The sequence below is a fragment of the Monodon monoceros genome, unplaced genomic scaffold (assembly GCF_005190385.1).
Source record: "Monodon monoceros isolate NGI ecotype Baffin Bay Population unplaced genomic scaffold, NGI_Narwhal_1 Super_Scaffold_6, whole genome shotgun sequence".
Taxonomy (NCBI): domain Eukaryota; kingdom Metazoa; phylum Chordata; class Mammalia; order Artiodactyla; family Monodontidae; genus Monodon; species Monodon monoceros.
Window position 1 is genome coordinate 62,676,299 of NW_021703783.1, and position 288,358 is coordinate 62,964,656.

At 35.9% G+C, this 288,358-nt stretch overlaps 3 protein-coding genes and 1 non-coding gene across 4 annotated transcripts; 3 read left to right on the forward strand and 1 right to left on the reverse strand.

Moving 5' to 3' along the window:
* Positions 1-4,988: 4,988 nt before the first annotated feature.
* LOC114886315 lies at positions 4,989-5,095 on the reverse strand. The gene has a single exon (XR_003791319.1). It is a non-coding gene; the product is annotated as a U6 spliceosomal RNA (small nuclear RNA).
* A 29,724-nt stretch (positions 5,096-34,819) lies between these two features.
* On the forward strand, positions 34,820-232,143 carry PTPRQ (protein tyrosine phosphatase receptor type Q). The gene is made up of 45 exons (XM_029205660.1): positions 34,820-34,984; positions 35,335-35,446; positions 36,116-36,342; positions 36,673-36,742; positions 41,334-41,533; positions 42,680-42,929; positions 44,748-44,876; positions 47,619-47,765; positions 53,663-53,835; positions 62,473-62,653; positions 64,028-64,189; positions 64,293-64,472; positions 65,077-65,184; positions 65,328-65,606; positions 73,490-73,672; positions 74,029-74,130; positions 78,034-78,154; positions 96,059-96,219; positions 96,911-97,056; positions 100,970-101,138; positions 102,615-102,905; positions 103,172-103,447; positions 103,819-103,970; positions 108,242-108,383; positions 111,005-111,274; positions 140,033-140,356; positions 158,218-158,339; positions 165,181-165,367; positions 168,574-168,818; positions 171,160-171,226; positions 174,191-174,349; positions 174,916-175,138; positions 177,179-177,252; positions 186,474-186,573; positions 189,062-189,190; positions 204,342-204,368; positions 205,022-205,103; positions 208,235-208,325; positions 213,462-213,538; positions 219,807-219,941; positions 220,177-220,302; positions 221,112-221,260; positions 224,593-224,728; positions 230,480-230,603; positions 230,854-232,143. Exons 1-45 carry the CDS (start codon positions 34,928-34,930, stop codon positions 230,889-230,891), a joined length of 6,903 nt encoding a protein of 2,300 aa, XP_029061493.1. The 5' UTR covers positions 34,820-34,927; the 3' UTR covers positions 230,892-232,143.
* A 27,313-nt stretch (positions 232,144-259,456) lies between these two features.
* On the forward strand, positions 259,457-261,317 carry MYF6 (myogenic factor 6). Its single transcript, XM_029206106.1, has 3 exons — positions 259,457-260,061; positions 260,351-260,441; positions 260,680-261,317. Exons 1-3 carry the CDS (start codon positions 259,543-259,545, stop codon positions 260,796-260,798), a joined length of 729 nt encoding a protein of 242 aa, XP_029061939.1. The 5' UTR covers positions 259,457-259,542; the 3' UTR covers positions 260,799-261,317.
* A 7,401-nt stretch (positions 261,318-268,718) lies between these two features.
* MYF5 (myogenic factor 5) lies at positions 268,719-271,483 on the forward strand. Its single transcript, XM_029206101.1, has 3 exons — positions 268,719-269,371; positions 270,216-270,291; positions 270,696-271,483. The coding sequence occupies exons 1-3, from the start codon at positions 268,871-268,873 to the stop codon at positions 270,884-270,886; spliced, it is 768 nt and encodes a 255-aa protein (XP_029061934.1). The 5' UTR covers positions 268,719-268,870; the 3' UTR covers positions 270,887-271,483.
* Positions 271,484-288,358: the final 16,875 nt, after the last annotated feature.

Sequence of the window (288,358 nt, forward strand, 5' to 3'; positions counted from 1 at the left end):
TAGAATTGTTGATTTCTTCCTCTATTCTCAACAGCCTTTTGTTCATGTCACTCTAACCATTTGGGACTCTATAGTTAGCGATCTGTGCATGTCTTTTCTGAGATGGGAAACTCTTTGAAAGCAGGAATCTGGCCTTATTTACTTTATTTGAGCACTCCTCCTAGTATATAGGTTTTCAAAAGTATTAATAAATAGATAAAAAGGAAAAAAATGGGAAAATCTCAGATTTTTATGTTTTTTTCAGACTGTTAATGAGAATCAATAAATGAAAGTTAATTAGGTCCTTTCAATATATATGTACATACAGTCTTTCAGAATGTACACCTTATTCCTCTGTCCAGTGGTGACCTAGTAAACACAAGTTTCATATATAGGCATTTAATTTTTTCACAAATTCTACAACATGCTAGACATAATATAGAGAAATATGAAAGTTTTAAGAAAATACTAATTATAAATATCTCTCTCTATCTTTCAGAGCCGAAACCAGTTCAAATTGTTATCCCTTATGAAAGTCACAGTACCTCTGTAATCTTATATGTTCAGATGCCTGATATTGGAGTGTTTGATGGCATACATATTGCAAGCAACAGAGGGCCAAATGTAACCAGGTTTTTGAAACAGGACAATAAAATAACTGTTGACGATTTAACCCCAGGCACAGAATATAATTTCTTTGTTTCTACCATCAGTGGGACTAAATTAAGTAATATGTATTATGTGCCAGCAGTAAAAACATGTAAGTATTTTAGGACTTGTCTAAGATGCTTCTTTTTTTCAGAATTTTTAAAATTTTAATTTATTTTTTAACATCTTTATTGGAGTATGATTGCTTTACGATGGTGTGTTAGTTTCTGCTTTATAACAAAATGAATCAGCTATACATATACATATATCCCCATATCTCTTCCCTCTTGCATCTCCCTCCCTCCCACCGTCCCTATCCCACCCCTCTAGGTGGTCACAAACCACCGAGCTGATCTCCCTGTGCTACGCTGCTGCTTCCCACTAGCTATCGGTTTTACATTTGGTAGTGTATATATATCCAGGCCACTCTCTCACTTTGTCCCAGCTTACCCTTCCCCCTTCCCATGTCCTCAGGTCCGTTCTCTAGTAGGTCTGCATCTTTATTCCTGTCCTGCCCCTAGGTTCTTCATGACAATATATATATATATATTTTTAGATTCTATATATATGTGTTAGCATATGGTATTTGTTTTTCTCTTTCTGACTCATTTCATTCTGTAGGACAGACTCTAGGTCCATCAACCTCACTACAAATAACTCAATTTCGTTTCTTTTTATGGCTAATATTCCATTGTAAATATGTGCCACATCGTCTTTATCCATTCATCTGTCGATGGACACTTAGGTTGCTTCCATATCCTGGCTATTGTAAATAGAGCTGCAATGAATATTGTGGTACATGACTGTTTTTGAATTATGGTTTTCTCAGGGTATATGCCCAGTAGTGAGATTGCTGGGTCGTATGGTAGTTCTATTTTTAGTTTTTTAAGGAGCCTCCATACTGTTCTCCATAGTGGCTGTATCAATTTACATTCCCACCAACAGTGCAGGAGGGTTCCCTTTTCTCTACATCATCTTCAGCATCTATTATTTGTAGACTTTTTGATGATGGCCATTCTGACGGGTGTGAGATGATATCTCGTATTTTTGATTTGCATTTCTCTAATGATTAATGATGTTGAGCATTCTTTCATGTGTTTGTTGGCAGTCTGTATATCTTCTTTGGAGAAATATCTATTTAGTCTTCTGTCCATTTTTGGATTGGGTTGTTTGTTTTTTTTGATATTGAGCTGCATGAACTGCTTGTAAATTTTGGAGATTAATCCTTTGTCAGTTGCTTCATTTGTAAATATTTTCTCCCATTCTGAGGGTTGTCTTTTCGTCTTGGTTATGGTTTCCTTTGCTGTGCAAAAGCTTTTAAGTTTCATGAGGTCCCATTTGTTTATTTTTGTTTTTATTTCCATTTCTCTAGGAGGTGGGTCAAAAAGGATCTTGCTGTAATGTATGTCATAGAGTGTTCTGCCTATGTTTTCCTCTAAGAGTTTGATAGTGTCTGGCCTTACATTTAGGTCCTTAATCCATTTTGAGTTTATTTTTGTGTATAGTGTTAGACAGAGTTTTAATTGCATTCTTTTACATGTAGCTGTCCAGTTTTCCCAGCACCACTTATTGAAGAGGCTGTCTTTTCTCCATTGTATATTCTTGCCTCCTTTATCAAAAAAAAGTTGACCATATGTGTGTGAGTTTATTTCTGGGCTTTCTATCCTGTTCCATTGATCTGTGTTTCTGTTTTTGTGCCAGTACCATACTGTCTTGATTACTGTAGCTTTGTAGTATAGTCTGAAGTCAGGGAGCCTGATTCCTCCAGCTCCGTTTTTCTTTCTCAAGATTGCTTTGGCTATTCGGGGTCTTTTGTGTTTCCATACAAATTGTGAAATGTTTTGTTCTAGTTCTGTGAAAACTGCCAGTGATAGTTTGATAGGGATTGTATTGAATCTGTAGATTGCTTTGGGTAATATAGTCATTTTCACAATGTTTATTCTTCCAATCCAAGAACATGGTATATCTCTCCATCTGTTTGTATCATCTTTAATTTCTTTCATCAGTGTGTTATAGTTTTCTGCAGATCTTTTGTCTCCTTAGGTAGGTTTATTCCTAGGTACTTTATTCTTTTTTTTTTGCCATGGTAAAAGGGAGTGTTTCCTTAATTTCTCTTTCTGATTTTTCATGGTTAGTGTTTAGGAATGCAAGAGATTTCTGTGCATTAATTTTGTATCCTGCTACTTTACCAAATTCATTGATTAGCTCTAGTAGTTTTCTGGTAGCATCTCTAGGATTCTCTATGTATAGTATCATGTCACCTGCAAACAGTGACAGTTTTACTTCTTTTCTAATTTGGATTTCTTTTATATCTTTTTCGTCTCTGATTGCTGTGGCTAAAACTTCCAAAACTATGTTGAATAAGAGTGGTGAGAGTGGGCAACCTTGTCTTGTTCCTGATCTTAGTGGATATGGTTTCAGTTTTTCACCATTGAGGACGATGTTGGATGTGGGTTTGTCATATATGGCCTTTATTATGTTGAGGTAAGTTCCCTCTATGCCTACTTTTTGGAGGGTTTTTGTCATAAATGGGTGTTGAATTTTTTCAAAAGCTTTTTCTGCATCTATTGAGATGATCATATGGTTTTTATTCTTCAGTTTGTTAATTTGGTGTATCACATTGATTGATTTGCATATATTGAAGAATCCTTGCATTACTGGGATAAACCCCACTTGATCATGGTGTATGATCATTTTAATGTGCTGTTGGATTCTGTTTGCTAGTATTTTGTTGAGGATTTTTGCATCTCTGTTCATCAGAGATATTGGCCTGTAGTTTTCTTTTTTCATGACACCTTTGTCTGGTTTTGGTATCAGGGTGATGGTGGCCTCATAGAATGAGTTTGGGAGTGTTCCTCCCTCTGCTATATTTTGGAAGAGTTTGAAAAGGATAGGTGTTAGCTCTTCTCTAAATGTTTGATAGAGTTCACCTGTGAATCCATCTGGTCCTGGGCTTTTGTTTGTTGGAAGATTTTTAATCAGTTTCAATTTCAGTGCTTGTGATTGGTCTCTTTAAGTTTTCCATTTCTTCCTGGTTCAGTCTCAGGAGGTTATGCTTTTCGAAGAATTTGTCCATTTCTTCCAGGTTGTCTATTTTATTGGCATAGAGTTGCTTGTAGTAATCTCTCATGATCCTTTGTATTTCTGCAGTGTCAGTTGTTACTTCTCCTTTTTCATTTCTAATTCTATTGATCTTAGTGTTCTCTCTTTTTTTCTTGATAATTTTGACTAATGGTTTATCAATTTTGTTTATCTTCTCAAATAACCAGCTTTTAGTTTTGTTGATCTTTGCTGTTATTTCCTTCATTTCTTTTTCATTTATTTCTGATCTGATCTTTATGATTTCTTTCCTTCTGCTAACTTTGGGGTTTTTTTGTTCTTCTTTCTCTGACTGCTTTAGGTTTAAGGTTATGTTTTTTATTTGAGATGTTTCTTGTTCCCAAGGTAGGATTGTATTGCTATAAACTTCCCTCTTCGAACTGCTTTGGCTGCATCTCATAGGTTTTGCATCATCGTGTTTTCATTGTCATTTGTTTCTAGGTACTTTTTGATTTCCTCTTTGATTTCTTCAGTGATCTCTTGGTTATTAAGTAGTGTATTGTTTAGCCTCCATGTGTTTATATTTTTTACAAATTTTTTTTTCCTGTAATTGGTATCTAGTCTCATAGCATTGTGGTGGGAAAAGATACTTGATATGATTTCAGTTTTTTTAAATTTACTAAGGCTTGATTTGTTATCCGATGTATGATCTATCCTGGAGAATGTTCCATAAGCACTTGAGAAGAAAGTGTATTCTGTTGTTTTTGGATGGAATGTTCTATAAATATCAGTTAAGTCCATCTTGTTTAATGTCTCATTTAAAGCTTGTGTTCCCTTATTTATTTTCATTTTAGATGATCTGTCCATTGGTGAAAGTGGGGTGTTAACATCCCCTACTATGATTGTGTTACTGTCGATTTCCCCTTTTATGGCTGTTAGTATTTGTCTTATGTATTAAAGTGCTCCTATGTTGGGTGCAGAAATATTTACAATTGTTACATCTTCTTGGATTGATCCCTTGATCATTATATAGTGTCCTTCTTTGTCTCTTGTAGTAGTCTTTGTTTTAAAGTCTATTTGTCTGATATGAGAATGGCTACTCTAGCTTTCTTTTGATTTCCATTTGCATGGAATATCTTTTTCCATCCCCTCACTTTCAGTCTGTGTGTGTCCCTAGGTCTGAAGTGGGTCCCTTATAGACAGCATATATATGGGTCTTGTGTTTGTATCCATTCAGCCAGTCTGTGTCTTTTGGTTGGAGCATTTAATCCATTTACATTTAAGGTAATTATCGACATGTATGTTCCTAGTACCATTTTCTTAAAGATATGGAACGCTTCACGAATTTGCATGTTATCCTTGTGCAGGGGCCATGGTAATCTTCTCTGTGTCGTTCCAATATTAGTATATGTGCTGCCGAAGAGAGCACCTAAGTTGCTTCTTGAGTTTGATTTTGTGTGTCAGGTCTGGAAGCACCATCAAATATCCATGAGGGCAAAGTTACAAACTCTTCCATTGAAATTCTCTGGAATCGAGCTGATGGGAATTTTCAGCATTATGAAATCACATGCATAAACTGTGCTGCTGCTTTCATGGTACGTTATAAGGAGTTCTCAGAGGAATAACTTTTATTCTGAAGCCAGTATTGCTGCATTCTTATATTAGGTAGTAGTGAAACTAAATAACCCCCAACATTTTTTTTGCTTGTGTTTGATGGTGGAGCATTTCTTAAATGAACACTTGGTAAGTTATTCTTTTGGATCAATAGGTCCAGAAAGTATTTCAAGAAGCAGCAACATTCTCTAACCTGGATCCTGCCACAGTGTACACCTTTTCAATTCGCACTGAAAAAGAAGGTTTTAAAGACAGTTCTCCCTACATAAAAGAAATACAGACAGGTACAGCCTATGTAAGCACTTTGGGTATTATTCAGTGTTCAAATATTTTTTTTAATTTCCAATTTTCTAAAATATTTTATTGTTAATATCAGAAGGATTCCATAAAAATGCTTTGGTTTTATGTATTATTTTCTTTTTAAAAAAATTCATTTATTTATTGATTGAGGTACCATTGACATATAAGTTTCAATGTTCAAATATTCATTTGGTTCTTATAGGGAAGATTTAATAAATAGTTCATTCTTCTCAAAATTTCTTAATGGGCAGGCAGTATTTCCTCTTATCTCTTTTTCTATTTCCCCTTGTATGAATTAGCACAGTCTCTTTTGTGTGTCTGTTTCCAGACAATAGAGTTGCTAACTGTCTGGGTTCTGGCCAGAGTCTCCATTTGTGATTTAATTTTTCCATTGTTCAGTTAAACAGACAGTGAAGTGCCATTTCCCCAGCATTAGCAACTTACTCCCAGTGGCAGATGGTGATTTATTCCATGGTAGTCGTATGAAATAAAGGATGATTGGGAAGGGTGTATGCAAAATGTGTACGTTTTCAAATGTAGGTGAAGTAAAATTGTCAACCATTCTACTAATATAACTATTTTAGATATTCTTGACATGGATGGTATGGGAACATTGATTTATGTATTTAGAAACTGGTCATGTCTGGTATTCTTTTACTGTAATAACATAGAATGGAATTGAGAGAGAATATCGTGGCAATTTTGTTCCTTTCTTATACATGGGAGAATTTTAAAGGGGCAACAAAATATATATTATACACTATTTTAACATTTTTTTCCAGAAAATAAGGGAAGCATTTCATATTTAGATTGCAGTTAACTTTCCCTGCTGATTAACCTTGTCACTGTTTGGTATTTAGTTAGAATGAGTCCTGAAAATCATTAACTATTTCTGAGGTTGGTGATTACACAAGACCAAGATATCACCTCTTCCTACATTATAGAAGCAGGGGAAATATTGAGTACAACACTGCTGGGGTACATATCGGCTCTGTTTCAAAGTTTACAATGATTCTTGTTTGTTTGTTTCCCCCCCCCCACTCTTTTAACTTCTCATATCTACCAGGAGGAATAAAAGGAATGTCTTGGTTACCCTCAGAGTTTGCAAAGAGTCAAACAAATCCTGAGAGTATTTCAGGGTGGTTATAAAATAGGTGCTTTGTACGGTAGAAAACGTTATTTTACGTGTATGTTTTAAATGATATAGCCCCAAGTGCGGTTGAATTTCTGAATCACAGTAGGAATTCAAATGCAGTAACCGTTAGCTGGCCTTCAGCTAGAAGTCTTCTGGATGGATACATTATTTCAATATCCAGTGAAAGCTTAATGAAAGAAGAAATCCTGCCTTCCACAAAAAGGTATGAAAATATTGAAAAGAAATTATATCAAGTTACATGGAACACAAGATGAACATTTTATATGTGTTGTTAGAAAGCTATGTTAGTGGTTTAGTATAAATAGAAATTAGAAAACTTTTCAAGAGAACTTTTTGGACTATAGTGTGATAGGAATAACTAAATCTGATATACAGTACCAAATTATTTATGCTAATAGATAGTAATTAATTAATTCATGGTTTCATCATGCTTGTATGTATGACATACACACTTTTTGACTTAAATTTCTCCACGTAAGAAGCTATGCTTTCTCAGTAACTGTGTGTAAGCGTAGCAAATTGTTTCCATAATAGACAATAAAAAACCAAAACTTATATATAAAATTCTTTCTGCAAATAGTGTGAGAAGATGGAGTTTTCCAAATGTTTCTGAGCTAAATATCTTAATGTTTGATTTTTCTTTAATGTGTAGGACATTCTCATTTAACAGCCTTTCTCCAGGGACTGACTTTTTAATTAGCATTATAGCTACCAAGGGACTAAAGAGAAGCCATCCTACTGTCCTCATGGTTAGCACTTGTAAGTTCATTTTCTATTTAATTAACTTTTCATGGGTTAAGGGAAAATAGTTGTGTTTAAAGCCAATATCTAGTTAACAATCAATATAGAAGTGATTTATGACATTATGGCTTGAAGAGAAGGAGTACTTCATTTACATGGAGAATGCCTGCATTATATTCCTTTCTCTATCATTTATTGTGACCTTGGGCAAGACTGTGTGACCTTGGGCAAAACTATGAGGTTCTTACTTAAAGCATGAGAATAATTATTCCTGCCTAGGTATAAAATCTTGTTACTAAAATCAAATGCAAAGCTCTTTGTGAAAAGAGCAAAGAACTCTGAAACCCTAAGGTATTGTCATCTTGAAATACTCAATATTTTTCTAATATTTTGACTATATCTGTTAACATGTGGGTTTTCTCTAGTTACTGAGAGCGGGGGCTACTCTTTGTTGCGGTGTGCGGGCTTCTCATTGCGGTGGCTTCTCTTGTTGTGGAGCACAGGGGCTTCAGTAGTTGTGGCCTGAGGGCTCTAGAGCGCAGGCTCAGTAGTTGTGGCGCACAGGCTTAGCTGCTCCGCGGCATATGGGATCTTCCCAGACCAAGGCTCGAACCCGTGTCCCCTGCATTGGCAGGCAGATTCTTAACCACTGCGCCACCAGAGAAGTCCATACATTCTGTATTTTAAGAGGTTGTTGCTTTGGCTGTGTTTTCCCAAACAAACCTGGCAACTTCCCCCCCACCACCCTTCCCACTTTACAATTTGACTTTTGTCTTCTATTGTATATTAATAATTTTTGGTCTTTTTTGTACATCTCTTTCTTTGCAAGCTACCTCAAATCCATTTGGAAGTAGATGGAATATTAATAAATGTAAAGAAAAAGCTAAAATATTATGGGACTCTGGGGAAATAGTAAGTTAATTCCAGTTGAAAGGGAATATACATCAAAGAAAAATAGAATAAAAAGGATTGTGAATCAGTGACACAGGTTTAAATCTACCACTGGATTGAATTCTAATAGACTTAAATCAATAAGTAAGTAAGTACAAAAAAAAATCTCACACGGAATTTGAATATTAGATGTGAGATTATTCCAATAAAATTTTTATGTGGCATTTCTTCCAGTTAAGGAAAGAAATGCTACATTTCATTTGAAATTTCTATAAATTAGAAATAGAGACATGCTACTGAATTGAAAAAATAAGTTTCTAGAACCTTCTCAGATAAAATGTTTAAAGGGAAAAGGAGTTTGGAAACTTAAGGAAGGGGGCTAGATATATCTCTTAACTTATGCAGTGCATAAAATTCTAAGTTAAAAATCTCACTTGTAATAACTTCATACTGAATTCTGCTATGACAAAAATAAATATGAAAATCCATACTTTATATAATTTTATTGTGGAAAAAGGCTTTCTAGAAAATTTGTTTTCCTGTTGCTTTGTGGAGATGAGGAGACTTGAGACACAAGGTAAACAGCCTGCGCAAGATCACATAGTGCTAAACTGACTAGAAAAGCCTGCGTATCATGTCTGTCTTCCATAGTGTGACACTCAAGTTTATCAGTCCAGTACAGATAACATGATGATAGAAATTTTTTTTTTTTCAAAGCTTTCATTTCCGTGTCTTATTTCCTTGCCCTAGACCCAGATCCACCATCAGATTTGCTGATTTTGGGGCAGGAAGAACACACAATATATTTGTCTTGGAAACTCCCACAAGGAGGCTTTGAAAGGTTTCAGGTAAAGTTGCTATCATGCAACCTTGATGTTTATTGAGGCCTTTATTTCGCTCCTTTTTGTCCTTCATTTTATATTCCTTAACAGTTTAAGAAATTATGGTACCACTCCTTTCCTGTAAGGTTTCCCTCCAAAGTAAATTTTCTGTTTGTTGCTTTAGAAGTACAAAGTTGTCATGGGAGGTTTTCAAATTTGCGTAAAAGCTGGTACTTGACTTTAAATGAGTTCGGGTCTTCAATGGAGATAGACACGTGCTTATGTAGTACAAAAACGTGAATAAAGAAATGCTGGTGCTGGAAGATAGTGCTTCTGTGACAGCACTGGCCACAACGAGGATTCCGGAAGTTAAAGACAGGTGATGTGCCACAGGCTCCCTTTCAACTCCATTCTACAGATTTAGTTGAGAGTGGAGACTTGCAGCCCAGAGGGTAGGAGAGAAAGATGTACAGAGAGGCCGCTTTTCAACTGTGTCTGTGAAGTAAATACGTACGTTTTTGTTGCTTTTGCTGTTAATAATGTGACCTGGCATCACGTGAGGACATATTATACACACCCTACGTCCTGCATTGTGTGGCTTGCAGAGAGAGTAAGCTTCTGGAGATAGCACTATTGCTTTGTATTCTACGTGGGCAAACGAGTTTTCTATACTTTCATAGTGGTAGGAGATGGTAATTTTAGTTGTAAATAACAGAAAACAACCTGAAATAGTTTAAAAAAATTTATTGTATTAATGAAAGAGTGTGTCATGGACACCAAGGCAAAGAATATAACAAGGTGTTGGGGAGAACTGGAATCAGATGTTTAAGGCTACTGAGGCCCCATGCATTATTTTCTTACTGTCTACTTGTTTCTGCTCATCAGCTGTAGTTTATTTTTATTTATTTATTTTTCCTGATGACCAGCTTTCTCTGTTAAGCGATCCATGTGGTGAGTGGAAAAATGCCATGTACAACTTCTAAGCACAAATGGTGCATTATGAACCACAGAGAAAGACAGATATGCTCCCTAAATTCCCAAGAAGGGACTGTGATTATTCCATATTGTAGACACCCAGTCCAGTTTCAGTCAACTGTGCTTGTAGCCACCATGTTGTGTAAAAGTGGTGGCCGTGGGTCTGTGGGTGATGGGGGTTATAGAGTCATTAGAATTTGAGCAGATACAACAAAAGGTGTTTCCTGTAAATGAAAAACAATATAAAGTTTAATAATTTATAGAATCAATACAGCCTAAAAGGAACCAGAGCAGTAAAATTACCAGACATTTGAAATGAACTAATTAGTACATCTGGGTTTTATATTTGAGTATGAACTTCTTAACAATGACAGTTCATAAGAGAAACAGGATATTAGTCACTATATGATAGATATAAAAAGAATCCACACTTAATTTAAGGTATCTGTTACTAAAGACAAAGAGGGATGTAGTGGGCAGAATAATGGCCTTCCAGAGATCCACAGCCTAATTCACAGAACCTGAAATACGTTATATTACATGGCAAAGGGGAAGCAGATGGAATTAAGTTTGATAATTAGCAGGTTTTAAAATAGGAAGATTACAGAGAGTCTAGATCCAGATGGTGGAGTAGGAAGATCCTGAGCTCACCTCCTCCCATAGACACACAAAAGCTACAACTACGTATAGAATAACTGTCTCGGAGAATGGCCTACAGACTAGCAGAACACATTTTCTACAACCAAGGATATAAAGAATAGGCCACAGTGAGACGGGTAGGAGGGGCAGAGGTGCAGTCTAGTCAGAACCCACACCCCCAGTGCGGTGACCCACAAGTGGGAGGGCTATCACAACCACAGAGGTCCACCCCGAGGAGTGAGAGGTCCGCGCCCCATGTTGGGCTCCCCAGCCTGAGGAATCTGCACTGAGTAGAAGAGCCCCATAAAGTGTGGCTTTGAAAACCAGCAGGGCTTATGTATGGGAGAGCCAGAGGGCCATGGGATATGGAGACTCTACTGTAGAAGGGCTCACACACAAACTCGCTGACTCTTGAGTCCCAGTGCAGAGGAAGCAGCTTGAAAAGCAGCTAAGTCATAAGACAAGAAGATTCATTGACTAGTGTTAGGGTGTGTGCTGGAGGGGCAGGGATCTGGTGGAGCTTTCTTTGGGAATGGAAGGGCTGGTGGGTGCAATTTATTTTTTAACTCTCCTTCCACCTACCTGGCAGGTACCATTTCTATCACTCTCAATCAGCCTAATCAACACCATGTGCCTGCCCCAGTATTCCCTGAATGCCAGTCCTGCCCAGCCACCCACCCTGGCTAGATTTTCCAAAGTAGCTCCTAACCCACCCCACCCAGCAGGTGGCCTTGGCTGCCCCAATGCCCCTCCAAAGCAGCTCCCACTCTGAGGGGGCCAGTTCTGCATACCAGTATACCTGCAACAGTCACAGCTGGGCCTCACAGCTGGTCATGCTGGGGCCAGTCCCACCCATCAGTGGGCCTGTAGCAAGCATGGCCCAACCACCAAAGGAGGGCACACACAGCTCACATGGGAGATACTCCTGGGGCACCTGGCTCTGGTGACCAAGGAGGACGGCATCACTGGGCATCACAGGACACCTTCTAAATAAAGCCACTCTTTCAAGACTGGGAGATTAGGTGATATAACTTATACATAGAAACAAACACAGAGAGTTAGGAAAAATTAGGAGACAATGAAAGGCCTTCCAAACAAAAGAACAAGACACAACCTCAGAAAAAGAATAAAATGAAATGGAGATGAACAATTTACCAAGGAAAGAGTTGAACGTAATAATCATGAAGATGCTTACTGAACTAAGGAGAAGAATGGATGAATACAGTGATAACTTGAACAAAAAAGTAGAAAATATAAGAAAGAACCAGGCAGAACTGAAGAATGCAATAACTGAAATTTAAAATACCCTAGAGGGGAATGTTCAACATCACTAATCATTAGAGAGATGCAAATCAAAACTACCATGAGGTATCACCTCATACCAGTCAGAATGGCCATCACAAAAAATCCACAAACAATGCTGGAGAGGGTGTGGAGAAAAGGGAACCCTCTTGCACTGTTGGTGGGAATGTAAATTGATAAGCCACTATGGAGAACAGTATGGAGGTTGCTGCAAAAACTAAAAATAGAACTACCGTACGACCCAGCAATCCCACTACTGAACATATACCCTGAGAAAACCATAATTCAAAAAGAGTCATGTACCACAATGTTCACTGCAGCTCTATTTACAATAGCCAGGACATGGAAGCAACCTAAGTGTCCACTGACAGTTGAATACATAAAGAAGATGTGGCACATATATACAATGGAATATTACTCAGCCATAAAAAGAAACGAAATTGAGTTATTTGTAGTGAGGTGGATGGACCTAGAGTCTGTCCTACAGAGTGAAGTGAGTCAGAAAGAGAAAAACAACTACCATATGCTAACACATATATATGGAATCTAAAAAAAAAAAAAAAAAGGTAATGAAGAACCTAGGAGCAAGTTGGGAATAAAGATGCAGACCTACTAGAGAATGGACTTGAGGACATGGGAAGGGGGAAGGGTAAGATGGGACAAAGTGAGAGAGTGGCATGGACTTACCTATACCACCAAATGTAAAATAGATAGCTAGTGGGAAGCAGCCACATAGCACAGGGAGATCAGCTCAGTGCTTTGTGACCACCTAGAGGGGTGGGATAGGGAGGGTGGAAGGGAGACGCAAGAGGAAGGAGATATGGGGATAGATGTATATGTACAGCTGATTCATTTTGTTATAAAGCAGAAACTAACACACCATTGTAAAGCAATTATACTCCAATAAAGATGTTAGAGGGCATCAACAGCACATTAGAGGATACAGAAGAATGGATCAGCACCTGGAAGACAGGGTAGTGGAAATCACCCGATCAGAACATAAAAAGAATTTTAAAAAATGAGGATAGTTTAAGGAACCTCTGGGATAACACCAAGCATACCAATATTTACATTTTAAGGGGTCCCAGTAGGAGAAAGAAAGTTCTAGTAGACCTATTTGAAGAAATAATGGCTGAAAAAAATTTTAACATGATAAAGGAAACAAACATCCAAGTCCAGGAAGCACAGACTGAAACAAGATGAACCCAAAGAGGTCCACACTAAGACACATTATAATTAAAATGTCAAAAGTTAAAGAGAGAAATTTAAAAGCAGCAAGAGGAAAACAAGTAGTTACATACAAGGGAACCCTCTTTTGAGCTGAATTTTTTTAGCAGAAACTTTACAGCCCAAAAGGGACTGGCATGACACATTCAGTGTGCTGAAAGGAAAAAACTTACAACCATGAATGCTTTACTCAGCAAGGTTATAAATCAGAATTTAAGGAGAGATAAAAACTATCCCAGACAAGCAAAAGCTAAAGAAATTCATCACTACTAAAGCAGCCTTACAAGAACTGTTAAATGGAGTTCTTTAAACATAAAAGAAAAGGCCATAACTAGACACAAGAATATTATGAAAAAAATTCCACTGGTAAAGGCAAACGTGTAGTAAAGGTAGTGTATCAACCACCTGTAAAAGCTACTATGAAAGTTTAATGACAAAAGAAGTAAAATATATCTAAATACTTAGTCAAGCAATAAACAAAATAAAAAGATGTAAAAAATTATGTTAAAAGCGTAAAGTGCTTGTTGGGGGAAGTAATAAAATGTGCTTTTAGGGTGCTCTAAACTTAAGTAACCATCAACTTAAAATAGACTTTTTTTTTTTTTTTTAAAGACCTTCTTATGTAGGTCGTCTGCCCATTTTTGGATTAGGTTGTTTGTTTTCTTGATATTGAGCTGCATGAGCTGCTTGTAAATTTTGGAGATTAATCCTTTGTCAGTTACTTCATTTGCAAATATTTTCTCCCATTCTGAGGGAGAAAGGTTTATGGTTTCCTTTGCTGTGCAAAAGCTTTTAAGTTTCATTAGGTCCCATTTGTTTATTTTTGTTTTTATTTCCATTTCTCTAGGAGGTGGGTCAAAAAGGATCTTGCTGTAATGTATGTCATAGAGTGTTCTGCCTATGTTTTCCTCCAGGAGTTTTATAGTGTCTGGCCTTACATTTAGGTCTTTAATCCATTTTGAGTTTATTTCTGTTTATGGTGTTAGAGTTCTAATTGCATTCTTTTACATGTAGCTGTCCAGTTTTCCCAGCACCATTTACTGAAGAGGCTGTCTTTTCTCCATTGTATGTTCTTGCCTCCTTTATCAAAGATAAGGTGACTATATGTGCGTGGGTTTATCTCTGGGCTCTCTATCCTGTTCTGTTGATCTGTATTTCTGTTTTTGTGCCAGTACCATACTGTCTTGATTACTGTTGCTTTGTAGTATAGTCTAAAGTCAGGGAGCCTGATTCCTCCAGCTCCGTTTTTCTTTCTCAAGATTGCTTTGGCTATTCGGGGTCTTTGTGTTTCCATACAAATTGTGAAATGTTTTGTTCTAGTTCTGTGAAAAATGCCATTGGTAGTTTGATAGGGATTGCGTTGTATCTGTCGATTGCTTTGAGTAGTAGAGTCATTTTCACAATGTTGATTCTTCCAATCCAAGAACATGGTATATCTCTCCATCTGTTTGTATCATCTTTAATTTCTTTCATCAGTGTGTTATGTTTTCTGCATACAGGTCTTTTGTCTCCCTAGGTAGGTTTATTCCTAGGTATTTTATTCTTTTTTTTGCCATGGTAAAAGGGAGTGTTTCCTTAATTTCTCTTTCAGATTTTTTGTCATTAGTGCATAGGAATGCAAGCCATTTCTGTGCATTAAATTTTGTATCCTGGTACTTTACATAATTCATTGATTAGCCCTAGTAGTTTTCTGGTAGCATCTTTAGGATTCTCTACGTATAGTGTCATGTGACACTTTTAAAAGTGTCAGTGACAGTTTTACTTTTTTTTTTTCTGATTTGGATTTCTTTTATTTCTTTTTCGTCTCTGATTGCTGTGGCTAAAAGTTCCAAAACTGTGTTGATTAATAGTGGTGAGAGGGAGCAACCTTGTCTCATTCCTGATCTTAGTGGAAATGGTTTCAGTTTTTCACCATTAAGAAGCATGTTGGCTGTGGGTTTGTCATGTATGGCCTTTATTCTGTTGAGGTAATTTCCCTCTATGCCTACTTTCTGGAGGGTTTTTGTCATAAATGGGTGTTGAATTTTGTCGAAAGCTTTTTCTGCATCTATTGAGATGATCATATGGTTTTTCTCCTTCAATTTGTTAGTATGGTTTTTCACATTGATTGATTTGCATATATTGAAGAATCCTTGCATATCTGGGATAAATCCCACTTGATCATGGTGTATGATCATTTTAATGTGCTGTTGGATTCTGTTTGCTAGTATTTTGCTGAGGATTTTTGCATCTCTGTTCATCAGTGGTGTTGACGTGTAGTTTTCTGTTTTTATGACAGCTTTGTCTGGTTTTGATATCAGGGTGATGGTGGCCTCATAGAAATAGCTTGGAAGTGTTCTTCTCTCTGCTATATTTTGGAAGAATTTGAGAAGGATGGGTGTTAGCTGTTCTCTAAATGTTTGATAGAATTCACCTGTGAAGCCATCTGTTCCTGGGCTTTTGTTTGTTGGAAGATTTTTAATCACAGTTTCAGTTTCAGTCCTTGTGATTGGTCTGTTGATACACTTTCTATTTCTTCCTGGTTCAGTCTCAGAAGGTTGTGCTTTTCTAAGAATTTGTCCATTTCTTTCAGGTTGTCCATTTTATTGGCGTAAAGTTGCTTGTAGTAATCTCTCATGATCCTTTGTATTTCTGCAGTGTCAGTTGTTACTTCTTTTTCATCTCTAATTCTCTTGATTTGAGTCTTCTCCCTTTTTTTCTTGATGAGTCTAGCTAATGGTTTATCAATTTTGTTTATCTTCTCAAAGTACCAGCTTTTAGTTTTATTGATCTCTGCTGTCATTTCCTTCATTTCTTTTTCATTTATTTCTGATCTGATCTTTATGATTTCTTTCCTTCTGCTAGCTTTGGTTTTTGTTTGTTCTTCTTTCTCTGATTGCATTAGGTGTAAGGTTAGGTTGTGTATTTGAGATGTTGCTTGTTTCTTAAGGTAGGATTGTATTGCTATAAACTTCCTTCTTAGAACTGCTTTTGCTGCATCCCATAGGTTTTGGTTTGTCATGTTTTCATTGTCATTTGTTTCTAGGTATTTTTTGATTTCCTCTTTGATTTCGTCAGTGATCTCTTGGTTATTTAGTGGTGTGTATTATTTAGCCTCCATGTGTTTGTATTTTTTACAGATTTTTTTTCCTGTAATTGATATCTAGTCTCATAGCATTGTGGTGGGAAAAGATACTTGATACAATTTCAGTTTTCTTAAATTTACCAAGGATTGATTTGTGACCCAAGGTATGATCTATCCTGGAGAATGTTCCATGAGCACTTGAGAAGGAAGTGTATTCTGTTGTTTTTGGTTGGAATGTCCTATATATATCAATTAAGACAATCTTGTTTAATGTGTCATTTAAAGCTTGTGTTTCCTTATTTATTTTAATTTTGGATATCTGTCCATTGGTAAAAGTGGGGTGTTAAAAAGTCCCCTACTATTGTGTGTTACTGTCGATTTCCCCTTCAGTGGCTGTTAGCATTTGCCTTATGTATTGAGGTGCTCCTATGTTGGGTGCATAAATATTTACAAATATTATATCTTCTTCTTGATTTGATCCCTTGATCATTTTGTAGTGTCTTTCTTTGTCTTTTGTAATAGTCTTTATTTTAAAGTTTATTTTGTCTGATATGAGAATTGCTACTCTAGCTTTCTTTTGATTTCCATTTGCATGGAATATCTTTTTCCATCCCCTCACTTTCAGTCTGTATGCGTCCCTAGGTCTGAAGTGGGTCTCTTGTAGAAGGCATATATACGGGTCTTGTTTTTGTATCCATTCAGCCTGTTAAAATAGACTGTTATATGCATAAGTTGTTATGTATGAACATTGTGCTAACCACAAACTGAAAATCTGTAACAGATACACATAAAATGAAAAGAAAGCAATACAAACATAACACTAAATAAATTCATCAAATCACAAGGGAAGAGAACAAGACAAGAAGAAAGAAACCAAAAATAATTTACAAAAACAACCATAAAACTATTTAGAAAATGGTAGTAAGTATATTTCTATCAATAATTAATTTAAATGTAAATGTGCTAAATGCTCCAATCAAAAGACAAAGGGTGGCTGAATGGTTAAAAAAAAAAAAACAAGATCCAAGTATATACTGCCCACAAGAGACTCACTTCAAGTATATACTGCCCACAAGAGACTCACTTCAGATCTAAAGACACACACAGACTGAAAGTAAGGAGATGGAAAAAGATATTCCATGCAAATAAAATGAAAAGAATTCTGGGGTAGCAATGCTTATATCAGACAGAATAGACTTTAAAACAAATACTGTAATGGAGCAATTAAGGACATTACGTATTGATCAAGGGATCAATCCAAGAAGACGATATAACATTTGTAAATACCTTTGCAGCCAGTATAGGAGCACCTAAATACATAAATATTAACAGACATAAAGGGAGATATTGATAGTCATACAATAATAGTAGGGGACTTTAACACCCCACTTAGGTCAATGAACAGATCATCCAGATGGAAAATCAGTAAGGGAACGTTGACCTTTAAGTACACATTAGACCAGGTGGACTTAATAGATAAGTCTTTATAGAACATTTTACTCCAGAAGAACAGAATACACATTCTTTTCACACAGGAACATTCGCCAGGATAGATCACATGTTAGGCCACAAGGCAAGTGTCAGTAAATTTAAGAAGATCCAGATCACATCAAGCATCTTTTCTGACCATAGTAGTACACAACTAGAAGCCAGTTACAAGATGAAAACTGGAAAAAACACAAACACCTGGAGGTCAAGTAACATGCTACTAAACAACCAGTGGGTCAATGAAAAAATCAAAGAGGAAAGTTAAAAATACCTGGAAACAAATGGTAATGGAAATACAACATTGCAAAATCTATGGGACTCAGTAAAAAGCAGTTTTAAGAGGAATGTTTATAGCAATACAGGCCTACATCAGGAAACAGGAAAAATCTCAAACAATCTAACTTTATACCTAAAGGAGCTAGAAAAAGAAGAACAAAACCCAGAATTAGTAGAAGGAAGGAAGTAATAAAGATCAGAGCAGAAATAAGTGAAATAGAGACCAAAAAAACAATAGAAAAGGTCAGTGATACTAAGAACTGGTTCACTGAAAAGATAAAGGAACTTGATAAACCTTTAGTTACATTCATCAAGAAAAAAAAGAGAGAGGGCCAAATAAATAAAATCAGAAGTCAAAGAAAGAGGAGAGTTACAATCAACCACACAGAAATAGAGGATCATGAGATTAATATGAACAACTGTATATATCAACAAATTGAATAACCTAGAAGAAATGGATAAATTCCCAGAAACACAGAATCTTCCAAGACCAAATCAGGAAGAAATAGAAAATATGAACAGACTGATTATGAGTAATGAAATTGAGTCAGTAATAAGAAAACTCCCAACAAACAAAAGTCCTGAACCAGACTGCTTCACGGTGAATTCTACCAAACACTTAAAGAAAAGTTAACACCTACTTTATTCAAACTATTCCAAAAAAACTGGAGACGAAGGAATACTTCCAAACTCATTCTAGGAGGCCAGCATTACCCAGATACCAAAATCAGATAAAGACACTACAAGAAAAGAAAATTACAGGCCATTGTCACTGATGAACAGAGATGCAAAAATCCTCAACAGGATATTAGCGAACTGAATTGAACAATACATTAAAAGGATCATACACCATAATCAAGTGGGTCTATATCCCAGTAATGCAAGGTGGTTCAACATCCACAAATCAATCAGTGTGATACATCACAATAAAAAAATGAAGGATAAAAATTGTATGATCATCTCAGTAGATGCAGAAAAACCATTTGACAAAATTCAACATCCATTTATGATAAAAACTCTACAAAGTGCGTATAGAGAGAACTGAACTTCACATAATAAAGGTCATATTTGACAATCCCACAGCTAACATTATACTCAACAGTGAAAAGCTGAAAGCATTTCCTCTAAGATCAGGAACAAGTCAAGGATGCCCACTCTCACCACTTTTATTCAACATAATATTGAAAGTCCTAGCCACAGAAATCAGACACATAAACAAAATTAAAGGCATCCAGACTGGAGAAGAAGTAAAACTGTCACTCCTTGCTGATGACGTGATATTATATATAGAAAACCCTAATGATTCCACCAAAAAACTATTAGAATTAATAAATGAATTCAGTAAAGTTGCAGGATACAAAATTAATATACATAAATCTGTGGTATTCTTATACGCTAATACCGATCTCTCAGAAAGAGAATTTAAGAAAATTTTATTTATAGTTGTATCAGAAAGATTAAAATACATACTGAGGAATAAATTTAACCAAGGAGGCAAAAGACTTGTGTGCTGAAAACTATAAGACACTGATGAAAGAAAATGAAAATGACACACATAAATGGAAGGGTATATCATTTTCATAGATAAGAATTTATATTGTTAAAATGTTCATACCACCCAAAGCAATCTATAGATTCAGTGCAATGCCTGTCAAAATACCAGTGGCATGAAAGAACCATAAGAGAGAAAGAAAGAACCACAAAAGACCATGAATAGCCAAAGCTGTATTAAGAAAGAATGAAAAAGTTGGAAGTTGTATGCTCTCTGATTTCAAACTATACTACAAAGCTATAGTAGTCAAAATTGTATGGTACTGGCACAAAAACTAACACAGATCAATGGAAAGAAATAAAGGATCCAACCCTCATTTATATGGTCAATTAATTTACAGCAGAGGAGCCAAGAATACACAATGGTGAACAGACAGTCTATTCAATAAATGGTGTTGGGAAAATTGGACAGCTACATGCTAAAGAGTGAAACTGTCCCACTTTTTTATACTATATTCAAAGAAAAACTCACAATGGATTAAAAACTTAAATGTAAGACCTGAAACTATAAGAATTCCAGAAAAGAAACATAGTGTGCCCTTTGACACTGGTCTTAGCAATATTTTTTTGGATCTGTCTCCTCATGCAGGGAAAACAAAAGCAAAAATAAACAAATGGGACAACATCAAACTAAAAAATGTTTGCACAGCAAAGGAAACCATCAACAAAATGGAAAGGCAGCCTATGGAATGGAAGAAGATATTTGAAATGATATATCTGCTAAGGGGTTAATATCCAAAATATGTTAATAACTCACACAACTCAATATCTAAAAAACAATCCATTTAGAACATGGACAGAGGACCTGTTTAGGCATTTTTCCAAGGAAGACATACAGATGGCCAAAAGGCACATGAAAAGATGCTTAGCATCACTAATCATCAGGGAAATGCAAATCAAAACCACAGTTAGATACCACCTCATACTTGTCAGAATGGCTATCAGAAAGAGAAATAACAGGTGTTGATGAGGATGTGGAGAAAAGGGAACCCTTGTGCACTGTTGGTGGGGATGTAAATTGGTGCAGCCACTATGGAAAATGGTATGGAAATTCCTCAAAAAATGAAAAATAGAACTGCCATATGATCTACCATTTCTCTCCTGGATATTTATCCAAAGAAAATGAAAACACTAATTTGATGCAACTTTGATATACATGCCTGTGTTCAGTTTCCTGTGATTTTATAAGGTGTGGTAGGCAGTATGGTGCAATTGAAGGATTAAGGCCCTGGAATTCCTTGCTTTGAATCCTAACTTCACCTCTGTCGTGAGACCTTGGGCAAATTTTGATCCTCTTTGGTCCTGTTTCCTCATCTGTCAATGAAGATTATTGTTATTCTGTAGAATTGTTTAGGGTATTCAGTTAGATCATGTGTTTGGCAAGTGTTCTGGCATGCAAATTCTGTGAGGACTGGGCTTTTTTTATCTGCTTTGGTCACCATTTTTTACATTATTGAGACCAGTATCTGACATATAGCAGAAGTCAGTAAATATTTTGATGACTGAATGATTATTAGTTTTCTTTTTTTTAGTTTTCACAGTTCATATTTCACAATCAAGGAAGCTTAGTGTTTAAAAATTTTTTTAAATTAATTTGTTTATTTTTTTATTGAAGTATGGTTGATTTACAGTGTTGCAGTAGTTTCAGGTGTTTAGTAAAGTGATTCAGTTATACATGCATATATGTATTCCTTTTCAGATTCTTCTTCCTTACAAGTTATTAAAAAATACTGAGTATAGTCCCCTGTGCTACATGATAGGTCCTTGTTGGTTATCTATTTTATATATAGTAGTGTGCATATGTTAATCCCAAACTCCTAATTTATTCCTCCCCACCCTTTCCCCTTTGGTAACCATAAATTTGTTTTCTATGTCTGTGGGCATATTTCTGTTTTGTATATGAGTTCATTTGTATCATTTTTTTTAGATTCTACCTATAAGCAATATCATATGATATTTGTCTTTCTCTGACTTCACTTAATATAATAGGTCCATCCATGTTGCTGCAAATGGCATTATTTCATTCTTTTTTATGGCTGAGTAATGTTCCATTGTGTACATGTATCATATCTTCTTTATTCATCTGTCGATGGACATTTAGGTTGAAGGAAGGTTAATTTTGATGTGAATCCCTCCTTACCCTCTCCCTTGCCACACAGCCATCAGAGTGCTCTTTCTTAAAAGTAAATAAAATGTCATTCTTGTGCTTGAAAGATTCCTTACCATGGCTCAAGGCTCTCCCTGTCCTTTGTGACTCCACCACAGCTCCTACCAATGTCTCCTATCTCAGGAAAGGATGCTGTCCTGAAATCACTTGCTCAGTTATCTTTGATTCTTCCCATTCCTTCATTCCTCAATCCATCACCTGGTTCTGTCATTTCTACCTCTGAAATGGATCATTAATGTGTCCAGTTCTCTTCATCTCCACTACACCACCCTTGTCCTAGTTACTCTTATTTCTTATGGAGACCAGCAGCCTAGGTGACAGACGGTAGCCTCTCACCTCCTAACTGGTTTCTCTGTTTCCATTCTTGATTTCCATATAATCTACTTTGCACACACAACAGCCAGAAAGAGGGAGAAAGAAACAGAGAGCGAGAGAGCACTGTTAAAAACATAGTATCTCTTATTGGTTTAACAACCTCCATTAGATTTCCATTGCCCTCAAATGAAGTCTAAACTCCTTGCCATGGTCTCCAAGAGCTCACCTGATTGGATCTTCATCTAATTATGCTGCCTGCTTGGTTACCATGTTGCTACCATATTGGGCTCTCTTTCTGTTCCTTTAGCATGGCAAGCACTTCCCCGTTGCAGGGTTTTTGTGCTTGACATTCATTTTGCATGGATATCTTGCCGCCAGTTTGGATCGACTTTTTCCAATCATTGGGTTCTCAGCTCAAGAATCATCTAGTCAACTAAAAGAAAAATGCACATTGTAAGAGCTGTGACTTTCAGTTTTACTCAGGGAATTTAATGAGGACTGTAGCCTAGGAAACAGCCTCTCAAGTAGGTCGAGGGAAGTGCTCTGCGGAGGTAGGGGAGAAGCCAATACATATATGGTTTGGGGCTAAGAAATACGTGTAGTGAAGCATACATCTCAGTAAAAGGTTACTGTTAGTCACAAGACACAGATAATGATTTTAGTGCTTTTCTGTGTATGGGAAAATGTAAGAATCTGGGTTCATTAAAATTCTTCCTGAGATATACATCTAACTTTCTGAGGAGCCTGTGTTTCCAAAGCACAGAGTGCCTCATTCTGTTTTACATCCCAGATTCCTTTCAGGGTGTATTGTACGTCAGCAACTGCAGTGGCTAATGACTTAATCCTTGTAGAATTAAATGGTGAGCAACATTCTGTTTTATATTCTCATCTCCTTCCTTGATTACCTAATCTAAATAAAATCACTCTTTCTATTCACTCTGTGATGTAGCTGAGTTATCTCATTCATTTGTTAATATTGAGTAGCTTGTTGTTTGGCGTCACCACTAGAATGTAAGTTCCCTATAATCAGGAGCCTTACCTGTCTTGTTTACCATAAAATACCTAGTACCAATAATAATGCTTTCCCTGTAATAGATGCTCAATAAATATTGGGTTGGCCAAAAAGTTCTTTCTGGTTTTTCCATAAGATATTATGGAACGAACTTTTTGTCCAGCCCAGTATTTGGTAAATAAATAAAACTTTGCATAACAGTGTTCCCATATATGATTGGGGTGATTATGGAGGGAGGATATCAATACTGAATATATATAGTTACCAGCCAAGGGTAGAACTTGAGGTGAACTTTTAGGAACGGGTAGTGTTCAGACTCACGGAAAAGAGGAGAGGATATTCTACACAAGCAAGTTCACAGTCAGGAGAGAGCGTTCTATTTGTCATTTGTAAATGTCATTCAATGATAGGGGCATCTTGAATAATAAGTGATTCATGAAAAATTCTAGTCTTTCTAGAATGATTTAATTCATTCCTGTTTTAGTGTAGGTATTCTCTAGAGAAAATTCTAGGCACTTATAATGTTAATTGTAAAAGATCCACATTTTTTACCCTTATCTGTTTGTCCTAATTCTTATATTTCAAGATAAGTGCCTAAAAAGATGATCTTTCCTTGGGGTTAACCGAGGCCATAAATTTATTGGTTGTCAGATAAAATATATACCCCTAGAATTATGTTTTTACTATTTTTATATGAACACATTTTTTTCAGAGACTGTAATTTATGTATTTCTTAAGTAAAACTTATTTTAAGAAATCACATTAATCTTTCAGATTCAGATTGTTTATTAACTATATTATATCACTAATGATTATTCTAGTCTTTCTCAACCAATTAAATTATTTGTTAAATTTTAATGAATTAAGCAACAGTATCCTGGTTGCTTAGCAAAGTGTACTTGCATAATTGGGATCATTTTCCTAATCATTTAAAATTAATCATCCCAGGTTTCAAACTATGCTTTAAAAGTAGAAGTAAAGCACAAATTATGTTTTCTTCAATTGATTTCTATTAGCTGTATGAAGTCCACATAGTTGGGGAAACAAATTTCTATTTGACAAATTTATTTTAAAAAATTTACATCATTTTATCATGAGGTCACTGCAGTCAATTTCTTTTTCTTTTAACCCTCATGAATGCCTTACTATGATTCTTTGTATGTCTGAATTTAGCACTTCATTAAGATTATATTCTTCCTCTGCTACACGGTACTTTTCCCTACCATTTCATACTAGAAGTTCTCAGCATTCTATTCACTATTCCTATCTTCCCATATGCCAGACAAGCAAGGTAATCGCCAGTGACACCTTATAAATCAATAAGCAGTGATATGCTTCTAGACCTCATGATTATCTTCCTTCAGTAACAAAACACTCTTCCCACAAGACAGTGATAAACATTTTTGCCTAGGAAATTTGTTTCTCTGACTCTTACCACATGACAAGTGTTTTTTAAAGCATAGTGTAATTTAAATTATGAAATTAATGTGATTACTTTCATTTAGATGTATCTTTTACAACATGAAATATGGAGTAAAGAAGAGTAAAAATTGTTGTAAGTAGCTTTTAATGACTTAAAAAATCCCCAAGGTATTGGAACTATCAGATTAGTTCACTGAAAATTTCTAAAGGCAATGCCAATTCTCAAAGCTTTAATGAATAATTGGCTATAATGAAAGATGGTTATAACGAAAGATGGAATGTGACACCATTCATTCATTCAACAGAAAATTAAAGTGCCTCCTCTGTTCCAGGTGTTTATTTTTGCTGTTTTCTCTCTTGCTAGTTTTTTGTTGTTGTTTTTTTTTTGTTTTTTTACTACTCCCTTGACTAACACTGGTTGGCTTCCAATGACATCTGTTTAGCAGCCCTCCAAATACTGGCTCTCTCCTGAGGCATATGTGTGAGTTCTCTGGAGGGGCCTGGGGTTATCCCACTACCCTTGAAATGACAGACCAGCTCTAGCTTAGTCTTTTCCAACTACTGTCAGCTCTTTCCACTGGCATTGTATCCCACTACTTTTTGCTGCTTGGGTGTGTTTGCACAAGGGCCAGCCTTCTTGGGTGGGGCACTGGTAAGATGGTTCAAGCCTGATCACTCTCTCTGGTCATGCTTGACCCATGGGAGACTGTGGCATCTTTGTCGGGGCAAAAGTGGGTATGCAGAATGCTCCTCAGCTCTTCCCAATTTCCTTTTTCTCTGATCAACCAGATACATGAGCCAAAGGTCTGCTTCCAGCTGGAATGTGTCATTCTCTCCAGCAGGCCCCTCCATTTATGATAGTGATGCACATGGGGCCTTCCTCATTTAGCTGGAGTGCAGTTTGTGGGCAGAAGCACCCTCTTTCCAATCGCTTAGTCAGCCAGGAGAAAGCCATGGTGTTCTCCACAAGGTCAGAGTCTAGGAACTTCAGTGATATCTGCTTTCACTTCCTCTAGTCTTCTGCTTATGTGGAGTTGGGGGAGTGGGCATGCCTGAAATTTTACAAAACGGTTTTTGTTTTCAAGTGACCAACAGGTAAAGTCCCATTCATATTTATTATGTTATGCATATGTACAAATAAATCATGTGTATATATACATAAATATGTGAAATTTGGAAATACTTGGAGACCATTGGTCTTTTAGTATGTAAACTATGTTAGTCCACTGTACTTATTACTATGTGAACTTCACTAAGTTATTCAGCCTCAACTAGCTCCACATTACTTCTTGGTGAAGATAGGACAGATCACAAATTCTGCCTTGCAGTATTAATCTATGTGATGTGACTGGTATCGAGTTTGTGACAAATAAATCATTTTTAAATCATGAAAAACATGAATTTCTCTCTCTCTTTCTCTAGATATCCTATTGTATGACATCTAGAAAGGAAAAACTATTTAAAGTAATTGTTTATAGCAACAAAGCCAAAGTAAAGAATTTGACTCCGGGTATGGAATATCTGTTCTACGTGAAGACAGTTAGAGGCAAAGATTACAGCATATCTGTAATGAAAAAAGTGGCTACAAGTAAGGAAATGTCATAAATAAAATTTTTGCTTTATAGTTTTATAAGAACTGAAAGTATTTTGGTCCAGCATAATTAAAGCTATTTTTAAACATAAAGCTTGATAATTAAGGAATAATGATGATCATAATATGATTAAGAGAACTCTCAAGATATATGTGAACTTAAAAAAGTCTTTGTCTAAATGTATTGGGAACTACATAGAGTTTCTTTTCTAATCTGAAGCAAACATGTATATATATGTATGTACATACATATCATGTATGTCACATATATGGAATATATGTATACATATACACACATTATATATACCATGTCATAATGATATAAATGCAATTCATTTTCTATTGAGGTGGGGGTTTGATAAGCAGAGAACTTCTATTTTTTCTTCCCTGATGGTTGTAAATTCATTGTAAATCAGTTTCATAATGTTTTGGAGTGGGGTGGAGTAATAGTATTTGTCACCAACAAGTCTTGTGAAAGTTTATGATGTTTACAGGATCCCCTCTCGGTGGAAACTAAATGATACTGCAAGAAACAATATTACTTCACCTGATGAATGGATTAAAAATGCAGGGATATAGGCATGCTGAAAACTTTGATGTAGCTGAAAGAACCACATTTGAAAATGCCCTTACTTCTGGCCCTCACACCCTCTCTTAACTTATTCTGTTTCATCTTCAGCCAACATCTAGCTATCTGCTAGGTGGTAGCTAATGAACCTATAACTGTATCATATAAGGATACGTCTGGTTACAAGCACTCAGGAGGCACAATTCTAAAGGAATGACTATTGGAAGTGACTCATGATTGATTAAGGAAAGATATTTGGGAACTAGGGAGGATGTTAATGTGTCACTTAAAATAAAACTCTTGTATATATAATAGCCTATTTCTCTATTTGCAGAGCTGAACATGTAAGACATTATATTGTACATGAATAAATTCAAGGATTATTATGTAGATGTTTAAATTATACTATTTATGTTTGCTTTATTTTTACATATATGTGTGCAGTTTTTATTTACATATATTTACCTTTTCAATAGAACCATCCAGGATATGTGGCTTAACGTTGAAAGCTGTGAATACTTCTTCTGCAAATTTAATGTGGAATCCAACAGAGACCAACTTCACTCATTACAAGATTTATATATCAAACGGAACATTTGCTAAAGAATATCTTATTTGGGAAATGATGACTGAGCACACAGTTACAGATCTGACTCCTGGTAGAATATATAACATCACAGTACATAGAATGAGCGGCAATGTTGAAGGATCTGGCACATTTATCAGAGTTGTTGCAGGTATACAAATTCTTTTTGATATTTAAAAAATTTACATTTGTATTGCATATTATACTGTTCAAGATAAAATTTCAATGCATTTTTTGAAATTTGAAATTTTACAGTCTATAGGATAGTTCAGAGGGTAAAAATACTCATTTTACTGGGATATTCTGAGGATTTTTGAGATATGTAAGATGTAAATTGGATAACATAGTATCTGGCACATAGTCAGTGCTCAATAAATGTAGCTAATACTATACATAGTTTCACATCAGATGAGAGGTCCAGCTAATGAAATTAGGTGGTTGATTTGGGGATCATCCGTTCTCCTAAAACCTTGTTCTTTGATATTCCACTATGTGCTATACACATGAAAAAGCATAGTCTTAGGGTGTGTGGAGAGTAATAAAGGATACAAGCATGGAAATACATATAGTATAAGTCAAATTAATAGGTGAAGCAGTGGAAGTGTTTAAGTCTTATTGTGGTTGCACAGAAAAGGGAATGATTACCTTCATAGAATGGATGGAAAAGGCTCTCTGGGGCTGCAAAAGGATAAGGAGTTTCTAATCAGATTAGAGGGCATGTGGGGTGTGTGGAAAGGAGGACTCACAGAGAGAGGGAACAGTCTGCAAAATTATGGAGGTGTAAATGATATGGTGTATTTGTGGAACTTTAAGCAATTCAACATTGCAAGATTTTATTGTTTTTATATGAGAAGAGAACAAAATCCTATTCTGAATAACTTAAAGCATCACTTTTATATCTGAATGAAGTTGTGAAACCTATTAATATTTAAAATTTTTCAAAAGAGAACAAGATTGCAGTAATAACTAATGAGATTACTCTTAAATGATCTTTAAGGCTATGGACCTGACAGATAACCCAAAGCAGACATATGATGATAACTCAGTCTATAGATATTTGTTATGTGGGTGTCACACTGTATTAGTTTCTTATTGGTGTTGTAACAAAGTGCCACAAGCTTTGTGGCTTAAAATAACACAAATTGATTGTGTCAGAGTTCTGTAGGCCATAAGTCTGATATGACATGGTTCCCATCAGGCTAAAATCAAGATATTGTGAGGGCTGTGTTCCTTTCTGTAGGCTCTTTGATCATTCAGGTCGTTGCAGAATTCTGTTCCTTGTGGCTGTAGGACTGAGGTCACAATTTCCTTGCTGGCTGTCAGCTGAGATCTGATCCCCTTCTAGAGAACGTCTCACTCCTTGGCTTGTGATCTTCTTCCTCTATCTTCAAAGACAACAAAGGGAGGTTGTCTTGCAGTCATGATTCAATTCTCTTTTTCCTTTTTTCCCCATTACTTCAGACTCCTCTTTCTCTTCTAAGGGCCTTGTAATTAGATTGGATCCACCTGGATAATCTAGGTTGCTCTCCCTGTTTTAAGGTTCATAATATTAATTCCATCTGCAAAGTCCCTTTTGCCATGTAATGTAACATTTTCACAGGTTCCAAGGTTTAGTATGTGGGCATCTTGGGAGCCCATTATTCTATGTGTCTTACATACTATTGTTCTTCTAAATGTATATATTGTTCTCCTAATGTATCACATATATATGATAATGCAAAGCAAGCAGAGTTCAGAAATCATACACCAACTTTACTCCTGGATTTGACGCTTGCTAGCTGAGTACTATTGGGCAAGTTACCTAGTAAAAGAGTTGATGATCTCTGAGATTCCTTATGGCCCTTAAACACTCTATTACACTTAATTTTTATATTATATATCAATATATAAGGCACATCTTTATTTCTTAAAAAGCATGTGCGTTAAATGATGAATGTCTTTTTCTTCAGGATTTTGCAGTAGGTAAAGTACACAATCAAACACATTAAAACTGGACTCACTGTAGAAGTTTTAGTCTATGGCAAGGTTTCTTAACCTCAGTACTATTGACATTTTGGGCTGGGTGATTCCGTCTTGTGGGGATCCGTACTTTTTAGGATGTTTAGCGTCATCCCTGACCTCTACCTACTAGATACCAGTAGGATCCTCTTAATTGTGACAATCAAATTTTTTTCTAGAAATCCCCAGAAGTCCAGAAATTGCCATAAGTTGGCAAAAATCACAACAGATGTATGGTAAGCACTGATCTGTATGGTTAGATAGAAAAATCAAATAGTCCACTGAGCAAAGGTTGAAAAACGATACGATAAATAAAATGTTTTGCTTACGCACAAGTCAAGGAGACAGTGTGGTTAGTGTGAGTGACAGGATTCGCTCACTTAGATTTTGATCAGAGGAAAAAGTGAGCAAGGTAATGCCAATATCAGGAAAGTTTCATGGAAGATATCGAATAACAATGGTCATTTTAATTAAAGAGAGCACTTTATGAAATAGCAGGAACTTGATGTTCTGGTTGGATTGTGTGGTTTAGGTGATGGTTTTGAGAGATTAGATGTAGGTAATGGAGAGCTGTGATTTGGGAGGTGAGCTGATAAGAGGAAATGGGAAAGGGTGGTAATCTAGGTTTTCTGATGTACCTCTGGAGCAGAAAGAGGTTTTACTGCCCTACTTTTTATAAAGGAGAGAGTGGTGATCATGGAGCGATGCTGGGCAGAGCACTGAGTGGATATGAGGAGGGAGCTAAAGCTAAGAAATGAAATGGCAGTAATGCATGGTTTTACTAAGAGATGACCAGGGTTTATAGGGAAAGATAGCAGAATGAACAATAGCTTTAATTATAGCTTGCATTTACTAAGATTTTGCTATGTTCAAACCACTCTTCTAAGCACTTTACATGTGTTAACTTATTTTATTCCCACAACAGTGTGTGGGATAGGAGGATTATTATCTTCAGGTTGATGAGGCCAGAGAGAAATAGAGAGGTTAAGAGTTTTGCCTAAATTCTTAATTTATGTGGCAAAGCTAGGATTTGAACCTAGTTATCCAGTTATAGGACCTGTGACCAGTGCCTTACTAAAAATTGATTTTTTTAGACACTTGTAGCACCTAATATGATGCTGACTTATTAGAGGATGTTTATTTTACTATACCTAGTCCATTTCCAAAGAGGGAAGAAGCTACAGGAACTTGATAAATAAATGTTGCCTTGACATAAGGACATATTTGGATGGAGTCCCCTAAAGGTAAATTGGAGGTCACTTCAAGTAATAATCTTAGACTTTAAAGGAAGATTATAGATCATCCTATTAATGCTTGAATCCTTTCTAAAATGTTAATACATTTAGGATTTTTCAATGTGCTATTATTCATAAGCCACTTTGTGAAGGTTAGAGGGACGCAAAGTTATCAAGGTGATTAAACCTTGAGCTCTGAAGCTATTGCTCCTGGGTCCAAATCCTGGCTCTACTATTTACCTATTTGCTTTGAGACCTTGGTGAAGTTACTTAAATGCTTTGTTCCTCAGTTTTCTCATTGTTAAATGACAATAATCATAGTATCTCCTTATGATTTGTTACATAAAACAATGAGTGAAAAAGCTTAGTGCAGTGTGTAGTGTATCATAAACTTGATATGAGTTACTTCTTAATATTCTACATGTCTGATATCTCCTCAGTCAGAACATATATTATACCCAACCTGTGATACATCATGAAAAGGCTTAAATGTGATACTGAAAGCATATCATATACAGTGTTGGTACATATGAATTATAAATAAAAGTTAATAATAATGGTGATGGGACTTTTAAGTCTTCACATTTTATTTTAAAGTGTCTGTCCATTGTAGGCTTTGTTTCCTTGGTACTGTTCTGATAGGTTTGACTCTTTTGTGGGTATACTGAAGTATGTAACATTTTGATCTCATTTTGTATACACTCTTTTAAGAATCAGAATCTACTGAGGAACTCCCTAAGAAGCTTGCTTTTCCATTTTGAATCTCTTCTTACTCTCTGTCTCAAAGGTTAATCCACCATAGTTTGTATCAGAACTTTGTATGTGAGGTCCTTTTAACTCTTTTGAGCTCTTTTCCTGTATAGACATCATAGGATCATACTTCTGTTTTTTTCTCAGTTTCTTGAAATGCAGTTGAAGTAAATTCACTGAAATGCCAAGGAGAAAAGTTGAGAGATGCTTTAGAGCTGCACTGTCCAGTAGACAGTGATTAGCAACACGTGACTGTTGAGCCTTGAAATAGGACTAGTCCAAATTCAGATGTGCTCTAAGTGCCAAAGACACATGGCATTTCAAAGACTTAGTATGAAAAAAAAGTGATATTATTATCTCATTAATAATTTCATATTGATTATGTGTGAAATGATGTTTTTGATATGTTGTGTTAGATAAAATATATTATTAAAATTAATTTTACATGTTTCTTTTTACTTGTTTAATGTGGCTTACATTGTATTTTTATCAAACAGTGTTGCTTAAGTATGAATCACAAGACACATACTTAAGCCTATTTAGGGCTCTGAGCTACCCTGCAATAAAAGATGTTTAACTTAGAAAAGGAATTATTTAACAAAATGGTTTGATCATAAGACATGTATTCAATTCTAGGGATTTAGGGTACTAAGGATTAATTTTTGGAAAATTCCGGTCTAGAAAAACTGACTAGGCCTAGAATTCCTCTTGCTAGCCCTAATTAAATTGAACATTATGTGATTTTTTTCTTTTAGAACTCAAAATCCACCTCATGATCTGATTTTTGTTGGTTAATAACAATTAGATTGAGAGTGATATTTATGCTTCATATTTTCCTACCTTTTCAGAGATTAAATTCCATGGAGTGCAAATCATGTACTTATTATGGAATCTGTTTCAGTTAATTGAATCTTCCAGTTCATATTCAGGAAGCTACACTCTTTCACAATGACTTAAGCATTACTTCATCTCTACTACCTTTTCCTGAGGGCAAGCCTCCCTCCTCTCTGCTCAGACTACCACAAAATCCTACTAATTGGCCTCGTGCTGCCACTTTTGCTTCTGTCCAATTCATAGCCCATATTCTAGAGTAATCTTTTTAAAATTAAAAAAAAAGATTGTTTTTCTGCTTAAAATTTTTCAATGTTTTCCATTGCATTTAGGGGAAAAAAATCTAAAATGTTTATTGTGGCCTACATGATCATCAGACTGTTCTTCTTTCTTAAATGATCCCACAACGCAGGCTGGTTTTCTCAGTCATTTTAAATTCTGTCCATTTCCAGGGCTTCTATTCACTTTGCTTTGAAAGGTCTTTACCAAACTGTCCTGAAGCTTCCAGGCCTTCCCTTTTTATCAGATTGGCAAATTTCCAGACAAATATATTCTTCCTCCTCTTGGTGAGACACACTTCATCCTTGGCCAAGGGTTCTTCAGTGTGTAATCTTAAGCCACAGTCTAGGAAACTGCATCCTATCTCCCCACCATCTCAGTAAACAGCCCTTCACTTCTGTCTTCATTTTTCTTCCAAAGTCTCATCCCAGCTCTTTTTCTAGTTTCTTGCCTAAGACGTTGTAAATGTTAGTTACTTTTTAGGACTCTTGAAGAGATAGTATCAGCCCTTACATAAACCAGCAAGTGTGAGTAGTGGTCGGACTTCTGTCATGTTAGACTTTTGTCCATTTTAAAGTGGGCTGGCCAGGAGAATCAAGCTCTTTTCTCTCAAGCCTGAAAATACAGAAGACATAGGTCTGTGTGCAGAATCATCCAGGAAAAATGCCAGCAGCTATGTACAACAAAGAAATTCTACCCATCACACACTGGATATTTCTCTGATCTTTCACCTTAGGTTTGCAGCATTTCTAAAGAGGTATTATAAAACTGTAGTGCTCACTGAATGGACAACTTGGAGATGATGCCAAGAGAATGTTTGTTTCTTTGAGGATGTCATGTGAAAATTAATTGATCAATATTAGCTTTGGCCCCTAGGGAGACAGTTGTATTATAAGGATTAAAGGAACTTTTCAATGAACATTTTGGTACATGACTCTTTTTGAAAGGAGATAAGGAAAACCATTCTACAAGTGTATCCCCCCCCAAAAAGTACTAGGAAACTGACCTGTTATCTATTTTATGCAATGTGCCCTATCAGATTTGTTAGGAAATGTACACTTTATTTTTTTTAATATATCGATTTCCAAATCATCTCTGGTGGCGGGGTTGGGGGGGGGCGGTGGGGGGGGCGGGAGTGCTTAAAATGATAAATGGAGTTCAGTGACTAATTCCAGAGTACTTTATTTTGGAAATAGTGTTAGATTGGATCTGTATCAGGATGTTTTTCACATGCTTGGCTTCATAATCTCTGTCCCTCCCCGTATATTGTTTGGAATCTGCACTAAGGATAAGAAGAGTACAAATCTGACTCATTGGCAATCAATCCAAAGAACTTTACATAGAAAACTCCCTTCAAGTAGGTACAGGCAGCATGAACAAAACTTTGGAAACAGTGGAAGCAAAGGTAGAAAAAATATGGTTGAAATGGCTAAGACACTTACTACTTACTGTTTAAAAACTATCTTCTTTTCATTTCCAATATGAAATTTTGGCAGATTTTGATATTTTTGGGGTATTTATTTCAGTTTGATAAATATCCAGGTAATTGGATAGTAGTTTGTACTTACTTATCTTTAAAATGATTCAGTTTTTCAATTAGAGCATAAGCTTTAAAAAAAACTATCTGGTCAACCAAAAGATTTCAGTAGGTAAGGAATATCCCAGAAATAGATATATGAATTGATGTATCATTTTTGATAATTGAGCTTAAAAACTAGCTAATTTTAAAGATATACATGCCTAACACCTACATAGAGCTAGAGATAATTTAAAGGATCTGATGCTTTCTGACAATTTGGTTATTTTGAAACCTGGCGCTTAGACTATTGATTTTCCTTTTTTCTTTGAAGGTTTAGGAGAATAACTGTTTTAAACCTCTGTTTTTCAATATCAGAACCGGAAAAACCTGAGAAACTTAAAGCCTTCAATATTTCTGCACATTCCTTTTCTCTGCACTGGAGCCTACCCTCTGGCCATGTGGATGGGTTTCACGTGGATCTTGTTCCTGACAGTGGCTTTGTTACTATCAAAGATCTTGGAGGTGGAGAATATCAGGTATCGTTTTCATTATCATACTTGCCAAACTAACTTGTATTTATATTTGGTCCAAATAGGAAAGTTCTTTATGAAACTCATCCACCATGAAAACTTACTCCTTTGAGACTTCTTAAAAGCATAAGATGAAGACAAAAACACAGATGCCGAATTGATGAGTTTAAGTTTCAGCACTGGTGGACTGTTACCTTAGTAACGTCTGTGTCTCTTTTTTTAAGTCTACCCTGAACCTACAGCCAACGATCCAAGGGTTCATGAATAGTTTAACAATGAAAGGGCAGAGCTATTGAGTAATCCACGCTCATTAATTGTGTACTTGCCAGGAGGATCTGTCTTTAAATCATTAATGCAGGCAACATTTCTCTCTAGAGCCATCAATGTGATTCCACTGCCTGAAAAATGTAATAATGATGGATTTTCTTATGATTTTTCTTTTACTTTTTATTGGAACTTCAGAGACACAGGTATTTTGTACACACTCTTAAATACCAGGGCTAAGCAATGGACTGTATTTTTCTTAAGACTCTTAAATAGTTGTTTCTTGTGACAATGAACTAGGATAGATAGAAATACTGATTTAGTCTTTGATAATGCAGTATGTTTTGTTAAGTTTTTGTTATCTGTTATTTGGTAAATAGTTATGTGATATAACAAATTTATATTTTACAGTGATAGGAAATATATTGTGATATCTTAAATAGCTCAGAGTTATGTAGTGAAGTGTTACTTTGTTTTATTGATTGTGATAGATTTATGGTTTTAACTTTCTTGCTTTTCAGAATTTTAACACAATCACTTGCTTTTGGTGTTCCAGGTTGATGTTTCTAATGCTGTTCCTGGTACGCGGTATGATGTAACCATCTCTTCCATTTCTGCTACAACATACAGCTTACCTGTTAGTAGAACAGTGACAACAAATGTGACAAGTAAGTATATGTTTTCCTTTTTTTTTTTACAAAGTATTTGGAACCATTATAAATCTGTTGGATGGAAATATTTACATTGGCAATATGTGCATTGTATGCATGAGAACAGTTTAGTAATTAAAGCAAAATGGAAACTTAAGAAAGTGATCTGTTTAGAACCTGAGTTCTACTAGTTATCTTCCATTACTTTCAAAGAGCAAAGATAATTTTTCTATACTTGTTTGTGAAATGGATCAGAAACACTGTTAATCGTAATATTTAAATAAGACAAAGCCGTGAAAATAAACTCACTATAGTTGCTCTGAAAGAGTTATTCAGTTTGTAATACTGGTTCTTGTTTTCTTAGTGTTTGTGTGTAAGCCTTGCATCAAGTAAGTTTTTTTAGAAAATGATTTGGCATTAAAAGTATATTTGGCATGTAGTATTTAGTAGCATTCCATTTTTTACATTCTTATAAAAGACTATTTTTGGTATTCCCCAAAGCATTTAATCTTTTTTTTTTCTTGTGGTAGCAAAGCTCTAGGGAGGGTAAACTTACACTTTTGAGACTATTAGTCTTTGGGAACTTCAGAAGTCTACAATTTGTAGATATTTTTCTTACATATGATTGTGAAAATACAATAATAGTTGTTTGACCTTATAACAACATGAATTTTTTCAAAAAAATAGAACCAGGGCCTCCAGTCTTCCTAGCAGGGGAAAGAGTCGGATCTGCTGGGATTCTTCTGTCTTGGAATACACCACCTAGTCCGAATGGAAGGATTATATCTTACGTTGTAAAATATAAGGAAGTTTGTCCATGGATGCAAGCAGCGTATACACAAGTTAGAGCAAAGCCAGACAGTCTGGAAGTTCTTCTTACTAATCTTAAACCTGGAACAACATATGAAATCAAGGTAATTATTTTGTAAATAGTATTAGAATATTCATTCATTTTAAAAGTGAAGGAGCTTTATCCCACCAGGTCAAGCCTTTGCAGCAAGTGACTGAAGAAGGATCATCTGAGTCTTGGCCTCATTGCCCATCTGGGCTTTTAAAACTTGAACAAATTTTATAATCTCTTTTCATTTTTATGTGTATTTATATAATTTACTTTTCTTATTGATATTGAACCTACTGACAGCTCTTTATCATTTATCTTCTGGACAAATCAAAGCTTTATTATTTCAGATTCTGTTTAATTACAGAGTGTAAAGCTTGAAGGTAATTCTTTTGGTCTGTTCTAGGTTGCTGCTGAAAACAGTGCTGGCATTGGAGTGTTTAGTGACCCATTTCTCTTCCAAACTGCAGAAAGTGGTAATTTTCCTAAATCATTTATTCTGAATTAGCTTCGTTATGAGTTTTTGTCATTGAAAATAAATAGGGATATAAACAAAATCCGGCACTAAAATGCATAAAATTTTCAACAACATGGCCCTTCAGTTACTTTTAGAGTCTTCTTGGATAGTAAATTTACTCATTAAAATGTATATTGTTCTTTCTGATTATAAAAACACTAAGTGTTATCTTAGAAAACTTTGAAAAAAACAGAAATTAAAAAAACCCTAAATGAAAGTTATCCATGGCCCTGTTATATAAAAAATGCTGTTACCCTTTTGGTCCATTTCTGGCTGATCTTTTTTTTTTCCAATGAATATATGTCTTTGTGACTATATATTAGTAAAAGTAGGCTTGTGCCATTTATGCAAGTTTATAGCCTGCCTTTTCCTCTTAACATCAAATCATAAGTATTATTATGACATTAGACTTTTGGAAATACAGATTATAATGGTTATCATATTATTCCATAACATGTAATCATTACCAAACCAATTTAAGCTACCTCCATTCTCCCGATGGCTGAGAGGAAAAATGTGATATCATCCGGATTCCTCTCTCTCATAGTATACTGTAATCTGTCAACAAACCCTGCCAACATTATATCAAAATATATCCTGAATCTCACCCCTATTGTTAATCACCCTATGTAATCCATTATCATTTCTCGCCTGAACAATCGAAAGTCTCCTCACTGGTTTTCCTGTTTCCAGCTTACCTACCTATAGTTTACTCTACCGACAAGAGCCACATAATCTTTTGAAACAGAAGCTAGACTATGTTACTTCTCTTCCTTGTAAGATGGCTCCTGTCTTATTCAGAGCAAGAACCTAAGTCCTTCCCATGAGCTACAGTGCTCTGTATGCCCTTTCCCCTCTCTGACTTCATCTCTTACCTTTCTCCTCTCCCTCTGTCTACTCCAGCCATACTGATCTTCCATCTTAGGGTCTTTTCTCTTGCTATTCCCTCTGCCTGGAATATTCTTTCACTAAGTATCTGTAGAACTCTCTCCCCAGTTGATCCAGATCTCACTTTACCTTTCCTGACTACACCTTCTAAAATAGCCCCTGTTCCCTTCTGTCCATCTTTATTTCCAACAGATTTATTTTTCTCCATTGGACAAGCCTGACATGTAACACATTTACTTGCTTACTTTTTATTGTATGTGTTAGCCTAGTAGAACATAAGCTTTGTGATAAAAATAAGTTGTTATGGAATGGAGGTAATTTTATTTATTTAGTAATTCAGCTGTTTATTTATAATAGCAAACAGAACCAATAAATAGAAAAATGGCACGAAGAATGGCATCTCCAATCAATAGCAAATATTCTCTGTGGAGCTTATATTCTAGTGGGCTAAGATAAGTAAATGAGTTACTAAGTAATATACTAGATCGGTGAGAAGTGCTATAAAAACAATTTCTGTAATTTTGTGCAACTATAAATGCTCTGCATAAAGATACAGATAAAGATAAAAATATCCAGTGGTTCACTGCCAAAGGGTTACATTGAAATGGGCCCTGTATATCTAGAGGGGATTATGCAATTATAATGTTAAAAGAAGCATGTGCCAAGCTTTATGGCCCAGTTTTTATTTGAGACCCCATCAAGAGAAGCATGTGAATACATGCTCTATGCCATAGAAAGAATTAAGAGAAAATTCTAGAGTTTATTTAAGATTAGAAATTAATGATTCATGAAGTCTTTTTCCTATTGATATTGAACCTACTGACATTCAGATTATTAGCACGACTAAAAATTGAGAAAATTATTATTTTAAATTAAATGTTCACTAGGATATAAAAGAAAAATTATGTTTTTAGCTTCAGGGAAAATAATTGGAATAATTTTTGAATGACTTAGCAAATAGTTGATTCTTTTTTTAAAACTGTCATCTTGATACAGCTTCTGATAAAGCCTGGTACATGCAGATTATGATTTCAACTTGACAGTATTTTGAACTTTATATATTTTATACTCTACTAGCTGACATAATTTCTGGAGTTATTTGCTCTCTTGGCAAATTATGATTGGGACAGACTAACACTCTAGGATGGCGTGAAAATAATACCGGAACAGAAGTTTCACTCTGTTTCTGACTTGCTGTGTTTTCTTGGGGAAATTACATAATCACATAATCAGTCTTGCCTTATCTTTTGTCTTTTTAAAAAAAAAATGTTAAGTGGTAAAAATGTAAACCTAAATTTAGTTAGATCAGTTATGTCCAAGTTTTCCCCCAAGGACTCCTTTTTATTATTTATGCTACACAGAACTAAATTTAAGGAAAATTTCTGTGGAATAATAAATTGCATTTATTATTATTAAACCAAATTTCTTTCTCCATGAATAAAAATACTCCTAAAGTATAAAGTTAACCCATTATACCATACTGAGCTGATATTACATCCACAAGCACAAAAATCTCAACTTTCTTACTTCTCACACAGCATTGTTTCAGACAAATGTAGAATTTTAGCTTTAAAATATTAGAAATATCTCTTGTACCTTCATTTCTAACTTGATGGGTCCTTAGAAATGTAGAAGATTCTTTTAGAAGTCTCTATATTTGATTTAGAAAGTTTTCTTTTCTGGCTCAAGAAAATATATGTTTTGTATAGTATACACTTTGAAAAGTTTTAATTAGTTTCACATAGTTATATATTTACACAAGTCACTTGTTTAGCTGTGCCCTCAAAGTGTGTGGAAGACTTATCTGAAAGGTGAAGTGATTTATGAACAGAATTTTTTGGTGCTTTAGTGTCAGATCTTTACTTGGACCAAGATGGATAAATTCACTATAAAAATCAAAAGATGATGGGATTTCGGTACCTAAAAATCCAGAAGTAGAAACTAGAATATTTAAAGTAGGGGAACACCTGTCAGCTACAGAAAAGAGCCAAGATTAGTCTTCAGACACCACGAAGTCACAAAAGGAAAACACACAGATTTTACTGAGGCAAAAATAATGTAATTTTAAGTGAATAAAAATAACCTCTTTTTCACTAAATGTTGTTTAACAGATTTAATTAATTTTTATCTAATATATTTTGTGTACTTTAAAAGATATTTTGAAATCATGTTTTGGAATGTAATAAAAGTTTGGTTACCTTGTAAATTCAGATTTCTCTACACTTGGGCAGTTCCACATGATTGTTGTTAAGGCCGATTTGGAAATGTGCCAGCTTGTATACAGTCTGTTATTGATATATATTTCAGGCATTCTTATAAAATTTGCGTACTTTAGACAAATGAGAAATTTAAAACAATGATTAAGATTAATGATAAAAGCTTTGATTCTTATAATTCCATAGCATCATGTATTTAATAAACTTTGCTTTATTATATTTTATCCACTCAAAAGAAATTTAAGTGCTAAATCTTTAGTATCAGAGAGTTTTCATATTGTCACTGTCCTTCTTAAGCTTTAATTCCATTGATCAGTTTCTCTTGAAGAAAAAAATTTCTATACATTATGACATCCATTATTAATGATTAATCATCTTCCCAAATTGTTGTATTTTACTTTTTTCTATTAAAATGCAGCTGTTGTTAAGTTTCTTAATTTCTGTTTAACTCATATCATTCACACATAGCTCTCTTGCCCATTCACATACAGCTCTCCTGCCCAGGACCTAACTTTCTTATGTATTTTATATGGCTTTCATTTACAAATCACATTTTGGTATTCTTCTCTACAATGTATACCTAAACTCTGGTTATTTGATTTCTCAATGCTAGGCACTTCTACTATCATTTATATTGTTTTACCCCAAACATCTTGTTTTGTTTTTATTTCTTTCAATAGTGACTTGTCATGGTTGTTCTATATTCTAAAGGACCTTGATTATTTACTCTACTTGGTCAATTTTGCATAATTAACCTTGAATTAATAAGTATCATTTTTCTTCACTCTGGCCTCATGTTTATCTCATTTCAACTAAGATAGTATATAGCTTATTATTATGCAGATTATTAATAATTAATAGCAAAGTATCATGAATTCTGATGAAAGTTGATTTTGAGGGTGTATGAAAGTCAAAGTATAATAACCACAATCAATTGGGTGGTATCCATTATATATTAGACACTAAATATTTACATACATTCTAGAAATGTGCTTTTTGGTGCACATGGTTATATAATTGTTTGAATTTGCCACTTCTTCATTATCTAAGGAATTTACATAATTCCAGAGTATTTCAGAAAGTAAGATATTCATTATTCAAATTTCTGTAACCACAAACAACTATTTACTGAATATTTTTTCAGACTTATTTGAAATAGTCTATTGATGGATGTATTGGCCAAATAATCCTGAAGTAAAGCTTATGTGCCTCTTAAACACAACTCTATGGGCCCAATTTCCAGTTCTTTATTTTAGGCAAAAGTCAATTCAAAAAGTATACTCAAGTATATATTTCAAAAAGTACTACCCAAGTAGATTTTATACAATGTGTTATACATTTAATTTCATATAACATGGGAAACGTAACATCCCAAAGTTATATAAATGCCATTCTAAGTTTTATAACAATGTTTTTCCTCTCCTTCAATCCCTCTCACTTCCCCAGCTCCAGGAAAAGTGGTGAATCTCACAGTCGAAGCCTTTAACTATTCAGCAGTAAGCCTGATTTGGTATTTACCTCGGCAACCAAATGGCAAAATTACCAGCTTCAAGATTAGCGTCAAACATGCCAGAAGTGGGATAGTAGTGAAAGATGTTTCAATCAGAGTAGAGGACATTTTGCCCGGGAAATTGCCAGAATGTATTGTAAGTATCATGGAACATTTTCTATGTCTCAAAAATTTTAGGTAAATTACATCTTGAAGTTTTGGTAAAATTTCCATTTTACCAAAATGATTCTTAGCTATTTGATTACTTATAGTATCATATGATATACAATTGGCTATAGTCAAGGCAGAATAAGAGAAAGGTTTGAGATTTCAGCAGTGAGATGTCAGATCACTTAGGGAGCTCTGGAAAGACTACATGATAGGCATGGCATTTGTGATAGGCCTTGGAGTAAGGATAGGTGGAGATTATGTGGAGGTAGAGGATACTTTATAAGCTCTGAAGTAGGAAATCATAGGATATCACTGGAAAAAAAGATAATACTTCTGTGTGACAGGAGAGGAGGGGAGGGGAATAGTCAAGGTTAAGTTTGTGAAAGTAGATTGTTTTTGTTGTATATATCTTTAGTGAAGAATTTGTTACTACTCTAGTCATAGATGGGGAATCCCTGGAAGTACTGTAATAATGCTTTTTTAAATTTAATTTTGGTTATCTTTGTGGTATTATTGATGAGAAAACAACCAAAATTACTTTTCTTTTAAATGCTTTAAGTTGTAGAAGTCACAAAATATTTTTTTAATATGGATATCTAATACACATAAACACATATACACATGTACCCATATACACACAAACACATGTTCTATTAGCTTTGTCTTGAATACTGTTGCAGAAAAAATGATCATAACGGTAAGAAAGTGACGTTATGTTTGAAATTTCACAATAGGGAAAACATTTCATCTCTTTGGCTCTTGCATTTTTAATATGAATTTTAAAACTTCTTAATAATGATTTTGCTATAGTTATATCTTTTCTCAAAGCCACATGAAATCCTACTTATAAGAAAGATTAAGGTGTAAAGAATGCAGTAAATACATTCTGTTCTAAAACTGGACAATGATATTGATGGTATAACTCTAGACGGTAAGTGGGTATAATTAAAATCTAGCAGATTTGTCTGTAGCTATAATGGGTAAGTGAATCTGTTAAACTCTTACCCAATCATACACATACACACACAAATTAGGAATAATATTTGTAGTATAAAGGAAAAACGAATACCCTTATCATCGCCATCAAGTGATACCACATTATTTTCCCATTGATGTTTATTTTATTCACTAGGAGAATAATGAATCCTTTTTATGGAGTACAACCAGCCCTTCTCCAACCCTCGGGAGGGTGACGCCTCCATCACGTACCACCTACCCATCGAGCATGTTGCCCGGGAGGAAGATTAGCTCTGTGTGGAAAGAGCCTATCAGTTTTGTAGTGACACATTTGAGACCTTACACAACGTATCTTTTTGAAGTTTCTGCTGTTACAACTGAAGCAGGTTACATTGATAGTACGATTGTCAGAACACCAGAATCAGGTATGGTTTCTTTCTTTCTTTTTATTTTTGGTAGGAAAAGAAGTTAAATTATTCATAGAATAACCTTTCATTTTTTTCATGAAGATATTTTTGTTAAAACCTTCCTTCCCTTTCAATAACTCTTTTTTGCCCTAATAACAGATAATAGGTATCCCTTCTGGAGCATCTTCACTTTCAGTACTCTTTTATGATACTAACATAAGCATCTAAAATGAGAAAGGAGATTTGAGAGAAGAGACTGCTGAACTAATAGCCTTGATCCTAAGATCAGCTTTTATCATTCTGTGACCCCAGCAATTTTTCGTAATCATCCTGTCCTTCATCTTCTATAGTCATGTGTAGATGACTTCTCTCACTGATATTGCTATTGCCAGATGTGGAGATAACACCTGGAGTAGCAGAAATACCATGCGATTAACATTCAGCGTCAGATAAAAACAGTAGTTAAAAAATACCTACCTGTATCCTCTTTGTATTTCAGTTTCCTTTTGTGAAAAATGGAGGCAGTAATAGTATCTTCCTTATGGAGACGGTGTTAGTACTAAATGAATATGATTAGATATTATTATTACTACTAAATTCTAAGAGTACGTATTTCTAGGTATGGTATTTATATATTTAATTATGATAATATGTCAACGTCCATGTATACACACATATATATAGACACACATATCTAAACATACTACATAATGCCATACTAAATATATAGTATCAGAAATTCAGTTGGATTGAGGATTTTTAAGGCTACTGGAAATTATTACTTGTAGGGTAATTTCACTAAAGCATAGTATTTTTTTCTGATTACATAGGTGTCGTTTAAGTACATGTAAATTTGAAGATTTTTCTTGAATTAAACATCTTTGAATCAGACCATTTCCTCTTCTGTACTCCTTACTTCTTTTCATACAAAAAAGAAAGAATGAATTTCATGAAGGTCACACAAAGTGAAATTTGGTAGACAAGAACTTTGTTTTAAAAAATATTTGGAATGTTTCATTTCAATTAAAAGAAAGTTTTTTTTTTAAATATAGAAACATCTATGAAAAAGACTATTTTAAAATATCATTATTATTTTTATATGTTACCAATGTTACATTCGAATATAGGTTATAAATTTCCTCTCAGAACCAAATACAGTTATTGATATAAAAAATAAAATCACTGCCAACAGATTCTGAAGGTTGAGTTATTTCTTTGCCCCTTCTACCTGTGTACACCAGAGGGAGAGCTTTTATCAAGCCAGATGCCCAGGCCTTGTTGAATGCAATATGTATAAATGCTTCTAGACAATGTAACTGTACAATGAACTATATAGGAATAAAACACCCTGTGCAATCATATACAGCATTAAATAAAAATAGTAATTGTTGCAAATAAGGAGTTTATCTAATGGTCCACCACTTATTCAAATTCTTCAATTATAGCCTATTTTTTCTTTTTGTAGTTTGAAAAAACAAACACTTTACTGTGTGACCTTTTTTTTTTTTTTTTTTTTTTTTTGTTGGGGGGCGGGGCCCCCACGGTCGTGGTCTCTCCTGCTGCAGAGCACAGGCTCTGGACGCGCAGGCTCAGCGGCCACGGCTCATGGGCCCAGCCGCTCCGCGGCATGTGGGATCTTCCCGGACCGGGGCACAAACCTGCGTCCCCTGCATCGGCAGGTGGACTCTCAACCACTGAGCCACCAGGGAAGCCCCTACTGTGTGACCTTTTATTTTTTCTCTGATTTTGTGTTTTATTTTGTGTATTTAATAAGGTGCTTTTAAATTTTATATATATATCTGTTATTTATTCATTATTTTTCTGTAATCATTTTAGTGCCTGAAGGACCACCACAAAACTGTGTAACAGGTAACATTACAGGGAAGTCCTTTTCAGTTTCATGGGACCCACCAACTACAGTTACAGGAAAATTTAGTTACAGAGTTGAATTATATGGACCATCAGGTAAGTCTTAATCAGTTTTGTGTTTACCTTTTGGAGTAAGAATTATATAAAATATGTTACTATGATCAAACTTTTAAAAAGTAACTGTTTTTAAAAGACCCTGTAGTTGAAGCAAACAGTAAAAAAGTAATAAGGAAGTGAGGCTCTTTGAACTTTTTGTTTAAAATCATAAATAAGTATAAGGAGAGTAAAACATTGTCTATGTTCCATATTTCATGACAAGGAGCTGAAAGAACAAAGGATAACCCCTCAAGAAGAGAAGTATTAGAGGAGATACGTGTCTTCACATATTTGAACAGGAGGACCTTGACTTACTCTGATTGCAAATATATGAAGAACAATGGGCTTCGGTTATATTAAATCAGATTTCTGCTTAGAAGAAAGAAACTATTTCTAATAATTGGCTCTCTAAAAGTAATACGGGCAAGTTCATAATGTAGCGAGTTCACCATCTTTCTGAGCAAGGAGGAGCTGGACATCCACTTGTCAAATATTTTAAGGAGTTCAAAAACTGTATTAGTAGAAGTTGATTAAACTCTACAATTCTTTCATAATCTGCATTCTATGGTTCTATGAAATAGGTTTATTTCAGATAGTAATGAAATAACATAAACTCACATATCATCATTTATTTGGAAGAGTGGAAAAATCGACAAATGTCCATTATTCATTTGGGAACTTCTAGGAATCTATCATGAAACACATGAGTAAACTTTATTTCTCATCCCTGAGTAACTTATGCTCCTAAAATTCTGAAATATTTGCAGGCCTAAAGATATGGTAGTCTGTTTTCCCCCTCCCTCCTCAGTACATAGACACACATGGATACCCAGACATAGCTTTTCTATCAGTACTATTTTACAAAATTTTGACAAAGTACTCATATCTGTGAGGCTGGTAAGTCAAGAGAATGTATTTAGTAACTATCAAATTTAGCAAACTGGAAGTCATTAGCGATCTTATCAAGAGCAGTTATGATGGAGTATGTGGGGTAAATGCCTGCTTGGAGTAGACTGAAGAGAGAATGGGAGAAGAGAATTGGAACAGTGGGTAATGGACAGCTCTTGAGTTTTGCTGCAAAGTGAAGCAGTGAATGGAAGTGGGTAGTGGGGGTGAGGGGTGAGCAGCATCGACAGGTTTTCTTTTCAGAGGGAACAAGCAAATCATGTTTGTTTGCTGATGGGAATAAATTTAAAAAAGGATATGTTGATGATATAAGGAAGGCAGGAATTATTGGAAAGATATCTTTGTGTAGGCAGAAAATGGGATCTTTTGCTCAAATGTAGGGATTAGTTTGAAGAAGAATCCAGACGGTTTATCCATTGTAACAGGTTATAAGGCAGAGTCTGTGGGTGCACATGCTGTACATAGGTAGTTGCGTTGGTGGGAGTATGTGGCGCATGTCTTCTGAATGATTAATTTTTCCAACTAATCAACTGGGAAGAAAAAGTGTAAATATTCACCTAGAAGAGTAGAGAGTGACTGTACTACTGAAGTTAGGTAAGGTGCTGAGTACCATTTAGGGCTCATTTGAAGTGTGGTAATGAATAAAGTGATATCAGTCAGAGTGGATTTGTATTTTTCTCCAGTTCCCTTCAACAAGAGAGGGCTTATGTAAGGCAGTGATTATTACTGACAATGGATAAAGAGTAGACATCAAGTGGTGAGGAACCAAACAAAATAAAGTAGGTGGTAAGATCAATGGATTGGAGGTCCCAAAGAATTGTTGGTTCTGGCTTCTAGAGTAGTGGTCAGGAGACAGGAAGTGTGGTCAGAGACAGCTGCATGAAATTGAGATAATTTAGGATTTGCAGTTATTGGTAATAGCCATGTCTATTATGACTGTGAGGGAGTGACTGAGATCAGGTGGAGGACTAGATTATTTAAGGAGAGCTTAAAGTAGTTTAAGGATGATTTCTAAGGATATTGAAATCACCACAAATTAAGATGGTAGCATTGAAGAAAATGCCATTGAAGCAGGAGCTAAACCATCCAGAATGAGAGTGAGTGACCCTGGGGTCCACAGATCACTACAACAATGAGAGTCAGTGGATGTCACCGATGGCATGAGAGCTGAAGCTGTGGGCTTTTCTAAGAAGGAGCTAGAATTGTCTAAGAGCAAAGAGGAGCAAGGAGAACACATACCACACCTGACCGCCTAGTCGCTTGAGGGCTGCGGGGAAAAAATCAGTCACCACCATTCAGGGTGGCTGTAGGGAACAGAAGCAGTGGTGTCAGGGGAGAGCTAGGTTTCAGTTAGAGCAAGAAGGGGAAAAAACGATTCAGAGATAAAGTTGAGGATTTAAGGAATTTTGATGATGGCCCAGTTAAGAAATTTTGCTCAGAAGCTAAGCTACAGAAATTTTCTATATATATCTTTTTATAGAAGATAGTGAGAATATTTAGCATTTTAATTGAATGAATTTAAGTATCAAACACTGTCACTGTTTTTATATTGGTAAAACCTAATGTGTTCATTTTAACTATGTCAAAAAATAACACTATGGTTCAATAGGGCTTTATATAAAATTAATTTTAAATACTGCAAGATTTTTTTTTCCATTTTAAATAAATTGACACCAGTGTGACACTAAGCTAAATGTTTAAGATATATTCACTTTTAAAATTGTAATAGTGAATGTTAGTGCATAGGTTAACACTTCAATTGCTCTATACTTAAATGTAAGAATGATTACATGCTTGAAGAGTAAATAATCCACAATTATCTTTTGCTTTTTGCAGGTCAGATTTTGGATAATAGCACAAAAGACCTTAAGTTTGTATTCACTAATCTAACACCATTTACAAAGTATGACGTGTATGTTGCGGCTGAAACCAGTGCAGGGATTGGACCCAAGTCAAATATTTCAGTATTCACTCCTCCAGGAGGTAAGAACACCTCCTCTAGTGTGTTAATGAGAATTTTATTGCATCGGTTAAACATTGTATTAGAAGCTATTTGGTTGATATTTACCTAATTCATGTTATTTCCTTATCAGATTACTACCTAGTGCATTCTGAACGTGTGTTCCTTAGAACACTAAACCCATAGCATGCTTCATAATAAGAGGGACCAAAGATCAACATTACATGCAGTATCAGCCTGCATAATTCACAATGAATAGTACTGGCAAAATCTCAAGAATACTTAGACAAATGAACACATTTAACATGGTTTAAACCACATTATTTAAATGTTGACTCTATCTTCCCACAAAATAACGTTCAGAGAAATCCATGTATCCCACAATGCCTATAACAAAGTATATTTATAATCAAAAGGATATTCTAAGGAAGTGAGGATTTCTGGAAGGTGCATAATATAAATTTACCAGAATATACTGAAATTATTTTTAAAAGTTTCTCCTGAAGAAATTTTTTATTTGTATATATTAAACGTCACAGTCTAAGGCGAACTGTAGTGTTTAAAAAAACGTTACCATGCCATTTCACAACCTGTTTTCTGGGCCCACACCAAACTTGCTCAATGCCTTCATTTCCATTTAGATATTGTAATTATTTAGGAGAATACAATAATTTTTTTACAGTCACACTAACACTTGAAAAAGTTTTCAGTTTTTGTGTGATAGCTAACATACAGTAACTTGTGAATTAAGTACACAGTCTGCACACATGCACGTGCATACACACACACACACACACACACACACACACACACACACACACACGAGGCTGGGCATACCTTCATCAAATAAATCATTCAAGTGTTTCACCATGAGAGGGCAGCAACTGTTAGGGAATTTTGTACTTCTCCCCCATTTCAAAGAACAACCCTTGATAATATTTTGCTATTGAAAGAGCGTAAAAATTATGTTACATCGATTTCAAATGAAAATTCTAATGTGTATATGGTTTCAATACACAGGTTAAAGAAGAGACGCACACTCATTAACAAAATGTTCTCATTTTTTCATATCAAAACTTTTTTCATTGTATTTCTATCAGAAGAGTCTTAGCATTGTATGTCTTCTCCATTAGACCTGAAATTTCTCCCACCTCCACCTAAACCTGCTCTTAAGCATTTTCAAGAAATCTAGACAGATTTATGGATGGCTGTCAAACACCACAGAGCAATCTGGCCTTCGTCATACTTAGAGCCCTTGAATTTGGTCTTTTCTCAACCAACCCAACTGACCAATTTCTATTCTCATGTTATGCAATTAAATAAATTCAGTCTTCTTTCAAGCCAAGCTGATTTTGGTGCTCCTAAACTGAATCCACAATTTAAGATTTTTGTTTTATTGTCATCATTCTTGGCCTACAGCATCTGACCAAAATAGGGAAATAGATAATACATTGCCACATACAGTGCCATTTTGTTTGTTTGGGATATCGTTTAAGCATTTATTTCCCTTTCTTTATATCTGTACTTTTTATTGACAAAATAATAAGTAGAATTTTAAGGACATTGTTCAACATATTTCACATGGGTTATTTTTCACACCAAGTTATTTTGAATATCTGACTCTACTTGCCCTGTGTAATGAGCAGTGTATCCTAAGTTTTATCCTACTGCCTCCTGAACTGCTCACCATGTAGACCACATCCAGGTGGCTTCCAGGAGAACCCACTGGCAACAGGTGGGTTTCTCTAAGGGCAGGTGTGGCACAGTTCTTACCTCCGCATGCCTGCTTCTCCATGGAGTTCTCAGGGAGTTTCAGTGGAATGCTGGGGCAAATGCAGTGAATGTAGACCCTGACGTCAAACACTAATTAATCCTGGTCCTACTAATTAAAACTTTGCCATAAAGGAACCTTTAGACTATATGAGAACAATCTAATAATTCATTAGAACTATATACTTTCAAGTAAAATTTATACCTTAGTTTTAGATTATTCTTTTTATTCATTAATACAACAGGGTTCTTTGTATTCTAATTAAAGTTACTGAATTTATTTTTTTCTCCATATTTAAAAGTAGTCTATAGTCTATTTAAAAAATTAATTAGGACCAGCTTTTAAATTAATATATTTTAAAATAACTAGGGTTCTAACAAATCTCCAGATATTCATAGAAAGATATTGAATTGATTTCTTATAGAAAATATATGCTATCACATTTTAATGGGGCTAATTTCTCTAATACTGAGAATCATATGGTCCATGGTCTACTTTGATTATCAAAGAAAATCAATATGATGTTGTTAAAGCAGTTATCCTATGTATTTCATAATGTTTCTACATATCCGTTAATATTTTACTGAGCAGATTTCTACACAGGCATGAAGAAGAGATGGTTTTGGAAAAAAATGATAATTTAATAATCTCTAATGTTATAAAACATCATAGTTGCCTATTCCAAAATGAGGTAATCTGCTGAATATAACATAGGCAACAGAATTTTCTTATTATTTGTATCGGGATTAAAGAAACTTAACTAAATTTTGTTGCTTCAATATCCCCTAAAACTTCTCTGCCACTAGTGTCAAATATCTTTTAAGGAGGTTAACATCATTCCTTAAAAGCAAACAAAGTATTGAAATCCATATTTACTCCCCCATAAATAGATATTGGAAGTGAAGACATTTGTCCTTAGTAGTTTCAATTTGCTACTTTCTGCCAATAGTAGCAACATCTTTGTAGGGAGATCACTGAGAAACTCTGAACTTTGTGTTTTTCAGGATTCTCCGTGACTTTTATTTTTCAGTAGATTTTTGCAAAATTCACTTCTAATGGAAGTTTAATTTGCTAGATAATGGCAGACTTATTTTAATGTATTTTCTCTACCCCAATGCCGGTCGCCTCCATTTCATTTTTTTCTAAGAATTTTTCATTTGCAAACTCCAAATCATTTGGAATATATTTTTACCAATCATATGTGTACTCTGTTTCCCATTTCTTAGTAAAATTTATAGGTGTATTGACTTGAGAATGATTCTTAGGTCATCCCCATGGACAACACCTTTATAATTGATGCTGAACCATGAATAATTGCTTTGTGTGTTTGATTTTCTTTAGTTAATTTGGTATCAATATTAAAGAAGTTTGATCTAATCCACACTTCTCTGGTTTCCCCATAAGAATTTGTGGTGTAACATATCAAGTATCTTTCTAAAGACAAGATACAATGCTGTCTACTCCATTTCCTTTATCCCCTAAGCTTTTTCTTCTTTCATGAAAAAAAGAGACAGCCTTAGAATCACTCTTACACAAGTTTGGGGTACATTTTTAGGGTAACATAGAACCACTTAAAGTTGGATTGTAACTTTAGGCATTAGTGTCATGGGGCAATACTTACTAAGTTATATTGAAAAGTATAAATCAAAAGATAGAGAAACAGCATCTGCTACTATTTTTAGGTTTGGCTAACAGAATAAGAGACAGTACATTTTAAATATACTGCTGTACTGGGTAATGTTTGGTATCTTACTACATTATTATGTTATATCACATGGGACTGACCATTTCAGTTATTTTATAGTAGGCAGGGTTTAGTTATCTGATTAATCTGATCAATGTACTTTTTAAACTGGCTTTTTCAGTTAAGATTCTACATGTGTTCAAATTAGATGGAAAAGTGCCAGGTCTCTTCTTTGATTTAGGTTATGCAATACTGAGAGTTTGTCTACATAGCGACCCCAAAATAAAATGTCAAAGCAAGGTGGAATTGGAGTTTTGCTGTTTAAATAGCTGTGTTGTTCTCACACTACATGGTTAATTAGAAAGGTCCTCTACTCTTGAAAAATGTATATTGGCATATATGATGATAGAAACATAAGCTTTAGGAACAGTGTATGTTAATGAAATAAAACGTGTAAGAGGTGACCTATGCAAAGGATTTTTTCTGTTTCATTCCTTCCTCTATCCTCAAGCACCTCAAGCACCTAGAACAGTGACTGTAGGATGAGTCCTCAGTCTGTTGAATGATGAATGAATCAATGAGTGATTGTAGGGCTCTAGCCTAGAACTCTTCCTCAGTCTTTCAAAGGTCAAACTATTTTTCCTTCAGATTTGAACACCTTTGGGGAAATCAGTCTAAAGAGTTATCCTTCTATATAGAGATATACCAAAATGTTTTTAGAAAAGGAGATGCAAATAATTGGCAAATTATAGGTGTACCCATGTTATGTTTATTTCAGTTTTGAGCACAGGTTTTACCCATACTGGACACTGGAATTTTTTTTTTTTTTTTCTGGTACGCGGGCCTCTCACTGTTGTGGCCTCTCCCGCTGCGGAGCACAGGCTCCGGACGCGCAGGCTCAGCGGCCATGGCTCACGGGCCCAGCCGCTCCGCGGCATGTGGGATCTTCGCGGACCGGGGCATGAACCCGTGTCCCCTGCATCGGCAGGCAGACTCTTAACCGCTGCGCCACCAGGGAAGCCCATGGACACTGGAAATTTGACTGCATTAATCAGATATGCTCTTAGTCCAGAATTCATCCATCTAGCCATTAACTAGTCAACAAACATTTAGAAATATTTACATTGTTATAATCTCCAGGGAGATTTTTTTTACTGATTACTTCATAGAGACAAAGAAAAAAAAAACAACTCTTAATCTACTGGATAAAATACTACATGGTTACAGGAGCTTACTACATGGTTAACTTAAGCATAATTAGGTTCATTAATTATAATAATATTTATGGGAGTTGTGACATTAATTTTCAATTCCTTTTTGTTATCTTAAAGGAGAACAGAGTCATTCTTCATTTGTATTATACCCCCAATATGTCTTTCTTCTAACTGGAATTTGGTAAACCTGTACTACTATGAAATATCTCAGCTTAGGGAAATAGGGAAATGAGGGAAATGAATTTAATGTGTGACCACGTCCTAATCATAAAGGACAATATTTTTACATCTCATTTTCTCTTTCTTGAACCATCATATTATAAAGTCTTTTGAATTTGTTCCTAACTTTGTATAGTGATAGGAAAGCTTTAATCACACCGATTTTATAGATAGGGAAACTAAAAGTGGAGGGGTGAATTGGTTATTTATAATCACACAATGAACTATAGACAGAAAGTGGACAAGTGCCCAGAGCAGGTTTACTCGTGGTTCATTACTCCTGTGGCCCTGGGAGGTTTCCTAGAGGTTGCTCTTGGTGACATACATAGATACATACATACACACATTCATTCATTCATTCATTTATTTAGTGATTTTATACTTTTATACATTACAAAATTATTATCACTTGATGACTTTCTAACTAGAATTTAAGTACTTCTTGCTTTATCTTAAACCAATTGCCAGTTTTTCTCTCTTTTTCTTTACTGTTGCAAAGAGTGAGGGCATCTGAAATTTGAGATTCACATAATTAATTTGTAAAATCAGCAGGAGAATATCAATCAACTCTTCAAACAATTTAATGAATTAAAATTTGCCTAATTGATTTTCAACAACTACATGTAATTTCATTCACGGTATTCTGGATATTATTTTTTGGTATGTTGTAATTTTTGTAAAGTCTTCAGGATTTCTACTGGGCATTCATCAGTCATAAACAACTTTCCCTGGGAAGTTGTTTTTATTAATTAATTTGTTTTGAACAAATGTGACATTTTGATTTGGGAAAATTATTCCATGTTATTCTGTTTCTTGTGTACATTTTTTGAGAACAACATGTAGAAATTTAAATATCTGTATATTTTAAACGATCAGATACAAATTTAATTATTAATAAATTAGTAAATTGTTTTAGTCTGTTTTCTAATAGAATTGCCTATATATCTTCAATCGTGAGCTAAGAATTAAGGGAATTTTTAAAAATTTGAGAATGTATTTTTAAATTTCCCTTTTCTTATTCTCTTTTTTTAGTTCCGGGTACAGTATTTGATTTGCAAGTTGCAGAAGTAGAAGCCACAGAAATAAGCATTACTTGGAAGAAACCACGACAACCAAATGGAATCATTAACCAATATCGGGTGAAAGTATTAGTTTCTGAGACAGGAGTAATATTGGAGAATACTTTGCTCACAGGAAAAGATGAGGTATTGCACTTTAATTTCTTATCTTGGGGAGCCCTTTCTACTTGGTTTTGGCCCTGATAACTTGGAAGATTTGCCAACATGCAAACATAAAATATTTGACGAGCTTCAAAGTACAAAATGAAGTAAATTTAGGCTATGTTGATAATCTAGCTCATCATATTTCATTTTAAGACATAATATTATTAGTTAAGTGCTATTATGTTTTTTCAGCAATGAAAAATGTTAATTGAGGAATTAAGCAGGACTAAAGGTACTTCCATAAGTGAATATTATTATGGTGATTAAGTTAATGAATTGTTTGGAAACTCCTGTTATGATTTAAGTACTCCTTCTAAGGCTGTGCTTGTAATTTGGAATAGTTGCCAAAGAAAGGCACAGTAATTTTAGTAGCCGTTGTTGACAAATGATTTGACCTACTTAGGAAGCCAGATTTCTCAAAGCTGCCTCATTTAAAAACAAACGAACAATATACATTTGATTAAAGAAATCAAATAAATAAAAGAGATGAAATCGTTTCATAGATATAAAGTAAGGGACAATGTTTGCTTCTGTTCACACCGGGAGTCTTTTTTCCCCCTTTGTTTCTGTTAGGAAGCAGTTGATTTTCCTTCACTGTCTTCATTCACCTCATCCAGCCAGCTGTTCACCTGTGGGTTCCCTCTAAAACTGCAGACTAGTTGTATGCAGATATTGGTGGCTCCTGGGGCTCACAAAAATTAAATATACTTGGGACCAGTGAGTGTAGCAATCTCTGTACCTTAGAGGTACTACCTGATGGTTATTCAGTAATTAGGTTCCACTCCTTTGGTCCAGAATCACTGTTTTTTCCTATCTCCACATAATATCTATTCTATTTCTAGTCCCAGCTCTCCTCCATTTCTGACACCTACCTGAAAGTTGACCTCACTATGTGCTTAATGCATTCTGGCCACCCAGGACTTATTACTCCAAGTCGTTTGACATCTCTGGCCCAGGGTTAAATTTTAATCCAATGTTGACTCCATTCCTCTGTGCAAAAATGTTGAGTTATGATTTCTCTGATACTTTAGTTGACAGTTCAGGCAAAGGGCAAAAGCTTAATCCTCTGCTCCTGCTGAGAAGGCCTTAAATTAGATACTTCACTGTTTTAGGACTGGGTGACAGGTCTCTCACTTGTAATGACATCTACTGAATGGCAAGCCACACCTCTTTTTCTCTTGAAAGTGAGAGATTCTGGAACGACTTCTTTGTTATTCTGCCTATATCTATATGATCTGCGGTCTGTGTGACGTAGAGAGAACATGAGCTTTGGTACTGTACAGATCTGGGCTTATATCCTAATTTGGTCACTTACTGGGCTGTACAGCAGAAAGGTTAAGTGCATGGACCTAGGAGGAAATATGCTTAGGTTTAAACCCTGGTTTTGCCCGTAGTGATGGTTTAATCTTGAGAAAGTAGGCTTGACCTCTCTGAACTTCAGTTTCCTCTTCTCTAAGATAGGGACTCTTAAGAGTCCCTATAACACAGGATTGTTAATGAAGGTTTAGTGGATTAATGTGTGTAAAGAGCTTAGAACTATACCTGGCATATGGTAAGTTTGGTGCTAAGTAATTGTGACCTGTTCTGATTATTAATCATGGCACTGGACCTTTCACCCTCATTGGGACTCAATATTAGTTTCCTTAGGTCTCAATAAAAGGAGACATTATACTTCTCTTTATTTCTGTGATTGTATCTTTCTTCATTAGATCAGGCGCTTTATTGATATTTCTGCTTCCCCATGTGATTGGTGTTTGGGTTCACCTTTCAAGAGGTTGATGTGCGGAGACATATGGCAGAGGCTCTAAATCCAAATGAACCAGGGTCCTAGACCGGGCTCTGCCCTTTTCTAGATCTATGACCTTGGTCGAGTCAACTTTTGGAGACTTGCTGCCCTTACTTTTAAAGCAGAGCTTATATACCCACCTTATATGATGAGGAATAAAGGAGATAACAGATAAAACCTCTGGCTTAGTGTATTCATTTATTATCCTCTTCCTTGACCTTGATGTAGGATAAGGACTCTTCTATTCAGTCTTCAACTTCTCAGAGTATAGCCTCCACACCCTGTCTCAAGAATTGTTTAAATCCTTGAAATCTTGTTAGAAGTCACCAGTGGCCTCCTGAGTGTCAGATAAGGTGGTAATACAGTTTTAGCCGTCCTCATCTTCCCTGTCTCCTCCAAAATCCATTCGTTTGCCTCCTACTCTCCAGCTTTTGATACAACCATTTTCTCCCTAATACTTGCTCCACTTTCATATACTGTGACTATGCGAAAATTTTGGCCTTGTGCAATGAAAAATGAATAAAATAAAAAAGCTAGCTCTTTTTCAATTTTCTAACTTCTTTATTATAAGGATATTGCAGAGAGTTCTGTTTTCAGCCATGTCATTACACTTTTTTTTTGATAACCGCACAGTTTCAATCACTGCTTCCTATTTTCATGACTCTTTGCCTTGTTTTCCATGATGATTTTTCTCTCTGACACTCTGCATCCCTAATTCAAATCATTTGTGGTGAAGTTCTGCCGGGGCTCATCACATTTGAACTCATAAAACAGAACAAAACAAAACAAGCATCCTTTGGGGGATAACAGGACTTGGTTCTTGATTGAAAGGAGGAGATGAAGTTGGAATGAAGAAGAGGTACTAGACAGAGGTTCTGGGACAGTGATGGGGGCATATAAAGTTTCCCACAGGACACAAGAAGAAAGTCTGTAAAGGCAATTAATAGTTTTAGTGGTCAAGAACAAGGCCTGGAGAGAGGCTGACTTGAAACCCAGATACTAAATAACAGGCTTAGAATTCCTAACCCCTTGGACTGGGCACACCACAGATCTCTGATCTGAAGGTCATTGTCTAAGCATTTGGAAGGCTTTCATGGCATTTTTACATGCCTGATGTCTCTCTTTTTGGTTAATGGCACCATCATCCTCTCTTCATGAGGGCGTGAAACCTTGGAATTACCTCTGACTTTGGTTATACTTAGCATTTAATAGCCACTCAGTGTTAAGGCCAGTTATTTCTGCCTCCACAGTGTGACCTTCATACCGCTATATTCCATTCCTGTGTCCCCACCCCAGCTCAGGATTGAATAGTCTCTTGCCTGGACTATTTTTGTTAGCTTACTACGTTAGTTTTCCACTGTTGTATAACAATTTGCCACAAGCTTAAAACAACTCACATTTATCATCTCACAGTTTCTGTGGGTCAGGAATCCAGACAGCTTAGATGGGTTCCCTACTTAGGGTCTCATACAGCTGCAGTTAAGTGGCTTACTGTCCTGTGTTCTTATCTGGAGCCTTGACTAGGGAAGAATCTACTTCTAGGCTCATGTAGAATTTTGGCATATTTCATTTCCTTTTGATTGTAGAACTGAGGGCCTTGGATTCTTGCTGGCCCTTTGAGTAGAGACTACCCTTAGCTCTAGCTCATAGGGATCCCCCACATTTTCTTGCTACAAAACTTTCCCAGCGTGGCCATTTACCTCATCAAGCCAGTGGGGAGAGTCTATAATATAACTGTGAGAGTGACATCACATCACCATTGGTTAGATGCAAACCACAGTTGCCACCCAAGAGGAAGGGATTATACAAAAGCATGAACAACAGGAGGTAGGGATAGTGGAGGGATCACGAGAGAGGCCATCCACTGTAGTCTCTCCACTGTTTTGTGTTTCACGCATCTATGAGAATAATCCTTCCAGATATAAGTATATTACTTAAACTAAAAAAGTAACTAAATAAAAAATGAGAATGGCCTGGGAATGGGAATATGCATCTATTTAAGTAATCTAGCTTTCCTGTCGTAGCAGAAAGTCAGTTGATGCTGTCTAAAGTAAGGGAGCCTTAACAGAACAGTATAAGCATGCTATCTAGTGATTTTAGAAGTAACGCCATAAGAACTGAAAACAGAAATGATTAAAGGTGTTGCTTCCAACAAATATACAAATATTGAATCATTATGTTGTACACTTGAAAGTAATATGATGTATGTCAGTTATATCTCAATTAAAATAAACAAACGATTTCAAAATCTCAAAAAAATGTTGCTTCTGGAGTGTAAGACTTGCAACTGGAAAAGTACAGACAAGGAAGTATTTCCATTGTGAATCCTTCGTCACCTCTTGCATTTTTAGCCATGTGCATATATCATGATGTTTACACTTTTAAAAAAGTATTAAAATATAATCATCCTATGCTAGGCTTGACCTGATCTCATCATCCTTATTGAAATTGTTTCCAGTGACCTCTCATGAGTTGTTTGTTTCTTAATAAACAGAGGTTATTTAAGCATGCTGAAATACATGTAAGATTTTACTCTCGATATTTAAAAACATATTTGAAGAAATACATTAGAAAAGTTAATCTCAGCGTTTGAGGACTGTTATTTCAACTTCCAAGCTTATATATGAATGTCATCTGTAACATGCCTAATAAATGATTGGGAATCCAGCCTCTGCTAAAATATTTGATCAACTCTGACAGTAGGGTATCAACTACTACAAAAGCAGCTCCTGTTTGAGCTTTAAACCATGGTTCCTTATGGTCTCATAGACATGCGTTTATTAGGTAACTATAAAGTTCTAGGCACTGTGATAGGTCCAGAATATACATAGATAAATAAGAAACTACCCTGTTCTTTAACTGTTTTGGACTGAAATATTCGTCCTCTAATGTTTACCAGTTTGTCCCATCTCTCCTCTATAGACCCACACAGTAGCTTATAATGACTTTGAGTTTGGGATTTGCAACCAGGAAAATGTGTTCCAACCCCACCTCTGCTATGACTAGCTTTGTGAACTTAAACAGATGACTGTAAAATGGAGATAATAATATCTTTCCCTTTAGGTTATAATGAAGTGATATCACATGGGAAAAAGTATTTAGCACTGTACTTGATACACAGTAGCTTTAAATGTTAGTCTCTGCAGTAGTAATAACAGTGCACAGTGATTTAACTTTTTATCATTTGAAGATAATGGTCATGGCTTCCCTAAGGCTTAACATCCTCAGGTTCTCATCAGTCATGGTTTCCAGGTCCTTCATATTATTGATAACTCTTCTGTGTATATTTTCCAATTTGTCAATGAGCCTCTTTCTCAGCTGAACACAATATGCTATATGTAGTTTGACTAGAGCCAAATTGAGCAGAATTATTTTCTCCTTTTGTGTAAACTTTCTACTTCTGTCAATGCAAAGAATAAAACTAATTTCTTTGGGAGACTCATTCTGCTGAGACAGAAGTTAGAAAACCCCTAAAGTCATCTCTCCATGGATTGCTCTCTGGCTGAGTTTCACACTAAAATCTCATCCTGTACTTGTTATTCTAATCGAACCCTGGGACATTTTATCCCCAAAGACACTGCTTTGCTATGTAGTGTTACAGATTTCTGAGATTTGTATAGATACATCCTTTCATCCAACCTATTTCTCAAGTATATCAGTGTTTGTCAGTGATGAGCATGAGAAGAAAGCCAGCTAAATGCTTGGACAGTTGCTTCAGATTGAGGCTGAGGACAGGACTTGAAGGTAGTTAAGGAATGCTTGAGACAAGTTTACTTCATTGAGTATTAGGAACATAAATAGAATCAAGTCTTAAGGATTTATCACCCAAATAATGTGCAGAATGATATAGTATCCATTAGAGGTTTCCAAACATATGCTAATTGTAAACTTCTTTTTACCACTGGTTGATAATAGCACAAATCATGTTATAGTTTATAATAAAATAGAGAAGCATTTCTTAAGAATAAGTCAAAATTTTCATTAATTCAATTGAGCAGACTTCTAGTGAGTGGAAGTTGATAGATGTACTAGAGTTTTTTTCTTTTCTTTTTTTAAATCACATTAGTTATAATGAAGACTGTTACATGTAGAATCAGGTTGGTTTATTCAGGTGGATTAGGAACTTAACTCTGAAGACTTCTAATTCTTTCACATAAATTCTGAAGATTCCTAAGTAGCATCTGAGAAGCTTTTCATGTTGATGAATTGTGACATTGCCTAACTCAGTTGTCCTCAAGCAGGGGCACTTTTGCTCTCCAGGAGACATTTGGCAATCTCTGAAGACAGCTTTCACTGTCACTACTGGGAAGATGCTTCTAGTGGGTAGGGACCAGGGATGCTGCTATACTTCCTACAATGCCCTGGACAGGTCCCTATAACAAAAAATTGTCTAACACAGAATGTTATTACTGCTGAGGTTGAGAATGCTGGACTAACTCAATGAGTCCAAGCTTTTGGGAGTTGTGATGGGCCTTTATTCCCTTCTATATCCCTCATTTCCACTCCTACTTCTCAACCCCTTCTCATTACCCTCTTAAGTTCTGGTTCTTTCCCATGATTTTTGCTCTTAAAATTCTTTCTTTTTCATCCTTTGAAAAACCTAATACTTAATACCTTTTTAGAGAGGCAAAGTGTGGGAAATATTCACAACATGGCACACTGGGTGATAATTAGTAACATTCTGGGTTTTTACAAAACCAATGTTCAAATCATTTGTAGTTAGGGAGGGTCTTTCCAATGAATTCGGGAAAATTCAGATAGAATTAACTCAGGTCAGCTCTTAGGCTGGAACAGCAGTTTGTCAACAGAGATGCTTAACTTAGTTAATTGATAGGATACGATGGTTTAACTCTCAAAAGCTTATCTGACATTGGTATAAAATATGAGAGATTTAATGCAAAATCATAGTTCAGGGGAAATTCTTTGTATTACCCCGTCGTACCCTTTATAAAGTGCTTTGTACCCTGGATTCTCAAAGGATGGCTGATTGATAGTGGAAACAGCTGTGTGGTTCAGGCATAAACTATTGACTGGACTACCAGAGCATCTCTGAATTATGTGTTTGTGATTCATGCCTTCTCTGATTTCCCAGTGGAGACAGAGCTGAAGTGTGCCTTGAAAGATGGAAGAGCTTTAGTTTGTTCCATATAGGGTTCCTTATCCAGAGTGCTTTATCACAATATTCTTAGAGTAAATCTTATTGGTATCTCCCTACTTTTTATCACAATACTTTTCTGGCTAAAGATGTAACAAGATTTAGATAATTTTATTTTATAAATATCATTTGGAGAACTAGAGATATCCTTGCATCTTTTCTCCATTTTTTTATTTTTCAGAAAAGTTAATATTTAAATGAGCTGTCTTTGTAGCTAGTTAAATAAGTAAACTGCCTTAAAATTTCTTGCCTTCCCGATATTTTTCCTGAGTATCTACTACTTTTTTAACGATACTAAGTGCTTTATGTTAATAAGGAATTAAAAGCCTGTTTTTGGCTCTTGGAGTAAACACAATCCCAAAACATGTAAGATAATTAAAACACAGGTGTACCAAAATTTTATAAATAAATAAAACCTATACTATGAATTAATTACAAATTCTGAGGGTATAAGAGCAGGGAATTGAGAAGGAATAGAATAATTTTCTTTTTTAAAAAAAGGGTTTGGAGTGAGTTTTGAAACTGAACTTGAAAAGGAATTGACAGAAAGAGAGTAGTTCTTGCAACAGTTTCTTTTTTTCCCAAAACTGTTTCATTTTGGAAAATTTTGAACTGGTATAAATGGAGAAAAAAAGAGTATTATAAAATATGTCCCCATTAACCCATCACCTGGATTCAGTAATGATCAGCATGCTGCCATTCTTGCCCCAGCTGTCTCTCGTTGTTGTTGCTGTTGATGCCGGCTATTTTGAAATAAATTCCAGACTTCATATCTTTTTGCTCTTACGTGCCTAAGTATGGATTCCTACAAGACATGGACATTTTAATTTATTCAATAATTCCATTACCACAATTGACACAATTACTGATACTGTCTTGGTACCATCTGAAACGTAGACCATATTCAGATTTTCTCATTCTCTTTCAATCCGTTATGTGGGAAAGAAAGGAGCGAGTCCTCTTGTTGTCCCAACATAAAACTCTACTGTGTATATCTGTAATCTGCTCCTGATACTTTGTTTTCATTATTTGCCACTTCGGTGAACTCGACACTTGTGAGGTGCGTTATGGCATCTAGGAACAATCACAGTTACCCAAAATATTCCTTAAATCCAGAGCCTTGGAGAGGTCTGCCTTGAACTCTGAAAATTATTGCTATGTAATTTTGTTCATGTCTGTAACTTCTCTCGATGATAGATTAAACTATTATTAGTGATATGTATCTACCAGGCATGCAGGCTGCTCACACCTCGTATACAAATGAGGACATATAGATGGCAAAGCAAAACACATATTAATAAGGCAGTAAGCCTAGAACACTTATTTTTTGGGGGTGAGCAGTTAAAATATTTTAGTCATGAAACCTTTGCATGAGGATGTCTAATTTTACCATAAAGAAGCTAACTTAAGTCAGAAACGAATTATCTCCTTTTCCCCACAATACAGTATTGGTCTCTTAAGATATGGAATTGATCACAATCGGTACAGTGATGCAGGATTTTAGTAGCTTCAGAGTGAAATCTTGGAATGTGAAAGAGACAGCAGTCATGGGAATAATATTATTTTTTAAAAAACCGTGATTCCAGAATTACTAGTTTTTGAAACTAGTCCTTGAATGAAGCCATTATTAACATAACTGTCATGAGCAGTCTTTGTAAATATCTGTTTTCAATTGCAGTATATAAAAGGCCCCATGGCTCCAGAAACTGTGAACATAGTAGAGTCAATGGCAGGATTATTTGAGGGTTCAGCAGAGATGTCTTCTGACCTGTACTCGATTGCTTCAGTTATGTATAGCAGTCATCCACATCATAACTTTCCTGTGAGGAGTAGAGCTGAAGACCAGCCTTCAGCAGTTGGTAGGTACATTTCTTTTGTTGTTGTTCTGTGAAATGTATTTAAACCACCAGTACTAGCTAGCACAGATATGAACCTTAGCTGGGAGTTCAACCCAATTATTAATGGTCCATGGGCTGGAGTCAGATTTTTTCTTCTTTAACTGTCGGATAACCTCATACAGCAAATGGAAATGCCACACAGGCAGGAGCTGGCCCCTCCTAACCCATCTGACCTTCCTTGGAGAGAAAGTAGCACCCTAGAGTCTCTAGCCAAGCTGCATAGACAATCAGTTATTACAGTTGCCAAAGCAGGTGTGATGGGAAGGGATTAACATATCTTCAAATCATTTACAGGCCTCACACTCTCTGCAGTTTTTGACTAATAGGCTTTCAAATGTCACTGAAGGTAAATAGGTCAGAAAGTTACAACTCTAGTGCATGGGGTGATAAACAGGTGTAGGTGACCCCAATGATGTGGTGATGTCATTAGTGTATACGCTTGCTCTTCAGGGTCAATGGATCTTACTGTCTCTAAAAAGAGAATGTCATATATAGCGAATTAAAAATACTTGGTTAGAAGACACAAATCTAAATTATCTCTCTGGTTTTTCTAAAATGCTAAGTGAGAAAAAATTTTTTTTCTTACTGCTTTTTCTCTGATTTGTTCCGTTCCAAATTAAAAGTGTTATATTATTTTATTGATGATGGCATTAGGCAGAAGTATCACATTGCATTTAATATATGTTTATTTCATTCATTGATCTGTTTTTCCTGAGCAAAGAAGACTTAATTTTTAGAAGACACTAAAAATTAGAGGCCCATGATTTCTGATGTAGATGTTTCCTCAGATACTTTGTTTGGCCTAAATGCTAATTAACATTGTAAGCGCAAGTTCTAAAAAACTAACATTTTCTGAAATCCTTGTCCAGACATATTTATGTGGCAGTTTTATAAGCATGCTTGCTTTAAATCACTAATGGATTTAGCAAATGTGTGGCGAATTTTGAGTCCAAATAAAACCTTATTTCTATGATTTTCAAATTGTAATGCAGCATTGACTTATAATGTTTAAATTTGATATTATTGCCTAATGGTCTTTTCAGAAAAACTCCTAGCCTGTCTTCTTTAGAAAGTTATGTTTTCTCAAAACACTAATCTCTTGTTCCAGGATAGTGTATAACAACTAGCAAAACTATATTATGATCACAAACTATTTATATATATTGTTGGGGTATATTTGGCATATTTATTATTAATTATATATCTACCTTTCATATAAAGGATTACATGGAGAGATTAATGAATAATGTGAAACTGGGTTTAAAATTTCACTGTGTGAGCAAGAATGATCTTGATCACAAAGCCAAACATTTTTTAAAAACTGATTTCAAACAGGAACTCCAAGGAATCAGTATCTCGCTGACATTGCTGCTGAACAGCTGTCTTACGTTATCAGGAGACTTGTACCTTTCACTGAGCACATGATTAGTGTATCTGCTTTCACCATCATGGGAGAAGGACCACCAACGGTTCTCAATGTTAGGACACGTGAGCAAGGTAAGAATGTGTTTCCTTTGAAATAATTACCTGCGGATATTGCTCTTGTACACTGTAATACTTTTCTTTTCATTCATATTAATTGTTCACTCTTCTTCTCAAGTGCCAAGCTCCATTCAAGTTATAAAGTATAAAAATATTAGTTCTTCATCTATTTTGTTATATTGGGATCCTCCAGAATATCCTAATGGAAAAATAACTCATTATACAATTTATGCAATGGAACTGGATACGAACAGAGCATTCCAGATGACTACTATAGATAACAGCTTTCTCATAACAGGTAGAACAAAGTTTTGTTTCGACATTCTTTTCCTGATGGAAAATACACATCTCTCTATGCCGTTAAACACAGCAGGGCACGTGTTGCATCATTCCAGATTTTGTTGTGCTATGCTCCCACGGATATCTTGAAAAATACTTGCAGAAATTACTTGATTAGATGTGTTTTTCTTTAACTATAGTTGTCTGCAAATAAAGTCATCAGATAACAGGTATCCTAAGAATATACTCTTAACCTAGGGGATTTTATGCCTGGTACATCAATATAACTCAGTATTGATGGCTTGATTGATTGTATGTGCCAATCAGCTGAAGTAATTGAGCTGACATGGTGTTTGTGCCAAATCAACTGTACTCCTTGCAGTGTGCCAAAAATGATTTCTTCAGCCTCAGATGATCGCCTTAATATTTTAGGAAAAAACTAAAACGTCATCAAGATGGAAAGGCTCTCATCCCAAGGAAGTTTGGGACATTGGGATTATAAGGAGGCTGATTTAGAGAACCAGTCTCCCAAAGAAGTTATTTTCACTAGTCCTGTGTTAAATGGCACTAATACAAGAATATTATTTTAAGGACTTTAAACAACTTGCCTGTTGTCCTTATAGGGTTAAAGAAATATACAAAATATAAAATGAGAGTGGCTGCCTCAACCAGTGTTGGAGAAAGTTCTTTGTCCGAAGCAAATGACATCTTTGTGAGAACTCCAGAAGATGGTAAGAGTATCGGGTGCAGTTTTAATAAAAAGAAGCAAATGGTGTTGCATGCTTATTGCCATCTACCTCATGCTGATTTTAGTGTCTGAAGTAATAAGCATGAAAAAATACATGTATTTAAAGTTTTGGTTTTTTCCCCCCAGAACCAGAATCATCACCTCAAGATGTTGAAGTTATTGATGTTACTGCTAGTGAAATAAGTTTGAAGTGGTCACCACCTGAGAAACCCAATGGGATTATTGTTGCTTATGAAGTGCTTTATAAAAATATAGATACCTTATTCATGAAGAACACCTCAACAACAAGCATAATTTTAAGAGACTTAAAACCTTACACCCTCTATAACATTTCTGTAAGGTCATACACCAGATTTGGTCATGGCAATCAGTTATCTTTACTCTCTGTAAGGACTTCTGAGACTGGTAAGTTTTTGTTTGTTTAATACATAGTAAGGAAGTAAACATGGCTGATAATTGCCATGTTGTTTATATTTTACATAACCTGAAGTCTGTCATTCTGTTTTGTATAATCCAGGAATTTATATGCTCTTTCTGGTAAAGTGTGGGAAAAGACTTGCTGTGCAAATTTTTTAAGTCTGATTTACATATAAGGGAACTCCAGAATAAAAATCAGTGATTTTTTTTTCAAATGAAATACCTTGAGAAATCAAAGGTCTTCTCAGTGTACCTATAAATTTGGTTGCTTTCAAATTAGGTAATAGCAGAGGCACGTTCATAAGAGTAGACTCCTATACTATATATAATCTATATACATTCTCTATACATCCACATACATCTACCTATAGATATAGATGTATCTATATTTATACATATATATGTATAGATGTACATATACGTAAAGCTGAATGTAAGTGTATATCTATAGATAGATGTATAGAGATATATATATAAATTCTATACATATATATGTACGTGTGTGTATAGACGCATACATATATCTACATACATTCTTTTTTAAAAAATAAATTTATTTATTTTTGGCTGCGTTGGGTCTTTGTTGCTGCGTGCAGGCTTTCTCTAGTTGTGGCTAGCGGGGGCTACTCTTTGTTGTGGTGCGTGGGCTTCTCATTGCAGTGGCTTCTCTTGTTGTGGAGCACAGGCTTTGGGCGCACGGCCTTTAGTAGTTGTAGCGCATGGGCTCAGTAGTTGCGGCTCATGGGCTCTAGAGCGCAGGCTCAATAGTTGTGGCGCACATGCTTAGTTTCTCCACGGCATGTGGGATCTTCCCGGACCAGGGCTCAAACGCGTGTCCCCTGCATTGGCAGGCAGATTTTTCTTTTCTTTTTTTTTTTTTTTTGAGGTACGCGGGCCTCTCACTGTTGGGGCCTCTCCCGTTGCGGAGCACAGGCTCCGGACGTGCAGGCCCAACGGCCATGGCTCACGGGCCCAGCTGCTCCGCGGCATGTGGGATCTTCCCGGATTGGGGCACGAACCCATGTCCCCTGCATCGGCAGGCGGACTCTCAACCACTGCGCCACCAGGGAAGCCCAGCAGGCAGATTCTTAACCACTGCCCCATGAGGGAAGTCCCTACATTCCTTTTTTTTGGTAATTAAACTTGTTTTTATTTAGAAATTGTAATATCAGTTATGTTAACACAGTACATAAGCTACCTCAAAGTTGGATAACATAAACTTTTTAAAAATAGAGAAAAATAAGTTTACTTTAAATATATTTTAAATAAAAATAATTTGATTATTTGGGGAATATATTCTTTGATGAAGCTGTTATAGTCTATATACATTCTTGAGGTATATGTATAGACAGAGGTGCAGAGTCTGAGCACAGAAAGGACATGCCTGGAGAAGGCTTACAGAGGAGGTAACATTTGACCTGAGTCTTAAGGAGTCGGTGGAATGGACATTATAGAGGTTGTTGGGTGGCCAGGGGATGTGTCCCATATAAAGGAAATAACGCAAGCAAAGAATTAATTGTGTTTCAGTGATGCAAGAGCAAATAGCACAAAGCAAGACATTTGCCTGATGATCTTAGTGCACTGTTTGTATTATGTTTATAGTCATATATTTTGCAGCATCACTTTTAGGCCAACTCCGTAAAGTTACTGTTTGATCCCTGCATTGTAAAAAATAAATATTTATTGCCTAGATACTGGCTGAACCATATGGAGTTGCTATTCCTATATGTCATAATTGGCCAAATATCAACAATTTCTTCTGATTCAGACAGATGCTATAGGTGAGGCCTTGTCCCTGACCTTGAGGAACTAGGAATCTAGTAAAGTGGCTTACCTTTGAGCAAAAGTATCGTCTTCAGACTGGTCACAGAAATTAATAAGATTGACCACAGAGGATGACAGTAGTTGTAATGGCAGGAATAAGAGTGTAATGAAAAGAACATTTTTTATTATTATAAGTTATCCATTATAGTGCAATTTAATTGATATATATATTGGCATGCTTCATTACTTTTATAAGTATTGTACTTAAAATAAGTATTTTTGAGAAAAATATCTTACTCTACCTGGTTTCATTTTACACCATGTCAAGGAATGAAGCATATTTTAAGTACCTGCAACATACCATTGTGGGCTCTTCTATTGGCTTTCACAAAAATTGCCTTTTTAATTCCAGAATAAAGCAATAAGGTATTATTATCTTCATTCCTAGTGAAAAACTGAGGTCTGAGAAGTTCATCCTTGCAACAAATATTCAACAAATAATTTACAGTATACCAACCCTTACTGGGCTATATTAGCACTGTAAAAGAAAATGAATTTCCACCCTCCTAAAGTTAATATAAATTACTGGGTGTTTCATAGGCAATGGAATCTACATTAATGACTTTTCCTAGATCATGTTTGCTAAGTTGGACCACCGAGTTCAGTTCTTTTTGAAAAAGAGGAAGCTATAATTTTAAGCAGTCTCAAGGTGTCATTTGAAGCAGGATGTGCTCAGGAGCGACTATCTGTTTGTTCCCAGGGCTCAATGTTCTTATTAAATACAATAAATACACCCTCTACTCCTACTATAAAAAACAAGATCCCACTTTTCAATATTGTTTCATGAGAAATTGAGAGCTGTGCTAACTCAGTAATGTGTTAATGCTGCTAATTACAAATAGGAGTACATTATTTGTTCAAATGTTTTATCTTGATTATTTTACTAATGCTTGGAAGTGCAATAGCTGATGTGTGTTTACATGTATACAATGATAGAAAGAATTCAGTGAAGAGAGAAAAACTAAAAATACAACAGAGAGGAAAGAATGTCAAGTCTAAGGTCTGACTAGGTAGACGGAGTGGAATCTAGTGCTGAAGTGGACTGGGTTTTAGAAAGGAGTAAGGAGAGAAGGCAGTTAAAGGAAGAGGGGTGGTAGGAACGTATGTAGTCCTCTTCTGAAGGTTTTTATTTTCTCAATGAAATTAGAAGCAAGTTTATCAGCTTCAGATAAGGAGGGAGAGGAGATATTGGATGTTTGTGGAGAGAGAATATGGTGAAAACATACATAACAGAGGAGACTAAATTAACTAAAAAATAGGCTGCCAAGCAGTGAAAAAGATTGATTTGAGATTATAAATTAAAGTAAGGCTAGTGAGCATGGAGTGGTATTTTATTCAGACATTTTTTAGCTGTTATATTGCAGATGTAGAACTAGCCCTGAGTTCAGTTTAACCTAAGTTGGAATCTTGCAGGAAAAGTAAGAAAAAGGAGTTTCTGGAGATTGCTAGGGAGTGATTTTAGTGATAGACTGTGGACTCTGACCTGAGTAAGTAGGGAGATGAGGACATAAGGGAGGTGATGGACAGTGAAGATTTGATGAGGGTCAAAGACTTGTTGGATTGGCAATATGAGGGTCAGTCAGCTGGAAAGATAGGTGGTTGCCAAAGAGAGGAATACTGACAGTTATAGGTAATGACAAGCCCTCAGGTGCTGCCATGAAAGCTAGTGGTTAAAGTGAGGTGGAGGAAAAGATTATTGAAATTATGGACCTCGACGAATACAGAGTCCACGGAATAGCACAGATCATTTCCATCAATGTTGACATCTCTGAGAGTGGTAGAGAGGAAGTCAGTCATACAGGTGATAAACTTTTTAAGACGTGTGGAGAAGTGGAAGAGTACCACTAGGTGATTGTCTTAAAGGAGGGGTAACACCTCAAGTTTTTCAGGAAGAAGAATAGATCTGGATATGGCAAAGAAAAACATAAAAACTTGACTTCCAGGCCCTCTGGTTATAGAATGATGAGAGAAAAACAAATAGCTATCTGTTACCCAGGAGTGCTGAGTTGTAGTGTTCTCAAGCAGTTCCAAGATTTCACTTAGAGCCAGAAGGCTAAGAGAGCATTCAGAGTAGTTGTTGAGGATTTTTCTCAATTTAATGGTTTGGCTTGGAAAGATAGTAGAGAAGATTTTGACTCTTTGGGAAGGGATAGTAGGATTATATTGCTATATATTGCTATATCAAGTTATGTATTGAATTACGGTTCTTCCCAAAATTTTAGAAATATCAACATTCTTATCTCAGTTTTTCCTCTTAAGTCTGCTTTAGATGCAATGCACTTCATAACAGGTAACAGTGGGGGTGAGGGGGTACTGTTTCTACATTTTTAAGGCTTTTGAATTTTCTCTACTAAATTTATTAGTAGCATTTTTTATATCCATTGTATTTAGACTACCAATAAAAAAGGTTCTATTCTTTCTTTTGAAAGGAAAGGACTTATATCAGGACTCTATAATGGCAATAATATGCACATATTTAGTTTATGTTGTTTAACCATCAAGTTAGTCATTATTGTTACTGTTCTGTGAAGGCAATTTTAAACCAATACCTTTCCAACTGTGGTCTGTCATCTCCAGCAAATATTTTTCTGCTTAAAGTGCATTGTTTACAGTTTCATCTGTTGAGGTTGCATTGATGGCTTTCTCTCTGTTTTTGATTGTCTGAATATGCTTTTATTTTGTTCTTGTTAATTTTTCTGGGCTTAGAATTCCATTCGTTTTTCAACTGAGGTCACTTTTCTGTCTAATCGTCATTCCTATGGAGATGATCTGTTTTCTTCCTGGTGCTGTTAAGATCTTCTCTTCTTTGGTATTATGTACTTTCACAATGATGTGCCGAAATATGAGTTTTAAAAATTTAATTTATTTTTGGCCGCATTGGATATTCGTTGCTTCGTGCGAGCTTTCTCTAGTAGTGGGGAGCTGGGGCTACTCTTTGTTGCAGTGTGTGGGCTTCTCATTGCGGTGGCTTCTCTTGCTGCGGAGCACAGGCTCTAGGCACGTGGGCTTCAATAGTTGTAGCACGCGGGCCCAGTAGTTGTGACTCACGAGCTCTAGAGCGCAGGCTTAGTAGTTGTGGTGCATGGGCTTAGTTGCTTCGCGGCACATGGGATCTTCCTGGACCAGGACTCGAACCCGTGTCCCCTGCATTGGCAGGCAGATTCTTAACCACTGCACCACCAGGGAAGCCCCTAAATATGATTTATTTTGTGTGTGGTACGCGGGCCTCTCACTGTTGTGGCCTCTCCCGTTGCAGAGCACAGGCTCCGCACGCGCAGGCTCAGTGGCCATGGCTCATGGGCCCAGCTGCTCTGCGGCATGTGGGATCCTCCTGGACCGGGGCACGAACCCGTGTCCCCTGCATCGGCAGGCGGACTCTCAACCACTGCGCCACCAGGGAAGCCCCAATATGATTTTTTAAAGAAAATTTTGCTTGAGATTTATTGGGATTCCTTGTTCTGAAGCTTGATATCTTTCAACAATTTTGATCAGTCCCAGCCATTATCCCTTCAAATATTTCTTCTTCTTCATTTTCTCTACTTTCTTAGACCCCCTTAGTATATCCTTTATGTCTCTTAACTGCCATTTTATATTCTCTACGTTTTCTTTCTCTGAGTTACTTTTTGATAATTTATTCAATACTGTAAATTTTTTTGGCTAAAATTTTCACTATATCTAATCTGCTTTTTTGTGCATCAAGAGAATTTTAATTTTATTTTTTTCTATTCTACAAGTCCTATTTGGTTCTCTTTCAAGTCTGCTTGGTTATTTACATTATTTATTATTATCTAAAGAATTCATTGCTAATACTTTTAAATGTTTGATTTCTTGAAATATATTAAACGTTTGTATTTTTATTCTTTGATAACTTCAGTATCTAAAGTCTTTTGAAGTCTGACTGCTGTGTGTGTGTGTGTGTGTGTGTGTGTGTGTGTGTGTTTTCCTTTTTCTTTGCTGGCTTTAAGTATTGGTGCCTGATTTGCCTGTGTGTTTTGTGAATTTTATCAGTGAATTCATATTCCTTGAAACCTCATCTGTGGGAAATTTATGTAGACTGAGTTGAGTTTCTTCCAAGAAAATGTGTGTTTGCTTCTGCTAGTTGCTTTTGAGTAATGGCAACTCAAATTCATTTTAATTTATATTCTGAAGTAGAGGTCTTTTCAGGCTATATGGGTAGCATGGATTTAGGCTACATATGCTCATAGGGATAGGCTTACAGTTCCAAAAATGTGTAATTTTTCTTGCTATTCCACCTCTTCATCCAGAGGAGTGGCAAGAGGAAAAAAGTTACTTTTCTGGCCTCTTTTGCACGGTGGGCTTACTTCTCACCCCATAGTCCTTGAGAGTGAATACACCACACTGCACAAGCCTAGGAGTTACCGCTCACATTGAGGTCTGTGGTACTCTGCAGAAGAATTCAAGGTGCCCCTAGAGTTGGCCGATATCATGGCCCTAGTTGAAATTGCATTCTTTTGGGGTTCTAATTCTTGATGCAGGGGTATCCTTTATCCTTCTTCTGGCCCAAGGTTTTATATTCTTTTTCTGGCACTCTACATAGCTGTTAATACAGAAACTCCAAGTCACCAGGATTGACCAGTACCCTCCAAGGCAGAGCAGGCTTTAGTACCAGCTTCCATCTCAGGATTCTTGTTTTTACTTCGTTTTTTGTTTGTTTGTTTGATTTTATTTTGTTTGTTTTTTTGCATTTGTTTTTGGACCACCAGAAATTTCTAACTCCCTTGTCAGCTCTGCAATTCCTTACGTGACAAGAAAAATGTTAATTTTATACAGAGTTTTACTTCTTTTAATTATAATAGTCATTCAATTTAGTGTTTATCTATTCCAGTATTTTGGCAGAATTGGAATCCCACATGTAGTATTGGTATTTGAATATATGTAGAAAACCATTTTGTGACCATTACATTCAATATAATAAGAACATTAATAGATACAGAAAACTAGTGTTTTATTTATTGATATCCTGTATCCTTAGTAGACTGTTTTGTTACCAGGTTATTATATGCAGCCTTATATCTAGGAGAGGATCCTTGTCTTGTCATAGATCTTGTTGTATATCAAAACTAATCTATTAATCATTTATGTATTATTATCATTATTAATGAAAGGCAGAATCAATTTTTAAGTGTTTTTCAGTCCTCCTTCTTGTACAGTTAGCCCTTTGTATCTGTGGGCCCTGTATCCACAGATTCAACCAACTGTGGATTGAAAATATTTGAAAAAAAATTGCAGCGAGTTCCAAAAGCAAAACTTAAATTTGCTGCATGCTGGCAGGCAGCTATTTACATAACATTTCCATTGTGTTTACAATTATTTACATAGCATTTATATTGTATTAGGTATTATAAGTAAACTAGAGATGATTTAAAGTATACAGGAGAATGTCCATGGGTTATATGCAAATACCATGCCATTTTATATAAGACTTGAGCATCCTTGAATTTTGGTATCCATGAAGGGCGTGGGGGTGAGGGTCCAATTCACTGCAGATACCAAGGGACCACTTTATCTGCATGTACTGCAATGTAAGACAGTTTAATATAGTCTCAGGTATTTTAATAAAAATATCATCCTGTAGGGCTTCCCTGGTGGCGCAGTGGTTGAGAGTCCGCCTGCCGATGCAGGGGACACGTGTTCGTGCCCCGGTCCGGGAAGATCCCACATGCCGCGGAGCGGCTGGGCCCATGAGCCATGGCCGCTGAGCCTGCGCATCCGGAGCCTGTGCTCCGCAAAGGGAGAGGCCACAGCAGTGAGAGGCCCGCGTACCAAAAAAAAAAAAAAAAAAAAAATCATCCTATAAACATTATTCTGTAGAGTTGTAGTATGAATTTTCTTTGAAATGAAATTTGTCTTAAACAGTTGTAAGTGCTATAATTTACCCATATTTTACTGCATTTAAGATGTTTCTTATAATCGCACTCTAATGAATGTTCATGTATACATATCCTTATCCACTGGAGCGAAAACTTCAGCAGAATGCACTATTAGGGTGGAATTGTTTTATGCATGTATCTTTTTGTTTTTTTCAGTGCCTGATAGTGCACCAGAAAATATTACTTACAAAAATATTTCCTCTGGAGAGATTGAGCTATCATTTCTTCCCCCAAATAGTCCCAATGGAATTATACAAAAATATACAATTTATCTCAAGAAAAGTAATGGAAATGAGGAAAGAACTATAAATACAACCTCTTTGACCCAGAACATTAAAGGTAAAAATTTATATAATATTGGATATTTACATTTATATTGACAGAGTGGCCACAAAATATTAGCTTGTTGTTATATTAGAAATGGTAAGTGTGATTAGCTTTATACAGGGTGTGACAATTCTGGCCTTCTGGTAAATAAACTAGAAGTTTATGGCAGGTCATGTGGAAGACTACTCTAAGTCAGTGTTTTCTACATTTTTTAATATTTTGTCTTCATAATAGGAGTTACTATTCCAAGAACTACATTTTCATTTAGTTTTTACTTTTGAAAGAGTGTTAAGAGACATTTCATAGCTTGCTTCTTGCATATAATTAAGGGACATTTTGTAAGTCTTATCTATTTTATTTCTATTTAGGACTGAAGAAGTATACGCAATATATAATTGAGGTGTCAGCTAGTACACTCAAAGGTGAAGGAGTTCGGAGTGCACCCATAAGTGTGCTGACTGAAGAAGATGGTAAATATAGCAGTGAATAGTGATATATTTTGAATCCATCACACTTCAAAAAACATGTATACAGAATGAAGATATAACAGAAGAATTCTCCAGCCTTGGGTAGCACTTGTGTGCTGCACCAGCTTTATACAGAGATTTCATTGTCATGGTTTAAAAGAAGCTTGCAAAGTCAGATTTATGTTCAGTAAAATCAGATATATAAAATGCATTTTTTTTAAATTCTGAAGTCATCCATGCTCTGTAAAAAAAAAAAAATCAGTAATATTTTTTCCATGGGAATTTTTAAGGCTAACATTTTGGTGCGAATAGTTTGAACATCAATCAGTATATGTTATGACTGTGTTTTTCAACTTTAACATTCGTAAGAATAGACATTTACGTAAGTTTTGTAGTAGATTCTGTTATGTCAACCTGCAGCATTTTTTATTGTTGTTAGGATTAGCTTGCTAATGACTTCAGACAATTTTCCAGATTTCTCTACATAATTTGCCAAGATGCTATTCCTGAATGTTAATAGCCTTCATATTGAATATCTAAACATACATTTTCCTAACCTGAATAAAATCAACTTTACTACTGAGACCACTTTACAATACTACTTCACCAAGTTATAGGCATATATCATGCTCAGAAAATTACTTTTGAGAGATATATTTGGAATTTGGATTTACATTTTGTGTTTTTTACATTGGGTATTTTGAGAATGTTATTTTTCTTCTGTAAAAGAAGGTCCCATTGCGAAGAGGGCTAGGTCTGGATGTAACATGTGTTTGTAGAATATCTTTTTTCACCCTCTCAGGTTTCCCCAGCTTCACAGTAAGCTGCACTCTGTGGTTCAGATTCTAGTCATTCACCAGGACAAAATGTATGTTACTTACTTCTAGAAGAAGAAAGGCTTTTTCTGCATTTTTCTTACTTTACTCCAAGTAATAAAGTCTTCAGAAGCCCTCTTCCCCCATTTCAGGTCCCTCTATGTTTTCCCCTCCACCAAAATACTTCACCAAAGCATCCTGTTAAGGTGATCTACCAGGGTCAGAAACTGGTAGATCTTAGCTTCTACCCCCATTTCTAGAAACTTAGAACTGGTTGCCCCAGTTTCTAAGTCTTCTCATGGGTTAGTCTTCCTTAGTTATTGTCTCTACTTTCCACTTTCTACGTCCCTTAGTTATTTCCTCTACTTCAGAAAAACTCACCTGTCCAAATTTTCATTTTTTTCATAGATTCTTCTTGCTCTCAAAGTGAAAATTAACCAAATAAAAAAGTTCTTCCAAAGAGACCATGGCTAAAGGCTAGGGAAGAAGGTTAGCTCTCCTTCTCTCTTAGGTAATGTCTAAGAAAGATGTATTAAATCATTTTAGCAATGCCCTAATAGACATAGTACCCTCTTTATTTCCAATCTAATGAAATAGTCCCTATAGTAAGAATCTGAGGTCTTATATGAAGGACCCTAGACCAGTAGTGAACATATATTTTGAACAGGCAGAGTTTATTACCACTCAAGTCAATAGTTGCAAATTATACTATGCATCCAAATTACCTGGGCTGTTAAAAATGCAGAGTCATGGTAAACTTCCATCTAAGTCCTTGGCCCAGTTATTGATACAATTGCTACAGAATAGGGTGAAGAACAAGACCTCTTTTAGAAAAATTATAGCAAATCTAGAATGGATAAAGGCTGAGAAGCTTTGCTTTATTGGGTAGTAGGAGCTCCTTGCTTTCATGGAGCTTGAAGTTCAGCAGAAGAGATCTAAATTTGACAAATGTGTAGACAAGTAATTTTTATTATTCTAATTACTGGTTTAAGTGTTCGCCAGGACCAAAACCAAGGAACTTTAGCTACTCTGAAGCATCCAGGAAAATGTAGCTGATTAAGTTATGTTTAAACTGTGACCTGAAGACAGACGAGTAGAGGGAGGGTGAGGGATAGGAAAGATCATGCCAAGCAGAGTGAGTAAGAGCCTTAGGAAGACCCTTATCTGTCCTCATATGCTCTGTCTTGATGACTTGGATAGATTGCAAAAGATATTGCATTTATTTAATCTAATTTTTCCAATTTCATTTTTTAAAACTGCAATTCTGAATACAAAGGTTATTTTAACAAATGCTAAAATGATTGAAACTTAGTCTGCTATAGATATTCAGTATTTTATTTAAAAAGGCATGTTAGGGCTTCCCTGGTGGCGCAGTGGTTGAGAGTCCACCTGCTGTTGCAGGGGACATGGGTTCGCGCCCCAGTCTGGGAAGATCCCACATGCCACGGAGTGGCTGGGCCCGTGAGCCATGGCCGCTGAGCCTGCACGTCCGGAGCCTGTGCTCCGCAATGGGAGAGGCCACAACAGTGAGAGGCCCGCGTACCACAAAAAAAAAAAAAAAAAAAAAAAAAAGGCGTGTTAATTACATTTATTTAGCAATAAAATGTTTTACATAAAAAAACCCCAAGAATATATTGAAGATTAAATATAAAACACCAAAAACTGATATTCCACATAAACATCTTAAAGCATATTATAGAAGAAAAATGCTCAGTTACAACATATAATATTCTATATCAGTACTAGTTTTGATTAAAATTCTTTTTTTCCAATAATAAACAAAAGTTAAGTTTTGCAATGATATTCAGAAAAAAAGTATTCTAGGTTTTTGTTTTGACAGATGAAAGAGAGTTCTTGGTTAGAGGTAATTCATATTTTGGGAAACAGACATCTCCAAATGATATATGGATTCTTGTGATAATATTTGTTAGCATTTTTATTATAGTGCCAGTGAGAATACCAACTGAAAATATAAATTAGCTGTCACTTATTCTATAGAACTCATAAAGCTTTTCTCTGTTCAATAAATTTTTTTTAAAAAACTGTTGTTACCAAAATAATGAAAACACACACACGTATGTGTACACTATAGTGGGGATTACTCAGAAAATCAGAAAGAAAATATAATTCAGGCAGCATTTTCTCCAAGTTATTGGAAAAAGTGATTTGCACAAATACTAATCTATAACACTGTTCAAAGATCTGAATTAAATTCTTGGAATTTCTATTAGCTATGAGTCCACTTTCCATGCATAACTAAAACAATGATCAAAATTGTAATTTATACCCTTTTACATGCAAAAAAGTTGTGTTAATATTCTAAGACATTACTATGCTGTTATACAGGAGCTGAGAAGTGCCATTCTAAATGTTTTATCTAAGTGGAAATGTAAACTTGCTAATTAGTTTACAGTAATTTTTTTAGTGTTTATTCAATTCAGAATGGCTAAAATATTTAAATCCTTACACTATTATAGCACAATTAGAAGTAGACCCTAAAATGTCTATATTCTTGTTTATGTGCTACATTGGCATTTCCTTTGTAACCCATTCAATTTTGAAGACTCAACAGATTTTGATATTATTTTGCAGTTTAATGACACTACTGAAATTGAGGAATGTAGTTTTCATTTGTGAGGTCCGTCATTTTAATTGCTCTCACAATGTTATACTTATCACTTTCCCACTTCTTGGATGCATGTTTTTTCCCCATCTCTTTTTATTGTTTGTGGAGCTCTTTTATTGTATATTTATTCACCCCAACCAATAGTTTTATGTTTATTAGAGGATGATAATTTACCAAGATGTACTTGAACAGTAGGTAAATCACAGTGACATAGCCCTTGTTCTTTTTTTCTCATGAAATATTTTTTTCCATTGAATCACAGAAACAGATGTTCTAACACCACCATGCAAAATCTTCTTTTATCATCTCATTTTGAAAGTAAACAGTCTCTCAAGCCCATGGAGAAAGGCACTGTACCTGATTCATTTACCAGAAAGTTCATAATAAAAATTTTGTGCATTTCTATTTTAACTTTTTCTTATATATGTTTAATAAAATGCATTATCATATTTTCTAACTTTTCAGCTCCTGATTCTCCCCCACAAGACTTCTCTCTAAAACAGTTGTCTGGTGTCACGGTAAAGTTGTCATGGCAACCACCCCTGGAGCCAAATGGAATTATCCTCTATTACACAGTTTATGTCTGGTAAGAATTTTTTTCTTTTTTGGAAATAGTTCTGAGAACAAGTATTAATCTGTAACATAATAGGAATGCAGTTTTTAAATTTCAGATTGTGAAGGTACATTAGGGATCTGATTATTAATAGGCTAGTTAATATGCCTTTATTAAGAAACAACTTTTTCCTGTATTACATAGAGGTCCATGCATAGTCAGATAATGATTTTTGTAACCAAAACAAAAAACTGTGTATTATGTGCAATTATACTGAAATTCTGCTCTTCAGAGTCATGGACTGGTCAGCTTATGTGACTACAAGTGAATACAGAGGCTTTCAGTTTTACTCCAATATTCTCTATGCCACCGTCTCTTTAAGTTTCCTTGAGCAGAATGATTAAACTAAAATTTAACTAAAAGATATTTCTCCAGAAATCTCTTATTTAAGGTCAATTTTCTATTGAGATCTAAGCAGTATATTTATTTTTTACTGATCACCTTTACCCTAATTGCCTACTTATGAGTCAATCATGAAAAAGATGTAATCCTATAGTGCTTCTCATCAATTAACAGCATGGCTATATTGCTTCATGAAAGCTCAACAGATAAAAATGCTTACTTTGATCTAATATAAATCCTCGTAAAAGGATTCACCATTCAATAACATATTTCCTAGTGTATTTTAAATATTTCAACTCAGGAAGTACAATTTACATAATGCTTTATAGAACATAGGCATTTCTTACTTTTGTATTCCTCACTTGGAAGGTCCATCATTGAGTAAGAGGCTATGGTGTTTTTAAAAAGTCTATTCTTCTCTTTCCTAAATTAAGATTTCCTGCCCCCCCAATGCCTGTTTATACCCTTTGCATACTGCTCCTTAGGACATGTCCTGTATTATTCATTGCCTGATTAGTAGTCATTTTGCTTACTCTTTGGCAAAATTGGGAGTGACATGAGGGATGTTAGTGGGAAGAGAAGCAGTGAGAAGAAGGTAACCATTCCCCTCTATTACCCTACTCATTCGTTTATCGATTCAGTTTTTCATTTCTTCATTCAATAATATTGATAGAGTATCTATTTACCTGTGAACAAGGCCCCTGCCCTCAAGGAGCTCATATTCTAAAGAGATAAGTGGATTATATACCCAGAAATTTAAAAATGAGGGGAAATTGGGGGAAAGAGGGCTACTGTTCATAGAGTGCTTTGGAAGTCCTCTTTGAAGAAGTGGCATTGAGTTGTGGTCTGAATGCCAAGAAGGAGCTTCTCGTCAAGAGAAGATCTGCAGGAAGAGGGAACATCAACCGCATAGGCTTGGTGGGGGACACACTTGTCGTTTTGAAGACCATAGAGGAGGTCAGTGTTGCCGGAGAGAGAGACAGAGGAGAGTTATCCTGGAGGGTAGGAGTCCAAAAAAGGTCAGGAGCTAAGCCACTGTAAGGATTTCGTTTTCATTTCAGTTGTAATGGGACTTACTAGAGAATTTCAAGCACCTTGGATACTTTATGGAGAATGAATTGCAGGAGGCAAAAGTGTTAACAGCGTTACTAGGTAGGAGATAAGGAGTCTGGGCCGTGGATGATGCTGGGATGAAGGAAAGAAGTGGGCAGCTTTTTATAACATTTAGGAAGAAGAGTTGATAGGATTTGGTGAATGGATTGGCTGTGAGAACGAAAAAAAAAAAGAAATCAGTGGAATCAATGATGACTTCTAGTTTTTTTTCTTTCTTTTTTTTAATGTTTATTTATTTTCTTATTAGTCATCCATTTTATACACATGAGTGTATACATGTCAATCCCAATCTCCCAATTCATCACACCCCCACCCCCACCCGTCAGCTGCTTGCCCCTCTTGCTGTCCATACGTTTGTTCTATACATCTGTGTCTCAATTTCCGCTCTGCAAACCGGATCATCTGTAACATTTTCTGGGTTCCACATATATGCGTTAATATACAATATTTGTTTCTCTATTTCTGACTTACCTCACTCTGTATGACAGTCTTTAGATGCATCCCCGTCCCTACAAATGACCCAATTTTGTTCCTTTTTATGGCTGAGGAATATTCCATTGTATGTATGTACCACACCTTCTTTATCCATTTGTCTGTCGATGGGCATTATGGTTGCTTCTATGACCTGGCTATTGTAAATAGTGCTGCAATGAACATTGTGGTACACGACTCTTTTTGAATTATGGTTTTCTCAGGGTATATGTTCAGTAGTGGGATTGCTGGGTCATATGGTAATTCTATTTTCAGTTTTTTAAGGAACCTCCATACTGTTCTCCATAGTGGCTGTATCAATTTACATTCCAACCAACAATGCAAGAGGGTTCCCTTTTCTCCACACCTTCTCCAGCATTTGTTGTTTGTAGATTTTCTGATAATGCCCATTCTAACTGGTGTGAGGTGATACCTCATTGTAGTTTTGATTTGCATTTCTCTAATAATTAGTGACGTTGAGCAGCTTTTCATGTGCTTCTTGGCCATCTGTATATCTTCTTTGGAGAAATGTCTATTTAGGTCTTTGCCCATTTTTGGATTGGGTTGTTTGTTTTTTGGTTATTGAGCTGCATGATCTGTTTATATATTTTGGAGATTAATCCTTTGTCCGATGATTCATTTGCAAATATTTTCTCCCATTCTGAGGGCTGTCTTTTCGTCTTGTTTATGGTTTCCTTTGCTGTGCAAAAGCTTTTAAGTTTCATTAGGTCCCATTTGTTTATTTTTGGTTTTATTTCCATTACTCTAGGAGGTGGATCAAAAAATATCTTGTTGTGATTTATGTCAAAGAGTTTTTCCTATGTTTTCCTCTAAGAGTTTTATAGTGACCAGTCTTACCTTTAGGTCTCGAATCCATTTTGAGTGTATTTTTGTGTATGGTGTTAGGGAGTGTTCTAATTTCATTCTTTTACATGTAGCTGTCCAGTTTTCCCAGCACCACTTATTGAAGAGACTGTCTTTTCTCCATTGTATATCCTTGTCTCCTTTGTCATAGGTTAGTTGACCATAGGTCGTGGGTTTATCTCTGGGCTTTCTATCCTGTTCCACTGATCTATATTTCTGTTTTTGTGCCAGTACCATATTATCTTGACTACTGTAGCTTTGTGGTATAGTCTGAAGTCAGGGAGTCTGATTCCTCCAGCTCCGTTTTTTTCCCTCAAGACTCCTTTGGCTATTCGGGGTCTTTTGTGTCTCCATACAAATTTTAACATGATTTGTTCTAGTTCTGTAAAAAATGCTGTTGGTAATTTGATAGGGATTGCATTGAATCTGTAGATTGCTTTGGGTCATATAGTCATTTTCACAATATTGGTTCTTCCAATCCAAGAACATGGTATATCTCTCCATCTGTTGGCATCATCGTTAATTTCTTTCATCAGTGTCTTATAGTTTTCTGCATACAGGTCTTTTGTCTCCCTAGGTAGGTTTATTCCTAGGTATTTTATTCTTTTTGTTGCAGTGGTAAATGGGAGTGTTTCCTGAATCTCTCTTTCAGATTTTTCATCATTAGCCTATAGGAATGAAAGAGATATCTGTGCATTAATTTTGTATCCTGCAACTTTACTGAATTCATTGATTAGCTCTAGGAGTTTTCTGGTGGCGTCTTTAGGATTCTGTTTGTATAGTATCATGTCATCTGCAAACAGTGACAGTTTTACTTTTCTCCAATTTGTATTATTTCTTTTTCTTCTCTGATTGCTGTGGCTAGGACTTCCAAAACTATGTTGAATAATAGTGGTGAGAGTGGACATCTTTGTCTTGTTCCTGATCTTAGAGGAAATGCTTTCAGTTTTTCACCACTGAGAATGATGTTTGCTGTGGGTTTCTCATATATGGCCTTTATTATGTTGAAGTAGGTTCCCTCTATGCCCACTTTCTGGAGAGCTTTTATCATAAATGGGTGTTGAATTTTGTCATCTATTGAGATGATCATATGGTTTTTATTCAATTTGTTAATATGGTGTGTCACATTGATTGATTTGCGTATATTGAAGAATCCTTGCATCTCTGGGATAAATCCCACTTGATCATGGTGTATGATCCTTTTAATGTGCTGTTGGATTCTGTTTGCTAGTATTTTGTTGAGGATTTTTGCATCTATATTCATCAGTGATAGTGGTCTGTAATTTTCTTTTTTTGTAGTATCTTTGTCTGGTTTTGGTATCAGGGTGATGGTGGCCTCGTAGAATGAGTTTGGGAGTGTTCCTTCCTCTGGAATTTTTTGGAAGAGTTTGAGAAGGATGGGTGTTAGCTCTTCTCTAAATGTTTGATAGTATTTACCTGTGAAGCCATCTGGTCCTGGGCTTTTGTTTGTTGGAAGATTTTTAATCACAGTTCAATTTCACTACTTGTGATTGGTTTGTTCATATTTTCTATTTCTTCCTGGTTTAGCCTTGGAAGGTTATACCTTTCTAAGAATTTGTCTATTTCTTCCACGTTGTCCATTTTATTGGCATAGAGTTGCTTGTAGTAGTCTCTTAGGGTGCTTTGTATTTCTGCGGTGTCAGTTGTAACTTCTCCTTTTTCATTTCTAATTTTATTGATTTGAGTCCTCTCCCTGTTTTTCTTGATGAGTCTGGCTAGTGGTTTATCAATTTTGTTTACCTTCTCAAAGAACCAGCTTTTAGTGATCTTTGCTATTGTTTTCTTTGTTTCTGTTCCATTTATTTCTGCTCTGATCTTTATGATTTCTTTCCTTCTGCTAACTTTGGGATTTGTTTGTTCTTCTTTCTCTAGTTCCTTTACGTGTAAGGTTAGATTGTTTGAGATTTTTCTTGTTTCTTGAGGTAGACTTTTATAGCTATAAACGTCCCTCTTAGAACTGCTTTTGCTGCATCCCATAGGTTTTGGATCGTCGTGTTTTCATTGTCATTTGTCTCTAGGTAATTTTTGATTTCCTCTTTGATTTCTTCAGTGATCTCTTGGTTATTTAGTAACATATTGTTTAGCCTCCATGTGTTTGTGTTTTTTACGTTTTTTTCCCTGTAATTCATTTCTAATCTCATAGCATTGTGGTCAGAAAAGATGCTTGATATGATTTCAATTTTCTTAAATTTACTGAGGCTTGATTTGTGACCCAAGATGTGATCTATCCTGGAGAGTGTTCCATGCGCACTTGAGAAATAAGTGTAATCTGCTGTTTTTGGATGGAATGTCCTATAAATATCAATTAAATCTATCTGGTCCATTGTGTCATTTAAAGCTTGTGTTTTCTTATTAATTTTCTGTCTGGATGGTCTGTCCATTGGTGTAAGTGAGGTGTTAAAGTCCCCCACTAGTATTGTGTTACTGTCGATTTCCTCTTTTATAGCTGTTAGCAGTTGCCTTATATATTGAGGTGCTCCTATGTTGGGTGCTTAAATATTTATAATTGTTATATCTTCTTCTTGGATTGGTCCCTTGATCATTTTGTAGTGTCCTTCCTTGTCTCTTGTAACATTCTTTATTTTAAAGTCTTTTATCTGATATGAGTATAGCTACTCCAGCTTTCTTTTGATTTCCATTTGCATGGAATATCTTTTTCCATCCCCTCACTTTCAGTCTGTATGTGTCCCTCGGTCTGAAGTGTGTCTCTTGTAGACAGCACATATATGGGTCTTTTATATCCATTCAGCCAGTCTGTGTCTTTTGGTTGGAGCATTTAATCCATTCACGTTTAAGGTAATTATCAATATGTATGTTCCTAATACCATTTTCTTAATTTTGGGGGGGTTTGTTTTTGAAGGTCCTTCTCTTGTGTTTCCCACTTAGAGAAGTACCTTTAGCATTTATTGTAGAGCTGGTTTGGTTGTGCTGAATTCTGTTAGCTTTTGCTTGTCTGTAAAGCTTTTGATTTCTCCATCGAATCTGAATGAGATCCTTGCCAGTTAGAGTAATCTTGGTTGTAGTTTATTCCATTTCATCACTTTAAGTATATCATGCCACACCCTTCTGGCTTGTAGAGTTTCTGCTGAGAAATCAGCTGTTAACCTTATGGGAGTTCCCTTGTATGTTATTTCTCATTTTTCCCTTGCTGCTTTCAATAATTTTTCTTTGTCTTTAATTTTTGCCAATTTAATTAGTATGTGTCTTGGTGTGTTTCTCCTTGGGGTTATCCTATATGGGACTCTCTGCACTTCCTGGATTTGGGTGGCTGTTTCCTTTCTCATGATAGGGAAGTTTTCAACTATATTCTCTTCAGATATTTTTTTGGGTCCTTTCTCTCTCTCTTCTTCTTCTGGGACCCCTATAATGTGAATGTTGTTGCATTTAATGTTGTCCCAGAGGTCTCTTAGGCTGTCTTCATTTCTTTTCATTCTTTTTCGTTTATTCTGTTCCGCAGCAGTGAATTCCACCGTTCTGTCTTCCAGGTCACTTATCCGTTCTTCTGCCTCAGTTATTCTGCTATTGATTCCTTCTAGTGTAGTTTTCATTTCAGTTATTATATTGTTCATCTCTGTTTGTTTGTTCTTTAATTCTTCTAGTTCTTTGTTAAACATTTCTTGCATCTTCTTGATCTTTGCCTCCATTGTTTTTCTGAGGTCCTGGATCATCTTCACTATCAGTATGCTGAATTATTTTTCTGGAAGGTTGCCTATCTCTACTTCATTTAGTTGTTTTTCTGGGGTTTTATCTTGTTCCTTCATCTGGTACATAGCCCTCTGCCTTTTCATCTTGTCTATCTTTCTGTGAATGTGGTTTTTGTTACACAGGCTGCAGGATTGTTGTTCTGCTTGCTTCTGCTATCTGCCCTCTGGTGGATGAGGCTATCCAAGAGGCTTGTGGAAGTTTCCTGATGGGAGGGACTGGTGATGGGTAGAGCTGACTGTTGCTCTGGTGGGCAGAGCTCAGTAAAACTTTAATCTGCTTGTCTGCTGATGGGTGGGGCTGGGTTCCCTCCCTGTTGGTTGTTTGACCTGAGGCGACCCAATACTGGAGCCTACCCGGGCTCTTTGATGGGGCTAATGGGGGACTCTGGGAGGGCTCACGCCAAGGAGTACTTCCCAGAACTTCTGCTGCCAGTGTCCTTGTCCCTTGTTGAGCCAGAGTTGACCCAGAGTTGACCCATGCCTCTGCAGGAGACCCTCCAACACTAGCAGGTAGGTCTGGTTCAATCTCCTTTGGGGTCACTGCTCCTTCCCCTGGGTCCCGATGCTCACACTACTTGGTGTGTGCCCTCCAAGAGTGGAGTCTCTGTTTCCCCCAATCCTGCCGAAGTCCTGCAATCAAATCCCGCTAGCCTTCAAAGTCTGATTCTCTAGGAATTCCTCCTCCCGTTGCCAGGTCCCCAGGTTGGGAAGCCTGACGTGTGGCTCAGAACCTTCACTCCAGTGGATGGACTTCTGTGGCATAAGTGTTCTCCAGTTTGTGAGTCACCCACCCAGCAGTTATGGGATTTGATTTTATTGTGATAGCGCCCCTCCTACCATCTCATTGAGGCTTCTTTGTCTTTGCATTCCGGTGTTCTCCAAAGAGGGAATGAGAGCATGTCCTTTTACTCTGCCATTTTGAACGAATCTCGACTTCTAGATTTTTGAATCAAAGGGTGATAATTCTGAGATTTTTGACACCATTTTGCTAAGTTAGAAATAAAATTGAAAGTGAAAAAAAATAATGAAAATGAGAATCAAGACTTTTCTGGCTGGGGTTCCAGCCCTACACTTGTGAGAACAATGTCATTACTCTGTATGCAGTTGTCGCACAGCGATCATGCTGTGTGGGTTCAACTCCCCAGTAGTGCTTTTTCTCTCCTTTGATATCCGTTTTTTGTCTCTCTTCCTAAGATGGATTATAGATACAGGGGAAGCTCACTGAAAGTAGGATGAGGGGATCTCAAGTCTGGGATATGGTAGCTCTTCTCACCTGGCTTTTGGGAATCATCCTGGGACCCATCTCCCATCATAGCTTCTAGTTTCAAGGTTTTTATTTTCTGTTTTAGCCTTGATCCAGCCTCAGGCTTATTCTAGTGCCCTGGCTCTCTCAGCATGTCTGTCTCAACCCTCAGGTAGCTAGATGCTCTTGGTCATTTTCTCTGAACCAGTCTGTAGTGTGCAGGACTGGGAAGGTGACTTCCACACTGTTCCCTAGCTCTGGATGGTCTGCTAGAAGAGCCCTTAGATCTTACGGGGACATAATTACTTACTAGACATAAGTAATGCCATATGAAAGACATATTTTCTAAGAGGTTTGCCATTTTCCTTTCCATCCTGAGAAGAAGGAGCTCTACACTGGTATTTCCTTCACAAACCTATTTGTTTTCACCACACTACCCTCAACTTAAGATCCCAGGACACTCCTGTCTGAAGGCTTTGTCCTGTTCTTTCTCTCACCTTTTCTTAGTGGAGCAAAACTTGTTCTTGTTCTTGACTGTTGAAAGCTTTCTTTTTGCATATACTTCTTTCTTTCTATACCATGACTTACTATAAAACTTTACGGTCTAAAATCACGCAGGATTGACTCTCGATGTGGAAAGAGAATGTAAAAAACACTTTTTCCTCAGTAGAACTTCGCTTTATCTTACACACACACATACACACACACACACACGCACACGCACACACACACACACACACACACTGGGAGGGAGAGGGCGAGCGAAGAGAGAGAGAGACAGAAAGAGATTGAGATCCTATCTGCTTCAAGATCTGGTTTGTTAATTGCTGTATCTGGAACAGAAAACTTCCTGGCTCATAATTGAAGCTAGATATTTGTTGAATGGATGAATGAATGAAGAATATATTTTAAGAGTTAAAAACTTAATATAGACTTACTAGCTTTTCATTTCTGGCATAAGCGTAGTGATGCTTTCCCAGACAATGAATACCTTCAGTTGAATAGAGTTAGGTCTTACAAAGAAAAAACAAAGAAGGAAAAACACCTTAACATTTTAAAGAATATTATCTATAATAGACTGAAATATATAAATGGTAATGGAGTATATACAGAGATATTTTTAAATTTCTAGCATCTTCTTCCCTAAGATACCTGTTGGAACCACTGTAGTTAAAGGGATAGTCATAATCCTAGGTTCTTTCGTATCACTGTCACTAATCGCTAATGCTTTTTTTGAATTCTTGCTGTATCAGTTTTACTGGAGAGAATAGGAGGCATGTATCACCATATAATGGACATGCATTCTGAGTCAGAGAGACATAGGTTTGAGTCATGGCACAGCCACTAAATTATCTGTGTTGTTCTCTTAAAATACTGTATAAGTGGTGGCTATCTTTATTGGCAGAGTTCCTGTTTCGGGGTCCATATTTCTCTCACAGTTCTCAATTCCCATTATTTTAGTTCTTTCAATAACTACTAACTTCTTTGAAAAACAACATCTTTGGATATTTGCTGTTTTCAGTATGTCTGCAAATTGCAGGTTACCTGTTATATTTGTTATACTGGTGACTCCTCCCTTTGTCGTGAGTATTTCTTTACAAAATAGCTCACGAGGGTTACTGTGCAATCATTTTATAACCACTGCTGTGTGAATCACATTTGATTTGTAGACGGCATGTTCAGAAATCTTCTTTAACCCATTGCATTTTATATAAGTTTATTTATTTATTTATTTATGGCTGTGTTGGGTTTTCATTGCTGCTTGCAAGCTTTCTCTAGTTGCTGTGAGTGGGGCTACTCTTTATTGCAGTGTGCAGGCTTCTCATTGCAGTGGCTTCTCTTGTTGCGGAGCACGGGCTCTAGGCGCACAGGCTTCAGTAGTTGCGGTGTGTGGGCTCAGTAGTTGTGGCTCGCGGACTCCAGAGCGCAGGCTCAGTAGTTGTGGTGCATGGGCTTAGTTGCTCTGCAGCATGTGGGATCTTCCCGGACCAGGGCTCAAACCCGTGTCCGCTGTATTGGCAGGCGGATGCTTAACCACTGTGCCACCAGGGAAGTCCTGACCCATTGCATTTTAAAATAATGTTTTCTTTTAAAGTTTGCTTTGTGAAATAACTTTTGTCATCTAAGTAGCACTTTTTCTTCAGTCATACTGGTAAATTATGTTTATATGGTTTCAAATGAGAAGCAATCCTTTCATTCCTAGGGCGGCCACCATTAAATAAATGAATTTCTACTAGAGCTCTCTAAGCTTATTCTTTTAATACACTTTGGATTGAGGTGTGGTATTCTAGTAGACTGATTATACAACTTATTTATTTATTTTATAGCTGAATTCAACTTGGATTTGTTTAGCAATTCATAATGTCAGTAAAATTTAACAGTAGTTTTCTTCCTTGTTTATAAAACTTTGAGTGGCCCATAAGGTGTAGCTAAAAGACTGTGGAATGCAAGTGATGCTGAAAACTCTAGCTTATATACAAACCTTGGCCTTTAAATGTTTCTTGGTCTTCTTAGTAGTTGTTATGAGAAGTAACTTTGAATCAGTCAGTCTGACAAATGTTTATTAAACTCTGTGGGGAGATAAAAAATATATAGAACCTTAAAATAATTTAGACTAATTAGAGATAAAATATGCCCATGTGAGATAACTTAAAAATACTTGCTGAGCAATATATTAGGAAGTCAAAACAGTTTTACTGCAGCATTTTATTAAATGTCACTGGTCAAATGATTCCCCCTGTAGCATAAAAGCTTACCTTTGGAAATGGCTTTCATTATGCTAAAAAGATACGCTTAGTCCTATTTCTTCCACTTTTCTAAACGATTTTCACTCTATTAAAACTACCTAATAGTTTGAACATATGATATAGATCAATAATCAGAATGGGGAGGGGGCTATTTCAAATTTCCTGAGTTCACCTCCCGTTTGGAATGAAGTTGGTAAAGGCAGATTTATAAGTCAGGAGAACATCTCAGTGGGAACAGTATATGAAGGCTTGGAGGCAGCATGAATGAACTATATCAAGAAGTTGATAAGTAGCATTGTAGACATGAAATAGTGGGGCAGGATTAGGATGGTGGGAGATACAAACACAGGTAGGTGGAGTGGTTGAGTGTAAGGGTGCTTTTGATCATTTAACCTGAGGTTTCTAGTGGGATATTAAGAACTCTGTCTCAGCTCTTTTTTTGCTAATCATTTTCATGAATGATTTGGATGAAGCTTGGGTACCGAGGCGACAAGCAGGCTATTGGTAGGCCACCCACGCTTTGCTGGACCAGCAAACTGTTAATAAATTCTGAAGAGAATTCTGTCAGTATAGTGAGTAGATATCTAGTGAAACTTCACCTTTCTTTGTTTCTTACAAAAATCAGAATTCTTTTGCCATATTCCCCATGAAAATAAATCAGCAGGAATTAAATAGAGGTGGTCTTTACGTGGAGCATTTGCTTTGCAGTTTACCTCAGTTCCCACCACACTCTGTTTTAAATTCAATCATTTTAGTCATTTACTTTGCCTTTGTGGATCTTGAGTTTTTATACCTTAAATTTCAGGGGTCTTCTCATCCCATTTGTGAAATGTACAAAGCTAGGAAAGATTGTGATTGGGGAACAAAACATCTTGGAGAGCTAAAGAAAAGGACTCAAGAGGGATAGTGGAATAGTTAACATTTTGGGACAAATGCTGTGTTTGGTTTCTTACCTGTCACTTGTTTTTCATGACAAGACCTTGAAGTGAAGAATATTATCACCATTTTATAGTTGTGGAAATTAAGTCTTGATGAGGTTAAGGTGTTGATTAAGGTTATAGAACTAGAAGATGACAGAACTAGGATCATAACCAGATCTGTATTACTCTCAAATCATGCTTTCCCCAAATCACTAGGAATAAGTGTTATAATTGCCCTCTGTTCTAAAAACTCAACAGTATGCTTATAGGATTGGGAAAGTCTTAGTTTGATAACAGCATTTGTGATTAAAGACTAATGGAGTTATAATAAATTAAGCTTAGTGCGTCAACTCATATGGCATATTTCTACCAAAAAAAAATCACTGGCTTGATATTGGTCTGCATAGTTTCATGGACTTTATCCCTTAATGAGAGCATGATCATACTGTTTTATGTGTAAACCAGTTGAATAACTGATCCTCACAGTTACAATGGTAAATGGACAAAGCAGGCTTGTTCAGCAAGGAGTGGTGATGATGGTGGAAATACTCAGGATCGAGGCATATGATAAACTATTAAATAATGGAAATAGGTGTTAGTCAAGATTCTTTTAGTTTCGAATGATTGCGCCCAACCTAAATTGGCTTAAGCAAAATAATGACATATTTAGCTGAAAAGTCCAGGGGTATACTAACTGGCTGTAGAAACTCAAATAATTTCATCAAGTGTGGTTAACAGCAAGAAGCTTGGTGTGGGCAACAGCAAGATGGCCCTGTGTCTTGAGTATAGTGACACAGGAGGAAAGTGGAAAGAGATGAAACTGGAGGGGTGGGCAGGCCAGATACATGGAGCCTTGAGGCTTGAATAAGGAGCTCTCTCTCTCTCCCGCTCGCGCTCTCTCTCTCTCTCTCTCTCTCTCTCTCTCTCTCTCTCTCTCCCCCTCCGTCCCCCTCCCTCCCTCCCTCCCTCCCTCCCTCCTTCCCTCCTTCCCTCCCTCCTTCCCTCCTTCCCTCCTTCCCTCCTTCCCTCCTTCCCTCCTTCCCTCCCTCCCTGTGTGTGTCTATCTAGAGAGAGGGAAGAATGAATCTCAGTATTGAATGGGATTTTTTAATTTTATTTTCATCACTCACCCAAAGATTACACCCAGGAGAAAACATTCAAAAGACTTTCCATTACTCTTGGAATAAAATCCAAATGCTTTATTTTGGCCCGAGGGATTGTGTCTGTCCTCGGGGGATGAAATCTTTCTCCTCCAGCTTAAGTACAGTCCCTCCTCCTGTCTTGTGGACCCTAATTCCTATGTTGGCTTCAAGAGGATGGTTTATAAGTGTATAAGTGAGCTTCAAATCATTCTCCATAGTAGCTTTCTCCTCTAATCTTATAAATGTGTCTTTTCTGCTAAATGCAAACAAGCAAAACAAAGTCAAACCAAATCAAATGAAATCAACCAGCCAAGCAAATGATGACAACAGGAATAAGAGTAACAATAAATGAATACCCTACTTCGACTCAGACTTTCTCTGAGATTCTAGTAAAGCTTTAGGATCATGGAATATGCAGCTATTTGTGCTAGTTTGGGGTTCTTTGCTATGTAATTATTAACCTACTGATTCAATCCATCTATGAAGAGTAAATATTCTAGAGTAATTGCAATCATAGAAGACCAGTGTCATTGGAGTGGGAAAATTTGTGAAGTTGCTGGGTCATGTGAGAGAGAAAATGATTTGATAGTCAAGTAACTGCATGTTGAAATTCTTTATTTTGGGGAGTGGTATTTAGTGAGTGAAAGGATTAGTGTAGCATATTTAGATAATAGCAGATTAAAGTTTTAAAAATAAATTCATAGGAATGTACAGGAATGGGTGTATCATCAGGCTAGATTGCCCACATGGAACAAAATACCAAATGATGAAGATTAGAATTGAGACCATGACCTTTCAAAGAGTCTCATACCTTGTCTAGGAAACCATGCATGTTCACAGTTAGGGAAATGGGGACTTTTGTTTAAGTCTTTCCATATGGTTTTGATATTCATGGTTCCTCTTAGGCAGTTGTTGCTTAGCATAGTCTTGATATGATAAGAAATGAGCAAAGGAATTGGTAAAGCAGAGCAAAGAAACTGCTCTTAAGCTCTAGAATTTCCTTTATGCCCTAGATGTCAAAATGTGGTCTGTCTTTTGAAAAGAAGTATAAATTAACTAGGAAATAACTTCATCTTAAAGACTCCATTAATTTCATCCCAATATGTTTTCTTGATGTTACCAATGAGTGTAGACAAACAGAAAAACTCCATCTTATATTTATTCAGAATAATTTCAAAGTCATTCAAATTCTTTTGATTTCTCAAATTCAAAAAGGCTTTAGGGCTTCCCTGGTGGCGCAGTGGTTGGGGGTCCGCCTGCCGATGCAGGGGACACGGGTTCTTGCCCCGGTCCGGGAAGATCCCACATGCCACGGAGCGGCTGGGCCCGTGAGCCATGGCCGCTGAGCCTGCGTGTCCGGGGCCTGTGCTCCGCAACGCAAGAGGCCACAACAGTGAGAGGCCCGCGTACCGCAAAAAAAAAAAAAAAAAAAAAAAAAGGCTTTAAAAATGTTCTAATGAGTTTATAAGTTAAATCAGTAAAATGATAGCACTGAAGACTCCCCAAGTTTTTTTTTTCCCTCAGTTTGAAAATCTGCACTGTGTGGGAGGTTTGGCTGATTTTCTAAGTTATCTACTTTATAGGTTAAGTATTGTGTGACATTTATGGTCCTTCCATTTCCACACAGTTTATGACTTTGGATATGTAAGAGTTAGACCTGCTCTGTCAGGTGGGCCTTCTCTCTTCCTCTTCCCTCCTCAACTCCCTCTTCTACTCTCAAACCTCACAAACTTGCTTTCTAGTGAACAGTTTCCTGCATCTCTGGGGGCTGTGCTTTATTCTCCTTTTCTACTCTTGGGTCACAATTAATTTCCTCACTCATTCTTTCTCTTTTTCTTTGCTTTTAGCCACTAGGGGAAAAATTACTACCCTTAAGGGGATCACACTGTTATTAATGAATTGTTTTATAATTAATTACTGCTTTGTCTCTCTGTTTTGAGGGTAAGGCCTGTCTCTTACTCACTTAATAGTTCCTGACATATAATAGGTGCTCAAAGAATTTTGCTGAATTTTGTTGAATATTGATTGTATACATATCATCACTAAATACAGAAGGAGTGGGGAAGGTATCTATCTTTCTCAATTTGGAGCACTATAAAAGAACAATGCCTCCTTAACTCCCTGACATATACTGTATTCCATTTAAAAGACTAAAATAAAGTATATAAAAGAAAATGTATGAATAAGTTATTCCAAAAATTGGACTGCAAATGACCAATAAGAAGATAATCTGTTTTACTCATCGTCAGAGATGTGCAAATTAAATAAATGTTTCTGGTCAATTAAATTTGCAGAAATTAAGAAAATTAATATCCAGACAGGTGGTGAAAGTTTGCACACTTGCTGTGACTCCAGATAATAATGATTTATTAATTATCATTAAAATAAAAATTTTATAAAACCATTTGACTCAGTCACACTATTGGGAATTTAACCTGCAGAAATAAAAGTATTGTTATGGAAAGATATTTGAGTAAGAATGATTACTGTATCACTGATAGTAATATGAAAAAAAAGAGTAACAACCTAAATGTTAATTTATAGAGGGAAGGCTGAAGAAATATGCTATATACAAATTAGGCAACTAAAAAGAAAATAATGGTATAGATTATTGTTATTAACATGAGAAAAATCAAGATATAGAACATATACTTTTATAAATGGAAATAAAACGCTGTAGTGGAACACATCATAATCCTATTATAATATTTTTAAATTAATAAGAACAAAACAGACATTTTAAAACTAAACCAGCTAAAACCAGGAGTAACAACTGATTCCAGCAGTGTCAAAGCTGGGTTTCTTATGCATGGGAGAAACTGTAGGATTGCCCATGAGATGGCTCTTCAGAGAGCAGAGAGCTCAGGCCTCAGCCCAGAGGTTTCTGTGTGTTTCTGCCAATCTGGCAGCAGTATAAGAGCAAGGAGGGTGGAGTCGGATCCTTGGGAACAGCATCACTTCTCTTTCCTTTTCCTACTTCTGGGTTCTCAGTTTTATGGCAGACCATCTCTTATGTACCCAAGATACATTCTGAACTTGTACCAGAAGTTGAAGCTTCAATTGAAGATTATCTGTGCTCAGATATTTTTCTACCATAGTTATTAAAATATCAGTCACAACTCTAAACTACAAACGCCAAACAGACAAGACATATCAGTATTTGAAAAATTTTTGTTAGCACTGTTTTGTCCCTGGAGATAAACTGGAGTAGATGTGGAAACTATACCTATGTATGCTGAGGTGGACTATTGAATTTGTTATTCAGATAATTTATAAAGACTATCTTCTTTTTACTGAAATATCCAGATATTTAAGACAAAATTTATGTTTGACCTGCATTTTCCAGGTAATTGCCTTGATTCTGTGTTACTTATGGAACATAATTGGGGTTTTTCTTATTGTAGGCAGATCCTTATCTGCACTATTTTGCTGTGAAGATCAGGGTAAGAAAGTAGTCATACAAGGCAGCAGATATTATTAAAAATATACTTGAAAAGAAAGTTTTGAAACAGATATAATGCAATTAGGTTGCTTTAGCTAATTTCATAGCTTTAGAGATCTGAATTGGACTAGCTATACTGTAGTGTTCTAATGACCTGTGACCCATGACAGGAGTATGCAGTTGGGTAAAGTTTCTATGACAAGGCATCTTTCTCAGACTAATAGCCTAATAGCCACAGCATTAAGAGTTTTAAAAAGTTCTCTCCTATAGTCTCAGCGAAGTCAAAGAGAGAACTCAGCTCTCCCTATGGCTTCTGAAAAAGGATGTCTGATGAAACTCTTTCAAATTACTGAATAGCCTGGCTAATCCTGCCTGTCTCTAATCTCATACTCTGAATCCATATTTCTCACCATGGTAAGCTTTCCAGCTATTTTTCAGATAACCATACTTATATTTGGAGTGAATTGATGCTTTTGTAATGGTAAAACCATGGCTGAAATGCATCTCTCTGTGGATATCCTTAATTCACTTAAAATCTGTTATTCCCCTTAATGATTCAAGGATTCAAATATTTCAGTGGTAAAGAAAGTGCATTTTATGTTCAGAGGGAATATCCATTTACCTCTCGGATGCCTTGTGCTTCGAAAGAAGAAAAAACTGAGATTACATGAGATTTGTATCTTTTCTGTGATATTACTCATATTTTCTTATCTAAATTCTTTAATAATTAATTTTTTTACATCTTTATTGGAGTATAATTGCTTTACAATGGTGTGTTAGTTTCTGCTTTATAACAAAGTGAATCAGTTATACATATACATATGTTCCCATATCTCTTCCCTCTTGAGTCTCCCTCCCTCTCACCCTCCCTATCCCACCCCTCCAGGCGGTCACAAAGCACCGAGCTGATCTCCCTGTGCTGTGCAGCTGCTTCCCACTAGCTATCTACCTTACGTTTGGTAGTGTATATATGTCCATGCCTCTCTCTCGCTTCATTGCTCTTAAAAATCAAAATTTCTTTTTAAAATGCATAGTTTTCAGTACCATTATATACATATTCATTCTTTAAATTCTAATCTATACCCAATTCTATGGAAACTGAATTAACATGACTGAAATTAATTGTAGTGCTGTATTACTTAGCAACAGTATGCTCTTTAGACATTTCCCCCCTCTCCTGGCATTTTGGTACTTACTTGGAGAGTTTAAGTCAATATTTACTTTCTTTTCTGAAGTGATATTTCAGATACATTTAAGATCTTAATTGAGTGAGAGATGTGAGCTCTACTTTTTGCTTTCCTGTTATGTTATACATATATTATTTTAAATCTTGTTTCTAATTACATAAATAAAGGATAACCCATACTCATTATTTTAGATATTACTATTCAGGTATTTATCATTTGAAATTGATTTGAATTGGTCTGAAGTAAATGTTACTTTTGTACAATATATGTAAAATGTGTTTGATAAATATATGGTATAAATTAGATTTTGCCAACACTTCAGTAGAACACATATTTGAACAACTAAAACATTCGTATGAAAAAGAATGCTGTAATTACTTTGAACACACAGAATTCCTAGAGAGCCATTAAAATCAGTCCAAGCAAACTCTTAATATGAACATCCTATTAACACTTGATTGAATTACTGGATATACTTGAAAACAAAAGAATTTACTCACTGAATTATTCTGAAATTCGTCCTTTTCAGCATTTCTGGAAAAGTAGCATCTTTATCCCATTAATCCGGATTAATATCTGTGCATAAATGTTGCTTATTTTTAATGTCCTTGTACTCAAAATGTATCTGTAACGTTTAATTTAAAGGTCAGTTGTGCAGATAATCCTTTATTTTCCTCTTAGGGACAGATCATCATTAAAGAACATTAATGTAACTGAAACATCATTAGAGTTTTCAGATTTGGACTATAATGTTGAATATAGTGCTTATGTAACAGCTAGCACCCGATTTGGTGAAGGGAAAACGAGAAGCAATATCATTAACTTTCGAACACCCGAAGGAGGTGAGTTCTTATGGATGTAGGCCAAGTAAAAGAATATCATACTCAGAAAAAAAACGTGTTAAATATAAATATGTCTCATTAAACCTAATATCTGTCACGGTTACATGCAAAATTGCTTTTCACTCACTCTCTACCTATGTGATGTTAATCTCTCTGTGCCTCAATTTCCCATCTGTATTATGGAAACGATATGTTACCTACCTCACAGGGTCCTTATGAGGATTAAATGAATTTATATTTGTAAATGCACTCAGCACAGAACTCAACATTTAGTAAGCATTTAGTGTTTTTAAATGAAACAAAGTAAAACGCATGATGTCGGCTCTCTGCCTTTGTCCTCTCTTATTCAATTTCAAAATTGCAAGTTAAATTAGAATTTCATATTATGCATTCTATATCGGAAACTTGTCATAATGTTGTTTTCAAATCTAGGGCAGTAGGCATGTTTTAGAACTGGGATAGTGTTTTATGAGTAAGAAATCCATCTGTCTCTGGTTAGATATTGTTATGGTAGAGTGTTACGGGGATGGCCCAATGAGCCTTGTGGATTTCATTTCTGATTTCTAATTAGATATTATTCTTAATTTTTAAACAATTATCATAACTAATCAAAGGCAGGTAACATTTAGAACATTTCACACATTTTTTAGAGACACAAGTACAGTTTTTTGTTCGATCATTTGTTTTCTAGCACCAAGTGATCCTCCCAAAGATGTTCATTATGCAAACCTCAGTTCTTCATCAGTACTTCTTTTTTGGACGCCTCCTTCAAAACCTAATGGGATTATACAATATTATTCTGTTTATTACAGGAATACTTCAGGTACTTTTGTGCAGGTAAGACCTGAGTTTTCTCCTGCTTCTTTACTTACATCCTTCAGCTCTGTTGATAAAGACTTGGCATGGTAGAAAAAGTTGCCTATTAGAATTTTGTGTAGACATTTTGTAGAACTGCCATTGACATAGAAAAATGTGGTGGAGAAATAAACACATTTTAAACTGTCTAAGGATGCACACATGTACTCAAACACACACATGTTTCTCTATCAGCTTCAAATGTGTTACCAACAATGAAGCTGCCACCTTTTAAAAATTCTGTATATAAATATGGCCCTGAGGGCCTCTTCTCCAAGAAGTGTTCACTAGAGAGTTAATGGTTTCATTTACCCTCAATTATTTCTCAGCTAAAAAAAAATTTCTTTTTGTTTGTATATAATATAGTTTTCATGTTTGGATGTGTTTGTGTGTTTTTCTTCAATTCTAAAAATATTTTCAGTTGTTAGCAGGAGGGCTTATCATCATCATCATCATCATTGCTTCGTATCAGATGTAATGAAACTATTAAAATGTGCTTATTTAACTTGAGGTATGCAAGGTTATAGGGTTGCACACTTTGCAGATGGACACTTTCTGAGATATGAACAATAACAGTTATAAAAATAGCTAAAGTGCATTTTGTTTAAAGAAATAGTTTTAATTTTTCAGCCAGATTCTTTTATTTCTCCAAACTGTTTCACAGAACTCTAGTAGATGAAAAGATTAAAACTGGACTGGTTGTGATTGAATCAGGAATGGGGAGAGTTGGAATATAACTTGGAAAACACTAATTTAGAAGAAATACTGCAATTTACAGAATATGTACCTTACTGATAGGGACTGTTGACTGCATGTTGATTATGACTCTGACCATTATTAAGTGTTTGCATCCTTTTAAGCAGAAGGAGGATAGAGATGAGTCTTATTAATTCTAAGTTGCCTAATTCCATTTGTGATTAACAACCCATGTGTAGCCGCTAGAGTTCTTGTGAGCAGAAATCTCTGGGACTAAAGTATGACTTGATTTAGTACAGTTTAGGCTAATGAATAAGGTCAGAGCAGAACTTTGCAAGCTATCTTAGGCCTTACTCAGCAGTGAGTAAAAGACAGTCCAGAGCTTGGTTCTATTTTTATATTCTGCTCAAGGCCCTCTCAGAGTGGGACTGCATAAGAAAAGAGGATCTGTTTGTTTGTTTAACTCTGTACATCAAGCAATTTTTGCTCTTCCTTTTTGTTCTGTATTTGGGGAAGAATGGGGATCAGTGTGCAATTTATTATTTTTTTTTACCACAATGTGTTCACAAATTTAATAATGTGTCATTATGTCATAGAGGCCATTCAAATTGCAGATTTTTTTCATGCATTTAACCAATATTCAGTATTCAAAATTCAGTAGTTCTGAATCTTAGCAAAGGTTTTGCCTCTGTACAGTTTACTTTATGGCTTGTCTCTGATTCAATTTTGGTTCTCTTTGTCCACATCTAGGTAATCGAGTGTAAATGTTTAACTATGATTTCAACATGATTTTATGAACCTTCTTATTCAAACCTGAGTATATAATATGATACCATTTGCAATTCATCTATCTTAGAAAATGTAATCTTTTATTAAATTGTCTTAAGAGTGCTTTTAGGTGTGACAGCTGCAAGAGGGCACACAGGCTAATGATGTTAAAACATTTCTTATATTTCTTGAAGTTCATCCGTGCTTTATTTTCTGAAGTTAACGTTAAATATAGCATAAAAATCTTCACTACCTAATTTTCTATTTTGGATTGGTAGAATAGAAGAAATCCTCAAAATGAAAATTATATAGCAGAGTAGATGTAGAGCTGTTTTCTTCCTTCTCTTTCTTCTTCCCATAGAACTTTGTGGCATATCTCATGCATGGCACATCATATTCTGCTTTCTATTCCTGGTATCTGCTACTTATCTTAGCTCCCTCATCCCATAGCAAATAACATGAAGAAAAGAGTTGTGTGTGACGCTTGTCTTTCCATCCCCTGAAGTCCTCTGGTACAGTATGATAATGCTCAATAAATGTTTTAATCATAGAACATAAAATTCTTATAACAGATCAACATTATTTTCAGTACTTAGTTATAATTTTGGAGCACTTGAGTTTGTTGTGAAGTGATCTTTCCTTCTTCTGACTTTGTGGAATTTAATCTCTTTGCTACTACTTGGCAATACATCCTGTCCCTCCTCCAATTGTGGTATATTGTGTTTTGTATAGTATATTAACTCTTCTACATTTTAACATTTACTCACTTATGTCTCCTCAGTTTGCCTGACATAGTGTCTTTTATTAAAAAGTGTTAAATGAGTACTGGCTGATTAATCAAATTTGAGAAGTTTTTACTAAATACCTTCTGACTGCATTCATATACACAAAGAATAAACCTTAATTAGATAGTTTGAGCCACAAGACATTTTTTCCAAAAATAAATAGATGAATGGAATAATCATCTGGATAATTGGTATAATTCTAAATTTGTTACATGTCTGTGCATGTTTACTGACACTCAGCATGAATAACTTCTGGGTGATTAAAAATAATTTGTTACTTAATATTGTCATCAAGGTAGGTCATAGGTAGTTGGAATAAATTTTATAGCAAAGAAAAGTCAAAAAGCTCTATTAATATTTTAAGAGAGAATTTATGTAAGCCAGTTATGCCATGTGTAAAGTAGATGTGTTGGAAGATATTAAGTTCACAGATCATATTTTGTGTGAGATTAAATATGTTTTAACTTGTCTGTTCCTAAATAAGTCACCACAAAAGTAAAATAGATCTTTTCTGACACTTACTCTCCCCCACTCCCTATACTGGGAAAGAACCACAAAAATTTGCTGAATTTAGTTTGTTGATACATTGCAGAACCACGATAACTATAAATTTTAGTCAAATTGATTATCCTGTGTTACTAATTTTAATGAACTTTTTACTAATTATCAGTTTTTTATCGTGTGCCAGAGATGGTATTGTTTTATATGCTTTATATTATCTAATCCTCAAAAGCCCTCTGTGAAGTGGAAATGATTATTCCCATTTTACAGTTGGAGAAGCTTTGTGATCCGATGATTTATCCAGAGCTGTTGCCAGAATTGAATGCAGGTCTTTGGACTCTAAGGGCTTTGTGCAGATTGGAATGATTCAGATTTCTCAGTATAAGTAGACATTATTATAAAATTATTCATACTTAATTCATATTTAATTACCTACGTGACTTTTTAAAAAGTCTGTTTTCCTTTATTTTAGAATTGATTTTGACTGTGTGTTTTGTGTTTAAAATTTGGTCAAGGAAGGGATGATTGTAATTCCTTAGTTATCAAAAAATGCCTTGGGACAAATATAACTAGGGTCATGCAAGAGAATTTTAAAATTTCTCTTACTCAGCACATATGAGAGTGTATCCAACTGCCTTCCCATTTCTCTACATGATTGTAGAAAAAAAGAGGGTCTATGAAAGATAATAACCATTTGAGTTCATAGAAAGAGGTGAACACTTTCATAATTCCTACACTGTTAACAGGAAGAAAACACTTAAAATTTTTATAATACTCCCAAACTTGTTTAAAAATATATAGTCAATGTTTTGAAAAATACTTGAATGTTTCATAAGGGAAACTGACACTGGTCAGCACATTGTAGCATTTCCAGTTCACCACTAGACCTTCCTCACTGCAGCTAAGCTTGGAGTTTCTGCTACTCTGTATGTTGATTTAATAAAACTGCTACCATCTATTCCTCTTTTAGTACAAACATATTTCCAGTTTAATTATTGCAATAAAAAAGTTCTTTGTTTATTTTCCTCAAAAATTAACATATTAAAATACTGAGGCAACCAATCCATGAATAATAATTACTTTGAAATGCTCATGTATACTAAAAATATACTCTGAACAATTAAAACAATATGTTTATTTTTCAGAATTTTACACTCCATGAAGTAACCAATGACTTTGACAATATGACCGTATCTGCAATAATAGATAAACTGGCAATATTCAGCTACTATACATTTTGGGTAACAGCAAGTACTTCAGTTGGAAATGGGAATAAAAGCAGTGACATAGTTCAAGTATACACAGATCAAGACAGTATGTAAATGAAAAGCATTCATTAATGTTTAATAGGATTAATTTAAAACTTTATAATTATTTCAGAATCTTTTTCTATTTGTATGTATTGGTAATAAAATATGTGTTTTATTTAGGCACATTTAACCAGTCATAGAAGTTTGAAAATGCATTTAATATAGCTATAAACCTATTACAATAGTAACAGCCTTTTCTATTCCTGAAAACTGCTACCATCCATTTATAAAAATTCTGTCACTTTCATTGCTTCGAAAGATGTCACAGCCATCGGTTATGGGCATGGAAAAAACCGTTGCGTATGTGGATGGATTTTCCAATACTTAATATCCATTTGCTCTAGAAATGACATTTTTTTCTCTCTAGCAACTTGTTTCCTTTTCAGTCTTTGAACCCACAAAGGATTTTATGCAGCATCTTTGTTCTTATTGTGTTTGTGACTCATATGTCCAAAATATCTTTTTTTTTAACTCTGGAAGTTTCTCATTTGTGGCTTCTGCAGAATCCTGTTTGTGTTGAGTATTCAGAAAACTATAATGACTGAAGCTCTTGCTGTTTTTTAGGTTTCAGTTTCAAGAATACGATGATACATGGATCATTGTCTGTTTCTTCTTGTGGTTGTTTCTATGGTCCATTTATTTTTTAAAGATTAGTCCTCTTACTGAGAAATGATACTGACCTAAATTTCTGCTGAGAGTAGAATTCTATGTTTATTATTTGAAGATTATAAATTTGACAGATACTTTAAGTAGGAAGAATGAATGTTCTCCCTGTTGTTGGAACAGTCTTTTAAATTGTTTACTCATTGATCAGCAGAGTAGATATGATATGTGGAAATACAAGTTTGGGGAGTCTTTAGCAAAAATGTTAAGTGCAATTTGTGGTCAGTATCATTTCAGGAATTCTTTAAATGCAGATCTCTCCCAAGATTTTCACCAACCTATAACGTTTTATCAGTTATTATTATAGCACCATGAATAATAAACACTTGCTGTGCACTGTTCCCAGTGAGAGGCCCTGGATGACTTCATATGTACAATAAGGATAATCTTTAGAAGAAAGAAACTAAAAATATTGTTTAGATAATATACATTATCAAAATATTTAAATATCTGAGTATACATGCACACATACATGTGTGCATACTCCTAATCTCATACACATAATTTCCATCACATACTCATAATCTCATATACAGACTCATAATCACCATCTTGTAGGAAGGAAAAGCCAAGAAAATATTGCATACAACAGTTCTCACACGTATTAAAGATGACAGGGTTTATTTTGAATGATTTTAATATAATTATTTAGAAGATATTTTGTAGTAGATGATGTTACCACATGTGGATTTAAATAACGTAAGAGCAGGTGATGTAGTAGTTGCCATTTCAACAGTTATCCTCCGGTTTGTGAATTTACTTATATTTTATTTAGGGTGACTGATGATTTTTATATTTTGCACATTACCTGTCATAGTACCTGAAGGAGTTGTTGGAAACCTGACTTACAAGTCCATTTCGTCAACTGCAATAAATGTAAGCTGGGGCCCTCCGTCTCAACCAAACGGTCTAGTCTTCTACTATGTTTCTCTGAGCTCACAGCAAACTCCTCGCCACGTGAGACCACCTCTAGTTACATATGAGAGAAGCATGTATTTTGATAATCTGGAAAAATATACTGATTATATATTAAAAATCACTCCATCAACAGAAAAGGGATTCTCTGATACCTATACTGCCCAACTACACATCAAAACTGAAGAAGATGGTAGGCTGGACCCTTTTATTGCCTATTAAGCAGATTGTTGATGTTTTCTTATTTATATTGCTTTCTGATAGAAAACATTCTTATCACTACATAGATTCTGTTTGTTCTTAAGTAATTAGCCTTTCAGTAAACACAGTAAGCTCTAAGTTTCTTAAAATTAAAATAATTACCTGTTGATAAAAATTAAGTCCCATTATTATTAAAGCCTCTTCTTCTTGATGCTAACTCACTTTTGTTTCACTTAATATTCTTTTTTTCTTTTATAGTCCCAGAAACTTCACCAATAATCAACACTTTTAAAAACCTTTCCTCTACCTCAGTTCTCTTATCATGGGATCCCCCAGTAAAACCAAATGGTGCAATAATAAGTTATGATTTAATTTTACAAGGACCAAGTGAGAATTATTCTTTTGTTACTTCTGATAACTATGTAATACTGGACGAGCTTTCACCATTTACATTATATAGTTTTTTTGCTGCTGCAAGAACTATAAAAGGACTGGGTCCTTCCAGTGTTCTTTTCTTTTACACAGATGAGTCAGGTAAGCCAGAATCCATATTTCTTCCAATGATTTCACTGTTGCAGCACTTGCTCTCTCTTTTTAAGGAACAGCATGGAAAATGAAAGGATATTTGATTGTCTATTTGTAACAGCCTGACAACTATTCATCTGCTTTGCTGAACATTTTTTTTTAAATTTGATCTTCAGAACAGGGTGTTCTGTTTAAAGCTACTTTGGAACTACTGAGTTCCAAGTACAAAAGCATGATTACTTATGCTCTTTATTTCTGAAATTAAAATGATCAGTTTATAAATCTTTCTTAACTAGTGTCTTCAAGAAGCTAGAGTCACGATGATATTTTTCTGCTAAAAAATGTTATGAATATAAGTTTTATAATGTGTTTTCCTGCAGTGCCTTTAGCACCTCCTCAAAATTTGACTTTAGTCAACTACACTTCAGACCTTGTATGGCTGAAATGGAGCCCGAGTCCTGTTCCAGGCGGTATTGTTAAAGTATATAGTTTAAAAATTCATGAGCATGAAACTGATACTATATTTTATAAGGTAGGTTGATGATAACACTATATATTTATTTCAAAAATTTAGAAAGTCAATTAAAGTATTGACATGCAGGGGGAAAATAGACTGCTTTAATTAACACAAGGACCATCTTTTTAAAAAATCTTTTTGGTTTCCTACAACTTAAGGATGCTTGCAGAAAACACAGCAAACGTTTGTCAAATATGGAAGTGGAGTACTTCATATAGCGTTTTATTTAGAATTTATAACTTCTAGATAGCTATAGGTTAGGAAGTAATTGCACCATTTTGTTAATGCTGGAAAGTATACAGTAAATTTTTTCAGACTATTTAAAACCTGTTATTGTCTTAAGGGTAATATATTTCTACATTCATCCCCCTTACCCACAGGGGATACATTCCAAGACCCCCAGTGGATGCCTGAAACCGTGAATAGTACTGAACCGATACGTACTGTGTTTTTTCTTATACATCAAGTTTAATTTCTAAAGTTTAATTTATAAATAATGCACAGTAAGAGATTAACAACCGTAACTAATAACAAAATAGAAAAATTATAACAAACCGTAATAAGAGTTACATGAATGTGGTCCCTCTCTCTCTCTCTCAAAACATCTTCTTGTACAAATTTAATGCCCTTTCTATCTTAACTAAGCACTTATCACATACTATGGCAATAACTTTTACAGTTTGAGGTACAACAGCCAAACTTGTACATTTTTTCCCCTTCTTCCCAATTTCATAGAATGTCACAGAAGCTTCATTTTCACCGAAGATCTTAGCAGCCTCAGCATATGATTACTTTTTCTTTCCTTATTGAGAACATTTTTCATCTTTTCACTTAAAAGAAACACTTTATGGCTTCTCTTTGGCATCTCTGAATTGCCAGCATCACTACTCTTGTACTTTGGGGCCATTACTAAGTAAAATAAGGGTGACTTGAACAAAAGCACTGCGCTATCTGACAGTCGATCTGATAACCAAAAAGGCTACTGACTAATGGGTGGGAAATGCTGGACAAAGGGTTGATTGATATCCTGGGCAAGATGGAGCAGGACAACTCGAGATTTCATCATGCAGCTCAGACCAGCTCACAATTTAAAACTTATGAATTGTTTATTTCTGGAATTTTCCATCTAATATCTTGGGACCATGGTTGACTGGGGGTAACTGAAACCGTGGAAAATGAAACTGTGAATTAAGGGGGGACTATTGTATTTGTTGTTAAAAGAAGTACCAAATGAATGTTTTTAACCTGTTCAGAAAAGTGTTTATACTGGACTTCTGTTAACCTTTCCAGATAGCATGTAATCCCACACTAATTGGTCTTTTAAAATATATCATTATTCTTTTTCTTTCAATGCTAATTAGTTTCAATGCTAAATGCCCTTTCACTCCTCCATTTTTAAGTTTCAGAATCAATGAAAAATACCCAAAGAACTGATGTAACAAAGGGTCTCAAATATACCTATATGATTTCTAGCATTTAATTGCCAAAATATGTTGTAATTAACTAGCATTTATTTGAGAAAGTGTTCTTATTTTTTTTCCAAAGGCAAATGAATTACTGGAATGCTCTTTAGTTGCAGCAAGGAGAGTGCAAAAACTTTGCATAAACATTGTCCCCAATATTATATGCATTATAATTTATTACTGATGGTAAATCATTTTTATAGCATGTGTAGCTTAAAAAGTGAATAGTAAAAATCAGAAGCAGTGTGTAAGTTTATGTCATAAGGAATAATGCTTTTCTTTTTGGAAGTCAAGATATTACTCTAAAATCTGATAGGCTGAGTAGAATTCAAATTGTATTTCTTCATAAATGTGGAATCTGTTTCCCAGCAGTGTGAAATTTCATTAATGGTGCTGAGTCTCTAGCCCTCTAGTATCTATTTCTAGTCTAATCTTAACATTTTCCATTTTTTTTAACGTGCTTTGTCTGTATGGATCACTGGTAAATAGGTATCAAATGGGGAGAAAGGAATCATTTTCTATATTTCTATATTTTAAAGATAATAATATTTATTATCCTAGGAATGTGATCATTCCTAGGATAAACATGTATGTATATTGAAGTGTGGATGTGTATGTGTGATCTTTTCCTCAGAACAGAGATCTCTACCATCAACACCGTTAGCACAGTCACGAATTAAGGAGTCTGGCATCAAGTTTTCTGGTTAGAAGCCTGACTTTGAGACTTATTGTTCTGCTTTAGGGCAGTTGCTTAAATTCTTATGACTCAGTTTCCTCAAGTGCAAACTGGGAGCTGTAAAGATACATCCACTAAAAAGTGAAGATTGTAAGGGAAAATCTATATAAAGCATTTAGAACAATCCCCAGCATATGATAAACGTGGTAGCTATTGTTTTTGTATATGGTTTAAAAAAAAAGAACAAATTCCATTCAGCATTGTAATAGCACTAAGCCTGAAATGACAGTACTCCTCTACCTGAATATGAGGGTAGGTTATATTCTAAGAGTTTTAGACATCTGTTTTCTCAATAGAAATGCTACCATTGAAATTTCACTAGTAGCAAAGATATAATCTTTATACCATAAAGTATTAAATATATCCTTTTTGGGGTGGAAGGAGTAGTTTTCTTTTAAAATCTACTACTTTTAGTTATTCCTTTTTACATCTATTGTGTCTTCCATGAATTTTCATAGCCTTATTTTCTTTCAAATTCCTTTAAATGTATCCTCATGCCATCCTTTTTCCTTTCTCAACATCTAGTTTTCTTTATCTGCTTTCCTCCCTCTGTGTGGCTTTCTCTTTGAGTGTGTTGTCCTGTTTTCCTTTCTATGTTTTCAGCTACCTCTATGTCCCAACTATTAGTTTCTTTTCTTTTCTTTTCTTTTCTTTCAGATTGTATGTGAGTTCCTGGAGGCATAATAATTCCAGAACCACTTCAAATGTTCCTGCCATCTCAGTCAATCCAGTTTAATCCATTTGGAGATAAATAAGACCCAGGTCTGCTGGTAACTCAGGTCACTCACACATACCGAAAAAAATTTTTTATTCAGTAAAAAAGTTCTGTTATGTTTGGAAGTATTCCTTACTCATGTCTCCATCTTACAACTTACTTTGTCAGTCTGTCCACTATCCAATAAGCTACTCACACTTTTTATTATAATCTCCTGAGTTCAGTCATTTCTCTGGGTACTTACTCACCCTTCCTAACCCAAGTCAAAATTTACCTGCTTGTGTTTAATTTCTTCTTCGAATGCAGTTGTTGGTAGATTTCTCTAATTAATATAACAATTCCTTGATGACAGGGACCATGTCCTATATATCTTTATAATCTCCTGGTTATCTAACAGTGTGCTTGGTAGATAGTAATTGTGGAAGAATGAAAGCGTAATACAGTGAGTTCATAAAGTATGTCAGTGACTTGCAAGAGATTAATTTAAAATATGATTCTAACTGTGAGTGCCCTGAGCATTAGTAGTCTTGCTAAATTTCTGCCACTGAAATGTTTAATATATAAGTGAAAGTAGTTTATATTTCGGATTAGATATAATGCAGTATTCTTAAAATTATACCACATAGGAGATTGTCTTCTTTTTCCATAGGGTAACTATCAATCTTAAGTGCTCTTTCTATTAGGACAATTCTCTTTGAATGAAGGCTTTATATTTGATGGTAAAATTTTCTATGAGAAATAATATCCTCTTTTGAACAACTGTGATAACTGTTCTTTTTTTTCATTTTCCTAAGAGATTGCATAAAATTAGAAATTTAGGAGTTGTCTGGGAAAACTCATAGTTTAAGCTTCATAGGAGCAGAGGTTCTGTTTCATTCACTGCTGTATTCCCAGTGCCTACCATACAATAGCTGATGAATAAATTAATTTACACAAAATGCTACTGAGAATTAAAAAATGAATTTAGATGAATTCAAGAAAAATCAAGTACCACTGACTGCTCTTAAGTTGGATTTCAGTTGAGGACTTCAATTTTAGCCAATTTTAAGGAAGTAATCAGTATGTAATTCCAAGTAAAAATCAGGGAGACAAAATGAAAACAAAACACTTCAGCTTTAAAAACAAATGGCAGTTATGAGATTCTTCAGTGCTGAGAGGGTATCCAGTTCATCCTTGCTTTATCAGCTGAGCACACCCTGGGGCACACAAAAAAAATGTTTAATTTTTAAATTTTTAATAAAAAATACCTGTGCTTACTAAATCATAGGTTAAACACAGAAGACATAATTTTGATGTATTAAATATTTCTTCCAGTTATAAGTAAGTTTTTTGATGATGCATTGTGACAAAGAATTTTATTTCTGCTTTTCAGAATATTTCAGGTTTGCAAACTGAAGCCAAACTTGTTGGACTGGAACCCATCAGCACCTATTCTATCAGCATATCTGCCTTTACTAAAGTTGGAAATGGCAATCAATTTAGTAACGTAGTAAAATTCACAACCCAAGAATCAGGTTAGATATGGATTTTGGATCCTAAAATGTTTGATTTTGTATTTTAACACTTTTCCCTTTCCTTTCTCAGTTTATTTGACTATCAATATTTAATTGTTCATTCAAAGGGAAGTTGAATTTCAGTGCTTTAAGGATAGGCTGGGTTGTCTTGTTTGCAATCAAATAGATACATATTTACACATGGTTTTTCACTTTGAACTGAGGAAGCTGAAATAAAAGACTACTTTAGGAACAAAGTAGGCTTCTAGATATATGTAAAAATTACCTACTTCTTAGTACCATCTGAGACAGCTGGGAAAAAAAGGAGAAATGAACCATTAATCACTTTTAACAGGTTGATTTATATTTTCATGAAAAAAAATCTGTAATTTTTTAAAGAAGATGTGTTGTGACATTTGAAGAGCACTAGTCAGTATGTAAGCTTTTACTTTCCCGTAGTCCATTTGTGACATGTGGAGGGGACCGTGAAGACTGAAATACCATCGCTCTAATTAAACAACTTACCTGTGCATCACCTACATGTCATAACTCAACTGTGTACTGAATAGTTTTAATTTATAACTGATTTAATGATTTAATACTTTTCCTTCTCTCAACTGGACCGTATTTTTTTTTTTTTTTTTGCGGTACGCGGACCTCTCACTGCTGTGGCTTCTCCCGTTGCGGAGCACAGGCTCCGAACGCGCAGGCTCAGTGGCCATGGCTCACGGGCCCAGCCGCTCTGCGGCATTGTGGGATCTTCCCGGACCGGGGCACGAACCCTTGTCCCCTGCATCGGCAGGCGGACTCTCAACCACTGCGCCACCAGGGAAGCCCTGGACCATATTTTTAAAGGCAACTCTTCCTCGCTCTTTTTTTTTTTGGTCAATGATTATTGAATAAGCGCAAGATCCTGCTCTAGTCATTTCTTCCCTATACCTCTGGGTGCATTTCTTTTTGTTTTAGTGAATCTCTAAATTGAAATTGGAGACCACTCACTGATAAATTAACCATTTTACATTAATTTATGAATACCTGATACTATTTTCATGGCATGCCTATAAGACAGGCTAAGTAAGTAGTATTTATAGTGGATAAGAGTTCATGCTCTGCAGTCAGTGCCTGGATTGGAATCCAAGCTCTGTGACTTGCTAGTTGTATAACCCTGGCAAAGGCACGTGCCTCCTCTGAGCCTCTGTATCTTTAACTGAAAAGAAACACACATTAGCAGTAGCCACCCAGAAGGTTGTTGGGAAAAATATTTGAAAAGACCCATTTGAAGCACTTATTAGAGTGTTGGACACACAGATACTAAAAAAAAACATTACGGTTGCCCCTGTGCCCATACTTCAGTTGAAGAAGCCATGGTTCAGGCAGATTAGATGAAAAGGGCTGAGAAAATTAGTGAAGAAACTGAACTAGAACATCAGTGTCTGACCTCTAGTGCAAACTGGACGTGACTGTAGGAAATGCATATCATAACTGAGTGATACTATAGAAAAAGGCTAAACCCGTAAAGAAAAAAACATTTTAACTGTTTACACACAGATAGATAAGAATCAAGGCTAATCTTGTAGACAGTATTATGTAAACCAATAAAAATTTTTTTTACCAGCAAAATAAAATAATTCCACAAAGTCCTATGCCCTGATTGGTTAAATAAAATTCTCAACTTCAAGTGTTATCAGCTGGCTAATTAATTGTTTTTAAGTTTGGAGAGTCAGTGAAATAGTTGTTCACAAAATCCAGGTTTATAATCTAAACTTAAGTAAATTAGCAACTGTCTCTTTTTCATTTATTGGTATTAGTATATGTTTTTGAAAATAAGAAAGCACATAATTAACCATATTTAACTGCCAGAGCCCTGGATCAGCCTAGGAATTGGCTTTTCTTTTCATTTTAAATGCCACACACACACACCCCCAAGTTATTCTCCTTTAGTTTTGATGCCTTTATCTTACAGAGGAAGAAGCGTTTGTAAAGATAGAAATTTACACCACAGGAGAGAACTGTAGGCAAGTCAAAGATTACTTGAATATTCTTTAAATAACTATGTTTTGCACAATGACAAGTTGTTTCTTTTCACTGCTTGCTGTTTGTAATCCACAAATTGACTCTATGCAAATTTTCTTTATAGCTTCCTCTTTTTAGTGTGACAAAAAGAGCTATGCTTACATTAGGGGACATTATATAATCAGACATTTCCCTGAGAAGTACCCATTTCAGTGAGGCACCTACATCTACGTTTTGCATTAAAAAGTTCCATCATAAAGTATGGCTAAGACTGCTCCTTCCCATTAAGAGGTAAAGAGGGCAGGCTTCAACCACTGCCTGAGCTTGAGGCTGGCTACATAGTTGCTACTGAGGATTTGAGGATGTGGTTGCTGCTTGGGCCTAGGAGAATATTCAGTGATGGATTCAGTATTGTAAGGATTAATATGGTAACATAGAAAATGGGCCAACTGCCATTTGATTCAGCCCATGTTAAGAATTTTTTGAGCGCACATTGAAAGGTTGATATGTTAAATTTTTATTCTGTCTCTAACTCCTAAACATGACTTTTTCTAGGAATCGCATAATGAAATCATTTATCTACTACATGTGTATAAATTTTAACTTTGGGCATTTGCTTATCTCTTAAGTTCCAGATGTTGTACAGAACATACAGTGTATGGCAACTAGCTGGCAGTCAGCTTTAGTGAAGTGGGATCCACCCAAAAAGGCAAATGGAATAATTACACATTATATGATAACAGTTGAAAGGAATGCTACAAAAATCTCTCCCCAAGATCACATGTATACTTTCATGAAACTTCTCGCCAATACCTCGTATGTCTTTAAAATAAGAGCTTCAACCTCAGCTGGTGAAGGTGATGAAAGTGCATGCAACATCAGCACGCTACCCGAAACAGGTAACTGATGTGAAACAGGTAACTGATGTGAAACAGGTAACTGATCTGAAGCATGTAATTTACTTGAAAGAACTAACCTGAAACACAAAACTGTTCCTGGACTGTGTCCTACGTTTGTCAATAACCTTTGTAATCTTTATAGCACATTTGTCTAAAACTTTAAAAGAAATATTTAAAAATATAACACATACTTTTTCATCCCACATGTTACCTGAGGGCCAGCTGTGTGGTCCATTGAACCACCTCCATAGCAATGGGAGGCTGAAAGGAGGAAAAAAGAGAAAATCTGCTTCATTGTGTTTTTACAAGTATCTATTTCTTATTATACAAACACTAAACTTACTGAACTATGTTTTATTGTAATTTAAAATAGGGAATGAATATGTAACATATACACACACACACACACACACACACACACACATATATATCTTTTTTTTAATTGATTTATGGCATTCTTGATGCTTCCCTGAATTCCAAAGTTGCAGTGTCAGACTCAGTTTCATCTACTTCCTTCTCTTTATACCAGCCTTCATCTTTTCTATTATTGGAATAAAAATATCTAGGTCACTAAGCTCTAGTCTTTAAAGAGGAAAACTCTTACTCTCTCTAACAGTGATCCACCCTAAGTCATAATCTCTCTCATCTTCTACCTTCTCTAATATTGTACCTCTTCATATAAATGAAAACCTGACTCCTTCCCAATAACACCACTTCCCTGGAGGTCCTCCCTACTGGGGACTGTAGGTATTGACATAATTGTTTACCTCTGGCACCTCTGGATCCTTATCTTTGAAATATCTTTTAACCCTTTCCTCCTTTTGAAATCAGCATCACCCAGTTTTACTCTACTTTTCTATCTTTGAGGCTATAAACCACAGAACTTCAAGACATGGTGTACCTTCTCTGATTTCAGTATCTTTTTCTTCTCATCCTTTCAAGGCAACATTTCTTGAGACTTTAGTGTCTCACCTATTCATCTGGAATGGACGCGTTGCAACAACAACTATCTCTTGCTCCTTACATCGCAAGGCGTGTCACTGTAACTCATCTTCCAGGCGATTCCCAACTCTGAAAGGACCCCACTGTTTGCTTTCACTAGATGCTGGCTGATGAATAGTGCCGGAGAAAATGTAAATGGTTCTATCTTGTTCAGCTATTCTTTAACTCTCCCAATTGCTCCACAATCTACTCTACATCCCTGTTTACACTTAATCAATTTTCCATAGGAAAATTCTGCTCTTACTCTGAACATGGTCTACCCCCACTATCATCCATCTTTGATGCTATTATTCATTTTACTAATAGCATCAAAGAGAATTGATTTGCCTTCCTTCAAAATTTACCGATATCTCTATTTATGCTCTCAAGGTAGCCTCCCTTGGGAACATCATTGTCTTCCTCTTTTCAGGAATCTAACTGCTCATTTTTGTTTCAAACTCGTGTTTCCTCTAGAACATAACTCCATCAATTTAATCTACTTTCTCTTGCATTTTATCTTCTGTCTCTGTCTCTTGCACACACACACACACACACACACACAAACACACACCAGCAGCCACACAAATTGTTAGAAAGTTTCAGCTGAGGACCTGGTTGGTATATTAACCCTAAACATATTCAAAATGGAATTTATGTAACATGAATTCTCCTTCTCTTCCTCACTTTTCTATACCTGTTCTTTATAATCAGTTGGGGATCAAGCCTCATATTCTTATGTGATTCTTCCTCCCATCTCTCCTACATATAATCAGAGCTTATCAGTTCAGTCTCTGCCATGGCTCTGCAATTTGCCCCTTCTTCAACTTGACTGCCCTCATTTTATATCAGACTTGTTGCTTCCTGTAGTAATACCCAAAGGGGCCTTATCACCCATACTCATTCAGCCTGCCTGTCAGTACCATCTTTCCACCCACTTATTTTGATTGAATTGGCTCTAACATACAATTTAGAGCATTTATGTGTTGGCTGTTGAATTTTATTACCTGAGGGGTAAGAAGTAGACATGGAGATTTAGGTATCTGAAGCATAGAGGTGATAATGAAAGGTACTATGTATAAGAAATGGCCCAGAATACTCCAAATGTTTTACCTATTCTCATCGTGTACAAAATATACCCCAGAATTCATCACCAGTTAGATTTGACTTCTGTTTAGCTTTTCATTCTTTTGTTCCTCCACTGCATCTCTTCATATAACTGATACCTGTAGCCAAACTTTATTCAGCACGTTAGATTTCATGTATTCATTTCAAAAGACATTTATTAAGCACATGCTATGGGCTAATAATTGATTAGATTCCCTTCTTTAAACTTGCTCAATACTTTTCACCATCAGATTTTCCTACTCCCTTTCTACGTCACACAAAATTGTATTAGTTCTTAAAAGCCCAGCTTAAGTGTGTGTGTGTATGTGTGTGAGTGTGTTTAAGTCTTCAATGACATGTTAAGCATTAAAACTACAGATTCCTAGACTTCACTGTAGACTTGGCTGAATCATAGCCTCAAGAGATGAAGCCCAAGAATCTGTAGTTTTAAGCATCTCTCTGATGATTCTCTGTAAATTTTCTGAATTACTGGACTAGATTACCCAGGAATTTTGATGGCAGGTGATGTGTAGCAGTGAGGACAGGCAAACAGTGTCAGAGAGGTCCAGAAATGGGTAGCAGGTGTTTCCTCAGTGGGTGGGCAGCAGATCATTGCTATACAGAGTCTGAGAGAAGGAAATATGTTCAAATGCAGGCAGGTGGTCTGCATCAGGGTGGTCTAGTACCAGGTGAAATGGTCTTGATCATTGGACGGGAGCTGAGTCCTAGAGAACTGGCGACGAAAGACAGGACAGTAATTCTGAGATAAATGAGAGGTTCAGAACTCAGAGAACAGGGCAGAGGACTCATTATTATTGATTCTACTGGTACTCAAGGTGACTGCTCAGTCACAGGAATGAAGCAGAAGTTTAATTAGTAGAACAGAGATGCATAATCAAAGTATATACACTTGATGTAGAGCCACCTGAACTTAAGGACAGGTCTTTGTTAAAAAAAAAAAAATCCTTTAAGGATTTGAATTAGATTTTAAGTCAGGATTAAAAGATCGCATGAATGGAGACTGAAGGAATTCTAAACCAATGAATTAGGAAGGTATTAGGCATATTGTACCATGTATTATGTGCTCCCTTACTACTGAAGACAAATGTTGCTCAAAGTTTGGACTGCTGACTCTCCCTGCATCAGAAGGTACATCCCCGAGGCCCTACTCTAGACCTGTGGAATCAGAGTTTGGAAAATAAAACTCACAAATCTTCCTTTAAACAAGGTATGTGAGGTGAGAGACAGTGCTGAAATTTGAGAACCATTCTATTTCACTGTATACTCTTTGCTTGTGGGGCTATGTCTTATTTGTCTTTATTTTACTCACAGTTCATAGCAAAGAGCCTTGGGTATTCTAGGCACTCAAATTTTTGTAAAAGAAAGAAATGAATTGTTTTCTCATGAAATTCATAATTTTTCATAAGGGTGTTACTCCACTGCAATGTATTATTTCCACACTTTCATCAGGCAAAATTATAGATATTTTCTCCCAGGCAAATGTAAGTTTTTTCAATTCAGGAGAGTCATTCATATGAAACATGAGTATTAACTGCTGCTTTAAAAATATTTAAATAATTTGTTTATCTTTAAAATTGATTTTCAGATCTAGCATGTAATTGTATTTATGATTACAATTTTTACTAGGTAAATAATTTGCTTTTATCTGGGTTCACATGAATTGTTTGTTGATAAGACATTAGTAAGAACTGGAGATTCATTGTTCAGAATGGAAGCAGTTTTATAGCTGTTGCAAACTTCTAATTTATGGTGGTCTAAGATTAGTCACAGTGTAAAGTCAGCTGTGAGTCACTGACTCTGTACTTACTTTTGACATGAAGTAAAATCAAATTTGGCTCACTCCCTTGCTGCCTAGTGTCTGACCTTAACATTCCTTCCAGGGATTATTGGGTATTTTTCTCAGTGTAAACTTGGTCATATTGGGCACAGTTAAACATGCATCATAGATGATTGAATTTATGAGGAGATTAGTGTTCAGTGTCTAAACTGGTTCCATTGTCGCAGTCAAACACGTCAGAATAAGGCAAATACAGATGAAGGCCCCCAAACCTAGTAATTTTAATAGCATTTTCTGTCCAAGTATATTATATGTACCAATAGAAATATTATAGCAAGTTCAAGTGCATACAGGACTTAACTTTTAAAATCTCAAATTAGTTCAAAATGCGTGCACTGCTCTATATTATTTTCAAATCTTAGTAAATATGGTGATTTAATATTGAGTTTGAAAATTTGTTCTTTTTTTCTGGAAGATAATTTTACAGTTTGGATTTATTCAACGCTCTTCCAAGTTCAGTAATTTAGAATCAAAAGGGGAAAATAAGCTATATCCCTTGGATGCCCAAAACTTAATTGAGGGAAAGTGAAATACTCAGTTGCGGTTTTTAGGGGTGTTCTTTTCAGCAGTGATTTCTTTATTAGCTTTTTGTTCAGTAGGAGGTATTAGGCACCTAGATGGACCCACTGGAAGTCCACTGAGCTTGCAGATATGTTAATGGATCAGCACCGTATGGGAGTGTGTTTAATATCCCTGTTTTTTTCCCCTTCTACTCTTGGTTCTTTCAAATAACTGTGTAGTGTTTAATAGCATATATGTAAACTCTCAGGCCTCTTCTACAAAGCCATGACCGCCGTTCCCCTAAGAAATATTTAAGAAATGTATTTGTTATGTACTTTATTTGGAGCCCTATTTTGTGGGCCTCTGTGAGCAGTGTAGAGATTACTGGGCGAACTGTGATTAGGACAAAATCTAACTTCCATTTACCAGCTTTTTAAAAAAAATAAGATATACCATTTATGAGAATTTAGACCATTCTTAAGTACCATTTAATAGAGTGGATGTGGATGGTAAAAGTTTTCTCAAGGTTGCAAATTAATGTGCTAATTCAAAAGAAGTTTACTTTTTCCTTTGTCTGCATCCCAGTGACATTGCTGTCCTCAGTCGAGATGAGAAGTCAAACATGCAGGAAAATTGTGTGGTCCTGTTTGTTCTTAAGCAAGTGAATTGGCACATTCTACTTACCAGTCAGTAATTGTAGAAAGCACAAAAGCCATTATAGTTGCCTGTCATGGATCAGAGAGAAATAGCTATTAGCGTTGCTACTTTAATTGAAGTTCAAATGCTTTACAAAATATATTTCATACAGACTTAATTATTAAATATAATACTTTCCTTTAGAGTGAACATCAGGTGAAAAGTATCCTTTATACTTGTGGTATGGTGGACATTTGACCAGCATATACTCATGTAATGCTTACTGAGTCCAGGCTTTGTGTTTGGGGTTCAAGACTCAAGTTTGAATCCCAAATGGCATTGGTGATCTCGGCTCTGCAGGTCCAAATAACTCCACCATTATTGTAAAGACATATCTAATAAATATAAAGCAATTAAACACAAACCTACATAAATATGTCAGTTGTGTGGATTGAAGATTGAATCAAATAGGAATTCAGGAGAAATACCTTTTATGGAAGGCCGTATTGAAGAAGTGGAATAGCAACTGGATGTTGCTTATTGATAGCTTTGGAATTGCTTTATAGAAGTTTAGACCCAGTAACCTAATTAGAAGATGATGATATGGTTTTGGAACTTGAATTTCATAGTCAGGTATACTAATGTTTACTTAGATTTACCTGGTATAGATCAATAAAATAGCTAAGTTTACTAAATATTCTTTTTGTTGTTCCTCAATATGCTATGAGAAAATGTCAGTTGTACATATCAAAGAACATTCTTCTTTTTATTTGAGCAATCTTAGATGGTGGAGGTTAGGTAGACCTGAAGATTATGGGTATGCTAAAGCACTTATGGTAAGCCACTCTGTGGCCCCATCGCTATTCATGAAAATGGTGAGATAGATAGAGGGGAGTAAATAGAAATTCCAAGACACAGCAAGGGAAAACACATAGTAGTACAAAGGAATGTAATAAGGGGTCAAGGCTGAGACGGAAGCCTGACTAGAGGGTGCTGTATTGAAAAGAGTATAGGACGTGAGATCGAATAACTCAGGTGGACCTTACTCTGCTTTGTATAGTTGTAGCAGAAATTTGAATACAATATTATGGAAAATTGGGTACTCTGCTAAATTTAGAGTAGGAAGCAACATAAATTGACTCTGAAAACAGTGATTTTTTTTTTGGCCCTTTTCCTAAAACCCTGCAGTAATCTCTTCAGATGGAGAAGGATTTGTTCATTACAAATTTACTGAATCTCTCAAATCATAAAGAATAAAATCCACAGTCATTTTAATGGTCCGTAAGGTCCTTTTTCAACCCAGCATTCTCTTCCCTAGTAATGTATGTGTCTCTTCCTTCATCTTTTGAAATTTAGCCTCAAATACCACCTCTTCAAAGAGGATCTAACGTATTTATGATTAAAACTCCTCCCAGCTAGAATTTTCTATGCCTCTTTCTTGCTTTACTTTTCTCTGTTATAGGTATCATTATCTGTGGATCTGTCCTCATTACATGCATGCTCCATGAGAATAGGGATTTTCCTTTGTGCACTTCACCCTTATTTTCAGTGCCCAGGAATGCATCTGGTGTACAGTGATACTCAATAAATATATTATTAAATGAATGAATCAGCCAATCAATATACAGGCCTAGAAGAGTGATAGAGACACAGTGAACACTCAGTATGCATACTTTGGGTGCCTGAAGTAGAAACTTTCAGCCACAAAATTATGTTTAGACAATTATGTGGTAAAATATCTAAGAAAGGCATGTCTTCTGTGGTAAATCTTTTTAATTAAACTTTTTATTTTGAGATAGTTATAGAGTCACGTGCATATATAAGAAATAATATAGGGAACTCCTGTGCTCACGTGCATATATAAGAAATAATATAGGGAACTCCTGTGCTCCCTTTATCTAGTTCCCTCCAATGGGAACATCTCTTAAGATTGCAGTGCAGTATCACAACCACCATATTTATATCAATGCAATCAATATAGAGAATATTTCAATGAGAATAATTTCTCATGTTGCCTTTTTATGGCCACACCCAACTCCTGCGCACTCTCCTTGTACTTCTGCTCATCTTAACCCTCTGATAGCCACTAATTTGCTCTCCATTTTCTGTAATATTCTCATGTTAAGAATGTTATATAAATTTTTTTGTACTGATTGATATGTTCATGTAATTTTCTTGTTAATATGGCTTGTCAATATGGTGGATTAAATGGATTGATTTTCTAATACTGAACAAACCTTTGGTCTCTGGAATCAACCCCACTTGATCATGGTGTACTTCTTTTTACTTATTACTGATTTCTATTTGCTAATAGTTTGTTAAAGATTATCGCATCTATATTCATGAGGGATATTGGTCTGTAGTTTTGCGGGTTGTTTTTTTTCACTGTCTTTGTCTAGTTTTGGTATCAGGTTGATGGTGGCCTTAGAGAATGAGTTTGGGAGTGTTCCTTCCTCTGCAATTTTCTGGAATAGTTTCAGAAGGATAGGTGTTAACTAAGAGAAGTCTCTAAAGTGTTAACTTTAGAGAAGTCTAAATGTTTGATAGAATTCACCTGTGAAGCCATCTGGTCCTGGACTTTTGTTTGTTGGGAGTTTTTTTAATCACAGTTTCAATTTCAGTACTTGTGATTGGTCTGTTCATATTTTCTATTTCTTCCTGATTCAGTCTTGGGAAATTGTACCTTTCTAAGAATTTGTCCATTTCTTCTAGGTTGTCCATTTTATTGGCATACAGTTGCTTGTAGTAATCTCTCATAATCCTTTTATTTCTATGTCCGTTGTAACTTGTCCTTTTTCATTTCTAATTTTATTGATTTGAGCCCTCTTTCTTTTTTCTTGATGAGTCTCACTGTCTTTGTCTAGTATCAGTATCAGAGAATACTAGCTTTATAATACAAATCTCTTCTAATTTCTGGAAGAGATTGTGTAGAATTTGTGTTAATTCTTCTTTAAACATTTGGTTGAGTTCTCCAGTGAAACTATCGAGGCATGGAGATCTCTTTTTGGGGAGTTTTAAAATTATGTTTAAGTGTTCTCAGGATGCAAAGTTGGAGCTGAAATGTATATCGAATCAGTTGCAGAAAGTGGTACTTGTAAATAATACATTTGTCAAAAAGGAAGTCTCAAGAGATAATGAAATATGGTAAACTAAAATGTGTTGAATTGATATGAGATGAAAATACGATATATCGAAATGTGTGAAACAGTTAAAGCAGTGAAGAGAGGGAAATTTATAGCATTAAATACATACATTGGAAAAGTCTCAGATCGATAATCTAAGGTTCTCCCCTCCACTAGAGGCTAGAAAAGGAAAAGGAAGATATAGTGAAGGAAGTGAATAATAAAAATAAGAACAGAAATCAGTGAAATTGAAAACAGAAAAACAGTAGGAAAAATCAGTTAAACAAAACTGGTTCTTCAAAAAGATGAAATTGACAAATGTCTAGCAAGCCCGACAAAGAAAAAAAGAAGTCACAAATTACCAATATTTAGAAATGAAATCACTGCAGACATCAAAAGGATAATAAGGGAATAATATCAAGAATTTTATACCTTAGATGAAATGAACTTACTCTTTTTTTTACTGGAGTATAGTTGCTTTACAATGTTGTATTAGTTTCTGCTGTACAATGAAGTGAATCAGCTTTATGTATACATATATCCCCTCCCTCTTGGATCTCCCTCCCACCCCCCTTCCATCCCACCCCTCTAGGTCATCACAGATCACCAAGCTGAGCTCTCTGTGCTATACAGCAGGTTCCCACTAGCTATCTATTTTACACATGGTAGTGTATATATGTCAGCCCTAATCTCCTGATTCGTCCCACCCTCCCCTTGCCCCCCTGTGTCCACATGTCCGTTCTCTTCGTCTGCGTCTCTATGCCTGCCCTGCAAATAGGTTCATCTGTACCATTTTTCTAGATTCCACATATATGCATTGATATATGAACTTACTCTTTAAAATCACAATGACCACAGCTCAGTTAATATGAAGTACATGATTTGACTAGTCCTATAACTATTAAGGATACTAAATTTGTGATGGTTTCCTTTGATAGCACTCTGGTAGAGAAAAGGAGGGCACCTCTCCATTACCGCCAGATGTATGTAGAAATCCAAATTCCCCACTTGGCCTCTGCTGACACCCAAGGGGAGGATGTTGGGTGAGCATGAGAAACAGGGCTGCCCACCAGGCTTCCACTAAGAAGGATAGGAGTGCCTCATATTCTTCCTACATATTCTCCACTGACACGGTGGAGGGGACTTACTACCTCCGGAAGGGGTGAAAGTTCTGGCTCCCTATTTTACCTCACTCTATGAAGGATGGTTGAGGTACCTCACTACCGCCTAGTAAAGGCAGACTAGCTTCTTCATTTGACCTTTGTCGTCACGGGAGGGAGTGGGACCACAGCTTTTTTCTGTAGTTTTTGGGTAGAGTTGTTATTGTCTAAAAGTTTTCTGTCTTGCTAGGCTGCACTGTTTTTTTTCTGTTAGAGGGAGGAGGCTTTTTCTGAGGCTTTTTTAGTCTGAGCTGGTTGGCATTTGGAGATTGCTGGCCTTGGGGCTATACAAGGCAAAAAGACAAGCCAGAGAGCTCACCACTGTGTTGTTCCCTGGGTCGTGAGTTCCCTAGTTGCTTTGCCTTCTCACCACCTTTCAGAGTCTTCTTATGTTTGTTTCATATTTAATGTCCAAGGTTTTAGTTGTACTCAGTGGAGGGAACTGGGAAAATACATCTACTCCATCTTCAAAGCCTGAAGTTCATTTGTGGGGATATGCTTAATATCACATGTGGTACCCTTTTAAATCCATATATTCAAGATTAAGTTATTTAATACATATGAAGTACTCTGCCAGAGACTACTGGTAAGACTATGATGAAATAAAATTATATTCTTGTGCTTTTAAAATTTAGAATTACATAATTTTAGATCTTTATTGGGTTTCAAAGATAACCCCATTCAGCCATTTCATTTTGCAAGCGTGGAAAATGAAGCACAGAGGTTTAGTGTCTGCCGAGAGTGTGCTTTAACTAATTATTAGTAGAACTCTTACTAATCCAGAACTCTTTCTACCGTTTTATGGTACTTCCCTTACATTAGAAATTCAACCGATCATTTGTGTTTACTGGAATTAAAATGTTTTTCTCATTATTTCACAATATCTAAGTAGAGTCATTATGGAGTGGGGAAATTCAGGTTCATCATACGAATTTCATTAATTTGTACAGGGATATATATGTTCTGAGTATATACATACTTTTGTCCAAATATGGTTTTAAAATTTAGGAAAACTAAATTTCTATTATCAAATACGTGCTTAACCTATAATACTAAAAATACTATGAGTTAATATAGTAAGATCTGTAAAATACTGAAGCCATTCTGGGAAATTTTATACTTTCTAGTCACATATCACATTTTTTATCCTGGATCAGTTCCAAAAGTGTAATCTTTGCTATTATGAATTTCTGTCTTAGGTATCAAATTCTAAATTATAAATTTAAAAGTCCTTTTAAATGCAATTCCTTTTGTAAAATAATGAACCTGAGTTACTCTGCATAATTCTCCTTGACCCCACTGATGCTCTAATACCTTTCATTAAGTGGAGTCCAGGCAACCACTCTTTTCTTCATCCCAGCTCCAGCTAAGGCCAGCTGTTCTTCAAGCAACATTTTTATTAACTTATTTAGGAACTGGGGCATATCTTATTACCCTATTTTCCATTCCTGTCTTATGCAGCTGTAGTTGATACTTTTCATAACAGCCTTTACATATCAACCTCCTCCTCCATTTCACCTCATTTTTTTCTTATTCTCTTTTACTTCCCTTTTTAAGTAAATTATGCACGTGTGTGTGCATGCAAAAGCCCCTCTTCTTTCTTTCTTTCTGGTAGCCATACGACTTGAAAGCTTCAGGAATGTGCTCCTTGTTTCTATGAGATTATAAGCTTCAGGGAAAAACATTTACTAATGGTGGAAAAACTCTGAAATGTAGAATAAATGAGTTTTAATGATAGCAAAATTTCATTAACAATATTACATTAATTTAGACAATTTAAAAATGCAATATGAATACAAAGAAAAGGCTTTAAACAAATAGTAGGTTGTGCAAATTATCATTAATCTCAAAATATTACAAGTTTCATGGTATATAAGAAAACAACTTTTGGAGGAAGCTATTTTATAAATATAAGACATGCATAAATAGCAGCCACTTTTAGAATTCAAATAAAGTAACATTTCTTAGTATATTAATGTTATGGTAATTTGAATATTCACCACCTCCTATTCACTGCATCCTTGAATCACCCATTGGTTCGGTGCCTGGATACCTTATTATGAAGAATTACTACTTTAAAGGCAATTTGCAGTGTTAGAAAGATAATAAATGTAATTCCATATGGATCACAATAATGAAATCTATACCAGTTAAAGGATATGTTAAAAAACAGTAGCCCAATTTTCTGACATTTATTACTAATTAAATTAGCCTACTTTAGATAGGATTTTTTAAAAGCGAAGGTTGTTAGTAATTTTAAAAATGTAACTACATTAATATTTTCTGTGTATGACAGTCTGACATTTTTAAAGTTTAGCCTGAAATTTAAAACTAAGTTTGTATTTAGGATGTTATTACAGAGAAATTATTAACTGTGTGAGACATACTCCCTAGAAGCTGGATAGAATGCTGTTCTTACAAGTACTATTAGAAAATTTGTCTGAAGATTGAACAGTTACCAAAAGAGAATTGAAAGTAGTTGTTGACGTACTTGGACTAATCTATAAGGCTTCTTTTCTAGTATGGATACATGAGAAATACAATAAAGCTCATGGTTTTTTCCATAATGTCTAGATTTATAAAATATTAGCTAGAAAGTATTAGTATCTAGGATTTTAATTTTCTATATAAATGTATAACATTTTGAATATTGTTGGTACGATTTAATGGGAAAGCCTTTTTCTTTTCATTTTTTTAACATTTTCTAATTATGGGAAATTATTTTATATACAGTGAGATGCACAGAACTTATTTATACAATTAAATGAGTTTCCACACATGTATACAGCCATGTAACCACCACTCAGCAACATATAGAATATTTCCATCTTCCACAGAAAGTTCCCTTGGACACCCACTCCCCAAGGCAACCACTATCCTGATTTCAATCAACATAGATTAGTTTCAGTTGTTCTTGAGCTATATTTACTCTTTTATATCTGGTCTATTTCTTTCAACATAATTGTGAAGCTCATGTTGTTGAGGGTTTCAGTAATTTGTTCTTTTTATTATTGAGTCATTTTCCACCATTTTAATATCCCTTTTTTTTTTTTTTTAAGATGTTGGGGGTAGGAGTTTATTAATTAATTAATTAATTTTTGCTGTGTTGGGTCTTCGTTTCTGTGCGAGGGCTTTCTCTAGTTGTGGCAAGCGGGGGCCACTCTTCATCGCAGTGCGCGGGCCTCTCACCATCGCGGCCTCTCTTGTTGCAGAGCACAGGCTCCAGACGCGCAGGCTCAGTAGTTGTGGCTCACGGGCCTAGTTGCTCCGCGGCATGTGGGATCCTCCCAGACCAGGGCACAAACCCATGTCCCCTGCGTGGGCAGGTGGACTCTCAACCACTGCACCACCAGGGAAGCCCTGTTTTCTTTTGATGGACATATGGATTGTTCCAAACTAAGTGTTATGAATAAAACTGTTAAAGATATTTTTGTATAAAACTTTTTTGTGGAATTGCTGGGTCATAGTCCAGATGGATGTTTAACTATTCAAGAAACTGATGATTTTCAAGTGGTTGTTCTATTTTAAATACTCGCCCAACAGCATATGTGAGAGTTCTAATTACTTCTCGGTATCAGCAGAATTTGGTGTTATCAGTCTTTTTTAATTTTAGACAGTCTAGCTGGTATAAAAGAACTTCTGTCTTATTGTAAGTTTAATTTTCATTTCAGTGATGACTAATGATGTTAAATCCTTTAACATGGTTATTGATAATTCATATAAAGACAGTCTTTGCTTTACCTGATAGTGTGGGACCATAAAAATGACTGTAAAGCTGTCTGTAAAATGTGTGCAAAGCAACCTTAATAATCAATAGGGAAAATGATGATTGTTCCATAACCTTCAAAGTTTTTTGTCACTACATTAAAAACTCTCTGTCAGTTATAAATATATAGGAAATGAAAAAACAACAAAAACAATATTTAGTACACTGTAATTTAAAACATTAGAAATAACTAAGAATGAAAGCTTTCACTTTATTAAAAACATCAAGAGTGGTTACTTGCTTTTTCTCACTGTTTAGCTTATGATATAGAGAGAGCATCTTTTCTATGACTTGGCAAAGTTTGGATTAGCTTTGAACATGCATATGGGCACGTGACATATGCACATGGGAGATAAGGAGGCCATATAACTACACACTGCTGCCTGTGCATGAACTAAATAACAGATGCACAGTGACCAATCAATGATAGGTTTCAAAAGAAATGATATTATTGGTCTCTGGTTATGATGTACATCTGTTTGTGTGTGTGAAACCAAATCATTTTTTATTTATTTGTTTTAAACTTTTTATTTTATATTGGCGTACAATTAACAATGTTGTGTTAGTTTCAGGTGTACGACAAAGTGATTCAGTTATACATATACATGTATCTATTCTTTTTAAAATTCTTTTCCCAATTAGGTTGTACAGAATATTGAGTAGAGTTTCCTGTGCTATACAGTAGGTCTTTGTTGGTAGCAATTTTGTGGACAGGAGAGCTAGCAGTGAAGTACTTTATACAAGAACTCATAGTTAATATATAAAGGTAACAAAGTTTAACCCCTGTTTTGGGCAGACAGGTGTTATTTAATTAAACCATAAAAACAGAAATTCAAGCATATTAGAACATGCAATGTGAGGATTGTTCTGTCATTTTTGACAGGTTTTCGTTCAAGTCTTTAGCCCATTTTGTATTAAGTTGCTTTTCTTTTTGGTGTTGAGTTATAGGAACTCTTTATATATTTTGAATACAAGTCCTTTATTAGATGTATATATAACAAATATTGTCTCTTTTTTTTTTTTAACATCTTTATTGGGGTACAATTGCTTTACAATGGTGTGTTAGTTTCTGCTCTATAACAAAGTGAATCAGTTATATATATACATATGTTCCCATATGCCCTCCCTCTTGCGTCTCCCTCCCTCCCACTCTCCCTATCCCACCCCTCCAGGCTGTCACAAAGCACCGAGCTAATATCCCTGTCAAATATTGTCTCTTATTAGTTAATGGCTTGATTTTCTATTTCCTTAATGGTACCTTTGGATGAGCAGATTATTTTAATTTTGATGAAATCCAAATTAGCAATTTTTAATTTCACGTTAGTACATTTTGTGTCCTAAGAAATATTGTCTACTTCAAGATCATGAAGATATTATCCTGTCTTTTATACTAGAAATTTTGCAGTTTTAGCTTTTATATTTATATCCATAATTCATCTCAAATTTTGTGTATGTGTATAGTATGAGATATGATTTAAAGCTCCTTTTCAATATATTCATTCAATTTTTCCAAAACTTTTTAAAAGACTTTCCTTTTCCCTACTGAATTACCTTGGTAGCTTTGTCAAAAATCAGTTGACCCTATGCACTTGTATCTCTTTCTGGAATATATTCTCTTCCATTGATTTGTATACCTTTATGAATACCACACTGTGTTGATTACTACAGTTGTATAACAAATCTTGAAATCAGGTAGTGTAGATTCTACAAATGTGTTCTTTTTCAAGGTTGTTTTAGCTATTTTAGTTCTTTGTATTTCCATATAAATTTTATTATTAGAATCACCTTGTTGATTTTTACCAAAAAAACCCTGTGGCATTTTCATTGGGATTGCATTTAATCTATTCATGCATTTAGGGAGAAATGCCATCTTAATATTGAGTTATCTGGTCCATGAACATGGTATATGTCTCTATTTTTAGACTCTAATTCCTTTCGGCAGTGCTTTGTAGTTTTCAGCAAATGAATTTTACATGTCTTTTGTTAAGATTATTCCTATTTAACGTTTTAATTTTAGTCACCAGTTGTTTGATGTAGAATCTAGAAATGCAGTTGATTTTGTTTATTGGTATTGTATCCTACAACTGCTAAATTTGCTTATTAGTCCGAGAAGGGTTTTGTTATATATTGCTTTAGAATTTTCTACATTTAAAAATGTCACTTCATCTACAATTAGGGTAATTTTTATCTCTTTCTTTCTAAAGCCTGTGACTTTTTTCCCTTACCATATTGCACTGGCTAGACTCTCTGGTACTATATTAAATAGAAGTAGTAAAAGCAGACATCCTTGCATTGTTCCCAATCAAAAGGGGAAGCATCCATCCTTCACTATTTTGTATGATGTGTGCTGTAGGATATCTGTAGATGCCCATGATTGAATGCTTTTTCTCTTTTATTCTGTTACTGTGGTAAATTATATGATTAGCTTTTTTAATATTAAGTGAAATTTACCTTCCTGGGATAGACCACACTTGATCAGATGCACTATACTTTTATATATGGCTTGACAAGTGTTTACAAATTTTATTAATTTTTCTGAAAAACTAATTTTTGAATTTGTTAATATTCTCTTTTATTTATCTATTTTCTATTTCACTGAGTCCTGATCTTTATTATTTTCTTCCTTCTAAATATTCTGCCTTTAATATGCTCTTTTTTCTGTATTTTTATCATAATTTTCTTTCTGTCTTTTTTCCCCAACTTTATTGAGGTATGATTCACGAATAAACATTGCATATATTTAAGGTATACAGTGCAGTGCTTTGATATATGTATACATTGTGAAATGATTCCCCCAATCAAGCTAATTAACCTGTCCATCACCTCACATATTTACCTTTTGTGTGTGTGTGGTGAGAACACTTAAGATCTACTCTCTTAACACATTTCAAGTATGTAATATTGATACATCATTATTAACTATAGTCACCATGCTGTACATTAGCTTTTTCATATAACTTATTCATATAACTGAAAGTTGTACCCTTTGACAAACATCCCACTATCTCCCCTCCACTCCCCCGGCCCCTGGCAATCACTGTTCTATTCTGTTTCCATGAGTTTGACTTTTTTAGAGTCCATACATAAGTGAGATCTTGCAGTATTTATCTTCTTGTAGCTAGTTTATTTTACTTTACATAATGATTTTAAGCCTTTCTTCTTTTCAAATATAATCATTTACAGCTATAAATCTCCTAATAATTATATATCACAAATTTTGACTTCTTACTTTTGATAAAAATATTCTCTAATTTCCTTTGAAATTTCTCCTTTGAGCCATGGTTATTTAAAAATATATTTAATTTATAATATTTGGGACTTATCTAGATATCCACATGTCATCAATTTTTCATTTATTGCCATTATTGTTAGAGAATATGTCTGTAACACTTAATTTTTAAAAATTAGTTGGGACAGTTTCTGTGGCTCAGCATATAATTTATCTTGTTGAATATTCTTCCATGCACACTTGAAATAATGTCTGTTCTTCAGTTGTTGTCCATAATGTTCTATGTATTAATTCAGTGTGATAATGTTTTGCAAATCTGTATTCTTACCACTTTTCAACAAAAATTATTCGATATATTATTGATAAGGAAATATTAAAATATCCAAATATATTGTGGATTTGTCTGTTTCTTCAAGTCTGTCAGTATTTGGTTCATGTACTTCAAAATTTTTTATTAAACACACACATATTATAATTGTTATAACTTCCTAACTGATCCATTAATCATTATAAACTCTCTCTTTTATCTTTAGATCACTCCTTGTCTTAAAGATTCTTTAGTCTAGTATTAATAGAGGCACATGCTGTTTAGTTTACTGTTTACTTTGTATGTTTTTTTCTATCTTTACTTTTGAATCATTTGTATCATTTAATTTGTGTGTCTGGTGGACAAATTATGTCTCTTGTGGGGAGCATATAATTGGGTCTTTTATTTTTATCTTACTTGACAATCTCTGTCTTCTAAATGGAGCATTTAATCTATTTATGTTTAAAGTCATTATTAAGTTAGTTTAGTTCTATTTGCTATTTGTTTTCTAGCTCTTTTTTAGTTCCTCTGTTCTTTCTTTATTGCCTTCCTTTGGGTTAATTGGATGGTTTTAGCTTTCTGTTTTAATTTCTTTATAGGATTTTTATCTATACTTCCTTGTCATTATTTTTAGTGGTCGATCAAGGGATTACAATATAATTCCTTAGTTTATTGTATTTAAATTAATATTCTACAACTTCACATGAAATATGTGAACTTTGCAAAAGTACAATTCCATATATTTTGTCATACATTTGACATCTATATATTTTAAATGATTTACATATATTTACATTGTAAATCCCACAATTTATGGTATTATTTTTACTTACAGAGCCAGTAGACATTTACATAAATTAAGAAAAGACCATGTATTTCCCATATAATTACCATTATTGGTGTTCTTCTATTCCAGTAGCTATGAGTTACAGCTAATTACAGCTAATATTTCCCTTTCAACTAAAGAACTCACTTTAGAATTTCTCCTAGTGCAGGTATGCTAGCATCAAATTCTCTCAGATTTTATTTATTTGGAAATAGATTTATTTTGTTTTCACTTTTGAGGGTCTTTTTCTGTGGATATAAGATTCTGGGTTGATAGTTCTCCCACCCAATATTTGTCTCTTTAAAGATGTAATTCCTTTGTCTTCTAGTACTCATTATTTCTGATGTCAACCACCATTTTTATCATTAGCTCTTGTGTATGAAATGTTATTTGGGGGACACTTTTCAAGTTTTTTTTTATCTTTACTTTTAAGCAGTTTTACAATAATATGGCTAGTGTGGTTTTTGTTGCATTTATTTTGCTGTGGGTTCATTTAGTTTTTTGTATTGGTAAATTAATATTTTTCTAAAATTTGAGAAATTTTGGGCCATTATTTTTTAAATTATTTTTCTGCCATCTTCTTTTCTTCTGGGACTCTAATTCCATACCACTTAAGTGACTGAGGCTTTATTAAATTTTTTCACGTTTCTTCCTTTATTCTGTAGATTGGAGTTCTATTGATGTGACATGATGTTCATTGACTGTATTCTGCCATCTTTAATCTGGTGTTAAACAAATCCAATATCATGTCAGGTATTATACTTTTCAATTCTAGAATTTCCCTTTAGTTCTGTTTCCTTACTTCAATTTCTCTGCTGAAATTCCCCATTTGCTTTGTTTTCCATTAAGTCAAATAAAATATTTATAATGGCTTCTTTAAATTAATTTTCTACTAATTCGTACACCTGCATTATCCTGTGATCTCTTTCTATTGAACACTTTTTCCTCCTGACTACAAGTCACATTTTCCTGTCAATAGTAATTTTCCTGCCTGCCTAGAAATTTTTTTTTTTTTTTAGATGTTGGGGGTGGAGTTTATTAATTATTTATTTTTGCTGTGTTGTGTCTTCGTTTCTGTGTGAGGGCTTTCTCTAGTTGTGGCAAGCAGAGGCCACTCTTCGTCGCGGTGCGCGGGCCTCTCACTATGGCGGCCTCTCTTGTTGCGGAGCACAGGCTCCAGACGCGCAGGCTCTGTAGTTGTGGCTCACGGGCCTAGTTGCTCCGCGGCATGTGGGATCCTCCCAGACCAGGGCTCAAACCCGTGTTCCCTGCATTAGCAGGCAGATTCTCAACCACTGTGCCACCAGGGAAGCCCTGCCTAGAAATTTTTAAACTTATATTGGATATTGTTTGTGACATTCTGCAGAAACTCTGGATTTTGGTATCTTCTTTTGAAGGGTGTTGGCTTTTTATTCAAATAGGCCATTAAATTACTGAATTATAGTTTTGTGAATGTTTGATTTTGGTTTCAACCTTATTTGTAGAGAGAATTCCTTAATACTGGGACATAGAGCAAAGTAAATGTATGGCCCTTTTGGGATTTTAAAATGAGGCCTGCTGTTTACCAATTCCTTACTTTGGTGGGATTCAAATTCTGAATTTTATCTCCTCTGCATTGGGAAGCAACTAAAATTTCTAGTAAGTTTTTCATCTGTTGCCTTCCACTTTGCTTCTTGGCATATCCTTCATAATTCCACAATTACGAGATTGGCCAAAGATTTTCAGGGAATTTAGAACTGTAATTTGGGTCTAACGCCTTTGTGGCTTCTTCCTTTTTGAACTGCTCTGGCAATCCTGCATCCCATTCCCTGACACCACAAGCCAGAAGCTGTCCCTCCCTCTGCCACAGAGTTTATAGCTGTTATCTGCAGAAGGATTAGTGTGACACAAGCTATTCTGGCATCATCAGAACATCCCTCAAACTTATTAGGTTTCGATAATGGAATATTTTTACATAAATTTTTGAGTACTGCAGCAAAATTTTTTTGCACGATTTTGACAGTTCTAATCACACCGTGCACTTTTATGTATAATAGCCTTACCAAACATTTTGTGAGTACATAGAGGAAGGGTTTACACTGCAATAATATACATGACTTTAAATTAAACAGTATTTTTGTTCTTAAAAATATTTTGGCAATCTGGAATTTTTCTACTGGGTACATTATTTCACAGTGCCTCCAGTCTCTATCCTTTGATCCTTTCTCCTCTATTGATTGTTTCTGCTTACATCTTTCCTTCTTTCCTTGTATTCTCTCTCCCTCCCTCCCTCCCTCTCCCTCTCTCTCTGTCTCTCTCTCTGTCTCTCTCTCTCTCTTATGGAATCCTTGAAAAATCCAAATTCTTCTGTCCTGTAGAGCTTTCCCCAAACTTACATCCAGGACTCCTTTTGTATACTTTACTCTATCAAGGTTTTCTGTACAGCCAGTTTTTAGAAAAGAATGGTTTTAAGCAGCATTTGATTGTAATCAGCATTGGTGACACTTGTTCATCAGTCAACATTGGTGATATTTTCTTTTTGAAATCCATGCATTCATCCATGAATCCATGTATCCATCCATTAGTTTGTTCATTTATTCATTCATTTGTTAAACAAATATTTCTTAAGTACCAATGTGTGCCAAACATTATTGGCTTATGTGAGTTTTTTATGATCTCTTTTTCCTATTTTATTGATAATTTACCCTGGATTGACTATTGACTTGACAGAGACTCAGTTTTTTTTTTTTATTGCCTGCTTTTCTGATACTATAAATACCACCCCCTTATATGTTCATTCACTCTCATGGTTTCAAAGCTTATATATACATATTTATCCCAAATTTTTTTCCCTACCTTTTACTCTAACCTAAGCTTCTCGCAAAACAGCTCTATTTATTCATGCTAACAAGATATGAAACTAGCATTTTATTTACTCATATCCATCCTCAAGCACATTATCACTAACCCGTATATCTTTCTCATTGTTTCATCAATGTCAATGGTTCAATTTAGTGTCCAGGTGTTATAGGAGTGGTCTTAATAGATGATTAATTCTGCTATATAATTATTCCCCTAAGAACTGCTTGTGATGAACTATTTCAAAACAAAGTTGTCATTTTTGATACGTATTCTCAGGAGATGACTTGCTATATAGAGCTGTCAAATTAATGACTCTATAAAACAAATCAACTCACTTTGTCTCCAAATAGAATATGTATCATCATTTTCCTTGTTGAGTTCTCCAAGAAAAAGTGACATTTTCCCCAGAAGTTTTACTGAGATATTTTTATAAATAAGTTATGTTTCAATAATTTTTGGATTAATAACTAATATTGTTATAGCTGTGGTCCATAGAATTTTGGGTCCCCAATTGTCCATCTATACATGCACTGTGACAGACACTTAAAAATTACTTTAGAAAACTTTAGTTCTGTTTATAGATACTTTCTCAAGCATGAAAGACATGCAGATGGGATATTTTAAAATGACTTAATTTGGCATACTAATAAGTGTGTCATTCCATATTCTCAGCTTTGTAGTATCACCTAAAATCATGTTTATGTAGCCTATTTTGGTAAGTTTTGCTTCAGCTACTCCAAAATCTATCTCTGAATTAAGCCAGACCGACAGAGAGAAGTATACCTGAACTGAATAATTAGAACTTATAAAGAAATAGTTTTACAAAAATGAGTTTGATAATTATTCCGCCCACCCATATTGAGAGACATTATAAGAAAGAGCCAAGTTAAACATACTTAGAATTTACTATGTAAGCATGTTGTTGAGGACGCTGTTTATTAAATTACATGGTATTGTTTATGTGCTTTTCTGGGGGAGAAATCTACCTTTGATCTCAATACCAGAGTTTATTTCATGTTTCTTGCTCATTTAATTTGTCTTTATTTATGGTCACAGAGACTTACAGTCTTAATTTTTTCCTTTGTATTATCTTCTGTAACGTCAGAGCCAAATCATAGCCTACTTCTAGGACGTGTACAATGTACATTTGATCTATTAACCTAATTGCTGGGTTGATTCCATTTCTTTACTCCTATTTTTTTCTCTGCCCAATAAATCATCACATTTTTGCCAATATTCTTTGGCCTTTTAGCTCTATTCCTAATTATTCTTTATCACTGTAGTCTACATCGTACTGCATATATACAGTATATACAGTATATATATATACTGTATCTAACCAGTTTCTATCACGTTTACTGTTTCCTAATGACTAGCCGTATGGAGGCTCAGGATTTTCTTTAAGTTTATACTTTACCGGTGAATCTGTCGGTGGTTCTCTGTGTTCTGCAGTAGTCATCTAAATTCATCTCTCAAACGTTCAGTGCCCTTCAGTAGCACCACACTTGATATTACACCGCCCACAACTTTTTTCTTACGACTTCCTTAGACTTTCTCTTCTCCAGTCTGGTATACTTTCCAGACCATGACAAACACCTTGTTGCCATTTATATATCTCTCCCTATATTAATGTACTTAAAACATTATTTCTTCCTCATCTGTACTAATCATCAGTTGTTCCTTTAAGTTGTAGCTCCCAGATCTCCTTCCATGGAGCCTTCCTCCTGGCATCACCTATTTGTGATAGTTTCTATTAGCTAAATTACTTTTATATATGTATGAAGCAGGGCTTATACCCTAAGACTTATAACTTGCCAATACCACTCAATCTGAATGTCTAGTAAATGATATTGATTAAATTCAGGTTAGTGCAAAATGTATATCTGGTTTGGGAAATATTCTTTGCACCCGACTTTTCAGGCATTTCTATGTTTATATTGATCCATATTATGTTAGTGTTAGTAAACTATACTTTTGTTTGTGTATGTTCAGATCATATATTTGTACCTTGTGTTTTGTAGTTTGTTTAAAATTAGTAGAGACAAAAATATTCTTAATAAACTATGAAAGATTGTGTTGATACTTTTGTAACTTTTATAAGTATTTATATATTTTTCAGACACCTGTTTTGCTTAAAAGAGAGTATATCTGTGCCTGAAGATACATGTATATAGTCATGACTAAAGATTTAAGGAAACTTGGTCTTCCATGTTAGTATACTTAACCAGGTCAGTGAGAAGTCAGTACAAACTACCATCCTATCATAAGAGGTTGGCAACTTCTTATAATTGATATTCAGAAGTTTAGAGAATAATTACATTTTATACACATTTTCATCTTCTAAGTGGAATATACTAAATAATCACTAAAAACTGACATGCCTTTAAAGTGTAACAAATTTTTACTTGTATAGATAGATCTACAGACTTTCAATTCAACCATGATGAAAGTATTTCGCCGGTAAGAATAATTTATGAATAAAAATGTAATTTATGGAATACCTTGGCAGAGAATGTTGATCGCTTCATCACAGTTCAGTCATGTTTAGAAAATCTAAACAAGCTGCATGATTATTCCAGGAAGCATGGAATGATGTGTTCAAATGAGTACCATCTGTGGATAGAAAAAGTTTGAGGTTTTTAGTCATTCTTAAAGAATGGAAATCTGATTCTCCATGCTAAAATGAGTGTAATCCTTTTTGTATCTGTAATTCAATAGGGCGGTTGCCTTGAAATAGTCTAGTTCAACACACGGTTCATCAAAAGAGAAGATGCTGGATATAAATGAGGCCTACATACTGCTGGTCATTTGTGTGTGCGTCTGAGGTAGCCTTGTTGAAAAAAATTGTCTACAAGTTATACATATTTGGCCTCAGATTAGATTTATTTCTTGTTCATCTTTATAAATACACTTGAGTGAAAAATGTGGACAAAATTTTGTATTGCATGAAACCAAAGGACTGTTTCATGAGCCATGATTTATTCATATAATCAACACTTACTGAGTGCCCATACGTGCCAGACTCTGGGTGTCCCGTGCAAGGCCCATCCCTGTGCTTGTCACATGGAAAGCAATTGCAATTATTGTTACCCTTCCTTTAGCCAGGTTAAAAATAACTCTTGTATGGATCTTGTTTCTTTGTCAAGTTAAAGTACTGTCCTATTTAGACCTCTTCTTCTCTGTAACACTTATTTGGAGAATAGTGGAGTCTGTGGACAAATATTAATCTGCTGAAAATTTTTTACTGTGCAACAAACTTTGCCATTAGTTTTCTTTCCTGAAATCTAAACACTGGAGGGTATTAAAAAAGTTGGTTAGAGAGCCATGGGCCTCTAGTCATCCCCCCTGATGAAATATGGGGAAAGGGTAGCCTCCTCTGCCTTCTCCAGTTCATTGAATAGCTAATGCACCCTTTTTTCCTTCCACCTTTAGTTGCTTAGTAAACCCTAGGTAAAGGAAATTGAAACATGAAAGGGGTAGTTAGTGATGGACTGGAAAGAAAGGGAAACGTCTGGACCACAGTCCCTTGCTCTCATGGGGAAGAACAGAGTCTATGGTTTTATTTATTTTATTTTTGGCTGCGTTGGGTCTTCATTGCTGCATGCGTGGGCTTTCTCTAGCGGCGAGTGGGGGCTACTCTTCGTTGTGGTGCGCGGGCTTCTCACTGTGGTGGCTTCTCATCACAGAGCACGGGCTCTAGGTGCGTGGGCTTCAGTCATTGTGGCATGTGGGCTCAGTAGTTGTGGCTCGCGGGCTCTAGAGCGCAGGCTTGGTAGTTGTGCGCACGGGCTTAGTTGCTCTGCGGCATGTGGGATCTTCCCGGACTAGGGATCGAACCTGTGTTCCCTGCGTTGGCAAGTGGATTCTTAACCACTGTGCCACCAGGGAAGCCCTTGTCTATGGTTTTAATGAAAATGAAAAGTCAATGTAAAACTTATCAAGTATTCCCACTGCACTTAGGATAAAACTAAAAATCTTGAATCCAGACTGCAAGGCTCAACATTATCTGATTCTGGCCTACATCTCCAACCTTCTGTCTTCCTCTTCATCTCCTTGTGGATGTAGCAGCCTTCTTTACGTGTTTCCAATGTGCCATATTCTCTTCCTCAGAGTCTTAACACCCTCATGCTTTTCCCCTGGGAAGTTACATCTTATCTGTCAGATCTCTGATTAAATTATAATTCATCAGGAAAACCTTTCCTGACCATCTATCTAAATCAAGTCTCCTGTTATACCCTCTTATTCATTTGTTCCTACTTTCAAAAATATTTATTAAATGCCTCTTGTGTTCCAAGAATTAATCTAGACCTTCAGAGACATAATCTAATTATGGTTGGCATTCATATATGTATATAATATATAAATAAACATATATTTTGGAGTAATTGCTCAATCTTTTTTATTAATATGAATGCAGAATAAAAACCTTTCTAGTTCTTCGGTATAAATGTTGGAGTAAAGTGGAGAGGAAAATAGGACTAGGACTATTCGAGGTGGATGTTCAGTGTAGAATTAGGATTTATAGGAAGGTAGATATCTGTTCAAAATAATGAAGGTTGTACAAACTAATAGAGCGATCTGGAAATCAATTTTAAAGTAAAGCCCCTCAAGATTTTGCTCTGTATATTTAAGAACAAGCTGGATAAGTAGAGATTGGTCATTTGGCAGAGTGAAGTTGTATTATATTAGTTTTCTATTGCTGTGTCATGAATTATCACAAACTTAGTGACTTAAAACAACACCCATTGGGCTTCCCTGGTGGCGCAGTGGTTGAGAGTCCGCCTGCCGATGCAGGGGACACGGGTTCGTGCCCCGGTCCGGGAAGATCCCACATGCCGCGGAGTGGCTGGGCCCATGAGCCATGGCCGCTGAGCCTGCGCGTCCGGAGCCTGTGCTCCGCAACAGGAGAGGCCACAACAGTGAGAGGCCCGTGTACCACAAAAAAAAAAAGCACCCATTTATTAGAGCACAGCTCTGTAGGTCAGAGTCTGGGTATGCTGTGCCTGGATTCTCTACTCAGAGTCTCACAAGGTCAAATCAAGTTATCCATGGGCTGTGTTCTCATGTGGAGTACAGGCCCTCGTCCAAGCTCACATGGTTGCAGCAGAATTCAGTTTCTTACAGTTCTAGGACTGAGACCCCCAATTCCTGGTTGGCTTTTAGCCAAGGGCTGTCCTCAGCTCCTAGATATGTCCTGGTGGCCCCTTCCTTCTTCAAAGCCAGCAGTGGAGAAATGTTTGTACATTGAATCTAATCTCTTGCTTAGAATACTTAACTTCCTCTTTTGTAACTACCCAAAGAAAACTCTCTGCTTTTAAAGGACTCATTATAAAATCAGGCCCACTGGATTATCTCTCCTTAAAGTAAACTGATTTGAATTCTTAATTACAGCTGCAAAAATTTTTTTTGCATCAGTACCTATCAGCGTTTGGTTGAAAAACTGGAAGGGGTGTAGGTACCAAAATTCTTGGGGGACATCTGCCTCCATAAAGGTCAGACGTAACAAGACAGGTTGACCAAGATCATCTCTAAGTTTCCTTCAGATTCTGATTCTGTGATCTTCTGATTCATTTGCCTGTTCTATGGATTCTACCACCAAAATAGATCTAAAAATTCACCTCTTTCCTATTGCTATCATTTTATTTCTTCTTTGCTGAACAAATCAAATGTTCTATGAATTTGTCCCTTTTCCTGTTTGCAGTTATCAGACTGGACTTGATAAAATGCACTGCTGAACATCTGATTCTGTCACCTTGACAGCTTTCCATTGCCTGAGAAGCTATCTATGATCTTGTGCCATAGTATGTCCTCAGACTATTTCTCTTTGTCATTGCCAGTGTCAATTATAAGCTGTAAACTTGACTTAGATCACACTACCCCCCTCTTCTTGAATCTCTACCTTTACAATTAGTGGAATCTCCTCTCACATGCAGCCTTTTCTCTTAACACTTTTCCTGAACCCCCAAATCAGTCATTTCTCTGCTTTGTGTTAGAATATTTTGAAAATGTGCCTTATCTCCAAGAGGTCTGAATTCAAACTTAGTGGCTGAAGGATTTCAATAAATTACGGAAACTCTACTTTTTAGTCAGTTGTAAAACTTCTTCCTCTATAAAGGTAATTGTTCCTTAAAATAACTTTTTCTCTCTTATGCATAACTAAAGATAGTGTGTTGTAAGTCATATTATAAGTGTTCTGTTTGTAGAGCTACCTTTTTAAAGGTTACTGTTCAATTAAATACAGTAAGATTTGATGATAAATATTAGTATTTGAAAACAGAGTAATTGAATCTGATCCCATGGCTTTAAGTAATTTACTACTTGTTTTCCATTGCATTAGACTTTCTCTCCCAGGTTTAGGCAAATTTACAAGCAATAGGTCTGTAGATAATTCAGTAAAAAATTAAGAGGAAATCCAAATTTTTAACTCAAGTCCAGATCTCCCTACAGAACTCCAGACTCATGCATCCATCTATTATTTGACATCTCCTTCTGGGTATCTGATAGGCATTTCAAAGTTAACATGCTCAAAATAAATTCTTAATCTTACTTGCCAAAGCTTACTTCTTTCAGTCATCCCCTTCTTGGTTAAGTGACTTCGTCTTTCTGTTTGCTCAACCCGAAGACCTTAAAGCTTTCTTCTACTCCTTTCTCTCTGTTATACCTGACATGTCACACAGCAGCAAATCCTGTCGGCTCTCCTGCAAATTATATTCAGAATCTGAATACTTGCTTTCATTTCTGCTGCTGCAGTCCTGCCTCACGCCATCCTGATCTCTTGTGTTGACACTGCAGTAGCCTACTAATTACTCTCCCTGTTTTCATCCTTCTCTCCCTTGTCTAGTCTCAACACAGTAGCTAGAGTGAAAACATACCTCAGAGCCTGTAACTCCTCTGCTCATGTGAAAGTCTTAAAGTTCTACAATGTCGTATATAATCAAGCCTTCGGTGTTTCTTCTCAGACCTCACCTCCTACTAGCCACGCTGGCCTCTTTTTTATTCTTCAGATATACCAGGCATGATTCCAACATAGGGCCTGTAATCACACATTTCCCCCTGCTGGGAATGTTCTTCCTCCAGTCACATGGTTAGTTTCCCCACCTTCATCAGGAACTTCATGTCTCCTAATCAGTCACGCTTTCTTTTTTTTTAGCCAAGGGCTGGCCTCATTTCATTATCCTTGAACTCTTTCTCCTTTTTCCCTTTCTTATTTTTTTCCATAACACTAATCATTGTCCAAAATACTGTATATAATACTTATTTATACTTGTGTTGTATATAAACCTCTGGAATGTAAATTACACCAGGGTAGGGACTTTTGTCTATTTTGTTCATTGTATTCCCAGCACCTACAGTAGTACTTGGCATAAATTAGATGCTCATTAGGTATTTATTGAAATCTGAATCAATATGATATGTTTAGGAATAAATGACCTTTTTACGAATGAATTTTCTAACTCATTAATTTTCTTATCTTTACTGCACATATTAACATATAGTTTTTATGAATTGTGTAATTTTCATACAAGTCATTGTTATCAGTCTCCCTATCTCAGCCTTCTGAGAAAAGGTCCTTGCACATATACAAGGACAGGCATGAAAAAAGTGCCCATGTCACTTAATTCATCGTTCTTTTATATTTCTAAGCATAACACACTTATATTATTATACTTGTCTAATAAGTGACTGTTTCTTGAAAACAAGACATAAGCCTATGTATCTTGATTTCCTAACACCAGCCTCAGAGCCTGACACATGGTATGAATATAGCAAACCAGTGGTTAATACGAAATCTAATAAATGACTCCAAGTAGGACCATGTGATTGCAGGTGATATACAGATACCTTATTCTGTGTATTAATGTCAGTGTGCTTGATGATGTTCTAGAAAGGGTTATACTAATTTTAAATATATGCAAGACAAAATAAAAATTGTATACATTATTAATTTAATCTTGTTTATTTAAGTTATTTTATAATCAACATCTACTATATGTAAGATGTATTTGTGTCTATCTAGTCATTTAAATATAAGAACGTCTTTCTTGGGAACTGAATATTAAAAACTCAGACCCTTCCTCAGAAAGTACATAGGATTATATGAGCATGCAATTTTTCTTTGTACCAGTGCTTATATAAGGAACCAAAGTAAGTTTTTATAAGTAACTTGTGAGTGAATTTGGGAGCAAAATTAGGAATAAAAACATCACAATTGTTTCGTCCCCTAACCCTTTGGACCATTGCTCTGTGAAGCATCACCTTAAGTTTCTGCTTATTAAATGTGGGGATATTAATCTAAGGGCAGTTGTAATAAGAGATCACCACTACGTGCATAGTAAAGAAATATTTGTAAATCCCATTTCTCCCTCCTGTTCACACAATGTTTGCTAATTCCAATTGTTTTCCATTTTTTTTCCCTTCAACTTTTAGTTCCCAGCACTCCCACAAATATTGCTTTTTCTGATGTTCAGTCAACTAGTGCAACATTGACATGGATGAGACCTGACACTATCTTTGGCTACTTCCAAAATTATAAGATTACCACTCAACTTCGGGCTCAAAAATGCAGAGAATGGGAATCTGAAGAATGTGTTGAATATCAAAAAATTCAATACCTCTACGAAGCTGACCTAACTGAAGAGACAGTATATGATTTAAAGAAATTTAGATGGTATAGATTCCAAGTGGCTGCCAGCACCAATGCCGGCTATGGCGATGCTTCAAATTGGATATCTACACAAACCCTGCCTGGTCGTAAGTATTGTTCTGTATGTGTATATATACTTCTGCATTCAAGAAAAAGCTCTTTAAATATTTTTCCATAGAAATCATTCAAAATATAGGTAAAGATTGCTCTTGTAACTTTAAAATATAGGTAAAGATTGCTCTTGTAACTTTAGTTTTATATTTTAAAATTAACTGGTCGCCCTAATTGCTTAAACATCATTAACCATAATAGCATTTATTTTTTCTTAATTGAATCCCTGAAATTCAATTTCAGTCATTATTAGGGCTTTTCTCAAACTCCCAGAGTGGTACCAAGGTCCTAGAGTCTTATACTGTAACAAAAAGCATTATGATCCTCTAAGTGGTCTGTCATTAGGCTATACTGATAGCCATCAAGTACCCTTCATCTATGCCTACATCTCCCCCTCATATCTGGAAGCTCTGCTGCTTTTATGCCAGGCTTTACCACGTTTTCAGTGACTTTAGGCTTACATACACACATAGAGTTTCAGTGATAAATAGATGCTGTTGTAGACCTTTATAAACAGTGAAATAAACTTTGATCTAGAGGCTTTATTTTTTAGGTTGCCAAATGTGTATCTTCTTACTATTCCCCGGAGTGCCTGCCATAATGTTTATAGAGTAAATGTTCAATGAATGTTTGTTACTGCAATTCAGCATTTGAGACAGAATCCAGACAACTCAGCCTTCAACACAGTCATCCAACCTCTCTTCTTTGTGGCTCTTGGACTCTTGATTTCTGTGAGATCTGCTCTTCTGGTTTTTCTCTCACCTCCCTGATAGCTCTTTCTCAGTCTCTTTTGCTTATTCTCTCTCTCTCTCTCTCTCTCATTTTTTAAATCTAAGTGTTGGAGTGTTCAGAGATAATATACTTGGCCCTTTTCTTTTTCTTTTTCATTGGCCCTTTTCTTTATCAACACACAACCCCTATGAGATCTTACCTTAAGTGACCTTATCCTGTCCTATGGCTTTAAAGTCTACTTATATAGTGATTATTCTCAAGTATCTATTTCCAGTTCTGATTGCTCCCTGGAACCCAATCAGTATATTTAACTGACATCGTTGGGAAGGTGTGTCTAATATCCTCTCAAAATTAACGTGGTCTAAACACTAAGTCTCATCGTCCGAATGCAGAAAATGAAAATTTAGGCACTGTTCTTTTCCTCTTCTACTCCGCCAATGATTTATTTCAACCATGCTATCTAAACACATCCCTCCATTTGCATTACCAGCATATTAGTCCTATCCTTCATTACTGCTACCACTGCGTTAACCTGACCTCCTTAGCTTTCACGCTGATCTTTTTAAATGTAAATCAGATGATGTCACTTCCTTGTTTAAAGCCTTTCAGTGAATTTCCATTGCTCTTGGAATAAGATTTAAATTTCTTAACATGATTAACAAAGCCCTATGTGACTTGGCTCTTACCTAACACTCTAACCTCATCCATAATCATTTTCCCACTTACCATTATCCTCCACTTATACTGGATATTTTTTGTGTTGTTTGAACACACGAAAGTACTAGAACTTGGCCCTGTTCGTTTGGATTGGAATGTTTTTCCACGTCTGTCTTTGCATGAGCAGCTTTTTATAATGTATACTTCTACTTGAATGATTCCTGCTAAGAATGAATTTCCTTGACCACCCAATCTAAAAGAGCCATACAGTTTTTTTCTAGAATATCATCTTATCTTAATGAAAATTTATAATTACCTGATCATTTTTTAGTTATATGTATTTGCTTATTTTTAGAAGGTGTCTTGACCATTGCTGTTTCTTTATTGGCTAGAATGGTGCCTGGCAACAGTAGGCACTCCATAAATATTTCCTGAACGCGTTAAACTTGATTAAATAAGCTAAAATGGGGGAGGCAGAATGAACTGTTTTCCAGTGCAGGGGATAGAGAGGATGATAGCGCCATAACAAAGAAAAGGAAAATATGGAAAAATCAAATCCAGGTTGCGTTTAGTCAGTAATTATGGTTATTTTGAGCCTGTTAACTTTGAGAAGAAATAACTATGATAATCTAATTGACTAGAAAACAGAAAGAAACAGATGCTTAGAGATTAGAACATAGGTAAAGTTCGGAATTTTAGTTGCTTCAGCCAGTAAGAATAACCAGAATTACAAGTGACCAGGGACAACTTGAAGTTACCTGAAGACATCAGTCAGGTACCATAATGAATGAAGCAGGCTGATGTAAGGCGACTGAGAGTGGTGGAAACCTTGGCAGATTAACAGAACGTGCCGTCTACAGGGGCAGCCACTGCTCACCTCTGTCTGATTACTGTCTTATAGAGAAGTCATGCTATTAGGACTTAGGATGTTTTCAAAGAAATAGGAAAGTTATATTTTTTAATGTGAAAATACTTAATTTCTTGCTGTAACAAGTTTTTAAAATTTAAAAACATTTAGTTTTTCAAACCAAACATGTCAGTAGCCCACATCTGGCCTGTGGGCAGCTAATTTGTTACCTTTGATTAAAATAGACCATATACCTGTGCATCTGCTGCCACTCAGGGTTCCCGTCCCACTCCTTAGGAGCGTCTCACTTGGACAGAAGCCTGCTACAGTGAGCCAGGAATTCGAATTTCTAAATGTATCATTTCCTCAAGTACTCTAGACAGGATGGTGGAAGATGTTCAATTAGCATAAAACAACATATAACCTGACCAATTCAGAAGCTGGTAAATGAAACTGGGAAGTTGTATTTTTTTTTTTTTTTTTTTTTTTTTGCTGTAGGCGGGCCTCTCACTGTTGTGGCCTCTGCCGTTGCGGAGCACAGGCTCCGGACGTGCAAGCTCAGCGGCCATGGCTCACGGGCCCAGCCGCTCTGCAGCATGTGGGATCCTCCCAGACCGGGGCACGAACCCGTGTCCCCTGCATCGGCAGGCGGACTGTCAACCACTGTGCCACCAGGGAAGCCCGGGAAGTTGGATTTTTAAAGAATCCCCCATTCTTATTCTGAAAATTTGAGAGTCTTTCTGCTTGAATGTCATTTCTTCCCCCCACCGAGTCCCTCCACTTCCAACCCCACTTTAAGGTCTATGACCCACTCACTAGAATTTGGTCATTTTTAATTCCCTACTACTCCACTTTGCCTGTTCTAGTTTAAAAGAATAATGGTAGAATATTTCAAATATTTCACAATCGGTGTGAGCTTTTTAAAAAATAAATAGCATTATTTTTCTAGTTTTATTAGGATGTGTTCCTTTGCCATCGGTGGTTAGTTGGTTGATTTGTTAGTTCTTGATGGAATGGAGAGGATACTCTTGGCTTCTTTTTCACCCCAGCTCCAGGATCTTTACTTGATGACTAATCGAAAGAGTGCCTTTGTATGGAGTACCAGTTTGACTTTTATCTGGTACTTTTCTTCTCTCTCGGTCTGGTATCTCACTGCCACAATTTGACTTCTCCATCAGAGAGTACTTGGGTGTGAAAAAAATTTATCAGTAGTTAAGTAGATTTTCTATGCTACTCCTATTCCCTTTTATTGTTCTTTATCCTTAAGGACTAATTTTCTACTCTGTTCTTTATCAATAAGATAGAAAAGGGGATACATGGAAAGTTGCCTTTCTACCACTGTGATTAAGAGAGAAAAGTGAAACGATTTATATATTTCAGAATTTGTTACAACAGACTTACTATTTTTCTTGGCATTCTCAAACATCAGCTTTTCAGCTGAGTATTCATATGGGGGTGGTAATAATAAATTAATTTTGAAAGTTATGAGAATGAGTTGTTCGCTCTTCATTTAGTCTCAGAAATGAAAGGGACATTTTTCTAATGATAAATGTATTTGAATTTCATAAGTGTATGGTAAAAAAGTTTTATTTATTAAGCCAAGGAGAGATACTCTGAGGTGGCATTTGATATGAAAGACAGAAAGACACTACATATATTATTGCAAGACAATATATATAGTGAACTACTAACATATTGTATAAGAATATGAGAAATAAGAACAGTCAAGCAACAAAAATCTTGAAGAGTAGTAATGTTTTTAAGATTGAAAGCAAGTAATGCTTAGATGTTGATTCTACATACCAAAGATGAAAAGCATGACAGACATTTTGCAAACATAAAAAGTAATCTGGATGAAGAAATTTAATACGATTTTTTATGTCATTGATTCCAAAAAAGTGTTATGTTGTTTTATAAGAAAATAAAACAATGAAAATGAATGATTCCTCTGAATTATGGAAAACACTAAACAATAGTATAACTTAGTATAAAATCACTATTTCAGATTTGTACATGTTACTCTAATAGCATCAAGTTGTGCCCAAGCACTTATTCCCAGAACTTCTTATCAAAACCTGGAGCTTCTTTGATAAGGAGCCTAGCAATTGATAGCTAGTTTGAGGTCAGATTATTCAACATTTGAATAGCTCAAAGAAGACGACCACCCAGTTGGAATAATAAATATTATAAGATGTTCTCAAATGACTTGTAGAATAAGAAAATATGTTGTATTAACTCTCTCTGAGCTCATAAAGAAGAGCACTCAAATTGAAGATGCAGGGAGCAAAGCTGGAATGCAAGCTGAGAATTACATTGGGTTACTTTCTGAATCCAGATCTGCCACTGTACACTGGAGTGAATAAAAGAAACAACATTCGGTCAGCTCAAGCTAGCATTTCTTTCTCCCACATACTCTGATCTAGATAATTGAAACCAAATTGTTTTTCTGCTTAAATCATCTGTATAAGAGCCATTACTCTGTACTTCATGCTAAGTGTGCAGAGATACACATAAGCACAGAAATTACAAATGGCAGAAATATTTAACTTGAAACATTAAAGTCTTATAGCTTATTTTACTCATCTCTTATTTTTCTGATTATCCTTACACTCAAAAGCAATTTGAGTTGTGTGTGGGGGAGGAATGCACAATGGAAGCTGTTAAATATCTCTGTGGTGCACAATAGGTACTTATAATGCGGAGGGAATGTACAACTTTAAAAGAGTGTGGGTGTGAAATTTAGTATGGAGTGAAATGGGACTCTCATAATGTGCATCTCCTATAGACCACCAGGACTGGAAGACAGCAAGAAAGGAAAATTCCTGGGGTAACACTTAGGTTGTGAAAACCACGGGATACCATACTCATGAGGAATTTTAACTACCCAAACATCTGTTAGGTTAAAAAAAATTCAGCAAAACATGCCTCATCGAAGAAGCTTCCAAGGAATGCAACTTTATGATTTAAAAAGAAGAAAAACCAAATAGAGGGCAAAGCACTCCTTAACATTTTTAAAAATGAGACATTGTTGATGAGTTACTATATATTCAATTATTTTTCTTCATATATTCTAAATGGTATAATGCACTTATAGTGTGGTGAAAGCTATCATAACAGAGGTAGGTATTCTCCTTTCTATAAAGAAGCAATTATATAATGATAAGAAGAGATGTTAGCCATAAATAAATAGGAAAATATAATTCATGACATGAAGAAGCCCATTTTGTGGCAGTGGGTTTTTAGAATAGGCTCTATCCTGGTGCCAGTAAAGGAATTGAATAGAATTTATTCTAGACATGATGGTTGTACTTCTGCAAAATTAATTATATGCTGTTGAAAGTCTTCTAAGTTAGTTGCCTAAGACTCCCAAATGTGTAATTCAAGACGACATCTCTCTCTCTTCTAGACCTGCAGATTGAAGTTACTGGTATGACCGCTTAGGTTTCCACAGACATCTCAAACCCCATATTACCACTGTTCCTGCCCCACTGCAAGCCTCCTCCTACCTGTGTGTTCCCTGTTTCAGTGTATTGTACCATTGTTCGTCTGATTGTTCAAGCCAGCAATCTAGGAATCATTCTTAATTCTTTTTAGCCTTTCCCACCCCCAAGTACATACCTAACTCCTACTGACTTTCCCTTCTAAATATTTCTTGAATTTGTTTATGTTTCTCTGTTAAGGCTCCCTAAATTCAGCCGTCTCCTAGATTATTACAAAAGATATCTAAATGGTCTTTCTGTTCCCATTTTCTCTACCCTCCACCTGAACCTAGTTTTTGAATACACCTATCTGTTATTCCTCTGCTTAAAATCTGATAGTTTTCTATTTTCCTATTGTGTAAAAATTATATTTTTAGTATGCTCTATATGGTTATTTATGATTTTTGTTCATATTCCCCACACGTACTTTGCTCTTTCTCCTTTGTGCTCCAGAGAAAGAGCAAAGTATGTGTGTTCTTTCTTACTGTCCTTTCTGTCCTCTTTTGGAGACCAACTGCCTCTTCTTTGCAAAGGAGACCAAATATCTCCTTTGCAAAGCCTTCTATAAATTCCTCTTTCCACTCCCACCTTCCAAAAATTGTTTCTAAATACTGAACGTATTACATCATAATTGTTTATCTCTCTCTCTTGTCGAACTCTGAGCTCCTTACAGGCAGAGATGACAGGTGATCATGTCTTATGTATGTTTCTAATCTTCATGCCTATTCAATATCTAAGACTAAATGAATATGGCATTTGGACTCAAGGAAGACATTTGACTTTAATTGGAAAGTATTTCAATGTCAAAATTCTCCATATTGCAAAAATGTTCGTACAAATTTTCTTCAGATTTTCTTTCTGACTATAGCTTGTCTTTCAAATATTTACATGGTTATTGTCAAAACTAAAATTCTCCTGGTCAGTTTCCATTCATGTTTGACATGTTCAGCTTCTTTTATTTCACAAAACCAGTTTATTTTATTTTACTTTATTTTATTTTATGTATTTATGTATTTATTTATTTATTGGTTGGTTGGTTGTAAAAGAAAGATTGCTTTATTCAGGAGGCCAGCAACCTGGGGAGAAGGCAGACTCATATCCAAGAACCACTCCCAAGATTCTGCTTGACCATGAAAGTTTTTAAAGGGAGAAGGGGAAGTTAATCGCAGTTAATCATTTGGGGAAGGGGTGTCAAGAGTCTTATCTTCCACTGTGTGCAGATTTTCTTCTGATTGGTTGGTGGTGAGGTAACAGGGTGTTGCTTCAGGAATTATACTCTGCCTGAAGTTACCACCTTCCACCTGGGTGGGGGCCTTAGTTTGATTTTAGATGCTATCACTTTCAAAGTAGTCTCCCAACCAGTTGTTAGTGCCCCAAAAGTTGTCGCAAAGAAACGGCACAGAAGATGTCCCCAACGGTGTTGACAATGAGCAGGAGTTGGTCTAGCTGGTCTCAGGACTTAATGAAGCTCAGGTTCTTGACGTCGCATTGCAGAAAGAATTCAGTGAGAGACAAAGTGATGGGGAAGAAGTGGATTTATTTAGAGAGAAACACACTCCACGGACGGAGTGTGGGCCATCTCAGAAGGTGAGAAAGACCCAGTCTATTTTATATTGTTGATTTTTTTTTCTTTTTCATTAATTAACATAAGTTTGAATTACTGCATGTAGAAAAGAAATATGCTCATAATAAATTGAGGAGGATTTCAGACAATGAAAGAAAATAATAAATGCCTATTTCGGAGTGGATTGAAGCTTTAATAGTATCGAAATGATTAACTGAGATAATAAACTGTGATTGATAGTCCATGAAGAAAACAAAGGAGACCAATGTATAAATTTGGGTTGCTAAGTATAATTACAAAGAGAGGATATTTACATGAAATCATAATTTAAAGAACATAATAGTAAGCATGTAAAATTGTCTATTAAAGCATTCAACTGTATACTTAAAAGAGCTTTTGCCAGGTTATTAAACAGCTTTCCATAATATAAATAAAAATATTTTGAAATCCTATTACATAAGCACGTATTTTTCAGCAAAATCACTAAAAATCAAAGGATAAGAATGATCACTATATTATTTTTTAAATCATCAATATTATAGAAAGCCTGGGTTTTTTTTTTTCTTTAATCTTATATGCTTTTATTGCCCGTATCAGGGTTTCTTTCAGTTTATTTGGATTTTTGTGAGATGAACCATTCAAGGTACATGAAAAGACATAAGTATGCCTCTAGAAAGCCTGGTTATTAAAAGAATAAAAGAAGAAACAATCTTTCTCCCAATAATAGCTAGCTGTATTTTATCTTTTAAAAATTCAATGAATTCTCCCACTTTCTCATCTCAAACTTCAAATTTCATGTTGAATTGAATTGATTTTGACTTTTCTGAGAATCTTCTTTCTCTTGGTTTAGAAAGAAGTGTGAAGTACATTTCATTCTTTGTGATTTCTGGTCATTAACCTCAGTTCAGGCCTGCCTTAGTATTAGGCCCTAGGCCAACAAATTTTCAGCTCTGTTTTCTTCTGCATTTATTAAGGAAGAAGGGAGAACTCTGATTTGACTATGGAAAACTCCCATTTCTGAAAAAACCATAGGATTGCTATGTCTGGTAGTTGAGGGCACCTTTTGGTTGGGCCCAGTACCTGAGCTGAGACTCCTTGGCTGGACAGTTAAGAATAATGACAGAAATAGCTAAGCTTATCAGGTGTTTATTATGTGCTGGTACTATTCTAAGAACTATACACACATTGATTTATTCATGAACCTCATTCATTTCTAGGTTAGAGCCTGTGCTCTTAGATCTTGACAAAGACTTGGGTAAAGCCTCATGGTGGTATGAAAGTACTAAGAGATGGAAGGGTGCTAAGTAGTATACAAAGAGAAGATAGGTGAAACCCTAATTTAAAGGAACTAACAGAATGCATGTAAAATTAAACTATTTAATAAAGCATTCAACTCTTTTTTAAAAAATTTTTTATTGAAGTATAGTTGGTTTACAACATTGTGTTAATTTCTGCTGTACAGCAAAATGATTCAGTTGTATATACATTCTTTATATTCTTTTCCATTATGATTTATCATAGGATATTGAATATAGTTCTTTGTGCTATACAGTAGGACCTTGTTGTTTATCCATTCCATATATAATAGCTATAACCCCAACCTCCCACTCAGTCCCTCCCCCAACCCCCTCCCCCTTGGCTTGTGGTTACAAGTCTATTCTCTATGTCCATGAGTCTCCTTCTGTTTCACAGATAGGTTCATTTGTGTCATGTTTTAGATTCCATATATAAGTGATATCATATGGTATCTTTATGATTTAGTTAACTTAGTATGATAATCTAAGTATGATAATCTCTACTTGCATCCATGTTGCTGCAAATGGCATTATTTCATTCTTTTTTATGGCTGAGTAGTATTCCATTGTATATATATACCACATCTTCTTTATCTGTTCATCTGTCAGTGGACATTTAGGTTGTTCCCATGTCTTGACTGTTGTGAACAGTGCTGCTGTGAACATAAAGGTGCAGGTATCTTTTTGAATTAGAGTTTTGTCTGGATATATGCCAGGAGTGGGAGTGCTGGATCATATGGTAATTCTGTTTTTTGTTTCCTGAGGAAACTCCATACTGTTTTCCACAGTTGCTGTAACAACTTACATTCCCACCAACAGTGTAGGAAGTTTCCCTTTTCTCCACACCCTCTCCAGCATTTATTTTTTGTAGATTTTTGATGATGGCCATTCTGACCGGTGTGAGGTGATACCTCATTGTAGTTTCTATTTGTATTTCTCTAATAATTAGTGATGTTGAGCATCTTTTCATGTGCCTATTGGCCATTTGTATTTCTTCTTTGGAGAAATGTCTATGTAGATCTTCTGCCCGTTTTTCAATTGGGTTGTTTTTTTGTTGTTGAGTTGTATAAGCTGTTTGTATGCTTTGGAAATTAAGCCCTTGTCAGTCGCATCATTTGCAAATATTTTCTCCCATTCTGTAGGTTATCTTTTTGTTTTGTTTACGGTTTCCTTTGCTGTGCAAAAGCTTGTAAGTTTGATTAGGTGAACTCTATATTTATTTTCAAAAAAAACAAAAACAAAAAACTTTTGCCAGGTTGTTAAGCAAGTTTTCCAGAATATAAATAAAAATAATTAGAAATCCCCATTTGCATGAACAAGTGGAATGTCTTTTTCAGCAAAGCACTAAAAACCAAACAGTTAAAGGAAACTTAAAGGATAATCAGTATGTGGCATTATTAGCTTTGAAAACTGAGACTAAGAAAGACCTGGAGATATTGTACAAGCTTCTGATACATGATCCAACCATCTCCATTCCCAAACAAATTAAGTGGGACTTGCCCTAACACACATAACCTCTAACTACACTTTTAGTTTCTCTTCTCTTTAATTATACCCTTGATAGTTATTTTACCCTGATTATACCTGCATACAATGCATGGGAGAATGAAGTAGCAATGTTTATCCCAGCCCTAACACTCTGTAATGGTGATGGCCTTATCTGAATTATTCCAGGTTGCTCCTACACATAGCTTCAAGGTACCATAGAAGTGATGATGTTTTCTTATGTTCTTACGGAACATGATGACCTGTTATTACTCTAGAAACTTTGGGAATGAGAGGGAGTGATGGTAGGGAGAAACCTCTTCATCGTTTATTCAGAATTAAAATACATGAAAGGCACAAGGAGACCAGTGTGTGGAGTGTCTGTTAGCTGGATGCAAGTTTCCATGTTTATCACCAGCTCCCAAGCCCTCCACCACTAACTACATTCCCAGTCTTCACAGAAACAGTAATCCCCCTTTCTAACCTTGTTACCAAGAGTTCTAATCATTGGTACCTGATCTGAAGAGCAGTGCCACTGCTTTTTCCAATAGTACGTTGATGTTACAGAGCAGTGGCTCTTAAACTTGTACCACGAGCATTAGAATCATCAGGAGGGCTTGTTAAAACACGGAGTGCTAGGCCCTACCCAGGTCTTCTGATTCAGTAAGTCAGGGGTGTGATCTCAGAATTTGCTTTTCTAACAACTCCCCAGGTAATATTGATGCTGCTGGTTTGAAGACCACATTTTTGAGAACCACTGTTGCAGAAAGTTGTTTTATGAACATAATGCTACTCTAGAAAAAGTTGTATTATCTGATCCTAAAAGCAGTGGAACTAATATGAGAATATTTCCATTCTTACCTGGCATGGCTAATATTGGAAGTGAGAGTTTTTTGGTATTTTGTATTTTTTTCCACCTAAGCTAACCTGAAATGACTCAGAAAGTTACTCATTCAGCATCAAAGAAAATGGTCATACAATGAAGCCTAATACTGTGGGCATCCATCAATCATTCTCAGCACTCATCAAACAGTCTAATAGGTCAGATTCTTACGATTGTAATAGTTGCCCATTGTGCTACTATCTTGCTGTTGGGAAATCTAACTGTAAAACAAAATTAAAATCTTGTAAAAGGGTAGGAAATATTTCATACACCAACAGTAGTATCTCATACTGGGCAGTGAAATCACTGGGCTCTAGGGAAACATTCAACACCAGTGAAGGATAGCCAATTAGTGCAGTATTGTAACCAGTCGGATGTGACCTGAGATGCTCTTGGCCTCCATCAATATGGTCAATCTAATCGCTGAACTTCTTCAGGGCCCTTGATGCCCTGAATTATTTAAGATGTAAGGAAGCCACCCAAACAACCCAGCCAATTAGATTTTGTTTAGTCCTGAGAGACATCTAAAACTTAAAGCAAATTCCTTCAGGTATGGTGAATCTAAGGCAACTCACAGTCCTAGAGGCTGTTAATACTTGTATAAGCTGAGAAAGAATGGGAGCCCTTCATTTAGTGATGACAGTAGATAGGAATCTGATGGTCCAGTGTACCACATCCTGAAACTAAAGTACCCTGAAGGGAAGGACCTTTAAATAAACTTGAAATGAACTTAAATTCAAATAGATGTGCAGACAATCTAAATCATACATGTGTACAGAGCTCAATATTTTTTGTCTTGTGAGTTGCTGTCAGGTCATTTATTTATTTATGCTTATTCTTTAGGAAGGTCACTACAGCATGCATTAAAAACCAGAGTATTTTCTACAACATTTTTCATCATTAAATAAAATTTACAGGGATCTGCAGAAGGCAAAGTTTCTAATAACTCTTTGAATGTGCTTATTCTGAAAGTGTAGTATTAGACACACCAAAATTTGATGGTTCTTAATCAAAGTGTCATAGACTTGGGGGCATTCAAACTTTTATATGTACTAGGCATAATGATGGTCTATCCAGACTCACCTTTCAGCTAACACACTTAGCATGGGGACACAGATGGATGGGAAAGATGACCCTGACCCACATAAGACCCACATTCCTGTGCAAGGATAGAAGCATGATAATCAGGAAATGATGGTTGTTAGTTACAGAAAATGCATTATTGTGAAAACCAGGGGAAAAGTGCTTATGAGAGGAAGTGATTGGATTATGGGGAATGAGAGAATAAGGATAGATCATTCCTACTGAGTAAATTGCTGTGATTTATAAGAGAAAGGGTATAGTGATATCTTGGCCTACTACTGACTAGATTCATTTCACAAACAATCCTAAATCAGAATGTGACAGTTTATGGAGAGACAAACAAAGTCTCCCAAAGATGCTTATATATTACTAAGCTTTTAAACTGGCATATTTTCAGTTCCCCATACCTTTACTGCTTTAAGCTTCCTTTATTTTGATTGTTGACATTCATAATTGTAATTTTGTATTCCCCCTTATGTAACTCTAATAATAGTTTACTACACACTGGAATAAAAGAAAAAAATAATACTGAATTATTTTATTATGCATTTTTGGAATTTTGATAAATTCCAAGAGAAAATTGCATAAAAGAAACTTGAAAATGTTATTTGCTTAAAAGTACATTATAATATTTGGACAATATTAAAATAATTAGATACTATTTTATAGTATACTTTGAGCATTTGGTGTTCTAAATATTTCTCTTAAAATATCCATGAATTAATCAAATGTTTATCTTTCATTGCTTTACACAGATGAAATATATATTCAGTTATATATTATGTGCATATAATATATTCATATCAGTTTAGTTAGGTATGTGTTTACTTTTTTTAATTTCAGATTTAGGAGTTCTTATTCCATCATATTATAATTCTTCAAGAATATAGATTAATATAATATGTTCTAAGAGAAATATTTCATAAAGGATTTAACACAGGGAACACTTGTGTAACAAAACAGGCAATTTTATCAAGTATACTGAAAATGCAAATGTTATTAAGAGAATCTGATTGTTTCTTAAAAAAGAAAGAAAAAAACACTTTAGGAAAGTTCAAGAATTAAAGCACAGCTCAGCGAGGGGCTAAATACCTTACCTTTTTATAATGATTGATTAGTGCATAGAACTTAAAATATTTAGTAGTTCAAGTGGTTAGTATGTACCATGAATGATCTTTGAATGTCGTTTTTCTGTCAGCTCTGCTTGGGGTAGCAGACACTCCCTGATGAGGGCTTTGATTGCTGGTATTAAAGGAATGATTGCAGGGTTGACATTTTACTATGAAAGACGAGAAGTTGAAGCAAGGCATCATACTGCTTTCTGAGCTGGTCTACAGACATGTTTGCAAGACTAGCCGAGGTTTTCCTTGGCAAATGGTTTTGGATCTGTCCTCATTTGAGACCCCAAAGATCCAGACTACAGAGCAGAGAAGACACAGACATAGAAGAATATTTCCAGAAAATATTTGTAAAAACAAGCTACCATCAACCTAGTCACAGAAAAATCTCATCGGCTTTCTTATCACAGAAAATTCTCAGTAAGCTGTCCATGTTATCTGGGCAACAATAATGCACCACCTTGCCTGCCTGCTAGAATGAGTTAGGTTTAAAAGTGGAATCCCGACAGCCATCGAGTTTATATATGTTATAGAGGTATAAGAATAACATTCTGGAGATAATCTGTCCTCTTTTGATATAATGAATTTTGGCCCATCTTCTTGGTATGAGTTAGATACCAAGCACCAAAATCTATAGAGGCTCCTTCTAGTTCATGATATTAGTTTATTAAACTATGGCGTTTATCTTTTTTGCCTGTGACAGCAGTTCTTAAAAGACCTTAGCCGTGGCATTAAAGGCCCTACACAATCTGGCCTCATTTCCTGTCTGACTCAACATTCTGACTTACTTGGCTTCAGCCTCACTGGAGTCCCTGTTATTCCTAGAATACACCAGGCACAGTCCTGTCTCAGGGTCTTTGCACTGGCCATTCTCCTCCCTGTGACACTCCTTCTTCAAACATTCCCATGCTCCCTCACCTCCTTCAAATCTTTGTTTAAATGTTACCTGTTTGGAGAGGCATAGCCTGACCACCATATTTTTTAAAATAGTAACTCCTATCTACATTCCCATCCCAATTACCCTGCTTCATTTTTTGTCATGGTACATATCACTTCCTAACATAGTATATCATTTATTTGTATGTTATATATTAATTTATATAACTTTTTAATAATATATATTATTTGTCTCCCTCCACTGAAATAGTGGTTCCATGATCTTTGTATCTTTGGTTTTCTTCTCTATTCCCAGCACCTCAAAAATGCCTGCCTTGAGTAGGTGTTCAATAAACAGTTGCTGAGTGAAGAAGAGTGGGTACATACTAGAAGCTCTATATGGATAGGTCCACAGCTACCTTGATCACTTCTATAAGTTTGGTGTCTTCCCAGTCCCTGGCACATAGAAGATGCTCAATAAATATTGATTGGATAAATGCATAAATTTCACCTAAAAGCCAACAGAACATTTTGGTAGAAATAAAGGAAAAGGTAGGCTAAAATATTTTCCTGTCTCATACCACTTGAAATGTGCAGCCTGTCAGAAAATTCTTCCTCTCTACAATGGTCCATACAGAGCTAGAAGGCGGGTTTTGCAAAAACATTAATAAAGGATAAATAATCAATAGCCACCTTAATAAAGCTTTACTTAGCTTCTAGCCCATCCCCTTTTACAGAGTCAAAGGCAGGAGACAGGCCATTGAAACCCACAAAACATCTTACATTTTTCAGAGCCATTTCTCCATGAGGAAAGTATATAATGATGATCAGTAATGGTGTACCTAATCCTGAAGCCTATCCACTCCTTATTTCTAAGGAATATCCAGCTTGGGAAGGAAAGAGAGTTGCCACTTTTGAATATGGAGTGCATTATTCTGTGAGGGCATCCAAAAACAATTATGCTGGTGGCAGGAGACCTCCTGTAGCTCTCATTTGTTATGTGTATAGTTATCTAAATGAATTATGCTACAATTTGAGGCAGTTTTCCTAAATCTAGGATCCTAAAGTTAGAATAAGACTGAAGATCTCAGGACATGCAGGGTGTGTTTAAGTGCTGAGATTCCATGATCTCTCTACATTTAGTCACCAGAGAAATCATGTGCCTAATTCTGTCATTATTTTTAACACATCTCAGCTTATCGTACCTCTGAATCCAGGAGCATCCCCTCCTCACTCTCTCCCCTGGAGGCCATATAGACTGGATCTCTGAGTCAATGTTCAGAGTATTGCACAAAGTTCAGAAAAGGTACAAGTAGGAAGCATATGTTTGTCACCCCAAAAGCATTTTCCCACAGAAACTTTCTTATACATATTTCCTAGAGTCATCTATAGTAACATTTGAGTGCTTCTTTAAATTGTTTCAATGCTACTATTAAAAAATACCTTTATGGGCTGAGCTGGGCTCCCAAATTCCAAAACATATAATATCATCTCTCTTGGAAACGTTCTGAATACCAATAACTCATTCATAGTTCAAAGATTGTCACTACTATTAGCATCTTAAACAGCTACCTGGTGTTGAAATAAAACTTTTGTCTTTCTTCAGAGCCTGTGACTCACTTGAACCAGATATACTTGCCATATTTATACTATCCCAATTTGTAAGGAATTATCTGAAAATTTTTTAAAACCCTTTTCCATCTTGGTCCTGTCTCCCTGGTTCTAGGCTCATCTTTCCAGTTGCCAGGCAGGCATCTGAATCCTTGTGAGTATCTCAGACTTAATGAGTACAGACCAAATTTATCATCTCCTGCCATAGTCTTATCCCTACCAAAACTAGTGTCTGTTCCTGAACGTGCTGTTGTTGTGAATTCTAGCAATACTCTCCCAGTATTAATACATGAGTTAGCTTTTACTACATTCCTCTATTTCACATCTCATCTGCCCTTCAGTTCTTTTTATTAGATTTTCTAAGGGCTCTGGGATTCATCTCCTCCTATCTCTACCTACTGTCACTCTTCTACTTTTGGGTCTCATCAGATCTCACCTGGCTTTTTGGAAATAGCCTATCTGGACTCATTGCTTCAGAGCACATATCTTTTTCATAGCTGCATCAGATTTCTTCCTAAATCATTAGAAAAATACTTCCCTTCTCAGAACTTTCAGTGACATCCCATTGTTTAAAGAATGAACTTCAAACACTTTTAAGATAATCGAGTGCTCCCTAACTTAGTTCCCAAATGACTGCTTGAGGCTTGTTCCCTACCCTATCCCTCCATTAATGCTGGTCTTTCTGTGATATCTCTATTCCTTAAATTTAGAGGTTCTGATTTTTTTTTTTTGTACCATGCATTCCTTGGACAGTCTGGTGAAGTGTGTGGACCCCTTCCTAGAGTTATATTTTTCAATTATAAAATAATAAGCATAAGCATAAGATTAATAAGTGTAAGAAAGCCGTTCTGCAGAAATAATATTCTGCCTGTGGATCCCATTGTTTATATCTTTGTGGCTTTGCTTAGGACCTTCTTAGCAAAGAAGTGCCCCCAAACCTGCCCCTCTGATTATTGAAATCCTTCTCATGTTTCAAAGTCTATTCAATCCCCAGCTCCTCTCTGCAACTTTACCTTGACTCCCCACCCAACTGTACTCACCACTGTCTTTGCCGTCTCATAGTAGATTATTTGTATTTCTAATTAGTTCTTATCTTTACTTTGCCCTTTGTTATAATATTTTGTATTAATTTACAAAAAGGGCCAAACACTAAACTAATGGGCTACTTTCACACATTGTGTGTTCGCAGTTCTTTTTAAAACACTGTGAAGTATGCATATGAAGAGAAAACTGAGGTCCAGAAATTTTATTGTCTGACCAAGATCATACAACTTGTTGCTGTTATAAATTTGAGGAAGTGAATATTTTCTCTTCTTCTTTACCCCTTCTCAGGATCTAAGGAATGATATTGTTCAGTAATGTTTGTTCATGTGGATTTAAAAATCAGAAATGCTGGGAAATACTCATCTCCCAATATTTAATATCCCTGGAATTGACGAGGGGCCGTGATAGGACAGGGATGTGTAAACAGCGTTTCTAGGTCAATGTCTATGTCAAAGTAACTGTGACTAAATCCTTCTTAACATACTGAAAACTCTTCTAATTCCTAGTAGTTTCACAAATTGAAATTTCAACACAGGTTTTCATCAGTCAGTTCCTTAAAATATTATTTCTTGTTTTGCACTCTTGAGGAAAGACAACAATAATAAAAGCAAGACAAATTAAAGAATTTGTTTGGAATCATAATGAACTCAGGAAATGTTTACATTTGTAATAATAAGATCAGTTGTATAACCTATTTCCTATGCTACCCCCTCAGTGAAAACAATAAACCAACCCAATTTATTGATACATTTGTAAGACAATACATTTTAAATATAATTCACTTGAACCAGGTCCACTTTTCTGTAGTCAAATATGTTTAGTTTCTGCAGGTTTTCCTAAAACAACATTGTTAAGCTAATTATTTTAAAATAAAATATTGATTTGTTCAAAAAGATTTATTTTAGCAATAGTAATGCTTTCTTTTCAAACTGTTATTTCAAGTTTAAAAATCATGTATTTATGACCATTAATTTCTCATATGGAAGTTCTTTATGCATAGTAATTATTTTGAAAGTAATTACATCGTTTGATTTGCCAATGCCTTTTAGCACGCTGTGAACTATAAATTTATGTATAATTAATTCAGCATGATTATCCTTTTTTACGGTCTTTTCTATTATCGTATTGTGGCAAATACTAGCTTCAATGTAGCAAGGTAATTGAATTTTTTCTATTTTCATAGCTCCAGATGGTCCTCCTGAAAATGTGTATGTAGTAGCAACATCACCTTTTAGCATCAACATCAGCTGGAGTGAACCTGTTGTCATTACTGGACCAACATTCTATTTGATAGATGTCAAATCGGTAAGGCGTGTCTTACCTTCTACAAAAGACAGTATAGAGCATGGTTAAGAATATAGGTTTTGGAAGCAGACTTTGAATTTTAATCTCAGCTCTGTTAGGCAGCTTACTTAACTTGTTTGTCTTTCAGTGTCCACATCTGTAAAATAAAGATTGATAATACTACCCAGTGTAGAGAGATTTTGTGAGGACTAAGTTAGAAAATGTACCTAAAGAACTTAAAACATTGCCTGACGCATAGTAAGTGTTCAATAAATGTAAATAAAGTATTGTCACAATGGTTATTATTGTATTTATCGTCAGGGTATAGATGATGTATATAAACGAGGTTAAGTTGATAATAATATATTGGTTTAAAATACAGTGAAAACGAACTCAAAACATAAAAGGAGAACGGACAAGGCATTAGGAGAAATATCTCCCAAATAAGATAGCATCAGAGCTTAATTTTGAAAATAATTGAAGCAGAACATGAAAAGGAAATGGTAATAGAAGTTAGAATAATAGAAAAGTTAGCTTCCTTCAGGAAAAAGCAAGTAGTTCTGGAATCCTTGGTCAAAACTTTCAAGAAGAAAAGGCTGAGAGATGAGGCCAGATCAGGAGGCAGGCTTATAACATGTTATGGAGTGTGGGTTTCATGGTAAGGGCAGTGGGGTGCCAATTGTGGAATTAAAGCAGTGTTGGGATACAGATTTCTGTTTTACAGGATCAGTATGGGTGCATTGTAGAGAATAGTTTTAGAGAAGTCCTGGGGGTGCAAAATTAAATAAGGAGACAGGAAACTATAAGAGTAAAACTGGGGCTTCCCTGGTGGCTCAGTGGTTGAGAGTCCGCCTGCCGATGCAGGGGACACGGGTTCGTGCCCCAGTCCGGGAAGATCCCACATGCCGCGGAGCGGCTGGGCCCGTGAGCCATGGCCGCTGAGCCTGTGCGTCCGGAGCCTGTGCTCCGCAACGGGAGAGGCCACAACAGTGAGAGGCCCGCGTAACACACACACACACACACACACACAAAAGAGTAAAACTGAACAAGAAAAGAAGGACAGAGGAAATGGAGTGAGGAAAACAGAATGAAAAATAATTTAAAACTACAGGATTTGGTGAAAAAAATCTGTGGATGGTGAGTGAAGAGAATAATCAAGGATGACTTTAAGATATATGATTTGGAAAATTGTGAGGAGGAACAAATTTGTAGAGGAAAGGCATGAATTCAGTACTAGATGCACCGACTTTAAGATGCCTGGGAATCCTCCAGACGAAGATAGCCCATTAGCAGTTTTATTTGTGGATCTGTAGCTCCGGAGAGGAAGTTTGTATTCCCAGATTTGGGAACTGTTGGTGTTTCGATGATAGATGAAATAATATGAGTAGATGAGATTAACTACACAACATGTAAAGCCTCTTCTGTAAGAACTAACCTGAGGATAGTATCCTGGGGAATACAAACATTTAAATAAGATGTCCCTGAAGACACCAAATTGGAGGAGCCTTCCGGACAGAAGGAGACCCAAGCATGAGAGTCAAGCCTTTCACCTAAGACAGGGTGCTGCACAATGTGAATAATGCAGAGTTGTTATCTAGGGTTAGAATTGGAAATATCTCCTTGCCAGCCTGCTTGAGCTTTACTGGACCTGATGAGCAGTCTCTTACGGTTGCATCTAACACGTTAAATTAGGTAATTCATGGTGAATTCTCCTCTCCTTGCTGTTTCTATCCATCTCTTGTTTAACTTTTATGATTTTTTTATGTCTTTATATTATTTCTTAAAGGAAATACTTCTTGCTCAAAAGACGTGTCATGATTAAAAGAAAGTTTCAGGGTTTATTGGTACATTTGTTCTCCCATTCAGTCTTCAGTTTATGTTCCTTTTTTAGAGCATATCTGTGAAGATTTTTAGTTAATAATTAGCCAAAAATAATCAACACGAATGACAAATGCTCTGGGAATAGCATTAAAAGCAAATTATAAAATGTTAATGCTGGGGCTTCCCTGGTGGCGCAGTGGTTGAGAGTCCACCTGCCGATGCAGGGGACACGGGTTCGTGCCCCGGTCCGGGAAGATCCCACATGCCGCGGAGCGGCTGGGCCCGTGAGCCATGGCTGCTGAGCCTGCGCGTCCGGAGCCTGTGCTCCGCAACGGGAGAGGCCACAACAGTGAGAGGCCCGCGTACTGCCAAAAAAAAAAAAAAAAAAAAGTTAAATGCTGTGCTCTATCTATCAAGTAAAAGACACTTTATTAAGGAAAATAGCTCTCTCTTGGAATTTGGTTGTGTTTAAAGGAGGGAAAAATAAAACAGTAAAAATAGTGATTTATAACCTCATTCTCTTAGCATTCTTACTGAGATTAAAAATGAGCAAGGGAAAGAGAGAAGGATGGAAAGATAACTAATATTGTAATTGCTTATTTCAGTTACATATTAGCTCTTCATATGCATTGTATTATCATATCTAATAACATTTTGATGTAAATGTTATCTTCATTTTGCATAAAGGGGAACTGAGGCACAGAGATGATAAATAACTTCTCAAATATTAAGATGTGGCTAAAACCAGTAGACAATGGTGTGATGGAAAATAGGAAAAAACATCAAAAAGCAAATAAAAATTGCCAAACTGAAATATATGCTCACCAAAACACCTTTGGATCAAAGATAGCAAAAATTCAAACAGATTCTAACACTTCAGAGTTTCCCTAGGATTCTTGGAACTAAGTTGTCATTTGTTCCTTCTTCCCTTCATTCTTTCAACACACTTTATGTTTTTAATTTTTATATTGGAGCATAGTTGATTAACAATGTTGTGTTAGTTTTAGGTGTACAGCAAAGTGATTCAGTTATATATATATACATGCATCTATTCTTTTTCAAATTCTTATCCCATTTAGGTTATTACAGAATATTGAGCAGAGTTCCCTGTGCTATGCAGTAGTTCCTTGTTGGTTATCTATTTTAAAAATAGCAGTGTGTACATGTCAATCCCAAACTCCCAACACGCTTTTAAATACATTCAAATGCCAGCATTGTGGTACGTGCTGGGTATGTAGAAGTGAACAAGTCTGACGTGGTCATTATCCTTATAGAGTTTATCTGCAGCTCATTTCATGAATATATAACTATCTACCTTCAAAAGTCATTGGCTCGCAGGCCAAAGAAGAACGTATGTCTCTGAATTTAGGACTTATGCTGCAGCCTGGCCTCTGCCAAATACTAACCGCAAGGGCATAAAACTCTTCCCTTAAAAGACTCAAATTAAGCAAAACTTGACAATCTTGAATAAAGATATATGGGCTCAGCTATCATCCTGGATGATTCTACTGGAAATTAATGCACTTTGTGGCCCTTTGTTTGTTGGCCCCTTTATTTTTTAACTTAGCAAATACTTAGTAGCTTCTTTCACCAAGACAAAGATGGAAAACAAAGTTCTGCTTCCAAGTAGCTCACACTCTAGAGAATGACACCAGAATATAAAGAGCTAGTTGTAGAGTATGAGGTATGCAGTCTTTTTTGGAATATAAACTAACAAAGTAATTAATTATGGGGGACATAATATATAGAGGAGACTGCACAGAGAAGATGAAATTTGTTCTGTTCTGGGATGTAAGAATTAAATGGGGGTGTACCAGGTGGGGAAGAGTGCAGGTGGGGCAGGCAAAGGAGAGGAAAATAGAACCAGAATCTAATTACTGACAGTGTATATGAAACAACCACACTTCAAAAAAAATGGCAGACATTTCATCATAATAATCGATGATCAAATATGAGCAAACAAATTTGGAACTGATTGAAGGGAGATGATGGGTCAAAAAGGTCTGGGGTTTCAGTCCTGGGTAAGTGGACGAATATTAGTTAATGATAGTAGGTTTAGTGAAGAAAGAAAATGAATTTTTCCACATGCAGTATTTGAGGGCACAGCATTCTTTTTGAACTTTACTGTATATTTTTTAAGATATAGTAGATCACATGCATGTTATTTCATGTTTTACTACTTGCTATTTGTTATCCATTTTTTAATGGAAGGCATTGGAATAATTTCGTTTTACTTTATAAGACCACGCCCCATGACTTGGTGTAGAGAGGTCTGGACTCTTCAAAGACCTGGGAGTAAATCCTGTCTCAGCTACCAAGTTGCTATGGAATCTTGAGGAATTCAGCTCAACTCAATAAAATCAGAGTTGAAATAGCTATAGTAGTCAGGCAAGGAACATCAAGGAACAGTCACAATGAAGCTTCAGTGATGAATTGGAGACCCCTGCCCCATTAGAGGAGCCACCTGTCACTCATCTCTAGATAATTGTTACCCAGCATGAATATAAGCCTAGTCATAGGGGAAATTTTAAAAGCCCGATTTGTATGAGATATTTAGATGTTGACAACTAATTAAATACTAAATACACACTTTCTACCAGTGGGTGCATGCACCCGATCAATTGGATTCCTACACTGATTGATTTGTTTTTCTGACAGTTTAGAAGTGGAACACCTCCCTCCACTGCTCTGGTTCGATCTGTTTGACTTTTTGCAGATCTGCTATTTTTCAGCCTTTTGCTGTGTTTCTCATAGCAACATCGTTTTTAGTTTAAAAAGTTCTTAGAAAAGAGCATTTGAAGAACATATTAAACAAAAAAACATCTTTCAAAGTTATGAGAGAGGGTCAGGTTGAAAATGAACTTGATAGTGAGGACAGTGTATCCAACTTGTTTTTAAGTCTTTCAAGTATTTGAGAGAAGCAGGCATAATAGAATTTCAAACTTGCTGTTGTTCATCTCAGGCAAAGCCCTTCTATTTAGTGCTAGAAACTTTAGCTGTGTTTAATCCCTACAGTGAATAGGCCAGACTCTCCATCCAAGACAGACTATGTTTTAATAAATTATACAACTATATTTAATATACCTAAGCATACTCATTTGTATACATTTAATAATTATGACATCATGTTAATTAATTGATTCCTTACTTAGTGCCTTGCATGGTGCTAGATCAGTTTTTCAAACTTCAATTATGACCAGCATTTTTTAAATGAATTGGAATAAAATTAAAAAGAGCAGAAAATAGCAAAGTGCATTTCAGAAGTTGTATTTCTGAAAAGCAATTTTCAGTTATAAAGAATACACACACACACATCCTGAATTATGTTGCAAAATGTTTCATTTTTGTTGATCATGGTAAAAAAAACAATTGCAAATTTCTGTGCCGGCTACTTCAGATCTGTTTTTTCTGAATCATCAAAATATTTTAAGTAGATATTATCACCCCAATCTTACATATACAGAAAGTAAGACAGAGAGCATAAATGACTTATCAAATGCTACAGGAGTTATTAAGTGACCAGGTTGGGATTTGAACCCCTGATGGCTGGGAACCAACCTATATTCTTTCTTCTGTAAAACACTGGAGTATAAAAATAAACAAATGGGACCTAATGAAACTTAAAGGCTATTGCACAGCAAAGGAAACCATAAACAAGACCAAAAGACAACCCTCAGAATGGGAGAAAATATTTGCAAATGAAGCAACTGACAAAGGATTAATCTCCAAAATTTACAAGCAGCTCATGCAGCTCAATATCAAAAAAACAAACAACCCAATCCAAAAATGGGCAGAAGACCTAAATAGACATTTCTCCAAAGAAGATATACAGATTGCCAACAAACACATGAAAGAATGCTCAACATCACTAATCATTAGAGAAATGCAAATCAGAACAACCATGAGGTATCACCTCACACCAGTCAGAATGGCCATCATCAAAAAATCTACAAACAATAAATGCTAGAGAGAGTGTGGAGAAAAGGGAACCCTCTTGCACCGTTGGTGAGACTGTAAATTGTTACAGCCACTATGGAGAACAGTATGGAGGTTCCTTAAAAGACTAAAAATAGAACTACCATATGACCCAGCAATCCCACTACCGGGCATATACCCTGAGAAAACCATAATTCAAAAAGAGTCATGTACCCCAATGTTCATTGCAGCACTATTTACAATAGCCAGGACATGGAAGCAACCTAAGTGTCCATCGACAGATGAATGGATAAATAAGATGTGGCACATATATACAATGGAATATTACTCAACCATAAAAAGAAACAAAATTGAGTTATTTGTAGTGAGGTGGATAGACCTAGAGTCTGTCATACAGAGTGAAGTAAGTCAGAAGGAGAAAAACAAATACTGTATGCTAACACATATATATGGAATCTAAAAAAAAAATAAAAGGTTCTGAGGAACATAGGGGCAGGACAGGAATAAAGATGCAGACCTACTAGAGAATGGACTTGAGGACACAGGGAGGGGGAAGGGTAAGCTGGGACGGAGTGAGAGAGTGGCATGGACATATATACACTACCAAATGTAAAATAGGTAGCTAGTCGGATGCAGCTGCATAGCACAGGGAGATCAGTTCAATGCTTTGTGACCACCTAGAGGCGTGGGATTGGGAGGGTGGGAGGGAGATGCAAGAGGGAGGAGATATGGTGATATATGTGTATATATAGCTGATTCACTTTGTTATAAAGCAGAAACTAACACACCATTGTAAAGCAATTATACTCCAATAAAGATGTTAAAAAAAATTGGAGTATAAATTTCATTGACTGCGGAGATGATTTCTGCTTGTTCTGATTAATTGTGATTGATTTTTTTCTTTTACTTTCAATTGTTGAAATAATTGTAATTAGTAAAGTGTTAAAGTAGCACTTCGGATTTCCCAGGTCTGTCTGACTGTAAATAAAAGAATTTTTAAATCTTGGCTAGAAAAATATACCACTCATAGCTTTCTATTTTTATGTTTTAGTGATTTGTATCTCAAGTGCTGCTTCCTTTAATTGTTAGCTATTTTTTCCTGTAGGTAGATAGTGATGAATTTAATATTTCCTTAATCAAGTCAAATGGAGAAAATAAAACCATAGAAATTAAAGATTTGAAAATATTCACAAGGTATTCCGTGGTGATCACTGCATTCACTGGAAATATTAGTGCTGCATATGTGGAAGGAAAGTCGAGTGCTGAAGTGATTGTTACTACTTTAGAATCAGGTAAGGTTTATTTTTCATGCTAAAAATTGACTGAGTTAGGTGTCTTTCTTACAGTTTCTCACACCTTACCCTACAAAGCATATGTGTTAAAAGAAATTTTTCAGGCATATAAGTTTAAACTTCAGTGACTCACTGTGACTGACAAAAGCTTTGTATTTACATTTTTGAAGCAAAGTGGAATTATGTAGAATAATCAATACTTGTAAATACAAAAATTAGTTCATAGTAAGGTAATCAATTGTACTTTTTTGCATTTATTTAAACACTATTTCAGAAGTTGAGTTACCTTGCCTAAGAGATGATTTTGTCCAACTGTCTATAGCCAGTAAAGCTTCACCTTAAATTCCATTCTAATTATTTCTCTCCCACGGTTTAAATGCACATTAAAGTAATAATACTCCATTATTAAATAATCTAGAATTCAAAAGTAGAACCCAGGTTATGTTTCACCATATCTGTTTTCTTCACTTAGTTAAGTGACATGTTTTATTACATAATCTATTTGATAAATGTCAGAATCTGTACAGATTTCCTCCAGTTCCTATGAACAGGGTCTGAATGAATAATAAGATTGTAACCAATAAGAATTTAATGTGGAAAGTCAACTTCCCAGAACTCGCTTGCCCCATCCTCCTTCAGACTCCTGATGTTCTTTGCCACCAGATATATCTTTGGAAAGAGCACATGAAGGGATGTGTTGCTATAGTTTATTTGTTGCTATCTGTAAGGTAAGTATAGGAGGTAAAATATTTTTTAGCTAGTCTTTTCATTATGCTACATACTCTGTTGTCTGTAAACTTACGGTTCTAAATTGAAAAGTACATCCTATCCTTAGCACCCTAAAATTCTGCTTGTTTCCATTTTGTGGCCATGTATATTCCAGGTACTTATTTTCTTATTATGCTTTTTGCACTTCTCCCCCATCCTACCTATCTGTGAGGAAAGTTGCTGCTAAACTTATTCACATTTACACCACAAAGCACTGATTGCAAATCCTAATGTGCTAACTCTTCCAAGGATATCATAGTTTAATAAATTTCTACTAAACCTCTAAGAGTAGAATTTTAGATGTCAAACGAAAGATACTAGGTGGATAAAAGGTTCTTTCTAGCATTCAGATAATTCTTTCATGTATTCAACTTTTTAAAGCTGATCCTAATTTTAGAGAAACAATTCTTATAAAAAGAAAAAATATATGTTTCTTATGTATCATAAAAATGTATAACAGCAAATGTTGTGAAAATGTGTGTTGAACCAATTTAACCTTTATTTCAGCTATGCATTTTTTCATCCTGTGATATTTGGCACAATGACATGTTTATTTGCTTTTCTCTCTCTTTTTTTTTCTCACTGTTATTTATTTACTTATTTTTTGCTTGCCATAGGGCACTATCTCTAGGGATGTTTGCAACAATATCTGAATATCTGAATCATTGACAGCCAAATATCAACAGCCTTTTCATGGAAATTCTTTACTTAGAATTTTAGAATTTAGAATGGAATATCCATTTCAATGTGATCAAAATAAGATATGTTCATTCAATGAGTCATTTATTTAAAGAACACTGATTATGTAGTACAACAAAAACTAGTCTTTCATAAAATTATTCATAAATAATTTTATCCTCATGTGTATCATTTTAAAATAATTTATTGATATTTAGCTAGTTATATGTTAGGATAACTTTTATTTATCAAAAATAAACTGGAATATCCAGAACATAAAGAAATCTTAAAATTCAACACTTAAAAAGAATCCAATTAGAAAATTGACAACGTGAACAGACATTTTACCAGAGAGGAAATATGACTGGCAAATAAACTCATGATGAGATAGGTTTTCAACACCATTAGCTATTGGGGAAATGCAAATTGAAACCACAGTGATATATCACTATACATCTACTAGAACAGATGAAATAATAATTTTTAAAATAGTGATAATACCAAATGTTAGAAAAGATGCAGAAATACTAGATCTCTCATACATTGCTAGTGGCAATGTAAAAGGGTATAGCTACAATGGAAAAATAGTTTGGTGATCTTTTATATACTACCAAATGTAAAATAGATAGCTAGTGGGAAGCAGCCACATAGCACAGGGAGATCAACTGGGAGCTTTGTGACCACCTAGAGGGGAGGGATAGGGAGGGTGGGAGGGAGACATAAGAGGGAGGATATATGGGGATATATGTATATGTATAGTTGATTTACTTTGTTATAAAGCAGAAACTAACACACCATTGTAAAGCAATTATACTCCAATAAAGATGTTAAAAAAAATTTTTTTTTTAAATGCACTTACCACATGATCCACCAAATACACTCTTGGGCAATTATCATAGAGAATTGAAAACTTAATGTCCATGCAAATATCTGTATATGAATGTTAATAGAAGACTTATTAGTAATGACAACAACAAAATAACTGGAAACAACCCAAATGTTTTTACAAATTAAACTCGTACATCTATAAAATGGAACACTACTCGGCAATAAAAATAGAATGAACTATTGATATACAACAACCCTGATGGACCTCAAGGTCACTGTGCTATTGTCTTTTGCAAATGACAAAACTATGGAAATGGAGATTGACTAGTGTTGTGAGGAGGCATGGAGTGTAAGTCTAAGGGGACATTTCTTTATGGTGATGGAGTAGTTCTGTATCTCATTTCTGGTGATGGTTACAGGAATCTACACATTGGGATTAAATTGCATAGAGCTACACGCAGATACAGGAAAGCATGAAAAATGGTGAAAACTGAATAACGTCTATAGTCAACATTATTGTACCAGTGTCTGTTTCCAGGTTTGATATTAAACAATAGTTACATAAGATATCACCACTGGGGAAAGCTGGGGGAAGGTTACAGGGGACTGTATGTATGATTTTTGCAACTTCCTGTGAGTCTACAGTATTTTTAAGTTCAGAGTATCATAGAAATGCATTCTGTATAAAAATACATATATTATAAAAGGCTAAATAAGCAAATAAATTGGATCACTGTTATGGTTTCTGTGATTTATAGATGTCAATGATTCTATAATGCATGAGCCATTTTGCTTGTTTTCAAAATTAAATGGCTTAAATGATCTGTGTAATACTCTTTATAAACAGAAACTTGAAGCAAATCAGTTTTATATGGACATCAAAATGAACACAAATTTTTTTAAAATTGTAATTGCTAAATATTTCATTTCAGTCCCTAAGGACCCACCGAACAACATGACATTTCAGAAGATACCAGATGAAGTTACAAAATTTCAGTTAACATTTCTTCCCCCTTCTCAACCTAATGGAAATATCCAAGTGTATCAAGCTTTGGTTTACCAAGAAGATGATCCCACTGCTGTCCAGATTCGCAACCTCAGTATTATCCAGAAAACGGACACATCTGTCATTGCAATGTTAGAAGGACTAAAAGGCGGACATACATACAACATCAGTGTAAGAATACATAGCTTTTAATTATTCACCTATCTTACAAAGGTGGTTTACAAACTCAGCATTCAAAAATACTGCAGCTTATGTACATAATACATTTTTCCTATCTTTTCGTGGGATCGCTTAAGACATGCCAACTGAAAATAAATTTGCAGAAACAAAATTGCTGCTTTCCTATTTTAATACAGCAAGTCCTGTGAAAATATGTAAACAACAAAAATGTTTGCACAATTATAGTGGAAATCCAGAAATAAAGCAGGAAGAAAATCCATGTTAAAAGTTAAAGAGCAGTGACCCCTGCTCGCCGAAACTAGAGAAAGCCTGCGAGCAGCAATGAAGACCCAACGCATCCAAAAATAAATAAATAAAATCGATAAATAAAAGTTAAAGAGCAGATATATATAATGAGATGATTCTGCCTAAAGAAAAACTGTTTCTGTGTGATTATAGGTGGAAAACGGAAAAACAAATTTCAAAGGCAAAAGTCAGAAATAACTGTGATTGAAATTTACATGTATTTCACACAACTATTACTAAAAGCTAATATTATTTTACATCTTAATTCTAAATTATCCATTTGGTAAAGTAAATATGTGTGTGAGCTCATATACATACACCCAAACTCATACACAATTTGTTTCATCCTTTCACTATTTTTGCATGTCTTGGAATTTTCAAACAATCATAAAGTTCAGAAAATCATCTTTTAAGCAACATAGAATTCACCCTATACATTCAAGTAGCTCCATAACTAATCTTCCTATCAACTCTTTATATCAGAAAACTCATTAATAATCTGTGTTCCCTCGCAAACTTTATATCTCATTATGTAATCTGACTTGCTAGGATTCTTGCTGCACGTACCATTAAATGAACCCCCGTTGTAGAAGATCTATTAGAGAGAAGGTGGTGGTTAAGGGAATGAACTGACCTAGGTTCAAATTCTGGCTCTGCTAGTTTCTTTCTGGGCAATTTCCTCAAATCTGTGCCTCCGTTTCCTTATCTGAAAAATTAGTAGTAAGAATAGTAATTTCTATGTAGGATATTAATAGTTATGGTAGGTAGCAAGTGTTGTAACAGTTTTGGCTCTTCCAAATAAAAAAAAAACAGGAAATAAAGTACAACCAATTCATAATTTAAAGAAAAACAAATCTGATTCTTTGCAAAGTGCAACATAGTGTCCTCAACACCTGAGAGTTTATTAGAAATGTGTAACTGTCACACCTGTCCCAACCTACTGAATCAAAACCTACAGATCTTCATTTAACAGGGTTTGCAAGTGACTTCTTCGCTCACTGCAGGTTGAGAAGCACTGCCCAACTTTATTATCTCACTTAAACGTTAGATTGTAAAGAAATAAAAATAATTAAGCACTTCATAACATCACTTTTATTTTGAATACTTCCTTTTTAAAATTACATGCACCAATAAATATTTCCTTTAGATATTTTTAAGCTACATTTTATGGGCTTGGTTTATTTAGTATACCTACCACATCACATATATTACTATTTTAATTCAATCAAAATACTTCTAAAACTATCCAGGGGGTGAAGGGTGGGTCACTAACGTATGAAACAAATTTATTAATTCCAAAAATGATATATTCTGAATTGCGTTTATTGAATACAATGTAATTGGCCAAGAACACAGTCTTTATTTTACATAGCAAGATAAAGTGAATAAAAGAAGAGCCTGTGTCTGCAGCTTCCTAAGCACAAAGTTAATTGAAAGGATTCACATTTGTGTAAATCACCCGCTGTAGATACAAACAGAAATGCTTTATGTGTATATGCTGCATTATGCAGGGTATAGCGTCAGATACTTTGGGGCAGGGGTGAAGCAGGGTATAAAGGCCAACTTTCAGAGGGATGATTTAATACAGGAAAACTGGGAGGCTGAGGAATAGGGTTTCATCTCAGAGAAGGAAAAAAAAGAGCGTCTTGAATATGGATTTAAAGAAAGCCGGAGTTAACCTAGCTACAGAGAGAAGGAACAGATGTTAGAGTAGATGAAGAGAGAGTGTAGACATAGTGACTTTTCTGCTCTTTCCTCCTAAAGGTTCAAACTGAAGCCACATCATTCTTGGTCTGTATGATAGGGCTGTTTAGGTCACTCAGCCTTTGTTCTCAGGGCTTAGTACCATAATATCAGTTGTAAGAACTATTTTATTGCTAACGTTCTTCCTCCATATATTAATTTGAGTGCAAGAAAATATAATTAACAGACTATATGAATTGTTTTCAAAAGTGCAATCATTTTAAAATGACATATAACCATAATCAGTTATACATACACATATGCAATAAGTTGAAAATAATAACAAGGTGTTTCTTTGTTTTAGGTTTATGCGATCAATAGTGCTGGTGCAGGGCCAAACGTTCAAATGAGAATAACCATGGATATTAAAGGTACATGAGCTGCCTTCCCATGAAATACTATTAATCAAAGAGTAATTATAATTTGTATTCTGTATTAGAGTTAAGGATGTAGTTAAGCTTTTAAACCATGCATATGCATATAATAAGCATATATTAAGTAATAAGTAATGTATGCTTATTCAGGTTATAGTTAAAATGTCTTAATCATAATGCAAATTACCATGTTAATTACAGAGAATGCCCACTGCTATTTATCTTATATTTCTTTTCTGCTAAATTTAAACTTTTCTGAGACAAGGTTTATAATTGTATTTTATGTTTTTAAAATTTTATTGAAAAGAAAGCTCCTTTAAATTACCCATGACTAGACTTTGACTAGTTCTAATTAGATTCCTTGACTGATCTTTATTTATTTTGAAAGTCAGATTCTTTTTAGTTAATCAAATAGTGCTTACTGAACTACCATATAATCAACTTTATGATTCTGACTATAAAAGTAGATCAATTCATTATTGACAGGGATGCTTTTTCATAGAAAATATACAAAAATTTGGAGACTGCCTCCCCCACCAAATTCCACAAAAGCCATAAAAGATTACTAAGAGGACCTCAGGGGCATTCAGTCATTCAAGGTGCCTTCTCAAGACTGAAAATACGCACACAGTTTTGCCACTTCTCTAAAATCCTGTGTAAAACCTGCAGAGAGATTAAAAAAAAAAAAAAAAGTGTATTGACCTTTAGTAGAATTCCACCTGCTGCTCCTCTCTCTGAAACAAAAAGTAGCTTTTCTCAGTCTTTGGTAAGCATAGCACAGCACAGTGGTTAAAAGTGCCAGCTTTTAGGCTGAGTCTAGAGTCAAGTTGCTGAGGTTGAATTCTGGATTGGCCACTTGATACCTGTTTGGCTTTGGACAAGTTTCTTAACACCTCTAAGCCTGTAATGGAGACAATACTAGTTCCTACCTCATAAGTTGCTGTGAGGATTAAAAGAGATAATCTTTGAAAAACCCATGGGACAGTGCCTGGAAACAAGCATTGTTAAGAATAAGAAATGATCACTGTAAGATGAAGCTGATAAATTTGACTTTTTTATCAGTGGGTAGCTTATATAACTATAATACTACTTGTGTTATTTCCTTTTAGTTGATAAATATGTACTTGGAATGTACAAACTCCTGAAGTCTAAAAAAATCAGCTACTTTAGAAAATGACTTCATAAAGAAGAGCTTACCTCATACCGTCCTAAGTTCTCTTTGTTATTTAGTGGCAGACATATTCATATATTCAGTATACAGGTAACAATAGATGCATTATATTTATTTAGTAAAACTTCCCATTTCAGATACTTGCTCATCCTCAGGTAGACATGACTAGTTCTGACTTTCCATGCCTTACATAGGGTGGATAGACTCATGACCAGTTATCTAGAGAAGATATATGAGTACTAAGGGGTAGTGGTTCGGTCCTAGAGAAATGAATGATTCTCCAGTAATATGCATGATTTTATTGACATGGAGTGACACTGGATTAATAGTTGTCTCATTAGATTTGCATTTGACAGATAATACCGAGTTGGATAGTACTGTCGCATGCCAGATTCCTCTAACAGGAAACCTTGTCTTGGGGACTCCCCAGTGGCCTCTCTCAAAGTTTCTCAGAACTCCCTGAAACCTGAGGCCCTTCCTGCTGAATCCTTTCTTCCTTCCTTCTCCGCATTCACACGTGTCAGTCCTGTGATCGTGCCACCTGCTATTGCTCCCTGCCCCTTGATTCTCATAGATATTTTCCCCAATAAACTTCTATACATCTAATGTCATCGTAACTTTTATGTCTCAGAGGAGTGAGCTAAGGGATCAAGTCAGAAAGATTTGGTTCCAGTCTTGACAGTTCCCTCTTACCGCTACGTAGCATAAGACCATTTTCCTCATGTATAAAATGGAAATGATATTGGCAATTTTATGGCATTGTCGGAGAGGCTTTTTTAAAAGATTTTATAAATATGAGAATTGAAGTTTAAGCAACTTACTGATGCTCAGCTAGTGTATGTAGCTATAAGATGAAATGAAACAAGAGGAGCTTCTACAAATGTTGATTTTGGAGATACTTGCATGCATTGACGGTAAAATGTGAATTCTCATGGCACTTTTAGAAGATTATTCTGGCAATATCTGTTAAAGTTAAAAGTACATGTTTCTTTTGTTCCAGAAATTCTGCCCTTGGGAATATATTCCATAGAAATAAAAGGATCAGTAAATAAGGCTAAATGTATAAGGCTGAGTAGTGAAGCAAATGTTCAAAACCTGAAGGAAAAGTGAATTCCCATCACTAGATGAATGACTGAATAAATATGATGCAGTTGCACCATGATGTACAACACAGTCATTAAGAAGAATGAGTTAGCCAGAACTTGGTGACTTGAAAAGATTTACACAAGTCTTATTTAAGTGAGAAAAACAATATGTGGGGTAATTATAATACTTAATATAGCACCATTAAAACATATCAGTGAGAAGAATCCATTATGTATGAGTTTATGTATTTTTATATGATTATGTGAACATAGAGAAAAATATGTAAGGATACCATCCAGATGTTTGGTATGGATAACTGCAGGGTTAGAGGGCAGGGCTCCTGGTATGACTAGAATAGAAACTGGTAAATCAGCTAAAGGAAGTAAAAGAAAAAAAAAAAACATGAAAATACTAGTATGATTTAATGCATTTGTGAAAATTATAGTTTGAATTTCTTTAATATATAAAGAGGAGTCAGATGTCTGAAAATCACACCTGGGTCCCATTATCTTAGGCAAGTCTCAAATATATAGGAGGTAATAATTGCGAAATATCTGCTGTATCCAAACAAAAATCTGTTTCACTTGTTATTTATATTTGTCATCACTTTATCTGTAAATTACTGCATGAAAGGAGAATTCAAAATGATTTTCTCTGCAGAAACAAAAAATGAATTGGTAGTGATATTTCTTCTTTGTTTATAGCTCCAGCGCGACCAAAAACCAAACCAACCCCTATTTATGATGCCACGGGAAAACTTCTTGTGACTTCAACAACAATTACAATCAGAATGCCAATATGTTACTATAATGATGACCATGGACCAATCAAAAATGTACAGGTGCTTGTAGCAGAAGCAGGAGGTATCATCACATGCCAGCTTATCTTGTCAAATTGCAGTGTGTGAACTGCTGAATGCCAAAGACATTTCAACTCAAAATTAGTCATATAAGGTTGACTCCTGATTATTACACATCTCTTGAGTTTAATAGATTGTCAATATTATTAATTTATTATCATTAATTTTACTGATCATTAATATATGCCTAAAATATTTTACCAAAATTTTAAAAGGCATGGTTAAAATACGTGATTTATTTATTCCATATGCTGGTAGGATTGTTTTGAGTTTGGCAGGATGGAGTCTTGATAGCTTCTTTGGAGGTGTGAAAGAGAGTTAGTTACCCTTGATTGAGGAATGTTTTTTCTCCGAGAAGTCATTCTCCACAATGCCTATGGATTCATGTGTGATGGGAATGGATAGGGTTCCCTAATTATCCAGGTAGATCAGCTGAATCATCCCTGGTGGTTCATAGAGTGACAGATGTTGCATCCAGATTTTCCTCATGCAATTATAGAAACACCCTTTATAAATGTGAAAATACATTTGGATATTACTTGTAATCATTATTCTTTTTTCTGAAAATAGCTCAGCATGATGGAAATGTAACAAAGTGGTATGATGCATATTTTAATAAGCCAAGGCCATATTTTACAAATGAAGGCTTTCCTAATCCCCCATGTACAGAGGAAAAGACAAAGTTTAGTGGCAATGAAGAAATTTACATCATAGGTGCTGATAACGCATGTATGATTCCTGGCAATGAAGACAAAATCTGCAATGGACCTCTGAAACCAAAAAAGCAATACTTGTAAGTATAGTTTATGCTTACTATGCATCATGTTAGCAAGCTAGCTGACAACTTTCATCATCCATCTACCCCTCCTGTCATCTTTCCAGTAAGTGCTGGGCATCCATAATGTATTGTGACCTAATGCATGATAAAGATCAACAAGGCATTGTCCTTATATCCCGTAAACATACAGTTGTAGGGAAAGTAGGCAAGCTTAAAAGTAATTATGGTTTGACGTGTTAAGTGACTAAGGGCAATATGAAAAATGCGCAAATTGGAGAACACAGGTAGAATTTAATTCTTTCTGTAAAGGGCAGTGTGACTAATGTGTACTATTTTGTGTTTTTCACTCATTTCTCTGCTTTGCATGCTAATGTCAGGTTTTTAGAAACATGATCCTCGTCTTTCAGTTAATTATGGCTTCAGTTTACCTCAGTCATAGCAATCATTTTCAGCTTTTCATACTATCAAACAACTGAATGAGGAACTGAAATCTTTACAATTCACTTTAATATTTGGTATTGTACAGATTATAATAATCTAATATAAAAACCAATGCTGATATGTTAGCTTTATTAAATACTTTGCTAAATTGGTTATTTTTCTCCTACTAAATTGACTGTTATTTTGTGTCATGACTATAATTTTTTAATTATTTATTTAATTTTCAAAATATAATTTTTACTACTAAATTTGAAAAATACAGCTAGTTTCATTTTTGCCTGCTAAAGCACTGTTAAGTTCTTCATAAACATCCTAGGACAAGTTAACATTAGAAAAGTTAGAGAAGTTAGGCATTTGAAAAAAGAATGCTCTATTATCTGTTATTAGGTACAATTACTTGGGTTACTAAGTTATGGCCTGAAATTAATCATCATACAATAACAGTTACAGAAATGATATACCACAAAGTTTAATATTTATCCAAGAATTGTTGATTTTACATTTTTTCCAAAACATTTCATATAGTCCATAAAATCATTAGAATTTGAGAAGAGTAGGGATTAAATTATGAAGTACAATTTATTAATATAGATTGGTCTTATATTTTAACATTCTTGTAGATTCATAGTTTTGTTTTTTTAAAGATATCCTTTTTTAAATAAATTTATTTATTTTTGGCTGCGTTGGGTCTTCGTTGCTGCCCGCGGGCTTTCTCTAGTTGTGGCGAGCGGGGGCTACTCTTCGTTGTGGTGCGCGGGCTTCTCACCATGGTGGCTTCTCTTGTTGCGGAGCATGGACTCTAGGAGCACAGACTTCAGTAGTTGTGGCATGCAGCCTCAGTAGTTGTGGCATGCAGCCTCAGGAGTTGTGGCTCGTGAGCTCTAGAGCACAGGCTCAGTAGTTGTGGTGTACGGGCTTAGTTCGTCCAAGGCCTGTGGGATCTTCCTGGACTGGGGCTTGAACCCATGTCCCCTACATTGGCAGGTGGATTCTTAACCACTGTGCCACCAGGGAAGTCCCATGGTTTTAAAATAAGGTAAATTTCGGTTGTCTCTGTGGTGACAGAATCAACCAGTGATTTTTAAGATTGACTTTCTTCTGCATCCACTTTGTATTTCATATGCCATGAAAGCACAAAGTGAAAATACAGCTGTGCACACTCGGAATTAAGAAGCATTGTTCTTCATTTGTTTATATTTGAACAGGATGAGTTTTATATGACTATTCTAAATGTGGCTTATTGGCATTTTCAAAGGTGGCTGAGGTATAACAGTTATTATGCTTTATAAAGTGTGCTTGTGCAGACATTCAGTGGTTTCATCCAAATAAATCTATGAAGGAGGTGATCTACTTCATTTGATTAACCTGCTGACTCTTCATGAGTCTGGTCAAATTTTTGGTCACTCTCTCATGAAGTTCAAGAGGTCCATGTACAAGATAATTTCACGTAAAGATATTATTTATTTGTCCTGATGGTGACTGATTTCCAAGTTTACGCTTTGTAAGTTAACTTTCTCTTTAACAAAAATGTCTTTTTCACAGCCATTTGTTAAATTATTCATAGAAAAAAAAAGTCATATGGTATGTAAATTGTTGTTGTTTTTTATTTCATAGGTTTAAATTTAGAGCCACAAATGTCATGGGACAATTTACTGACTCTGATTACTCTGATCCTGTTAAGACTTTAGGTAAGACATATTTTGTAGTTAATTTCATTTATAATCTCAACACGCTAATCACAGCTGTAACATTCATTAGTAAATGTATTAAGCCCTGACGAATGTTCTCAAGGATAAAATATTTCAAGGTTAACTATCCTAAGGACAAAACTAGTATTTATAATACTCTTTTAAGTGATAGACGTTCCATCTATTCAAATCTGGACATAGACTTCAATATGGTATTTGGTCTAGGCTGATGTGTGGAATATTACACTAAGCAAATATTTATTTGGCTGTTTAATATGTAATCTTATATGTAAAACATTTTTACTTCATAAAAAAAGAAAAAGGATTATGGAAACTTTCCTGAAATAATCCTAAAAGATAGAAGCCTGTCTTTTTAAATTTTATTTTCTTTCTGATCAACTCTGAGTTTTTCAATTATATCCACCCAGTCAGGCCTGAATAAAACATCAATACAATTTAGTCAGATGCAAGTATATTTCTTCTTCTTCCTTTTCTCCCCCTTCCTCTCCCCCTCCTGCTCTCCCTACTATGGCTACTACTTCTTCTCTTCCCCCTCCTCCCCTCGTCCTTCTTCACCACCAACCTATCTAACATTAAATATTCTGGGCCAGACATACTCTGAGGCTCTTTGTATGTATTCACTGATGGGCTCTTCACAGCTGTCCTTTAATTTAGGTCAGTGGTTCTCAACCAGTGATTTTACTCTCCAGGGGACATTAGGCAATGTCTGGAGCCATTTTTGGTTCGGTTGTCACAATTGTGCAGGCTGAGCTAGTGGCATCTAGTGAGCGGAGAGGCCAGGGATGCTGCTACCTATCCTACAGTGCATAGGACGGCCCCTCCAGCCAAGTGTTATCTAACCCACAGTCAATAGTGCTGAGGTTCAGAAACCCTGTTAGGTGTCAGTGTTGGTTCCACTTTACAGACGAGGAAACCGCGGCCCAGATTAAGTAATTACGTGGCTCTGCCGGCACAGATTTTACAACCGTTACAATACAAATGCAGGATTTGGACCTGGATTCAAATCTTGGCTCTACCACTTGAGAAAATAATTTCTATAAACCTCAGTTTCCTTGTTTGGAAAATGGTGATATTACCTGCCTTGAAAGATTTGTGTAAAATAATATAGGTAAAGATATTAATATTTTATAGTTATAAAGCGTTCAGTGCTTAATAGCTTCTTTTTGGATGAGTTATAATGGAAGATTTTAAAAATATATTTCCTTAGGAGAAATTGTTTCCCTAGGACTTCTCTGAGTAAATCACAGCTTTCTGTTTCCTCTGTGTCAGGCTCTGAGAGTGTGGAACTTTGTGTGTTGTTCTGATCCACAGTATATCCACAGTATATCACGAATGCAATAGATTTCAGTGATAATTATGGCTGGAAGAAGACGGAAAATGTTCCACCCTTTTCAATTAGAAATTCTCATCTGGTTGTGGAACATTAATTGTATAAACCAGTTTCTGCAGCCTCCACTTAGTTAAGGAAACTTTGGACCTTGAAGAAATGAAGGGGCACACGGTTTGCTACATTAATGCTTATAGGGGAATAACTTATAGATTTCATTGGCTGTGCTGTCTGCTTAAATTCCATAAAATCACTGGTTTAATTTTACGTAATCAATCATTTTTAAATCAGCTGACCAGACTTGTGGTTTTGAAGTTGTGTCAAGCGTTTCTGCATTTGATAGGTGAGTTTATCACACCCTGACACCACCACAGTAAATGTTTTGATGGCATCAACTTAACTTCCTTTAGGTTACAGCATTCAGAAACTACGTATTATCACAGCTAAATGGTGACCCGGTATATTTACCGATGGAAGATAAGAAACATAGTACAAGTGGATTAGCTCATATGTCTTAGAGAGATGATATTTTGAGGATGCGGTGCTAAAAAGAGATCACTTTGTTGTGTTGTTTGCTGTTCATCTCATAGCTTGCTGGTTTTATGTAGATTATGGATATGAGGACAACATATTCAGCCAGTTATCTGAAAGGTAAAGTTGAGACATCTAGGTTAATAGGAAGGAAAGAAGAGGGAAACCAAGCATCAGGAACCACGGTGTACAGGGACGTGATTCCCAGATTCTGCTAAATGGCTTCCCTTTGGCCAAGGATGGGCCTCATCCATCACTTTGGCCACAGGTAGTCTCAAGATGTCCCTCAGCGACGGTCTTCTCTTTCTTTCTTTGTCTCTCAGCCAAGGCAGTGGAATACAATAAGTAATTCTAGAAGATAGAAGAAATACACCGTCAGTTCTCTGATTCCCCTTTTGGAATCATCACCACCACCCAAGTCATCCAGGTGCTAATGTTTGTGTGCCCTGGTAACAGCAGGAGTATAAGGGGATGTAAGATGTATAATGAACGGCAGAGCACCAGATCCTGTCAAGGTCAGAATAGGAGGGACTAGGGAAGCACAGGCTGGGCACAGTCAGTGAAATGCCATTGGGTTGGTAAGGGGTTGTGACAAGGAAGAGTCCCACGTATCTACGATCAATTTTTCAGGGTTCATATGCTATTTGGAGACCAGTGACACCACGATAGCCTTTCAGGCTCCTCCTTAGGGTGGCCTTCTATGGGCTCTCTCCTGATAGATAAGCAGCTTTATAATAGGAGTTTGCTCTCTAATGCTTATTCCAATTGACCACATAAAATTCTGCTATCTAGATAGTTATTTGTAGCTAGGAAAACAGTGCCGGGCAGGAGTGGAGGAAATTAAAAGGAGTGCAACCCTCAGTTGTGGTGAAATGAAATGTTCAGATTTGGAATATGGCGTGTACCACAGGAGCAGAATTCCTTGATGTCCATCAAAGTAGCCCAGTCATTTTGCTGGTTAATGGATGTAACACCGTCAATTTCTGGCCTCATATTAATTTTCTACCTGGCTATTGGATATTGTGGTTCTGTGTATATCAGATTCACTCTTGAGTCAGGAACCAAAGAACACCCTCCAGAAAAGGTGCTGGTCTATAATTGGCGTTAATAAAAGGCCATGGAGTCATAGGGTTTTTGGGAAAAGAACATTGCCGAGGAGGATATAGTAGAAGGACCCAAAAAGGAAATAAAGGTGACTGCTTCTACAGTGGGCAGTGGTCAATGGCAAGAATGGTTTCATGGCTATAAGAATGGAGGCAAGCAAATAGTAAAAGTCATCGTAAGCATGCAAAGGATGATTGAGTCCTTTTTTTCTCTCAAACATGTCATGTATTGGGATATAGGATAGCATTTGCAACAGGCTAGTGGCTCCCAGCATTTCTAACAGGTCTTCCGAACACTCAGGTGTGCATCTCACACTTCAGTGAAAGAAGTCTAGGTCCCATCTAGGTCATCAAACCACCAATGGATGTACTGGTATTTTGCACACCACAGGCAATGAGCTTCAAGTTGAGTCGCCTATCAATACAATCTTCAGGATTTAAGTGCCTTTGCAAAGCTGTGTTTCTAAGTTAGTATAGGACATACACTTACAAGACAGACCATTTTGATAGTGGTTGTGCCTGTCAGAGATATTATTTGGATGTTAAAATTAGGGACAAAGAATCACTGATGAACTAAAAGGCTTAAGTTTTGGGAAAAAGGCTAACAGCAGTACAAGTAAGAAGGGGCCAGACAGGGCTTTGCTGAATAAGGATTGATAACCTGGAAGAGGTTTGCACGTTGGGAAATCTTTATAGCCTGTAGGAATAATGGGAAATGACACGTGCCATCATTTTGACCCTAAAGAAATACTTACAACTTACTTGATTTTGTTTTCACTCAGGATTGAGCATTAGGATTTTTATTAAGAAAATTCCCAAGAATCCTTCTTGAATTTTTTTTTTTAAGAAACCTCCTTAGGCACCTCAGTTTATGGAAACTGCTTGTAGGCAATGTTTTGATTGCAAGGTTTAATTATAGAGGATTCCTGTGATTTGAAAACCAGACACTGCTTTCTGCACCTCACAGGGCTTCATTAAAACTGAACAAGTTGAAACCTTAAACCTCATGGCAAAGGCGCTCTGTGATTGTTTTCTTTTGTCATAATACTTCTCATTTAATTACTGTGCTAACAATGAAAAGTTCCAATATGCTCACTTGGGAACAGAGATGGGGAGTCACTATATATGTTTTGCAGCAAAAGGATCACTTGCCCCCGGGACACCAGAGGAGCAGGGGAAGGCTTTATGATGTTAATGAGGCAGTGGCAATGTGATGGTGAACCTCGCAAACTCTGTAGTCAGACGAGCATATTTCAGGCAGTTTTGGCATATATGGAATTTATGTGACCTTGGGTTAGTTACTTAACAAATTAACTTCTGCAATCTTATTTCCAAAATGAGAATAATAATACCTACTTCATAAGCTAACTGGGAGATTAACTCAGATGAATGGACAGATTAATGACTATGAAATGTTATTAATAAAGATATGAAACATTATTTATGTGACAAGCCCTTTATGAGTTTTTTTGTATATAACCTCATGTATTTTTCACTACAACCCTATAACACGATTTCCTGTTTCTAGGTATCCCCAATTTCCTGGTAAGAAATCTGAAGCTGGGTCTTTAAGCATCTTGCCCAAGGTTACAGAGCTAGGAAGTGGCAGCACCAGCTTTTAGACCCAGGCAACCTGACTTCAGGCAGTGCTGTGCTTATAACCACTGTACCACTGCGTTGCCTGGAAATCACTAAGTGCCCAAGTAGCTTTTGATTTCATTACTATTTCTGATTTTTCTGTTCCCACAGACTTCCTATCTTTGCTGTACCATTTTCTCTTCTCAACATTTTAAATTATTTCTAGCTGTTCTCTTTGCACCTGCTCATCTTAGCTTGCTGAGGCTAACATTCATACATAAGTATACTGTTTTTACACATAAAGATGCAATAATTCCTTTTTGTTTGTTTTAACAATGACTAAGTATGACTTTGCAACCTGGCCACTGTTTATTATCTACTTCTAATATTTTGCCAATATGATGTATTAAAAAACATTTATTTAGGGTATTTTAATTTATATTTCTTGAATTATGAAATTGAGAACCTTTAGTAAGTTCTTTGTGCAGTATTTGAATATTCTGGATGGCTAATACTGGGCTAAAAGAGAAGAACTTTTCATACTTAAGTTCTGTTATAAGAAGTTGTTTTCTTTTAAGATTAATAATAATATTAAGAAGATGATCTTTCATGCAGTAAGTACCTATATCAAGAGCCGGGCATTGTCCTAGGAGCTTTATAACTCATTTAGTTCAAGCTTCTTAGAGATATAAAGCGCATTAAAAGTCAGATCCATAGAGGAGTTTAAATAATGATAATCAAAAGATAATACTATGAAAAATTAGGTAGTACTTTATAATTATGATTTGCTTAATTACTACAGTAGTACAGTCTGTTATGCAAATAAAACAATTTAATTTGACCTTTCAATGGATTTTAAGTCTAATCAGGAAATGTACACGTTACAAAAAGAATCATGTTTATATTTTTAAGTGAAAGAGTTTTGTTTTCTGTGAAAGGATTTAGAGAAATGACTTCATTCTGTACTGGTAATGCTCTGTGGGTACATGCATAGCAGTGAATCAAAATTTGTGCTGGACAGTCATAGTACATTTTGTCCTTTCCTAGTAGTACATTTGTAATACATGTGCCCAAAGGATTACCTATTGTTTATTAATACATCATATGTCATTTCTTCACTTCACTTGGCTAGTGCTTTGAAATGGTAATCTAATCTGAAAATTTTTTGTGGTCTATGAAATCATTTTTTCCCTACTAGGTTCCAAGGTCCAGTGACTCAATACTACCTGATAAAGATGATTCTATTCATCTTCATGTTTCCTTTCCCAAGCATATCCAGTTAGGAGTCAGCATGTGAAAATTCATGAAACCATTTATATTTTAATGTATGAAAAAGGTGTATCTAAAATACTTTATGAGCTACATGGTCCTTTAGAGTCTTCTAAATTTAGCTGGAGATTCTAGATGACCATGAAACTCTGATAACTGTTCAAGATTCAGTGTTCATTCAAATCCACCATGCAGAATAGCCACAGAAACTCTTTCATAGTGTTAACATTTCATAAGCACCAATCCAGGGAAGAAAAGATGAAACATTAACCCCTGCGTATTTTACAGATAGTTAACCTATTTTGTCACTTGACTCTAATACTTTCTACAGTAAAATTATACATTATATAACTTAAAATTGGTTATAATTATAATTACTAGTTGTATCAAAATAATAATTTATATATTCTTATTTGGTTTAATGCCTAATCTTCAACCTGAAAATTTTTAATTTCTAGTATACTTCAAAATCGATATTTTTATATATCAGTAAATTTAGAAAATATTTATTGAGCATTTGCTATGTGCCTGATACTGTTCTCAGGACTTGGAATACAGTTTTGAATACAACAAAGACTCCTGTCCTCAGGGATCTTACATTCTGGACAGGTAATAAACAATAAGATAATAAATAAATGAATTATAAGATGTTACCAAGGGCTATGGAGAAAAGAAAAAGTAGAACAGAGTGTAGAGGAGGTAGAAGGGGGAAGGCAGGAAGTGAAGGAGTTGCAGCTTTCAATCTTAAATATGGTAATGTCTTAGTCTGCTTGGGCTGCCATAACAAATACTATAGACTGAGTGGCTTAAACAACAGAAGTTTATTTTCTCACAGTTCTGGAGGCAAGAAATCAAAGATAAGGTTCCAGCCACTTCAGTATGTGGTAAGGGCTTTCTTCCTGGCTTGCAGAACGCCTCCTTCTCGCTATGTCCTTATATGGCCTTTCCTCAGCATGTGCACACGGAGGGAGAGAACTAGCTTTCTGGTGTCTCTTCTTAAAAGGACACTAATTCTATCAGATTAGAGCCAAACCCTTGTGACCTCATATAGCATTAATTACTTCCTTACTCAAATACTGTCACACTGTATTTGTGTTAGGGCTTCAACATATGAATTTTGGAGGGACACATGCGTTCAGTCCGTAAGAGGTGGCCAGTGTAGGCTTCACTGACTAGGCGATATTTGGGCAAATTCCTCATGGTAATGAAATGGCTACCCAGGCAGATCTATAAGAGAAATACATTTCTATGCACAGGAAGAAGCTGGCCAAAAGCCCTATATCAAGAGTTACCTGGTGTGTCCCAAGAACAATAGGGAGGCCAGTCTGGCTCCAGAGTTGTAAGCAAGGTGGAGATTGGAAGGGAAGTCAAACAGGTAACAGGGAACCAGAGGCCATTAACCTATGGCCATAGGCCATTGGAAGGACTTTGGATTTTGTCTGTGAGAGATAAGGAGGATTTTAAGTAGACAGGTAATGTTTTAAAATCATTACCCTTGCTACTATGTTGAGAATAGATGGAAAGAGGACAGGGTGGATATAGGAAGACTTGTTAGGTGTCCATACAACAATTCATGCAAAACAGGATGGTGGCCTCGATCACCTTGCAGCAGAGGTAGTGAGAAGTGAGTAGAGCGTACATGAAAGTTTTGAATAGTATAATGAACCCCCAAATACCTATTAATTAAATTTAATAATTTTTAATGGTTTGCCACATCTGTTTTAATTACACATTTTTCATTTTGTTTCTGAAGTATTTTAAAGTAAATCACAGAAAGCATTATATATTCCACTCCAAAACAGTTTAGCATATTTCTCTAATAAGTATGTTGTTATATTGTTGCAGTTCAACAAAATTAATGATAAATCCTTGATATTATGTAGAACTATATATATATAGTTTCAAATCATCCTCTGATTTTTTTCTTTGTAGTTTGTTTAAAACAGGATCAAGAGGTTCCATATTTTGAATTTGTCTGATTGCTTTTTATTGGTGTCATTAACTCCTTTTCCTACTTTCTTATAAATTAGAGATAAGATCTAAAGGTTTGAATATTCACAATGAACATTTTTGGCAGGGCTCCTTTACAGGTGTTGCTGCGTAGATCAAAATACCTCACATCGGGAGGTGTATAATACCTGGTTGTCACATTTTCAGTGATGTTAAAATTGATCAGTAAGTTTAGTGGGAATGACAGCAGGACCTTTCACTGGAAAGTTGTTTTTTCCCTTGTTATAACCAGCAGATAATCTGTGAGATGATAGTTTGACATTCCCCAAATATCCAAATGCCTTTCAACCTTCCTCCTAGTCATTTAGAGATACACTTATGATTGTTACCTGAGTCAATTATTTCATTAGGAATGCAAAATTAATTTCTAATTTTATTATTTCTTCCACATTTATTAAACAGAATTCTCCTCTAATAAGGAGCTTTATCTCCTTAACTGGGGCTATTTTTTAATTTATAAAAAACAGTTCATATGAGAAAGCCACGGGAAAAAATGCTTAATTTTCTCTCTTTAATTACAAATTTTTAGAGTGAAAAAAAGTTGTTTAGCTAAAACCAGGGGTTACAAATTAGTACCTTTTTGGTTTTAATTTTCATTTCTCTTTCATTGAATAATATTAGAACTCATGGATTTTTATATTGAATCTATTTCAATCAATTTCAGTTTTTATTCATTATAAAGTTTAAATTGTTCCATCTTTGGCCACCTCTTCAAGATGATCTTTTGTTCTTTCCATACCATTAGGCTTTGATCATTTCTTAGCTTTCTTGCCCCATTAGATATCCCAAATTCCTTTTGTTCCCTAATCACACTTTGGAATTACTATCTCTCCAAGTTTCCCTAGTTTCTATTAGTGAAAAACATAGAGCCAACAGGATTTCCTCAGAGATTTTGGATGTGTTCTATGAAAGAGAAAGTCAAGTATGACTCCAAGATTTTTGGCTTGAGCAACTAGAACAATGAAGTTGCCATTGACTAAGATGTAGAAAGATGCAGTTGAAAGGAGGGAAGAATAGGAGTTCAGCTTTGGAAATTTTGATTTTTAAAATTTAATTACACTTCTAAATAAAGATACATAGTGGGCAATTGGATATACAAGTCGGGAGTTCCTTAGATTACAGTTAAGTAGTCATCATCATATAGATGAAAATTAAAACCATGAGGCTGCACAGGTTCACCAAAGGTGTGAGTTTAAATAGAAAAAAAGAGGAGCACCAAGGATTGAGCTCCAAAGTTAGAAGATCTAGGAGAAGAAGAGAAACACATTTGTACACTTCATTAGCATTATTGAGAAATATGCCAAATTTTTTTCTGTATTTTGAGACCCAATGTAGTATTACATATAATAATAATTAATGATTTTATACGTCTTCCTCTTCAGGTGAAGGGCTTTCAGAAAGATCTGTAGAGATTATACTTTCAGTCACTTTGTGTATCCTTTCAATTATTCTTCTTGGAACAGCTATTTTTGCATTTGCAAGGTAAGACTTATTTGTACTTATTCCTAAGATGCTTTATGGACATCATTCAGTCATGGCCCAATCAGGAGACAGAAGCCACAATGGTTACTTTAATGGGAAACATTTAATAATATGTTAACTAGTAAAAATAGTTAACAACTGAAGGGGGTAAGAGAAAACACTAAAGGATCCAGAAGTAGCAAGTGCAACAAAGCTACTCTCTCTAGGCTAAGGAAGAGTGGACAATAGAGGAACAAAGAACTAGAAGAAATCTCACTCCCAAGTTTGACATGGAATGGCTACCACAGGCACACGCAGCCCTATCACCTACCTTTGTGCAAAGAAATATGACAGAGGAAGGGCTGGAGCTGACCTGTAGAAGCTACCCATCGTTACTGAAGAGTTGGCAGGCTGGAATCGGACAGTGGAAGCAGCCCACTCTTGCCTGATCGCGTGGGTGGGCTGGAGCTACCTGGAATCCTTCACTGATGGAGAGAGCATGAACTTAAGAGGCAGCTAGTGCTCACCCAGGTGGGCTGCTGGGCTTCCACAATGAATAAGAATATTGCAGCGCTAGAACACTCAAGGGAAGTATCTCCCTGTCCCTGTTGCCTTGCAGGATGACTGCAGTGTCCTCTATTGACAAAGTTTAACGTCTAGCCAGCTGGCAAAGGAGAAATGTTAGTGTCTAACTTCAGTATCACAAAGCAGGGCAAAGAAGTGTGGATGTAGAGCTGAGAGACAAAGTGGTAACCCAAAAGCAGACGCTGCCAGGCTTTCTCCATCTTTCTGAATATTTTATAACTCTGATATGTTTAATTGAAAAATATTTTAATCAGGTCTAAATTTCAGATTTTATACAGAAGAGGTCACTTTTCCAGTAAGAACACTTAAAAAATGTCCAACTTCCTTATACGGTGGGCCCCTTTCTCACGTTTACTTTATCAAAATGTCTGTACTGTGTTTTCCAAGTGTCTTTTCAAATTCTCGGAATCAGTCTCTTAAAATTCCCGTTGTTTACAGGACCTCAGGAGAAACCTTAGTTGTGATCCTAAAATTAGTTTCATAAGGTAGATTGCCGAGTTAGTTAAAGGGACCTTACATTTGTAAAAATAACCATTATACTAATTTCCTAAGTAGCTATCAATAGGCTCTATTTTATCCGAAGAATGGTGTCCCGTATTCTGTTTGCCAAGCATCCTCTGTTTCATCTTGAATCTTTTAAATGATCATTTTGATGGATAATTTGAAGGGCTCTTGAAAGATATTTTTCGTATACCAGAGAGTGTTCTCAGATTCAGCCAGAAGACGGTGAGAGGAGGTCGTTATTTTAGGCACTTTTAAAGTTATGTTGTGTAATATATGGTCCTTGTCCCTGAGGGATGTGCATCCACCATATTGATATCGTTTTCCTGCTCTAAAATCATTTCTTTATAGGATGAACTCCTTTTGTGGGCAGGAAATGGGCCCCTCTTATTCCCTACAACTTTCCTACATACGGCTCTTCAGCCAACAGAGTCTGTTCTCACCTGAACATTCCGTCAGTTTTCATACAACTCTGCTTTTGTTCAGTCAGCTGGAAATGTGCTTCCTCCTCCTCCTGATTCTGGAACACTCAAGTCAAATCCTACTTTTTATTTCCTCTAAATACTAATAGTTGTAATCACTTATATAACATTTTATAACTAATCAATTACTGTTTTAGGAGTTGTAATTTGACTTTTTTTCTCTTTTGTTATGCTTTTTCTACATTTAGATCCTACTTCTCAACTAAATTATGTCCTTGAGGATAAGGACCATATTTTATACTTCCTATATCATCCTCAACACATAAATCATGAATGTTAAATGTTTGAAGTGCAAAAGATACATAGAATAGCTAAATATTACTTTATAATATACCGTACTATGTCATATAAAAATAAACATGTAAAAGGGCTCAAAATGAAGCGACTTTGATTTGATTCGCAGATGCATGTGATTTTATTTTTGAACCTGAGCTTTCTGGTTATATATTATATTCTTAGATTACATAATCTGTATAGTTATATTATACTTAGATATTACATTTTATTTATAAAAGCCAATGAGACAATTCAAAACACGTTTTTATGTATTTTCACGTTATGTAAAATCAATGGAGCATTGTCTTTTAGCACTGGTGCTGATAGCAGTGAGCTGTGTCCGCATTGGCATATTTCCTTTTTATGACAAACATATGAGACAGCTTGAGGGAGGAGAAACAAGCTCACAGCCTCAGTCTCAGTTGCTCTGTATTTTAAATGTGCCAATGGCTCAGGCCTTGATGAACTAATTCTCATTAAAAGCAGCATGTTAAAAAATTATAGAATACATTCTGTGGAATTAAAACAGGAAAAAGAGTTGAGTAGCTGCAAATTTGCAGCATACTCAGGGAAGTGATCCCAACAAAGAAATTATCTAATGTCTTAAGAAAACTAAATATAATTTCATATGCTTTCTATGATATTCCCTTCTTGGACTTTATTAGAATTCGACAGAAGCAGAAAGAAGGTGGGACATATTCTCCTCGGGATGCAGAAATTATTGACACTAAATTCAACCTAGATCAGCTCATCACAGTGGCAGACCTGGAACTGAAGGACGAGAGATTAACGCGGTGAGCACTCCTCTGGGCGAACAGTGGTCCAGAGGGCCCGGAGCCATGACCCTATTCTGACCTATGCTTGTTGGAAGTGTTTGTGGGGCTCCTATTTACACAGGTCGCAGAGATCTTCTTTCAAAGGGTGACCTCCATCTTCTACACACTTCTCACTGGTGTTCGGAGAATCAATCTTCCTAATACTTTTGAGTTCAATAGGAACCTTGGACTATAATGTTCAACCAAGCTTTTTTTTCCTGAGACAAATATTTGTACACATTAAATCTTTAAAATTATATTTAATAATTCACTTCAGATGACAGTTTTTTTTTTTACATTGGATTTCCTGGAGGTGTCCACATTTTTTATCACAAATTTAAATTAAATTTGTAACTACTTGATATTGTTTATATCATTTTTATAAAAGCCTGTCTTATGCCTCATTTTAGTATAAAATGACATTAGAAGTCTAAATTGTGTATTAACACTTCATTTTTTTAAATTGCTTAGTATTTAAGAATTAAATACAAAGTTAAAATTACCTTTGAAAGGAAAAGTAAAAATATGTATAGTAAATATGTCATCAATATGTATTGGAAATAGAATGCTTAATTGTAAAGATAAATTATTCAAAATGTCAGCACATTTGAAAAACTCATATTAAGATAATTCACCAAATTTTTATATTTTTTATTTTTTTGCTTGTTCAGTGATTGATAGTTTTTTCTTTTTCCAAATTCTTAATAAAAACTATCAGCAGATTGTCTTAACAAGTTTCAATTCTTACGAGATCCAATATTTTGTGATGCTTACAAGCACATGACAGTTGTTACAAAGTACCTGCATAGCTGTGCTGAATTTTAGAAATTGTTACCAACTCTGAAAATATGGCATCAAAGGTCTTAAACTTAAAAAGGAATTAATCATTTATAGTTGTCATTTACCAAAGTTGGTCTTTACCTAATAGATTGACTTTACAAAAGTATTTCCAGTATGTCTAAAAATATCTACGTGCTATACGTAGATATACGTATAAGTATATATACGTGCTATAGAGGGAAGTGTCATCTGATAAGCAGGGTCCTTCCAAATGCGACAAAATGAAAGTTATTCAGTTTTATCAGTAAATTACAAAGAAATTTGGTTTGTTGGATATGAAAACTTCTTTATATTTATCTACATTTGTTTATGTTCCAATACAGGTTGTTCCTATCTAAAATGGATAGTGCTCCAAAGACTATGTGTAAGATGGTTATATCTTAAGCAGGACATAGTTTTCCACATGAAAGATCAACCGATTTTCAGGGTAACCTGTCAAAGTTAAATCATATCATTGCAACAATAGAGCATTACTAGTATTAGGCTCTGCGTCTCAGTTCTTTAAGGGTCATACTGCATAGTAAAAGGTACTTTCTTCTCCTTTACCCCTGTGGGCCCAACTCCCTTTCCACACTCCTTTCTGAGTTCAGGCCTGGGATCTCCATCTCTTTCTTCTACAAGTGAAAGTATACAAGGGATAGAACTTCAAATCTCTGAGTGCAATTAATTTTAGTTTCTGGAACAATTTAGATGAATCTGTTCCTACTCAAACGTGAATTTCTAAGTGCCCAAACAATTTTACAGCATTTTTAAATGATTCTTTATTAATCCCCCAAAAGTCTCTAGTAAGTAGATCTTTAAAAGTCTCTAGTAAGTAGATCTTTAGGAGTTATAATACAGTGAAAAAAAAGCCATACTTTTTTTTCTCCAATACTTGGAGAAAGTATTCTTTTTCGAGGAGGTTACCATTCTGTAGAGGCTATGTGAGGTCAGATCCCCTAAGCTCTATGTGTTTTCACAGCTTGCCCCCTACTCCACTGCTGAACACAGCCATTATCAAAAAGGGATAAGATATATATTTTTTAAACAATGACTGTCATGACAGCTAATGGAAAAGGTGGGCAAAGACTGTATAGATTGTTTATTATCAGGTACTTATAATTCAGGGACAGCCTTATTTAACCTTGACTCATTTATTTTCCTGTTCCATGTTTATTTATGTATATGTCACTTTATTTGTACATGGATGTACAATTGCCTTTAAAGTATATTTCAAACCATTTTATCTGTTTTTGCATATAGAAAACGGGTATTACCACTAGTCATAGCACACTTAGAAATTTGTTTTCATGCTTTTTGCTTTCTCATTTACTTGTTATGATTCTAGTACTCGTGACTGTAAAAACTTTCTCATTGGTAATTCCAATGGCACATACTAATATGATTTGCTTGATTTATTACAGAAATTTATTAAAATAACTATCAAGTGGTTTGGTAGTAATTCTTTTCATTATAGAGATCTATCTCCAGCTTTATTATTTACTGAAGGTTTTTCATGTTAATAAAGTCACTAATACATTAGACAATAAGACTAGAAAAAACAGTAATTAACAGATTCATAATTAGCCATGTGCACATATGCATGTGGTCATTCTTCACTGAAGCTCTAAAGCTCTTCACCTGTATTTCAGGTGCTGGAAAATCTAAATCTATTCAAAGCCATACATGTCTGATGAGGGTAGAGCCACAAAGACTAATGGTAGATTCTGAGACAGAAGAACCAAAGAGCTGGAGTTAGATTCCAAACTGTTGAGTAACTTATGCCATATGTCTTCGTTATTTACAAGAAGGAACTTAGATAATTTCCTTTAAATCTACCCAATTAACATATGCTCTTTATACGTGAGGCATAGGCTTATTCTTTTCCTTCCAACCTGCCTACTTTCTTGATGCTAATTGGACTTGCAGTTTTCCTCAGTGTTATACGTCTTCACATGTCCATAACATAAATGATAAAATATCTAATCAGTAGTTAAAATATTAACTTTAGGACCAAAAATGGTCATTACAATACTTGGTACTAAATCCCCTTCAGGATTTAGGGTTTTGTGGTTAAGAAATTATTTATTTTATATCTGCCTATATATTTATATACATTTTAAGATTTGTCCTATAATTTTTATATGTATAAGCTCTCATCATTTGATTATATCTTATTTCACAAAGGACCTGAAAAAGAATTCTCTCATTCTTCTTCTCTTGAAAGAGAACAAAATTCAAAGATTTAATACTCTATAAATCCATGAGAACATTCAGAGATATGCCAAGAAAATGTTTTTTAAGTTCTTATTTGGAATGATAATGACATCATTTCATTATGCACATTTTCTATATAAGTTTAATGAACGCAAGCTTTATTTCTTGGGAAGAATTCTTGATATTTGTGCTCATCTATTCCACATTTACCAGATTAGAAAATAACCCTTGGGTTTTGCTATTTGATAAACAAATGAACAAAACAACGTTTTGTGATGGCTCCTTCAAAACACAGCCATTAACACAATGAAGTGAGAAACATTTCTAGGAGGAAATATTAGCAAGATGAGCATACACACACTGGTAACGCAGACCTATCTCTTGAAAATTGCTGAGCCTGGATCACTGAAGAAATCAAGGAGGAAGTCAGAAAATACCTAGAGACAAATAAATGTAAACAAAAACACGACGATCCAAAACCTATTGAACGCAACGAAAGCGGTTCTAAGAGGGAAGTTTATAGCAATACAGGCTTACCTTGCAAAACAAGAAAAATCTCAAACCACCTAGCCTTATACCTAAAGCAAATAGAGGAAAGAAGAACAAACAAAACCCAAAATTAAGAGAAGGAAAAAAAAATCATAAAGATCAGAGCAGAAATAGAGACAAAGGAAACAACAGCAGAGAAGATCAATGAAACTAAAAGCTGGTTCTTTGAAACGATAAACAAAATTGATTAACTTTTCACCAGACTCATCAGGAAAAAAAGGAAGAGGGCCCAAATTAATAAAATTAGAAACAAAAAAGGAAAAGTTACAACAGACACCACAAAAATATGAAGGACCATAGGAAACTACTACAAGCAACTATATGCCAATAAAATGGACAACCTAGAAGAAATGGACAAACTCTTAGAAAGGTACAACCTTCCAAGACTGAACCTGGAAGAAATAGAAAATACAAACAGACCAATTACAAGAACTGAAATTGAATCTGTGATTTAAAAACTCCCAACAAACAAAAGTCCAGGATCAGATGGCTTCACAGACGAATTCTACAACACATTTAGAGAAGCATTAACACCTATCCTTCTGAAACTCATCCAAAAAATTGCAGAGGAAGGAATACTTCTGAACTCATTCTATGAGACCACCATCACCCTGATGCCAAAACCAGACAAAGATACCACACAAAAAAATTATAGACCAATATCACTGACAAACATAGATGCAAAAATCCTCAACAAAATACTAGCAAACTGAATCCAACAATACATACATTAGAAGGATCATATACTATGATCAAGTGGGATCTATCTCAGGGATGCAAGGATTTTTCAGTATCTGCTTATCAGTGTGATACACATTAACAAACTGAAGAATAAAAATTATATGACCATCTCAGTAGATGCAGAAAAAGATTTTGACAAAATTCAACACCGATTTATGATAAAAACTCTCCAGAAAGTGGGCATAGTGGGATGATACCTCAACATAATAAAGGTCATATATGGCAAACCCACAGCTAACATCATACTCAACAGTGAAAAGCTGACAGCATTTCCTTTAAGATCAGGAAGAAGACAAGGATGCCCACACTCTCACCACTATTATTCAACATAGTTTTGGAAGTCCTAGCCATGGCAGTCAGAGAAGAAAAAGACGTAAATGGAATCCAAATTGGAAAAGAAGAAGTGAAACTGTCACTGTTTGCAGATGACATGATACTATACATAGAAAATCCTAAAGATACTACCAGAAAACTACTAGAGATCATCAAAGAATTCAGCAAGGTTGAAGGATACAAAATTAATACACAGAAATCTGTCGCATTTCTACACACTAACAATGGAAGATCAGAAATAGAAATTAAGGAAACAATCCCATTTACCATTGCATCAAAAAGAATAAAATACCTAGAAATAAACCTACCTAAGGAGACAAAAGACCTGTACTCCGAAAACTATAAGACACTGATGAAAGAAACTGAAGATGACACAAACAGATGGAAAGATATACCATATTCTTAGATTGGAAGAATCAATATTGTCAAAATGACTATACTACCCAAGGCAATCTACAGATTCAATGCAATCCCTATCAAATCATGAATGGCATTTTTCACAAACTAGAGTAAACAAATTTACAATTCGTATGGAAACACAAAAGGCCCCGAATAGCCAAAGCAATCTTGAGAAAGAAAAATGGAGCTGGAGGAATCAGACTCCCTGACTTCATACTATACTACAAAGGTACAGTCATCAAAACAGTATGGTACTGGCACAAAAACAGAAATATAGATCAGTGGAACAGGATAGAAAGTCCAAAGATAAGCCCACTCATCTTTGGTCAACTAATCTATGATGAAGGAGGCAAGAATACACAATGAAGAAAAGATAGTCTCTTCAATAAGTGGTGCTGGGAAAACTGGACCGCTACATGTAACAGAATGAAATTAGAACACTCTCTAACAGCATACACACACACACAAAAAAAAAAAAACGCCTCAGAATGGACTGAAAGCCTAAATGTAAGGCTGGATGCTATAAAACTCTTAGAGCAGAGTTGCAAAACATAGGCAGAACACTCTCTGACACAAATCGCAGCAATATCTTTTCTGATCCACCTTCTACAGTAATGGAAATAGAAACAAAAATAAACAAATGGGACCTAATTAAACTTAAAAGCTTTTGCACATCAAAGGAAACCATAAACAAAACAAAAAGACAACCCACAGAATGGGAGAAAATACTTGCAAACAAAGTGACCCACAAGGGATTAATCTCCAAAATATACAAACAGCTCATGCAGCTCAATATCAAAAAACCAATCAAAAAAATGGGCAGATGGTCTAAATAGACATTTCTCCAAAGAAGGCATACAGATGGCCAAGAGGCACATGAAAAGATGCTCAGCATCAATAATTATTAGAGAAATGCAAATCAAAACTACAATGAGATATCACCTCACAGCAGTTAGAATGGGCATCATCAGAAAATCTACAAACAACAAATGCTGGAGAGGGTGTGGAGAAAAGGGAACCCTCTTGCACTGTTGGTGGGAATGTAAATTGGTGCAGCCACTATGGAGAACAGTATGGAGGGTTCCTTAAAAAAATAAAGCTAGAGTAACCATATGACCCAGCAATCCCACTCCTGGGCATATATCCAGAGAAAACTCTAATTTGAAAAGATAACATGCACCCCAGTGTTCATAGCAGCAGTATTTACAATAGTTGAGACATGGAAGCAACCTAAATTTCCATCAATAGATGAATGGATAAAGAAGATGTGCCATATATATATATACACACACACACACACACATATACATACAATGGAATATTACTCAGCCATAAAAAAGAACCACATAATGCCATCTGGTGCAATATGGATGGAGCTAGAGATTTTCACACTAAGTGAAGTAAGTCAAAGACAAATATCATATGATATCGCTTACATGTGGAATCTAAAAAAAAAGATTCAAATGAACTTATTTACAAAACAGAAATAGACTCACAGATATAGAAACAAACTTAGGGTTACCAAAGGGGAAAGGAAGGGGTGAAGGATAAATGAGGAGTTTGGGATTAACATATACACGCTATGATATATAAAATAGATAACCAACAAGGACCTACAGTATAGCACAGGGAAATATACTCAATATTTTGTAATAATCTCTAAGGGAAAGGAATCTGAAAATATATATATACATATACACACACATATAAAGTGGAATCACTGTGCTGTACGCCTGAAACTAACATAACATTGTAATTCAATCATACTTCAATTTAAAAAGATCCAATGAAGTTGAAAAGATCTAGTATTTTAATTGTATAGATTATCTATACTTCTACAAAATAAATCCTATATTAAATCTAGGATTAAACTCTTGGGAAAGTTTAAAAGAATAAAGATATAATTTAAAAGGCAAAAACATTGCCGAGCCTAGCCGGCCCTGTGGTTTGTTTTTAACTAATTTAACTGTAACACAGATTACCTTCCCAAGAGAGTTATAACACTTAAAATTAAATAACCCAACAAAATTTTCAGAAGATAAAGATACTACTGGCTAAAAATTTTTTATTTTTCACTGTCTCCTTTCTACACTTAAGTCAGAAGTTTTGTTTCTTTCAGTGACTAAATCAGAAAAAAAATAAAATAATATTGATCAATGTCACTACTATTCTTACTTGACAGATACTCCTTTTCTTCCAGTCCTCAATTTTTTCCCCCAAATTTTAGGCATCATTCCATACTAATTATCTTGCCTATTTTAGTTGAGTGAATGTAATGGTGCATTATGTTAAGACTCAAGGCCCAATCCAGTAATCATGAATGGAATTAAAATTCTCAACAAAATAAAGCAAACAATTGAATGGCTATTTTAAGAGTATCTTTCTTTCTTCAATAACTTTAGAAGTTTGCATGTCAAATTTTTATTAAATATATATGCCTTCAGGAAGCTTACCATTCAAAAGAATCCTATGAATGTGTTTTGTAAACTGTAAATCAGAATACATTTGGTATTATTATTGTTATTTATAATATCTGTAAAATTAAGAATGACCCCAGTCTACTTTCACATCCAGGGTTTGCTAACATAGTAATTGCTACTATTTATGAGCAATCACTATTTGTTAAATTTTGTATGTAATGATCTCACCCAACGCATTCAATCATTTGTGGTAGGTACTCTTACCCCACTTTACAGATGAAAAATAAAAGATGCCTAGAGAATTTAGGTAACTGTCCAAGGTCATGCACCTAGTAAATAGGACAGCCAAGATGATCCCAGGTTAGTGTGATTCTGAAGTATCAACATACACCTATAATTGTGTGTGTGTGTGTGTGTGTGTGTATGTGTATTTAACTCTGAAGCATACTAGATTAAATCAATATAAACCCACTTAAAAAGACAAGGGCCCATGACATCCTTCTTCAAGTAGCATTTTCTATACAGAGAATGATTCTAAGGGAAGAACTGCTTCTTTTGAATTACTTATTCTCTAGTGATATGGGGCAAAGGAATGATGGCATTTTAGTGTAGGTTCAATCTTGCAGAAACTGGAAAACAGTAGTACAATTCTTGTGACTTCAGTAAGAATACATAAAATTTGACTGATACATGAAATTCTTTGTAAAATTGTTAGCATGTTAATTGCCATCAGTTCTTTGACAGATTCTGGTCATTAATTTTACTTCTGTCTTAACTATTTTGCAAGCAATGGCAAAAATATGTGAATCCAAATAAGAAATGTCTGGACAAAATGTGAATTTGGGACAAGAAATGTCCTACAGTAGAACGAAATTTAAGGTATTTACTGCTCATGTTCTTATAGCAGCAAAGCAAAAATACTGCAGTGTGTTTTTATACTAAATAAATAATGAATCTTTACTTCCAGATACTCTTCATTTTTCTTTAGACGAAAGGAGATTTTTGTCATCCAGTAAGTTACTGTGGTGATGCAGAGCTCTGCTGTGATTATTTTAATCTTTTCAGGTGGTGTGCTCTATATTTTAAAATACAAGATATGAAGTGCTGTTGGTTAATGTGCTATTTTTTCCAAAGCCCAAAAAACTGTAAAACAAAATACTCTAAACTTTCTACTTACTAAGTGTCCTCTATGATATTGCATGCTATTGATATGGTAAAGTTAACCTTATCAAAATGCACATTGACTTGCAATGTGCATGTCATAAGAATTTGCTGTGTTATCACGTTGTGTTAACTTTGATAGTAAAGTAAGTTTTTACCTAGATTTCTTCACATGCTTCTTGTCCTATTACGATGACACAAGAGTTGAGTTCTCTGTCTGATGGGTGGAGTCTGGGTTCACACTTCACACAAGCTCATTTCAACTACTGCAGGTGCTAATCTGTAAGGACCTAAGGCAATGACATTCCCTGTTCTCTGACTCGTGCTGCTCAGTATATGCCCCAATTTCATAGAAATCTGACTTCTATCCTGACCAGTGGATGGCCAACTGTGCATGCTTTCAGGCATCGCCCTAATGCCCAGAAATGCCTTTTGTATCCTAGGATAAAAATTGCTGTATACATTCTGAAGGTAGCATAGCAAAATGTCAGCATTAGCAGGGACCCAACAATTGATTGAGTGCCCCAGAGATACTCAATTTCTTCATGTAAAGGATATGAATGGAGGCAGAGAGTGAAAATGCATTTGATTTCAAAATCCCAGATCTACTACAGCAGAGTTAGTCCCATGAGCCGCAAGGCTGGATGGGATGGGGCCAAGACTCCTGACATTCCCATTGACCGTGAATAGTACTCAGCGTGATTAAAACAGAGGAAGCCAGGCCCTTTTCTACTCTAATCACCTTTAGCATTTTGGAATCATAGCTAACCTCAGAGGAAAATGCTTCCATTTTTATCGAACCCTCTCTGTATCTCTTCTATCGCCATATTTTCTTCCCCTGGAATCAGTGAACAGTGTCCTGCTCAGTCAGAGCTTCTACTTTGATAGAACTAAACTTAATAGTTCAGGTTAATCAGAACCTTTAAACACCTCTATATAAATCACATTTGTCAAAACAGATGTAGTTTTCTTTCAAATCTAGTTTTTTGAGGTCACCTTCTAACCCCTGACAGAGGAATTTCTGTGCTTACCTGCCTGGCAAGACTTCTTTTTAAATGGTGTTATGTCATCTGTCTCCTCTTCATTAGGTCCCCTCACTAAGAACCTCTGCCCATCTCTTCACACAGCTGTTGGCAGTGTTTTCATCCTCTCTACTGCTTCTGCCCTATTGCCCCGGAGGTAGCTAGGTTTATGACCACAGTTTTAATTTAGAATACATGGTTTACAAAATAAGAATCTGTCAAGAATTTGGTTTCACATGTGCTAATGTGGAGAGGCTTCAGTAATAAGGAAAATTCAACTCTTGCCACCCTGGGAATCTTACCTCACCTCTTTGACGTCAGCAAGAATGTTGCTCTTCTATATGTATTTAAAAGACCATTTCACCTTGTTTGAATAAAAGAACTATCAGTTGGGCACCTACAAGTGCCGGGCACTGGAAATACTGTGATGAAAAAGGAAGGGGCACTGCCTCTAACGAGCTGCCCTTCAAAGAGCTAAGCTCCCTTAAAACCTATTTGTCCTTACAGATATAAAGAGACATGCTGAGGAACTACTTAGATAGCCTTTACTAATTGATTATTTTTCTAGATAATAAGAAAAATACTGCATTACTACTTACTCAGGTGGCATGTTTACCTTATAAGGTGAAGTTTTAGAGTCAGCTGTATAGTACTAGCCACTGGTTGGGATAATATTTTTAATTTGTATTGAGGACCAGAGAAAAGTCATTGGTGATTTGATAAAAGAAAGGAGGAGGGTCTGAAAGGATACTATTTGAAAGCCTATAACAAAAACAATAGAAAAAAACAAAAAATAAGATCCCTTTGAAAGCATTACAGTAAATGCTTTGGATAAGTAACAGAATATCATTGTAGAAATAAATGTAAACGTTGGAATAGTGAATTGAAATATATAAACTAAAAACCTCACACTCAATATTTTACAAAACTTGGAAAGATCAGTTAACATGTTTTACCAGAAAGATTCTTCAAACATTTTTAGTTGAATATGAAGTACATGTTAGTGTGACAAATACATATTTTTACATTAAGGCAATAAAATTTGAGGTTCTTTTCTTTTTAACCTAACTTAACCAGTTAAGTAGAAAACACTTTCTCAATTTGTCTTATTCCACTGGTAATGCTGATTTAAGCTGCTCATCTATAGGCTATCATCTATGGCTCTCTATTTGCACTATATTTTAATTCCCTATAGATTTCAACTAATTGACCTTGAGGTAAAGCTCAGTCTCTGTGACAATATGGTCTTCAATCACCACTGCCAACATAAATAAATGGTTCCTCTCTGGATCTATCAAGAGTAATCTGAGCGGAATTTAAGTTTTTGATAGACTTTGAAAAAAAAAATGAGCCCAGACATGAAATAATACCCTTTTCAACAAAAGGGCACAGGATTTAAGCTAAGATTCATGTAATAAAAAGTGTTTAGCCCTTTATATTGGAAAGTGGTCAGTTATCTTACTGAAATCTGAACAATTCCCAAACTGATTTATACACTAATGAACTGAATATGATTTGACAGTATCCTTCACTGTTGTATTGTAAGTGAATAAAATAAGAGGACTATACCAGTCTAACATGCTCTCCATGTAACAATTTTTTAAGTTTTTAAAAATATTAATAGAAAGTTTTTTGTGTCTTCATAGTGTCTCCATAGACCACTTTATTTGAAAATAGCACTCCTGAAATAACATTGTTGGTTTTCATACACATTAATTTCTATGAGTTTTTTTTTATGCTTATCTAACCAAATAATTTTTCTTAAAGGAATTTAATTTTTTCATCAGTAACAAGTCAATGCATTTTCTTCATATTATATGCCACCTTCTTTTCTAATTCCCTGCATAAATTGTCCACATTACTATTTTCTCCTGTTTACAAACAAAACTTTAAAACTTCAAAGAAAAATAAAATTTAGAATGCAGCCACTAGTTAAGAGAAAAATATACAATATGAGGCTAAGAATCAAGACAATGACATGGAGACTACAGACAAAAACAAGAAAAAAACTAACTTTTATTTGAAACAGGTCATTTATGCCAAAATGTCTTCTCTATTTAAGCTTTCCAGATAGGTATTTTGATTTCAGTTCACACATAATTGTGAGATAAGCATAGACTGGAAAATTACATAAAAACAGACTGTTAGAATCCTCGTTTCTCACATTATGTAAATACAAGTGTGAAGAACAGCTTATGTAAAGTGATTGGGTTTAGATAAACAGTGATACTGAAAAATAAATACATAAAGCCAAACAGATCTTATTTTTTAAAACCTGTTTTTTTAATTACTTGTCTAGACAAGAGTGACTCTATTGTTCATGTAATTTCCTAAGTATCTAGCACCTGTTAACTTCTAATGTGAGAGGATCTGATATGGCTTTGTTTAGACCTGTATACTGTTTATTGATGCATCTATTGATCATACTTAAACCTTTGAGTAGGATCTCCTGAGAATTCTCAATCGCTTAATACTTTTGTGGAAAATTCATTTAATTCAGATATCCTCTCATAATAATCAGAGCAGTTGTATTTAGCTTACTATGTATCTTAGTCTGAATTCATCCACAATTTTATATTTAACAATGATTTATTCACTGTCTACTACAAATAAGTTTATGAGGGACTTGTAGTAAGCCAAGTGTTAATCCTGCCCCTGCCTTCAAGCACACATGAATCTCAATACATGTGTCCTTAATACATGTACTTTTATTATAGCCGTAACAGAAGGTGGAAGATGATTTGTCCATAGAAATTTAGTTTCATAGAAGAAATGATTTTCTCTGTAACAGAACAGGGTAAGGTCCATGGGGGAGTTAACATTTGAATCAGCCATTAAGCAATCAGGAAAATCTGGTTGTGGGGAAACACCTGGAACGGTAGAAGAAACTGATAGTGAAAATATCTGGAGTACAAACAGGGTAATGTGAAGGGTAGTTATAAGGAATAATGTAAAAAATGCAGGCATGATTAGAAATGCTTTCACATGATAATATGAAAACAATTATTACAGCCTTTATATTATTAGGGATTTATTTAGAATTTGAATTGAGAACTAGAAAACCAAACGTGGCTTTGAAATATTTGTGATCACTGTTTATTCTGGGACTCTGATTAGGAAGAATACCATAGGAAATCTTGCTGCTTAATTTAGTGCAATCTAGTCTTCCCAGTTTTGAGTAAAATTTATTCTTTTGGAAACAAAGAAAAAATCATTATATCAGTATCAATTGTAGAACAGATCAGTAGGAGGAACTTGAGTTCAATAAAACTAGAAATAGCAATTTTAATACTAATGATAGTAACTAACATTTACGTACTGCTTCCAAAGCCAGGGGTGGGCGTTTCCTAGCATTTTACATACATGAGCTTGATTTACATATATTTGCCCTATTTTCTAAATTAGGAACTAAGAAAGATTAAGTAACTTGCTCAAAATAATATAGCTGGTAATTGTTGGATCAGGTATTTGAAACCATTTTTCAAAGGGCATTGTATTTTTTAAGAAAAGAATTCACAAATATCCACCCAAATCCAATAGCTAGCCAGTTATGGTTTAAAATCAGTATCTCTAGAGAGATCTTTCAAATGCAAAATAAAATAATAATAGTAAAATAAAAGCAACCTTCTGTGGAGTTCTTCACTGAAATGAAATTGACTAAAAGGTATTAATCATAATTTCTAAATGAGAGAATAGAACATTAATGAAAATAGAACAAGGATATGAATAATAATCTGGTGCTTTAGCTATTTGTTGCTCTACAAACTAGCTCTATTTCAGGTTCTAGATAGCACAGTAAAAATATTTTTGCCAGTACTACCTCAAATAATCCTGGATCCCCTGGGAAAAGAGAATCTCTCCACTATGGGATGGCCGTCATTAAAGCAGATGTAGTGTTTGAATTTCACCAATCACAAACTCAATAATGTTCCCTATTATAAAAGTGATCTCCACTTAACTCAAGCATTCCCATTTCTGCGTGGTAGCAGGGAAAATGATCTTGCTAATTCAAGTATCTCATTCATTTCTATCTTAAGCTCAATTCATTAATATTTGCCCAACCTGACCTTCGTTCCTTTCCTATTTCTGAGGAATATCATGGCATAGGAACACTGGGGCATCAGGCATCTTCAGGGTCTTGGGTAGTGTGTGTCTGGCTCATGGTTGTCTTTTTTTCTTGCTGATCTTTGCTGAGGCGTAATTATTTTCAACGGGGATTGCTTGCTGCCTTAGTCCCCACTGCATGTGTCAGAAGTCTTTCCAGGCCCTCCAATTCATACACTCTGTTTTCCTGTCCCCAAATTAAGGATTCTTCTGATTCAATATCCCATTCAGGCATCTCCATATCAATCTAGTTAGAGTCAGAATATCTCTGGTGCCTCCTTAGAATCACTCTAGGGTATTGTGAGAAGCCCACAAGCTCATCCACCAAGACTTTGCTCTAACCTATGATTCTACGCTATGCTATGTTGATGTACCTTCTGCCTGGGGACACCTATAGCATTAACCAAGAATTCTACCACTTTTCTTCATAATACTTGCTCCAGCACCTCCATATTTTTCACCAATTCCTGTGTTGTAATGAAATACACTCTTTTGACTCACATTTTCTTCATTGAACACACACACCTGTGACCATTTTCAAAGTATTTAAGCCACATTTTTCAATCTAATTTTTTTCATTTGTCCTTTACTTCAAAAACCACATCCTCTTGTAAATATCTGTCACTTAAGAAATACAGTGAAATCATCTCTAATAATATTTAAAATTAAAAACTTTGATGATAAAGGTACATGTTCTTCATTTTATTTCATCATACTTTGTGCCTTTTGTGTTTTTTTGCAGTGCTAATTTGTTGTGCATGACAAATGTTATTAAAGATGTACCCATCTCTGAATTTGTGTGTTGCATAGTCTATTTAGCTGTTAAAAATTATTTCAATTTTTTTCAGAGTATAAATAACTTGACCAATGAACTGCCACAAAAGATATGTCTATCCAAAGTAATTGAAATGATTGTCATTTTTTATGGTTATATATTCATGAAAACTCACTCATGAAACAAGACTTAGGCAATTTGATGTCATTTTTCAAAGATTCACCCTCCCTGATTTAGCACTTTTTATGAACAAAGAAAAAAATTTAATTCACATTAACTTTTTTAGACCAATAAATACTATGCAATATATTTAAAAGTGACCTGTTTTTGATGTAATGCCCCAAATGCCTAACAATATAAAATAGTACCTTCTTAGCTTGAGAAAGAAGCCAAATTATTATCTGGCCATATTTGGGTCCAAATAATATAATTTCAAAAATGATATAGAATTTAAAATAATGATCAAATATCAATTAAAGGCATAGCATATTATATATTGCTGATTTACCCTGTTTTTCTGATTTTAATCTAAAACTCAGAAAGAGCTGTACCCTCAACTCATAATCCATTTAACACAATCTCTGTTGCAGGTTACTTAGTTATAGAAAATCCATCAAGTAAGTTTGTTAAATATCTTTTCTTCTTTTTGAGTATCAACTCTGGATTCCCTAATTCGATGAATCTCAATGTGTGTTTCCTTTTTTGTATGTTTGTTAGAAAAACCTCCAAGCTGGATATAAATCATAAAAGCATGACTAATTGCATGGTAACTGGAGAAATGCTTTCTCTCTCTCTGGGGTGAAGCCTGCATGTCTGTATTTTAGCTTGGGAAGTAATACAGGGATATTTAAACTCCTTAGGGTTTAAAAACCATGTCGTTACGAGAATGAGGTCACTGCAATATTTTATATCTTCTAAAACCTTGTAACGTATAAAATGTTTTCTGTATGACAAAGAGGTTTTATGTGTTTTAGGATTCAATGATGACTTTATGCCCTTACATTTGCTTGAAAAACTTTCTTCATTAAAATGTTAAATCATTCATTTAAAGTCACTTAAAATTTGAAGGATTTTTATACCATGAAATACAAAGAAAGTGAACTTAAAGGGGGAAGCTAATTTTGTAAATATGACAGAGTGACTTTAAAGGGCTGTGTGCTTTTGAAATGTCCCTTGTCCTCTAACTTGTCAACTGTAAAGAGAGTGCCCAGGCTAAAGGAAAAGAACTCAACCTAACATGACTCCATTTTATACCTTTCTTTGCTTGGAGGCCGATAAGCAAGAAATCCTTTCTGCAACATGTTGAAGAGCTTTGCACAAACAACAACCTAAAGTTTCAAGAAGAATTTTCGGTATGTTACTAGCAGTTGTCACAACATTGCCAGACCTCCAGTCGTTTCATGTGTCACATTTCATGTCCAGTTTAAGCTTGCAAGGCCATGAAGGACTCTGGCCTTGATAATCAATACCCAATTACCAGGTTGATTGTTTGGATAGTAACGTTACACTGGGCAGCCTCCGGTGCAACCTGAACAGAATTATTCACCTACTGTGTCAGGAAAAGGTGCTCCGGATCAGAGACCTCCCCAGCAAGGGCAGCCTGGCCCTGTTTCTTCTTTGCTCTCTCACCCAGATGTACATGCAACTCTAGAATGCTGTATGCATCAGGTTTTGTGTGTGTACGAGGTTTGGGTGGTACCGTAAATGTGGCTTTATATTTAAATAACTATTTTAGATTTAGAAACTAAATAATTCCATTTCATATTTGCCTGCTTAGTTTATGTTAGTGGTATAGATGAACCTGAGAACAGAACTTGATGTTTCCAGAAATTATTTAAAAAATGTTATTTTTAGAACTTTTAAAAATAAAAAACAGATAAAAAGAAGCCTATAAAACACAGGTATTACTTAAGTGATCATGGAATAAATGCAGTATCACGTTATGGAGAATATATGAAGTTAAGAACTTGTTACTTTTACACTTTTTGAACGTTAAGATTAATTTTATTGCTTTTAGCATCTTATATATCCATAAAGTTGAAATTACATTAAAACATAAGGCATGTGTTAGTCTACAAGCTATTTTAAAACTTGTGAGGCTCTTTCCTAACTTATTTTGTATTGTAAAAATAAAACAGATTTCTAAATGTTACCAAAAACTTTATTTCTAGTTTTTCATGAACTTTTTAGTGTGTGAACAAAAACAACTGGCTTGAATAATTCAGGATTGTAATATTTCAGTCTCTCAGGAAATAATCACAAAAAATGTGAGAAGATTAATGGTATTTCCTACAGCTTTTGGTTATGCTTCTTAAGTAATATTGGTCTGGATTTAACAAAATCAGTGGTACCATAAAACTCTTCTTAGCATTTATGCAGCAAGAACTGTCAATTTTTCAGGAACAAGAGGGTAGTTTCATTAGAATAGGAGTGAATATAGTTAACAGTATACATGACTGAGTAGATGAAAAGCTTTATTAGCAATAACATTTTCTCATATATTATAATGAGAAAGCTTCTAGTTTAACTTTTTTGGAGATCATGGTTTTAAGTACTTGGGTGTTTTTATATAAATGTATAGGTTGTGTGTATATATTAGGTAAAAGTATATTCACATGTAAGGAACACGGTTTTTTTAATTGCTTTTAGTTATAGTGCTGTATTTTTTAACTGTTTTAATAAACAAATGCATATTTGATGCATATGTTTGATAAAACTTGTAACTCAGGTCATATTCGCTTATACCTTAAATATTAATAAGCTCCACTACGTGACAGGTATTGATATATATGAATTCAACACTTAAACAGCTAAGTGACCTTGGGTAAATCACTTAAACTCTCTGTTGTTCAATGTCCTCATTTGTAAAATGCTGTATCTATCTTGTTGAATTGTGAATACTAAACTGATTGAATGTGTGTAATACTAAGAATAGTGGCTGGCACAACTATTTGCCATCATAGTGATGATTTCATAAAGAAGTTCAAATGATGAAGAAGAACTGCAGACATGTACTTAAAAAAACCCAAATGACACCGTATCATGATGGAGGTATGCAGAAAGAAGTGAGGCTCAACTCTGTTTGGATAGCTGTCAGAAAAGACTTTACAAAAAGGTGACCTGCCAGATGAACTTTAGGATGGAGCAGAAGTCCAATAAGTAGATAAAGGGGGAAAGGTATTCTAGAGGGAGAGAATGAATGCAAAAACATAAGGATGCAAAGCAGTTCCACTCATCTGTGATCCCACTAAAAAGTGGGAACTGTAGGAGAAAGAGCTAAATAGGAAAGGTTGGTTGAGGCCCTGTGTGCTCTGATAAGAATAAGACCACTGAGTGTAACATTACTATCCAAACAGTCAACCTAGTAATTGGGTGTTAATTATCAAGGCCATAATCATTGAAATCTATAAATGGAAACTTCTGTAACTACAGAAAAATAGGTACCACTTTTCAGGTGATTCCAATTCATCTTCTTTTCCCCCTCTATTTCTTTGTCTCTTATAAATATGCTGACATATACTCCCAAAACCTAACACAAGGAAGCTGTTCTAGGATTCCTCACTTGGTTAAAAATTTTTTTTCTAAGCCTCTAGTGGGCCAAAACGCCAGAATTCAGATGCTTAACACTGTCCCTCTTCTCTAACACATACACACTCATGTAAAATACTGTCCAGAATTCTCTTTGAGGAAAAATAAGGGAGAAGGGAAAATTATCCAATTAAAAGAAATCATTTATAATAAAGTGGGAAAAAATTGCAAAACCCCACGTTTTTAACACTTTTTAAGGAATTTGGTAAATTGAGGCATTTCTAGTATGGAAAACTATACATTTCATAAATGTAAATCATCAGCTCAACAAAATAGTGAACACATTTTCTTGCACCAGCTTTCTTTATGATGAACGGATAATATCGTGATTTTTCACCAAAATGTCAATAACAGATCTTGACCCTTCCTCTGATAATTCTTTATCACACCTTTGCATTCCGCTATCGATTTAACAATGCCCACTAAGAACAGGAATTGACCTTTGGCATTTTCTCACAAACTGACCAATGTTGTACCAATTAATAGGCGTGAAATCACACTGCCTGACGAGAAAAAACAAAAAATAAATCACTGACTCCCTTACCCTACTAAGTAGACATTAAAATATTAAATAATACACAGTGTGTATTTGACAAAACCATTAGTAAATTATGAAAGGAGTTACTAACATGGTTGCTGCACCTCAGAGCTTCCCAAAGGGCAAAGAAATTATGCCAGAGAAAGCAGTAGCTCAACTAATCAATTCTATTCAGGAATTTTCAGTGAAAGTTCATGTAAGTTCATTACTATTAATTTGACCTTGCTTCTGCAGTTATGAGAAGTGTTTTCATTTTAAAAGTAAAAGGATTTAGAATAAAGAATAGTCTTTTACTAAGTGGAACTTCTTGTTTACCTCTGAAATAAATCTAAACTTTGCAATGACTTCAATCCACAGGAATTACCAAAATTTCTTCAGGATCTTTCTTCCACTGATGCTGATCTGCCTTGGAACAGAGCAAAAAACCGCTTTCCGAACATAAAACCATGTATGTGTACATACTATTTCTGGTTTTAGATAATGAAACATTTTCAAATGAGAGCAAAATGCATTTTAGCATTTTTTCTTAAACATATATTACATATTAATTGGATTATAATAATGCATTTTATTAGCAGCTGTTAAATTGTATCTCTTTTGCTTTGTTAATATTTATTAAAGTTAATGTACATGGTTTTCAGCTTATTCACACAAGGTTTACTCATGCAGGTGTAAGAAACTGTAGACCTAGTAGTTTCTTAGCTTTGTAATTTAACCCAAGTAACGAACCTCTCTAATATCTTCCTACAGACCTAGTTCTCAAATGAAAAGAGAAAGTTCACACATAACTTTGTGCATTAGTTTTCTTAAAAGCATGGCAGTGCTTTGTTAAGGAATATAAAAAATGCATTGCAAAATATTCATTGAAGATCAGAGTAAAGGTATGCTTACCAGGATTGGTTTTACAAAGGAGGCGGGCTTGTGCCTTACCACAGTGAACATGGCTTCATTTTTCAGTCAATAAGAAAAGAAACCATCTTACATGGTACACTGTTATTATTCCTTATATATCATTAAAAAGAATGTGTCTACTGATGTGAAATAAAAAACCATATTATTGCTTTAAGACTTAGCAGTGATGTGAAAAAAAATATAACATTCCTCTGCTAATAATAGCTATATGTTTGATATCATATTTTTTTCAACAGATGTTCCTACTAACTATATTCTGATTCAATACATTTTTATATATGAAATTAAAAAGTGGTATTTGTTAAGCTCTGAAATAGTACTGTTTCAAAATCTAGAGTTTTAAAATATTCCTTATTTTAGAGTTAGTGTATATATATTTTTCTATGTTCTATGCCTTTTCAAAACTGTATTGGGGAAACTTCCATATATATATAAATCGAACTCTTCTGTCTAGAAAGACACAGACTTAAAGAAGGGTGTAATCACAGAATGTAAAATCATAAGGATATGGATAGGAAGAAATGGACCATATTCTGTTATTCTAGAAGTAGAGGCATGAAGTAAACAAATTTAGGGAAACATGATATAGCAGGTAGTAATCTAACGGAATCTGTTAATTCCCAAGAATTAGAAAAGGATGAAAATACAAATAGCTTTAATCACCTAAAATCCTTCCCGGAACAAAACAAATCAAAGGTAAATGACTTTAAGAGTAAGTTGACAAATAAGACATTACTGTAGGAAATAAGGAATGTTAGTATTACATCTCTCAATTCCTGTGGCATGACCTTTCTTAGTAAGTCCTTTTGTTTTCCCTTTCAGAGAGTTAACTTGAGTTGGATGCATCATAAATTTAAGAGATACGGAAATTCTCATGTTTTTATATTCATCTCTACCTAAATTTCCTTCAGACGCTCTGCTTCATGATTACTTAGTGATATTCTGTGAAAACAAGTACTACAGTGTGATTGAAGGACACTTACTGTGGAATATTTAATATTTATTTACAATTGTGTATTTGGCTGAAGTAATGTGTATCACTATATATAAGTACATCAAATATATCTAACTTATTTCCAAAGACTAAAGAGTATCTGACTTAAAAATATATATAAAAATTTGATATGTTAGACATTTTTTAAAATGTGTCATTTCAGTCTTTTATTATTAAGATCTCAGTGCATTATTTTCTGGGTTCACATAATGGCCACAGGAAAAGTCACATAATGCTAGCTTGCTAGCTCTTACAGCATAAGAAGTGAATACGAGTGGTCAATATAACTAAACAGACATCCTTAAAACAACAAGGAGAACTGAGGGGTAAGATTATCCAGATATCTAAAGCTAAGACAAAAAATAACTAGTGATGGAATTATGTTGTAAACCAAGGACGTTTTGGAATATTAAAAGCTTTGCATGCATGTTTTTCGCCTTTTCTAGAGTCAAATGGATAATGTCCAATTGTATTCTGCTTTCTTCTTGATTTCAGTACAGAAAACTTATGGTAATTTTTCTAATAATGTACTACATCCACATCCAATATCCTTTAATGGATTTTTAGGGGAAGGCTTGTTCTTAAGTGTCCTCTTAAAGAGTTGGAGGTCCTATAAGAAATAATTTTGTTAGGAAGAATGTTATATTTTTCAAGAATATTATTAGAATAATTTATTAATTCAACTAATACATACTGCTTGCTGTATAGTAAAATGACTAAAAACATGTGGGCTCTAATCAAACTTCCTGAGCTGCAGTTCTGTTTACCTACTAACTACTTTAGTGACTGGACATATCATTTAGTGGTGTTGACCTCCTAACTTTCAGGAGTAGATGAAATAACCATGTAAATCACTTTGCCCAATACCAGAACACAGGAAGCTCTCCTAAATATTAGTTCTTATGATTGTTAGTGATCAATAGACTGCTCATTTTTAAAAGCCTCTAACTTTCTGGGTGAAAAAAATTTAGTAACAGGCCCTTAGAGTCTACGGTCTGGAGATGATAAACCTACTTCCCTAACCTCGGTTGGAAGACAAGCTATAAACTCACTTCTGCCTATATGGACAAACAGACCCTCGCCCCTGCCCACATATACGTGGAACAAGAAAATGAAATGTTTAAACGAAATACATTCTCCCATTGTGCTTGCAGAGAAGCCATAAAGCTGAAGTGTTTTATTTCTCCCGTAGAGAGTGAATTCATTTAATAGAGTCTGAAGTTTAGCTTGAGCCAGCTAAGTGAGATTCATTGTTTCCCCTGAGTAATGTAGGAAGTAGGCTTTCAAATATCACAGTGCATTTTAGAAGATATTAGCTTACAGGGCTTTAAGATACTAGAATTAGCAGCAAATGTGTGCAGAAGAGATTTCCAAGTCTCTCTTTGACAGGACACTATGACCTTCAGAAGTGTTCCAACACCATGAAGAAAAATTTAGCTTGCTGTTGACTCAGTTATAAGCAGGCATATCGAGTGAATAGAAACCTGATGGCTTCCCTTCCTTAGTTACATGACTGGCCACAACGTCATTAAAATAGGCAGATCATACCAAATTCAAAATCTTTGGGATATAAATCATTCACATAAATTTTCCTGAACAATCCCCCTTCTTTAGATTCAAACACATTGGTCAGGTCATTATGATTACTAATGGTACAGCAAAGTCATTTAACATACAGCGTGCTTAATTTTAAGAACATAAGAACGTGTTTTCTGTTCTATACAGCTTTATGAGTTCTATAAGCTTTCGTATAAGTTTTCCTCAGAGGATTCTACAAAACAAATATTATAACTATATATTATAGCTGAGGTAACAAAGGAACAGAGAAGTTAAGCAATTCACCCAATGCCATAAATGGTAGATAGATCATCTGTAATTCAAACACAAACCCACATTTACCTATTTTTCCTTCAGTACTGAGTGCCTTCCCATTAAGATTAAAAACAAAACAAAACAAACAAAAAACCTTCAAAATAATTAAGTAGTAATAGATACTTTATATCATTCTCTTGTCTAGTTAAAATTAGCACTGGACATTTCAATTATAATACCAACTCGGTAAAAATTCTCAGGAAAAAATAATTTTTGATACTTTTCTTTGAAGAAAAGTAATGCGTAAAGGTTCTCTAATTTTGCCATATCTTAAAAGTCTAAAAAATAATAATTAAAAGTTTGGTATTAAAGAAAGAATAGGCAGATAAATTAAGGGAAGAGTATAAATGGTCCAGAAATAGACCTAAACACATAGAGAAAACTAGTGTGTGATAAAAGTGGTGTTTTGAACAAGGGAGTAAGGATGGACTATTTGTTGTTCCAAATGCTAACAAACAAACAAACAATAAAGGTAGATTTTACCTCATTCTGTTTCAAAAGAAAAAAAAGCCCAATGGATCAAAAATCAAAATATTTAAAACAAAAGAAGAAAACCCTATTAACGTTCCAGAAGGAACTATGAATGAATTTGTGAAAATAAGAATATTGGTGTGACAAAGACCTTTGTATATATCACACAAGAAGCCATAGTGAAGCCATAATGAAAAATAATGAGAAATTTGATTACAAAATATATAAATTTTATCTATGGGAAGGTAGCTAGCAGATAAACTGATTAATAGAGGCAAAGACAAATGACAAACTAAAAGAAAAATTCAATACATGTAAAACATTCTTAGTAAATTTTTAAAAATAGAAAAATAGTATCATATGAAAATGTAATTAATAGAAAATGTATTTAAAATGGCCAAGGCATAAGCAAAGAAGCTCAATTTCACTCATATTTAAGAAAATCAATATAAATATTACGAGACATCAATTTCTATCAAAAGGTCATAAATTAAAATGTTTAATAATATGACAGTGAAAGTAAGAGGAAACAGTTCAAACTGTTCAAGCACTTTTGTTCAGAGTGATATAACTTGAGAACAATTTGTCAGTATCTTTCAAATTTTGAGATGCACAATATGATTTGGGAATTTTACTGCTGGTAATGTATTCTACAAATAGAGTCCTACATATGTGCAAAAAGTCCAGTTATATTTATTCAGCTTTTTTTTTTTTTTTTTTGCGGTACGCGGGCCTCTCACAGCTGTGGCCTCTCCCGTTGCGGAGCACAGGCTCCGGACGCGCAGGCCCAGCAGCCATGGCCCACGGGCCCAGCCGCTCCGCGGCATGTGGGATCCTCCCGGACCGGGGCACGAACCCGCGTCCCCTGCATCGGCAGGCGGACTCTCAACCACTGCGCCACCAGGGAAGCCCCTATTCAGCTTTTTATAATAACAAAATGAGATGAGTTTAAATCACCCTAAAGAGCTAAATAAGTATGTTATATTCAAACACTGAAATACTATATGGCTTTTTAAAGTAATGAGCTAGATATTGTTGTTTATGCTAATATGGAAAGATACAGGTAAATAAGAAATTTTTGCAGAATAGTGTGTATATTGCCCACTTATGGTCAATTTTATATGAATATATATAGAAAATCCTGGAAATAAATACAAGAACATATTAATAGTCATTGTCTCTGGGTAGTGGAAATATGGAATAAGAGGGAATTTCTATTTAAAATTTTAGAGCCGTCTATAATTTTTGATGTTATATCATGAACTTCTTTCTATTACTGCTATAGTAAGAAAGTAGCAAAGTGAATTAGCATTAATTTCTTATATTTTCTTCTAGATAACAATAACAGAGTGAAACTGATAGCTGATGCCAGTATTCCAGGATCGGATTATATTAATGCCAGCTATGTTTCTGTAAGTTGCTATTTTTATATATATTTTTATAAAATATAAATACTGCAGTATTACTCTTCAAACTATTTAAAACAAGAAATTCACTACAACCTCTATGAATTTAATGTACCAGTTCCTTACAACAACATTATGTACCCTCATTTTATACATGGGGAAACGGAGGCTCCAAACAGAGATTGCAATTTACCCAATGATCATTTCACTAATAAGTGGCAGATGTACAACTTCTAGCTACACATCCCCTGGTCTTTCCACTATTTCCTACTTTGTCAGAATATTCTCTGTACACAATGAGGTTGGCCAACCTCTCTTTCAAAGAAAAATTAGTCATATGTACAGTCATGTCCATATAATATAAAAACCTATTATGCTCTTCCTCCCTTCTAGATTTTCAGTCCTTCTAGGGGACTATGATGCCTTGTTCTTTTCATCCTCAGCTACTTACAGAACGTGCCCTCCATTGTAGCTACTCAACAAGCATATCTTAAGTGAACCAACATGGGGTGAACTGTGACATGCCTAGTATACTATGTTGCACATCATAGATAATAAATGCTTGCTGCATTGGATTGAAAGTTGAATAAACCAAAGTGTTTTAAGGATCTCTCCCTCTCCTTCTCCATGGCTCTTTTGTTCTCTCAATGCTCACCACTATCATAGGTACACAGAAACCTTAGATGCACCCAAGATCTCCACTTGGGTTGACACAATCACGAAATCCGAGAGTAGGAACTGCTTTTGTGGTTATTTAATCCAACCATTCACCCAGGAAATCTTTCTGAAAAATTACTTGTAATTAGATATTAGCCTTTCTTGGCATTGATTCACCTATTTCCTCCTTAAGGCAGATGATTCTATCACTGAACTACTCAAATACACAGTTGTTTTATAAAAACAAGATATGTTCCCTTACATTTTCACCACTGACTTCAATTCTAATACATACCAAGGTTAACTATGCTTCTTATCATGAATCTACAGATACCTGAAGGTTCCCTCTACTGCCCACACTCCCACTGGTGTTTTATTTTTTCCTTATTCAGTCTTCTAACCCAGGCCTGCCATTTCATTTGGTCCCACTGGGGCTCTGCTTATGTGATGCTCCATCCTTTCCCCAACATCAAACATAACCTGTCCTATGTCCCATTCTCCCCAAGACTCTGTTAAGGGGGAAAAGAAGATTTCATCCTAAATTTTATATTGGTTGATAATTACTCCAAAATTACAATTATATACTGAATCCTATTGTGAAAGAAGTGAACAATGGGAGCATTTAAGATTTCTTAATAGGAGAAGTGACAGGGGGGTTGCAGAGGTTAATAAGGCATCCTTTGAATTTCATCCTATTTTTGTGCTAGAACTTTAAATCTATTTTGAAGAAAACCCAAAGTTACTATTGTGATGACATATTTTATTCATTTATCAAATCATTGATTTCCCTGAAAATGTAATTCTTTTCTAAAGATTTTGGTGAAATCTTGTGCTTACCAATTTTAATTGTATCCTAAACAATATAGCATGTAGAAGTTTTACTTTGATTTGTAGAATGAGGCATATATACATTTAGATATTTAAAGTTAATCAATGATCATATATTTTGTGATACCATAGAACAGAGCAAGAACAAATTGTTGTATCAGTGATCTATTAATTCGTATCATTTTTATTCACCAATAAGTAGATACAAATGAATAGCTTATATCCTATAATGTTTATCCAGTTACGGGATGACAGTATAGGTTATGAATATGATTGGGAAGGCAACCAGACAGTTTTAGGAGGTATAACTGAACCACACATAAACAAAGGAATATTCATGAACCCCCAGGGTTCCCTCTAAATATTATAAGTCGTCAGGAGACAACCATAAGAAGATCAAAATACAGGATGAGCAATAAACTAAATCTGAGTACATTAATATATATATATATATATTCTGCTGTGGTCAAGTGATGTTGTAATATAATAAATTTTACAACAAAGTCACCATGACCCATATGTAATGATATGCGTAATCATTACTGAGCTACATGGTAAGCCGGCCCAGATGGAAAGCTCTTTATATTAAGGCAGGTTTCAGTATTGGAGTGGGCAGTATGCTGTATTGCTTTTACTTCTGGGGATATCTCCTTCGCCTGGGATGTCAGGAACAGATGGAAATAGACAAAGTCATAATACCATAGTGGCCTCTCACTTCTCTATCCCCAAATTCAGGCAGTCTTCACCTCAGAAATAGTGAAGATTTCTCAGAATGAATGTTTGACACCCCAGTTTCCCCCAACTCCCCACTTTTGTTCCATGGCACCTCCATCTGAAAGTTCATGAACACTTGTTCCAGGAGCAAAAGAGAAAGGCCTTCTACAAATGGACTCTGAATTCCTATTTCTTTGGAAGCTGGAGGAAAAGGGAGAAGAACTATAGAGCAAGGTAGAGAAAAAGCAAAATAACTAGTGTTTAGATGGAAAAGAAAAAGTGAAGTCTGGAGAATGGAAAAAGGAAGACCAGTAGGTGGTCTGAAGGATGTACTTTAAGACTAGGAAACTCCAGGCCTGGGTCTGTAATTAGATTACTATATGTTTATCTCTCTGCCCTTGGCTCTTCTTGGAATTGTGCTCCTGAAGCTAGGACTCAAAGAGAGCCTGGAAAATGCTGATTAAGGATGGACTGTGGGAGAGAGGTAGGGAGGAAAATAGATACTGCATCCTTGTAAACAACCACTAATTGTACACGTGACTTTAGGAATGTTTTCAAGAAAGCTAACAATAAGAACATTATGTAATGGGACAAGACCCCAACTCCGCCACCCCAGATTATCTCTCCTGTCAACCTGAGATGCCCGAAATTACTTCAATTTGCTTTTACCACAGCTGGAGATTGAAGATTAAAGGCTATGATGCAAAGGAGCTGTAATCGTATCACAAACATCAGATTTCGTCTACTCTGGTAGAAGATTATAGTACCAAAGGACACTGAATCCCTGAAAAAGGGAAATGCAAATAACTAGGAGAAACATTTAATAAATTGATCAATTACAGTTAATTGTCCTCACCCTTAAAACGCTTCCAGGACACCATTCTCTCGATTTTCCATCTACAGCTTTGACACTTTCATCTCAGTCTCGTTGGTTCTCTCGTATCTCCTTGGCCACCAAACACTGAAATTATCTACAGCCCAATCCTTGAATTTACTTTTTCTTTCCAAACTCATTTCTTTGACGATCTCAACCATTCTTGTGATTTTAAGTAAGATCTATTTGGTAACTGCTTTGAAATTATGTCTCTAGTTTGGACTTCTTTCTGAATTCCAAGCTCATATACCCAATTGCCTTCATGACATTCCCACTTGAATATCCAAAAGGAATTTCAAGTTTAATATTTCCATTATGAATTCTTGATTTTCCTTTTAACCTGTTTATCCTGGGTGTGGAGAAAAGGGAACCCACCTACATTGTTGGTGGGAATGTAAATTGGTGCAGCCACTGTGGAAAACAGTATGGAGCTTCCTTAAAAAACTAAAAATAGAATTACCATATGACCCAGCAATCCCACTCCTGAGCATGTATCTGGAGAAAACTCTAATTCAAAAAGGTACTTGCACCCCAATGTTCACAGCAGCACTATTTACAGTAACCAAGACATGGAAGCAACCTACATGTCCATCGACAGGTGAACGGATAAAGATATGATGTATATATACATAGGAATATTACTCGACCATTAAAAAAGAATGAAATAATGCTATTTGCAGCAACATAGATGGACCCAGAGATTGTCATACTAAGTGAAGTAAGTCAGAAAGAGAAAGAAAAAGACAGAAATACCATATGATATCACTTATACGTGGAATCTAAAATATGATACAAATGATCTTATATACAAAACAGAAACAGACTCACAGACATAGAAAGCAAATTTATGGTTACCCAAGGGGAAACGGGGTAGGGGACAGATAAATTATGTGTTCAAGATTAGCAGATATAAAGTACTATCTATAAAGTAAACAACAACGAGGTCTTACTGTATAGCACAGGGAATGATATTCAATATCCTGCAATAAACCATAATGGAAAAGAATATGAAAAAGAATATATATTATATATGTATAACTGAATCACTTTGCTTTACACCAGAAACTAACACAACGTTGCAAATCAACTATACTTAAGTTAAAAAAAATTTTTTTTAAGTCTGCTCTTCCTGAAGTTTTCCCCATCTTCATTTGGAATCATTATTGACTTCTCTATTTTTCTTATACCCAGTATCCAATCCATAAGCAAATTCTCTTGGCTCTGTCTTCAGAATTTATCCAGATTTTATCACTTCTCACAATCCCCATTGCTATCGCCCAAACTAACCCTTGGTTGGATTGTTGCAATAACCTTCTAACTACTCTCCCTCCTTTCTCCTTTAAACCATATCAGCTTGTCTTACAGAAACCAGGATGAAACTCTTAAACCATATACTCTGTATGTTCAAAATCTTTCAAAGGCTTTCCATATCATTCAGAGTAAAATCCAAGATCTTATAATTACCTACTCTAGGACCTAAAGCACCATTGTCCTCCCTGCCTTGTTCTTTCCGACATCACCTTCTATTACTGTCCCCCTCATTCCAGCCACTTGCTGTTCTTAGAACATTCCAGACACATCTCTCCTTCAATGCTGTTATACTTGACTTTCTACCTGGAACACTTTTCCTTCAGATCTTGAGGGGATTACCCCCTTTCTGCTTCAGTTCTTTCCTCAGATTTCACCCATGAGTCTTTTCTGAACACCCTATTTTCTGAAAACTCTCTTTCACAACACGTCACTTTTAAAAACGCTATGTAAATTGTTTACTTAATAGACTTATTAATAGGCTTGATGTCTATTTCCCCTAACTAGAATATAAGATAAACGAGAGTAGGAATCTTAGTCAGTGATGAATCCTCACCTCCTAGAATAGTGCCTGACACACAGTAGACCTTCATAAATATTATTTGAATGGAGGAATGTGCATATTTTAAAAGTCTGCAGAGAAAGTGACTAAAATATTAATGGTGCTTCATTATGGATAGTGAGATTACAGATTAATTCCACATTCTATTATGTATTTTTCTGAATTTTCCAAACATTCTACACTGACTATATATTACTTTTTTAACCTAAAAAAAAAAACCTTTACAATGTAAAATAATTATATATTTCAACTGAGACTGGAAACATAGAAATGCTTTAGCATATAGTTTATTTAAGAGACTCAAGGTTTTATACCAGAAACTGTCACTGGGTGATTTTGGGAAAATCACCTCAAGTAGCTCATTATTCTTTAAAGTAAAATACACTAGTTGGATTAGATTTTAGGGCCCCTTGAACTTTAAAATGTATATTTATTCAGTGTAATACTATATTCTCTGGCTACTGAGACAATTCCAATTTAAAAATAAAATTCACCTTTAATCCTCATTCCTCAAAATATTTTGATGTTTGGAATACATGTAATTTCATTACTATATTTTATTTATACAGTACCTTTCTTTAAGAAAAATCCACAGATATTACTCAAGTGGCATACTTACATTCCAGGTGAATGGACTGAGTTTCAGAATAACTTGATAAAATCTACAAGAGCTATCATAATAGGGTTGAGACAAATCTCAGGTCCTATAGTAGTTAAATGAACCTTCTTATTATTCACATTACTCTTGGTTTGGAGCTCTGGAGAATAATTACTAATGCCATAGTTTACATAGATAAGTAATTTCTTGGAGAAAGCGTATGAAAATATCTGCACAATCTTTAAATATATGACAGTAACTTAGTGGAATGGGTAAGAGCGCTGGCTCTGGACTCAGACTACCTTACCAACTGTGAAATCTTCCACAAATTACTTCACACTCCTTAGCTTCAGTATCTTCCTCTCTAAAATGAGGATAATAATAGTTCTAATTCTCAAGGTTTTTATAAGAACCAAATTAATTGAAATACTAACTATAAGATGCTTAGCATATTGTCTGCTGTAAAGTGGTATTATTATTTTTTAGTCTTTACTGCTTTATTCAGAGTTAGAAATACATTTTAAGAACAGTTAGCTGTAATAGTATATTACATTGTGAGGTTAAAATTAATGTTGGAAATTTTGAGTATCTTATTATTTAGCATTCAAAAATGTACAATATTTTAAAATATTAGGTCATCTTAAACTAGTATGTTTTTCTTACGTTGCTCAAAAACTAAAAAATACTATATATATGTAAATATTGATGCAGTGTTATAATTATATCATTCTAGGGCTACTTATGTCCAAATGAATTTATTGCTACTCAAGGTCCATTACCAGGAACAGTTGGGGATTTTTGGAGAATGGTGTGGGAAACCAGAGCAAAAACATTAGTAATGCTAACACAGTGTTTTGAAAAAGGGCGGGTAAGTTATTTGAAAATTTTTTCACAAAACTTTTACAATTCTGTTAATGTATGTGTGACAATTTTAGCTAATACTTTGAGTCATCAATGACTTGGACATCTATAAAGCAGTTTTATCTTAGCAGCGATAACTGTGATATTTTATACACACACACACACACACACACACACACACACACAAACGTATCTATATAAAACAATGGTTCTTATGACTGGTGATTCTTTTCTGAATACAGATCAGATGCCATCAGTATTGGCCAGAGGACAACAAACCAGTTACTGTCTTCGGAGATATAGTGATTACAAAGCTAATGGAGGATGTTCAAATAGATTGGACCATCAGAGATCTGAAAATTGAAAGGGTAAAAAAAAGGAGGGGAAGTCAAACATGATATAAAATATGTTCTAAATGTCTAAAGTAAAATTAATTTCTAGACATATTGCTTGATACCTGTATATTCAATAATGCTTTTCTATTATTTTCAAAATAGAAGTTTTGAATTGGCACCTGCCTTCAGTATCTACGTCACTGTGTTTAATTCCAAATTATATAAAGTTCATATTAACCAGTTAATATCAAATTCTTAGGTAGACAGGGGAAGAAAAAGGAGGAAACAACTAGATCACTAAGTTTATCTTATTTTATAAAGAAACTGTAATATTTGATTTAAAACAGGAATTTCCCAAATCACTTATCTCTGTCTACATCCTAATAACTGGATTTTCTGTTTAATCCAGAACCAATACAGAAGCGATAGCATAGGATCCCACTTATATAATGTAAAGGCCTATAAACACAGAAAATGATATAAGGATCTTTATACTTTCTGACATTATCAGATACTCTCTACCTGTGCTGTGAATAATCTGTGAGTGTGTTTAAGTTGTTAGGTCACAATTGTTCAAAATCTACTACTCTGGTGTTACAAAACGTTACATTATATTTGCATTTAAATACCCTACACTACCATCTGCTTGCAAGCCTTCTCATTGTTTGCATTCATACAGAAAAGGCAACTTTCTTTATTGTAGCAATAGTAGAAGGCTTCTCTTATAGGAAATTATGAAAACACAGTTTCTTCTGTTTGGTAAATTGTCATTTTACAAGATCACCTTGAAAACCTGGCAAGTCAGCTGTCTTATCATGTTTCTTTAATGTCATTTTGTCTAGCATGGGGATTGCATGACCATTAGACAGTGTAACTTTACTGCTTGGCCTGAGCATGGGGTTCCTGAAAACAGTGCCCCTCTAGTTCACTTTGTGAAGTTGGTTCGAGCAAGCAGAGCACATGACACCACACCTATGGTTGTTCACTGCAGGTAAGAAAGAGAGATTTTTAGAACCTCTGAACGCTAGAAACACTAGAAATGGTACTGAAACTCAGCGTGACCTTTTTATTATCACGACACCATTGATTTTCTGGCAGAATGTTAATGTAGATTCAATCCAGCTTTTACTTTTCAGATATTTTACTGGTTATAACAAATCGAGATGTAGTTTTATAAAAGGTTAGATGGTAGAGATAAAATGAGTAATGACTATGTCTAAAAGCAAGGGAAAATATATATCCTGGTACAGGAATTTTCCTGAAATCTTGACTGGATTATACCTCTCGAAGGCCTTCAAATTAAAAACGAAAGAATTGTAGCCCATTTTTGATGTGGCTACACATCAAATGGATGAGTGTGGGTATGTAGGATTTTTTTATTTTTACGAATAAACATCTGATCCTTCATTATTTCAACTGATATTAGTCTAATATACTAATTTAAACTTTTTTGCAAAAGCAAGTTTCTAGATTTGACTTACAAAGAATAAAGAAAATGAACTTTAAAATAAAGATCAAATTAAGTGACCAACCCAAGCATGATTCAAAGTTTTTACAAACTATTCAAATATCTTTCTTTGACCTAGCTTTTTGAATATGATAAATAGAATGTGACCATAAATGAAGATTTTTCCCCTCTTTATTTTCACTGGTATTTTATACCACTGAAATACCAATACTCCCCCGCAAAAAGAAATAAAACTCACAGTTGTTTAGAATTCAGAGTTCTGGACATATTGATATGATTTATGATTTCTAACATGATATATCTAAGTCAATCTCAACATGAGTTTCGTCAACAGTTGTAGTTTGTAAATTAAAGAAAAAGTGGGTGATAATATACTGTTTTATGATTCCACTTATATGAGATACCTACAAGAGGTAAATTCATAGAGACAATAAACTGGAATTGTGGTTACTAGGGACTTGGGAGAGAGAGAAATGGAGAGTTACTGTTTAACGGGTACATAGCTTCTGTCTGGGATGATGAAAATATTCTGGAAACAGATAGTGGTGTTGGCTGCACAAGACTGAATGTGCCTAATGCCACTGAATTGTGCACTTAAATATGGTTAAAATGGTAAATTTTATGTTACGTATCTTTTGCTACAATAAACAAATTTAAGTAACAATATCTTTTAACCCATTATTATTAATTATAATAATTCCAGAAATTAATTGATGGATAATTATTCTAATGGGAATATACTATAATTAATGTGGTTAAATATGTAAGAAAATATTAATCCATCCAGTTCTTAAACTTTTTTTTTAGAGGAAAAAACTCAACATGTAATTTAAATGAGTCTACATCTTCCAGGAATATTTTAGATTTTTTAAATTGTAAGAGTAATACACAAATGCTTGCTCATTATGAGATATCTTTTTTACATTTAAAAAGCATATAGAATTAAAAGTAAAAGCCTCATTCTTACCCTCCCAATTCCATATCCCCTCCATATATATAAAATTTTTAACAGATCAGTATATAGTATAAATAGAATAACAGTTTGCTTATAAAGTCAGTGATTGATTTTAAACTGGCATCATTGATGATTAAAACAGATAGTAAGCTTCCTTCAGCTTCTCCATATTTTACATATACACTGCCACTGGATTAAAACAGTGGATTTAAAAATCCATTAAAAAAGAAAAGTACCATCTCTCTTGTAGCCTCAAAAAGAGTAGTCTCCTCCTTTGTGATTTAAATACATAAAAGAGACCAGAGAAAAAGTATGCTTATATTAATAATCATTTTAAAATATCATTTTAAAACTGTCTACTAAATGATTACCTCCAAGCCCAGCTTCTCACCTCAACTTTAGACTTATACATTTAACTTCCAGTTTAACCACAACATTCTGAAAATTTGATGTGTCCAAAACAGAACACTTACATCAGTCTCCAAACTCCCTCCTTCTCATCCCCATCTTGGTAAACAGCAGTCCACTCTGCTTTGTACAGAAACCCTAGACTCATCTTCAACTCTCTGCTTCCTCTTACATTCCACATCCAACCCAACAGCAAATACTCTGATCCCTGCCCCCCATCATCTCTTCACACACTCTCCCCACCCTGGTCTCCTTGCTTTTCTTTGAACACACAGAACGCTCTCCCACTCAGATCTGTTCTCTTCCTGCGCCCTCAGGCCGTAATGCTCCTCTCCCAGGTACCCAGGCGGTGCACTCCCTAACCCTACTCAAGTTTCTTTTCAAATATCACATTGTCAGAGAACCTTTCTCTAATGACCCTGTCCTACCCTATCACCTTTTATCTCCTTAACCTAATTTATCTTTCTCCATAGCACTTATTGCGGCTGGGTGTATCCTATGCATGTTTCTTTGTTGTGTGGACTACCATTCTCCATCCTCTAGAATATAAGCTCCATAAGTTCAGGGACTTGGTATTGTTCACTGCTGTACCCCAGATGCCTAGGACAGTGTCTGACACTCAAAATATATTGAATGATGTAATGACTGATTACTCTGTTCGGGCATATATGTGTATGTGTTATAGTGATCAGATTTATGTTGTAATGCTATTTCTTAGGTTGAATCATAGGTATTGTCGACATTAGAATATTTTTCACCTACAAAGATGGCAGTTTTGTGATGTTCAAAATAACATTTAAGATTAGGTGACCTTTCAAATTTTTTTTTTTTCAGATTTACTTCCTATATTAACCATTTAAGTACCTAGGAGTCTTGTCTTTCTAATTGGAATTTCTGAAAAAATCCTGTCAGGTTTATCAATTAACAGTTTATATGGAGCACATACCTGTCCTTCAGTATTAAACTAATTTCTTAAAAGGAAATAGCTTTCCAATTTTATTATCTATAGGAAGGAAAAGAAAATTCTAGGGAAGGTGAAAAGAACACATGAGAATCTATCAATGTGATGCAGAGGAAGTACTATATTGGCTAAATATTACAGTTGACATTTTTCATGTTTAGCATTCCTATTGGTAACCAAAAATATATTCAATAAAAAGTTTCTGGGGTTAAGAATTTTCAATGACTTTTAAAAATCTTCCCCATACTTCTCCAACTACAACCCTTAAAATATTATGAAAGAAGAGGGAAGGTTCAACTGGTTAAAAAAAAAACTCAAATATTTGACAGAGTATTTAATGATAATCATCTGGCTCTGTCGAAACAGTCTTGGGAACAATATAAATCCAAAGAAGCTCCAAAGAAAATCTACCTTCAATAAGAAAAGAAACTATTTATAATTTATTGCCATCATAGTTTATTTCCTTCGTCACAATCAACATAAACAGGCTTTTTGCTGAATAATTTGCATGTAATTTCACTCTTCCTGCAGTGCTGGAGTTGGAAGAACTGGAGTTTTTATTGCTCTGGACCACTTAACACAACATATAAATGATCATGATTTTGTGGATATATATGGATTAGTAGCTGAACTGAGAAGTGAAAGAATGTGCATGGTACAAAACCTGGTAAGATATCTAAAACTTCAAGCAGTTATCAGCTCTAGAATTTCTGCCTGGAAGGATCTTAGTGGCAGTGATCTGGTAGACATGGACTTGAACTATATTAGCAAAGCAGACATTCTCTTTTCCTACATTATAAACCTCTGGGTGGGGGCAGGGTCTTGGGGACGGCAGCTGATGGGGATTACAGGAGAACTGAAACTCACATGCCCCAGTTATCCTTCAGCACTGTTACTGACTACTCATCCTACCCTGTTTATACTGATAGGCATATAGAAAATAATTCATTACATGGATTTGTCTTTAGCCTTTGGGAAGCTTAGAAAATGAATCAAATTAATTTCTTTTGTTAACATGCTAGAAGTTGTATTTGGGAAAAGTTTATTAACTATTACAGGTTTCTATGTATTTCACTTGTCCATATTTACCCCTTTTTATTAGTAGTACTAATAATGTTTGTTATAGCATGTCATCAACCAACTAACTGGGAGTTGTTTGTTTTGTTCTGGTTTGGACGTAAAAATATTTTTAAAATATAGATTTTTGTCATTAAAAAAATCATACGATAGGGTGCTTCCCTGGTGGCGCAGTGGTTGAGTCTGCCTGCCGATGCAGGGGACACGGGTTCGTGCCCCGGTCCGGGAGGATCCCACATGCCGCGGAGCAGCTGGGCCCGTGAGCCATAGCCGCTGAGCCTGCAGGTCCAGAGCCTGTGCTCCGCAACGGGAGAGGCCGCAACAGTGGGAGGCCCACGTACCGCAAAAAATAAAAATTAAAAAAATTAAAAAATTATACAGTATAATGGTAATGAAACTAAAAACCCTGTTGAGTGTCTAGTAGGTTCCAAGTATTATACTAGATCCTTTACATGTATTATCTTATTTAATTCTTTATTTGTAAGGCAGGGCCAATGAAACTAATCAACAGACTAGGTATTATGGTCTCTGCTTTACAAATAGGGAAGCAGATGTTCAAGAATTCAGTGATATTTAAAGGTCAGAGCTAAAATTCAAACCCAAGTCTGTCTAACTATAATACATAGGATGTTCCTGTCATATCTTTGGATTGATACTTTTATGCTACAGAGAGATTTTTCTCATAGTAAATATACAGTTCTTCTGTAACGGTATTTTCCAGGGTACCTACTAGAAAACACAAGTGGCTTTACAGTCATTAAAGGTGTGAGAAAACAGGCTCTTTGCTAAAATAAGTTTGAGAAAGAATTTCTTAGAATTACAGCCTCTATGCTAATGTGCATTGACAATTATAAATACAGAGCCCTTGTGGACATTTCCCAGACTTATATGACTATGAAATCCTTGAACACTTTTTGACCCCAAAACCTATAATGCCATGATGTCATGGAACATTAATGTTCTTAGGAAGATACTGCTCTAGACCAGAGACATCCAAACTTTTAGGAACACACATCCCTTTCAGGAGAAATGCTTGAGCATTCAACTCCAATACATATATATTTATTCTTAAAATGCAGATTGTGCAATTATGTAAATTATAAAGCGTACACAAGAAATTGAAAAACATGAGATAAAGGTCAAATAAGCAATTCTGACAACCTTGCTAATACTGGTGGCTTCATATTATCATAAGGTATTTTCAAAAGATAAATACTTAGCAGAAAATAATTGTTTCAATAGTGGTTTTAAATTCATGTTTTAAATTCTTTGTAATTTTTTTAAAAAGTGATCTAGCTTTTTGTCAGATCTGATTACGCTGTTGTTGCTTTCACCTCACAGCATGGCTCTAAGACGGTTATTCTAGGAGCATGAAAAGTGTCAGCACTGCCATTTTATTGTCATTCATTGGTGCTTGCCTGACAGATCTTATCTTTAATCCACAGTCTCTTTGTAGGAATCTTTTTAAGCCACTTCAATTATGTGATGGCTAGGTAAAACTAGGTACTGTAATCCATGTGCATTCCCTTATATGCTGAAAGGGAGCACATGAGTGAAGTATCACTGTTCCCTTAGGAAACTTCAGAAATGGACTTCAACTTGTGGCTAGGCTTGGCTTCATGGGTATGTAGCCTATGCAGTCTCACGGGTCCCCACGCTCAAAAGGGCCTTGCATTTGATTTAATGTTTGCTGACACTGTTTTGAAAATCTTTAATAATTTTTGAGGAAGGAAACTCGTATTTTCATTTTGTAGTGGGCCCCACCAACTATGTAGCTGGTTGTTATCCAAAGATCTTTTAAGGGCTTCAAGATCAATACGACCATTAATGATTATTAAAACCAAATTCTTTCCTATTTTTAGTTGAGAACAAGAATAAATAGCCAGCATTTTCCTCGCATATCCCTGGGTGTACACATGTGCACTGGTGATCAATGTTCTTGGCATTGATCGAGATTGGTTGGCTCTCTAGGATAGGTTAGAGGGTGCAAATGATTGGGATATTTCCTTGTAGAGACTAGATTCGGTCTTCAAATTACAGAAGTCGAATTTTGTCATGCTCTACAATTTTGTGGAACCAAACTTTGTAAAGAGTGTGTTCAAGCATGCCTGTGAATAACTGCACACAATTTAGTATTCAGTATATGCTATAAACTTCATACATTATGCTGGAATAACCAGCCAGAGGAAAATGTTGCAGGTTGGGTAGGGGGATGAAAAGAGCCTGAATTTTGGTGTCAGAGAATTGAGTTCAGATTCCAGTCCTGCTAATTGCTGGCTTTGTGACTTTGTTTAATTAACCTCTCTGAGTTATTTCTCTTTTGTAAAATAGCTGTGTTACACTTTTCACAAGTCTATTGTAAGTATTAAATAAGAGAAGGTATCTAAAGCACCAAGCATGCAGTAAACGCCCAGCGTGCAGTAAAGGTCTGACAATATAGTTGTGCCGATCGCTTTTTAAGATAAAAAGGTGGCAGTTCGTTAAAATCCTGATAAACACTTACTGAATCAACAGGTAGAAGTCATGAACATTAGTTGGCATGTTTGAAATAAGTACATCTTCATCGATATTCAAGAGAAGTATAGGGCTTCCCTGGTGGCTCAGTGGTTAAGAATCCGCCTGCCAATGCAGGGGACACGGGTTCGAGCCCTGGTCCGGGAAGATCCCACATGCCGCGGAGCAACTAAGCCCGTGTGCCACAACTACTGAGCCTGTGCTCTAGAGCCCGCGAGCCACAACTACTGAAGCCCGTGTGCCACAACTACTGAAGCCTGCGCGCCTAGAGCCTGTGCTCTGCAACAAGAGAAGCCACCACAATGAGAAGCCTGCGCCCTGCAACAAAGAGTAGCCCCCACTCACTGCAACTAGAGAAAGCCCGTGTGCAGCAGCAAAGACCCAATGTAGCAAAAAATTAAATAAATGAATAAGTAAATTTATAAAAAAAAAAAGTATAGGTAGCCCTTCCATAAGAGGTTATAAAATTAAGATACATCCATGTTTACTAAATAATTAGCCTCCATTTTGTAAACGATATAAATCACAATTCTCAGATCCTCGCTTAAAATGTGGTACTCCAAAGCTCTCTTTCACCGGACTTTGTTCCCAGAAGCTATGCTCTTTACTGTCTTTTCTCTGTGATGAAAGAAAGGAAAATGACCACACCTTGGCTCCAGTCCTTATAAACCAGCATTGCCTTGCACAAGAGTGGTTTCTTAGTTTCTTTTCTTGCACTTGGGAATGATTCCAATTTCTGTGAAGAATGCTGTCTCAGCACATACTACAGTGGCCATGGCCAGGGGTGGGGAGGTGGGAACCTCAGCAATATATCACCACTAAAAGACACCAGAGGGCCCAGACCCTGGAGAGAACCTAAAGTTCTTTCACTGTCTACCAAAACACAGTTCATAGCAGCCCCAGGAGATCTAAAAGAGCTTTCTGAGAGAATACTCTGCAGTGAGGTAATATCCTGAGATACTATTCCTGCCTGAAAAAAAGGATTAATCTGGATGAATCCCTTTCCTGCTCTGGTTCTCTTGAAAATTGACTGATGTGAACTCCTGAGGTAGAAGAAAAAAGAATAACATATTTTTGGTGCCTAATTTTTTGCCACCAACATATATACATGGCTGGCCTTAAATCTCACAACATAGCTTTCCTGATCCCCTAGATGAGGAAACTGAACATCAGAAAAGTTTAATTCTTAAGGTAACAGGACTATCTAGGGTAGAAACTGGAACTGAACTCTTCACTGCCTCTTTGGCAATAACACGCCACAGCAGAGGGATCTTGGAAAATGTAGTACTGCCCTGTGGAGCTCAGCCTGCCCTGCTGGCAGAGTTTACACCCATCATTCTTTCCAGTGGAGAAAGATGAGATTGGGACAGTTAGAAGTTTCACATATCAGATGTGACTTCAAATTCAAATGTGTTTTTTTTCTAAAATACCAGAACTCATAAACTTAAATGACTGTTGTTTTCAAAGAAATTATACCATGTCAATATATTTCTGTCAATAATGTTATTCATTGTGCAGTGCATATCTTAAAATACTCATTTGGAATTACCCTGAGAAGAAATTTAACAGCAATTTCAACAGAATTTTTATTACCTTATAACAATCCTTCATTTCTTACCAAAACTGAATTATGTAACTTGATCATCCACCTCACAGACTTGATCCCTAATGACTTCTGAATGTTCTCCAAATCAAGTCTGTCCTGAAATGGTAAAGATCTGCTAACTGTGAGAATTAAATGAGGCTAAGTCAACATTCATTACGCAACTACCACATTCCAGGCACTATTACACACAATGGGAATAGAGCAGTGAATATGACAGAGTTCTGTCCTCATAGAGCTGACAGTGATGAGATGTGTGTGGAAACATTTTGTAATCCACGAAGAAATAGGTATTCCTAATAATGACCAACAATCTCTAGAGACAGTTTCAATAGTGAAGTTCCAAAAAGGTTTTGAGGTGTAGTAGCAATAGATATGAATATAATTTCTTAAGATGGTCACTTTAGAGGACATTCTATTTAAATCAGTTGTCAGTATGTGTGTTTGTGTGTGTGTGTGTGTGTGTGTGTGTGTGTGAATCTTAAACATTTGGTTATATTCCTTTAACCTCAGGTACCTTCCCTATGTAAAAATGAGGGTGCTTTTCTATGACTGTAACCTTAACTACCTTTGGGAAAGTCCAAACCCAGAAATGCTAACAGTTTATTGAATTATATTGAATAAACTTAAAGAACCCAGATGGTATTGAATTTCATCCTAACTTTAGATGAAATGTTCGGAGTCCTGCCTTATATTTACAAATAGAGACCAGATCCTTGACATTAAGTAGGCCAAATGTTGGGTGATTAACAGAATTGTTAAATATTTTAAATATGCTGATCGTGTGTAGATATGCTCAGTCACAGCTTTTGAAAGTAAATTTAGTATCTGCATTCCAACAGCCATTCTAACAAGAAAAATATTTAAGAAAAATTACTCAGTTATGCCTAACAGGAAAAAGGAAACTTATAAACAAATTTGAATAATATAATTTGCTACTTTTTAAAATTACAGAAAGAAAGAATATATGAACACTTAGTATTTAATGACAAGTAATTTTAAAAACTGGAGACTACAAAAAGCCACAGGAATTTAGTAAATCTTATGTTTGAAATGATAAAAAATCATTTATATTCATGGTAAATTCTGTGCCTCTAATTTAGCTATTTAACATTTGTTGAGTTCAATATTACTTTTCACTGTAAAAGTATAGCCCCCCCCGCCCCCGTATAAGAAAATCCCTACCCCGTCCATTTATTTAACCATCCTTTCTTTGGTGTCTAGGCACAGTATATCTTTTTACATCAGTGTGTTCTGGATCTCTTATCAAGTAAAGGAAGTAATCAGCCCATCTGTTTTGTTAACTATTCAGCACTTCAAAAGATGGACTCTTTGGACACCATGGAAGGTAAACAGAGGCAATGTATATCAATTTACTACTAGTTTACCACCTATAGCAGGAGCATTAATTTAATAATAACCGTATGTTGAAAATGTTTTAGAAGCTTGGCTGGCACACATATCAATTCTTTAATTTCTCTCTAATCCAAGTTAGGATAATAGCCTTTCCGATACACTATATTTTTGTCATGAAACATTTAAATCTTTTCAACTGTTAACTTCAATTCTCTCTTGTGACATGTTACTTTATATTATAGGTGATGTTGAGCTTGAATGGGAAGAAACCACCATGTAAATATTCAGACCAAAGATTACAACTGGAAGATATTTTCAAATCCCAGGGGCCAAAATACCCCCTTACTCTTCTGAATTAAAATGTGCAACCTTAAATAAAACTCTACGCTTCCCTTACTGTGCCTTACTAAATGGATTGACATTTTATGAATAGTTCTAGGAAATAGCTAATTCAGGATAGTTATCTGTTTTGTACAGAATAAATATTATACATGTAAAATGTTTAAGAAGAGATATCCCAGAGATTTTTGAAGCCTTCTATGTTTTGGGAATGAGCCAAACATAAAATTATTATTATATTTACATTAATGTTTCAATGTGAATTTTCCCTACATATTGGATTTGATCTTGAACAAAAGTTGTAAATGTTGATTCAGTAGTGTTATTTTGGCCTCCAGGGTGTTGACTTTTCTCGTGGGTAACTTCCAGGACTGTCATAATGATCTGTACTTCCATGTATGCCCCTGTGTTTTGAATCCCCTGTTTTATGAGTGCTGAGATATCATCTCACGATCTCGAACAGCTGAACAGTAACCCCCTGACACTGCTGGGATTACTTAGCCTTTATACAACACACAGTAGCTCTTCGGGTACACTTAGGGCTATTTCAATTGCATTGTAATCTTTAGTTTGAAAAACAAAAGGAAAAATTAAACAGTGCAATTGCTCATGTGAAGTTGTCGAGTACTTTTGTAGCCTGTCTGCATTTGTACATTTTCAGGAACAAGCTGTACCACTATATTGTATATTTGAATACATAGTTAAATGTATCAGTATTTTTCCATTAGATATGTATGCAACCTAATAACAATTTTGAAGGGTTTCTTCAGCAGAAATGCATGAAAACAGTAATAAAAATGTGATGTGTTACAAGGTCATAAACCAATGATGTGCTGCTGTGGTGCCAACCAGAGACTTCTGAATAGATTACATAAAACGGTCTTTATTTCATTTCCCAAGGTTGATTATTGAGGAGTGTATTAGGTGGAACTGAACACTGAAGAAATTAACCAGACTGTAGCAAATTAGAGATTTTTTTTAAAAGCAAATAATTCACCCTCCTTTTTGTTAGACAGTAACAATGTACAAAGTAAGTTTTGAACTATATGAAATTATTTTGTCATAGATTTCAATTAAGGGTCATGAAATAGTATTAATTATTTCTTTTATGGTAAGAATCATATCTTATACTTATTTCTGCTGGAATATACATATAGAAAAAGTGATGGCCAATAAAATTGAATTTTAAGGAACTGAGTCACTCTGCAGCATGATTTCAGAGGTCCTTATAAACATAAATTTGATTTTGTATCACATATTAAGATATAATAATTATCTTAACATAATGAAGTATAAGTACAATACAGTAATATAATGTGGTATAAATAATTAAGATATAATAATTTCCCAAGGTATCCAAAGATAGTAATTTTAAAATCAAATTTATTATGCAAGAAATTAAATCCTTTAGTCTTACAAGCAATCCTGCTTTCTGTTTTTTATGGCAAGGGTGTGTAAATAAATACAATCCATTAATGTTCCAACCAAAAAGTTTACTCTATAGAAAGTTACAGAAGACAATAAGAAATGATGAAAACTCTAAAAGATTCAAGTTTGAGTGACAAGGTCTTCAGTTTGCTTCACGTGTCAGTCATTGAAAATGAGTGGTAAGCCAGTACTTATTAATGTGGGTTTTTGTATTCATGGAAGACAGATAACAGCCTGTGGAAAGTACTGGTGAGTCTACTTTTAAATGTATTAAATGGTAAGAAAATAAATCCTTCAATCCACAAGCCAGTCCATTTTCTATAATATCTATATAAAACAGAGAGTAGAGAATAGAGTTGACCCGTGTATATATGCATGTGTGTGCATATAAAAAAAGTTTTAATATAAGGCCTCCTCTAAAAGAGCGCTTATCAATCTTTAACATGTATACAGATCATCTGCAGGTGGTGGTAAAATGCAGATTCTGCTTCAGTAGGTCCAGGAGGGCACCTAAGATTCTTCATTTCTAGAAAGTACTCAAGTAATAATATTGCTGCCTGAGCTTGGGCCATACACTGAATAGCAAATCTCTAAAAGACAGGATCAGAATAATTTTATTTCCATCTGAAATTATTTGAAACATGTTAAAAAAGATTTGTCTTCATTATCAAAAACGTAACAAAGCACCTGTTAAATGTGTATAGCTCACTAGCTATACCACAAAACTGTAACTGAAATTGAACTGAAACACATATTAATGTTAACTAAATTTTCTCTTAATTATATTGTGAAAATGCTAGTTCACAAGCCAGATTTTTATAGGTGGCTACTAAGTGCAAATTAAAATAATGAGGAACATCTGTAACATTTTTAGATCAGATTTGTCAAAATACTTTGAAGCATATGTACAATAAATGAGCAACATGTGTTTTATCTGAACCAAATGAAACTGGAGCCTCTCAGAATGGTTTGCCAGAAACGAGAGCAGCTGTGGGTATCGCCTCTACTTTCATCCTGCTTTAAAACACAGAATTTTCTTCTTTCACTTTATAGGTGAAATGTGTGATACGACTTTTGAAAAAGCTAATTAAACCTTTCCCTCTTCATAAAGGAGATGGTGATTCACTCTTCACATCTGGTACCAAACACTAGATTTTAAAAATGAAATTTAAGTTCAGCAAACTACTCTACACGTCCATGACATTACTGTGATAGGTCCACTTTTGTAGTTCAACTCTTAGAAAACTCACAGTAAAGTTTTTGATGATGCCAGTAACACAAAATGATCGGAAATTCTCAACTGAATGGTATTAAAAAGTGAAAATGTGGGATAAAAAAGTTCATAAAGCATAATCTTGACAAAACAGCTTGCCTTCTTAGCACAAGTAATATTTCATGGTAAATAACATCATGAATATGCATAGAGCTTCCATTTGGAATCAAAACTCATATAACCATCAATTCATGAAGATGTTCTGAGGAATAGATTAGATCACACATATGAAGGTGTTTCAAAAAGTACAAAGAACTCTACAAAGTTAAGATAATTTTTTACCCGGGTTGGACAGTATGTAACATTTATCAGTAAGATAACGCACCCCATTATAAGATTGTATTGTATTTGTGATATTAATTCCATGTTTGTATGTCTGTTTCACATGCAAACGTTAAAGAGAAAATTATGGCAGATATACTGATTTCTGCTAAATAAAACCACTGATACTTTGTTTTTCATGAATGATTAAGAGCGTTCTCAAGGAATGTTTGGACTAAAGTGAATAAACAAATAAAAAATTGTGATTTAGAAAACAAATCAAGAAAATTTCCATTTCAGGTGTTTCAAATGGACATACTAAATCACTGCCTACAATACAGTCGTTTGAAAATAAAACTGTAACTTAATAGAAGGTGATGAAAAGCATTATTCTCCCTTGTTCATGAGATTATGTTTCTTTAGAATCACAAGCTTAAATTATTTTAATTTTTACTGAAAGTATTAGATTGAGAAGTCATTTTAGTAAATTATAAACTTTTCAGAATACTTTTACCCCCATCATCCTGATTAATCCTTACAAAATCCTCTAAGATCTGCAGTGTCCCATATTACAGATAAATATAATGAAAGCTTAACAGATGTGCCAGAGACCACATTTAGTAAAGATGGAAGCTGCATATCATAATCAAGTTACTGAAAGCCAATGATAAAGATAAAAATTTTAAAGGCAACAAAGAAAATAGAGACCTGCTGAGGTGTTCAAATATAAGAAAATATGCTGGCTTCTATTCAGAAACAATGCAAGCCAACTGACAATGGAATGACATATTCAAAGTGCTCAAATTACCTCCTAAACCTGATTAAGGGCAAATACAAAAGAACTAGAGCTAATGTCATGGTGAAATATTAAAGGCCCTCATCCTAAGAGCAAGAAAAACGCCCACTTTCACAACTTATATTCAACACTGTACTGGTGTTTCTAGCCATTACAATAAGACAAAAAAAAAAAAAAAAAGAAAAGGAAGGTTTGTAAATGAAGAGAAAAACTGTCTGTATGAGTAGAGAGTATAATTATGTATGAGGAAATTCCTGAAAAAGCCACAAAAGAGAAAAAGCCACTAGGTATAATAAATAGCTTTAAAAAGGTTACAGGATATAAGATCAAGATACAATCAATTTTATCTCTACATATTAATCAATGAACTGGAAACTGCAATTAAAAATACCATTAACAACAGCATCCATAAACATGAAATGCTTAGAGTAAATTTAACAAAGTATATGCAAGACTCATACACTAAAAACAATATTGATGAGAAGAATTAAAGAAGACTTAAATAAATTTTTTAAATGCATATCCATGAACTCAAAACTCAATGTTGCTGAGAAGTCAATTCCCATACTGATGTACGGATTAAATGGAATATCAATCTTAATCCCGTAAGGCTTTTTTTCTAGAAATCAATAAACTTGTTTTTACAATTTATATAGAAATGATGCAAAGGATCTAGAATAGCCAAAACAGCATTCAAATAGAACACAGTTGAATGACTTATACTACACATCTATAGCATTTCCATTAAAATAAAAAATAGAAAGTAAAAAAATAAATTCTCACACAGTTGGTCAATTAGTTTTCGACAAAGGTGACAATGTAATTCAATGGGGAAAAGATAGTCTTTCTAATAAACAGTGTTGGAACAACTGGATGCCCATTTGGAAAAACATGAACCTTCATTTCTAGCCCATATAACAAATACAAAAATTAACTTGAAATGCAACACAGATCTAAATGTAAAACCTAAAACTATAAAGCTTATAGAAAAAAAGTATGAAAATCCTCATGACTTTGGGACAGGCAAAGATTCCTCAGAATATAAAGAAATAAAATATAAAAGAAAAAACTGACATATTGTACTTTGCCAAAATTATAACATTCTTCTCTTTAAAAGACACTATTAAGAAAATGAAAAGTCAAGCCACAGGCTGAAGAGAATGGGAGAAAATATTCACAATAAATGTGACAAGATGCAAGTCCTGGGAATGGTATCCAGAATACATATATATTTACAGAATAATACACACACACACACACACACACACACACATAAATGGCCAATACATGAAAAGGTACTCAACATCATTAGTCATCAAGAAAATGCAAATAAAAATCAGAATGAAGTAACCATACTAATAGAATGATTAAAGTTAAAATGACTGGTAATATCAAGTCATCCCACCATGGAATTTGAGCAGCTGGAACTGCATGGTATGTGGTACAATCACTTTGGAAAATAGTTTGGTAGTTTCTTATAAAGATAATACCCGGGCTTCCCTGGTGGTGCAGTGGTTGAGAGTCCACCTGCCGATGCAGGGGACACGGGTTCGTGCCCCGGTCCAGGAAGATCCCACATGCCACGGAGCGGCTGGGCCCATGAGCCATGGCCGCTGAGCCTGCGGGTCCGGAGCCTGTGCTCCGCAACAGGAGTTTTTATTGCTCTGGACCACTTAACACAACATATAAATGATCATGATTTTGTGGATATATATGCATAAAGCATATATATGGATATGTGGATATATATGGATATGTGGATATACATGGATTAGTTGCTGAACTGAGAAGTGAAAGAATGTGCATGGTACAAAACCTGGTAAGATATCTAAAACTTCAAGCAGTTATCAGCTCTAGAATTTCTGCCTGGAAGGATCTTAGTGGCAGTGATCTGGTAGACATGGACTTGAACTATATTAGCAAAGCAGACATTCTCTTTTCCTACATTATAAACCTCTGGGTGGGGGCAGGGTCTTGGGGACGGCAGCTGATGGGGATTACAGGAGAACTGAAACCCACATGCCCCAGTTATCCTTCAGCACTGTTACTGACTACTCATCCTACCCTGTTTATACTGATAGGCATATAGAAAATAATTCATTAAATGGATTTGTCTTTAGCCTTTGGGAAACTTAGAAAATGAATCAAATTAATTTCTTTTGTAAACATGCTAGAAGTTGTATCTGGGAAAAGTTTATTAACTGTTACAGGTTTCTATGTATTTCACTTGTCCATATTTATCCCTTTTTATTAGTAGTACTAATTATGTTTGTTATAGCACGTCATCAACTAACTGGGAGTTGTTTTGTTGTTCTGGTTTGGACATAAAAATATTTTTAAAATATAGATTTTTGTCATTAAAAAAATCATACGTTAGGGTGCTTCCCTGGTGGCGCAGTGGTTGAGTCTGCCTGCCGATGCAGGGGACACGGGTTCGTGCCCCGGTCCGGGAGGATCCCACATGCCGCGGAGCAGCTGGGCCCGTGAGCCATGGCCGCTGAGCCTACAGGTCCGGAGCCTGTGCTCCGCGACGGGAGAGGCCACAACAGTGAGAGGCCCGCGTACCTCAAAAAAAAAAAAAAAAAAAAGATAATACCCTATTGCCATATTACCCAGCATTACCACTCCTAGTCATTTATCCAAGAGAAAGTAAAATATATTTCCAGAAAAGGACTTGTATTAATAGTGCTCTTAGTAGTTTTATTCATAATGGCCAAAAATGGAAAGAGTCCAAATACCCATCAGCAGGAATGAACAAATAAGTTGTGGTATTTTTTGACAATAAAATAGAAATGAACTATTGATACACATGAGAACAGGGAAAATCTTCAAAAACATTATACTGAGTGAAAGAAGACAGATACAAGGGAATGCATACTGTAAGAATCGATTCAGATGTAGTTCTGGAGCGGGTCAAACTAATCTAGAGTGATGAAGATCAAATCAGTGTTTACCTGGAGTGCAGTATATATGTGGGAAATCAACTGCAATGGACAAAAGGCAACTTTAGGGGGGTGAAGAAAGTGTTCTGTATCTTGAATAGAGTGTTATTTATACAGGTATATTCATTTGTCAAAATGCTTTAAGTTGTGTACATACAGTGAATGCATTTTTTCCATGTAAATTATAATTCAATAAAGTTGATTAAAAATAGAATAATGAAAAAATAGTTAAGTATTTACAGAATGCTATTTATGTTTTTAAAATACAAGTAGTACATATTTTTATGGATTCATTCATTATAGTACATACATAAAATCATAAATGGTAATGTAGGTACTGGCATCAGAATCATGGCTTCCTCTGATGTGGGAGGAATGCAGGGAGAAGACGGATTGCCAGGAAATCACGAGGATCCACAAGAGTTTCAAACGCATTTGTAAATTTTGTTTTAAAGTATAAAGCATATGTGGCAACACAGATTTGTTAAAATTAAATGAGTAAAAACTATATTATTCTCTAAAGTTTTGTGTTTGAAATATTTCATAATTTTAAAAGTACAATTTAAACTTTAATAATTTATAACAATGACTTAAATGTTTATGGACTATTTTCACGAATCTATCAAAGTATTTTGCTCTCCTGCTTGAATGAGGGCAATATGGAGAGAAATATTTACTTACTTTGTTATTTATTTACTCCATTCCCAAAGCTCTAAAATCGGTGTCTTAAACATTAAAAATAAAACTTGACATGCTGCAAGTGCTTTCCACAGAATTCACTAAGTCCTTATTCACTTAGTATTTATAACCAGGTGAACTGCCATGGAAGATACGATGAATTCACTTGCTGTACTCTCGTACTAGAAAACAGAGCTTCATCAATTTGAGGGCACCACATTCATAAAGCTGGTGCATGCTAACAGGATCAACATCTACTCCCTGGGCTGTTACACCAGAGTTTTTATTTATTTATGTTTTAAAGAATACACTTACAGCTGCTTCATTTGCAAATATTTTCTCCCATTCTGAAGGCTGTCTTTTTGTCTTGTTTATGGTTTCCTTTGCTGTGCAAAAGCTTTTAAGTTTCATTAGGTCCCATTGGTTTATTTTTGTTTTTATTTCCATTTTTCTAGGAAGTGGGTCAAAAAGGATCTTGCTGTGATTTATGTCATAGAGTGTTCTGCCTATGTTTTCCTCTAAGAATTTTATAGTGTCTGGACAAAGGATTAATCTCCAAAATTTACAAGCAGCTCATGCAGCTCAATATCAAAAAAACAAACAACCCAATCCAAAAATGGGCAGAAGACCTAAATAGACATTTCCCCAAAGAAGATATACAGATTGCCAACAAACACATAAAAGAATGCTCAACATCAGTAATCATTAGAGAAATGCAAATCAAAACTACCATGAGGTATCACCCTCACACCAGTCAGAATGGCCATCATCGAAAAATCTACAAACAATAAATCTGGAGAGGGTGTGGAGAAAAGGGAACCCTCTTGCATTGTTGGTGGGAATGTAAATTGATACAGCCACTATGGAGAACAGTATGGAGGTTCCTTAAAAAACTAAAAATAGAACTACCATATGACCCAGGAATCCCACTAGTGGGTATATACCCTGATAAAACCGTAATTCAAAAAGAGTCATGTACCCCAATGTTCATTGCAGCTCTATTTACAATAGCCAGGACATGGAAGCAACCTAAGTGTCCATCGACAGACGAATGGATAAAGAAGATGTGGCACATATATACAATGGAATATTACTCAGCCATAAAGAGAAACAAATTTGAGTTATTTGTAGTGAGGTGGATGGACCCAGAGTCCATACAGAGTGAAGTAAGTCAGAAAAAGAAAAACAAGTACCGTATGCTAACACATATATATGGAATCTTAAAAAAAAATGGTTATGAAGAACCTAGGGGCAAGACAGGAATAAAGATGCAGATTAGAGAATGGACTTGAGGACACGGGGAGGGGGAAGGGTAAGCTGGAATGAAGTGAGAGAGTGGCATGGACATATATACACTACCAAATGTAAAACAGATAGCTAGTGGGAAGCAGCTGCACAGCACAGGGAGATCACCTCAGTGCTTTGTGACCACCTAGAGAGGTGGGATAGGGAGGGCGGGAGGAAGACGCAAGAGGGAGGGGATATGGGGATATATGTATACGTATAGCTGATTCACTTTGTTATAAAGCAGAAACTAACACACCATTGTAAAGCAATTATACTCCAATAAAGATGTTAAAAAAAAAAGAATACACTTACAACTGTGATATGAAAAATTTACATGAAATAGACATAATTTTATTTATTGTGATTACTAATAGCTTTCTTTATTGAATCATTACTATGTCCCAGGCACTCTTTTAAGGATTTTACAAATATTAATTAATCTCCTAACAATTCTTGGAAGTAGGTGCTGTGATTTGCCTTTTACAGATGAGAAAACAAAAACAAAAAACGAGTTAAATAACCTGCCCAAGGTTACACATCAAGTAGGTGAAAGCACTAGAGCTGAAATCGGAAATCTGATTTCAGAGTCTCCAGCATCAGCCACCATATGCCATTGTATTACCCAGAGACCATCAGATATATATTATCTTTGATCTCACCTACTTGGAAGTAGAACATACACGTGAACTCTAATTACTCCCATCCTCAAGAACGGAAGTTTCCTGATAGCATCTAAAATAGGCCCTTTTATGCAAATTATTCATGTCACATAGTCAGCCAGTGGTAGTGCTAGCCTTTGAATTCAGGTATCTAGTTCGATAGTCTTTCTGTAATTTGCTGCCTCCTCCAATATATATTTGATTCAAACCAAAATGTATTGTTTGTTTTTCTGAGTCTCTGGAACTCATTGCCAGATTTATCTCCTTAGCTCACAGCTCTGATCATTTTACTGATCCGTTCGGTAGCCCTTCATTGCCTATTGAGTTAAACTCGTAAAATGCCTTTCCCACAGTCTTACTCCAATTTCCCAGCCAAACTAGAATACTTGCTGCCTACTAAAACACACTGTACACATTCCCAGTACCACACTTTAGCTCCTACATTCTCCTCAATAGTTCTTATCCTCCTCTGGCATTCCCCGCTTACTAGATTGTCAGCTGCTTGTGAACAAGGACTAAGTTTTTCTCATGATTTTAACCTCGTTGCATTTAGCATAACATCTTCTATATGAGGTAAACTTAAACTAATATGTGCAATTGGAAAGTTTCCCTTAGAAGAGGTAAACTAATGTTGTCTAAGCAACAGTGTATTTTCCTACCAATCCACACTTACTAAAATATCTTTTCAATCAAGGAGCAAACAAACACTACTGGATCAAAGATAAATGAAAGTGGGGGAGCAGGGAAAATGGGCAGACAGTAATCTGTCATTTGTTCAGGATCATCAGTTGTCCAGAATGAAACTGAGATCTTAACAGTACGCGAAAAACCTCTGAACAACTGAAGGTGACAAAAACGAATACTGTATGTTTGGGCAACATATTAAAAAACAGTTCGACAGTATTTTTTGCCTTACATTATAGACACTTCAAAAAACATGATTTCCCAGTTCACAGCAGTTTGTAAACAGCAAAGCTAATGGTTTATATCCTTATATTATGCGCGTACACACACACACACACACACACACCTTCCTCTTAAAAGCACATAGGCCTTCAAAACATAAAACTTGGGGACCATTTATAGAAATCCAATATATTTCAATACCCACTGGAATATTATAACCAAAGTCCTCTTTAAGAAAACATATTTTTCTTTTTAAATTACATTATATTTACTCCTTAAGGAGACAGGTATGGATTTAATACATTCTTTTAAAGACCTCATCAAAACTAATTAGAATAGAAAGGTAGGGAGAGGCAGTTCCAGAAGAAACTTGGAACAAAATATTCCACGAGGTGAGACAGTTTCTGGCCATGCAGAGGCAGGTCTGTATTCAGCTGCCAATGTGTACAGGCATGGAGGCGGACACCAGGGCCAGAGAAGACAGTAACGAGCAACAGGTGGCAAACCAGGCTAGCAGGACACATGAGGGTGGACTGGTAGGAGGTAGCATATCATAACAGGCAGGTGGGGCAAGGCTAAGGAGAATCCAGGAACTGGCACTACTCAGATCCAAGAAAAGCCGGAGGTAGGGAAGCGGGTCATCAGGGAGCAGGGTCCTACTGTCCAGCTAGATTCAGAGGCATCTCCCTTCCTCAGGGACAGAAACAAAGTAGAGAGACTCAGGCAGGGTTCAATAACCCCTCATTTCCTGAAGATAGATATAGATAAACAAACAGATACACATACACATATGTACCTATCTCTATATCACTCCTTCACTGCGGCTTAACAGTAGTAAATAAATGGTAACTGCATGAAAAATACATATGTGCTTTAAATAACTAAGGTACTAGAGAGATTTTAGAGACAAAGATTTTTATCAAAATCAGGTACCAAATATGTATACTGCTAATCTAACCAAAGTAATAAGGAAAACAAAAATAACAGACGTCAAAACTGTCATGATTCAACACAAAAATACTTCATACCTACAAGATACAAATAAGCAGAAATACTTCATAATAACAAGTTCTCTAATACAAGTGACCACAAAATAAATATTCCAAACTTATAAGCAACCAATTAATGAGTGAGAAGATATAACGGGAAAAGTCAGTTCACTGATAGTGTCCAAAATATAAAATACCAAGAAGCTAAACTTAGAGGTCACTTCTGAAGAAAACTAAAACAGGGAAATCTAAGATATGATTACATTTTTTGGTAAGGGAAGCCTATTATAAAAAACATTCTTCTCAAATTACTTCATAAGTTTAAAATACCAATTTAAAAATCTTAAATAGTATTAGATTATTTCCTATTTATAAAAACATCATAAGTTCATCTGGAAGAATAAATAACTGAGAAATAAGATAAACTTTTTTGAGTAATAAGAGTGATGAGGCGAGAACTTCCATCTATTAAAATATTTTATTATCAAAATAAAGTGTACGACTGACATAAGAAGCAATACCTAATGAAAGAGACAAGTTTTCAAACACAGGCCATGTTATAAGATTTTAATATGTCAGTAAGGAAATATCATCCACCAAGGAAGAAAAGATACATCATTATTCAGTAAATGATGTAGGGAAATTGGCTGCTAGGGAAAAAAAAATGAAATCATGTTAAATTTAACCCCCTCACTCTAAACCAAAATGAATTTTGGAGCAAAAAATCTCAGTTATGTTCCATGGTCTTATTTCCTTTGGTCTTCATTTCCTTTAAAGATCATAAATAATTTCACCTTTTCAGGATGAACACTCACCCAACTTCTAATGCCCAGTGGATCATACCACCCCAGTGTGAAACATTTACATTTTCTCCAAAATTTATAAGAATTCAAAGATATATGTCCCAGAAACAAAACCTGAAGTTTAAAGAAATAAAAGGTATCCAAACTGGAAGGGAAAAGGTAAACTTGTCATTATATGCAGATGATATGATACTTTATATGGAAAACCCCTAAAGACTCCACACAAAAACTACTAGAACTGATAAACAAATTCAGCAAGGTATCAGGATATAAAATTATCATACATAAATCTGTTGCATTTCTTTACACTAACAATGAAATACCAGAAAGGGAAAGTAAAAAATATTCCTTTTAAAATTGCATCAAAAAATAAAATACTTAGGAGTAAACCTGACCAAGGAGATGAAAGACTTATATGCTGACAACGGTAAAATATTGATAAAGGAAATTGAAGATTATTCAAAGAAATGGAAAGATATCCCAAGCTCTTGGACTGGAAGAATTAATATTGTTAAAATGGCCATAGTACCCAAAACAATCTACAGATTTAATGATACCTATCAAATTAACCATGACATTTTTCACAGAACTACAACAAATAATTAAAATTTATATGGAACCACAAAAGACCCTGAATTGCTAAAGCCATCCTGAGGAAAAAGAACAAAGCTGGAAGCATAACCCTCCTAAACTTCAGACAATTATTACAAAGCTCCAGTAATCAAAACATTGTGGTATTGGCACAAAAACAGATATATGGATCAATGGAACAAAATAGAGAGCTCAGGAAAAAACCCACTCACCAATGGTAATCAATCCTCAACTAAGGAGTCAAGAATATACAATGGAAAAAAGACAGTCTCTTCAGCAGGTGGCACTGGGAGAGCTGAAAAAAGTTACCATATGATCCAGCAATCCCACTCCTGAGCATGTATCTGGACAAAAGTCTAATTAGAAAAGATACATGCACCCGAATGTTCAATGCAGCACTATTTACAATAGGCAAGACATGGATGCAACCTAAATGTCCACTGACAGAGGAATGGATAAAGAAGATGTGTGTGGATATATATATATATATATATATATATGAATATACACAGTGGAATATTACTCAGCCATAAAAAAGAATGAAATAATGCCATTTGCAGCAATATGGATGGACCTAGAGATTATCATACTAAGTGAAGTAAGTCAGAGAAAGACAAATATCATATGATATCAGTTATATATGGAATCCAAAAAAATGATATAAATGAACTTATTTACAAAACAGAAACAAGACTCACAGGCAGAGAAAACAAACTTATGTTTACCAAAGGGGAAAGCACGGAGAGGAGGTATATATTAGGAGTTTGGAATTAGTAGATAAAAAGCACTATATATAAAGTACATAAAGAACAAGGTCCTACTGTATAGTACATACATATGGTCCTGTAATAAACCATAAAGGAAAAGAATCTGATAAAGAATGTATATTATACATGTATAACTGAATCATTTTGCTGTACACCAGAAACTAACACAACATTGTAAATCAACTATACTTCAACACAAAATAAATACATTTTCAAAGAACCTAAATAAGGGGACTTTATGTAAAAAGAAATATGGTTAATCATCTAATATAATGAATGTCAAAATCTACTTATGTGTTCCTGCCAAAATACAGAAACTTATTTTTAAAAATTCAACTATTAATTTGAAAAAGAATAACTCCAATTGATTAGAATATACTGAATATGTTTAGTCCATGAGATCATTTTTAAAACCCATGAATAGTCAGTCATTATTAGAGGATGATAACCAATTTATTCTGAAAACGAGCAAATAAAGGGAAAGATTCAAGCATTTTATCCTTCCTTTTATATACAAACTGAATGATGCAGTAACAACATATCTGAGGACAGATTTTTTTCTTTATACCATATTCTAGCTATAAATAAAGAAGAAATGACAGAATTAGACTATCACTACTTCTCATTCCATAATGGATCCCAGCAAAGATCAACAATAGCTGCTAATATCAAAAAAAAAGAGACAACCAGACATAATGTTTGTAGAATAACAGACTATACTGTAATCTTGCCAGCCCTCCCTCCCCCATCAAGTCTGAATCCAATCAAGCCTCTACAGCGAGCTACCAATGAATGAAACTATAGACGTCAGAAGAATGTTAAATTATGCCAAAAGAATGCAATCAGCAAAACCCAGATTTTGGAAAACTGTACAGGACTAATGACTCAATTTCTTCAACAAATTTGCAAAAGATATAAAGTTGTAGAGGAGGAACCATAGAGACTTAAAAGATTTATCAACTAATCACATTGTGTGGGCTTTATTTTGGTGCCAGTTCAAAAATACAAACTAAAATGGCTCCACACAAACACTTGTACGTAAATTTTTATAGCAACATTATTCATAATAGCCAAAAAATGGATAAATGTGGTATAACCATACAATGGAACAGTATTCAGCCACAAAAAGGAATGAAGTACTTACGATACAACATATATCGATCTTGAAAACTTTACGCTAAGTGAAGGTGGTACTAACCGGGTTTGTTTTGCCCAACGTGCAGCAAGCTAAAACGGTGAGATGCCGAGGTTTGCAGCAAAGCGAGGAGACGGGAGAGCAGGTCTCAAATCTGCTCCAAGAAGGCAAGAGGCTTGGGTATTTATGGGATTAAAAAATAAAAGAAGCAGGGCTGTCGGAGGCGAGGGGGAACAGGGAATGGTGATTAGAAAAAGGTGTGATAATTGCTGCTCTGCGCAGGCTTAACTACGCTACAGGCCTCTTCACATTCTAAAGTTCACGAGTGCGCATGCCTACGCATGCCCAGTTCAAGGGTCAGTGGTCCTTTCCGGTCTTAAGAAGCTCAGCTCAAACTAGACACAGCTGACCCTTGGCTCAGCGTGAAATAGATGCAGCTGACTCCAAGTTCCTGGAAAACAACTCGGTCGGACACCTTATTGTTCAGGCTATGTGCTGCTTAGAGGTCATGAAAGTCTTAAAACCTTGATTAGTGAAGGCAGGTGAAATGGATTTCACCCATGGTTACAGAAAAAGCCAGACATATTGTAATTATTCCATTTATATGAAATATCCAAAATAGGCATATCCATAGAAGCTCATTAGTAGTTGCCAGGGACAGAGTGGGAAATGGGAAGTGACTGCTAATGGATACAGGGTTTCTTCTGGGGTGATGGAAATAGTGGTGATGATTGTACAACTTTGTGAAAATACTATATAAACCACTGAACTGTACATTTTAAAAGGCTGAATTTTATGTCATGTGAATTGTATCTCAATAAAAAATACAGCATTCCTGAGAGAAAAAAAAACCAAACTGAAGTTTAGACTATTGGGCTACTTTGAGTAACCTTACTTCCCAGTCCAATAAATTGAATTAAAGTAGCATATACCATAATCTGTTATAATTGGGAAGGACCTTATTCCCATAATTGAATTGCCCAGATAATTGAAGCTTATCATTTGGAGAAAGCTACATGGTTCCCAGCTCCCACAGTCCTCATCTCTGTATATCAGAAGCAATTCACCCCAAACTCTGGGAAGATTTAGTCCTTATCTTGGGAAATTTTAGGTTTATTCCTTCAAGAGAATTTTGCTGCAGCATCAAGAGAATTTTGCTGCAAATACGGTACAGGCCTTGTTTCCTGTCCTAAAAATTAAGATTCTGTCTTATTTGCCAGATATACTAGTTCTACTTGTGACTAAGTTCCTATTTTTATTTGATTTTCTTAAATAATATTCATTTGATTTTCTAATTACAAAACTAGAGAATGCTTATTATAGATTTTTTTTAATTACAGAAAACTCTCTTTTAAATTTATGTCAACCAAAATTCTAGTACCTAAATATAACTATTATCAACAGTTTGGAGTAGTGCTTTCCAAACCTTTTTCTTCTCATCATGGTCAACAAAAGAAATTCATCAAAATTTCATGAAGATACCTAATAAGATAATTGGGGAGTTTATGGCATTGGTTAGAAGTATGACCATTTTGCTTTCAGAGTGTGGGCCTGAATTATATGTAATTTACAAAAAAAAATTAATAAATTAATCCATCAAAAAATCTGCCAAATGAAGTCACGTGAAAGGAGAGGCCTGCTCTACTAGGTGTTCCACTAGTTCGTGTTCTTTTCTAAGAAGTTTACTGAGGCCTGGTAATTTCAACAGCACCTTATACAGACTACTATAATCATTTCAAAGTCCTCTTATAAATGGGTTACACGGTATGTAACATTTAAGATACCATTTTTTAAAATGAATATTTACTGGACTAAAAAATGTACAAAATTAAGTTAATTTAAGGTAAATTAAAATATTTTATTACTATAAAGCCAAGACTTTATGAAGAAGAAAGTTGAAGGATACAAAGAGGGGAGTTAAGGATTACTAGTTCCAGTGCTGGGTTCCATACATACTATTCTGATTACTTTCAGGTACCCAGGAAACCCTGAACCCGCAGGGTTCAAGAAGTGAAAAGGTGGCAACACAGACCAGCTTCTGGAGAGTGTCCAGAAGAATGGCCAAGGGTAAGATAACCACTGTCCTAAGGCTTTCACTCTCAGGGCCAGGTGGGTAAAATAGAGACTCTCATTGACATGGAGGCCAGAAAAAAACAAGGATGACCAGGTATTCAGGAGCTGGATGACTAGGAACAAGTAACCCACCAATACTTTTTTTTTTTTTTGCGGTACGCAGGCCTCTCACTGCTGTGGCCTCTCCCGTTGCGGAGCACAGGCTCCGGACACGCAGGCTCAGCGGCCACGGCTCACGGGCCCAGCCGCTCCGCGGCATGTGGGATCTTCCCGGACCGGGGCAGGAACCCGTGTCCCCTGCACTGGCAGGTGGACTCTCAACCACTGCGCCACCAGGGAAGCCCCCACCAATACTTTTAAAACAAGTAGCCAATAAACTATCATACTCTCTTCTTATAAACATAGCATGAGTGCCTTAACTCAAATTGATGTACTCTAATTTTGTTGTGGCAGCCAGACTTAGCAATTAATTACTTAGACTTAGTATCTAAGGCTTAGCAATTTCAGCTCCAAAAATAAATCTTGCTATATAATGTTTTTCTGAGTAGAGCACCTCTTGTCCCATGGTTTCCAGAAACTTCTACTAAAATAAAACGAGCATTATATCTTGCACTGATCGAGACACACAATGTTTTGGGCAAAGCACCAAAAAATTTAAACAAATCCCAAATAGAAATAGAAATAAATATCCAATAAGGGAAAACGCCACTTCATCTCAGAGAAGATGATGTGGGTTTTGACAATTATCACTGAGCAGAGATTACATACTACCTGTTTTCCACCAGGTGATCCTTCTAAGCAATGATGATTACATAGCTCCTGCTCTACAGAGTGGAGGATATGAATAAATAAGCATTAAAGGGCAATGTGATAAGTGCTTGGTTATGAATAACCATAGAAGCAAATATTGTAATCAATATGAGACATGTGAAAAGAGACAGTTGTGAAAAATAGAAATCGTTTGATGATCCACACTCCACAAATAGTCTCTTGTGAGTATTTTCTTACAGTCATAAACTTTGAAATAGGAACATACGAGACAACATCAAGCTTCCAGTGATTCTGTGCTTTTTCAGCAAATGCTATTACCAAGGAAGGATACTTGTGCTTAGGAACAAGTAACCCAGCAATAAAACATGTGCTTAATTCTAAGGCCTTTGATTTTCAAAACGCTGTGATTTTTTAAAAAGAGTAGATTTTGATAGAAGTCTAATGGTCAATTCTGAACTAAGAATGACTTCACAACCCTCCATTTCCCCTTCCAGCTTTTCCTTTCCCTCTCTCCTCTCTCCTTTCCTCCCTGCCTCTCCCCTTCCCTCCTCCTCTGTCTCCATTATTTGCCTTTATACTAGATAGACTATTAAAAGCCCCAGAGTCCCAGAAAAGTCTTGCTGCCCACTTCTGAAGGTAGAGCTAAATTACTGTACCCTCAGGAAATCTCACACTAATCTTATAAGATCGTGCTTCATTTTTTCCTGTGGCTGAAGTTATTGCTAAGATAATGTATTTATAAAACTTTTTAAGTAACACACCACTGCCAAAAATAGTATTATAGTATTATCATATGTCCAAAAGCTGATTTTAATCATCACTTTAATCTTCAAAAGATAACTTATTCCATAGAGAAGACTGGGATTTTCTTCAAAGTCAGGAAAAAATAAGCTGTTTGATGAATTAAAATGGATAAGATTAAAGAAAAAGTTCTGCTATGAAAGTTTTAGAAAGCTATATAAAATACCAAACACTCAAAGAAGTAAAAATAAAGTTTGAAACATAAGAAGTCTAGCTGTCTTAGAATTATATAGGGAACATTAAAGAATTAATATCTTGAAATTACTTAGTTAAAAAAAGCATATGTTCTTAGCGCTATTATATCATAAGATGAAAGAAAATCTAAAGGATTAAACCATGTTCATCTATAAAATGGTAAAATAATATAAAACAATCAAATATCACTTATTATATACTTATTTTTAAGCATAGCAACCACACACACAAAATTTGCTACCTTCTGTCAAACTTCAAATGCAAAAATTTCCAGGAACAGCACAACAGATTGGTAAAGTGTAAAGCAGCCCTTGCTTCTTGCATTCTTTCTTCGTGATGTGATGTTTCTCACTAACCCAAAACAAAACTTGACACACAAGAAAAGAACTTGCGCCATGGAAAAGTCACACGGTCCCACTCCATTTTACTACAAAACAAATGCTATATTCTTCTACAGCCATTCTTGTATTATTCATTTTTATGCCCTTTAATCCTCAAAATGCTGGGGTTTCCCAATCATGAATAAAAACTAGCAAGGTTGTTCATATTTCACAAAGAGATGCAACAATCATTCTCTGTTTACTGGGATGTGTTAGTGCTTACAGTCATGGCAGTGAAATGACCTGCCTCACACAGCGTGTGTACACACACCTCCCAAACAGGAAAAAACATTTTTTTTCTGTAAGAAGTTTATAACTAGAGATCTATTGGATGCAGTCAGGTCAGGTGTGTAGAATGATGCAGGTTAGGAAAGGAAGCACGGATTTACTGCTACCAAGACCATTAAATCTTGCTGGAGAGAACTAATTGATTTTGCCCTTTTCAGTTTTTAAGGGGTCAGCTAAAGTCTCCCTCTGTGAGAGTGGATAATGGAACAAGTGGTGAACTACACTAATGACTCTGTGACATACTTTCAGGCTCTGGTGTTACACAGTCTGAACACAGAAAGAATGTTCAACAAAGAGCCATACCAGAAGAGTCTGTAAAACCTTAAATTGCTACAACAGCTGAGAGAAGAGAATAGTCCCATTGAAAGGAAATTAATGAACAAGTGTCAAAATGGACAGTTGGTGTCAATTCCTAGAGGATTTGGAAGTGAGAAGTAGCCTTGAGGAAACCATGTTAATAGAGCCCTGGTTTGTATGAAAAGAAAATCATACTTTACCAAATATCCATCATAGGAGTCATGCTTGTCACAATCCACATTACTCTGTGTTTAGTAAAAAGAATGCTTTTTTAAGGGCTACGTAAGCACCTTACTTTGTTGATCTCCAAAAGCATATGATCGTCTGTTTTCTTGAAAACAAATTTAGAAAGAAATTCTACACTCAGCTGATGTGGTAGTTCTTGGAACAAAATGTACCCACCATTTTGAGGAAAAAAAAAGACTCTTTCAAGCCCAAGCTATCTTTTTTTGCAACTTTTGAAAAGAAGCAAAGAACAAGGGATGGGAAGTGGCAAATAGAAATTAGAGATTATGAAACTTTTATAAGATAGATTTATGTTAAAGAACTCAAAGAAATTAGGCAAGAAACTAGAAAATATCAAGCGATAGCAATTCTGTTTGAAAACATGTAAAGAACTTCTGAAAGGAGATATAATATACATTTGCTCTTATTTAAGAATAGTCAATCCTACCATAGAGTATAAGAGGAAAAAATAGGGAGAACAGATGAAACTAAATATAAAAGCAAATGGCTTGGAAAACAGGTTAGAGACAGACAAAGTAAGTGTAGCCTATGTTTGTCAACATAGAAAGGGATGGAGGGCCAATTAAGCATCAAATAACTAAATATGCCTGAGAAACCCAATATTTAAGAAGTCTTAAACTGACCACCTATTGGTGAAATCCAGTTTGGTCCACAGAATCTGCTGGCTGCCCAGTAGATTATAGGTGAGCTGTAGTTTTGACTAGGTGTATAGAGCATCTGTGTATTTGTTCAGACACCTTCCATCTGCTGAAATCCTTTGATCACCCTCAATTATAGTCCTTGTAGATACTGTAAGTGGGGCAGACTGAAGGGGAAGGGAGAAAGACAGGATATATATGCATTGTGTAACTCAAGACTTGTATAGTATGGTCTCTCTGCCCCACTTTTACCCTATCTTAAGTGTGCTAACCTACTCTTTCTTTTTCCTTCTTACTGTATATTTTAAAATAATCAAATAGACCATGAGTTTCAAGCATTTGAATTTGAGCATCAGTTTCATGACCTCTGGGACAGGCTGCCTGTACATGGAAAATAGCATTGCATCATTATTTCCCAAAGTACAACACAGGTCCAAATCTCAGCCAACAGCTATCAACAGTGCCTCTTTTGGTCACTAGAAAAACGGAAGTTATCCTACAGGTTGCCAAATAAACGTTCAAAGGTCCTCTAAGGTAGTTTGCCCCTAGACTTTATTTTTCCCACTGAAGACTACTCTTCTATTGGGCACTGTAAGGAGGCTCAGAATAAGAACTTCATTTTGATTATATAAATGACTGCTCTAAGAGCCAGAGTTTAGTTTATAAGCATGTGATTTTCAGGCAAGTAGATTAACTTCTCAATGCTTTACTCCCTCTTTAAAATGGAGATAAATCATACTTGATAAAACATTGTGAAGATGTAATGAAATCCGGCTTCCCTGGTGGCGCAGTGGTTAAGAATCCGCCTGCCAACACAGGGGACACGGGTTCAAGCCCAGGTCCGGGAAGATCCCACATGCCGCGGAGCAACTAAGCCCGTGTGCCACAACTACTGAGCCTGCGCTCTAGAGCCCACGTGCTGCAACTACTGAAGCCCGTGCGCCTAGAGCCCGTGCTCCACAACAAGAGAAGCCACCGCAACGAGAAGCCGGTGCACCACAACGAAGAGTAGCCCCCGCTCGCCACAACCAGAGAAAGCCCATGCGCAGCAACAAAGACCCGACGTAGCCAAAATAAACAAATAAATAAATTTATTTTTAAAAAAAGATGTAATGAAATCATTTATTTAAAGCACTTTGACACAGGGATTGCAACTTTTTTTTTTCAGAATTGAATAATGGCTACAACTTTACAAAGTAAAATATATATAACTACTTTTTATTCTATACTCTAAAAGTACACATTCTGGAATATTATAGCTTAAATCTCATGATAGCTTATACTTAAACAGAAGAAAATTTATAAAATAATTTAAATGATTTAATAAAAAGATTATACTTACATTGTGAAATTATACAGCACGGTTTTTCCAATCACAACATCTAGCTCAGATCTTGAAATCAGGGAAGATAAAACTTAACGTGATTAATTTTTATGTGACTAGTGGCACTTTGAAAATACAATCCCTGTACTTCAAAAACACCAGATTATATACAATTTAAACATTTTATAACTTTTGCCATATTTCTATCACTTACTATCCTAAAAGCTAACATGCATTATCTCAAGGCGAAATGTCTGAGCTTCTGAAAAAGTATGAAATGTGTGTGTACGTCTGATTAAACAACTTTTTTTTCCAAACCGGTAGAAAAACTTTATGGAATAAATGTGTTTGTACAGTGGTGACTATTTGTCACAGTAGGCTGTGACATAGGCATTAAAGCACCAACTATTTTGGACAATGTCATAACCAGCCAGTTGGAGGGCAGTAACAAAATACTTGGCTAACCATTCTATACTAGAGACATCTGTTTAGCTTAACAAGCTAGTAACATCAGACCCTACTATAATTTGGGTCATCTGAATATCACAATTCATTTAGTTTTTAAAAGATGTAAATAACATTGAAAAATCATTCCATATATCTTAGAAATTTTAAACATTAGTTTTACGTAGCATCATGGAAAATGTTTATGTAATATTTTAAGTGAAAAAGGCCATATATGCATGATACTGTATTATATCTATATTCTTAAAATTATGTAATACAAAATTTACATTATGTATTATTAATAATATAAAATTTTTGGTCATATAGAAGACAAAAAAAGCAAAGTATGATTTATTGAGGTGACACGTAGATGGATGATTTTTCTTCAATCAAAAGTTAAATAATATAATACCAATTTGTATTGTTTACTATGCGCTAGACACTGTATATTGTTTATTAACATTGTTTTAATCATTAAAACAACCTTATAAGGTAATATTATTTCCATTTTATGGACTAGTTGAGACTTAGAGAAGTTAAATAACTTGCCCAAGGTCAAATATTAGCAAGTGGCAGAGCTGGGCCTAGGATTTAGATCTAACATCAAACCCCATATTTGTAATCACTATAATTATGTTTAAAGAAAAAAGTCTACTTTATATATACTGCACTCTGTTCATTGTTCTTATTTATGAATAGATACTTGTCAGCATCTATCCTGTTTTTCCTGGAAGTAAGGTGACCAACTTGTTCTGATTTGTCCAGGATTTCCCAGTCTTTGTACTGAAAGTGGGACCTCTTGGGTACTTGTCCTAAGCAAACCTTTGCCAGTTGGTGACCCACAGGGAAGGAATACGTAACCTGAAAACATTCTAATGGTTCACAAATGTTGCTCTCAAACTCCTAAATCTGAATGAAAATAGGGAGAGTGCAGAATTATAAAGAGAACTTCATTTTTTAAGCACCAAATAAGAGTTTCTCAGGTAGACGAGCATTTATGGTCTCTTTCCCTGGACACTGTGCCTAGAAAATAAACGAGCAGCAGCCTCTTTCAGTAGCATTTTGTGTCTAGTACATGAACTGAACACAGGTTTTTGTGGAAGCCCTGCTCTATTCCCAAGTGGAAGGGAAAGGGGGGTGAGAGCAAAGAGTAAAAAATATATTTGAAAAATCTGAAGAGCAGCCTCTCTGGTTCCTCCTCTGCTCATCTTAGACACATTTCTTTGGAGCTATTTTGAAAAAGGCAGCTGCACAGCAGTCCCTGTAATCCAGATCCAGCCCCATTTCTCTGCCCAACTTCTCACTGCCACAGTCTGGAAGTTGCATTCGCCTTTAAAACATTCCCTTCTCCTCTGCTTGGTCTGTGCCCCTCCCCCATGTCCTCTGAAGTAACTCGAATGTTCTGTCAGTCTAAGTGCAAACTATTTTTACCACAGTGTTCGGGAATCTCTGGGCACACACTGTCTGCAGATTAGGTAAATTACAGGTGCATGGGTTCAGGTTACTCATCTAGCAGCCACAAGTTTAAAGCATTAATCTGCCTCTTCTGAATTTTCCCTTTCAGTCAGCAGGCCCTTCCTTCACCTTCTACTTCTTCAGGGCCACTCACTGGCCTTGTTAGTTGATCATCTTCTCCCGGCAGGCTGGACTTAGTGCTGTTCATTTTCTTTCTCTCCTTGCCCTCCTCCACCCCCTTTCTTTTACTCCGTTTTCTCCTCTTTCTTTCCACTGCTGAAAAAGTATATTTTCTATCTGGCCCTCAGGTCTACTTTCTCAGCTGTAACTGAAACTGCTTTCTTTGAACCCAGCTATGCAATAATATAGCCAAATTCCTTAGGTATAACCCACAAAAATCTCTTCATCAGTTTCTGACTAACCCTGTGTCTACTTCTTCCCTGACCTTCCTCCTACTGTCACCACTACTCCAATCCACAGGTTTGTTAAAAATCTTCAACTCTGCTCCCTAGAAATACCAACCCAACATCTCAGGAACTTATGTCCTTTCGCAAGCTTCCATTCATGACAGACTCTTCATTGTTATACACTCATAAAGAACCACATTCTTTTCCTCCAAAGTTCCTAGCTCAGGTAGTCATTTTTTTAATTAGTGTCTGTCCCCCAGTAATTGGAAATTTGTTGAGGGCATAAATACATGAAGCACAATTATCAGAGTCACTAGTTCTAATATTTTCACTTCCATTACCCCATTAACACAAATAAATCCCTAAATTTATCCTAAACATCTGTCTTAACAAATCTAGGTATTTCAGTTAATTCCCTTTGGCTATTTCAATCAGAGGCCTTATGAATTGAGTAGGGGAAGGAAGGAAATTAAAATTTGTTGAGTGCATATTCCATAGCAAGGACTCAACATATATTTTTTTCCATTTTATGCTAACAACAAACCTGTGATGTATACACTACATATGCCATTTGATCTCTTATAAAACTGAGGCTTGGAATGTATAATTGAGGATGGCTAGAACTTAGATTCTGGCTTACTCCGAGACTGTTTTTCTACCACATAACAGCACCTTCCCAAAGGCTCATAGCTAAAATCCACCATTGGCTGAGCTGGCCATAATCCTTTTCCTCCCACTCCTTTTCACGGAGAAGAAGAACTGGACATACTCAAGCTTTTGTGGAGATGATGGGAAGAAAATGCATTTACAAATAACTAAGCATGAAGTAAGAATAATGGGGTGGTAAACTATTTGAAAACTCTCAATTCTATCACTAGCTTACTTTCACATTTCGTTATGAATGAACTCTAGGCCCCTGAAGTGATTTACTGACACAATATTATTATTCTCTTATTATTATTTACTTTTTCCATAATTAAAAAAACATATTTGAACTATTTAAACCTTGGAGGATAAACCTGTTTTGACCACTTGTCAAGATCTGTGTCTCCCAAGTTGTACTGAGAAATAATGTAATTGCAATTACAGGCATCTCACATTTTGTTTGAGTTCCAAGAGTTCCGTATTTAGTTGTCTGGGATCATTGCGTATTTTCCCATTACCTAATCTAATAAAAAATGGTTATTTCCCAAGCTGGCATTTCCTTTTCTCTCTCTTCCCATCCCTACTCCCAATCCCCAAAACAACAACAAAAGAGGGAAAAATCTGTTTGAACAAAGGTGAATAACAACATTAATTTTATTGGCCCGAGTTCTAGAGAATGTTGTGAAAGGGGCTTTGTAGTTTAATAAGAAATGACAGTTCAATAGTGATAGTTGAATTCACACAAAGAAATGCCACCCCTTTCTGGGAAGTTGCTCTTGATCAGCACCCCAAAGCTTTTTCTTCTTCTTTCTAGAATCTTCTCTTTCTACATTTTGAACTGTTTCTCCAGTGACAACACTTAAATAAGGGGAAAATGAAGGAGAAAGTGCACACTTTCATATTCTTTAGCAGGTTCATGATGTGCAGACTTTCTCATATCTACCCGATACCTCTTAAAATCAGTGGTGAATCTAAGAATGGTGTCACCTTAAACGTTACTTTTTTTTTTTTTTTGTGGTACGCGGGCCTCTCACTGCTGTGGCCTCTCCCGTTGCGGAGCACAGGCTCCGGACGCGCAGGCTCAGCGGCCATGGCCCACGGGCCCAGCCGCTCCGCGGCATGTGGGATCCTCCCGGACCGGGGCACGAACCCGTGTCCCCTGCATCGGCAGGCGGACTCTCAACCACTGCGCCACCAGGGAAGCCCCACTTCTTTTTTTTTTTAATACATCTTTATAGGAGTATAATTGCTTCACAATGCTGTGTTACTTTCTGTTGTGCAACAAAGTGAATCAGCCATATGCATACATATATCCCCATATCCCCTCCCTCTTGAGCCTCCCTCCCACTCTCCCTATCCCACCCCTCTAGGTGGACACAAAGCACCGAGCTGATCTCCCTGCGCTATGCAGCTGCTTCCCACTAGCTATCTATTTTACATTTGGTAGTGTATATATGTCGATGCTTCGTTACTTCTGTCACCCAAGCAACAAAATTCCCTAGAAGTGATCTTTTTCTTATCTCATTTTTTCTCTATACCTAATTGCAGTAATAAAAATACTTTTATAGGTATGCAACATTTTTGAAGCAATTTCACATTTTTAAAAACTTTATCATGACCTTTGAGAGTATGATGTCTTCGTCATTATACATGTTATGGGTGAAAAAACTGAGAATTTGAGATATTAGGGTTGACTAAGTTCTCATAGGCCCCAAACGATTGTGATCTAGGTCTTCCACCCCCAATTCCAGTGCTATTGCTTCCATTCTTTTAATTACTTAGTCAATTTCACTCACCCTTCTAGATTCCAACTCCATAAGAAGAGATCATTTTTCACCATTTTATTCTTGTCACCCAAGACACTATCTGGCACTCAGTAGGTACCCCAAACATGTCGAATAAATGAATTTCAGCTATTGTTATCTTAATAACCTTAGCAATAATGCTATATAACTTTACTGGTTAAAATGACTTTTCAAATTGTCTTCACATTACAAGATACAGCACAGAGTGAGGTTAAGAGCACAGGGTAAGTTTCCTTAATAGAGGTTAGGCTATTCCCTTAACTCTTGGAGCCTCCAATCTGGAGTCTTAACTTCTGATATCACAACCAGGGGAATGGCAGAAATAGGAGAAAATGTCACAAAAGTATTGGCTTCTTCTTATTCCCTGTGCCTCCTACTTTTCCAAACACAGAAAAATGGTTCTCACACTTGATAAGGAATTATTCAGCTGCACATAAGAAAAATGTAAAAACAGCACAAAATGTCAGAACTTAACATCCCAAGTCTGTGGCTCAATAGGAAGAGACTATGAAGAATTATCTTCCGGAATAAGTGATTTAACTAAAAAATGTAACTAGTTTCTACGTTGTCTGACCACTGAGTCCAAGGACGTTGTCTTCAGTCTCTTCATTTAAAAAGTGAAATCGTATTGAACACAGCCTATAATTATCACTGCTTGGGGTAGAATAAGAAGATCTTATGCTTCCATCTAGTTTTTCAGGCCCTGACTATAAAGGCTAAAACCAGAGTTGACTGTCACCCCAAAGGCAATTTAATGTCACCCCAAAGGCAATTTAAGGTTGGAAGGAGTCCTTCCAGAGCTCTGGGAGGGGAAGGAAAGGAAAGGGAAAGGGAAGGGATATTTTAAAAATTAAATAAATAAATTAAATTAAAGAATTTAAATAGGAGAAAAAATAAATCTCTGCTACAGCTGTGCTTTATTTCCTTCATAAGAAATGGTCTTAGCCTTGACATAGCCTTATGCTTTAAATAACTAATGTTCATCAAGTAGCTAATATAAGGTTACATGCTTCACACGCACGGTACCATTTGATCGAATTCTCACCAAAATTCCATAAGGCAACCATTGTTATCTTAAAGAAATCAAGACCTAGTATTACCCCTCCACACATAAATAGAAATTAACTTAGCTAAGACTTGAGGGGGCATCTTTGGAATTTGGGGGCCCTGCACTTCACCCTTATCTTGTACTGCCTCCTCAACCACCATACTTGTGTGTATTGGACCATGGGCAAACTGCAACTAAACATTCTGTTCCTTGGTTTGTATCTTGGTTGCTACCTTTCTCATCTGAATCCTATGAAAGAACTTATTTGGAGTCAGTGGATACCGAGAATGCTAATGAAAAAGCTATGACCACACATTGTAGAACAGGAGCCTTAACAGAGGCATCTTGGAGTGGCACGTTGAATCCTGGAATATCAAATAGCTATAGTGTGAGTCTTATTTCCACTAAAACTATTTTTCAAGAGACATTATTACATTTAGTGCATCCCCATCCTCAGTCCCACCCCTTACCTTATAGGTACTACTGCTCCACCGTGGAACAGGGGTACGGAATTCAGATCTTGGTTGCCACCCTCCAAAAAGAGATAGCCAAGGAAGGAATCTGAACACCCTCCAGCCACCCCCTTCCAGCTCCCAAACTGTCATTCAACCTTAGTAAAAGAGAGGAAAGAGATTTACCTGCTGCTATTGAGGCTGAAGCCTGAAAGTCATGTATAACCTTTGAAGGACTGTAATGGTTTTAATCACAGGAATAGCACCTTTTTGACAGGCAGGAGGGAGAAAAGAGCCGAACCAGTCTGCAAACATTAACCAAGCTATTTTGGAGCAATGGCTATTGCCTTTGAAATCTTTCATCATGGGTCTATACTTAGAATTCAGATGAGCCTGGGGGAGGGGAATGGAGCAGTGTTAATCCCCAGTTGTTCTGAAGTTGTCCTGTAAGCAGGTTAGCGTCTAAACTGCCCCAGATTGAAGTGTTCGATGCTTTGTTTAAATTATTGGATTCTCTCTATGTATTTTGTTTTAACCTGTTCTGCATATAGGTTGTCACATCATTCTGGGGGTGACACTTCTCAGTTTTCTTTCAAACTAGATGTTCTAGAGAGCACTGGCTGTAATCACGTTGAGAGACTGATGCTCCATGACAGCTAAAAGTTGGATTGAGTTTCAGGAGCTTCTATATATAAAGCTGGGGCGACTTAAGTCACCGCACTAATTAAATGCCATCTGGGTGGCTCCTCTGGGTTTTTGAGCCCATCACCCCGTTCAGACCGAGTCAGAGGCCAAGGAGGAGAACATGATGATGGACCTTTTTGAAACTGGCTCCTATTTCTTCTACTTGGATGGGGAAAATGTTACCCTGCAGCCGTTAGAAGTGGCAGAGGGCTCTCCTTTGTATCCAGGGAGTGATGGTACCCTGTCCCCCTGCCAGGACCAAATGCCCCCGGAAGCTGGGAGCGACAGCAGCGGAGAGGAACATGTCCTGGCGCCCCCAGGCCTGCAGCCTCCTCACTGCCCCGGCCAATGCCTGATCTGGGCTTGCAAGACCTGCAAGAGAAAATCTGCCCCCACTGACCGGCGGAAGGCCGCCACCCTGCGCGAGAGGAGGCGGCTAAAGAAAATCAACGAGGCCTTCGAGGCACTGAAGCGGCGGACTGTGGCCAACCCCAACCAGAGACTGCCCAAGGTGGAGATTCTGCGGAGCGCCATCAACTACATTGAGCGGTTGCAGGACCTGCTGCACCGGCTGGATCAGCAGGACAAAATGCAGGAGCTAGGGGTGGACCCCTTCAGCTACAGACCCAAGCAAGAGAATGTAAGCCCAGATGCTGCCGGGGCCGGGAATGCATAGGCTGATTAGTCGCCCTCCTTGGGGCCTTAACCTCCAGCTGCTCGGTCTCCGTTCGCGTCCTCCTTCCTCACCCGCCCCTCCCGGTCCCTCTCAAATGAACCCCCGGTGACCCGTGAACACGGGGTGCCTGCAATAGGCAGGAAATTCGTACCCGGCCTGAGGAAACAGGGGAGACCCCCCTCACAAAGGGTGCCCTACCCCACCCCCGGAACCGATGTTTCTTGGCTAATCTGCTGCCTCGGTTTTCCTCCAGCTTGAGGGTGCGGATTTCCTGCGCACCTGCAGCTCCCAGTGGCCAAGTGTTTCGGATCATTCCAGGGGGCTCGTGATAACTGCCAAGGAAGGTAAAGTAAAAGGGCACTGGACTGCGCTGGAGAACATCCCGGGAGGGGACTGGGGTGCTCGCTGGGGGCAGAAAGCGCTCGGAGCCCAGCAGGAGCCTGGACGGTCCCTAAGAGACCGGCGCTCCTTGCACGGGGACCAGTCCTCCCGCGCGGTCTAAGTGGCTTCGCGCGGGGCGCGGGGCTGCCGGCTTCTTCCTTCCTTCGGGGTTATGTTTGTGTGTGTGTTTTCTGCGCTCAGCAGGGGCAAGCATTGATTCATCGGCCTCGAGTAGCCTTCGATGTCTTTCCTCCATCGTGGACAGCATCTCCTCGGAGGAGCACAAACTCCCCTGCGCGGAGGAGGTGGTGGAGAAGTAACCCGGCGCCGGTGCTTGGGATGTCCTCCACGTAGCAGGAAGATCCCTCCCTCCCTCATTCGCCTAATCCTTTAGGTCACGTTACAGTAATATTTAGGAACCCAGACCCAGGAGCTTATGAAAGGGAAGGAGCCATATTCACAAAGAAACTTCTCGGAAACTGTTGTGCACGCTCAGATGAAAAAGCCTTTCGGCTTTGGGCTTGTATTTGGGGAACCGCGAGTGACTTAGATCTAGCAGTTTTGCTTTGTTTTTGTTTGGTTGGTTTTGTAATATATTTACTTTTATTACGATGATCCTTTTGTGCCATGTTCAAAAGAAGTTCATTCCTGTTTAAAGCAAAGTGGGAACGTTGCATCTAAATGTTAGTGGTATTGAATATATTTTTGTAAATAATCTTAGTACTTTCATTTTTTAATGTAAACCTAAGAAATATATTTTAAATGTGTAGTGACGTATTGTATATAAAATGTGCGAGGATCCTGATATTGTAATATTAAAATGTAAGTTTCTATATGAACAAAGTTGTTCCTAATTTGATTCAACTGAAAAAAATATGTTTGAGGCATAAATAAAGGTGAACCACATTTTAATTTAGAAATCACCCAAGCCCATTTATTTGGGCGTTTACTTATGGACTGATTTAAAGGGATGGAAAATGGGTTGTTTTCCTGTGTCTGAATTAAACTGTTCACTTTTCTATCTCATGTAGACCCCACACTTGTGGTTAGAAATGAAGACCATCCGGAAGAAATCTGCCCTTTTCCCTTTTATCAGCATCCCTTTTCTTTCTGTTTTAACTGTCCTTTACCTGGAGATCTGGGTGAGATTTACTTTCTCAAAGTTAACAACTGAATGTTCAATCGAGGAAAATCTCATTGTTACAAGAAATTACCGCACAAAAATTCTGCTCATTTGCCTAAAAAAATCTTCAGCTAATTTAGCCCGAATTACTTTCCCTCTTTGAATTTACAGGCCCGGCCCCTCGTGAGGAAGCATTCATATGGTGCACCAGGGGCTGCGCTGGCTTCTGAGCCAGGTCTCTGGTCCCTCCCGGGTTTTCTTGAACTAGACTGGTGGCTAGAAGACTGGAATAGCCTCAAGACCTCTTGTGGCTTGGGTTTGTTTTCCAAATAGAAAGATAAAAGAAGGGGACGATCTGTCTCATGAGGTGGGGTGGGCATCTTTGAAGGAAGGTTGCTTCAAGAGAGGTAAGGGTTAAATGGCTGAGGGCAAAAGACAACAACAACACACATGAAACCTCTTAGCTGGACCAAATAGCAAAGCCCCAGAGAGGCTTGAAGCCCCAGGAGCTCCTCACCGTGAGGATTTTACAACGTGTGCCAGGTTTGTTTATCCTGTAACCTCAGGAAGAAACGACCACCAAGAATCACAGTGGGAAGTGAAGCAGAGGAAAGAGGCAAGCTATTTCTTTGGAATTGCTACTTCTCTCTTACATTCCGTAAATGGTACTTTCACTCCCCCCGCCCGCCCTTAACTGCTTCCTTCCCTCTTTTTCTCTACAGCTAGACCTCAGTTCAGAAATGTGAAAATCAAATTTAATTCAGCACTTCCCAGCCCAAACTTCATTCCCAACGCTCCAGTCTGGACCTTGTTGCCCACCGCCAGAGTTCCAGATGCCGCCACAGACCGCGCCCCCCGCAGGCATGGAGCAGTGTCTTGCCCCTTTAGCATTTCAAAAAGCTTCTTCCTGGGGATAATAGTTACTCAGTTTTCTGAGTGTATGGATAATTCTACTTTCTCCTAAAATGCAGAAAGCTTCATAGAGGAAACTGATCTTGACATATAATCCCTCTCAAAAGTGTGAGAGAAGTAGGTGGGAGTGTTAGTGGATGCAAACTGCTGAACCTCTGTGCGCCATAAACTGGATTGAATCTTCGCTGCTACGGTGTAAACGTGGAACTATCACTGCTCCTCTCTTTTTCCCGTTTCCTCATTTATAAAATAATGGGGATGACTATAATAGTGCTTAACTCCTGGGGTTCTGAAGATTCACTGAGATAAAGTTCTTAACCAAAACAGGACACAAAAATAAACACTAAATGTCAGCTGTTTTTATTTTTCATTAGTAAATCTAAATTGACCATCAAGAGGCTTTTCTTCCACCAAAAGCCACAGTTCCATGAGATTTAGTTTTCTAGCTTTTTTGCAGGCTCTGGCTGAGAAAGTATTAATAACAATGAGACCAGCAGTAAAATGAATGAGCCATTACTAACACTTTACCTGTTTACTCATATAACCCTACGAAAACCTGTAAAGGGGTCCTTTTGTTATCTCTTATGAGAAAAGGATACTTTGGAACAGAGAGGAGTTCTTGCAGTTTTAAGTACAGAGCCAGGATTTGGAGCCAGTCAACATCAGTGGCTTCAAGCTCGCTCTCTGAATTGCTTATGCATCCTGAAAGAGAAGCCCTTGAGAAATGAGGAGCATTTAAGGACTGCAGAATAACTTGGCTGTATTTGACAATTGTTTTCCAAAAGCTCTTTCTCAAGAGTGATTAGCTAGTAAACTCCAAATTAGAGGAGTCATTTAATTAAAAGATATGTGGTCAAGCATTGCAAATTATCTAATCAGAACACATGTAACTGAAGATGGCTTACTGGCGTGTATATCCATTAATCATGCTTATTATGTATCTATGATTTTCTTCCTGAGAATCGATAACGATTTCCTAAAAATATATATGTACACGCACACCCCTATATTTTGGATAATCAGATTCATGCCACAACTGAAATCAGATGTCATAAGTGACCAGGTGAACTCATTTACTTTATAACTGTGCATATATTTATAATAAGATTTGTGTTATAGTCTGCTCATCAGCAGAAAGCTTTTATCAATTCACGGACTTTAATTGCTGATAGTTTTTATTCAGTCTTTGCAAATCAAATCCTCTCTATCTCTCTTGGCGGGGTAACTTGAGAAACTGTTTGGAATAAGTTTGCCTATAGAAGTCTCTTCATTAAATAGAGCAAATATTTCCCAAAGACTTCATGTGACCTCCACTGCTATAGCTGACATGTTAGGCTTTCCAATGAAATCCTTGGTGTGTTTGCAATTTAAATGTTTTTATTTGATATTAATGATGATAAGCTTGACTAAGGCCAAAGCCAAAACAAACAGGGCTGTGGAAGCAGAAAATCAAGATGTTAATAACTTGGTAAAGATAAGCAATTTGAGATTAAAACTGAGCCTCTTTCCAGAGGCAGGCATGAAGTTATCAAGTATAAAATAACGAGTGACTTTCTCTTTTATGTTACTATAGAAATAATTTGTAGAATGTCAAATGTCAGCTTTCTGAAACTAACTTAATCATCACACCTGGATCATTGAGTTTCAAGCCTGAACGTAGTGGAAATCCACTTATGTCTAATGGACTCATTTTTTTTTTTTTTTCAGACTCTTTCATATGTTTTTAGGGTGGAGGTGTGGTGCTAAAATTCAATGTTCTCAAGTCCTCTTGAGACTGGCAGAGAAGTCCTGGGCTGCTAAAGTGACCTCTATCCCTATTAAGACATTTCTTAACTCAAAGTTACAATTTACCCATCTGTGCTTTCCTCTTAGTAATATTTTATCCCTTTTATTCATCTCAAAACCTTCCTCCTACAACACCTTGTCTGGAAAAAGTATTTTAAAAAAATTTTTAGTTTAAACTTTGAATATCTCATTTCCTACTCTAATGCATTATTAGTAAATTAGCAATAACATGGCATTTCCTCAAAGAGCTAAGCCATCAAGACATTTCCCCAACAGACTCCTCCAGTCACTCCCTTAAAGTCAGAAGAAGTGTTGCAAAAGATGACCCTCCTTCCTAGAGGTTTCATTCTGAAAAGCAATTTTTTGCAAGCCTAGTTCAGAGTCAGCCTGTGAGACGGGATGCCTATGCCATGTGCTGGAACAAAGATAACGCTGCAAGGACTGGCTACTTTCTCTACTCTCAAGGCTGCTAAAAGTCCTTACTCAGGCCTTTGATCTCTCCTGGGAGTCTTCGAATTCAAGCAGAGGCCAATGTCTTCCTCAGCTGTCTTCTCCACAAATTCTTCCAGCAGCTTTGGCAGGTACTAATGTGTTTACTTAGGTGTGCCTGGTTCCCAGAGCTAACAGCGGTTTGAAATTGTTTAGCACGTTGTTACGTCAGATATAATAAGCAAACATTTCAAGAACAACTCCCTTGGTCCAGGAGTTGATAAGGGTCTCAGGTAGGGGCAGAAACGAATTGAAATGAACTTATCTTCCTATGTATATTTGATTTCTCCTGCTAAGAGAAGCATGGAGAATTTTCAATTGTGCAGAATTCCTAGGGTGGGCAAATTTTACTAAAAATGGAAGCTCTAAGCATCATTTTGCTGGTGTGGTCTGTCCATCAACACTAGGATTGTTGCCATAATGGTTAAACTAAAATACGTTCTCTTTAAAAAAAAAAAAAAACTTGATGATTACTTAAAGGTCTTTGCAATTAATACCTGCTTACAAGTCTAAATTGTAAGAAAATTAAGCATGTGTTTATTTTTATTCAGAATGTAAAATGACACAAAAATTTAAAAACATTATATCTGTTGACACTTCACCAGAACCTTGGTGGGCATTCATTTATGACACCCAGCTGGGCTGAGTTTTCCTCCCATCATCTGACTACCGTGATACTTTCCTAGCAGACAGTCAGTGTTGGAATATCATTTCTAACAACCCGTTTACATATTAGACAATCTTGAGTTTTCTCTGCATGGAAGACATCCACTTCTCTGGAGAACTAGTGGAAAACAGTATTTTCATTCTTTTCTATGAGAAGCAAAAGCCAATCTTGTCTGATTTTGAGAAGAAGAGGCCACCCAGATGAGCACTGTAAACGACCTATTTTTAAAAAAGTAAATTTTAACTGTTTTCATACTTCTCTGTTCAATTTTCCCACTCAAAAAAAATTTTTTTTTCCTCTGTCTCGTTCACTCAGTTTCGCATTTTCCCCACCCACGGTCTTTCTTGGGAAAAGAGCAGGGGAATCTCTCCCGAATTAGGGGAGCCCAGCCATCTTTGAGGCGCTGGCTCCCTGCCTTCTTTGTATCCTGCCTCCCATTTTTTGATCTCTTTCTCTTCTCGCCCCTGACAGAGGTCTAAAAGTTTTGTTTCGTTTTTTTAACTTTGGTGCTCTGAGATCCTATTTTCAGCACTCGGGTCCCAAGGGTCCTCAACCCTGGACCCTGTTTCCCCCCTAGCAAGTCCCATTAAGCCGCCGGGCGCTTGTGTTTTCTCGGCTTCTTTAGTTCCACTCACCCGCGGCACTCTGGTAAATTTGTTTGAGATCACCTTACCAAAGACAGCCCTAACGTCTGAGAACCACCGTTCCTGACAGAGCTTCCTGAGTGACAGCGTCTTCCCAGCCCGGGAGCCGAGGGAAAGCTGTTGGGGACCGGCGTTTGCGAGTTTCTGCTCTGGAGCGTTAAGGACGCGCAGTGAGAACAAATTGATTCAAGAAAAAAACAAACGAAATTCACCTCTAGGAGCACAAACTCTCCACGGGGAAGCCTAGTTTCCAATTCTGTGTGACCGGGGGCAAATGACTTACTCCTTGAGCTTGGTTACCTTCTTTTAATAATGGGTCCACTTACAGTTGCCACAAAATTGTTGTAAGTCATAAACGAGTGAATACATGGAAAGGGTTGGGAAGAGTGCTTGGCAAATAGAAAATTCTTAATAATTGTTTGCTCCACACATGCAACGCTGAGCAGTTTGGGTACAAAGCACATTAGGTGCCTGGTGGAAAGAAATCAGCTGAAAGGCAAGGTAACTTCTATCTTCCGCTTAAAGTTTATTTGTGCCCAAATCTTAAATCTGCACACAACTCAGTTTTAGCTTCAACCAGTGTGTGAACTTCTGGACTCTCTAGGCAAAGAAAATGGTACTACTGCTGCTGACCAGAACCCTCTAGGCAAAGAAAATGGTACTATTGCTGCTGACCAGAACCTGTGGGACTTGGCTGAGAATTCCCAGATGAGAATATCTACCCACTACTGTGTTTCAGAGGTAGCAATGTGCTTGGTTTGGAATGTTTCCACCCACCTGGATGAGTCCTTTAGGAACTTAATTCTTTTATCTGGTGTAGCCCTGGGTACCTATTCATTTCAAAGGCAGCCACTTGTTAATAGTCCTAAATAAGGTACAGATGAATTTCCCACAGGCCTACAAAGCAGCCCGTTGGAATGAAAGGGCCTGATTTTCGAGGGTGGATGGTGGTGGTGGTGGTAGTGTCTTTGTCTTAGAGATGACAGAACTTGGAAGAGAGGACTGCGGCGGGGATGTCTGTAGCAAACCTTGGTGACTGACACTCTCCCACCTCTGGTTTCTGGGACCTTCACTTTGGAGTACAGATTTCACCTGAAAAAGTTAATACTTCTCTGGCTCCTGCAGACAGGGATCTGCCTGCCAGGGTTTCTTTCGGAAAATAATTTTAGGAAAAAGTAATAGAAAAGAAAGCTCCCTCAGCCCCCAGTACGTTCGGAGTCACAACAGTTACTGGACTGTATGACCCAAGATCAAGGTGAGAACTCTCTCTCCTCTTTGAATGAGGCTACAAGGCCTGACCCCAAACCTCAGAATACTTGTTTAGGCCTGAAGTAAGAGCTTTTCCCATACATAAACAGCAAGCCCCCCACCAACCCCCCACAAGTGATTTGGTAGTGGGTTAAGTAAGGGTGGAGGAGGATTGACAAAAGCTGATTAATAGGTTCATTGTCACTTAAATGGAAGCCCTCCCCTCTCGCCTTCTAGCCACCAAAGTTTCAAAGACCCTGCTGTGATTGCTTTTCTGGAAGGCTTTTGTCGCCAAAGTGTGTGAAGTTTCTCGGATTGGAGGAGTTGGAAATTTTACACGAGCCAAGAAGGATTGCTGTGCCGGCAGCTGGGACGCATCTGTAACGGTGTTAGTTTGCCTGAAAGCAGAAAATTAGCGACCCCAAAGCCCTGCTTGGCTGTTTAGTCTGTAGAAACGACAGGGCGGAGCAGAAAGAGAGGGAAAAGGGAGACGCACCCCTGGAAAGAAGTTCGCCGTCTAAAACTGGGTTTCTTAGAATACAAATCTTAAGAGGCGCAGTCAGTGCGTACCTTCCGCCGGCTCAGGGCCCATCAAAGGTCTGGCGCAAAAGAGGAGGCGCTCGGCAAACATGCGCATAAGCGGGAAAGAGAGGAAGGGAGGTGTGTTCCTGGCCACCTGGCCCTCCTGTGCCCACGCCTTTTGAATGAGCATAGTGAGAGAACTCAGAGCGGGCTCTGTCTTGGGGAAAACGAACCTTCCCCTCCCCGCTTACCCCCTATAACACAGAGCCTACAAAATGGCAATATGATGAGAAACAAAACAGATTAAAACAAAAATCTAGATCCACTCCATTATTGAAAGTGCCACTTCAAGCTCTTAGCAACCGATATTTGGCCTACTGGCTGAAAAAATGCCTGACAGAACTAAAGTTCATGAAAAAGAGAAACATCTGAAAATAAAGTGATCCCTCATGTCCCGGACTGGGAAGGCAGGTCCGCTTTTGGTGTCAGCTGAAGTAGGGAGTTCTATTTACTAATTATCTTTTTTAAATGTGACAGCAATCGTACAAAGTTGGATTTCCTTCGTTCCTTTTGTCTGTGACACCCTTTAAGTGTCCCTTGGTTTAGGTAATCTAGAGTGTGCAAGTAAGTGGGTTGGGGAGCCATCCATCACCCCCGCCCCAGCAGAAATGCAGTAAAACCATTAGCGTCAAAAGGGGCAGTAAACAGCAAGTTGTCTCTAGAGGAAAGGCGGAGGTTTGCCCAGACAGCCCCGGCGGGGGTTGCGGTGGGATATGCTAATAGTGCGGGGCCACTGGGGCCGGCCTCCCTTCCCCAAGAATATATAAAGATCCTCAACCCCAGCGCGGCTGACCCAGGCCGCCAGGCGTCTGCCCTTGTTAATTACCGGAGAAACCGACCAGGGAGCTCCGCCCGGGACTCGCCTGCCCGCAGCGGCGCCAGGCTCCGGTTTCTCCCCTATCTCGCTGCTGCCCAGGTGCACCTCCTTCCTCTCCGCAGAAGATGGACATGATGGATGGCTGCCAGTTCTCGCCTTCTGAGTACTTCTACGATGGCTCCTGCATCCCGTCCCCCGAGGGCGAGTTCGGGGACGAGTTTGAGCCGCGAGTGGCTGCTTTCGGGGCGCACAAAGCAGACCTGCAGGGCTCAGACGAGGACGAGCACGTGCGAGCACCTACGGGCCACCACCAGGCCGGCCACTGCCTCATGTGGGCCTGCAAAGCATGCAAGAGGAAGTCCACCACCATGGATCGGAGGAAGGCGGCCACCATGCGTGAGCGGAGACGCCTGAAGAAGGTCAACCAGGCTTTCGAGACGCTCAAGCGGTGCACCACGACCAACCCCAACCAGAGGCTGCCCAAGGTGGAGATCCTCAGGAATGCCATCCGCTACATTGAGAGCCTGCAGGAGCTGCTGAGGGAACAGGTGGAAAACTACTACAGCCTGCCAGGGCAGAGCTGCTCTGAGCCCACCAGCCCCACCTCCAGCTGCTCTGACGGCATGGTAAGAGAGAGCTCTGCACCTACTAGGCCCTTCCAATCTTTTACAAAAACCTTTACATCTCATTTAGGCCAGGTGTAGCGACTAAACAGCCAGTAGTTATTGGTGGATAGTTGGGGGTGGGAATGGGGAGGCAGGTGCTGAAAGAGAAGAGAGGTGCCGCATTTAGACAGATGCCAGGAAACAGGTAGCTGCGGACCAGGAGTTTAGTTTGACTTCCTACCAAGTTCTAAGTGTACATCGTAGGAAGAGGCTGTCACGTGAGATAGGTGGCTGTGAATGATCAATCAGATGTTTTCTCTACAACTCGGTTTATTTCCAGTATATACCACCAGTGGCCCCTGCCATACACTAACATCTAAAGGCAACTGTGTGAGGCTTCCACTGTCCCGCAGTTTGTAACTTAAGAGAGAAATGCCCGCGTGGCCCGAGTCCCTGCTCTGCTGAGGCCTGGCTGGAAGATGTTGATGCATTCTTTACAGAGGGCGTTTGCGCCAACGCTGCCAGGTTTTAATGTGTTTTTGCCCTGGGAAAGTGCTCTCTCTCTCTGAATTAGTGTGGCTTCCTTCTACTCCAATCCATTTTGCATGGTTAACCCAATGCACATGGCTGCTGAATCCCACCCGCCCTCTTCCTTTTGCTGCCTCTGTCCTCTTCTCCAAGCACAGAGATTGACCTCAGTGCCCTTGCAATTTGGTGAGGCTAGCCCTTCCTAAATCAAGGCAATGAAGGTATTTGACAGCGGTCAGTTTATGGAGCTGGTGGGCAAGCACTGCCTCACCCTACGTCAGAGCATCTTTTGCCAAGACCTGAAAACAAATGCCTTCTTTTGTATCTTTTATTATAGCCCGAATGTAACAGCCCTGTCTGGTCCAGAAAAAGCAGCAGTTTTGACAGCGTCTACTGTCCTGATGTACCAAATGGTAAGAATTGATGACCTCAGAGGAGTTTAAAAACCAGTTCAACTTCACAATTCAGCCTATCAAAGCAGAGTCTGTTCTTCCATGCGGTATTGGGAAGAGGATAGAATGGTATTTATGGCGTTTAGGGACAGAGCAAAATAAACACACATCTTCTGCTCAAAATCCCCCTAACAGATACATCCATGCACACACACAGACATAGGAGCTTTTGCTTGAAATATTACCCGGGTGCTTCTCCACTCCCCACCTTCATCCCCATGAATTGCTAGATATTTGTTGCAAATTTCTACATCAGGCTTTCTGTGACCACCTGACCTCTGGGTTTCAAAGGAGCTGACCTGCTGCTTAAGAGGCAACATAAGCAAGGATTTTTTTTTTTAATGGTTTTCTCTTTGTATCCTTAGTATATGCCACAGATAAAAGCTCCTTATCCAGCTTGGACTGCTTATCCAGCATAGTGGATCGGATCACCAACTCAGAGCAACCTGGATTGCCTCTCCAGGACCCAGCATCTCTCTCCCCAGTTGCCAGCACCGATTCTCAGTCTGCAACTCAAGGGGCCTCTAATTCCAGGCTCATCTATCATGTGCTATGAACTAAAAATCTAGTCTAGATCAGTTCTGCCAGGAGGGCCTATTACACAGGAGGAAAGATGCCAAAAAAGTCCAAAAGCAAGACAACCTGTAAATAAACATTTCTTTGCAGTTGTAAATTTGTAAATATTATCTTGCCACTTTATAAGAAAGTGTATTTAACTAAAAAGTCACTATTGCAATTAATACTTTCTTTTCCTTTGTCTTGCTTTAGATATATAGTTCCAGAGATACTATTTCTTATAGGGGGCAGTTCATCAAAGGTAGCTTGTTGCAATGCTTAACTTATATTTTTTATAAATATTGCTTATCAAAATATTACATCTGATGTTTAGAGCTTTATTTTTTTTCTTTAAAACTTTAGAATAGCTGTAAATCAGTTATAGGGAGTTTTAAATATATTTAACTTTTTTGCTTGTCTCTTTAATCCTTTGATTATATTGTGTAAAATAAAAATATAACAATACTGCCTAATGGTATATATTTTGATCTTATAAGAAATGCATCTTTTTAATGTAAGCACAAAATAGTATTTTGTGGATGATTTCAAGATATAAGAGATTTTGGAAATTTCACCACAAATAAAATTGTTTAAATGAAGAAACATTTTGGTTTATGATTTTGGTGAAAGAACCCCCTAATGGATTTGGCAGTCATTGATATGATATTTTTAAGTGGGGGCTGAAAATGCTGAAACAGTTGGTTTTGTGGATAAATCTGAATATTTACCATCTCATGGACTCACCTTAGGTCCTGTTGGTGTCACAGATGAAAATACCACATTTCTATTTTAAGCATACTTCAAGGGAGCCTACTAACTAAAATTTTTCTTTTACCTTAATGTTGCCCCATATAATGTCAAACTGTGTGTGTATGTGGGGGAAAGATATAAGTTATTCAGGACAATAAAATATTTTTAAACAAAAAGAATGTACAACATTACATCATTTTAATATCTACAGTACATTAGAAATCATGAGTTAGGTCATATTTATCTACTTGCCTGAAAACATCTTGATACATTAGTATATTAATATTGTCAATAAAATATTTAAAGGTATTGAGCGTTTCTTTGTATTATTGAAGTGCTGGCATAAGAAAATTTACACAAACCATAGTAAAGTGAAGCAGACTGCAACTGCCCTCCTCCTTTTCACAGCCTTTTTGATTTTATTAATCATATGTTATGCTTCTGTGTTGTGTGTGCGTGATGGACATGTGTCTTTTATTGTTCATCATTTAAATCTCCTTTAGAATGAATTGAGATGAAAACAGAACAAGTGAGTGGAAAATTAGATAGCCAATCACTGGAATAATTCTCACAAGGTTACCATTGAGAGAGATAAAAAGGGAAATATCCTTGAAGCATCTAAATTGGCTGTTCACAGAGAGCAAATAAAGATAATGATCTTCTCTTCTAATTTGTAAATTGGTTCAAAATTTCTAAGTTTGTAGTTACATATATTCACCAGCCAAAGCATATGGACTCTTTGCTGGAGGTTGGCAGTTGTACTGTTCTTAGGAAGGTTTCCCCTTCTTTTCTTTTGCTTGTCCAGTCACCAGGCTTAAAAGAATAGATATTATTCCATAAAGGAAAGGAAAGAAGAGGGGGTGGGTTCAAAAAATATTGTAGCCACTGTCACTCTGTTAGCATCATGCCCTGATATGGGATGCTGACTTTACTACACAGGTAAGTCTTTCTTTATCCATGATTGGACAGTGTGAGGATTTGAAGTGAAAAGAATTCAAGAGGGCATTATAAAGATTCACATATAATTTCAACTTTAGTTTGAGTGATTCACTTTTGTTATTGTTAGACACTGTCTCCTTCTTCTACTTCTATGAAGAAGTGGGAAATTTGTTGTTGCTCTTAGTAGAATTAGAATAAAAAGAACTATCCAAAGATTGTTTTTTAAAGTTCAATTTTAAAACACATTACCATATCCATTTAATAAAAGTAAGCAGAGAATATAATGTAATTTTTAATTCAAGTGAATAAAAATTAATTTTATTTCCAAACTTCAGTTACTTCTATACTTGTAAATGTATTTGATATTCTCAGTTAATATTATAATGCCTCAAAGTATTTAGTTAAGAGTTTTTCAATGCTCTGGATATAATACAGATGGTGATAAATGTATGATTTAATACAATACTCTCCATGACAGCTTGCTTGGATTAATCTCATTTCCAATGGACTAACAGTGAAGGCTGGTGTCTACTCAGTAAACAGCTCAGCACAACACATCACATGCAGTCATATATACTTTTCTGACAAGGGCCTTTGGGAGTTGGTTGCAGTAATCCAGACCCATTCCCTTCTCAAGGAAAGTCGGGGAGAAGAGGGGGAAAAGAGTGACACTGACAAAATAGTCAAGTAAGGACAGGATTTTGCCATCTCCAAAATCCCCTGGAGTGAACAAGTGGGCTGCCACTAAGCTTATATCAGACCCCCTCAGCTGGTGGAAAACATGCCACTAACAGTCAAATTTATAGGAAAACATCCCCTTTCCCATTTGCAACCTGATGGCGAGGAGGTTCTCGGGAAAAAAGAGTCAAAAGAGACTCCTTTCTCCTCATGCCTGAGAAATGCAAGTTCACTGGGTTACAGAGGAAAACTTCATCCAGTGAGGTTATGGAAATTGGGAAGTACTATGTGGAAGCAAGTTGCTACATAAATCAAGGTGTCTTGATTGCCCCTATTTTTTTTCTCATTTGAAAAATACAAGTCAGATAAAATTACTGGCTATGTTATAGCCCTAAATTCTTCTTTAAGATGGCATTCCTACAAATACTTAATCTGACAGTGGTATTTCCTGAAATTCTCTCTTTGAGGTTACAACAGTTACTAGATTAAAGAAGTAATTTAATTCTCTGACTTTCAGAGGTGGTATTTCTGGGAATGATATTAGAGTATAGCTATTTGTAACTTTAGAAAATCCCTGCTCAAATGGCAAAGTACCCCTGAAAATGTCACCACTGAAAGTTCCCACGTTGTCACAAAAAGCACAGAACATGAAATTTATTTCTTTAACAGTTCTGATTTGATATTAGTTGACTAGTGATTTAATTGTTTAACATGGTACATTTGCTGAGCAAAGGATCTAGAATTTAATGCAAAGTCTAAACTGGGTCTAAAATTGCTAATGTATTGCTCTCTTTTTAATTTTACTTGCCATATTGTAAAATGGAGTCAATGATAGTTTAAGATAACATTATATAATAAAGAGTTACCACTAAAATTGTTATAGTCTTAAAATCTTATAGAAATAATCCTTAGTAAAGGGAAAAACAAGCCAACTCTTATCTCCTTTTATGCTACTTAATTCACTTCATTACAGATTGATTGAACACTAATGATAAACCAGCAACTAAAAATTGAGTTTGCATTATTATGCAAATAAAGACGTAGAAGCTTAAGGAGTTTAATAATTTTCCCAAGAACACTCTGTTTGGGCTGGCTATTTGGGCCTTTTCACAGCACATATTCCAGGAGGCTCAGGTGGAAATCACAAGGTTCCTTATGATATAGCATGAAAAGTCCCAGAACATTGTGTCTATTGCATTACTCTGGTCAAGCAAGTTACTAAAGTCAATCCAGAATCACTGAGAAGCAAACTAAACTCCACTTTTCAGTGGAAGAAATAGTAATGAATCTGTGGCCATAGTTAATCTACCATAATGACTAGTATATACTTGCAGTCTCTATTTCTTTACCTTTCACTGATTCCACTGACCGTAATCTGGCTCTGCCTCTATCACTATCCATGATCATTACAACCTTCAAAACAGAGTGTTCCAGCCCTGGGCAAGCTTATCCTCTAGCCCTGATATCTTCCCTGATCTTCAGACCTGTATATCCAACTGATCTTTAGATTCCTATCATCTCTTGAATGTCTCAATGGTACCTCCAAGTAAACACATTCCAAGTTAGGTTCATGCTGTTCTGCCTCTCTCCCTACCTCTTAACCTGGCACCCTTTCAGTGTTGACTCTCTCAGTGAATGATATCACCAGTTATATAAACATGAAACTTGGGACATACTCCTGATACTTCAATCTCTCTTACCTCTTGTCTAGCTCACTACAAAGTCCTACAAATTTATTCTCCTTAAATACCTCTCAATCCAAACTATGGTTATCTCTATCCAGGAATATCGTAAGACCTTCTTAACCTGTTCTCCCATAATTTCTCTGTGCCTCCCACTTCTGGAGACAGCATCCAAGTTTGTCTTTGGGGACTGTCCCTTTCCTCTTCTCAGGCCATGTGGTTCAGGTGGGACTGAGTGTACCTCCAGAAATGAGCCTGACCATGAGTGTGTCCTCTTCCTTGGCCACATGATTGTTTCATGGACGGGAGTGTGACCAAGTTGTTCAATAACTGTCAGTCCTGGGATATTTGCTGGAACTGTAAGGAAAAAGCTCTCTTTCTGCTGAGGTTCTTATATAAGAGATTTTTTTTACTCTAGGCTGCCAGCTGCCATATCATCCCTGGGAGAGGAGATCCTGCCTAAAAATAAAGCCAACACAGTAGAAATCAGATCTGTGACACAGAGTGATATATCCCTGAAAATATCATTAAGTATCTGGATCCCCAAATGCCTGAATATCTGCTCTTGGCCATGCTTTACAAGTTTGGAGCCAACAAAGATCTTTTTTCTTAAACCAGTAATAGTGGGAACTTGGTTAACTGAAACAGAAAAATCTTGCATAATGCCATTCTTTGATCTTTCCTATTTATTGCAGCCAGAGCAATCATTTCAGAATATTCATCTCATCATGTCAATCACCCCATTTTCCCTCCCAGCTTATTGCACGTAGGGTATCGACAGAACAAGCCCCTTAATGTGACCGTCAAGCTTCTGCGTGTCTACCTCCTATCTACCTCGTTAGTAGTACGTCTTTCTGGTCAAGTCCTTGTTCTCTCCACTCCAGCTACATAAGAGACTTCTATCAGTCACTACATTCCCTCTTACCAAAGGAGCTTTACACATTCTCTCTGTCTGCAATGCTCTTCCCTCCTCCACTTCCCCTAGTCCATTCCCACTCCTTTCAGACCTCAATTCAGGCATCAATTCTAAGGCAAGATTTTCTTGAACTCTTTCACAGTATCAAGTCCTCGTATCCTACGATTTCAAAATACCATATACCTCTTCTCTGTAGCATGTCTCAGAATTGCAATTGTGCATTAATTAGTGTGATGACTAACATTTGTCTCCTCCACCTTGAGAGCAAGGACCTGTCTTGCTCAACCCTGGACTATATGAGAATTGATATTGCTGAAGCTTTTGTTGTGGAGTGCACCCTTAATGTTCAAACTTTCTTATTCATAGAATTCCTTGACACTATTTTCTACTTTTCTCATAATTTTCTGTTTTATGTTAATTTCTTATACTGACCTCTCTTATTCTGGCCAATTTTCATATATTTATTTTTTAGGGTTCTGTTGTGTGTCCTCTTTTCTTTTTGGTCTACTGTGGACCTTTCCCACTTCCATAGCTTCAACTCCCACCTATCTCCTATGTAGAGATGTTTCTACTATTGCTTCAGTCTTACCTTTCCTGAGGAAAGCTGCCCCACATGCATCCTTTGATTGGCTTGGCTGGCCTTTTTAGTAACTGTTAATCAGTTAGGGATGGGTATCTGATGTGAGGGCAACCAATCAACAGACTGAACAACATTTATGAAATGCATAGCTTGATTTCAATATTGCATTGAGATAAACAGATTCTTATTATCATGAGTCAGCCTAAAAAAGAGAGAAATTAAATCACCATTTAATAGTGGGAACTAAATTGAAAGGTCATGATGTTGATGGGACTGGAGAGTTTATGAAAGGCCACACACAGGCTGAAATTATGGGAGAACATGAGTTAAGGTAAACCAAAAAGCCAATTGGTAGTGGAATAGAGTGGATTCAGAGGCAGAAGAGAGCACAGTGCCCACTATTTGTAGTACATATAGGTCCCTGGATAAGAGTTGAAGTTGACCACTAATTTACCACTAATTAGCTGAGGGTACTTGGGTAAATTACTTAGATTCTCAGAAGCTGTTTTTTCACTTATAAATGTGGATAATAACAGAACTCACACGACTTTTTGTGAGAGTTGCAGGACATAAGGCATAAAAAATGCTTAGCTTAGTGCCTAGTCCATAACACATACTCATACAATGATAATAAAAGAGAGTACAATGATTGAGATTTAGGATGAAGACTCATGAATGCTTGATGTGGGGATCTTTGGAATTATCTTGATTCCAAAGAAGTCCTCTTGGTTTAGTGACCATTGGCTCAAGTGATTCCCTTATTACTTTTCATGGGAGTCATATATGAGCTACCCTGAGTGGATTTGTAACTAAAAGAATCACAGTAAAACATTCTCCAAATGTTAATCTGCAGATTTTTCTTCAGAAGGCCATTCATATACTCAGTGATCGATGGACTCTTTCCCCCTTGATGGCAATCTCAACATGGACAAAATTTAACTTGTCTTTTACTCCTACATATCGTATTTCATTTCGTGGCACCACATGCATAAGTATGCATGCCAAAAATTTTAGAATCATTTTTGATTCCTCCTCTTCCCTCAACAATTAATTTAGTTTGTCTGGATCATAATGCAAAAAGGAACTGTTAAAATAATAGTAATAATAGCAGTAGAAACAATAGTGTATTTCCTCAATAAGCATAATTTTCCACACTGTAATTTATGAAATCAGTCTGAGTTTTATAGTCTTTGCCTACATTAATGGAATAGGATGCCTTTTCTCCTCAAAAAAGTTGCAAATTGGACATCTTATAATCAATGAGATTTTAGGGTAAAGTAAATGTTGACTCTAAATGAAGTTTAAGAAGGGACATTTATTCATCACTTTCTTTTATACCAGAAACTGAGTTTTACATGCCTTGTTGATGTTGATCATGAGTAGATAAAAATAATTACCTCCATTCACGGAGTGACTACTATGATCCTGGAACAGTTTTTGAAGTCTGATATGCATAATATATAGCTAAGCATAAAAACAGCTCACGGGGTTGAGTATTACCCACTCCAGGCTACAGCTGAAGAAGGGCTTACACACAGAGGGGTAAATAACATGATTAATTTAAAAGCAGAGTTTCTGTAAACTCTTCTGTTACAGACCTATGAAGCAACTAGAGGTCAGTGAAAACCTGAGGCAAGGCGAGGCTCCTGAGCAAGTACTTAACTTAGATCTTGAAAATGGTGTTTTGGTATCCTGGTTGTTTGGAATGGAGAGCGAGTAAAGAGAACTAATTAAGAGGATACTGTAATAGCCCATGCATGAGGTGGCATTTCCTTTAGCCCTTGCTGAGTCGTCCAGGCAAAGGGGGCTCTCAATGCAAGCTGTTGACTGATTGAACCACTGAGGTGGTGTCCGCATGATGCCAGACATCTGGATATCAAGACGAAAATCCAGTCATCCAGATGGTAAGGTTACATGATACAACACCATCAAACATTTAAAACTTTTAACTGATTGCCTGCCTTTCTTACTTTACATCCAGATAAACAGCATTGAGTTAACTCAGCTTGAGCATGTACCAATTGCTCTTCCTTGCTTTTTTTCAGGGAATGGTTAGGTTGCCAATGCTGATGAATCACTAAAAGAGTAACGGTGGTGTACTAGACAGGTGAACATGGAAATAAATGAGAACTAGTAAATAACGAAGAAAGCGAAAGCGTCATATGATCAGAGACGCATTTTAAATACTATTTGTTGTGGCTGCCCTCTTTTTCATTCAAAGAATTTTCATTGGGTTGGGTGTCTCAAGCTTATAGCATTACAGTTCCCTAAGTAACTATTATTTTTTCACATCAAAGCTAACTCCTTGAAAATATTTCGCAGACAATTAAATGTTAACACTTTCCTTCTGCGCACAGTTAAAATGAGATATAAAAACGAAGCACCGTAATATCATATTTAGTTCACTAAAAGTAAATTATCCTCCTAAGTAACTATATTACATATAATAATGTATTTTTAAAATCCCAATTTTGATAAAATCATACTGCTGTAATTAAGTAATGATGGTAATAGAAACATACCTTTGTTCTTTGAAAAACTGTCTCCAAGTAAATATAACTTGAAAATAAGGATATTAATTTATCATTGAAGATAATGCCTTTTAATCATATTCATTCTATGTCCAAATGCTAAGTTGACCTGTTGTAAGTGAAAGTTTGAGTAAAGCAACTGGTTAACCGGGTGTTTTGCGTGAATGATGATAAAGAGATTGATTGATATGGGGTTGGCCTTTTTTTCTTTCTTGAAGAAATTACTGATTTTTAAAGTTACTTTCTGAATCACTTGGGTGGCTTTACATTTTGTGAATAGGGATAATACTCTTTTGGAAGATAAGCTTTCTACACAGGAAAGTGACAAAAAATTGAGATGATTTCCTGAATAACTAAACCCACAACTCCACTGATTTAAGCTGTCAAAACTTTTTGGAAGGATTATGAGTTTGTGGCTAAAGAATACTAAAAGTATGTGGGTTTGTCTTTTTTGTTTTTTTTGTTTTGTTTTGCTGCTGCGTTATTAGTACCCTCAATGCAGAACTGTTCTATGTATCCCTAGCACCTGGACTTGCTTCAGGCGTTTAAATGCTCATTAAATGTCTATATTCTTATATCAATCTGTATACTTGTGCAGAAACTCTACTGGAGGAATTCAAACTTCTTCCCATATCTAATTGTAGCTCAGAACAACTATCCCGCTTTAAGTGTTATAATCTCTTTCAGAAAGACAGGATATATGATATGAATAGTCTCATACAAATTTAGAACCAATTCAACATGAAGAAATGAGTATCTGCTACAAAGACAGCTCTTTACAGTCACAGGCTTAATAACAGGGCTAGAAATAATTGCATAAGAACAGTCTGCCAACATTTGAATGGCAGAAAGAAATTTTTATAAAGTTACATGAAGAATTTTGAAAGTCTCTCAGGCTTGCTATGCTGGATGGATAAATGTCTTTTATATTGACATACTGCCAACTCAAAGCATCTAAAAGCCTTTCAGAATTACATATAAACACAAATCATTTCACCCACCTCTGGGCTGGAATGTGACAGCTGGTTAAAGTAAGCATAGCAACACCACACAACAATGTCAAACAGGATGAATGGCTTAACCAATCAAAAATAGAGCATCAAAGTAAAACTGCTCAAATTAGACTTCTGGCCCGGCAGAAAGGTTAAATGTTCTGTACTGGTATAAAGTCTCTAGTATACTTAATGACCACGAAAGTCATGTTAGTATAACCAACTGAATTCAAGATGTGATTCAACAGCTCAAGAGTTCTTTAGTACTATCACATGGAGACGTTTGTGGTTTTCTGATCCAACATAAAGAATGTAGAAAGCTATGTATATAGTACTTAAGGGAATGACCTGTGAAGTAAGAGTGACCTTGGTCAAGTCACAAGTTCCCAGCTTATAAGTTGATCAAACTACTTTCCCTCTCTGTGCTTTATTTTCCTCAGTCATAACAGAATTCTTAATACCCATTTCCACAAGATATTTTTAGGGTTAGTTATATATATGTGTATCAAGCTCTGAAATCAATTCTTAGTACATAGAACACACACCATACATGGAACAAATTATTTTGCCTATTAATGGTCAGCAAAATTCATACAAAATGTCAGGGAGGGGATTTTGAGAATTATTTCCTAATACACTAAATTACTCTTAACCTAGGGATCTGAAAAGTTGTTGACCCAAGAGGTTGTTTGGTTTAACTTAAGACATTACAGCAGTAGTGATAGATTAAATACCATAGCTAGAAGTTATATTTAGGTGGAACTAGAGAAAAGGTAAGCATACTAATTATTTTTCCTTTTTTTTCTGCCTAGCAATAAATACTTAATCAAAATTCCAAGATGAATTGTTTCCAGCTCAGTTTGACAAACTCTAGAATTTTCACACAGATATTACTGTTTAAACAGGAAGTTATATAATGCTGTAATATTAAAGTTATTTAAATAAATTACTTAAAATCATTGTTCCTTTTATTTTGGTTAATGTACAAGTTCTAATAAAATCTTATCTTCAACTCCAGAGACTATATCTTCTCCATTCCATCTCTTTTCTAAACTTTGGCCTTCATTCTTTGAATGAATAAAGATATAACTTTAAAATGTTTTCACAATATAAATTAAATTCTGAAATATGAACAAATGTATGTGAACATATAATACAAAAGTGCTACAAAAACTAGTTCTTAACAATCCTTAGAGAAAAATATCTGAGTTCTATACTGAAATCATATACCAGTGATTGGTGTTAAGAGATCTACAGTCATATTACAACCATATGCTCTTCAATCTATCTAGGTTAATATGGCTATTTCACCATATGTGAGAATATCATTTTTAATCCTTACTCGAGTATGGTAGGCAAAATCATCCCTTTTAAAATCAATGTATAACAAAAGTAGAGCGGCAAGACTTAAAGCTCACTGAAACTAAAATACATAGGATTCTAATTATTAGTATAATCCTCTCCGGAGGTTAATTCCTAAAATCATGGCTATTAAGTTTCATGTGTTATATTTACTGTGGCACTTGGGAACATTGACAAAGGGTTGAGTGTCTCCGGTATGCCCATCCTAGCTTTACTCACTGAGCCATATCACTTGCTGGTAAGCTATATAAAAGACTTCTATTTTTATGGGTGGTATTTTTTCAATTATTTTATGTATTAGCTCCCAGTAAATGTTCAGTCAAAAGTAATGACATTTTACAGAATTTTGCAAACTCCTCCACGCAGTGCTTGTACTACATATTCCTATGTATTAATGCACAAAGAATGACAGTGTGTTTGGATGAGGGAACTATACATTTAATTGCTTCATTATTTTTTCCTTTTGAGTTTTTCCGAAGTTTTCTAAATGGACACTTTAATAAAGAAAACAAAACAGTGCACAACTTATACAAACTCTTCTTATATCAACATTATCCAACCTGTAATTTCCTCTTTAGAGAGTTAGTTGACTTTTGAAAGCAGCCCTAATGTTTCATGTGCTGTTTGCACGCGGATACATCTACTCTCATTAGGTATGACCAAAAGAAGAAAGGGTTGGGATGGGTTGGGAGAGAATGAAGGTGTATATGAGGGGTACTACCAGACTAACTAAAAACCCAATTAAGCTCATACAGAACTCTGACAAAAGGCTTTGCAAATGCAAATTGGAGTATATGTCTTTCCCTACTGCCCCTGTGACCATTCAGACCACCCCCTAAAAAATTATTCCTCCCCACATATTATTTATACTCAAGACATCTGCTTTGAGAAAGACCATGCTAATTTAAAGACACAGAAAAATAATGATTTCAATCTAAGAGCTCATCCCAAGTCTATTTCAGGGCCAAGAATAGGTGCTAATAATTACAATTCCAGTATCTCTGCTTCTCAGTAATTAGCCTTTAAATGCAATTATTTGTTGTAGCTTACTGCAGTATAATAGCTTATGTTAATCCCTTTGCATAATTTGTATTACTTTTTATAATTATAAGACAAGTCTCATTCCTATAGCCAATAGTTTAATCAACATTTAGATGTATGTTTATTACCAGTACATCCCTCATATTTTTTACTTTCAGTAGACAGAGCCATCTCTCCCTGAAAAAAACAGGTGGTCAGAGTCATCTGGAGAATATTCCAGAAGTCCTAGGAAAATACTAGATTTTCTGAAGACTGGAAATGAGGGACTTGTAATTCTTTAATAATCCACAAAATAACATGAAGATGCATGTTACTTTATGTTACTTTTCCTAACAGATTTACAGAAAATTTTCTAATAAAAATGATGGGCTGGCTATAAGTTGGTGATAAAGAAGAGAAGCTGAAAGAAGAAAATGTTTTCATGGGAACTTCCTGATGTAAAATATAGGGGATTATCAGGAATGAAATTGCATGGCTTCCATAGGAAATCTGACCAGAGGAGGGAAGAGACACAGAGGCACCTGGAACACATTTCTTTATTGTTCTTCTCCCCCTCCAAATCCCTTTCTAGGTTTTTGCTCTTGATTTTTACTATAGTGGCATATACCTTCATATTTCAAATATTCTCTCAGTGAATTATGAACCCCAAATAGCTGTGAGTAATGTCTGTAATGCCTGCCTTCTAAAGGACTTAAGCTGAGCTGCATAGTTTATAGCTGGTAAACTGGGAGTCAATCTTTCACTGCAGTGATGTATTCATTGCACTAAGAACTATTTCCATTGTAAATTAATTCTTGAAATGTTGGATCATAAATGTCATCAGCATCATTACCCAATCTGCTACCAGAAGCAGTGACTCAGTCAGTCTGCTGCAGGTGCTGGCTTCTAAAAGCAAGGTGCTCCAAACCAAACACATTAAACCATGACTCCATTCTTAAGGGCAACTGCTTTCAAAGGCCTCTTTGCATTATGCTGCTTGGCAAAGAGATTAATGGATGCCATTTCTGATATGCAACTGGCTTCAGGGTTTTTCTTTTGCCCTTTTAGAAGGAGGTAACTTTCAGTGCCTCTTAACAAATATATTTCCCAAATGTTCCTTCTTTAGAAGGCTCCGCTAGTTCAATCAGAATTCACCCTCTTTATGCCTTTGTTTGGAATATATGGACTTAAAATATAACCAGTTGTCAGGTCTTTATTGAGTCATCAGTGTGCAGAGAACTTATGTGGAGGCATAAAAGAATCAGGCAACACAGGGCTGCCCGTGAGGAGCTTAGGTTTTTGTAGGGTGAGAAGCAACCCTACCATGATGAAAATCAGGCAACAAATAATATATAAAGCCAATTTCAGGTATTAGTTACTCAGGGCCCTCATTGTACATTTTGCAGTGTTTACTAGGGAAAAAATGTTCTTGGAGAAACCAGAGTAACATGAAAGTTTACATTTTGGGCAGATTTTGTTGAATAGTACATCATTTGGAATATTAAACTGATTTCACAATTGCTATGCAGAGTAGACAGAATTTTAAAGGTCGTTTTCTTGTTTGTTTTTAGAAGATGTTCTTTCTTTTCAAACTGTTCAGGTTAATTCAGTGGAGTGCGCACAAAATCTAAAGCTCAGGATGCATCACTCTGGTGAAAAACCTTTGGTGCTGTCGAAGAAAACTGTTATTTCTTTAATCTTCTGATTTTGTAACCCAGGTAAGCACTAAAGAAGTGTTCTGTTCCTTTAAGAACTCGGTTGGAAAATGTTAAAAACCCTTCACCTGAGAAAAAAACTGTGATTTAGAGAGAGGTCAGTGAATACATGGAAGTACTGGGAGGCAAGGTGGGGTGCCTGAAGAGGGGTAAATGTAAGTAAAGTGAAGAAAAAAAGTCATTCATCTGAAAGCAAAAGTCTGATTGAATAATTCTAAATTGGTGTTCAATCAGTTTAAGTAATGAGTGGCCAATTGGAGTTCCTCAACTCCTGACATCTATTTATGTCTTACCTCCTAAAGGACTTTAATTCACTGCCTTGTTTTAATAACAGGTATTTACTGAGAATTTACCTAAGGACAGTCACTGCAATCATTCCTCTACATGCATTATTTTACAGGTTATGAAACCATGTGAGGTTAGATTAAGAACTTTACTCAAATGTTAGGCTAGCATTCAAGCCCAAGATGTACGACAGAATCATTCTTTTTTCCTATAGTTAGATTATTCACATTCAAAAGAAGGCAGAGCAAACCTAATTATATCTCTGCTAAAGAATCTGCATTTTGTCCTTTTTTTTTCCTTCCACCTTCCCCAGTTCTGACCTCTTCCTCTTTATCATCTGCATCCCATCTCATCAATTCTTAATTTTAAGGTCAACATAAATGCTATGTCAGTGCTACTTGAGCTGTGCACATCATCAATAAACACAGTAAAATAAGTTCAAAGGAAGAATTAGCTATTCTGGTCACTTTTTTCTAAGAGGTTAACACTATTCAAGTGTTAAAAAAAATGTTATGAGCCCTTCCAAAATAAACAAATTGTGGTACCTAATTTCAAGAGGCTTACAATCACATGTGGAGGAAAGAAACAGACATTTTTTGCCTTTAAGCTTCAATCTGACTCTGACACTGATCTTCAAGCACTAGTTACTGAGCTCACTGATTAATGACATTGTAGGAAAAGGAAGCGCCCAAGACCCTTTCATCACTCTATCAATCAAAAATATTTACTGAGCTGTTTCTTAAAAATTCAAATGTAAATGATAAGAGGCAATTGGATATATATGTTTGAAGTTTAAAAAAAGGACTGGGATGGAAGTAACACTTTCAGATTTTAAATTAGCTAAATATTCCTTGAAGCGATGAACATATTGGAAGGAGTGTAGAATGAAGAGAAGATGACTAAGAAGGGTCCTTAAGACTGCCAATATTTAAATGAATCAGGGAAAGGAAGACAAATTGGTGAAGGAGGCTGAGAAAGTGCAGTCTGACAAGTCTGAGAAAATGAGTAAAGCGTTATATGGAAGCCAACAGTCCAAATATAATACATGCGGTTGCTGTTGTATGTTTAGTTTTGTGGCAATTAACAGTGTCACTTGATCTTGATTTGATGGGGGAGTGAAGATGGGGTTATTTATTACCAAAGCTTGTGTTCCATAATGCCTTATAAAGTGGGTGGCAGGGGAGTGAGCAGCACAGGACTCTTAAGAAAAAGAGTCAGACTTCTGGTTTCAGCTCTAACATGGAAAAACTTTGGAAGTCATCCACCTGTCCTTTATTTGCATAGATATGAGGCCTGTGTATAAAACTTAAATATTATACAAATTACTAGAGCCAATAAGAGTTCAGGCAGATGGCTAACTGTAAGATCAATATCTGAAAATTTCTTATTTCTTGGGAGAAATTTTTAAAACTTTATTGAAAAATATTCAGAAATATCTGAATAAAAAGAAAGGTATACTATATCCATAAATAGGGGAATGGGATATTTTACTCATGTCAATTTTCATCAAATTTAATCTTTAAATCCAGTATACTTTCATTGGGGAATATGATGAGATAACTCTAACATTTATGTTGAGTGACCAGGATACAACTGAAGAAGCCAAAGGTGGGGTACTTGCTCCACCTAATATTAATATTTACTATAAAAGTTATAGTAATTAGGCAGTTTGATACTGATTTAGGGACAAATAGAGCAGTGGGGCAGAGGAAGAGGATAAAGAGCCCCCAAATAAATAGACCCACCCATATGTGGACACTTTATGAATTATAGTGGTGGTATTTGAAATTCAGTGGTGAAATTATGGCTCTTCAACAAATTGTGCCTGGACATTTTACTATCCTAAGAAAAAAAGAAAGAGAGAGAGGAAGGGAAGGAGGGAGGAAAGGAGGGAGGGAGGGAGGAAGGAAGGAAGGAAGGGAGGGAGGGAGGGAGGGAGGGAGACTTTTAGGTGGAATGTAAATGTGAAAAGAAAACTTTTAGAAGAACATATAGAAGAATATCTTTATGATGTTCAGGTGGATTTCTAACATAAGACACAGCACAAAACACAAAAAGAAAAAAATGATAAATTCTTCTACATTAATATTTTAAGTATTATTCATCAAAAAACATAATAAAAAAGTGAAAATATAAGCCACAAATAAGAAGGTTTTACAACACATCAACCAACAAAGGATTGTATCTAATATACATATATAATATATAGGTGTATATATGTATATTAAAATATTTAAATAAATAATGAAAAAGTTAAAAACTGGGCAAAATATGTAACCCAGAAAATCATAAGAAAGGAAACTGGAAACCTGAATGCCCAATAAACATATAGAAAGTTGCTCGACTTAATTTGTAATCAAGGAAATACAAAATGAAACTATAATTGGCTCTCATTTTATGCATAGCAGATTGGCAAATGTTGAAAAAGCCGACAATCCCAGGTGTTGGGAAGGATGTGGAATAATGGGAGCTCTTAAATGCTGCTGGCGGGAGTGTAAATTAGAACAAATATTTGATAATCACTTGTCCCTTAACTAATAATTTTAATCATGTACGTGGCTGTGACAAAACAATTTCATTCCTAAATATATAAACCCTAGGGCAGAAGTCTTCTGACTGAGTTACTTATATATCTCAAAGTATACAAAGACTTTCCAAGATATTTCAAAGGAATAGGGTTTCAGGTGCTCAATTCCCATATGCACACTTGCTTAAAATTGGTGTGCATGAGAACACATCTCAGCAAGTTTCTTATGTGTTCTTCTCCATCTCCCCTCTCAAACAATCTTTCTTCCATTTTATGAGTCAAAGATAATCCTCTCGGGCTTCCCTGGTGGCGCAGTGGTTGAAAGTCCGCCTGCTAATGCAGGGGACGCGGGTTCGTGCCCCGGTCCGGGAGGATCCCACATGCCACGGAGCGGCTGGGTCCGTGAGCCATGGCCGCTGAGCCTGCGCGTCCGGAGCCTGTGCTCCACGACGCGAGAGGCCATGGCGGTGAGAGGCCCGCGTACCGAGAGAGAAAAAAAAAAAAAAAAAAGATAATCCTCTCACCCATCCTGAACCTTACTAGGGTACATTGACCCCAGGTGCAAAAATCACCAGGATGCCAAACAATGGAACAAATTTAAATATTGGTGTATGTATTAGGAAGGTGAATGGCTATAATGACTAACATAGCCTTTTGATGACAAGTAGTTTCTAATCATCCCCTTTTACTTATTTAATGGAGGACCTAATCAAGGTATTTACTAATAGGTCATTAAAAATAGTGTTTTATTGTAGAGCCCTATGTGATTTTGACATATAACTCAGAAACAATTCAATGAACTAAATGACATTAGTTATTAGTCAGCTATCTTCTTCCATTCATACTTACTTATGTGAATAAGATTTCTTAGTGCTTATTTTTATGAAAAAATGGATCTGAACCCTGTTTTACTTTAGCGATTAGTAACAGTCATTCTTCGATATATGAATTGACAAAGAGGACTGTCTCAAAAAACAAAGCATTTCATTAAGGAATATTTCCAATATAATTTTGCTTTTTATGTTTAAGAATTATCAAAACTAAACATTAGTTATTTTGATCAATTATGTATTACTACTAATTGTAAAATCACAACTTAATCCCAAAGAAATTTTTTAACACTTAGGATTTTATAGTCAGAGGAAGTTTCATTTTTTAAATTTAAATTTTATATCTACCTTTGTTGCAGGAAATTATAACAGTGAGATCAATAAAAGACCTTGAGTCATAAAAATTATAATGTATTAAGATCATATGGGCAAAATAAATAGAAGCACAAGTTTGAAAAAAAGGGATATGTTTGTTTTGTTTTGTTTTTTGCTGTACGCGGGCCTCTCACCATTGTGGCCTCTCCCGTTGCGGGGCACCAGCTCCGGATGCGCAGGCTCAGCGGCCATGGCTCACGGGCCCAGCCGCTCCGCGGCATGTGGGACCTTCCCGGACCGGGGCACGAACCTGTGTCCCCTGCATCGGCAGGTGGACTCTCAACCACTGCG

What these genes read in the sequence shown, in the direction of transcription:
- PTPRQ (XM_029205660.1), top strand. Translation starts at nt 34,928, where the DNA reads ATGATGGATTTTCTTATGATTTTTCTTTTACTTTTTATTGGAACTTCA. An exon ending in CTTCAGGTACTTTTGTGCAG is followed by an intron (nt 97,057 to 100,969) that starts GTAAGACCTGAG and finishes TTTATTTTTCAG; the next exon opens with AATTTTACACTCCATGAAGT. An exon ending in AGTTATAGAAAATCCATCAA is followed by an intron (nt 204,369 to 205,021) that starts GTAAGTTTGTTA and finishes CTTTGCTTGGAG; the next exon opens with GCCGATAAGCAAGAAATCCT.
- MYF5 (XM_029206101.1), top strand. Translation starts at nt 268,871, where the DNA reads ATGGACATGATGGATGGCTGCCAGTTCTCGCCTTCTGAGTACTTCTAC. An exon ending in CCAGCTGCTCTGACGGCATG is followed by an intron (nt 269,372 to 270,215) that starts GTAAGAGAGAGC and finishes CTTTTATTATAG; the next exon opens with CCCGAATGTAACAGCCCTGT. An exon ending in CTGTCCTGATGTACCAAATG is followed by an intron (nt 270,292 to 270,695) that starts GTAAGAATTGAT and finishes TTGTATCCTTAG; the next exon opens with TATATGCCACAGATAAAAGC.
- MYF6 (XM_029206106.1), top strand. Translation starts at nt 259,543, where the DNA reads ATGATGATGGACCTTTTTGAAACTGGCTCCTATTTCTTCTACTTGGAT. An exon ending in ACAGACCCAAGCAAGAGAAT is followed by an intron (nt 260,062 to 260,350) that starts GTAAGCCCAGAT and finishes GTTTTCCTCCAG; the next exon opens with CTTGAGGGTGCGGATTTCCT. An exon ending in CGTGATAACTGCCAAGGAAG is followed by an intron (nt 260,442 to 260,679) that starts GTAAAGTAAAAG and finishes TTCTGCGCTCAG; the next exon opens with CAGGGGCAAGCATTGATTCA.